Source organism: Hemitrygon akajei, chromosome 11 (genome assembly GCF_048418815.1).
Source record: "Hemitrygon akajei chromosome 11, sHemAka1.3, whole genome shotgun sequence".
Taxonomy (NCBI): Eukaryota; Metazoa; Chordata; class Chondrichthyes; order Myliobatiformes; family Dasyatidae; genus Hemitrygon; species Hemitrygon akajei.
The window spans coordinates 113298645-113587002 of NC_133134.1; the positions used below are offsets into that span (position 1 = coordinate 113298645).

General features: G+C 43.3%; 6 protein-coding genes and 1 long non-coding RNA gene across 12 annotated transcripts; 3 read left to right on the forward strand and 4 right to left on the reverse strand.

Moving 5' to 3' along the window:
• The first annotated feature begins 9365 nt into the window (after positions 1 to 9365).
• On the forward strand, positions 9366 to 19449 carry LOC140735922 (tubulin beta-4 chain-like). 2 transcript variants are annotated; one of them, XM_073061529.1, is made up of 4 exons: positions 9366 to 9504; positions 12270 to 12378; positions 14465 to 14575; positions 15219 to 19449. In XM_073061529.1, the coding sequence occupies exons 1-4, from the start codon at positions 9448 to 9450 to the stop codon at positions 16283 to 16285; spliced, it is 1344 nt and encodes a 447-aa protein (XP_072917630.1). In that variant the 5' UTR covers positions 9366 to 9447; the 3' UTR covers positions 16286 to 19449. The 2 variants fall into 2 exon arrangements, with proteins under 2 accessions (XP_072917630.1, XP_072917631.1); XM_073061530.1 differs by lacking the exon at positions 9366 to 9504 and adding an exon at positions 9668 to 9903.
• A 5717-nt stretch (positions 19450 to 25166) lies between these two features.
• On the reverse strand, positions 25167 to 30196 carry atp5f1e (ATP synthase F1 subunit epsilon). Its single transcript, XM_073061532.1, has 3 exons — positions 30060 to 30196; positions 28855 to 28978; positions 25167 to 25300 (listed from the first exon to the last, which is right to left on the reverse strand). The coding sequence occupies exons 1-2, from the start codon at positions 30089 to 30091 to the stop codon at positions 28858 to 28860; spliced, it is 153 nt and encodes a 50-aa protein (XP_072917633.1). The 5' UTR covers positions 30092 to 30196; the 3' UTR covers positions 25167 to 25300; positions 28855 to 28857.
• A 21505-nt stretch (positions 30197 to 51701) lies between these two features.
• Positions 51702 to 69363, reverse strand: LOC140735924 (PRELI domain containing protein 3B-like). The gene is made up of 6 exons (XM_073061533.1): positions 69226 to 69363; positions 65816 to 65984; positions 61543 to 61632; positions 56500 to 56570; positions 55696 to 55798; positions 51702 to 55262 (listed from the first exon to the last, which is right to left on the reverse strand). Exons 1-6 carry the CDS (start codon positions 69255 to 69257, stop codon positions 55152 to 55154), a joined length of 576 nt encoding a protein of 191 aa, XP_072917634.1. The 5' UTR covers positions 69258 to 69363; the 3' UTR covers positions 51702 to 55151.
• A 9984-nt stretch (positions 69364 to 79347) lies between these two features.
• On the reverse strand, positions 79348 to 113691 carry ctsa (cathepsin A). Of its 4 annotated transcripts, none has more exons than XM_073061534.1 (15): positions 113590 to 113691; positions 111610 to 111773; positions 106674 to 106785; positions 105905 to 105955; positions 102804 to 102890; positions 100924 to 101079; positions 98368 to 98459; positions 95916 to 96000; positions 93341 to 93432; positions 92228 to 92312; positions 88892 to 89040; positions 86431 to 86506; positions 83553 to 83642; positions 81114 to 81215; positions 79348 to 80026 (listed from the first exon to the last, which is right to left on the reverse strand). In XM_073061534.1, exons 1-15 carry the CDS (start codon positions 113665 to 113667, stop codon positions 79943 to 79945), a joined length of 1503 nt encoding a protein of 500 aa, XP_072917635.1. In that variant the 5' UTR covers positions 113668 to 113691; the 3' UTR covers positions 79348 to 79942. The 4 variants fall into 4 exon arrangements, with proteins under 4 accessions (XP_072917635.1, XP_072917638.1, XP_072917637.1 ...); XM_073061537.1 differs by lacking the exon at positions 113590 to 113691 and adding an exon at positions 113515 to 113573; XM_073061536.1 differs by lacking the exon at positions 113590 to 113691 and adding an exon at positions 113348 to 113508.
• Positions 113692 to 122912: 9221 nt separating this feature from the next.
• LOC140735926 (phosphoenolpyruvate carboxykinase, cytosolic [GTP]-like) lies at positions 122913 to 177558 on the forward strand. The gene is made up of 10 exons (XM_073061538.1): positions 122913 to 122989; positions 147238 to 147320; positions 160502 to 160755; positions 166506 to 166687; positions 168756 to 168959; positions 169072 to 169259; positions 169367 to 169529; positions 171141 to 171497; positions 174478 to 174573; positions 177089 to 177558. The coding sequence occupies exons 1-10, from the start codon at positions 122980 to 122982 to the stop codon at positions 177541 to 177543; spliced, it is 1992 nt and encodes a 663-aa protein (XP_072917639.1). The 5' UTR covers positions 122913 to 122979; the 3' UTR covers positions 177544 to 177558.
• Positions 177559 to 199798: 22240 nt separating this feature from the next.
• LOC140735927 (phosphoenolpyruvate carboxykinase, cytosolic [GTP]-like) lies at positions 199799 to 207599 on the reverse strand. The gene is made up of 9 exons (XM_073061539.1): positions 207444 to 207599; positions 206853 to 207106; positions 205342 to 205523; positions 204309 to 204512; positions 204009 to 204196; positions 203739 to 203901; positions 203234 to 203590; positions 201631 to 201726; positions 199799 to 201028 (listed from the first exon to the last, which is right to left on the reverse strand). Exons 2-9 carry the CDS (start codon positions 207074 to 207076, stop codon positions 200574 to 200576), a joined length of 1869 nt encoding a protein of 622 aa, XP_072917640.1. The 5' UTR covers positions 207077 to 207106; positions 207444 to 207599; the 3' UTR covers positions 199799 to 200573.
• An 8210-nt stretch (positions 207600 to 215809) lies between these two features.
• On the forward strand, positions 215810 to 263883 carry LOC140735928 (uncharacterized). 2 transcript variants are annotated; one of them, XR_012100839.1, is made up of 5 exons: positions 215810 to 215911; positions 246509 to 246742; positions 248652 to 248840; positions 251196 to 252259; positions 255445 to 263883. It is a non-coding gene; the product is annotated as an uncharacterized lncRNA (long non-coding RNA). The 2 variants fall into 2 exon arrangements; XR_012100840.1 differs by having other exon boundaries at positions 248652 to 252259; positions 262854 to 263883.
• The last annotated feature ends 24475 nt before the right edge of the window (positions 263884 to 288358 follow it).

The window sequence follows — 288358 nt, forward strand, 5'->3', positions numbered from 1 at the left end:
GTTCTTCAGTCAATAAAAGCCGATATCTCACTTCCTAAGTCTCGGCGTGAGTTATTGATGGTGCATCAGTATGTAGTCATGATGGAGGTGATAGGGCACCTAATGGTTTGGGGGAAGTAACTGTTTTTGAGTCTAGTGGTCCTGGTGTGGACACTGTGTTGCCTCTTCCCTGTTGGGAGTGGGACAAACAGTCCATAAACAGGGTGAGTGTGTTCCCTCATGATCTTGCTGGCCTTTTTCTGGCACCTCTCAGTATTTACTGTATGTCCTTGATGGCAGGTAGACTGGTGCTGGTGATGCATTGGGCAGTTTTAACTATCCATTGTAGAGCCCTCTTACCCACCACGGTGCAGTTTCCATACCCACCCAGTTATGGAGCATGTTAAGCTGCTCTCAACTGCTCACCTGTAGAAGGTTGTGAGTATTGATGTGCATAATGCAGCTGTCTTCAGCCTCCTCAGAAAATAGAGGCATCTCTCTTTTTCTCTCTCTCTCTCGCTCTCTCTCCCCCCCTCCCTCTCTCTCTCTCTACTCCTCACTCTCTCACCCCCCATGCCAGACTGTTATTCTGCCTACTCCTATCGACTCACACCTACATGTAAACCTCCCTACCACTCCCATTCATGTACTTATACAAACCTCTATCAAACTCGCATCCACCACTTCCACTTGCAGTTTGTTCCACAATTACACCATCCTCTGAGTGAAGAATATCCTCCTCAGGTTTACCTTAAATATTTTACCTTGCACACTTAAACTATGACCTATAGTTCTAGCCTTACTCAATCTCAAAGGAAACAGCCTGCTTGCATTTACCCTATCTATACCCCTCATAATCTCGTATACCTCTATCAAATCTTCCCTTATTCTCCTACGCTCCTGAAAATAAAGCCCTACCCTTATTCAACCCTTCCCCATAACTCAGGTCATCAAGCCCAGCAACATCCTCATAAATTTCCTCCTTACTCTTTAAATCTTATTGATATCTTTCCTGTGGATAGGTGACCAGAATGCACACTATACTCCAAATTTGGCCTCACCAATATTTTATGCAACTCCAACATTACATCCTAACTCCTGTACTCAATACTTTGATTTATTAAGGCCAATGTGCCAAAAGCTCTCTTTACAACCCTGTGACACCACTTTCAGGTTCAGATTCAGATTCTGAATATGAAAGGTTCATAATTCAAGGAATTGTGAATCCCAGATCTCTTTGTTCTACCACACTCCTCAGTGCCCTATTGTTCACTATGTAAGTCCTACCCTGGTTTGTCCCCCTAAATTGCAACACCTCACACTTGTCAGCATTAAATTCCATCTGCCATTTCTCACCTCATTTTTCCAGTGGGTCCAGATCCCACTGCAAGCTTTGATAGTCTTCCTTACTGTCTACTAAGCTCCCAACCTTGGTGTCATCCACAAATTTGCTGATCCAGTTAACCATATTATCATCAGATTGTTGATATAGGTGGCAAACATCAACAGATTCCTGCAGCACCACCACTCGTCATTGGCCTCCACCTACTATCAACCATCTACTACCACACACTGGTTTCTCCCGCTAAACCAATGTTGAATCCAATTTACTACTTCATCCTGAAGGTAAGCTGCTGAACCGTCTGGACTAACCTCCTGTGCAAGACCTTGTTAAAGTCCATGTAGGTAACATCCACTGCTTTTCCTTCATCAACTTTCCTGGCAACCTCCTCGAAAAACTTTATAAAATTGGCTATAAGATTAAACTTTGTAAGATTGTACTCCAGGGAGTGTGAAACGCAGTATCAAAATATCGCTGTGATGATTGTACACTCTAGTATCAATTGTTTGGCGACAATAAAGTAATAAAGTACAGTTAATTTGATGCAATTACAAAGAAGGTATGACAGCAGCTGTATTTCATTAAGAGTTCGAGGAGATTTGGTATGTCACCAAAGACTTCTTAACAAATTTCTACGGACATAAGGTGGAAAGCGTTCTGGTTGGTTGCATCACTGTCTGGTGTGGAGGGGCCAATGCACAGGACTGGAAAAAGCTGCAGAGAGTTGAACTGGTGGAGAGGTGGAGCTGGCTCCATCAGGGGCACTGGACTCCCCAGCATTGCAGACATCTTTGAAAGGCAATGCCTCAAAGCAGCTGCATCCATCACCCAGGACATGCCATGTTCACGTTACCACCACCAAGGAGGAGGTGCAGGAGCCTGAAGAGACATGCTTAATGTTTTAGGCAGCTTCTACTCTTCCCTCCTCCCCCAACCCCACCAGCATCAGATTTCTGAATGGACAATAAACCTACGTACATTACCTTAGTAGGCCTGTGATATTAAACCTGATTCTGATTCCTATGTAACATGGATAGAACATCGGTTGACTGGCTGAAGGCAAAAAGTGGGAATGAAGGAGGCCTTTTCTGGTTGGCTGCCAGTGACTAGTGGTGTTCCACAGATTCAATGTTGGGACTGCTTCTTTTCATGTTATGATGTTTTTATGGCCAAGTTTGCAGACGATACAAAGGTAGATGGAGGGACAGGTACTGTTGAGGAAGCAGGGAGTCTTCAAAAGGACTTGCACATATTAGGAGAATGAGCAAAGAAGTGGCTGATGGAATACAGTGTGTGGAAATGTATGGTGATATAATTTGGTGGAAGGAATAAAGGCATAGAATATTTTCCAAGGGAGTAGAAAATTCAAAAATCAGGGATACAAAGGGACTTGGAAGCCCTCATGCAGCATTCCTTAAGGTTAACTTGTAGGCTGAGTCGGTGGTAAGGAAGGGAAATGCAACATTAGCATTCATTTCAAGAGGGCTAGAATATAAAAGCAAGGATGTAATACTGAGGCATTATAAGGCATTAGTCAAACCACACTTGGAGTATTGTGAGTAGTAAGGTACAAATTAATTACGAAAAGATGCACTGGCATTGGAGATGATCCAGAGGAGGTTCATGAGAATGATTCCAGGACTGTAAGGCTTTATGTATGAGGAGCATTTGATGACTCTGGGCATGTACTCACTGGAGATTAGAAGAATGAGGGGGAATCTTATTGAGACCTATCAAATATTGAAAGGGCAAGACAGAGTTGATGTGGAGAGGATGTTTCCTATAGTGGAGGAATCTAGGACCAGAAGGTACAGCCTCAGAATAGAGGGATGTCCGTTTAGAACAGAGATGAAAAGGAATTTCTTCAGCTAGAGGATAGTGAAGCTGTGGAATTCATTGCCACAGATGACTAAGGAGGCCAGTATAGTTAAAGTTGAGATTGATAGGTTCTTGATTAGTCAAGGTGTCAAATTTATGGGAAGAAAGCAGGAGAATGGGGTTGAGAGGGATAATAAATCAGTCATGATGGAATGGTGGAGCAGACTCGATGGGCCAAATGGCCTAATTTTGCCACTTTGTCTTAAAGTTCTATGGTCTAATCTGTGAAGGGTTGAAATGTTTTGCAAGGTTGATAGTGAAACATATCAACTCCTGCCTGAGAAGTGACTTAGATTCACTCTAATTTGCCTAACAGGTCCACAGCAGGTGTCATCTCAGTGGCTTCTCACTCCACCCTGGATCATCTGGACAGCAAAGATGCATATCAGGATGTCCTTTATTGACTAAAGCTCAGCATTCAATACCATCATTCCCTCAAAACTAATCAATAAGCTCCAAGACCTTGGCATCAATACTTTCTTGTGCAACTGGATCCTGGATTTCCTTACTTGCAGTCACCAGTCAGTTCAGATTGGCAACAACATCTCCTCCACAATCTCCATCAGCACAGGTTCACCACAAGGCTGTGTGCTTAGCCCTCTGCTCTACTCACTTTACAATTATGACTGTGTGGCTAAGACAGCTCCAATACCATATTCAGGATTGCTGATGTCACCACTGTCATAGGCAGAGCCAAAGGTGGTGAGATTGAAAATTCGGCTGTGTGGTGTCATAACAACAACCTCTTACTCAATGTCAGCAAGACCAAGGAGCTGATTATAGACTGCAGGAGAAGGAACCCAGAGGTCCATGAGCCAGTCTTCATTGGAGGATCAGACGTGGAGAGGGTTGGCATCTTTAAATTCTTAGGTTTTATTATTTCAGAGGACCCAGAATATACGGGGGTGATTGATAAGTTCGTCGCCTAAGGTAGAAGGAGTCAATTTTAGAAAACCTAGCACATTTATTTTTCAACATAGTCCCCTCCTACATGTACACACTTAGTCCAGCGGTCATGGAGCATATGGATCCCTTCTTTGTAGAAGTCGGCATCTTGGACCTCCAGAAGTGGTCCACAGCAAGGGTGATTGATAAGTTTGTGGCCTAAGGTAGAGGGACATGAGTTATACAGCTTTTGTTGCATGCACGTGCAGTTCAATTTGGGTGATTATGCAGAAAGTTTGAAGTTAATAACTCATCTCATTCTACCTTAGGCATTTCCCAGCACTCCACTTTCTCTGCGACTGCAACCCTATATTCTGCATCACACACAAAATGCTGAAGAAACTCAACAGGTCGGGCAGCATCTATGGAGGGGAATAAACAGTCAACATTTTGAGTCCTGATGAAGGGTCTTGGCCCAAAATATTGACTGTTTATTCCCCTCCAATAATCTGCCTGACTTGCTGAGTGCCTCCAGCATTTTGTGCTTGCTGCTCTGGATTTCCAGCATCTGCAGAATCTCTTGTCCCTATATTCTGCATTTTTTCAGTACCTTGACGTATGGCTTTATCTGCCTGGTTGGCACACCAACAACATTTTCACTGTAGTTCGATACGTGTGATAGTAAGAAGTAAATGAGGTCAGGAATCTCATCTGTATGCTTGACCATTAATCAGACATTTTCTAATCTGGCCACCTCAATTCTTTGCCTTTTATTTACATTTTCCCATTCATGTTGTGTAGTGATCCATCCAAAGTATTGATGTGGAAGCAGGCGTATGCCTTCCAGCTCCATGAACCTCTCCTGCCTTTCAGTTCCATCACAGCTGCTCTGTGCTTCTCATTTATTCCGATTTGGATTTAGATTTATTTATCATGTGTAAATCTTGGCACAAGAGGAGGCCCTGGACCGTCACGTGGCGTCAGCGATCATCAGCGGCTTTCTGTGGGCTGCAGAAAATTGTTCCAAAATCCCTCTTAAATGTACGTACTTCCTTTGAATTACTTTTGCTGCAATCTGCAGCATGTAACTTGCCACAGAAAAATGGATTTTTAAATCACCCCAACGATCTTCCGATCTCACGACCAACTGAAGAACCTGGACCAGTCAGACACGGTTAATGGCTCATTGTCATGGCAGGAGAGGGGGAATCCAAGCCAGGCTGAAACACAGAGGGGTGAGGCCTCCTCTACCCAGCATCTTGTTGGCAAATGTGGAGTCGCTGGAGAACAAATCTGAGGGCAAGACTATTGTATTGGAGTCAGACGAAAGTTTGCTCCATTCTCTGCTTTATCAAAACATGGTTATCTCTGGACATGCCGGATGAAGCAGTCAGACCAGATGGACCAAACTGCGGACTCGGGTAAGGCAAAGGGTGGAGGTGTGGGATTTATGGTTAACTCTTATTAGTGCTCCAATGTGGTGGTTCTGTTGAACTCACTTTCGCCTGACTTAGAACACCTAATGGTCAAATGCCATCCATTCTATCTACCTCGGGAGTTCTCCTGTGTATATACCACCAGTGGCCAACTATAATCAACTAAACGCAACACTGCATGATGCCGTCTCCAAACAAGAGATTGCCCATCCCAACACATATTGAATTATTGTTGGAAACTTTAACCAGACTTGTTTGAAGAAAAGCCTGCCCTATTATCATGAACATATAAGCTGTAGCACCAGATGTTCCAACATACTAGACCGCTGTTATACTAAGATAAGGAATGCCTACTGTCCCTTACCCAGACCACATTTTGGTAAATCAGATCAGTGGGGGCTGTCCTTCTCCTACCTGCATACATGCAGAGCCTAACAAGCAAGGCTTCAGAGATTAGGGCAACTAAGAGGTGGTTGCAGGAGGCAGAAGAATGATTATAGGATTGTTTTGAGTCGGTGGACTGAGCCATGTTCAAGCACTCATCTTGAGATCTGAATGAATTCACCATGGTTGTAACAGATTTCATTAAAATAGCTGTAGACTGGTGCTCGTGAAGAGCATCAATGACTATTGCACATGCATCCACAGAGATTAAGTGTTTTGGGAGGTTGGTGATGAAACATCTCAGCTTCTGCCTGAAAGGTGACTTGGATCTACTCCAATTTGGCTACCAGAGCAATAGGTCCACAGCAGATGCCATATCATTGGCTCTTCACTCAATATTGGAACATCTGGACAGCAAAGATGCATACATCAGGATGCGCTTTATCGACTGCAGCTCAGCATTTAATACCATCATCCCTTCAAAACTAATCAATAATCTTCAAGACCTGGGCCTCAGTACCCCCTTGTGCAATTGGATCCTGGATTTCCTTACTTGCAGACCCCAATCAGTTCAGATTGGCAACAACATTTCCTCCACAATCTCCACCGGCACATATACACCACAAGGCTGTGTGCTTAGCCCTCAGCTCTACTTTCTTTACACCTATGACTGTGGGCTAAGTACAGCTCCAATACTATATTCAAGTTTGCTGATGACATCACTGTTGTGGACTGTATCAAAGGAGGTGAAGAATCAGCAAAGGAGGGGGATTGAAAATCTGACTGAGTAGTAAAACTTCTCCCTCAATATCAGCGAGACCAACGAACTGATTGTAGACTTCAGGAGAGGAAAACTGGAAGTCCACAAGCCAGTCTTTGTTGGAGGATTGAGGGTGGAGAGGGTTAGCAACTTTAAATTTTTGTGTGTTACTATTTCAGGGGGCCTGTCCTGGACCCAGCACGTATGCAATTGTGAAGAAAGCATGACAGCACCTCGACTTCCCCCGGAGTCTGTAGAGAATCGGCATGGCATCAAAAACCTTGGCAAACTTCTATAGATCACAGCCTGCTATGGAGATACCAATGACTTTGAACGGAAAAATCCTACAAAAGGATTCGGCCCAGTGCATCACGGGGAAGCCCTCCCAACCACTGAGCACACCTACGTGAAACGCTGTTGTGGGAAAGCAGCATCCATCATCAAAGATCCTCAACACCAGGGCCATGCTCTTTTCTCGCTGCTGCCATCAGGAAGAAGGTGCAGGAGCCTCAGGACTCACACCACCAGGTTCAGGAACAGTTACTACCCCTCAACTATCAGGCTCTTGAATAAAAGAAGATAACTGCACTCACTGCCCCATCATTGAAATGCTCCCACAACCAATGATCTCACTTTAAGGACTCAATCTCATTATCTCATGCACTTGTTATTTATTGCTATTTATTTATATTTGCACTTGCACAGTTTGTTGTCTTCTGTACTCTGGTTGATCTGTCATTGATCCTTTTAAAGTTAATATTCTAGAGATTTGCAGAGTAGGCCCACAAGAAGACAAATTACAGGGTTGTATATGGTGACATATATGTACTTGGATAATAAAACTTACCTTGAACTTTGAACTCCAAGACATACAGTGGAGTGCATCATTTCCATTAACAACACAAACGAGGGATGTGATTAGGGCATTTTGGTGCCAACAAAGCATGCCCACACTGCTCAGCAGACCAAAATAGAACACAACAAGCAACAAAACAACAACAGAACAAGCCCCTTCCCACCACATATGGACAGTCCTTCAACTTGTGGACAGGCCTCCAGCCATTGAGTTTTGACATCTGGATGTTTTACAGAACTACAGAAGTTTATTCACTCACAATGATCAGAGATTTACAAATATATTTACAATTTCAATTAAAATATTGTTACTATTATCTATAATACACACAAATCCCTGGAGGGCCCACCATTCTCGGAAATCCTCCACTGCACCCATCGTAACTGCCTGCTCCCTCTCCAAGGACAAGCAGTCAGCTTAGTCAGAGCATTTATCCGCCCGTCGCCTGGACCTATGAAACACCAGCTTGGCCAGGCCCAAAAGCAAGCTGATCAGGAGATCCCCCTGAGCCACCCTCTGTACTGGAGGACTGTATATCAGGAGCGCAAGACTGGCTTCTGGGCTTCCTTCAATCTGTATCTAGCAATTGTAGTCATAAAAATTGCAGCTGAAGCAGACTGGGGCTGCTCGCCCATGAGTTTTGAAGAACAAAAAGTGAAATCATTGAAACAACTAAAAGAGCTGTAAGGAAAGATGTGCAGTTTCTCCTAGCTTAGTGACTAGAACAAGGGGACCATACCTCAAAGTAAGAAGTCAGTCATTCAGGATGGAGATAAAGTTTAAAAGGCGGTTTCATTCAAACATACAAAATATCTATGAGACCCAACACAGTAGATGCAAGGACGCTCTCTCCCCTTCGTAAGGAATCGGGAACCAGGGGTCACAGTCTCAAAGCAAGGTTCACAACTGACAGAATGAGAGATTCATTTGCTTAGAGGGAATGAATCCTTTGAGTTCTCCACCCAAGATACCAATTGAGGTTCAGTCGCTGAGCTAGTATACTCATTAAAGAGATCAGCAGATCAAACTGGAGAGTGGTGCAGAGGTAAGACATCAGTCTGAAGGTACTTCTATGGGATTTGGAGGCTTCTGGCTAAGGTTTTCTGATATATCCAGACTTCTATGTTGTAAAACAATCGTATATTTATTTATTTATTGAGATACAGTGTGGAATCGGCACTACCCTAAGTTAATCCTTGCCTAATCACAAGACAGTTTACAATAACCAATTAACCTACCAACTTGTACGTCCTTGTACTGTGGGAGGAAACCTGAGTACCTGGAGGAAACCCACATGGTCATGGGGAAAACGTACAAACTCCTTACAGGTGGTGGTGGGAATTGAACCAGATCACCTGCATTGTAAAGTGCTGTGCTAACCACTATGCTACCATGACTGATCTCTGTCATGAGCAGGCTAGTTTTCAATTTAAGATTATATCTTTTTTTTCCTAGGCAGAATTAATTCTGCGCCTACCTCATCAATTCCCATTGATTATTTAAAGACCTTGGTTAGATCACCCTTCAACTTTACAAATGTATAGAAATGCAAACACTTGGTCTCACAATTAAACCCTTAAGCCTGAGTGAAAATAGAACATTGCTGATTCATTGGATTGTGAAAACTTTATACTCCTGATTAGCTGCCAGCTCTTTAATGTTATGAGATTCTAAGCTCCATTTCTCTTATCTGTCTCTAAAATGCTCATGCTTATCCTCAGTGAGGTCTCCAACATGAGTGTGTGGGAGGGATAGGACGGGCAAGAGAACAGAATTGCGTTTCCTGAACTGACCGCCCCTTGAGGCCATGTGACATTGTGACGGGCATTCCGGCTTTTCCGAGAATCCAGGCAAACAGCTGTTGCTGACGAGGTAGCGGGCAGTTGGGTCTTTAAATCATCCAGAGTTCGAGTACCAGCTGGGCAGCATGCGTGAAATAGTGCACTTTCAGATTGGCCAATGTGGTAACCAAATAGGAGGCAAGGTAAGTGGAACTTAGTTTGGATGACGGAGCGAGTTATTTTTTAAGTTTGTAAGTTGGGATTGTGCTTCAGGGGCCCGTGGAACACCAGCCTTGCCTGTGTGTCCATTGTCCATCTGTTAACCATGGGGTTCAAGGGACATATCCACCCATGGGTCCACTGGGCTTGGTCAGAGCCTCCGACTTGAATGCATAATCTCAATTGACGCCACAATACCATCACCGCCTGTGGCACTGCCTTCAGCTGAGACAGTGGGCAAGTCTTCCAACAGTTATAGATTGTCAAAGTACAACACCAATATTCCATACTCAACAGAAGACCAATTGAGGACGTGGATTGTGAACAAATTACATAGACGTGGATCAGAGAGAGATGGTTATATATCTCAGCATTTTGTGGAAGTACGTGAAATAGAAGTAATGGTTTATACGTGTATTTTATTTAGATATTAAATAGATGTAAAATATTAAATATTAAAATACTTCTGTTTATCTCTTAATGTTGGAGAGCTCACTCAAAACTAATTGTGATGTGGCTAATTTTTGTATAATTGGGAACTTTGATAGTACATTGAATGATGCAGTCTAAAATTTAAATGTCATGCAACATGGTTGAAGTGACTGGCAGTGTGTGGTGAGTACGCAGATAAGAGCAGAGATGGGTGTGGAGGATTTCTCTGAAATGCCTGTCAGTCTTGTTTACACATTGCAGAATTGCTCCCCTCTCTCTGGGACTCTTAACCAACCAGAGAGCAAGTCAAAAGTGCACAGGGAACAGTGGCTGACCTCCATTAGCAAATGTGTTGTTTCTGGCTGACAAAGGTCCATACAGTCTCCGTCATTGTGGCAAGGTGAAGCTCTGCTACAGTCAGTTTGAAGTCAGTGGACATCGAGCAGAAAACACTCAAACTCCCTTGTACAAAGGAAGACGGTTGTGGATGCCAGAAATCAATCATCCCAGCCGAGGACATCTCTGTGGCAGTTTCTCAGTGCTGTGTACTGGCCCCAACATCTTCAGCTGCTTCAACAACAAACTTCCTTCCATAAGTTCAGAAATAGAGATATTTGTGGTGATGTCAAATTCCACTGACAACTCTTCAGAAAATGACAACATCCAGACAACAGTCAAACATGGGCAAGTAATATTCATGCCATGGCTGCTTGCAAGAAGAGATTGAACTAGCCACTCTTTTGCATTCGATGGCATGACCATCAGAGTCTTCAACCATCAGCATCCTGGAGGTCATAACGCAATCAGATTATCTCCAGCTATCTGTAGCTACTCAAGCAGGTCAAAGGCTGAATGTCCTGCGCACAACTGGTTCACCTCCTGTCATACTAAACCTTTCAATTATCTGCAAGGAATAAGTCAAAGCTTGACAAAACCGTTGTTGACATCGCCACTGTCATTAGCCGAATCAAAGGTGGTGACGAATCAGCATATAGGAGGAAGATTGAAAATCTGCCTCAGTGGTGCCACATCAAGAACCTCTTACTCAATGCCAGCAAGACTAAGAAGCTGATTATTTACTTCAGGAGGAGGAAACCGCCATAAGCCAGTCCTCATCAGAGGTGGAGGGGGTCAGCAACTTTGAGTTCCTTGGGGTTATCAATTCAAAGGATTTCTCCTGGGCCCAGTACGTAAGTATAATTACAAAGAACATACAGCAGAGCCTCTACTTAGAAGTCTGTGAAAATTCAACATGACATCCAAAACTTCGACAAATTTCTATAGATGTGTGGTGGGGTGTATATTGACTGGTTACATCACTACCCGGTATGGAAACACAAATGTCCTTGAACAGAAAATCCTGTAAGAAGTAGTGGATATGGCCCTGTCCATCACAGACAGAGCCCTCCCCACCACTGAGGACATCTACACAGAGCGCTGTCACAGCAAAGCGGCATCCATCATCAAGTACGTCCACCACACTGGCCACACTTGCTTCTCGATGCCTCCATCAGGAAGAAGGTACAGGGGCCTCAGGTCCCACACACCAGGTTCAGGAGCAGATATTACCTTTCAGCCATCAGGGCCTTGAACCAATGGGGATAACTTCACTCTCCTCATCACTGAACTGTTCCCACAACCTATGAACTCACTTTCAAGGACTCTTCGTCTCATGTTCTCGATAGTTATGATTATTATTATTACTTTCTTTTCTTTAGTATTTGCAGTTAGCTGCCTTTTGCACATTGGATGTTTGTCTGTCCTGTTGGGTGCTGTCTTTCATTGATTCTATTGTGTTTCTTGGATTTACCGAATATGGCTGCAAGAAAATGAATCTCAGGGTTGTATATGGTGAGGTACATGTACTTTGATAATAAATCTACTTTGTACTTGTTGAGATGAGAACAGGTTCAATAACACTAAAGCAAGTCAACAATATTTTGGACAGGGCAGCCCACTCAACCAACGCCCCATCCACCACTGTAAGCTTTCAACTCCTCCGTCACTGATACACCGTGGATGCAGTATGTTATTTATCTTGATTACTCCGACAGCATCTTCCAAACCCATGAGCCCTACCACCAGGCAGAGCAATGGATGCAGGAACACTATCACCTCTCTGCAAACCCCCTCCCTCACCTTAAGATTTCATCAACATTAGGTCTAAATCCTGCTAGTCACTTCACCACACTGAGAGCTCCATCACAATAAGGACTGCACCAATTCAAAAAGGCCTACTCAAGGGTAGGCAATAAATATTAGTCTTGTCAGTGCCATGTTCATGATACACCTAACAAAAATTTATTTTCTCTGCCAGTTCTGGGAGGTGATTAGTCAAGAGCATGGAATCAACTCCAAAGGCAATTATGAAGGAGATTCAGACCTCCAACTTGAAAGAGTCAATGTGTACTTCAACGAAGCACATGGTGAGCAAGCCACTTAAGAAGCATTGAACTTACTGCCTTTGTAGTTGCTTATATGTATACTGTCATTTATCATCAACGTAGTTTTGTAGCAAACTAAAAATCTGCAAAGCTCCAAACCACATGTAAAATTGAGCAACATACTACAATAGTGTATCAGTATTGTGTTTATTATCATTGACAAATATCATGAAATTTGCTGTTTTACAGCAACAGTACAATGCAAGACAAAAAACAAACCATAAATTACAATTAAAAATACACAATGCAAAACAGGAGTAATGAGGTTGTGTTCATGGACTGTTCAGAAATCTAATGGCAGAGGGGAAAACGCTGTTCCTAAAATGCTGAGTGTGCATCTTCAAGCTCCTAACAGTCATAAGGACAAGAGGGCATTTCCAGGATGCCTCCTTCTTGGGGCACCACATTTTGAAGAGGAACTCAATGGTGGGGAGTGTTGTGCTGTGATGGAGCTGGCCTTTATCCCTCTGCCTATAACCTTCTGCAGCCTCTTTCAATCCTTCACTGTGGAGAATCTGACACAGATCTGGTGTCAGAAAGGATCTGGCAAGTGTGGATTGGGACAGGCTATTTCCTGGCAAAGGTTTACTTGGTCTTCAGAAGTGAAACTACAACCTCTAGTGGGGTGAGACTACAACTGGAGGTCATGGGTTTAGAGATAAAAGGTGAAATGTTTAAAGGGAACATGAGGGGAACTCCTTCACTTAGAGGATGGTGAGTGTGGAACGAGCTGCCAGTACAAGTGGTGAATGTGATTTCGATTTCAATGTTTAAGAGAAGTTTGGATAGGTATATGGATGGGAGGGGTATGGAGGGCTATTGTCCCGCTACAGGTTGATGGGACTAGGCAATTTAAATGGTTTAGCATGGACAAGAAGGGCCAAAGGCCTGTTTCTGTGCTGTAGTTTTCTATGACTGTGATCACAGGAATGCACTGACCAAAGTTAAGAACATGGATTTCAATCTGCTGCCCAAATGTGCACAGCACAAAGATAAAACTTACAGCTCAGGACAGCTGAATGAAAAATAAATACCACTCTTGTCCCTTAGAAGGATCTTCTCTGAATCTGTGACTAGGACATTGTTGCCAAGGTGCAGATGGTGCTTCTCTCTTTCACCTGCGCTTGGAGAGTTTCAAAGGACAATACAAGAGGGGATTACTCTAAAATCAATCCAGGGTACACTTTGGTTTCTATAACTTCTGGTAACCGCTCCCCTCTGTCCCTTTTCTTTAAACCATCCCTTTGGCTAATCTCTTTTCCCTCCCCTACTCCCTCGATCTGCCCGTCATCCACACATATTTTCCACCATTTTCCCTCCTCACCTTCCTTTATTCCACGATCTACCATCCTATCAGATTCCATCATCTTCAGCCCTTGTTTATTTCCATCTGTCATCTTCCAGCTTCTTACATCATTACCACTCCTCCCCTCCCTCAGTTACCTACCAACCCTCCACATCTGGATCCACCCAAAAGCTTTTACTCCACCCTCACCTTTTCATAGTGGCTATCTCTCCCCTTTCTTTCCAGTCCTGATGAGGGGTTTTGACCCAGAAAATTAACTGTCCATTTCCATCCATAGATGCTCCCTGACCTTCTGGATTTTATTTTATTTATGGATACAGCGTGCACCAGGCCCTTCCGACCTAACAAGCCACTCCACCCAGCAACCCACCTGTTTACTTCAACCCTATCACAGGACAACTTACAATTACCAATTAACCTACTAACCGGTGTGACCTTGGGAAACCCGCACGTTCACAAGGAGGACATACAAGCTGGTGGTGTCGGAACTGAATTCTGAACTCCAGCTTTATCGCGTGCTGCTCCAGGATACACTTCCTCTGGGAGTGTGTCAAGGAACTGTGTAGATCATGCTTTAGTCTGACTTGACGACTACATGTGAAAATGTTGGATGGGATAGAGCAAAGGAGGCATTATAATATCCAATCTATGCCATACCATCAAAGACTTTCTCAGTGTGGAGATTGTGAAATAGTTGGAGTTTAGATGTATCATATTGAATATTGTGTTCTACAAGGCTAAATCATGAACTTTTTCCTTCAGGTAACAAGTATGTGCCGAGGGCAATATTGGTGGACTTGGAGCCTGGAACAATGGATAGTGTCCGGTGTGGCTACATCGGTCAGCTCTTCAGACCAGATAACTTCATCTATGGTACAGCTTTAACTCAAAAAAACCACAGAATACTTTGAACTGAAAAGTTTTTACTGTTAAAAACTTTAATTATTCTTAAGTCTGTCATTTTTAGGCTTGGCTCTTTCTTACGTGCACTCCATTTGTTGGGTCACAGAGCAATATTAATGAGAACCTGGTCAGTTATATTTTCACACATATAAATTCAGGAACACAGAAGGACAAAAGTTTTTCAGAGTTTTATCTATTGGATAAGAGTCTGAGTGGATAAAGGATAACAGAGATACACTCAGTGGACAGCACATCTGTCTTATTCAGAGAATACCAATCTGACGTGCGTAAGACTTTAACTGACATTTACACACTAGATCAGGCATTGAGTCAGTGTACACCAGGCAGGACGGGATACAGTAAGGTCTGAGTGTTAGTGAGTAGTATTTTTAATGATGGGTACAGGAGCACTGGGAATCCTGTGCTGTGGATTCTTCTGTGTAATCAGTAAAAGATTAAAATGAACGGTTTCTTAAAGACTTCTAGTTATGGTACAGCAATTGATTAATCATTCCTATTACTGATCTGTACAGCTGCTCCATTGTTTGTCAGGTCCATTTAACCAATCTCTTTTCTCTCTCCGACCCTCCCACCCCACTCCACCTGGGTGCAGGAAACTCAGGGGCTGGCAACAACTGGGCCAAAGGCCATTACACAGAAGGTGCCGAGCTGGTGGAAAACGTGCTGGATGTCATGAGGCATGAGTGCGAGAGCTGTGACTGCCTCCAAGGCTTCCAGCTTATACACTCACTGGGAGGAGGCACTGGCTCAGGCTTGGGCACTCTCATCATGAGCAAAATCCGAGAGGAATACCCCGATAGAATCATGAACAGCTTCAGCGTGATGCCTTCACCGAAGGTCTCCGACACTGTGGTTGAACCGTACAATGCCACCTTGTCCATCCATCAGCTGATAGAGAACACCGATGCAACCTTCTGCATCGACAATGAGGCTTTGTACGACATTTGTTTCCGGACCTTGAAGCTGCCCACACCAACCTACGGTGACTTGAACCATTTGGTCTCCATGACGATGAGCGGTGTCACCACCTCACTGCGTTTCCCGGGTCAACTCAATGCAGACCTGAGGAAGCTGGCAGTCAATATGGTTCCTTTTCCTCGTCTGCACTTCTTCATGCCTGGTTTTGCCCCACTGACGTCCCGTGGGAGCCAAGACTACCGCTTGCTGAGCGTTCCAGAGCTCACTCAGCAGATGTTCGACGCCAGGAACATGATGGCAGCCTGTGATCCGCGTCACGGAAAGTACCTGACTGTGGCAGGAATCTTCAGAGGCAAGATGTCCACCAAGGAGGTGGATGATCAGATGTTAGCCATCCAAACCAAGAACAGCAATCACTTTGTGGAGTGGATCCCCAATAATGTCAAGGTGGCTGTGTGTGACATTCCACCAAAGGGACTCAAAATGTCTTCCACTTTCATAGGGAATAACACTGCCATCCAGGAGCTCTTCAGGCGCATTAGTGAGCAGTTCTCCGTCATGTTTAGAAGGAAGGCTTTTCTCCACTGGTACATAGGAGAAGGTATGGATGAGATGGAGTTCACAGAAGCCGAATGCAACATGAATGATTTGGTGTCTGAGTACCAACAGTACCAGGATGCTACAGTTGAGGCTGAAGATGCGGGGTATGAAGAGGAAGAAGCCAACTCTGCACAAGTTTGAGTAATTAGGAGAACTGTGTACCTCACCAAAGGAATAATGAATGTAACAGCAAAAGAAGTGAAGCAAACATCTAAGGCAACAATGATCTATTCTAATTGGACATACTAGAAATGAACCTGGAAACTGCTACCCATGTATCATTAGGAACCACATTTACGAAGCATTGCTTGGAAATATTAGATGTTTATGTACTGAACACCAACATAGGCGACCGTCATAAATTAGTGAGGAAAAATAAAATGTCGTATGTAAGCTCCCACTAGGGGATTACTCTTAGAATATTTTAAATAATCTGTGTTGTCAAAGGTGGAGGAATGGAGGGATGCATTACATGATAATATTGCATTTTTAAAAAATGCAGTGATATATATTCACAATAAGAGCATGTGCCTCCAGCAGTATGAATTAGACATGAGAATGGCTGTGCAACATATATTTTTGAAAGAAAAAAATTAATTTCTGAACTGAACCAAAGTGAAAACCAAATTTGCTTCAGTGATTATCCATTTTTTAAAATCATTTAAATGTTTTAATTGGCAAATATTAAAGCTTATCTGACAGAATCTGATCATACTTGAAACGTTGCACAACCTAGACTCCCACACATCACTTCTCACACTTTCTTGTGATGCTTTAAAATAGAGAAGAAAAGCGAAAATAATTTTTTTTTAAAAACTGCAGATGATGCAAGCACCCAGTTGGTCTGGCAGTATCCTTGGAATAAGAAACAGTTAACATTCAGATCCTAAAGACAATGTCAAATGCTCTTAGACCCAAATGTCAACTGTTTCTCTCTCCACTGATGTCTGCTGACTTGCTGAGCGTTTCCAGCATCTTCTGCTTTATTTTTCCAGACCTTTACCTAGAATCTGAAATCTACTCAACTTACCACTTTAACTAACTACTCGCAAAGGCCCAGAGCAGCAACACACTTCACAGTCGAAAGTAGGTTCAGAGGTAACCTGACAAAAATGTGCCATATTATGTGACACTTACTATTTTGTAAGACCATTTTATTACATCCGACAAAAATGCTTCATTTGGTTACTGAGCACTCTGGAGAGTAACCAAAATTTGTCTTGTTTTTTAAATGGCTTTGCTTGCAATATTTTATCCAACCAGACTACTGTATTTATACGTAGTCACAGTGATGTGGATAGTATGATGGTGTCATAACAGGAATAATTGTTGGTATGAGGGATGACGATAGCAGTGCAAATCTTGTTGGGAGTGGTACTCTTGTCAAATGAAAATTAATTCAAACACCTCCAATCAACTGCAAGGATCACAGAGTCTTCAGTCAGATGAAAATGTAAATCGCTTCTCTCCTCAGCCATCTCCACACTGCTCCAACTAAGTCCAACAAACTTGGCAGACATCAACTCATCTTCCTTCTGGCAAATTGCAGTCCTCAGGACTTAATGCTGAAATTAATAATTTAAGATAACTTCATTTATATTTTTTCTATCCAGTTATAACTGTATCTTACATTTTCAACTTATACCCATTTTACTCATTTCCAACTATCGACTTTTAAAATAATTGGTAGCTTCACGACTTTGGTCTGCATTCCATCATGGATATTGCCTTTGTCTTCTCCACAATTTAAAAAGCATGCTAGCTTTCTCATTTATCCAGTTTGGACAAAAGACCTTTAATCTGAAAGGCTGACTTTATTTCTCTCCCTTGGGATGGTACCGAGTCTGATAAGCATTTGCAATATTTTGTTTAGATTCCCAGTAGTTCTTATTTTGCTCAAATTACAGACAGACAGACATACTTTATTGATCCCGAGGGAAATTGGGTTTCGTTACAGTTGCACCAACCAAGAATAATGTAGAAATATAGCAATATAAAACCATAAATAATTAAATAATAAGTAAATTATTCCAGGTGGAAATAAGTCCAGGACCAGCCTATTGGCTCAGGGTATCTGACACTCCGAGGGATTAGTTGTAAAGTTTGATGGCCACAGGCAGGAATGGTTTCCTATGACGCTCAGTGTTGCATCTCGGTGGAATGAGTCTCTGGCTGAATGTACTCCTGTGCCTAACCAGTACATTATGGAGTGGATGGGAGACATTGTCCAAGATGGCATGCAACTTGGACAGCATCCTCTCTTCTGACACCACTGTCAGAGAGTCCAGTTAGATTCCTTAATGTATAAATATTAAACATGAAAAACAGTTGTGCAGAGCCAGTCTATACACATCTGCAAAGAGGCAGTCTCACTTTCTTAATGATAATTTATAAAATTTAAGAAAATAATAAAATAATTCTTGTTAGAATTCCTTGCATTATAGAATCTCCCACTGATTTCATCGAAGCAGATGACAAGTGTCCAGGAACATTATCATCTCAGTTCCCCTCATACTTGCATCCCTGCAATGGGCACACATTGCAATCCTTCATTTTCACTACACTTCACCTTGGAACTCCCTAAATGACAGCTTCACCCAGTCTCCATTGATTCAAAAAATCCCACAAAAGCCTTATGGGCAATCAGTCTCTGCCTTGTTAGCAACATCCATGTACAGACTGACTGGAATAAATATTTTTTAAAAATTATTATCAAAAAACAAACTAAAATGTAAAATAATTTTGCCTTCTTATAATAAAAGATGCAGGAGAAACGCAGACTCTGACATTATTGGTCTATGTAGACTTCATAAACCTGGGGTATGACAGAGTAAATGTTTAATCACTCCCAAGTAGTTCTTGCACTCTCTGGCTGGAAATTAGTGTCAATAGACTTTGAAAATTTGGTCTGAGTTTTCTGCACCCTCAACACAAAAAGTCTTGTACACTCAAGTTCCAAATGCCATTAACAGCACTCCTATCCCGCTGCTTTCATTACCAATTCAAACATTTTCAGCATTTTATATTTTGACAGAAAATAATTGCTTAATTTTAGCAAATGCCTTCAAGGGAAAACAGCAAGCACATGGCAAATGGACAGATGGTGTATAGACGGTACTGTTGAATGTACAGAGAGTTCATTTAAAGCACTGACATATTTGCTTTGGTTGGTTTGTGCTGTAAATTCTGTGCCTAACTTCCATGCTGTAAGTGTGCTTAATTCAGCTTATGCCATTGCAATGTTACAATGGAGTTTTGTTTACTTCTATTTTTAAACATGAATATCAATAAATGAGCATCTGTAATCTTTGTTGTAAAAATATGTAAAGCAACCAAAGGCTGGACTATATAATAATGAAGCATATATTCTATCAGTTGTTCACTGATAAGACTGGTGTTTGTGTTCATGAACTAATAACGCAACACCCATGGACTAAGGAATCAGATTAAGCACAAATTCAAATCCATGGCAAACCAGGCTTGTGAAATGCTGTTTTTAATTTACCGGTACCTCTATCCCCAACAAGGTCTGGTCACCTGAAGTTCAATGCAATTGACATTCAACCGATCACAAAAGCAAACTAGCAAGGCATTTAGTTCTAATAATCCCCCAGCAATTCCAGATGCTCATCACTGACTTTAAAGTGAACAGGAGATCGTCATTTGGCCTCTTTCATGCTCACTATTCAGTAAGATCACAACTTTTCTGCACCACATTCTGTAATGTCCTTAATATCCCAAACTCTAGCAATCTCAACAGTCCCTTTGGTCTGCAAATTCAAAGGATCCACTACCCCTTGGTGAGAGAATCCCCCTCACCCGTTCTAACTGGCTGACCCCTTTGAGACCGATTCCTAGTTTTCCCTGGCTGTGATATCTTGACCACTGCCAATGCATCAACCCAGCAAAGATATACCTCACAGGACAATCTCTCCCATCCCAGGTGTTCATCTCTCTTTCACAAGCATTTTGCCATAGATCAGGAAACTACATGTGCACAATAGATGTGGTCTCACTTGAGCACGACTTCTCTACTCATTAAAATCCTCTTGGAAAGGAATAAGCTTTGGTAGCAACATAAATTGTGATCACCAAAAAAGGTCAACTCCGTACAAATTGACCTTGAAGAACATATCATCATGAATGTCAAATGTGCAATATCAAGGCTCTTCGTCAAGGTCAACAGATGGCCATTTAAACATAAAGATACCCACTCCAAGAAAGTAAACTATATGCCGGGACAATGTTCATCAGCTGTGGCTGGAAACACATGCTACCTTTTCAGGTAAGCTCTAGAAAGGTTAAGCAATGAAAGGAATAATACAAGTTATTTACTCATCCATTAAAGTTAATTTCAGTTTTTTTTTTAAAAAAGGTTATTCCTCCAGGATCAACTACGCTTAGGGTTGGTAAGAACCAGTAATCTTGTAATTGAAAGACACTTGTGAGTTTTTAAATGAATGAATGACATAGATCTAACTTCAAAATTCAAGTTCAAGTTGTCACTTGCCTATACAACCAATGTTCCTCCAAACCACAGCACATAAAATATTACCACAAATAGTTAAAATAGCACAGGTAAACAGCTCGCTGCCCTAGTGACCTCAGTGGTAGCAGGATATTCTCTAGTCTCACGGCTTGAGGGAAGACGCTGTTACGCAAACTGGCAATCCTAGTCCTGACGCTTCTGTACCTCTTCCTAAATGTAGAGGGTCAAAGAGATTGTGGGGTGGGTGGTAAGGATCCTCAGCATTTCTTCGAGCCCTTCGTACACAATGCTCCCAGTAAATGTCACAAATGGGTTGGTGGGCTGGTGTGGTTGTTAGACCCAGTTGATCCTCTTGGCGGTTTTTAATATGCTTTGTGGGGTCTTGTGGTCAGATGCTTTGCAGCTTCCATCAGGACACTCAATGGTGCTCTTGTAGTAACTTGTTAGTATGGGGGTGGCAAGCTTTGCATATCTCATTCTCTTCAGAAAGTTAAATGATGCTTTACCTTCTTGACTAATGAGGTGGTGTCGTGGGTCCAGGTTAGATTGTCCATTTTGTGCAAATCAAGGGACTTATGTGCTCTTCACTCTCTCCACAGCAGAGCCATTGATGTGCAATGGAGAGTGGTCAACCTGCACTTTCCTGTAGTACAAAACCATCTTTCACCTTAACTGTATTGAGACTCCGGTTGTTGTTCTCACATCAATTGACAAGCCTCTCTGCCTCCTCTCTGTATGCCAACTCAATAATGTTGATGAATTCTGAATGAAAAATTATTCATTCAGAAGACATAATTTATATCTAATCCATTGGATCTTGTAATATGAAAACACCCCCATATCACTCAATGACTCAAAAGATACATTCCAAGCTTCTCCTGTAAATTGTCAATTTAAATCTTTTACCCTACGCATTATTCGGTGAAATGTGCTGGAACTATTTCAAGTTGCCTGACTTTTAAATGCTTCCAGATCCAATTAAGGCTCCATACAAATTAACACTCAGTTAAGGCTTTTTTTTTTGCAGTCTACTATTTATTCACTACATTTTGAACAAATGTTCAAATTAATTGAGTGCCTATTACTAATATCATATATCTCTAGGTTACAATGCAAAAGCAGAAGTTAGATTAATTAATGTTCTTCAAGTGACTCAGTGTTCCACAAGGATCAGACGCACCCAGCAATGAGTGAGATGATGCAACACTTGGAAACTATGCATCAAATACCAAGCATACCTCAATCCAAGATGAGACAAGTGAACTCAGTACATCTTTCATGAAATGACAAACATTCATGAATTCAATTACCTATTTGTCAAGAGTCCTATACAAGATTCAAATCAACTTTGTTGAATCTTGGGTGATTAACCTGCAGAATGACCTCAGAGAAAATATTGTTTAACCTGCAGTGTTGCATTACGTCTCTGCTATCAATTTTTAAATTACTTTGAGTAGCAGAAAGTCTCTTCTAGCATTTACATACAGAGCCTATAAAAATAATTCAGCCCACCCTTGGAAGTTTTCCTTTTTTATTGTTCTACAATATTGAATCGCAGTGGATTTAATTTGGCTTTTCTGACACTGATTAACAGAAAAAGACATTTTCGTGTCAAAGTAAAAACAGATCTCTATAAAGTCATCTAAATTAGTTAGATATTTTAAAAAATAATTGATTTCACAAGTATTCACCTCCCCCCCCCCCCTTAATATGGCACACCAAATCATCACTGGTGTGGCCAATTGGTTTTGGAAGTCACATAATGAGTTAAATGGAGATGTTTTTGGAGACCTGTGTGCAGTCAGGGTGTTTCAATTGATTGTAGTAAAGATCAATACTTCCAATACACCCGTATCTGGAAGGTCCAACTGCTGGTGAGTCAGTATCAAATTACACTATGAAGACAAAAGAACACTCCAAGCAACTCCATGAAAAGGTTATTGAAAAGCACAAGTCAGGAGATGTATACAAGAAAAATGTTCCCTGGAGTACAGTTAAGTCAATCATCAAGAAATTGAAAAGAATATGACACAGCTGTAAATCTGCATAGAGCAGGCCATCCTCAAAAACCTGAGTGACTGTGCAAGAAGGGGACTAGTGAGGGAGGTCACCAAGAGATCCATGATAACTCTGGAGGAGTTACAGGCTTCAGCTGCTGAGATGGGAGAGGTTGCAGAGACAACTGTTGCCCAGGTGCTTCACCAGCCGCAGCTTTATGGTAGAGTGGCAAAGAGAAAGCCACTGTTGGAAAAAAAACTTAAATGAAATCTTGGCTAGAGTTTACCAGAAGGCACGTGGGAGACTCTGAAGTCAGCTGGAAGAAGGTTCTATGGTCTGATGAAATCAAAATTGAGCTTTTTGATCTTCAGACTAAATGCTATGCTGTAACACCACACATCAAAACACACCATTCCTACCGTGAAGCATGGCGGTGGCTACATCATGCTGTGGGGATGCTTCACTGCAACAGGCCCTGGAAGGCTTGTGAAGGTGGAAGATAAAACAAATGCAGCAGAGTACAGGGAAATCCTGGAGGAAAACCTGATGCAGTCTGCAAGACAACTGTGACATGGGAGATTTGTTTTCCAACAAGACAATGACCACGAGCATAAATCCAAAGCTACACAGGAATGGTTTAAAAACAAAAAAGAGTTAATGTCCTGGAGTGGACAAGTCAAGAGTCCAAACCTCAATCTAATTGAGAATTTGTGGCTGGATTTGAAAAAGGCTGTTCATTCACGATCCTCATGCAATCTGTCAGAGCTTGAGCAGTTTCATAAATAAGAATGGGAGGAAAACTGCAGTATCTAGATGTGCAAAGCTGATAGAGACCTATCCACACAGACTCAAGGCTGTAATTGCTGCCAAGGGTGCATCTACTAAATACTGACTTCAAAGATGTGAATATTTATGCAATCAATTACAAATATAAAACACAAAATAATTAATTTAATCACTTTGTAGAGACTGGTTTTCACTTTGACACAGTAGAGTCTTTTTCTGTTGATCAGTGTCAAACCTGTTGTGATTCAATGTTGTAAAACAGTAAAACATGGAAATTTCTAACGGGGGTTGAATACTTTTTTATAGGCACTGTAATACTGAAATACAGAGGAAAAATTATTTACAACTATGTACAAATAGGTTGCCTTTAAACTGCTAGTTTCAAAACAGTGTAGTCATAGGGAATCTGAGGCCATCTGTTGGTCGGAGTCAACCATGGATATTGTGTCCTGGTTGTCTACGTGATACATAAGCCAGGGCAACATGGACAGCAAGCTGTTGTATATGCAACAGGTCTCCCCTTTCCACATAGCTGATGAAATTAAATGAATGGCAGACACCAATACAATTAGGCACCAGCAGCATCACGAAAGTTGCCAGTCAGCTTTAAACTCAACGAACGACTACCTTTGGGACTTCAGATTTCCCCCCCCCACCCCCCCAGGGTTTACTCCCTAATCCTTCCCCATGAGAGAGAAACACAGCTGAAAGATAGTTGAAGTTTGTGATCAGAGTTCTCCTTCTCCTAGATCAGGGGTAGGCAACCGTAAGCACAAATTATTTTCTAGCATGCGTTATTCATTAATTTGAGGCAAAACATAACTAGATGTATTTAAATGGATAATTCCCATATTTCAAGTTTTATTTTAATGGCATTTATCTGGCCTACCGTCCGCTCATTAATACACGATCTGGCCCACAGAGGCAAAAAGGATGCTGACCCGTCCTAGATGAACTGCCAGCCACTGCTGACGAGCCTGATCTGCTCAAAGGAACTGATTTTAAGGTGCCAGTAACCCACCTTCGCCTCTCCTCCTGTCAGTAGAAACAGTTCCGCTGGCTAGAGGCCAAGCCACACATGAAGGCCAGGAGCTGGACTTGGTTGTCAGAGGAGACACATGCTATTAGGAGCTTATCCCCACCATCTCCCCAGCCAAGAGAACCTTAAGGAAAAGTAATTTGTTTGTAGGTTAACGAACTGATTATAACAACAGCTGGAGGCCATCTCCAACTCCCGTATAGTTAGAACCAGCAATGAATGAGATGATGGAAAATATGAAAACTATGCACCAAACATCACAGATTAACAAACATCTAATTTCACAAGGAAGACCCAGAAACTGCCTACAAACTGATACAAGAAGCAATGTGAAATTCAGATCTCTCTCAACAGTGCATTAAAAATGAATGCACTGATCAAAATCAGCCACTTTAGGGGGTACTAATGACAACCAAGCTATGAATCAAGACATTGGACCATTGATTTTCTGTTTTTTTTTCCTGTATAAAATTAATTTATATTATCATTATTACATTTTTGGGGTGAGAAAGAAGATGCCCCATTTGGTATCCCATTGCCCCAATATGAATATGGTCCTTGCTAATAATGCAAGGCAAAAATTGGACAGTATCTTTAAGATTTATCTGAGGAATAGAAGTCCAAATTACATTAGATTTTACAATCAAAATGCCCCAACACATCTCACTCAATACACTCAAGTAAAAAAAATTCCACGATCCATTAAAGAATGAGTGTTTAAATAATATCTGTATTTTGAATCAACATCAGTCAGTATTGCATTATTCAATTGCATTCAGCGTTCCAACAATAAGGATGATAACTTGTAAGAGTTCACATCTTCAAACTTTCAGGTCTTCAGATCCTGGGAAAAAAAACCAAAATCAAACAATTAATAGAATGTAATAAACAGCATGATACAAAGTTATAAACAACTTACAGCACTTAGTTAAAATGCCACCTAACTGAAAGAAAGTTTCATGGGAAAATTGGGGAAGATTAAAAGAATTTTATATAAAGATTTCAAGAGGACTAGGTTGATTTAAAACTAGTTTTAAATCTACACAAAGGAAACCATGAAGGAATGAGTTTGTTCATGGCGGAATGGCACTATGTGAATGAATTAATATGCATGATAGCAACAAAAACAAATGAACACAAGCTTACTATAACTATATATCTCTTCAAGGCATTAAACCTTAACAGGATCAGGGGGTCCATCAACCATGAGTGAGACTGCCAGTGGTAGGGACTGCCAATACTCACTGCTAGAATAGTACCAGATCTAAGATTTAAATCAGAAAACTGGGAGCTTTATCCTTGGAGCAGAAACAATTAAAGTAAAAACGATGACATTGTAAATATGGAGGATCTGCTTTCAGTGATAATTGTCAGGAGTCTGCAGATGGATTCAAAATACTGGTTAAACCAATCAAAGATGTCACATGAAAATAAAAGATCATGTTCCTGCAACCTGGGTTGTGAAAAGGAAAAATCATGCTTGGTTAAAATGGAGTGAACAGACCATAAGACCAGGAGCAGAATTAGGCCATTTGGCCCATCATGTTTACCATTTTTCCTGGAATGGCAGAGTAGACAAGTATGGGATTACAATGAGCTAAGTAATTCATTGGCTAGCTCCAGTAATGAGCCTGCATTGATATTGTGGGCCACATGGTCTCCTCCAGCACTCTGCAACTGGTTCCAGCTCCACTAACCCTCACCGCACTTAATCCAAACACAGACGTTTGGAGATTCAGACCCTGGTCTTGAGTTAATTGAACTCAGACCACTACAACTGATCTTTTGCCCTTGGTGAGTGTAAGATTGTTAGAAGTATGAAGGAGTGAAACCTACACATTTGAGAAAGACCTGAGAGCATTCATGAAACCATAGAGCAGCTTCTGTCACAACTGGGAGGAATACAATTATTGCAGCTTTAATCCTTTTTTTAAAAAAAAAATGCTCTTTTAAACCCCGTTTGAAACATGAAAGTTGTATAATGAGGGAGGACCACAAAACACAGGAGTAGAATTAGGCCATTTGGCCAATCAAGTCTGTTCTACCATTTCATCATGGCTAATTTATTATCCTTCTCAACCCCATTCTCCTGCCTTCTCTCAGTAACATTTAACACCTTAACTAATCAAGAAACTACCAACCTCCATTTTATATATACACCCAATGACTTGGGCTACACAGCCACCTGTGGCAATGAATTCCACAGATTCTCCAGCCTCTCACTAAAGAAATTCCTCATCTCTGTTTCTTAGATAAGTAGCCTAAAGGCACATCCTTCTATTTGCAGGCTATGGCAACTAGTCCTAGACTCTCCCACCATAGGAAACTTCCTCTCCATATCCTCTCTCTCTAGGCCTTTCAATATTTGATACATTTCAGTGACGACCCCCATTTTCTTTTAGCAAGTAAAGGCCCAGAGCGATCAAACACTGCTCATACAATAATCCTTTCATTCCCAAGACCCCCTTCCATGCCAGCATCTCCTTTCTTAGATAAGGGGCATAAAATTGCTTACAATACTCCCAAGTGCAATCTGACCAATGCATTGCAAGGCCTCAGGCATTACACACAAGAGAAAATCTACAGATGCTGCCGAAGGGTTTTGGCCCGAAACATCAACTGTACTTTTCCCCCACATATGCTGCCTGGCCTGCTGAGTTCCTCCAGTATTCTGTGCGTGTTCCTCAACCTTGTTCTTAATATTTTAGTCCTCAAAATGAATGATAACATTACATTTGCCTTCCTTACTGCCGACTCAGCCTGCAGGTTAATCTTTAGGGAAGGGAGCAACAATTAATAGAATAGCAACCATCGCAAGGATACAGAAGAAAAGATACAGAATACACCTGCCCCCAAACTTCTTCCCTCACCACCATCCCAGGCCCCAGACAGTCCTTTCAGGTGAGGCACCACTTCACCTGCGAGTCAACTGGGGTGATATACAGTATCCAGTGCTCACGATGTGGCCATTTATACATTGGAGAGACCCGCTGCAGACTGGGAGACCGTTTTGCTGAACACCGGCGCTCAGTCCTCCAGCAATGGCAGGATCTCCCTGTGGCCACACACTTCAATTCCACAGACCACTCCCACTCCGATATGTCTGTCCATGGCCTCCTCTACCGTCAAGATGAGGCCACACACAGGTTCATGGAGCAACACCTTATCTCCCGCCTAGGTAGCCTCCTACCTGCCGGCATGAACATTCAACTCACAGACCTCCGTTGATACCCCTGCCCCCCTCCTTACCCCATCCCTATCTATAATTTTAGTCTGGTTCTCTTTCTCTCTTTTTTCCCCCCTCACTATAATCTCCCCCCAGCCCTACCTTTCTTTCTTTTATTTCCCATAATTCTCCACCTTTCCCCTAACCCACTTCCCAGCTCTCTACTTCATCCCTCCCCCCACTTCTTATCCCCCCCCTGACCATCCCATGTTACTTCACTCCTGATGAAGGGTTTCGGCCTGAAACGTCGTCACTACCTCCTCCCATAGATGCTGTCTGGCCTGCTGAGTTCTGCCAGCATTTTGTGTTTTTTAAAAAAATTTATTTCCAGCATCTGCAGATTCACTCGTGTTGCCTACAGAAGAACTCTATCATCTTCTTCACATTTGGATAAAAACATCAACATTTAATAAAAAATTTATTGAAATCTTACTTTCACCACTGCTACATCTCTTGCCTGGTATTCACAACCAGGTAAGCCACAGCACAAGGGGACCCAAAATTTTAAAAATGGATCACTCGACTTTAACTGGAAAATTTTTCTTGGATTGATGTACCACTTCATAAAACAACTGCACTGTCGTAAACATCACTAACAATTTGCTTTTGATAAGCCATTTTGAACATTAAAAAGCACCTGTAACTACAGTTCTGAGCAAATACACACACACAGCCCCTAGGACTTTTGCACAGTACTGTATTTGTTGAGAGGAGAGTGAGTTTGTAAATCTGGCGGGAGCAAATGATGTTGGAAATGGCAAGGAGAGGTATGGGACAGCTGGCAGAGGAGTGCCAGAGGGCAGAGACTGGGGTAAGGGCAGAGACACTCAACCCTGAGACAGCAAGCAAAGTAATCTGATTCCGAACAATTGGTTTACTGATCATTACTCTATGTCTCGCTCAAAGGGTGCTTTCTGCTCCCTCCCCTTTTCCCCAAACATGATTCCCCTCTCCCTGCCCTCTTCCCGCTCTCAGTTCACCAGAGACCCTCATCAGAATCAGGTTTGTCATTACTCACACGTCATGAAATTTGTTTTCATTTTTGCAGCAGTACGGTGCAATATACAAAATTACTACAGTACTGTGCAAGTCTTCAGGCACCCTGGCCATATACATGTGCCCAAAGCTTTTGCACAGTACTGTACACAGATCAACAAAAATGCATTACTTACACATTACTGTTTTGGCTTGTTGACTTTTACGCTTACATCTCCTACTTTCTTAGCCTCTGCTTGGTACTGGGGTTTCAGAGCAGCCCGCACTGCTTGCGCACAAATACGAGAATAACGAATGTAACTGGAAGAAAACCCAGAGCAAAAGTAAATCAAAGCATTCCTTTGGTGTGAGGCTCAAATGTAATTAATGACCCAACCACAAAAGCAATAATTCCAATAAAATATACTTGTTAATATGCTGAAGCCACAAGAAGTGAGATGAGGCTTCCAAGGATTTATCTGTGAATCTAAATCACCTGTGTTCAGCTTGCACCACTTCTTTACATAAACAGGACATCTCAGATGGATAGAATTTTATGCAAAGATCAAAAGTGATTTAATACACTGGAATATTAATTTTTACTGCACGGTGTATGGACTAAGCTGTCTCGATGGCACGAAAAGCCTTTCCATTGTATTTCAACACCAGTGACAATAATATTAGTGTACTGTTCCAAGAGAAAAGATCACCGAGGGAGCAGCAAAGTAGATTGGTTTCAGGAAAAACATGTATGCTGTGTTACATCAGGCAAAACTGACTACATACACTAGCGTTTAGCAGAATAAGACATTATCGTAACGTTAAATCCTTACATGATTCAACAGATAGGATGCAGGGGATGCTTCACGTCAAGAGGATTTTTGAGCTAGAAGTCACAATTTCAGAATAAAAAGGCCATTTAGTGCCAAAATGGACAGAAATAACTTCATCAAAGCGTTTGTTGCCCCAGATTCCAGCAAGTGCAGACGCTAATCTCTCGAGGTCTCCCGACCAGAGGGCTGCGGCAGCAGTTAACAAGCTCATTCAAAAGAAACCACTGGATTTCTGGACGTGGAAGGCACTGATGAGTGACAAGCAGGCTCAAGGGGACCCAACAGCCAACTCCAGCGCTTGATAAACTAATTTGGAAGGCAAACATTGAAGCTTCAAGGCCCCTCCGTCTACACCCTCAACCTCCACCCCCCAACCAAGGGCACTGCGCCCTGCTCCCTAGCCGAAGACATGCCGGGCGATACCATATAACCTCCAGCCAGCTCCTCAAGGTGGAAGCAGGCAGCGCCTCACGGGCCTACTGGTGAAGGCACCATCGGGCAGCATCCGACGGTGGCACCAGTACCCTCGACCCCAGACCCACCTCATACCCCTTCGGTCCCGGACCTACCTGAGTCCCGCCTGTCTCCAGTGCGCCACCATTTTCCCTCCGCTCCCTGTTCCTCTACCCCACAGTGAAGATGGCGGTAGACGTAGCGCGGCCAGCTGCAGTCAACCAATCAGTGGCCGATTAGGAATCTCGACCAATGAAATTATCAACTGCCGTCTAATACAACCAATTGGCACACAGTCTCTATAGGACTGGCCAATCACTTTCTTGGAAGTGCCAACCATGCGGAGTGTGCACTACATACACCAATCACAAACCAGCATTGCCAGCAATCGGCCATTCAGGATTTGCTAAACCCGGAAAGATAATCTACGTCCCACAGCCGGAAGTCCGAGGTTTTCCAACCTCAACGGAGTTCAGATTGAAACTGAGCGACCCCTTCTCAATAGACAATAGGCGCAGAAGTAGACCATTCGGCCCTTCGAGCCTGCACCGCCATTCTGAGATCATGGCTGATCATCTACTATCAATACCCGGTTCCTGCCTTGTCCCCATATCCCTTGATTCCCCTATCCATAAGATACCTATCTAGCTCCTTCTTGAAAGCATCCAGAGAATTGGCCTCCACTGCCTTCCGAGGCAGTGCATTCCAGACCCACACAACTCTCTGGGAGAAGAAGTTTTTCCTTAACTCTGTCCTAAATGACCTACCCCTTATTCTCAAACCATGCCCTCTGGTACTGGACTCTCCCAGCATCTGGAACATATTTCCTGCCTCTATCTTGTCCAATCCCTTAATAATCTTACATGTTTCAATCAGATCCCCTCTCAATCTCCTTAATTCCAGCGTGTACAAGCCCAGTCTCTCTAACCTCTGCGTAAGACAGTCCAGACATCCCAGGAATTAACCTCGTGAATCTACGCTGCACTTCCTCTACAGCCAGGATGTCCTTCCTTAACCCTGGAGACCAAAACTGTACACAATACTCCAGGTGTGGTCTCACCAGGGCTCTGTACAAATGCAAGAGGGTTAATAAAGGGCAACATTCCATTAGCCTTCTTCACTGCCTGCTGCACTTGCTCATTCACCTTCAGTGACTGATGAACAAGGACTCCGAGATCTCTTTGTATTACTCCCTTACCCAACTCTATACCGTTCAGATAATAATCTGCCTTCCTGTTCTTACTCCCAAAGTGGATAACCTCACACTTATTCACATTAAACGCCATCTGCCAAGTATCTGCCCACTCACCCAGCCTATCCAAGTCACCCTGAATTCTCCTAACATCCTCATCACATGTCACACTGCCACCCAGCTTAGTATCATCAGCAAATTTGCTGATGTTATATTCTATGCCTTCATCCAAATCGTTAACGTAAATGGTAAACAGCTGTGGTCCCAATACCGAGCCCTGTGGCACCCCACTAGTCACCACCTGCCATTCCGAGAAACACCCATTCACCGCTACCCTTTGCTTTCTATCTGCCAACCAGTTTTCTATCCATGTCAATGCCTTCCCCCCGATGCCCTGAGCTTTGATTTTACCCACCAATCTTTTATGTGGGACCTTATCAAATGCCTTCTGAAAATCGAGGTACACTACATCCACTGGATCTCCCTTGTCTAACTTCCTGGTTACATCCTCAAAAAACTCCAACAACTCCGAGAATCTGTCGTCACAGCCAGGATCCACCCACTTTCTATTCCCACACCGATATGTCTGTCCACGGTCTCTTCTATTGCCGTACTGAGGCCAATTGCAGATTTGAGGAAGGGCACCTCACTATTTCCTCGTGGTTTTCTCCAAACAGACGGCATCGATGTTGTTTCTCCCATTTGCAGCAACTCTGCCTCAGCCTCTCACACCGCCCTCATCCTCCTAGTCCCATTACCTCTTTTCTCTCCCTACCGGACCAACCCGTCACCCACATCTTCTTTCCTTAGCTCTCCTCCCTCCTTCCCTATAATCCATCGTTTACTGGCCTCTTCCTTCTTCAGCTCCTTGTTATTTCAGCCCTTCCCAGCTTCTCACATCATTTCCTCCACGCCATCTTCCTCCCTTCCTCACCTTATCACCAGCCAGTTCCTGCTGCTCTCCTCCTCCTCCTCCTCCTCCTCCTCCATCCGTTTATGGAGTTGGCTTGTTATTTTTCACTGAGGTACAGTGAAAAACTCGTTAATTTCATCAACTTTGCCTCTAACTTCCACCCTGTCCTCAAATTCACTTGGTCCATTCCTAACACCGCTCTCCCCTTTCTCAATGTCTCTGTCAGACTGTCTACTGATAGCTGGACCTTCAACCGTTCAGGGCTCCAAACAGTCCTTCCATGTGAGGCAACACTTCAACTGCGAGTCAGTCAGGGTAATTTACTGTATGCAGCGTACCCGGGGCAGCCTCCTCCACATTGGTGACTGGGGGGGCGCCTTGTTGAGAATCTTGGCTCTGTTTGCAATAGGCTTACCTTCCTAGTGGTCACCCATTTTTATTATACTTCCCATTCCCATTCAAACATTTTGGTGCATGGCCTCCTCTAATGCCACGATAGGGTCATTCTCAGGTTAGAGAAGCAACACCTAATATTCTAGTAACCTCCAAACTAACAACCATTTCTCTAACTTACAGTAATTTTTCACCCCTCTCCCTTTTTTCATTCCCCTTTCAGGCTCTCCTCAGCCCTTCTCCTCCCTGCCTATTACCTACCTCCGGTTTCCATCGTCCTACTCTTTCTCCTATGATCTCCTCTCCTGTCAGATCCCACCTTCTTCAGCCCTTCACCTTTCAAGTGTCAACTTCTCACTTCATCCCTCCTCTTCCAACCTCCCCCCTCACCTGGCTTTACCTATCACCTGACAGCTTTGCTCCTTCCCCTCCCCACTCCTTATTTTGGAGATGTAGGGTTATCGGTCCAAAATGCCAACTGCTTCTCCTCTCCACAGATGCTGCCTGATGTGGTGGTAGTTATTAGTGTTATTCCTGTGTCACTCTTAGATATTCCCACATGGGAGGAGTTAACAAGCACAGTAATCAATAAAGTTCAGTTGAATATCTTGCAAGGCTGATGTCCAGGTGTGCTCTGCACCAGCCCTCAATATCAACCACAACATGGTGTCAGCAGTCGTTCATCATTGATGAATTCGTGTTACAGACCTGGTGAGATCCCCAACAAGAAATAATTTACAGTAAGACTGTTCTTGTGAGCATATATCTGTGAAAAATATCCAGAGACTTATCAACCTAAACTGCCTATGCTAGTTTGCTAAATGCGTGCACCATGAGGCTGAGCTGAGAACTGGCCGGAGATACTAGGCAATGCCTTCAGGCTGCATGCAAAAGTGGATACATTGTAATAATCCATGGGCACTAGCCTGGGGAAGTGCACAGAGTCACAGACGCAGCAGAGAAGTTGGTTAAAATCTCAGGGAGAGAAAAGAAGACATTTGTAGTCTTAATAAATCAACAAACAAACAAACAGAAAAACTAAGCAAATATCTGCGGTATCTACATCTACTTATTTAATAAAGCTCCCCAAGACATTTGAATTCTCTAAACCAGGGGATTTTAAGAGATTGCTCATACGCTTCAAGAGACTTACGATTGCAAGCAATCTCACTCAGGCTTCAGAAGAGCATCAAGTAAACACACTGATACACTGCATGGGGGACAAAGCAGATGACACCATGGGTGGATTAGAACTGACAGATGCTCACTAAAAGGAGTACAAAACAGTGCAGGACAAATTCAAAGAATATTTCAGAGGAAAGCAAATGTGATATATGAAAGGGCAAAGTTCAACTCCAGGAAAAAGGAGCCAGATGAAAGTGTGAATGACTTTATCACAGTATGCCCTCTCAGACAACTGTGCATATGGAAATCTGAGAGATGAGCTCATTAGAATAGGATTGTTGTCAAGCTACAAATTGTCAGAGAGACTTCAGTTACAGGCAAATTTCACACTAGAGAAAGCTCTTTGGTCAGACAGAGTGAAACTGTTCATCAGCAACAGGCAGAACTCAGGCATGGAAATGATACTGAGGTAAAACTAGAAGCTATACAAAAAGAATGGTACAAACAAGGTGCAGTCAGGATGAATAGAAAGAGGTGACAGTAGAGCTCAGCTCAAACAAAACAGACAAGCAAAACAAAGAGCAGGTAAAATGTCCATCTGCAGGAGATGCGGCAAGTTTCCATTCCACGTCAAAGAGCTCTGTTTAGCAAAAGAAGGGAAATGCCACCAATGCAATAGAGTTGGCCATTATAAAATTGAATGTCACTCAAAAACAGATCTTCAGGAGTCAAAGAAGACCATGATTCAGACAAAGAGAGAGGTCCCCCTGGGGCTCTAGATTCAAATAGACAAGGCTGGTGTAATTCAGTTGCAAAATGGACACTTGGGCATCCCCAAATGTCTGTTCACAAAACTGGTGAAGAAAACAGGCATTACACTAAACCCAATGAAGAAAGTGTTCACGGGGCCAGGGAAACATGAACTCAGTGTGAAAGAAATGCTTACTACTTCCTTCCATAAAAATGAGAAACAATTAAAAGAGGATGTCTGTTGTTCAGAATCTCTGAACACTACTGGGATAATGTACCATTGAGAAGGTGAACCTCACTGGATTCGCTCAGTGGCAAAAGTACCCAGAGTTGTTGACAGGCCTGGGGACACTGAAAGAAGAGTATCCTATCCAACTGCGGCCAGGAGTGATGCCCTACTCTCTGACTGCAGTGAGGCGTATACCAACCCCACTGATGAACAAAGCTTGAAAGAATGGAGGTGCTTGATATTTTAACCAGGGTGAATGGACCTACTCACTGGTGTGCCAGCATTGTTCCTGTTCCCAAACCAGATGGCACAGTGAGAATCTGTGAAGATCTAACAAAATTAAATAATGGAGTAAGACAAGAAAAGTTTATTTTGTGCACATTGGGTATGCTGTGTGTAGCAAAGTTCTTCACCAAACTAGATGCAAACTGAGGGTTCTGGCAGATCTGTTAGCTCCTGAGTCACAGAAGCTCACAACCTTTATCTCACCTTGCCTTCAAGAGACTCCCTTTTCACATCACATTAGTCCCTGAACTCTTTCAGATGAGGATGAACCAGATTTTGGAGGGACTGGAAGGAGTAGTCTGCCACATGGATGATATACTCATCTTTGGAGGTTCAAGTAAGGATCATGTCAAAAGAGTGGAAGCTGCTTTTGAGAAATTGAAATCACCCTGAATAAAAAGAATTGTGAATTTGCAAAGTTAGAAGTGAAGTTACCTACTGTCCTTGGAGGGAGTGCAACCAGATTCAAACAAACTGGCAGGAGTTTGGAACATGGGACAGCTTACAAATGTATCAGAGATCTGCAGCTTCCTTGGCATGGTAAAACAGCTGGGAAAGTTCATTCCAGATTTAGCAGGGAAATCAAATCCACTACATGACTTCCTCTATCAAACGTTTGGACTGGGGATGTACCACAGGAGAAGTCTTGTCTCTCCGCCAACATTGGCGTTCTTTGATTCGAACAAAGCAACCAAAGTCTCAGCAGATGCCTCTTCCTCTGTCTAGGGGGAGTACTGATGCAACTCTGCAGTGGTGTATGGAAATCAGTGGCACATACATCAAGAGCAGTGACTGACTGAACAGTGTTATGCCTAAATCGAAAAGGAGACACTGGCTTTCATGTGGGCTTGTAAATGCTTCAGCTGTTCCTTGATATTCACTAAATTCCTGCTCGAAACAGACCCCAAGCCACTTGTCAGCCTTCTCAGCTCGAAACACTTGGATGACTTATCTCCATGTCTGCAAAGATTCAGAATGGGTTTATGATATTGAACACATCCCCAGCAAATCTTTCACTACTCCAGATGCTCTGATGAGGACATCATGCAAAAGTGAATGGACGGAAGCTGACTCCACCCTCATGGAAGATACTTAGCTCAGGTATGTGAAACCTTTCCTGCATCACAGAGTAAACTGGACAAAATTTACACTGAGTTGAGAAAGGACCAAATCTGCAGCAAGATCATGCAATGCTGTGAGCATGGATGGCCAGCTGTTCCAAAAGGAGCTCACAAGCTCAGACCTTACTGGCTTGAGAGAGATACACTCACCATTCTTCATGGTTTGCTGCTAATGGGCTCCAGACTCATCATTCCTGCTCTATGAAGAGCAAGACAATCTGTATAGTGGCCTGGTCTGAGCCTCAGCCGGGAGAGCATATAAAGCTATGTGAAGACTGCAGAAAACTGCACAAAATCATGCAGGCCGGAAATGTCAACTGTACTTTTTCCATAGATGCTGCCTGGCCTGTTGAGTTCCTCCAACATTTTGTATGCGTTGCTTGGATTTCCAGCATCTGCAGATTTTCTCTTGTTTGAGAAATCATGCTGAACCTCTCTGTCCCATCCAATTCCCAGACTTTCCATGGCAAATTGTAGGCACAGACATTTCTGAGCTGAAAAGAGACAAATACCTTCTCACTGTGGATGCTACTCATGGAATGTTGAGGTGTCCAAGCTGTCCTCTCCATCCTCGGCAGCAGTTATACAGCATCTGAAAGCTGTATTCACTCACCATGGAACACCAGAGACACTTGTGTCAGACAGCGAATGGTCCACAGTTCAGCTGCTCAGAATTCAAAGCCTTTGCTAGGGACTGAGTTCAAACACCAGCCAAGCAATCCACAGTACCCATGGGCAAATGGAAAAACAGAAGGAGCACTGTGAACTGTTAAGGGTCTCCTACTGAAGGCAAAGGACCGCTACAAAGTACTCCTAGCTTATTGCTCCGTGCCTTTTGCTAATAGTTACAATCCATCAGAGCTGTCAATGGCCTGGAGATTGAGAACAAGCCTGCCTATTCTTCCTTCCTTTCTCCAACCTCACTTACTGGACTTTGACAAAGTGAGAAAGTTTGAGACAACGCGGTGTGAGAAAACGAGGAGCATGCATGATCTCAGACACAGAGCAAAATCTTTTCACTGCTCAGGAGCTGTTTGGGTTTCACACCAATTCACCAAAGGAACAATAGTTTGGAAAGATGCACCGTGATTGTTTATGATCATGCACCTTCTAAGTCCATGAGAAGTAGAGAGATGTGGCAGTTAATATTGTTATTCTTATGTCACTCTGTTAGCCACTCCCATGTGGGTGGAGTTCACATACTGCATAAGCAGAGCTATCAATAAAGGTCAGTTGAGTATCCTGCATGCTGGCGTTCCGGTGTGCTCTGCACTATCCCTCAATATCAAACGCAACACCTGACCGGTTCAGTTTCTCCAACATTTTGTGTTTTTTAACTTGTTAGGAGGAGACTACACCCTTTCACCAGATGTCAGTGGCATGTTTTAATTGTGATATCCCTGGACATATTAATAAAACTGGGGTTTGTACAATGGGTGAATGGCTTTTATATTTTGATTGGTGGGTGGAATGTGAATAAACTTGAAGACTTCTGGAATTAATGTTGATGTAGGGATGTTTGAATGCTTGTTTGTGCATTATCAATACCTCCTAGTCTTTTTTTATGAAAGTTTAAATTAAGTCCAGTGTGTTACAAATGTGTCACAACTCTGAGGGGCCGAAGGGTACAAAGTTGCCCCCTCCTTTTTGAGAATCGCAAGATCGCTATTAATGCGGGTCTGGGACCCAGGAAATGAGAGAGAATCCACAAGGTTTGGAATGTGTCCTGGCCTCAGTGAAACAAAGCCACTGATAACGGCTATTGTCCCTTGGAGACGGAATTGTGTATTGAGTACTGTACTATTCATTGAAGCTCTCAGGGGACGACCAGAGTGGGCTGGTTGAGGGATTGCATCATCCCAACCTGATTGAAATCTGAGACCCCGTGAGTAAGGATAAAAGAGGGTCTGGGGAAAAACCCCTTTAGACACACCAGGAGAAATGCTAGAAATCCCGTGATAGCGTTTAATAGCGACAGCCGGTGGGGGCTCGTGTGCGTCCTTCCCTTGCCTGGGATTGGCGGGCTCACCATGGAAGAACGGCTTAGCTAAAGGAGAGGGCACAAGTGAACAGCCACACCAACGAGACTCCGATGGATCGAAATCATAAAAGGAATCGGCAAGTTTTTCTCCAAATCTCTCTCTCTCTCCAACCATTGCAAACCCAACGGTCCTCAAAGGCTGCAGCCTGCATGAACTGAGTGAACTTTATATTTCCATCGGACAATACATTATCCCCTAGACAATGATAGAGCTTATTTCTTCTTATTATTATTATACCCGCACTTTTAGATTTAGTATTGATGACGTATATTATCTGTATATTTGCATTGATATTATTTTTGTGTATTTTTACTAATAAATACTGTTAAAAATAGTATCATCAGACTTCAACGGACCTCTCTATCTTTGCTGGTAAGTGACCCAGTTACGGGGTTCGTAACAAGTGCAAATGAACAAATTTGCCAAATCACAAGATGTTTAAGAAAATTACAGAGAAAAAGATGCATAATGCCTCAACTAGAATCATGATAGGCAAAAGAGTTTAAGAGTAATAATGTCAAGAGCCAAATCTTAGAGAAAACTTAAAATGCTGAATTTAAGTATATTTAAAATGAAGTTGATGAATAGGATTAAAGGTTCAAGATTCAAGGTTGTTTAACATCATGTTCAGTATAAAAGTGTAAAGGAGACAAAATAACTGTTACTCCAGATCCAATGCAGCATAAAAACAATATGATAAAGGATAATGAAAAACACAATAAATATAAATACATAAGATTGTTTAGATACTTAGATTGATTATATGTTCATAAGGTAACACTAAGTTCAGAGGTGTCTGCACATAAGGTGACTGACAGGAAATGATAAAGTAGTGGTTGTGGACAGGAAGTTTTGTGAGTCGAGGTGTTGATCAGCCTTACTGCTTGGGGAAAGCAACTGTTTCGGAGTCTGGTGGTCCTGGTGTGGATGCTGCTTAGCCTCCACCCTGATGGGAGTGGGACAAACAATCGATGAAGTGGGGGATCCTTCATGATGTTATTGGCCCTTTTCCATCACCTATCTACATATACACACACATATATAGATATATATGTCTGTGTGTATGTATGAAGTTAGGTAGGCTGGCGCTGGTGATGTGTTGAATAGTTTTGACTACTTGTTGTAGAGCCTTCCATTTCTCCACAGTGCATTTTCCGTACCATGCAGTGATCAGCTTTCAGGATGTTAATTCAAAGTATATGGAGGATAGGGAGATCAATGCTGAGAGTATTAATATGCTCAGGCATTTCGAAGTAAAGAAGGTGTTTGGTCATTAAGGCGGATGTCCCCAGGGCCTGATGGGATAAACCATAGACTATTGAGAGAGGTAAGTGAAGACATTGCTGGTGCCTTACCCAATATCTTTGTGTCCTCTCCAGCCACAGGAAAGGTCCCAGAGGACTGGCAACTAGCTAATGTTGTTCCATGGCTCAAGAAGGAAACCAGGGATAATCCTGGAAACTATAGTCAGTGGTAGGGAAGTTACTGGAGAGATTTCTTGAGAGAATGTATGAGCATTAGGGAGAGCCAGTATGGCTTTGTGAGAACAAGTCATGTCTTACCAACTTGACTGAGTTTTTTTTTCCTTTTTCAATCTCTTTATTATTAATAATAATATTATGAACAAAATACAATTGATATATTAATAAAGGGATTACAAACATACAAATTCCCATTACACATGAAAGAATACATAAGCAATGATTACAGTATAAATGAGTTTTCCCAAAACATGGACCATACAGTATATGTATGAACAAGGTAAATCTAGGTATTTCATAATATATGATATAAAAAAAACAGAAAAAAGAAAAAAAATGATTGCAAAATTGACTAAACTACTAATCTAATAGCTAACGAAGAAGAAAAAAGAAGCAAAAAAAGAAAAAAAAAGAAAAACTAAAAAGGAAAAAAAAGGGCTGTTTATAATATCTCACAAGAATACATAATCATCAGTGTCGTCAACTCCGATCCTCTCAACATAAATAAGATTAAAGCTGGAAAATCCAATAAGCTTGGAACAGGGTCATATTACATCATATGAAAATATTGAATAAATGGTCTCCATATCTCTTCAAATTTAATAGAAGTATCAAATACACCACTTCTAATTTTTTCTAAATTTAAACATAACATAGTTTGAGAAAGCCAATGAAATACAGTGGGAGGATTAATTTCCTTCCAATTCAACAAAATAGATCTTCTAGCCATCAAAGTGAGAAATGCAATCATTCGACAGGCGGAAGAAGATAAATGAAGTGAGTCCATCATTGGTAAACCAAAAATTGCGATAATAGGATGGGGTTGTAAATCGATGTTCAATACCGCAGAGATAATATCAAAGATATCTTTCCAATAATTTTTCAAAAGCGGACATGACCAAAACATATAGTTAAAGACACGATTTCCAACTGACATCTATCACAAATAGGGTTTATATGAGAATAAAAATGAGCTAATTTATCCTTGGACATATGGGCCCTATGTACGACCTTAAATTGTATTAATGAATGTTTGGCACATATAGATGATGTATTATCTAATTGAAGAATTCTATCCCAATTCTCAATAGGAATAATAAGATTAAGCTCTCTTTCCCAATCATTTTTTGTCTTATAAAGGGACTCTGAACGTATCTTCATAATTATATTATAAAGTTTTGATATAAGCCCTTTTTGAAAAGGGTTTAATTCGAACAAACTCTCCAAAATATCTGAAGAGACAAAATTTGGAAACGTAGGAAGTACCGTACTTAAAAAATGCCTAACCTGTAAATATCTAAAAAAATGAAATCTAGGCAAATTATATTTATTAGATAATTGCTCAAAAGACATAAAACAATTATTCGAAAATAAATCAGAAAATCTTAGTAAACCCTTAGTTTTCCAAGCCAAAAAAGCTTGATCTATAATTGAAGGGTGGAAAAAACAATTAGATACAATAGGAATATTTAAAACGAATTGAGTCAACCCAAAAAATTTCCGAAATTGAAACCATATACGTAAGGTATATTTAACTATCGGGTTGTCAATTCGTTTCGGCAATTTAGAAAGAGCAAAAGGGAGAGAAGTCCCTAAAATAGAACCCAGAGCATAACCTGGTACCGATTTAATTTCCAAACTCACCCAATGAGGGCCAAAAGAACCATCCCAGTCTTTCAACCAACATAACAAATATCTAATATTAACTGCCCAATAATAAAATCTGAAATTAGGTAATGCCAACCCACATTTCTTCTTTGTCTTCTGTAAGTATATTTTACCTAACCTGGGAATTTTATTCTGCCATATATATGAGGAAATTTTTGAATCAACATTAGTAAAAAAAGATTTCGGAATAAAAATTGGTACCGCTTGAAAAATATATAAAAACTTAGGTAAAATAACCACCTTAATAGCATTAATCCTACCTATCAGAGATAAAGATAATGGTGACCACTTAGTAAACAAGCCTTTAATCTGATCAATTAAGGGTAAAAAATTAAACCTAAACAATTCTTTATGGTTTTTTGTGATTTTAATCCCTAAGTAAATAAAAGAGTCATTAACTAATTTAAAAGGTAAATTTCCATAACTTGGGACCTGTCTATTCAAAGGAAACAATTCACTCTTATTAAGATTTAACTTATACCCAGAAAACTCACTAAATTGAGCCAACAATGATAGAACTGCTGGAATAGATTTCTCAGGGTTAGAAATGAATAATAATAAATCATCTGCATACAAAGATACCTTATGAATATCTGTCCCACGATTAATACCCGAAATATCCTGTGATTCTCTGATAGCAATTGCCAAAGGTTCTAAAGCAATGTTAAATAGTAATGGGCTAAGAGGACAACCTTGTCTAGTGCCCCGAAATAAACGAAAAAAGGGAGATCTTTGATTATTAGTAAACACCGAGGCTACTGGAGTGTGATAAATCAGTTTAATCCAAGAAATGAATGTCGGACTAAAATTAAACTTCTCCAACACATAAAATAAGTAAGGGCATTCAACTCTATCAAATGCTTTCTCCGCATCTAATGAAATAACACATTCTGAAGTGCTATGTGAAGGAGTATAAACAATATTCAGTAATCTCCTAACATTGAAAAAAGAATAGCGATTTTTAATAAAACCGGTTTGATCCTCCGAAATAATTTGGGGTAATACCTTCTCCAGCCTGGAAGCCAGTAACTTGGAAAAGATCTTGGAGTCCACATTCAATAAAGATATTGGTCTATAGGATGCACAGTCAGTAGGGTCTTTATCTTTCTTCAGTATTAAAGAAATGGAAGCTCTATAAAAAGATTGTGGCAAATTCCCCAATCTAATTGCTTCTTCAAAAACCCTGCATAACCAAGGAGAAAGAGTAGCGGAAAAACATTTTAAAAATTCTACTGTATACCCATCTGGACCTGGTGCTTTCCCAGAATTCATTGAGGAAATAACCCCTTTAATTTCTGCATCCGTAATCGAAGTATCTAATATTGAAAGATCATCAGATGATAATTTTGGAAAATTCAATTTCCCAAGGAAATCACACATGGTATTATGATCCTGAGGGAATTCAGATTGATACAGGGAGGTATAAAAGTCTTGAAATGACTTATTTATCTCATCATGGTTAACTGTCAAATCCCCATTCTGCTGACGAATCTTAGTGATTTGACGTTTAACCAAAACATTCTTCAACTGACTAGCTAACAGTTTACTCGATTTATCACTATGTATATAAAAATCAGATCTGGTTTTCATTAATTTATTTTCAATCGGAGATGTAAGTAATAAACTATGTTCCATTTGAAGTTCAACCCTTTGTTTGTAAAGCTCCTAACTAGGAGTGATCGAATATTTCTTGTCAATCTCTTTAATTTTATCAATCAATAAAAGAGTTTCCTTCTTAATGCGTTTTCTCAGACCAACAGAGTAAGAGATAATCTGTCCACGTATATACGCTTTAAAAGTGTCCCAAAGTGTTCCGCAAGAAATATCATCCGAGGAATTAGTTGAAAAGAAGAAATCGATCTGCTCCTTCATAAATTTAATAAAGTCCGGATCTTGCAATAAGGTAGAGTCAAATCGCCATTGTCTAACATTAGAAGTTGTATCCATAAATTTAATAGAAAGTTTTAATGGAGCATGGTCAGAGATAGCTATAGTATCATAATTACAACCAATTACTGAAGGAATAAAACAAGAGTCAATAAAAAAATAATCAATTCTCGAATAGGAATGATAAGCATGTGAGAAAAAAGAAAACTCTTTGTCGTTAGGATGCCAAAATCTCCAAATATCAAAAATTCCATTATCAGTCAAAAAGGAGTTAATACAAGTGGCCGACTTATTGGGTAAAGTCTGAATAGATGTAGATTTGTCCATCAAAGGATTTAAACAACAATTAAAGTCACCACCCATTATTAACTTATATTCATTTAGATTAGGTAAAGAAGTAAATAAGGACTTAAAAAAATCAGGACAATCCACATTTGGAGCATAAACATTAACCATAGCAACCTTTTTATTACAAAGTAAACCCGTAATTAACAAAAATCTACCATTCGGATCCGAAAGGATATCGTGTTGAACAAATGCAATAGAGGAGTCAATAAAAATTGAAACTCCCTTAACTTTGGCATTCGAATTCGAATGATACTGTTGACCCCGCCAAGACCTAAAAAAGCGATATTTATCCTCCTTCCTCACATGAGTTTCTTGTACAAAATTGACAGAGTTTTTTGATGACATAACAAGAGTGATTGATGAAGTTAGAGCTGCATGTGTTGCCTACACGGATTTTAGTGAGGCATTTGACAAGGTCCCTCATGGAGGCTCATCCAGAAGATTAAGATACATGTGATCCATGGCGAATTGGGCATTTGGATTCAGAACTGACTTGCCCATAGAAGGCAGAAGTGGTGGTCAAAGGGACTGATTCTTGCTGGAGGTCTGTGATTTGTGGTGTCCTGTAGGGATATGTACTGGGATCTCTGCTGCTTGTGATGTATGTAAATGATCCAAATGAAAATGTAGATTGGTGGGTTAGTAAGTTTGCAGATGACATGAAGATAGGTGGATAGCATAGGTGACTGGCAAGACCCTTAACAGTGTTGATGAGCAGACGGATCGTGACTCCCTGAAAGTGGCTACGCAGGTTGATAGGGTGGTTACAAAGGCATATGGCATGCTTGCCTTTATTACTCAGGGCATTGCATTCAAAAGTCAGTAAGTGTCGTTGCAGCTTTATACAAGTCCAGCTTGGCCGCTTCTGGAGTCCTGCATACAGCTCTGGCCACCCCATTATACTGTAAGATGGATGTCATGACTTTGGAGAGGCTGCAGAAAAGGTTTACCAAGAAGGATATGGACATTGTATAAACAGAAGGCATTAGTTTAGTTGGTCATTTGATTACTAATTTATTTGATTCGTCACAATGTTGTCGAAGGGCCTTTTCCTGTGCTGCACTGTTCTACGTTCTGTCACCCGATGAAGGGTCTCAGCCTGAAACGTCGACTGTTTATTCATTTCCATAGATGCTGCCTGACCTGCTGAATTCCTCCTGCATTTGGTGTGTTGCTCTGGATTTCCAGCTTCTGCAGAATCTGCTGAAACCTATGGTCCCTAGTTTTTGACATCCATCCAACAGGGTGAAATTTCTCATTATCCACCTTATCTATGCCTCTTAAAATTTTGCATCCCTCAGTTCCTCTGCTCCAAGGAAACCAAATCAGCCCATCCATTCTCTCCTCATAACCAAAATATTCCATTCCAGGCATTATCCTAATAAATCTACTCTTCACCATCTGCATTCCATTCATGTCTTTCATGATCTCTTAGCTCAGTTCAATTTTCCTGCAACTAAGTTTCTTCCCTCAGTACCATGCCCAACATCTGACCCTCCTCAGCTCATTGAGTCACAAAATCATGGAGTCTTACAGTACAGGAACAGGCCCATTAGCCCATCTAGTCCATTCCAAAGTATAATTCTACCTAGTCCTATTGGCCTGCACCTAGACCACAGCCCTCCATACCTCTTCCATCCATATACGTATCCAAACTTCTCTTAAATGTTTTAATCAAGTCTGCATCACCACTTCACACTCACACCTCATTCTGAGTGAAGTTCCCCCTCAGGTTTCCTTTAAATACTTCACTTTTCACACTTAACCTATGCTATATGGTTCTAGTCTCACCCAATCACAGTGGAAACAGCCTGCTTGCATTTACCCTATCTATAGCCTTCATAGTTTTGTACACCTCTTCAAATCTCCCCTCATTCTCCTATACTCCAGGGATTAAAGCCTTAACCTATTCAACCTTTCCCTATAACTCAGGTCCTTGTCCCATCAACTCTCAGGTGAGGAATTGTTAAGACTCACTAACCTCCAGATATTCACTCTATCTTGAATGGCCTATCCTTTATTTTGAGTCTGAGACTGGCTCGCATTCTTCTAAACTCAAGAACGCAGACCCAGTCTGTATAATCTTTCCTGAAAGTCCAGTCCCCCACACAGGAATCAATCTGGTGAACCTTTGCTGTACTCCCTCTATCTCAAGTATATCCTTCCTTGTATAGGGAAACCAGACCTATGTCCCAGTGTGGTCTCAAAAGGCCTCCATATAATTGGACTAAGGTTTACTTCTTTACTTTTCAATTCAAAGATCTTGCAACATTCCTACAGTTCTGATCGAAAAGCTCCTGAACCTGGGCCTCTGTACCTCCCTCTGCAACTGGATCCTCGACTTCCTAACTGGAAACCACAATCTGTGCAGAACGGAAATAGCAACTCCACCTTACTAACAATCAACACTGATGCACCTCAGGAACGTGTGCTTAGCCCACTGCTCTACTCTCTTTACACCCATGACTGTCACAACTCAAATGCCATCGATAAATCTGCTGATGATACAACTGTTGCTGGCAGAGTATCAGATGGTAACGAGAGGATGTACAGGAGCAAGACAAATCAGCTAGTTGAGTGGTGTCACAGCAACAACCTTACACTCAATGTCAAAAATATCAAAGAACTGATTGTGGACTTCAGAAAGTGTAAGATGGGGGGAGGGAGCACAAACCTGTCCTCATAGAGGGATCAGAAGTGGAAAGAGTGAGCAATTTCAAGTTCCTGAGTGTCAGTATCTCTCAGGATCTATCCTGGACCCAACGTATCAATGCAGCTACAAAGGCACAACAGTGGCTTTATTAGGAGGTTGAGGAGATTTAGTATGTCACCAAAGACACATGCAAGTATCTACGGATGTATCTCAGAGAGCATTCTAACTGTCTGGTACGGGGGAGGGGGGTGGCTACTGAAGAGAATTGTAAACTTAGTCAGCATCACCATTGACACTAGCCCCCGTAGCATGCAGGACACCTTTAAGGAGCGATGCCTCAAAAAGTCAACTCTATCATTAAGGACCCCCATCACCCAGGTCATGCCTTGTTCTCATCGTAACCATCAGGTAGGAGGTACAGAAGCCTGAAGGCACACACTCAGTGATTCAGGAACAGCTTCTTCCCCTCTGCCATTCAATTTCTAAATGGATACTGAACTCATGAACACTACCTCACAGCTTTATTTATTTATTCATTTATTTATTTATATTTTTGCACTACTTATTTAACTGTACATATGTGTGTGTGTTCTGTCACTCATGTTTTTTCTATATCATGTAATTATACAATATAATTATGCATTGCACTGCTGCCACAAAACAACAAATTTCATAACATATGACGGTGATATTAAACCTGATTTTGATGCTGATTCATCCGCTTGCATTTGTAATTACTTCCTGAACAGCATAACTCAGTGATTTGCATAAAAGGGCACCTAGCCCTTTTGAATGCCAAAACTTTTGCTCTTTCACCACTTAAATATCTTTTCCCAACAAAGATGTGGAGCAGTTTCAATGTTATATTCCTCCTGCCATGTTCTTGCTCATTCACGTAACCAAGCTATATCCACTCCACCACCCTCACCCCGCCCGAGACACTCACTTTGGTCAGAATTCACATACTGTATATGTATAGGGAGGTTTGCATACCAGCATTATCTTTGTATGTAGTTGTGTCATGATGAATGTATTAGAAAACAACTTATTAGCAACTGTAACCACTGAGTTGGCATACAATGTGGTCACAGCAAACATATTTCATTTTGATTAAGAGCCTGATAGTGTTTTCAACAGAACAAAATCAGAATGATCTTCCCTTTGGGTCTAAAGGAAGATATGTATTTGTTCTAGAAATTGGTTTCAGACCCAGTTTTCTTCTGGACTACCAGAGTTGCATGCCAAAGAGCTTTCAAGAGGCAGATGTAAACTTAGGTGTGGTTGGGTGGGGGAGGTTGTTTGCATACCAACAATCTTTTTATATGTAGTTGCAGTAAGATGAGTGCTTTGTAGAGCAGCTTATCAGCAACTGTATCGCTGAGTTTTCATTCTAACGTGAGTTTAATTTGCATAATATAATCTGTCATGAGCTAATCATTTTTGGCTCAATAGTGGTTGTTAATGGGATGCCACAAAGCTCCATACTGTTACTTCTAACCTATTTTAGCAGTTTGTATGAAGGGATATTGGTCTGAAACACTGTCTTCTATGCTGCTCAATCTGTTGAGCATTCTCAGCACTTCCATTTTTATCTCAAGTCTTGGTCTTATTGACCCATTGACAATTTGCAAGCAGCTCAAGTTCTGCTTTCAAATTTAAATCCCAGCTGCTCACTTTCCTTCAGCAGTACTTACTGTTTTATCTAGATCATTGGTTTCTGCAAAAATTTTGACAATCAGATCTTTCCCACCCATCCTCCATCCCCGAGGACTGGCCAAGCAAGGTGACCTTTGGGACTCTAGTTTATAGGTGTAGAGAACAGAGTCCAATTCTCTTACTACACTGTGTCCTCTTTCTCAATTCTTTTTTGATCAGTTTATTTATCTATTCGCAGCCTCGCTCGCAGCATGAGAATCACCTACCAAGTTGACTGAGTTTTTTGACAAGGTGACAAGAGAGATTAATGAATGTAGGGCAGTGGATGTTGTCTACATAGATTTTAGAAATATGTTTAATAAAGTCCCACATGGGAGACTAATCCAGATGCATGGAGTCTGTGGAGAATTGGCTGTTTTGATTCAAAACTGGTTTACGCATGGAAGACAGATGGTAGTGGTTGAAGGGACTTACTGGAGCTGGAGCTCTGTAATTGGTGGTGTTCTGTAGGCACCTGTGCTGGGACCTCTGCTGATGTATGTAAATGACCCGAATGAAAATGTAGACAGTTACAGATAGTGTACAAGTCTGGCAAATACAGCACGGTATAGTTCAGTTGCAGATATGGGCAGAGAAATGGCAGATGCTGAGTTTAACCCAGTTAGATGTGAGGTGTTGCACCATGTAGGGCAAATGCAAGGAGACAGTACACCATTAAGGGCAAGATCCTTAACAGTGTTGCCGAGCAGAGAGATCTTGTGGTCCAAGTTCATAGCTCCTTGAAAGTGGCTACACAGGTCAATAGGGTGGTTAAGAAGGCTTCAGGAATGTTTGCTTTTATTCGTCGAGGCACTGAGTTCAAAAGTCAAGAATTAACGTTGCAACTTTATAAAACTCTTGTTAGGCCACATCTGGAGAATTGTGTACAGTTCTGGTCACCCCACTCTAAGAATGTAGCTTTGTAGAGGGTGTAGAAGAGGTTAACCAGAATGCTATCTGGTTCAGAGGGCATGTGATATCATGAGAGACTGGACAAACTTGGCTTGTTTTCTTTGGTGCACAGGAAGCTGAGGGAAGATCTGATAGAGGTTTATAAGATTATGAGAGACATAGATAGAGTAGACAGGGAGTTCTGTTTTCAGGGTAGAGATGTCTAATACCAGACGGCATGCATTGAAGGTGAGAGGGGATAGGTTCAAAGGGGAAGTGAGGGGTAAGTTTTTTTACTCAGAGTGGTGGGTGCCTGGACAGCATTGCCTGGTATGGTGGTAGAAGCAAATACTTTAGAGGATTTTAGAAGAAATTGGACAGACACATGGATGTGAGGAGGATGGAGGAATAGACATTGTGTAGGTAAGGAGATACATTTTTTATTTACTTTTTAGCCGGTTCAGCACAACATTATGTGCTGAAGGCAGTGTTCCTGTGCTGTATTACGTTCATCTTGACTCACTTTCCCTGGAAAAAAGGATTGTGTGCTTTCACCCCATGTGCCTTAAGATTCATATCATTACCCTTAACTAATTTTTGAGGAAAGTCCACAGTCCTTGGCTGGAATGGACACTGAGAGGACAGAGAGGGATTTGAAAGGATTTAACTGCATATGAATATTAAAAATAGACAATAGATGCAGAAGTAGACCATTCGGCCCTTCGAGCCTGCACCGCCATTCTGAGATCATGGCTGATCATCTACTATCAATACCCGGTTCCTGCCTTGTCCCCGTATCCCTTGATGCCCCTATCCATAAGATACCTATCTAGCTCTTTCTTGAAAGCATCCAGAGAATTGGCCTCCACTGCCTTCCGAGGCAGTGCATTCCAATATATGGTGCAACTTGCAGTAGTGCAGGGTACATGTGAGGTTGACTTGGTGGGGGGAGGGGGAGTAAGATCAGAGAAGTCTCAAATCCAGAGATCAGCCATTCAGGTGCAAATAAATCTCCTCACCAGAAGGCGGTAAAGCTTTGGAATTCCCTTGAGCAAGCAACATACACAAAAAATCCTGGAGGAACTCTGTAAGTCAGGCAGTATCTATGGAAGGGAATGAACAGCCAACATTTCAGGCTGAAACCCTTCATCAGGACTGGCAAGTAGGGGGCAGAAGCCAGAATATATAGATGGAAGAGTGGAGCACTGGAATTTTCTTGCATTGGTTTCCATATGCCATACATGGCTAAAGATATTCATGGTGCATTAATAGTTAATTAGTTGCTTGCTTTATGTCTGCCTGGTTTGGGAATGACACCGTCTCAGATTGCAACTCTGCAGCAGATAGTGAGGTCAGCTGAGATCATCATCTGGGTCTCTCTTCCCGTCATTAGACATTTACACCACATGCTGTATCCGCAAACAGCATTATGAAGGACCCCACGCACTCCTCATACAAACTCTTCTCCCTCCTGCCATCTGGGAAAAGGCACCAAAGTATTCAGGCTCTCACCAGACTGTGCAACAGTTTCTTCCCCCAAGCCATCAGACTCCTCAATACCCAGAGTCTAGATTGACATCTACATCATTTATTATATTGAAATTTGTCCTCTACTGTGCCTATTGTCTTGTTTATTATCTATTTATTACGGTAATTCATTATTGTACTGCTCTGCACTTTTTTGTGCACTTTATGTAGTCCTGTGTAGGTCTGTAGTCTAGTGTAGCCTTGAGTTGTCTCACATAGTCTAGTGTGGTTTTGTATGGCACCATGGTCCTGGAAGAACGTTGTTTCATTTTTACTGTGCACCGTACCAGCAGTGTATGGTTGAAATGACAATAAAAAGCAACTTGACTTGAAATCCTGGAACTCTTTTGGTGCACTTTGATGCACTTTTGGTGCATCTTCACAGAAAAACAAATGTTAGTTTAAAGGAATGACTCAGTATCACTTTCTTGAAGGAAATTTGGGATCCGATCCACAATGAACATCACCAGTCTTGACAATAACATTCTGATTCCAAAAAGCAGAACATATTCCAGAGTCTAATGAGGGTCTGCTGTTGACAGAATGTTCCTAATGGCAAGGTCATTTAGAACCAGGGCGCAATAATAAGGCTTTGGCCATTTTAGTACGTGTGATATTTTCTCCTCCACACCTTCCCCCCTCCCCCAAACAGGATTGCTAATTTTTGTAATTATGTATTGTGGCAAGCTGTAGACACACAGTTGTTAAGTGTTTTCTAAACTGAATTTGTCTTTTTGGTCATGGAAGGAGTTAAAGGATATGAATGGATCAGAAAGAAAAGTGAATCAGCAATGACTTTATTGGCCTCTCAAAGTCCAACCTTACATCCCCATCGTGAGAAATGGAAACGGGTAAGGCTGACCACCAAGGCTCTGGTGAAGCTCTACAGGCCAATCCCTTGTACAGTAATCAGCACTTGTTACACTTTGCATTCAACCCCAGCAGCAAGTTAATGCTTTGCACATACAGAACCTTGGGCAGATGCATCTAATATCACCCTCTGTTCTGAATGTCATGTATCAGATATTGGCCTTAAAAGTGAGTAGACTGTAGGATCACCAGAATGGCCTACAACAGTAATTTATGAGGAAATGTTGCATAATCCTGGCTTGTACAGAAGGTTGTTTTGAAGGTTAAGGGATTATTTAATTGATTTTGTTTTAAAAATATATCGCTCAAAGTGAACAAAGCCTATTTCTTTTGATGGATAACATAGCACAAATTATTTGATTTTAGATTTAGCATGAGGACATGCTCAAAGGTAAATTAAATTCTCAAAGAGTACATCAAATACTGAATTCATTCCTTCAAAGGTTGGGGATGCTGGGTCAACTGAAATTTCATGATAACATTAACTGTTGATTATAATTGCAAGGAATATGGAGTATGAAATGGGTAAATGGGAATGGCCTATAAATATGCAGAACATCAAACCAAAAGGGCCCTGACTAATATCTGTAAACTTCATCTTGTTCAAATCTGGACCATTTTATGCTCTGAGGTAAACTAACCAACATTACATTTTAACTAATATTCAAATGCAAGAAAACTTCAGATGTGATACTTTAAGACAATTTTATTGACATCAGTTTTGTTAAAAATGATAAACCACTTGGCTGAAGTTTGAAATATAGTTCAGTGCTATTAAAATAAATATTCCATACAAAAATGTCCTTCATGGATATGCAAGTTATCAGGTACTACACAGGAATATAAATTTATAAAACTAAAACTGTGCATTATGGTTCAATCAAACAAACCTAATTCAAATTATTACTTTCCTTGTTGGTCACATTAAGTTAACAAATCCTCACCAAGCAAAACATTAAATAAATGTTACTAGCAACATACAGAATCCATTTGTGTTCTTTCATTGTTGCAAAGCATTTTAGATCACTGGTCATTTTGTGTAGAAAAGGAATAACACCACAAATAAATAGACTATACTAAATAGCAATGTCTATTGCTTCAAAGCAACAGTCCAATCAAATGCTCCCTTATTGATCACATCTTTTACTCTCATCACAATACAATGCGACTCTAAATTAAATAAATCTAGTCCTTTCCAAACTCTACCTTTCATGTTATGTGCTGCTAAGCATGCTTGGATACTCCAAACGTGTTTCCAGTTCTAACTACTTTATTTTAAGCTTCTTTGTAACACCAACACAAAATTACCAGCCTTGAATCCATAGAGCATCTCAAACACAGCATAGGCACTTCTGTGCTGTCCCTAACTGGAGGTGTGACCATCAAATATGAAAAATGGGAGCCACTGAAGGTACAAACAGAAAATGTTGGCAACAAACATAATCTGTGCAGAAGGTGGCACAATAATCTTTTATAAACAAAACTTCTGTTGAAAGATACACTATTCTCAGCTGTAGGTTTGTGCAAACCACTGCAGAGTAACAAACTCACCATCTTAAAGTGGAATTTTTGATATAATTCTAACTTAAAATCTTATCTTTTTAATTTCTATTCACCAGTTGTGCAACTCTACTCTCCCCAGTGCAAAATTCCAGACTAAATACTGAACGTACTTAACAATGGGTTATTTATTGAAAAGAGCTGTAGTTTGTTGCGGTGAGTTTCTGAACCTGAATGAAACAGCATTTACCTTAGGTACCTGCAGGTTGCTGCTGCATTTAGGTTTTTGCATCAGATATTGATCTTTTCATCAATGTACTGGGAGAAAGCATTGGCAACACAAATGCCCCACACTGTACTGCCAACCTTTGTTCCACCAAAATAGATCAGTACCAGAGTACACAGCCGAGCTTGCACTCCCTGCAAATATAATGGAAACTGAGTAGAAGAGTCTCTTGGAGTAAACAAAAAATAATGCTCTATATTATTTAATAGTCAATGGATCAGTCGGTACTAAAACTTGTGTTACACATTAGTGGTTGTATAGAATATATCAGCAAGAACAATTTAGGATATACTATTTTATTCTAAGACAGTTACTAGAGGAGAGCTTAAATGGGTTAAGGGGTCCTCAAGCAGTCCAGATAGGATTCTCAAATTTAAATCTGCCTTGCATTTAAGTTTTCAAAAAACTCATACTAAATAAAGGGTTGCATTCATTAACTTCTCAATTAAATTACTGCAGAGTCACTTGTGCAGGAAATTGTGTGATCTGCACATAACAAGGTCCTCCAAATCACAAGTAAGGGTTTGGTTAAGAGAAGAATTGACAGCCAACATGGTGGGAAAGCCTCTTCTTTAGTCAAATACTTTTAAGGTCTTTCTTGTCTGAATAACACGTAAACATTGTTTTTTTTAAAGTTGTTGTGCGGGTGATCAGTGCCAGGGTGAAACTCATTTCTCTCTTAGGAACATCTGATCCAAAGATAAATGCCAAGCTGACTTCACAGAACAATTCGGTAAATGATTATAATCCCTTCAGAATCACAACCTTCCAAACACCAATTGAAATCTAAATTTTAAACTTGTAACTGCTTTTAAAATTCAAAGCACAATTGAAATGAAACAAAGGAAACAGTTCAGGTCTAGAGTTTATCAAATGTCACCTTTAGCTTTTCATACAACAAAAGCTCTACTTTCCACGCAGCCTGGTACAGCAATTCTCACATTCAAGTGGAATGTGGCATGTCACAAGAAATGTTTACTTGTTTTCAGCCAGTGACTAGGGGTTTTTATGTATTCAGCCAGCAGTACTCTCTGTTAACAGTAGGAGCCCGAGACAGTCAATGATATTCTAAAGTTATTCAGTTATTCTAAAGGCTCCACAATTTAATGCAAATTGGGAAAGAACAGACTTATTTCCTTAGACTAATTTACTGCTAGTTGAGATGATGTTACTCTGAAGACCAAAATTTAAAGGAAAAGTTTACTATTGCTTCCCTTTCAAAAAAAATCTAGATCCTCAATGAAAGGAAATTTTTTTAACATCAGTGCTTTAGGAATGTTAACACCTCAGTATAGAATATCTACAGCAACTACCATGGTTCAGTTCTCTCAAGGTTAACTACTAAATGCTGAAAAAACAAATAGGTTATCAAAACTGAGTGAGGCAGATTCACTAAATTTGTGACACTCTATAAAACCATGATCACAAAGTTTCTATTTGGACTTTGGGAATACTTTGGGTTCCCAACAGGGACTTCCTATCATAAGTAAATATACTAAATCTTCAGAGAAGGAAATCTTTCTACAGTAGATGCCCATTAATTTTAACATTTTACAGTAAGTACAACTGTACAACTATTTTCTAGTAAAGTACAAAACACTTAGCAATACTTGGTTGCTAGAACTAAGAGTTGGGCTGTTAAATATATGGGAGATTTAAATAAATCACTTTGCCGGAGAAAAGAAAAATCACAAGTTAGTCCAGGATTTCTAACAAGTATAAATTGTAAATTCTTCTCTAAATTGCAGGTGAAGGGTGTGTCTTGTACCTGTAGCTGCTAGGTGCTAGGTTACCATCATGTATTTTCCACATGTGATTCTAGTTAACAATTCTCAGTAATTGTTCAACAAAATGCACAAAAACATACATTTTCCAGTGGGAAGAACTGGATAGTAACCAGGAATGGAAACTTGGCTTCTCCCCCACCCCTGCCCATTTTACCAATTATCCATGAGGAAATTATTGCCTTCTGATCTATTCAAAGAACTGGCCCAATACATTTAGGTCCTTAATTTGTAAAGGCTTGAGGTTCACAAAATTGACTTATAACAATCTCCCTCACTGCACCGCCAAGTCTTTGCCATCTCCAATTCTTCTGCCAACATTACATTTTACATATTAATATTAAAAACCCAATGCTTCTCTCTGTGCTCTTACTCCAATTCAAGATCTCCACAACCACAGCTGCTCACAAGTCCTGTGTCCCTAAAAGGAACAAAATCAATCAAATGCAAGCTGCTTACTCTTTTTAGACCTGCAGCCCCAGTGAATTAGGGGAAAATTGCACAGTGGGAAGCAATAGGCTAAAATAATCTGGAGGCAGACATGGTATCTTTGTCCAAATCTTATCTATTATTCTACTGATGATGCAGCCATTGGAATTTTGATACTTCGTGCAGATGCTGCCAACTCTTCGATTTCAGCATTTAACTTGTGAATTACCCACTCCATAGCTTCTCGGCCCTGTGTAGGAAAACATACACTTCTATATTAACACAGCGGTTACAACTAGTGCAAAACATTGCTAACTGTTGCTAGAAAAGCATAGCTTTGTGACGTGTAGAACATCCCAAAAGCAGATGCACTCAAACTAAGGTTGTTCCGAGTTCATTCCATATCTTGTTCAGTTAGCTTATTTTATGGAACGTTACTAACCATATTAACAAATATTGCTTAATTAAGTGAATACCCATTTTAACCTTATTGATAATTATCAAAGCACTCTGAGATTTCTTAGCATTATACTTAAAAAGCAGAGGAGAATGCAGGAAGAGGAAAGTACACCAGGGATAAAATATACTGCTCAGGTATTCCAATAAATAAAACAGAAACTCCACAGCAAATACACAAAGACCTTTTCATGCCATTTTACTACATATTTTGCAATTGCACTTACTTTATTTGCATTAGCAGAGATGGTGTTCGCCATTATTCCTTCCATGTAACTGCTTAAACTCACCCCTTTTACACTAATTATAGCTTCTTGGGTAAGAATGGTCCTGGAAAAACAGGTTTGAAACACAAGGAGTCATCAGATGTAGTAGTGATAGAGGAACTAAAACCTTTTCTTTGCACACAGTAGTTACAAAATTTTTGGTTTGTGAAATAAAGGATACATAACAAGAACATAAGCAGTACTCCCATCATAACTAAGGCTGTTCTTTATTTTGTTATAGGTGCCAGTTGGTCCATTTTGGCTCCCAATAGACTCATTTTCCTTGCTGCCATACAATTTATGCTCCTTTACATGTACAGTGTACATGATGTTGTACCAGATTAACTGACTAGTAATTAGAAGCTTCTTTTAACTAAGGGCAAGCTATTAAGAACAAAGCATATTAGTCACTGGCAAATGCAAGTTCAAACATAGCTAAACAAAATGAATTGGTGTATAGTAGATTTGCAATCTGCTTGCCTAGCTATATTACTAAATAATTAGGCATGACAGAAGATAAGATCAGTGACCAGAGTGTGAGCTCAAATGTCACAGCTCAACAACATAGGCTGGATGATTAGAGGGATCCTGCTCTGCCACGGTGATGCAAAAGAGCACTTTTTGTCTACAAGGCACAGCAGTCACCCTGTTGTTAACTGCTAAAAGTAGCATAAATACATGCTCCACAGAACCAGTAAGGAATACAATGCTTTTACAGGAGTTACAAACATCATGTACAATCCTTGTATTTATACTGCTACCTACTTTTCAGGGTCCTGTGGGTGTGGTTTATACTCCAACCGCTCATCAACCGATACTAAATTTGTTAATGTTATCTGTAAAACAATTAACAGAATTTAAACATTTTTACAGAAGATCCATTTGTTCTACAATCAAAACAGTCAAACATAAGTAGAATTAGTGTCAAATAACATAGTTACCAACAAAAGAAAACCCAAAAGAAACCATATAAATGGGAAATCTGAAGTAAAAGTTGAATGAATGTCTAATAATATATTTAAGGTGAAAATAAGCGAAGTTCAAAGGAGATGAGCAGGGCAAGGTTTTTAAAAAACAATGCAATGATGGGTGTTTGTGAAGGAAACTATGACAGATGTTTAAGAGATTCTTACATGAATATGTAGGGATGGAGGGATATGGACTGTGTAGACAGAGAGAACTAGTTGGCTTCTAATTACTAGTCAGTTAATCTGGTACAACATTATGGGCACTGTATTCTACTGTTCAATGGTCTAATCATTGATTGGAAACATTAGCTTTGTTTCTCCTTCCACGGATGCTGCCTGGACTACTGGGTGTCCAGTACTTTTTGTTTTCATAAGCTACCAATAAATCCTGTTAAAAGATGGGAAACTGGGCAAAACAACCCAGCTCACCCTGAGTTTAGACTCAAATTAAACCCACACTAATAGAATTAGTAGTATGTCATCATAGATAGGAAAAAATCTATCCTGAAGAATGGACTAAATGATAACTACACAAAAATGAAAGGCCATGTAAGGACTTATGCAGTGGGGATTGCTATTAGAATGCAGAATGGTATAGTGCAGGCCCTTTGGCCCATAATGTTGTACTGACCTTTAAAGCTACCCCAAGATCAATCTAGCACTTCCTTCCCACATTCTCTTGCCTATATATAGCTTTTAGAGTCAACTAGAGTAGTTGATTCTTAAACGCCCACTGAAATACTCAGTTGTACCATGACCACCTGGTCTGAAAGAATAAATAGGATGGAACACTCAACACAACTTGGACACAATGTAGATACAACAAAGATACCTGAATGCAAGTTGGGCTTATAAAGTCCTTCTCTCGAGCATTAAAAAAAATCAGATGTCCAAATATTTGTCAAACAACAGCCAGACATTATAAAACTCACAGAATCATATCTCAGAGTGAAGATGCTAGATTCCTCTACCATAACCCTTGAGTCTCAAAGTCAAGACAGATTTTAAAAGGCTGGCAGTGGCAGTAACAAGAAAATCCTTTTCAATTATTTTTTTTTGCTTAATTGCTCACAAAATGTGGCCTGATCTTCCTCTAAGTCACGATAATAGATAAGCACAATCTGCCTAAACTAATAACACACAAACAAAATTGTACCTTTCACGTCTTTATTGTACACATTGTTTAATCATTCATAGTCCAGGCTGGAAAAGTATGTGAACTCTTGTGTTTAATAACTGGTAGAACCTCCTTTAGCAGCAACAACATCCACCAAACATTTCTTGTAGCAGCTGATCAGACTTACATTATGGTGAGGAGGAATTTTAGACCATTTTCTCCAACAAAACTGTTTTGGTTCATCAATATTTCTGGGATACCTTGCATGAACAGCCTTCTTCAGGTCATGCCACAGCAGCTCAATTAGGTCAAGGTCTGGACTGACTTGGCCATTCCAAAACACAAATTTTCTTCTTTTTAAACCATTCTGTTGTTGACTTACTCTTGTGTTTCAGATTATTGTCTTGTTGTGTCATCCAACTTCTATTAAGCTTCAGGTGACAGACAGCTACGCTGACATTCTCCTATAAAATGTCTTGAATTCCTTGTTCCCTCAACGATTGCAAGGTGTCCAGGCCCTGAGGCAGCAAACCATAACACTCCTTCCACCAGGCTTCACAGTTGGGATGAGGTTTGTGTTGGTGTGCAGTGCCCTTTTTCATCCAAAGCCAATCTAATCTCATTGATTGGAACAGCTGACTCCCAATAGCTTTTGTAAAAGGCGTTGCCCCAGAGGTTCACATACTTTTTTGAAACCGGACTGTTAGTGTTTAAATGATGTACTCAGTCTCGACTAGAAGTACAACTGTTTGTGTGTTATTAGTTTAGGCAGATTGTGTTTGCCTATTATTGTGACGTAGATGAAGATTAGACCACATTTTATGAGCAATAAATTCAGAAAGCCAGGTAACCGCGAAGAGTTCACAAACTTTTTCTTGCAACTTAAGTCTCATGACATCAGGTAAAACATGGGCAAGAAAAGATGCAGCTGATTAACACCTAACATAACTCAGCTGATTTTACTGGTCCTTGATATTGAACAATGGTCAGAATAAGCAATAAGAGTTCATTTCCAAAACTGGCTTGGCAGCAGCACTGACTAAGTTAGCCAGTCTGGAGGACAGATTCTGTCTGCTGCAAGTATTGAGGAAACCACAGAAAAGATCAGTCTAACTGTAGCAATCCATGTGTAGTACATTATAGAAATGGCAGAAGTCCCTTTGGGAACACAGTCCTACCTTCACAATGGAGACATTCTGCGTTGTAACGACAAAATTAGGTTAAATGGGACAGGCTCTGAACAGACCTAGCAGTTTAAAATTGGACATTCACTTTGCACACCTTAACCCTGTGGTGTGGCAAATCATTCACTCACCAGGGGATCAATTCTAACTCTACTAGAAGAAGAGCATACCAGATGCATCTAAGTAGCAAGGCCCAATCTAGAGAAGTAACAACAATAAGTAAAACAGCAGTAAAACAGTATGCAGTAGTCAGAGGCAAGTGATCTGAAAAAACATGAGATCAAAATGGAGCTCTGCTGTTCTGTTGCATCTAGGGATGGACTGTGGACAATTAAACAGCTAACAGAGGCAGCAGCTCTAAGAACTTTCCCATCCTCAATGATGGTTGGGCACAACATGAATGACAAGACAAAGCTAAAGATTTACAACTGCATTCGGGATAAAAAATATCAAATAGATAAACCATCTTCTTCCAAAATGTCCATCATCACAGAGCTGACCTTCAGCCTATACAATTCGCTCCAGCTGGAATGGTGAAATGACAAAGAGCAAGGGCTAAGGACAGAAAACATTCCAGACAGGGTACAGAAACCTTGTACACAGCGTCAGCCATCCCAGGAACCAAGCTGTTCTGGTTAATTTAGAAAGCCAGTACCCACTGGGAAATAACCCAGGTACAGTATATTCTGTTCAAAAAATGCAGCACAAATCCAATCAGGCAAATTACTGAACAGTCAGTATACTCCCAATAATCAAGATAATGACAGGTTGTTCATTCCTGTCAATTGGCACTTATTCACTAATAAACTACTCCTTGATTTTCAGTTTGGACCTCACCAGGACTCCAAATCCCATCACAATCAAGTGAATTCCAGGGGTTATGTGACAGTGATTGCCCTTGTCATCAATGCAGTATTCAACAAGTCCAGTTAAAAGTTAAATTAATGGGCATCAATAAGAATAAAATTTGAATCACTGGTGTCTTTTCTTGAACAAAGATGGCTAAAATTGGAAGTCAATCATACCAGACCCAGGGCATTACTAGAGGAGTTCCTCAGTTCACCTTAAGCACCTTGACCAACGGTCTTCCTTCTATTTCCATTTACCTCTTCTTAACAAATGAAGCAGTCCAAGACAATATTCAGGCACTGGCTGTTAAATGAATGGATGCCAAAGACGTGCCAGACAATGACCTCCTTCAACACATCCAACCACCTACCCATGTTATTCAATGCATTAACACTGTCATATCTACCACCAACATCCTGGGAGTTACTGCTGACTAATGGACCAGCCACATAAGTACTGGAGGCACAAGAGCAGGTCAGGTTTGATATTCTGCAGTCTTTTTATCAGTTACGAGGTACATTACAATAGTGTGATGGAATACTCCCCACCTGCTTGCAACCATCCAGGACAATGCAGCCTGACTGATAGCCCTACTACAAAAGTATACCTTGACTGACATTATCTTCAAAAGGTATTGGAGTTATTTTCCTAGGTTACTGTAATAACAAATTCCAAACCTATGACCTCTACCAGGACAAGGGTAGCTCTCACATAGCAAAACCCCCATCTTCAGATTCTACCACCATAGCTTGGAAATGTATCTCCATTCCTTTAGTGTTAATGCTTTTAAATCATGGTTTATGATTGAAATTGATTGGTGTAGGTCCAGTAGAGGTCTAGGTTTATAACATTATTTGATGTAAAAAGAAACCAAGAAGTCTTACAGAATTGTGATCAAAGGCCAACTATGCCAGAGGTGAAAGTTTAAAAAAACGCTCAAAGGCACACAGAGCAATTCCAGAGCTCAAGGCATCTGTAACTGAAGGTTTGATTGCCAGATCCTGGCATCAGTTAAAACCATGTGTTTGTTTGGTGTATAGCATCATGTATTGCATGGAATGGAACTGGCCACACGTAGCTGCTGGGTACCTTCACCTAGATGGAAAATGCTCCGACGTGATAGATTGCATAGTGCTTTAACAGGGCATGTTAGTAAAGAACAGAGCAGAAAACTGAGTGTTAAAGTAGTTGATGAATAGCTGGGATAACATCACAAACAGTCTCAGCATTCACAGGTTAAAGAAGGGGTCCACAGGTATGGTGGAAAACAATTGTACTCATTTCCTGATTGCAAGCCAAATAATTAGTTAACATGGAGCTTAGGTACAAGAGGTTGCTGTCAACTTGGAAGTATACTACAGAATAAAGTTTGGGAATAACATATCCAAATAAGATTCATAATACCATAAGGCTTGTACACTTTAAAATAAATTAGTGATGGTAATAATGTAAACTATTTGAAAAAGAAACTGGCTCACATCATATAACAATGCTAAAAAGCTGTAGTCTCACAGGTATGGATTGGATATTGCAGCAACATTTGTTTAGTGTGCAATTTTTCAATGTCAAGTAGATGCAAGAATTTATTTACATAATACCTAGCAACAGATGACATGATTTCAATTAGTCCCTCAACCATTATAACAGCAAGAGTATTATGCAATGTTTCAACAGTTATTAATTTACTAACATTTGCAGATCTTAGCTCCATGGTTCTTTTCACTGGATCCACGATGGAGTGTTCATGCACGTATGTCCGTGTCCTGGATGCACCGATAAGCTGGAAAATTGGAAGTGCAGTCAGTTAATGCTTTAGTAATAAATCCAGAAATGAATTCACTCCTGTGACCTTTGCAACCATCTAGATTTGACAAAAAAAAACTGTGTGGTCTATAAAGTTAGCCACAACTACAAAGGATTCCTGATGGTAGAATTCATGGTACAGTTGATCCACAGTAAATCACTAACTCGCTACAGTAGAGATGACTATTGGTTTGGAGCGAAGAGCCAGAGTTTATAAACTTTTGTTGAGTCATTAAAATCTTTCCCTCTCTACCCACCGATTTTCTTCCATAGTAGTAAAACGTGCCCTTCAAAATTAAATGCATTGATCCACTCAGTCAGCATCAGAAACCACTGTTCCCCAGTAAATGCAAAGGCACAAGATATTAGGAAAAGCTATATGGGAAGTTGTTGATTTCCAGCTTCCACTACCACAATGATCTCTCTGAGAATTCAAAGTGTACATTAGAAGAGTTTTCTAATGCTGTATTTAGATTGACTCCATCTTCAACATAAATCAATTCTAATGTATAAACATGATCTGATCAAATGTCAAGTATAGTTACAACAGCCAATTAAAAATACAATATAACCATAACCGGGTTCAATTGTCCTATGTCACTAGCTTTTCAAATAGCTTGGTGTTAGCCTATCTGCTGTCCCAGTCACCGAGCAGCATTGCAATGAGGCAATGAATGACAGCCTTGTGCCACTTCTTGTTGGTTATTCCATGTGTCAAGAATTGTGCAACAGAACAGAATTACACAACTGAAGTCTTTCATAACAGATGATGTTAGTGATCAAAACCCTTCCACAAGCATTCCACAGCAGAAAACTAAGTTCATCAACATTTCAGTTCCCTTATTGAACTTCACCCCTCTGATTCAACCAAAAGTGCTCTCCAGTTCAGGTATGATAAATACACTTTGATGAATGTAAGCAATTAAACTGTAGTCAGCTCAATTATAATTTCATCCCTGACTCCCCCCTCCCCCAGCCATTCTACAGTGGTTCTGACAGCACCAGTAATCTAAATCGTAAGGTTGCATAGATAAGGGAACAACTTATAGCTGTAAAAGTCAGACTTCCCAATGCCACACTGGATATTGATCCTTTAATTGTAGCCAGAGTTATGCAATGGTCCCACCCTTAATACCAGGTCAAGTCATTTATGTGGCAGACTAGTATCCAATGTGCAAGTCTTAATGGGCCTTATTATCACTTCCCTATCATGCTTTGCAAACCTCAGTAACATTTAGAATCACATTCCTTTAATTTACACACATTTCAGTAGTACACACAATTACATTTTGATGGGGAAAAACCTAGAATGGCCCAGCAAAATAAAACCTTGCCCACGTACTAAGTTTAAATAATATTGGGTGAGTTCAAGGAATGTTACAGTCTTATATAAACACACTTTTTTGCCGCTGCACAAAGTCCATCATTTTGTTGAGCCAAAAGGATTATGAAACTCACAGACTACAGTTCATGGAGTTCCCAGGACTCTTTGGCAAAATATGACATTAGATCATAAAACCAAGCTGTAATCAAGTAATATTGGAATCACAAAGAATTCAGTGACAAATGCTTATGCAGAATGGTCCTGTAATTTATTTAATTTTAGTAGTAATAATGCACCCCTCTGACTTTCTATTGGGGTACTGATTTTGTAGTGCTCGCAAGGTCATTGTGATAGTATTTCAAATCATCATGAGCTGTGCTAAGTGGACTGGTGGGCAATTCTGGAGATTTGGGAAAATAATAATATTTATAGAGTATACTTTTATTTTTGACCCAGATTCACTTCTGGCCTGTCCAGTTGTAATATAAAATTACCATATTTGGAGAAATGGCAATTAAATAAATTACCAATTCATTGCAGCAACTCCAAAATGCTAAGAAAAATAAAATACTGCTTGAAATATCAGTTCATTCCTTTCCCAAGAACTGATGTCAAATTATTAAAGTGCATATTTATACAACATGCCTCACAGAAAGAGTTCAGAGCATTTCAGAAAAAACTGACATGGATCATTAAGATTATGACAGAACGATAATGAACAAGATAATGTCAAGAAAATACGCTTGTGTTTTCCCTTTGAAAGAAAATGTGAGAAATGCATTTAAAGAATCACATAGATGTGAAACTACTGAAGAGTGGAGATGGGTAGAAGAGGACATGGCAAAACAGGAGTGCCAGGTACAATAAGAGTCTACACCTGGTATACAATTGTTCTGAAACCCTGATGGTTCAGTACCTAGCTTAGTAATTAGTTGGGGTTTATGAACTGGGGATCGGGAATATGAACGTGACTAGAGCAGGAATCCCCCAGGTGCTTGTATACTCAGTGGCCACTTTATTAGGTACATCTGCTTATAGCTAACTAGCCAATCATGTGGCAGTAACTCAATGCATAAAAGCATGCAGACATGGTCCAGAGGTTCAGTTATTGAGACCAAAAATCAGAATGGAGAAGAAATGAGATCTACGTGACCTTGACCGTGGAATGAATGTTGGTGCCTCACAGGGTAGTTCAAGTATCTCAGAAACTGTTGATATCCTGAGATTTTCACGCATCACCATCTCTAGAGTCTACAGAAAATGGTGCACAAAAACATAAAAACATCCAGTGAGCTGCAGTTCTGTGAGTGAGAGATTGGAGGTGAATGGCCATACAGCAGGCAGGAAGGTGAAAGTAACTTAAGTAACCACATGTTACAAAAGTAGTGTGTAGAAGAGCATTTCTGAATCACAACACATGCTTGTGGATGAGCTACAGCAACAGGAAACCACGAACATACACTTAGTGGCCACTTTATTAAGTACGGGGGTACCTAATAAACTGGTCACTGAGCCTATGTCTCACATCCTACCCTTTGGCATCCTCAGGATTCTTCTTCTCTGCAGTCCCTTTTGTGGTTATACGTCACTACCTCTAATATCTTCTTTTGATTGTGCCTCAAGTTTTAAGAGAGAGGGAGATCGCAGTGAGAGTTGGAAGCAGTTCCTTGCAGAGCTTACATGCCAGCTTTGAAAGATCTGACATTAGTCACGAGGGCATCAGATTATCAGAGTTTTATTCTTATCTGCAGTTACTAAAATACTTTCGAAGGCCAGGAAGGCAAAGTGAACTATGTACAACATTTCTCAGGGAAGAAGTCAGATGATGAAATGTTGCAATGAATAATGAAAAGCTGTAGGAAATTGAATAAAAATGAGCTTTGCTGCTGATCAAACATTCAGCTGAAGTGATTCAACCAAAAACATGTGACAAAAGCCAATAACAGACAGAATTAGGAGGTGGCCACTTAGCTCCAAGCCAGTTCTGTCATTGGCTTGAGATCATTGAGATCATGGCTGAGTAGCAAGTTAACAGCCAACACCTTCTCAAGAGTTTTAATTATTCTGGTCATTGAAAAATGTTAACAGATGACCTAATATCAATTTTTTTTCTCTAGAAGAGTTTCAGGCTCCAAACTCCATGTGTAAAACTTCACTCAAAGGCTTGGCTCCAATGTTGAATCACAACTCCTTGTTGGGGACTCCCTTCACAACAGAAAGAGACTGGTATTCTTCTCTCCCCACATCTGCATACTAATTACAGATCCTATATCAATTTAATACAGATATAAATTTCTAGCAACACTGAGTGAAAATATTCCAGATCGCAAAAAATCCTAAACTTAGTCATAAAACCATGGAAAAACAGGTCTATACATCCAAACAACAACACACACAAAATGCTGGTGGAACACAGTAGGCCAGGCAGCATCTATAGGGAGAAGCACTAGCGATGTTTTGGGCCAAGATCCTTCGTCAGGACTAACCAAAAGGAAAGATAGTAAGAAAGGAAAGAAAGTAGTGGGGGGAGGGGGAAATGCGAAATGATAGAAGACATATAGGCGTCTATACATCCAAAGGTGGCTATGGAATCGAGGATAAAAGAGGAACAATAATCTCATCTCTGCCAGTCAAAAAGACAGGATGGGAAACATCAACAACTCATTCAGCTGGAAACAAAGTTTATAAGGAATTTGAGAAGACACACAATTCCCCTAAAAGGACTGAATAATCCAATTCTATGAAAAAACCATACAAATTGCAAGATATACAGCAAAATTGATAGCCCCTGTTCCTTAATAACTATAACAACTTCTAGAAGATGAACGGTACTTACCGATTTTACAACAGATGGTAGGCCCCATTCTGTACTGAGCAGCCTCTGGCTATGCAATTTGCCTTGGTCATCAATACGTCGATCTAAAACATCAACCCCTACAACGGACGGGTTCATGGGATTGGGGTACTTTTGCATGGCAGCTTTAAACACAGTTTCCCATGGGTGGCTGGAGAAAGAAAGAAAGAAACTCAGCAACAAAATACATCATAAAGTTATAATAAACCAGAGGAAGCCGCCTTCCAAAGGGCCAAGAATTCTGACAGGTTAACAGCTCCAAATTAGGTCAGCAATTACCAGTTCAGACATTATATTCACTCAAAAATCACACCAGCTTTCAATTCTGACTGTGTGAGCATAATGCACAATGAAAAGAATCCCATCTATTCTTATGCAGATTACTGGTCACCAATTTCTAAACAGGTTTTAGAATTTTTCACGACAGTATTGTATTTACAGTGTTGTACCCTTTGTTCAGAGGACACAGTTTTTTTAAAGTTTCAGTAATGATGTTATTACCCAAACAATAACATTAATTTACAATCATTCAAAAAAATCAACAGCCACATTTAATACTAACTTAATGCAAAGTTAAAACTGAAACAAATATTAGCATTAATATACAGATAAGTCAAGGAAAGATGAAAGAAAAATGGAAAAAGTCAAAATGGAATAAGAATAGGACAGTGGGGGGGAAAAAATGACAGGGAATAAAGGGTTTCTAAAGAGCCATTAGCAAATCAAAGGCTAAACAAAAGGAAAGGCTCAAGATTTAATATATTTTGTACAGGATGAAGTTATGGCAATTATTTGCTTTGAGTTTTTTTATCTATATATTGAGATTATTGAAGTAACACACAAACTTAGTGGAAATGATTAAGGAGGAACTAAAACAAAACCATTAAGTGGACAAACCCACTGGTTCAAAGGCAAGGCCCCCAACCTTTTGGGGGGAACTGGGGAAAATGATAGGAACATGCAGATTAGAGCAGAAGCAGGCCACTCGATCCAAAGCCTCCTATGCTGTTCAGTAAGATTCTCAGATTAGATTTCAGTTTCAACTCTGCATTCCTACCCATACCCAGAAACATCTCACCCTCTTGATTAACACTATTATTTACCCAGACTCTCCTTTCCACCCTTTATAGAACAGTTCTAATGACTCATGCCACTGTGACACTCAGATTTAAAAAATATACCTCAACTCTATTTTAAATGGATTTTAAAAAAAAACTGTGGCTCTAGATTTCTCCATAAGAGAAAACATACTGTCCACATCCACACTGTCAAGACTAGCCAGGGGTCACTCCAAAACTTTACAAAGTCCTTTGAGAAGTTAAAATAAAATCAAAGGAATGGAGATAGCAAATGTGATTTTTTTTAATATTAAGACTGATCATCTTATGATGCAGCCAACTATTCTATGACAAACTGAACAATCATTCAAATGGACTTTAAATCAGATTATAATCATACTTAAATGATGGGGCAGCAATGAATTTCAAACAAGTAATAGGTCCAAAAAGTCAATTGATTGTCAAAGTATGACTACGTCATCATATACTGTCCTGAGAGCCACTTTCTTGCAGGTATTCACAGAAGAAATACAAGTGAATGAATGAAAAACTCCGCATGAACATAATATTGTGATATAATGTACAACTTATAACATCCCATTAGAGGATTTAATAAATGCCATACAGGATTAGTGCAGGATTACAAAGACCACCAAGATAATGAGTTAGTTACTAATAGATCAGACCGTTCTCATGACAGTTAAGTTTAAAGGATCATTTAAGATTGAGAATTGACATGATTATTGGGTGTAGCTGGAATGTCACAATCATTCATAAACACAGAGAAGGTGACTGGGAATGTGATATTCTCTGTCAAAAGGTGGAACCAAATTCTACACATTCTTTCAAAAAGGCAAAAGAGAGCGAGTTAAAAAATATTATAAAGAATATGGGGAGATAGCATTACAGTGAGCTATTCCAGTTAGATCTATCATTTAACATACCTATACAGTAACTACAAAGATTCCGTCACAGTTGATCAGGCATCCTCAGCTAAGACACAAGACACTCAAAATAAATCTTTATTCTTCCTTTAATCACAGGAGCTCTCTACTTTAGGAGACTTACAACCCTTGTTAATTATAGAACCACTACAAAGTTCCAAATAAGCACTTGGCTACAATCAAGTCAGAAGTAATAACATCCTCTCCCTTGTACAACCTCCAGAACTGCACACAGTATCTATGGAATGGCAATTCAAAAAGATGTGGATGTCATGCAATCCACATCTATATTGTGCAGCAAACTTATTCATTTCTACAAAACCCTGCTGTTTAGTTGTTCACCTGCTTATTGTATGCATTTAGAATTCACCTAGTTCAGGGTGAATATGCACTACAAATTTAAGCATTAGAAAGTCATTCATTTGCACACTTAAAAATGACTTTAAACACAATCACAGGCAAGTAAATCAGTTTGCTGAGGAAGTGTGCAGATTTGTGTGAAACTAGAAACTTTTAAGTATACATCTACAAAGCTCCAACTTTACAGCAGAGGCCTTACAGGCTCAACAATCTACAGTAGTTCCACACACTACCTGAATGAATATTACAATATAATTACTCAGTACACACCTTCCAATGTATTGAAACTGCCCCTTGGTCCACTTGTTCTCATCAAGAAAACACACTAATTGTTGCACACACCTCTTGGAATGAGTACAAATGATAAATTAGAAGGCTGAGTTACGGTTTTGAATTCACCATAATTTGGATATACAGGATACCCGGCTTTTGTTGTAGCAACAGAACACAAACACATTTTCACATCAAGGGGATAATCAGTTTTTCATTACGTTTGATCTCTAGCCAGAGAGAAGCACCATACAGGACAAACACTGGAATTCTCAGCAACTGCATCTGGAGCTTTGACTTTAAACGAAAAACAAGGAAACCTTATGAAACATATTTTGAATAACACGTTCCGAGCACGTCAGGTACGAGGCCGAGTGGTAGTAGCAGATTTTTCCTGGGCTATCTGACTCGTGTTCTTCCCCTCCTCTTGGGGATAAAAATCTAGCTCACAGCCCGAATCGGGTTTAAAGCACTCACTTCACGGCTCGTCCTCTCTAAAGGTCAGCAGGGTGAGGACAAGGGGGAAAGGCTGCTCTCACCTTCAGCACAGTCACACTGTGAGCGTCAGTAAAGGGGCATTCCGGCTCGACCCGCCGAGAAACTGTCCCCCTTTCCCACCCCAGCCTCCCTATGATAGTGAAATACCCTTGCCGGCTGGAGGCCCACATAACTTCCCCCGGACCCCACCGAGCGGCCTGCCCTCCCGGCCCCGGTGCCAGCCCGACTCTACCCAGGGGTGGACAGGGCTCGGCGCACTCACTTGAAGACATGCTCCGATGTCCAGATCTTCATGGTGCCGCCACTCCCGCCGGCTCCTCACGCCCGGCCGGTACCAGAGTCTTCCCGGCGACCTCTGACGTCAGCAGCGCCACGCGCTCACCCTGCCCGTGACCAGCGCGGCGTGACGTCACCGCGCGCGCGTGTCGCGCATGCGCCCCGAGCCTAAAGGGGAGCCGATGTCCCCTTTCGGAATCAGGCGCGGAGGCTTTTGCCCGTGACTGATTTCAGTCAGCTGCCTTACTGGGGCTTAGGTGTATTCTGACGTGGCTCATCAGAATTAGATTTATTGTCACTTGCATGTGTTATGAGGTGTGTACAGCAAAGTACAAGACATCGATGTCACCATATATAAACATAAATAATTTAATAGCGCGGAAGACGAATAGCAAGGTAGTATTCAAATATGGTGGCAGAGGGGAAGAAAAATGTTGAGCGTGGGTCTTCAGGCTTCTGGAGCTCCTCGCCAATGGTAGCATGTCCCAGATGGCGAGGGTCCTTAAATGATGGGTGCTACTTTCTTGAGGTACCGCCTGTTGAATATGCCCTCGGTGGGGTGGTTTGTGCTCTTGATGGAGCTGGCTCAGTCTACAACCCTCTGGAATGTCTCCTGTGCAGTGGAGCTTCCATATCAGGCAGGGTTGCAACCAGTCAGAATGCTCTTCACTGTAGATCCGTAGAAGTTTGCTGGTCTTTGCAGATATACCAAATCTCATATAGGAGTCGCTGACATGCCTTCTTTGTGATTGCATCAATGTCTTGGTCCAAGGTAGATCCTCTGAGATGGTGACAACAAGAATTTGAAGCTGCTTCCACTGTTCACAATTATTGGAACACAATATTCCAAAGCATCCTCACCAACCTTCAACCATACCACCTATTTTAATATCATTTGCAAACTTACTAACCATGATTTATATATTTTCATCCAGACCTTTGACACAGAATTTTTGTCATCATCAGTAGTCATTTTTAATTTAACTGATATCAAATTCCGTACTTGGGATGGTGGGATTTCACCTCAGATCTCTATCCTGTCGATCAGGATAGCTAGTCCAATAATTTTGTCACTGATACCCCAGAGATTAAATTCTCTTAAGATTTAAGACAGATTTAAGATCTAATTCTAAGATGGCTGAAGATGTGGCTGCTGATGACAGAAGGATTAAAATAGTTCAGAAAAGGCATGAATTGGGAAGAAAAACATCACTGATCTTGGAGGGAATGTTGGTGACAGGGTTTAGGCCAGTTGTACAGCTAAAAATTACTTTAAAAATATAGCATTTAGAGATAAAAGTAGAAAAACATTAAAAGTGAAAGGCATAACCACAGTGGAATGAGAAGGAAAAAATGGTTGGTTACCTGATATTGTTAAGTTAAACAGTAGGTCCTAAGTGTTACAATGTGCCTAGATGAAAGATGAGATCCTTGAATTTATGTTGGCTTTGTTGAGGCAAGTTAAGAGACTGAAGAGATGTCAGAGTTAAGTGGGGACTTAAAATGGTAGAAGAGCGATAACGCAAGACCACCCCCCCCCCACACTTTTGCTCAGTAAAGAGCTTTTCTGAAAAGAGGTAATTCAATCAGGATTTTATTTTTCCATTGTACAGGAGACCACATCACGAACACTGTACACAATACTGTAAATTTGAAAAGATGTTAGTGAGTTACTACTTTACCTAGAAGGACTGCTTGGGTCCCTGGATGCTGGTAAGATGCAAGAGGGTATATGTTTCATCTTTGTTTGCATTTGAGAGTCCAAAGAGGGGTGTGGTTGGTAGCAATAGAAGAGTAGGCTAGGGCATCCTCAAGGGAAAGGTCCTTTCAGACTGCTGAGAGGTCAGGACAAAAGAACATGATGAAATCCTCTTGAAAGTGGTAGAAGTTATGGAAAATGTAGGGGAGAGTGGCCTCAAAATTACTCCAATGATGGCAAGGGAACCCTGAGCTTCCAGTCTCACGTCACTCTAGTTGTTATTTATTTAGAGATACAGTGTGGACCAAGCCCTTCCAGCCCAACAAACCGCATCACCCAGCAATGCACCTGATTAACACTAGCCTAATCACAGGACAATTTACAATGACCAGTTAACCTACCGGTACTAACCATATGCCTTTGGACTGTGGGCGGAAACCATGCACCCAAAGGAACCCCACACTGTTAAGGGGAGACAAACTCCTTACAGACAACACTGGAATTGAACTCCAAACTCTGGAACACGCTGAACTGTAATAGCATTCACTAACCACTACGCTACCTCAGCACCGACTATTCATCCTGCCCACTCTGACATCTCAGTCTTTTGCTCAATTGCTGTCCAACATAAGCTGAACAGCACCTCATATTCTACCTAGGCATAGTACAGCCCTCAAAACGCAGTCATCCTATCTTTTGCTGTCTCCATGGACTTGACCGTACCCTTCCTTTTCAATTTGTTTAAATTTAAAAACCTGCTGTAACCTCATTTTCCCAATTCCGATGAAGGGTCACTGACCTGAAACTCTAACTTTGCTTTTCTCCCCATTTCTGCTGCTTGGCCTGCTGAGAACCTCCAACATTTCCTGTGTTATTTCAAATTGTTAGCATCTGTTGTATGCTCAGACTTGGATATGAGGATGCTAGTTTGGAAGGAAGGAAGTGACAAAGATGATTTTCAAAGCAGGGATGACAGGAGAGGGAAGTAAACTGTCAAAAGGGAAGTAACTTTAACAATCTTAGGCATTTTGATGGTTTGCAGTGTAGTTTGAGAGGATCAAAGCAGGTGGACATCAGGAATTATGAGAGGACTTGAGGAGATAGATGAGAAAAGTAAGGGCTCAGAAAGTGAGGGTCCTTACGGGAAAGTTGGGGGAATGATCTCAATCTCAAAGCCAGTTTCATGAGGTGTTTGTACTTATTTGAGACAAGCTCAGCAGGACTCAAGGATTATTTGCAGTGTAGAGAAACCTTCACCAAAAAACCCCCCAAATATCTATTGATTTATCTCCTGGCTTTGCCATGCCCAATTCCTTTAATTAGACACCACAGGAATTTAAGAACAATTACTTGTCAAAGTACTATTATTTATTATAAAACTACTTTGCAATGCATTGGCTTAGCTATTTACAATGGATTAGCTATTTACTTGAGGGGAGGCTTACAGCTGGAATCTGCAGCTGCATAGTAAATTAGGAAGTGCAACACTCATCTTTCCACTTCCTTTCTCAACATCCAGAGACCCAAAATGGCTTTCCAAGGAAAACAGTGATCAACTTAAAAATATTTCTTTTCATTCCTGTGTCAGAGAAGAAAACCAATTTCCTTTCAAGAGAATTCAATCCTGTTTGATGTTTCGACCAAAGTCAAATTTATTGTCATATGCACAGGTAGATACACCCAGTGGCCTCTTTGTTAGGTACAGGTGGCACCTAATGAAGTGCCGAGTGTACATTTTTTGGCCTTCTGCTGCTGTAGTTCATCCGCTTCAAGGTTCAACGTGTTGTGAGTTCAGAGACGTTCTTCGTACACCGCTGTTGTAATGTGTGGTTGAGTTACTGTCCACCTTCCTGTCAGCTTGAACCAGTTTGGCCATTCTCCTCTGACCTTTCTCATTAACAAAGCAGTTGCACCCACAGAACTGCCACTCACTGGATGTTCCTTTTCCCATTTTTTGCACCATTCTTTATATAACTCGCTGGGAAAGATTTCACTGCTAACATAACGGTTTCTCTGTAGCAGCAGTGTTTGACTAGAGAGAACGGGGGCTTTGGAATGTGTGCTGGCCAATGAGGGGAGGTGTTTTTCTTTCTTATGTGCCTGAGAGAAGGGATTTCACGAGCTTTTGTTTGGGAGAAGATGCCAGAATGGGGAGATCGTAGACTGCAGGGCTGAGCGGACTTGGAATGGGGTCAGGGGTCGACGATACCAGGGGGAAATCGATGGAGAATGAATGGACGGGAAAACAACGAGCTCCAACGTGCGCATTAGCCTGTTTCATTAAAATAGGCCCTTTTCTGTACTTAATCCTATAGTCAAATTAAGAATTAACAAGCTCAATCATTTAATTGCATATTGTGTACTGTTTGTTATTTTGTGGTATTGATTTGTAACAGGGGAACACATCACACAGCATCCACCCAAACAAGATTACTCAAGTTTGGCCGGGCCAGAGGCCGTCTCCCCCTAGATAAACACACCTGAGGGTTACATCTGTAAATGCTAGAAACTTGTGCATGAAAGTCCTTGGAGATCGGCAGTTTCTGAGATACCCAAACCACTCTATCTGGCGGCAAGGTCAAAATCACTTAGACAAGTTCTTCTCCATTCTGTTGTTTTTTCTGAGCAACTGTATCTCTTGACCACATGATTGGTTGATTATATATTTGCATTAACAAGCAGGTGAAGAGGTGTACTTGTTAAAAGTGGCCACTGAGTGCATATGCACACATGCAATGAATACCGGTAACTTAATTGTAGCAGTTTCACAGCCAAAAGAAAAAATTACACAAATTATCAAAGTTCAAAGTAAATTTATAATCAATGTATGAATACTTCACTATATATTATGTTGAGATTCATTTTTGCACTCATTCAAAATAGAATGGAGAAATGTAATAGAATTAATGAAAATCTTTCACAAAATGTGCAAGACAAATTGTGCAAATAAAAAATAGTAAATAAATAGTGACATGTATTGTAGTGGTTGAAGTGAGTGCATATGTTGTGGAATCAGTTCAAGGTTAGGTGAGTGAAGTTAACCACGCTGCTTCAGGAGTCTAATGGTTGAAAAATACTGGCGGTTCCTTAACTTGGTGTTGGACATAAGACTCGTTTACCTCCTTCCCGATGGCAGCAGCGAGAGAGAGCATGCCGTTGATGCTGGGGCTCCTTAATGACAGATACTGCTTTGAGGCAACACTCCTTGTAAATGTGCCCGATGGCGGGGATGACTTTGCCTGTGCCTGTGATGTATCCTGAACATTGTAGGTTTTTCAGTTCTTGAGCGTCAGTCTTTCCACACCAGTCAGGATACTCTCCGCTGTGCACCTACAGTTTGAGATGACATGCCAAATCTGTGCAAACATCTACAAAAATAGAGGTGCTGTTGTGCCTTCTTTGTGATGGCACTTATGTGATCACCCAGGACAGATCCTATGATATGACAATGCCAAGCAATTTAAAATTACCAACCCTCTACATCTCTGATCCCCAAATGAAGACTGGCTCATGAACCTCTGGCTTCTTCTTCCTGTAGTCAATAACCAGCTCTTTGGTTTTGCTGAGGTTGAGTGGGAAGTTGTGGCACCATTGAACCAGATTTTCAACCTCCCTCCTATACAGTATGCCAGTTTGTCACCACCTTTGATTCTGCCAATGTCAGTGGTGTTGCTTACAATCTTAAATACGGCATTGGAACTGTACTTGGCCATACAGTCATGTATAACCCAAGTACAGCAGGGAATGTATATGAAGAAAGTAGAACATGACAAAATCCAAGTGGTCAAAATGGATATGGTGTTGCTGTATTGATGCAGTGATTAGAGTTGTGCAGGTTAGTTCAAGAACCAGATGGTTGAAGGGAAGAAGCTGCCTTGAACCTGGTGGTGTGTTCTGGGTTTACCTAAGTGATACAAGGATTCAGAGAAGACAGACAAATTTAATCATTGTCCAATTGCTCTTTACACTTTTTGGGGCTTATGTGGTCTATTATGTATCTTATAATAATTTCTTCTAGTTGGCAAGATGCAAGTTATTATAGCAGGCCACATGGATTGATGCAGGGCTCTCAATTTATTACAATATATACACAAATTACTTTGAAGACACTGACTGTTTAGTTATTACATTTGCAAAGATAACTGACAAAGTAAGCTGTAAAGATTATAACAGATGACAACAAAAGGATACAAATTAAGTAACCAAATGGAGTGTAGTGTAGGGAAAATGAAATTGGTTATTTTGGCAGCAAAATATTAAAAGCAAATTATCTACATGATGTGAGTCTGCAGAAATGAGATGCAGTAAGATCTGGGTGTTGAAGTGCAAGATTTACAACAGATTACAATAAAGGTACAGCAGCTGGGCAAAGTGCAGTAATGGTAAAAACATCAGAAAGAATAATCTCATTATTATGGATTCATTTACTGACACAGGAGTGTGAAGGAAGCATTTTCAGACCAGCACTGAACAGACACAATCATGGTACAGATGCTGCTGCAATCATTGTGCTAGGGCCTTAGTCAAAATGTCCCGGATGTGGTACTTGCATTTTAAAGGTGGCATGTTTAGGCAGGCTTTAGCAATTGGCACATTACAAAAGCTAGCAAAACATCCATGAGAGAACTGGAATACAAAAGTAGGGAAGCAGTGCTTTGATTCTAAGACAGCGGTAAGGCAACATCTGGAGTATTGTACGAAGTACTGGTTTCTTTATTTATGGAAGGATGCTAGTATGGTGAAAGTAATCCAAATATGGTTTACCGGGGAAAAGGGGGAAGGGGTTGCTTTGAGGATGAATGGTTATGGAACCGAGATGAGTCGATGAGTTCCTGTTCTACACATTGCATCAATCAAACTAAAGGATTAAAAAAATGGATTTCTACAGAAGGAAAGCTAAAGATTGGAGTAGATAATGTTAGAGGTAATATTGGAGATGCTGAAGTACAAAAAGCCAAAGAAAACTATGAAAACAAGTCAGGCAGCAATTCTGAAGGTCTATTGGCCTGAGAGTTTAGTGGTCACACCCCAAGCGTAACAGCTGATTAAAGTACAACTGAACTTACATTTTGCCTTAAGATTCAAATATACAAAATGGCCCAGAACCTGTTCAAAAGTTACGACTAAATGACATACATTCTTAAAAACAAGTATTTAGATTTAAATCAAAATCTAACTTTTTCCTGGCAGGCAATTTACCCTATTCATGTCAACAGTGGTACTTGCTGCAGGTTTACCCAGAGAGAGGTGACAAGTCTGCAGACAAATCACACTTTCCCACTACAGTCCATGGAGAATCCAGGCATAGACAGCAGTAGTGGACTAAGGGAGTTCTGAAAATAAAATGCAGGCAATTCCTGGCATCAAGATGGATGATCTGACTAATTATCATTTTCTTTATGGCCGGATGTGACCTGACCTATTTCCAAAGCCAAATATCCAGTAGGGGAATGATCACTGTCAATGTACTGCGGCTGCGGTTTACAGGTCTAAAAAACAACTCACCATAGCAATTCAATAAGATTACTAACCCTCAAATTCTTGAAGGTACAAGGGGAGGTCAACTGCAAATACCATCAGTCACACTATTCCATCTAGGTGTTACTAGAGTTAAATTCTTGAAACCCCCAAACATAACACATAACTGCATCAGTTCAAGGCTAAATCCACACCAAATTCCCAAGGACAATCAGGAAGGGGAAATAAATATCCCCTAAAGGATTGGCAAACCTCAAAGTAGTACATTTGATTTACACAGTGGTGATGAAATATGAGCATCAGATATGTGTCTTATGCAAAATGAATCAAAACCAGAAAGGCATTGAGATTAAAAATATATATTTATTTGCTTCAGTCATTAAACCCAAGGTCCTATCACCAGATGTACACAAGAAATTCCAATGTGCTAGCTAAAGGAGCTCGGTTGGTGTTTATCCAATACTCCTCACTCAACTAACACTACCAACTAGATTAACAGGATAACTCATTTGCTGTTAATTAGGTGCTGGATGTGCATACATTACCTAACGTTTTGCCACAGTAGTACCTGAACTAATAAAGTACATTTACAGCGTAAAGTGCTTAGATCTCGGGACAAATGTAGTAGAATCTAATGTTCTCCTCTCTTTACAACAAAATAGTCAACTGAAATAGGCTGGGTAATGCTTACACACATTTATGGAGGTCAGGGAAAAGTGAATGTAGTCTCCAGAATTTTTCAGAGTTTACATACATTATTTCTCCTCCATTGTGGTGCAGCTCATTCATCTATTGTTATCTCTGCTGTTCCTGCCATTCACACACTTGAATCTGGAAATTGTGCAAATTAGATTCATTCCAAGCCACCGTAGTCCACTTTCTGTAGCTGAGTGTATCAGTAGTGGGAGAGTAAATTGGGGGTGAGGGAGACAGGTAATCCCAAGGCAGCAAGGAAAGGTTATACAACAAAAGCAGTCGAGGAAAAGAATGCAGCAGATGAGCAAAGCTTATGTCAATGTCTAAATAAGTTGATCATAAGTTGTCTCTTTCATCCTTGTGAGTGAACAATAGCAACATTTTTATTACACATTTGAAGAAACAGTGTGCACACCTTGAGATTATTATTCTCTTCCAAAGTAAACATGATCAAAGACATCACAGTTGACTAAATCTTTGATTTAGTGATATCTTTGATCATATTTGCTTTGGAAGATATTAAATCTCAAGGTATGCAGACTTAAAAAATGTTGCTATTGTTCACTTGGTTTCATAAGGATGAAAGGGACAATTTATGATTAATTTCCCAGTATTATTCAGTGTTTCTTAAGCAGGATGCTTCTACTTAGGAAAACCGGAATACATTAAATCCACTCTGCCCAATCTATGAAAATACTGGGAAATTAGTGTTCATAATATTAGAGTTCTCATCCTGTTGCAGTGAGTGAATTTCTTGATGCTTTGGCTCAAGTAATTTCAGAAATATTTATTATATTGAACAAGTGTTCAAAATAGATGAGACTGGGTTATAATGGCCCAAACCAATTTACACTCCAAGGGAGGAAAAGACTGCTGTGGGAGACTGATCCATTGGCTTGGTGGAAATGCTGCAGGAGACTGCAAACTTAACCATTTGCCTGCTTATCAGTCCAAGAACCTTTCGGATATGGAAAGCTTTCAGTCATTTGGTAATCCAGCAGAACAGCTTGGGTGATATTGGCTCTTTTTGAAGACTGGTTATGAACCACTTTATTCCAAAATTGGAGATACTATGCTTCCAAGGATTTACAATTCAAGATTTTATTTAATTCTTGATAGTGCCTTGGGGCATCCTCCATTTTTGGATAATTTTTATCCATTCATCACCAAACAATACAACCATTCTCCAACCAGTGGATCAAGATGTAAATTGCAACTTTTAAAGCATTTTACCTTTTAAAGACCAATGCAATAGAAGACTGAGGGAATTTTGGAAATCATGAGTTTTACAATGCAGAGAGGAATACAGCAGTTGCATGGACTGAGCTAAAGCAAGCAAATGAGTTGTGTTTGTAAGAAAGTTTGTCCTAACTTTGTTGATGACTTCTCAAGCCTTTCTGAGACAATAAAAGATGTGAAGGAGAAAGTAGTGGCTCTTGGCACTCAATTTCATCTTGAGATTAAGGACCAAGACATTAACCAACTTGACTCTCATGCTGGGGAGCCAAGCAATGAAAACTGTATAGAATTGGTCAAGCTGTTAGAGAGGAAAAAAAATGAGAAGCTGAAACCCTGGAACTATAAGAAAGCCTTTGATGAAGCAGTGTCTGCTTCACCTTTCCATTAGCTTTCTCATATTCCGAAAGAGGAAACCACATCAAAAATAAATCAATTTGATCCAATTAAGATGTACCGAAAGACTGATCACCTTATCAAATCTGAGCTAGCAATAGATTAAAAAAAAACCCACTTATTCCCTACAGCCTCTCTTGCTTTCAAGTAGATAACTAATTGGTTTGCATTAGGACTGAAAATATTACCTTCACCCTTTCAGACAATGAATTCCAAGTCACAACTTGTTGTGTATTCAAATTGGGAAAACATTTATCAAAAGGTAGTAAACATCAACAACTCTTAATAAAATCAAGAGAATAAAATTATAAAAGTAAAACAAAAAGTGTGGATTTGATAGTACATTAAGAGTTTTCCCATGGTCCAAATTTACAGAAAATTTAGCTGCTGTTAAATGATTTGTGCTTGCTAATATCAGAAATGCAAACACAAAGTTTAGTGGTACGAACCTTAAAGCTAACTTGAAATCATGTAACACACACAAAATGCTGGTAGAACACAGCAGGCTAGGCAGCATCTATAAGGAGAAGCGCTTTCGACGTTTCGGGCCAAAACCCTTCGTCAGAACCTGACGCTAGTCCTGACGAAGGGTTTCGGCCCGAAACATCGACAGCGCTTCTCCCTATAGATGCTGCCTAGCCTGCTGTGTTCTACCAGCATTTTGTGTGTGTTGTTTGAATTTCCAGCATCTGCAGATTTCCTCGTGTTTGCTCTTGAAATCATGTTTTCCTTTTCATACATTAAATTTACACTTCTTGCAAGAAATCTGCCTCATTGTTTTGATACAAAGGAATTTCCAGTTCATTTGAAATATTAATATCATTCATTCTCTCAATCAGATAAGCTATTATCTAGATTACAATCTTTCATTTAGGCTTCTGAACAAGATCAAGAAATAGATTTTGATTGCAGAGTACATCCATAATTGCAGGCAGAGCAGTCCCTGGAGTATGCCAATAATTGTACAACGACGCCTGGGAGTGCTTAATAATTTCTCGATTAAAAACTATGCTGGATTGTGTTCTGAGATAGTATTTTTTTTCCTGGGCGAAGCTGACATTTCAGAAATTGCTCCCCACATTAACTCAATGTTTTTGGATACTGCCTTAGAGCACACTCCGACCCCTACCCTACCCAACTGCACACTTGCCCCGAAATGCTAATTTTAATGCATTGTGCTGGAATTGTTGCTCCAGTCTCAATATGGCTTCTTGAGCAAAAAGCGACTGAAGAACGTAAAGGCTGCGTTTGGTTTGTCCGATGGCACCATGTGACCTGCCCCCTGAGAAATAAAAATGTTCACGGTGAAATGGAGTAGTAATGCAAAGGCATTGCTTCATTACCCAAATACACTTACTTCCTCAAACCCTTTACTACTTCCCTTCTTAACAAACCAAACACATTCAGGGTAGAGACTTGCCAACTCTTTCAGCCTTAAGTAACCATTCTCCATACGAAGATAACCAATGGTTTCCCTTTTCAACCCCCTGACAACATGCATCCGGACTACCTTTCCAAAGGTAAACATTCTGCAAGATGTCAAACAAAAAGCGGACACCAGGACAATGCCTGGTCAGAGATAGGTTTCAAGCAGCATTTTAAAAAGGAGAAATGTAGGCAAAGAAAAATACTGTAAAAAAACACTTCAAAGGCTGAAATCACGGCATCCTGTGGTGTGGAGAAATTAGGGAATATTAGTAGAATTGTTCATAGGTTCTCATGCTCAAATCACTATTTCTCAGTACATCCACAAACTCTCCAGCCTTACAACCCTCCAATAGAAGGATCCAAAGAATATGAACATAATATGGGGTTACAAGTCATGCTAAACTAGAAACAAAATGTTTGCAAAGGCGAGGAGTTGAAAAGCAAAACAGAAAATGCTGTAAATGCTCATCAGCAGCAAATGAGGGAAATAGTATCAACAGCAGAACTGGACAACTCATCAGTTTTAAACCAGTACATAGGTAGTGAATAGCTTTCAACTAGGATGCAGAGCAGAAAAGATGATGCAAAGCAAACTGAATGCCAACAAGAGATAGGTGGTTTTAGAAGAGATATTAATGGTAACATCAGAACCATTATCAGCACCTTACTGAAAAATAAAAAATGGAGCAGTGTTTACCATATAAAATTTTCAGTCACTTAAGTCAGTAAGCTAAAGTGCCTAATTAAGATGTGTCAGTCCCTTGATGTTCCATCTCATCTTCCCTCCTTGTTTATCCCTGGCTCTGCACTTGTCTATAAACTTTTCCCACTTCCAATGAAAGGCTTTTGACATGAAACATTCACTCCCTCTCTTTCCCAGATCTTAAGCATCCCCAGCAGTGTTTTTATTGACAATTCATAAACTCATTGAAAGGAGGTACCTTTACAGTCAGGAAAGCAAGGTTGGCGAATTCCTTGACAAACCCTCCCACCTGATCACCATTCTCATCTTTGTATAGCCAAGTCCGGCGGTTCACTTGGACCTGTGTGGAAAATGAAACGGATGTACTTGGATGACTCACTGAACACTCAGAGCAATGGCAACTCTTTTACTCCTCTAGTTTAAATCAAGTCTGACAATACATTACAAAGAATTCAGATGATCCTATCATAGCTTTGTTCATGGCAAAAATAGCTTTGAATAAGATGTACACAGATTACATAATTCCAACCCACAGTTCCTTCTGTCTCTTTGTCTGCCTGACTTCATTTAAAAGCTCTCTGTAGATTCTTCATAACAAAGCAATCAGATCCCAGGAGTGGATAGTGGCAAAGTTAGACACACCTTGTTCACAAGCAGGGCAACATGGTCAACGATTCTTTTTCAGAATTTTGGACAACATGTTTTTTCTATAGTCAGAATTTAAACCAGTGCATTCAAAACTGCCCACGTACCACTCCTGCCACAGTGGGGCAATTTGGACCTGTTGTTGCTACATGGCAATTTGTTCCCCCCTCATCCTTCTAAATTCCAGCGACTACAGACCCAGAGCTATCTAACTCTCCTCATATGATAACCGTTTCATTTCCTGAATCATTCTTGTGAGCCTCCTCTGAATCATCTCCAACGCCAGCACATCTTTACTTAGATGAGGAGCCCAAAACTGTTCACAATACTCAAGGTGAGACCTCAGCAGTGCCTTATAAAGCCTCAGGTGTCACAACCCTGCTCTTATATTCTAGACCTCTTGAAATGAATGCTAACATTGCATTTGCCTTCCTCACCAATGAATCTACCTGCAAGTTAACCTTTAGGGTGTTCTGCACAAGGACTCCCAAGTCCCTCTGCATCTCAGATTTTTGGATTTTCTCCCCATTTAGGAAATAGTCTGCACATTTAGTTCTACTACCAAAAAGCATGATCATGCATTTTCCAACACTGTATTTCACTTGCCACTTTCTTGCCCATTCTCCTAATCTCTGCAGCCTACCCATTTCCTCAACACTACCTACCCCTCTACCAATCTTCCTATCATCTGCAAACTTGGCAACAAGATGATGATTCCATCATCTAAATCATTGACATACAGCATAAAAAGTGGTTCCAACACCGACCCTTGCGGAACATCACTATTCAGTGGCAGCCAACCAGAAAAGGATCCAATCAGCCAGTGCTCTAACCATGCCAGTAACTTTCCTGTAACACCATGGGCTCTTAACTTGGTAAGCAGCCTCATGTGTGGCACTTTGTCAAAGGCCTTCTGAAAGTCCAAATATACAACATCCACTGCATCCCCTTTGCTTTATCTATCCTACGTGTAATCTCCTCTAAGAATTCCAACAGGTTTGCTAGGCAAGAAGTTTCCTCAAGGAAACTATGCTGACTTTGTCCTATCTTGTCCTGTGACTCCAAGTACTCCATAACCTCATCCTTAACAATTGACTTCAACATCTTCCCAACCACTGAGCTCAGGCTAACTGGTTATAATTTCCTTTCTGCTGCCTTCCCTCTTTTTTAAACAGTGGAGAGACATTTGCAATTTTCCAGTCCTCTGGCACCATGCCAGAGTCCAATGATTTTTTAAAAGATCACTACCCTTTTCAGAACCCTAGGGTACAGTTCATTTGGTCCAGGTGACGTATGTACCCTTAGTAAGGTCTTTCAGCTTTTTGAGCACCTTCTCCCTTGTAATAATACCTGCATTCATTTCTCCTCCTTCACACCCTTCAATATCTGGCACACTGCTAGTGTCTTCCACAGTGAAGACTGATGCAAAATACTCATTTAGTTCATCTGCCATCTCCTTAGCCCCCGTTATTATTTCTCCTGCCTCATTTTCTAGCGGTCCTATATCCACTTTGATATCGTTTGCTAGCTTGCTTTCATATTTCATCTCTTCCCTAATCATTTCTCTTTTCGCTGGGTGCATGCACTAATCTTTGCTGTCCTGACCAGTTGTTATTTCTTTAAAAAAATCTGATCATACTGTCATCTTACAAAGATGAAATATTCTCCACTTCACAAGGTTCAAAAGCAGTTATTTACTACGCACTATAATTTTTCAATGGTTAGTAAAACCGGCAAGGTGGTGGGAGGTAGGGGAAAGGTTATCATAACCACTGCTCTTGCTCCAGTTGACTGGCTTAGTTTTGAACTGCAGTGGTTTGCAGTTACCATGTCTACTATATTCACGGACTTGAAACACTTCACTTACATACAACATAACTGTGCAATTCCCTTTATTTTCCTCATTTCTGCATATCCCCCAGACTCTGTATAAACCCCAAGCATTACTCACTATTGGATACACATTAGCAAACAACCTGGGGCCACTTAACCCAGATGAATGGAACAAATGCCAAACCACAAATAACCTTACCTCCTGGTGAAGTGAATTCACAAACCATTCGTCTCCCATGAAGTTACAGGCCATGTCCACATCCCCATTATATACTAGGATTTGGTATTTCTTGAAACAGGATTAAAGAAAAAAACATTATAGACTATATATTAGCTTAAAAACAATATAGGCACCGTTGTTCGAACATGACTTGCAAACTAGGTAACCACTAAATGACTTGACTACTCTAATATATGCTGTGTGCCAACACAATGTTTATTCTGATGCCATAGCAATGGGAAGAAAAGGCTAATAAAGTTCAATGACTAAAATCGTTGGAATTTAAGATATAAAAGGGGATTCAGTAAACGTAGCAAAGAGCTTTATTTGTCACATGCTCATTGAAACATTAAGGGATGCAGTAAGATTTGTTGTTTGTGTAAACCCAGAGGATTGTACTGGGCCAAGCTTGTGATGCCACCAGGCTCAGTTCAATAACCCTAACTTTGGAATGTGGATGGTAATTGGAGCCAGAGGAAACCCACGAGGTCACGGGAGAATGACAGCAGCAGGAATCATACCCTGATCCTACAGCTGGCACTGTAAAGCGATGCACCAACGTCTACTCTACTGTGTTGCTGCAAGCAGGGTCCTTCCACACATTTTGGCAAAGACACCAAAGGTATGGTTGCTAACCCTGATGATGATGATAAGAAGGATATGGGAAAACAAGTAGTAAAGGGGAGACATGGAGGCTACAAAGGAGAATCAATACATTGTCAGTGAGTGAGTGAGCGAGGATCTGGCATACAAAGACATGCCGTGGGTGGGTTGCTAGTCAGGAGACCTGGACAGTGCTGAAATTTTCGAGTGTTGTCGGTGCTGCATTCATCCAGGGCTATTTTATAGATGGCAGAAAGTTAGATTTAGGCACCCAATCCAGTATCTCACATGCTCAAAGTTATTTCTGTCAAATTTCTGGTCAACTAGTTCAGTGCTGGAAATGCCACTGAAAGTCAATACACCCGATCTTCGTTATATGAGTCTTCAGACTATGCGGATTCAGTTATGCGAGGAACCTATTTCCACCAACGTCTCCTTACATGCGTCCAAAACTCAGTTATGCGAGGAGCGCTGCTTTCCCAAGTCACGTGCGCACGTCTCAATTGGTTTTGGCAAGGTGTGAATGTGTGATCTTGCGCTCTTGAACTTCTATTGATTTTACCTACGGTGCAGTGATTTGTGCTTGAAATATTTAACTATGTCTCCTAAGCGTCCGATGTCATGTTCTGGGCCATCAGCCGAGCGGCAGAGAACCGCTTTAACATTTGAAAAAAAGTTGGAAATTATAAACAGCTCTAGGACGCTACTGCCGGGAACAGAATCCTGCCTTTAAAGTTCTTTAGTTGCTTGACAATGCGCCAGCCCATCCTAAACATTTGGACCAGCATTCATCCTAACATAACAGTGCGATTCCTGCCGCCTAACACAACATCGCTGATTCAGCCACTCGACTGAAGGTGTTATCCACATTCAAGGCATTTTTTTTTATGGCGAACTATCTCTCAGATGCTGCAAGCAACAAGTGATTTTGAAAATCCCGGGAGTTTACCAACGGTGAGGGAATGGTGGAAGTAGGAACATTTGGCACAAATGGCGATGGACATGGACCCAAGTTTAGAACGGAGTCAGCATTTCAGTCGTTCCCTGTCGTCAACCCTTCTTCCCTACAAGCAAATTTATGCTGAAAAACAAAATGCTGCCAAGCAAACAACCCTCACCACTTTATTCAAACCGGTGTCATCTCCTGCTGCTGGCAGCTCTAAGAGTTCTGTGAGCCTTCTTTCACCCCTTGCTGTGCTTGATATGATCCCGACACCACAACAACCACTCATCTCCCAGAGCGAACACACCAGCCACTGTTGGTGAGTACTGTACACCTTAGTATGTTAACTTTCTATGATTTATTATGTTGAATATTACCGTAAATTGATGAAAAATAATACAAATGTTGCCTTATGGTACTGCTTTTGTGTTGTATTGGTATTCACATTATGCGTTGACTGCAAGGAACGTATCCCCCACATATAACGAGGATAGGGTGTAGTAGATAATTACTCTCATTCATCATTGCCTGACACCTGTATGGTGCTAATGTTACAATACCAATTATCAAATCATCTTACCATTGTCCAATTCTTTCTGCATGCAAGCATGGACTGCTGCATTTGCTGCAAGTGGGAGTGAACACTACAAAGACAAAATTTCCACTTTTCCAAAGCACTAAACTTCCTTTCTTGGGTAGTGGCTCCATACCCTGTCTTACACGAGTCCTGGGCTCAACTGGCTCCGGCTGACAGTACCCAATATGGGCCCGTATCCAGGGTTACGGATCCCACTGCCTTGTGGGTATCTTCCGGAGAAGAGAAGGCTAAGGAGTAAACCCTACACAAATCCAGAGTGGAGCCCCTAAGGAGGTATCACATCACCTCCTGGCAGCTCCTGCCCCCAAGCTGATGCCAGATGTACTGCTTCGCATTCCTTTGGACCACATCCGCGAGGCTGAGAGGGGGATCTTGATGTCTGGGCAGGCCAGGATCTCCATATTCATTGCCCAGGTCTGTGCCCCGTCCTAAACCGGATGCATCCATTGTCTACTTAGACAGATGGAGCCATTAATAATTAAACTTCCTTTCTTAAATATACCACCATAGTAGGCAGGCAGAAGGGGCATTGTGTCACTAAATTGCATTGAGAAATCAATCGGACAGATGAGGAGAGGAGAAACTCACCGCTGCTTTGTGGATAATTTACAACACCATCGCCAGTAAAATCCAATTTCCCCTTCCATGAGTTAGCTAGATTAGTGGCCTACTTTGAATAAAATAGTATAATGGAAAAACAGCATTTTAATTACCCTGGCAGCCAATAGTTTCAGGTATTGATCCTTCATGTCATTGTAGAGAACTTGATAATTCGTATGCACTTCGGCACTAGATGGGAACAGAAAAAAAGTTCAAGTAAACAAGTGGTAGGAGGACCCCCTTACGAAGAGACTTCCTGAGACACGGGACGGAAACAGACTTCCCGGGAAAAACCACTTCCTAGCTTTGAATAGGATCTTATGAACTGTCAGAAGTAATAGTCATTCCAACATTTCATATGGATGAATTCTTGGTAAGCATAGATGTCTTGGTAAAAGGTATAAATGACACACTTACATTCACACTACTGGTGGACCACATTTTTCATGCGCAGAGTGAGAAAGCATGGTATAACCATCCTTCATAATACGTCGTTCTCAGTCAAGTACGTGGAAACAGTTCATTTTACACCCCCCCACCTTTAGGATATCAGAAGAATGTGTGTTCAAAACGTTCATGCTTAGTATTAAAGTAATGGAAGCTATTTTAAGCTAACCTTTGTTCCCAAAAGACTTCATAGTCAATGAAGCTACTCAAGAGTAATTCTGGATAGATAGAAAACCCTGCCAGTGCCATCATTTTCCAAAATGACAAATTGTGAAAATTACCCCTGAATCAGTCAATTAAGATGTGCTCAGTATAGGTGTTATCCCCAATCTCTAGAAAACGAACTGATGACACCACAAACCTTATTCCTATGATCCATATGCCTGCTGACAGAATGCAGTGGCACAGCAGCATAAAGCTGTTACAGCACCAACAACCCTGGTTCAATTTCCAGTTTGTAGGTGCACCATGTGAGTGCATGGGTTGGGGCTCCACTGGGTGCTCCAGTTCCCTCCCACATTTTAAAGATATGAGTTAGTGGGTTAATTGCTCACATGGGTGTGATCGGGCACTGAGGGCTTGCCGGGTCAGAAGGACCTGTTACTGTGCTCTCTAAATAATCCATGCCTCTCATCTTATACACCTCTATCAAGTCGCCTCTCATCGTCCTTAACTGCCCAAGTTTGCTCCATCTTTTCTCATGAGACACACTCTCAAATCCAAGCAGCATCCTGGTGAATCTCCTCTGCACCCTCTCTAAACTTCTAAGAGACAGTTGTGAGTGAAAATGCCAGGGGATCATCAATTTCGGAGATACTCAAACCACCCCATCTGGCACCAATCATTCCACGGTCAAAGTCACTTAGATCACATTTCTTCTCCATTCTCATGTTTGGTCTGAACGATACCTGAATGACTTGACCATGTCTGCATGCTTTTATGCATTGAGCTGCTGTCACATGATTGGCCGATTAGATACTTGTATTAATGAGGTGTATCTAATAAAGTGGCCACTGAATGTATGGGAGCCAGGTGCTAGTTGCATGAGAATTGGTTTAAAAAAAAACAGGTGTACATAACATGAGAATTCTATACGTAAGCCTTTAATTAAATTTTGAAGCCATGTCACCTCCTTACTTTTCTTTTTACATTGCTTAATGTGTAACGCACTGTAAGGTTTCACTGCTAATGTAAAGGTTTCTGTGTAGCAGCAATGTTTGGGTTATGACTAAGGATAACAGGGATTTGGAATGTGGGGCTACCCAATGAGAGGGATTTTGTTCTTTCTTGTGGATCTGGGAGCAGGGATTTCACGGTCCTTTGCCGGGGAGAGATGAGGAGAGAAGATGCGAATGGAGAGAGTTGGTAGACCGCTGGATGGAGTGGACGGAGTGAGGAAGCAAGGGTTGGCTACGCTTGGAGGAGGTCGATGGGAAACCAGCGGACTGAACTGTGAGCTCCAATGTTACGCATTAGACTGTTTCACGAGAATGGGCCCTTTCCTTTATTTGTTTCTTTGCTAACCACAGTCAAATTAAGACTTATAAAGCTCATTTGTTTAATCGCATATTGTGTACTGTTTGTTATTTCGTGCTACTGATTAATCGCACAGCATCCACCCAAACAAGATTTCTTAAGTTTGGCCGGGCCAAGGGCTGTCTTCCCCTAGATTAAGCCGCTAGCCAAATCGAGAGTTACATATGCTTTCAAATGTTTGCCAGATGCATGAGAAATCTGGGTGCACAAGTTCCAGATAAACACTAGCTTGCTGTAGTTACTCCATACTTACAGGAGAATATTGCAATGACGTACTCAACATGCACGTGTGCACACCATTACAATACACGCAGTGTCACCTATAACATTAAATGTGGGCAGGTCTCTTTCAAAATCTTGCACTGTACTTACTTGGCAAGTGGAGTACTTGAAAGACTCCATTTGTGATCAGACTTGAGTAATTTACCAAATAGATCTACTTTTACAGGGAGACATGAATAGGTACACAGCCCTCCCAAAACAGTTCACACTGCTCATACAAAACCAAAGGCAGGCAAGCAGAAAGAATTCTGATAAATATTCTAAATTATCAGCAAATCCAAGCAGTTAGTGCAAGAGACAAGATTTTACCTGCACATCTCCCATTTTTGCACAAACGGTGGAATGTGCAAAGCCTTCCGTACATCCGGGTTATTTAAGTAGTCAGAGCTGGCGGTAGTGTTGGTGCAAGGGGGGTCCAACCGTACATTCATGTGGCTCTGAATCAAGCTCTGCAGTTTCTGGAGAAAATGCATGAGACATCAGCATGACAGAGTAAAGTTCAAGAACTAAGTTTGCTGGAATGGCTGTAGTAATTGGCCTGGCCAGTGAGGCATGGGGCAGACCATTCCCAACTACATTAACCTGAATAATCTGATCCAGCTCCGTTTTTAAACCTACCAGGAACTGAAGAGAAATTAATCCCGTGGCTCCGCATTTAAAGCTACTTGTTTATTCTTAAAGAATTAAATGCTACACTTCCCTTATTTCCACCAAATTCATATGTAAAATGCAAAACTGATGAACCCAAATTTTTAAACAGAAAGTGCTAGATACTGCTACAGCCAAAATTCCTAGGAAAATAAAGGATGTAGAAAATTAGGTGAAGCAATCAGGAGCAGCTATCTACAAAAATGGGATCAGTTTCAGAGAACTGAAGTGACCTACAAACGGACAAAGGAGTTAATATCCAAGTTTCAGTACCTGCAACTTTAGCTAGAAATGGTATTTGCAGAAATTGAGGGAATATTAAATTAGGCCCAAACCCAACTTTTCACCACTTAGCCGTACAGATAAGGAATCAATACGAGTCAGACTGAAGTATTGCAAGAACACCTCCAGTCGGAGAGGGAGAGAATATGGTGATTGGAAAACTTGTCTATATGAACTTTTCAAGCTGATATGTCTAGATTAGTTGATCAATATTATGCAGTACTTAGAAAGTTACAATGAGGAAAACAGAACTACCATTTTCCTTAAAGGTCTGATCTGTGGATTAGGCAGTTGTATTCTACTGGTTCTTGACTCCTGAAATGACTACTACTTTCTGTTCTGCTCCTAATATTCCCTTTTCTCCCCCCAATTAACAAGACTCCATCAAACTATTCTGCCAATACAGCCATGAATGAATAGCTACGGTCAAACAGCACAGGAGACACTTTCCAAGGATGGGTGATTGTGCGAGATTGGACAGGTTTGAATGCCATTGTCCCTCAGCTGGCGCAGAAGGAAGTTGGAGACTGCACACGTGGTGGAACAAAGGATTACAAAATGACGTGGGTGGAGTGAAACATCTGGATGTGCATATTTCTGTATCATACATTAAAATTTTACATGGGCTAATGAGAAAGATCACTGAGCCATCAATCTTAACAGATTTGAATGAACTGCAGCTTGTTTGTGGTATTTGGGCATTATGAAATCAAGCAGAAAAATTAAAATTTGAACAATACAAGGACAGAAGTCTCAGGAAATGCTGACAGATGGGAATGAGGAAAGGGGCAGGATTAAGTAGGTAAAATAATGATTGCACAGACAGGCGATATTACAAGTAGCTTGTTGCTAAGCTGGTTGTGACATTTGTAGTTGGGTTGAGCAAGCAATTATTGAAGGTAGACACAGATACATAGAATTATTCCAGTCAGTGCACATGGTCCAAAGATTTGGGTCTCCCTCTTACTGGATTTGAACTGAAGTGCTTAGTTATCCACAATTCATTGGAAGACAATTATTTCTCACCATCCTTCTCTTCCAGATAGCACTCAGAAACCCTGACACTAGTATAGTTAAAATTTTCTCCTTCTGATCTTCAAATCCCATTATAATCCTATTTTATTTTTTGTTATGATACACTTGATGGGTAGGTTAGCAAGTTGCAGATAATGTAAAGGATTAAAAGTACAGTGGGATATAAGTCAGATACAGACATGGGCAGAGAATTGGCAGATGAAGTTTAATCCGAGCAAGTGTGAGGTGTTGCTCTTTGGGAGATCAAATGAAAGGAGAAAGTATACAATTAATGTCAGGCTCCAAGTCCAAGTCCATTGTTCACTGAGAGCAGTGCAATAGAGAAAGTGGATATGGTTAAGACGCATCGCATACTCGCCTTCATTGGTAGGGTTATTGAGTATAAGGGTAAGGAAGTCATGCTGCAGCTATACGAATCTTTAGTCAGACTGCACTTGGAGCATTGTTGATTGTCCATTACAGGAGGGATTTGGAGTCAGTGGAGAAGGTTTATCAGGATGCTGTCTGGATTATAGGGATGAGCTACAAGATCGGACAAACTTGGACTGTTCTCCTCAAAGTGGAAGCCTAGGAGAAACCTGATAGAATTTAAGATTTTAAGAGGCACAATTAGGATAAATATCTGGAATCTTTTCCCCCAGCCCATTGATTGAATGCTTCCAGGCACTACCGCTCCCTCTGGGGTTTCAGTTGGGGCCTGCCTGCACCCGTGACCTGCTGTGGAATCCTCCCTGCCTGGAGCCAGGTCCGCCAGTCAACCAAGACTACTTTCCAGCGAGGAACTTGTCATGGACACAAGATACACTATGAACTTCATGCTTCCGTGTGCAGGAAGACCAAGACTTCAGGACTTCTGTTCAAAACTTTGCCCTCCAAGTTAATCGTTAGACTACTGACTTCAGTGCAACTGCAAGCTATGCAGGGCACAAAATATTAGCAAATTAGATTCTGCCTATTTTGTCTCCTTGCCATATTTAATGTCATTGGTTTTGTTTCTTCATCTTCCAATTTGGTGTTTCATTTCAAAGATGGGATCTTCCTATAAGACCTCCAATTTTCCTTTTTTGCCTATTATTGGTTCAGATGTACACCTGACAGCTCACTGACATTAGATCAGCCTTGGTGAACCAGTCTGGCACAACCAGATTCTATAAACGATAGGGTCTTTCAGGGGTAAGCCTGGGTAGTTCTAAGGTAAGGGCATGTTCGGCACAGCTTTGTGGGCTGAAGAGCCTGTATTGTGCTGTAGGTTTTCTATGTTTCTAACCAGTTGATCCACAGTTGAACAGACTATTTCCAAAATCTGCTTTAAACTTTTACCACCCAATCCTTCACAGGTTTCACAGTAGTTAAAATTTACAGAATGCAAATTAATGCTGAATTCCCTGATGACCAAATTTATTTGGATAAAGGTGGCACGGTACCCTAGTGGTTAGCACAACACCTTACACTACAGTCAACCCCAGGTTCAATTCCTGCCGCTGACTGTAAGGAGTTTGCACGTTCTCCCCGTAACAATATGGGTTTCCTTCGGGTGCTACAAAAATGTAGCAGCTGGTAGGTTATCGTAAATTCTTCTGTGATTAGGCTAGGATTAAATCAGAGGATTGCTGGGCAGCGCGACTCAAGGGGCATAATGCATACTGTATCTCAAATAAAATAAAGATGAATCATATTTACCTTCCTCCACAAAAGACTCACTTCACTGTTGGGAAACACGTGCTCCAAATTATGAACAACCAGTTGCTTCTGATTTTCATCAAAGCTGTAAGATTAAAAAAGGCACATTGCTTGGTAGTTTAACTGTGGTGTCGGAATGTGTGACGACACTCGTGGGCTGCCCCAGCACCTTTGGTACATTGGTTGTTAACACAAACGGAACAATTTGATAGACATGTGATAAATTAAATTTCAATCCTGAACCTTGTCCAACCCAGTGGAGTATGTTCATGCAGTTTTCCCACTAAGTGGTGGGGGGGACATTGCCATATGCTCGGTTCCCTTGGTAAACAAGAAGTGTAAACAGATGCCAACAATTTCAAAGTTTTCAATCTTCATGAAATTTGGTAGCTACTGATTGTTAACTGCAGAAATACCAACAAATCCCTGGAAAATTCAAGTCATGATTTGGGATTTTCCCCCTCGGTCTACACAAAGCAAGGCAAGATTCACCTGCACCTCCTCCAGCCTCGTCCACTGCATTCAGTTCTCTAGATGTGGCCTCCACCACATTGGCAAGACCAAGAGTAGATTGGGCGACCATTTTGCAGAGCACCTATGCTCTGTCTGCCATAACCATCCCAAGTTCCCATTGATGGCATTTCCATTCCCCTGCCCATTGTCAGCCTCACAGCTACGGTGAGTCCTGACACAAACTGGTGAAACACCACATCATATTCTATATGGGTAGTCTACAACCTAGAGGCATAAACACTGCATTTTCCAACTTCAGGAAGCCTTCCCCTTGCGCTAGGTCTCCTCCAATTCCACGACTTCCCATACATACCAAGATTAACCCTTTTGCAGCTGCGTGGATCGCTTTCCAGATAAGCTTGCAAATAAGGCATTTTGTCACTGGGACTTGAGTGCAGGGAGGAAACCGGAGCACCCAGAGGAAACCCACCACAGTTATGGAGAGAATGTTAAAATTTGTAACAGACAGCGGTGGGAACTGAACCCTGGGTGCTGGTACTGTAAAGCATTGTGCTAAGCACTATGGTACCATGCAGTCCTGTAGTCCGTAGACCGCAAACATTTCAACATATTTCCACGTTCAAACCAATTTTTACTTACTGTACTTTGCCTGGAACCCGTCCAATGCAATCAGCATACAGGTTGTACATATTCAGCCCTGAATTATACACAATATTCATCACATCCGAAACCTGTAAAGAAAAACAAATTTTGTAATCCTCTCAAAATTAATTATTCCAATTGTCCCTTGCCAAAAAGGTTAATGGATATCCAAAGTTAAAAGGACATTTATTATTAAAGCGTGTATACTTTATACAACCTTGAGATCTGTCTCCTCACAGGCAGCCACAAAACAAAGAAACCCAATAGAACCCGTTAAATAAGGACTGTCAAATACCCAATGTGCAGAAAAAAGACAAATTATGCAAATAATATTCAGAACTGAAGTTCACAGAAGTGAAGCCACAGCCACAAAGCCAGCCAGTCACAGTTGATCCAGGAGCCTGTTGCAGGCTACAGCCTCAGTTTAGCAGAATTAAGTAAATCCCGTGAGCATCCAGCTGAACGCTGGCCTGTGCCTCTCCTCCGGCTCCGACACCCAGATCTCTCAATCTGGCCTGACACTTAAATCAGCTAAACAGTGGGCTGCTCCTCACACTCAAGCCGTGCCCTGCCTCTCTGATACACTTTCAGACCTGGACCCTGCCGCCTCAAATCGCCTCCAAGTCCACTCCAGCAATTGCTATACAGTGGTTCATACCCTGCTCCTGGGCCTGGGCCCTGCCACCTCTATTGGGCCAGTACACACAATGCTGCAAGCATCCTGCACTTTCAAAACTTCAGTTCAAAAGCTCAACTCCAAAAGGGAAGTTACAGGCTAGTGACTACAGTGATTGAGAAAAAAGTGCAATTAATAAAGTACTTAGTAGTTCTGTTTGCTGCCAGCAAGTCATCACTGTGCCTCACCAGTGCCATCTTAAACCAGATGTACAGTATACAGTATTTCTAGTTTACTCCCTCAGTTCTCCAATCAATCGGAGCAACTATATTACCAAAGGACTGAGTCAGAAGCATTGGTAAGTACATACAGTACAACTCCCTTGATTAAATCACCACACAGAAGTCCGGGAGACTGTAAGCAAAGCTATGTTATCATTAGTCACTGTTTATGTCTCATTCTGGGCAGCACAGATGAGAACATAGAATATAGCAGCATAATACAGGCTCTCTGGCCCACGATGCTGTGCCAACCTTTTAACCTACTATAAAATCAATGTAGCCCTTCCCTCCTACATATATTGACATAGACTCTTCAGCCCTTCGAGCTACACTGCTCAGCAATCACCCAATTTAGTCCTAGCCTAATTATTGGAATATTTATAAAGACTAATCAACCTACCAACTGGTAGGTTTTTGGACTGAGGGGAGAAACCAGAGCACCCAGAGGAAACTCACATGGTCATGGGGAGAACATACAAACTCCTTACAGGCAACTGTGGGAATTGAACCCAGGTCGCTGGTACTGTGAAGCGTTGTGCTAACCACTACGCTAACATGGAGCCTCATCCATTACTGCAAAAAAAATTCACAGGAGATTTATTCTTCCCCCAATTTGTAAACTTTCCAATTATTTGTGTCAATTATTCTATGTAAAATCGTACCTCTCAAAAATATTCTTTATTTTGGCAGACTGATGCTCATGGGTAAGATGAAATAATGAAAGAATGCAGTACGCAGACCGTCTTTTAACCTGCACTGAACCAAATGCTACCTTCAGCTCTCTTTTCAACCTGTCTAAGCTTTGTGCTCTTCATCCACACGGCACACCAAGATCAATACAGTAGGTTCATTAACAATTAGATCATTGTTAGTTTAGATTAGCTTTATTTGTCACATGTACATCGAAATGTGTAATTTGCATTAACAGCCACAGTCCAAAAGTGCTCCGGGGACAAGCCGCAAATGTCGCCATGCTTCCAGTGCCCACGTAGCATGCTCACTACATACAAACCCTTACTAATCTGCAAGCCTTGGGAATGTGAGAGGAAACCAGAGGGGTCATTGGGTGGGGGGGGGGGGGGGGGGGAATGTACATACTCCATACAGACAGCAAAGCAAATGAACCCCTGATCTGTGTTGTAAAGCATTATGCTAGCCTCTATGCTACTGTGCCACCTCAAACTACCATGCCATGAGAGCATGTAATAAATGGAACTGATATGAAGGAACCATTTCTGTAAGAGAGAGTAGGAAATCGAAGGACCCAAACTCGGGGTCACCAACATAGCGATGTACTACGTATAGAGCGAGAGACAACGACACGCAGTCGGTAAGTCGTTTCGAGACTAGTTTATTCAAACTTCGCGGCGCTGGCATTTAATCCCTAGCGCCCGCCCTCTCCGGGCGGAAATGACATCAGAGGTACATTACCAAAGTCTCTCCCTGCGCGCTGGCTATTTGTGAGCCAGTTCACCTGCGCAGAAAGTGGGTCGCCACAATACTTCTATTTTAAATTCAGTTGAGCTGCAATGCGCAGCTTGAAAAAATACTAAAGATGGAAAGAAGTTAACTGGTAACTTTTGGAAGCACAAAGAGGAAAACTCTGCAAGCTATAGGGAAGAAATGATCTGTAAAATTAGCTGTGTATGATAGAGATGTACAAAATGATACTCACCCTTAACATACAGCTCTCATTTTTATTATGGTGGAAGTTGCATATTCCTTTGGAACAGCAAAACCTCTGAAGATCATTCCAAAGTCTAAAAAAAAAAATTGTGGAGAAGGTATCATTTACTCCCTAAGCTAGTAGAATATTTTACTTTCAGGGTAGAAATACCAGGTGCAGATTAGAATGAACTCAGACAAGTATGGAGAAAACAAAATGGCAGCTGGTGGTCGGATGTACTTTGCACACATGCAGAGACAGCACTTAGAAAGGCAGATTTTCATCCTATCTACAACGCAAGGTGCAAGGCTGTGGTCTTAACAGATTTCAATTCCATTGTTTTCTAAGAATTCACATTAAAGATTAATAGGTTGCATGACAATAACAGTGAAATAAAACAAAAAAAATTGTATCACACACTGTGCTTGGACAAAATTCACTTGGATTTAGCTTCATGGACATCAAGATCATATCTTGTTCTCATTGCTACCATCAGGAAGAGCTACAAAGTGTGAAGGCCACGGTTCAGAAACAACTCAACAATTCAGGAACAACTCCTTCCCCTCTCCCACTCATTTTCAAAATGGACATTGACCTGTATATATCATGTGTGACACAAAGACTATTGCCCTTGTGTAGAATTAATCATGAAAATAAAATCCAGGAAATACCCAGAAGTTCACATCACATCTGTAGAGTCAGAGTTTCAGGTCAATGACCTTTCATTGTTATTTCAGATTTTCAGCATTGGTAGTTTTGTTTGGTAGGAAGCACAAAAGACAGTGCGCTGAAGGTAGTATTCCCCACACCAAACAGACACCCCTTGGAGAACGAAAGATCCAGTGGATGAACTCGGATCTGAAATGTCAAGTGGTTCTCCCTCAAAAGCTGCCTGGCCGGCTAAGTGTTTCCAGCATTTTATTTTATTTCAGATACCACTTAGAATGTTTACAGCAAGCCAGACACCCCAATGGCCCAAATATTCTGTTACTGTTCACCAGCATGCCAAAAAGAGAAATAACACCAATATTTTAATGCCATTCTGGATATCTGCATGGCATTTCTAGTTGAATCCTCGTCATGGTGAATGTGATAGCTCCAATAATCATACAATGCATCTTGGGGGAAACACACTAATCAATTCACACTTTCCTAAATAGCATGTTATACCGTCCAATTTTTGCTTCCCATTCATTTGCCAACAATCAGACCTATAAACAATCTATTTCGCCTTTTAAAATATTACCACTTAGATTTCTTAAGACCTAGGTGAAGAGGTGGGAAACTGCATTAGAGTAGATGCCCGTTTTTGTAGACAGTTACGTCAGTATAAATAACCCCACTCCCAGGGCTGTAAAATACTGGGTGATGATTTTCATGTCATACAGCTTCTTTCCTCAAACACAAACAATTGTATTGACTTTAAATTTAGAGCACCTTTACGGGTACAGTCTTGTCATAAGACAACTAAAATATCAGATCATGAAGCTTCTCCACTATTTCATTCCCTGCTTCTTTTAATCGCTCAGGTTGTTTCATTCATAGCAACAATTTATAATTTTTCTCCCACAAGATGGCAAATCCCTCATCTTCTCCTCATTGTTTACAACAGCAATATTTCTTACTCCTCATATCTGCCATATTTTGTTTAAAAACACAGATGGAACACACTGAAGTATTCTGCCTCCCCTACACTAACTTCCTCCAGTTAACATTAGAGGTGTTTATCCTCAGCCCTGTTGTTGGGTTTTGTTTCAGCTGCCCGCCTACAAAGTGGTCTTCTTGCTTCCCCTCTGCGCATTGAGTGTCCATAAGTAAATGTCCTTTTGCATTCTTTGCAACCCACTGGTCTCAGTTGTAATTATTTAACTAATTGTGTGGCTTCCCTTCTTCGCTGAGGTGGCATCGCTTCTCTTCTGAGCATTCTTCAGCACTGAACATCCACAATGCCCCTCCACACATTTTTATTCATGAGACAAAGGAGTCCAGCACAGTACATTGGCCAGTGTCAGAGTCCTTCCTCAATTTCCTACCCTTTTATCTCCTCCACTCTCCCAACTATTTTCCAATTCTGCTGCGGGTTAAAGTCAGGGAACAACTGCCTAATTGTAAAGAAATCAAAAAAGTGATGCCATTCAGATTTTAATTCTTTAAGCTGCAATCATGACATTTTGTTCTCATTTAATTAGTGATGTATGAAACAAAATTTACATCTCACAAACTGATAAATGCTATGAACACACATGCATTTTAAACAAATATTCATCAACCTGAACCTAAAATTTGTAACAATGTCTATAACAAACTTTTTATAAGCTGTTATAATTGCTTGAACATGTGCCTTTGACTGATAAAGTACTGCTTTGGTGATCAACTCTACGAGGGTTCGGTAAACTTAATCCAAAAAAGCACTGTCACAGGAATGTCGCAGAGACAATGAGTTGTTAGTACCGGTACTTACGAAGTTTCCAATAGCCCGTGGTAATATGCAAAGTAAACCAAAGAGTTGTCATTGTACTCAAAACTAGACAATCCATTTCCAACGGCCATTCCCTGAAATAAAGCAGAAACCATTCCATCAGATCACTGTTCAAATCCTACTTTGGTCCAGTAAGATAACTGCACCTTTACTGAACAAAAATCCGAGATTTAAAATTTAAAAGTCAATGGTTTCAAGGAGAAAGTTCCAGAAATTTGCTATGCCGTATGCAAAAAGATGCTTCCTGACAGTATTCTGATGCAGACAGTTCTTCAAACTATTTGAACCATAGGAAATAAATATGTATCTACTACCCAAATCTTTTCAAAGTTTTAAATACTTCAATTAGACCTCCCCCTCTATTTTTAAACCCAAGGATTTACAACCTAAAATTATATACCAGCACAACACTTATGAAAAAGCTAATTCTGAATAAATTCCTCCTGTAGAAACCAAACAGCTACCTCTGATTCTCCCTGGGTGACATCAATCCAGAACATTAAAACCACCAGACCTGAAGTTTGACTGTAAATATATTGTTAGCTCAGGCAATAGCTGCTGCACTGGTTCCTTCACCCCTAATCCAGTAGTTATAGCAGTCCTTATCCTCACCACTATTCAGTTGTTATGCTATATAGAGCAAGGTAACAATTTAAATTCTATATTTGTTCTTGTGAGATAGACTACAGCAGCCAAACTAACTTTTATTTCCCACCCCTACATACTGAGGACATTAATCAACTATGTACTCTTGGCTTGGAGCCACATGCAAGTCACCGGGCAAAGGCAATAATCCACAATGTCTTTTTGCTGTACTTGGTCTCATTGTCCCACGTTGGGATTTGGATTTACAGTTGTTACTGCTCCTGCATCAATCCAATGGAGCATTCAGCAAATCCAAATGTTCCTTACAAAGGCAAAATGCAATGAAATCTTTGAGTTTCCCCTCATCATTCTGAAGTGCAAAGACCCAATATCCCCTCTGGTATTCCCCCAAAGTGTTTTGCTGACTAAGAAATTCTTGAACTATTATAATGATGGAAATGCAAAAGAGATGCCATAAACTGTAGTGAGACAATGATCAGGTCATATACTTGAGTAAATTTGATAGAGGGAAAAGTCAGGACAATGGGGAAAACACCACTTTTACTCGAGGGGGCAATGAAATATTCATTTAACATAAAAAGCAGTACATATGAGAGTTACTATGCTGCATCAGTCTGGACTTATCAGATGGGGAAGGAAGATTTCCAATATCTCTATTTTATTTATTTTGTGATATAGTGTGGAACAGCCCCTTCCAGCCCATCAAACTCTGCAACCTGTATTTAATCCTAGCCCAATCACCAGACAATGTACAATGTTGGAGATAGATTGGGCATGTGATGAGAAGAGGGGCCAACTCCATCATCAAGAAGCACTCTTAGACCTTCGAAGAGCAGGGAAAACACAGGAGAGCAAAGACAACTTGGCACCCTACCACAGACGCAGAAATGTGGACCCCGAATCACACCTCGGGCACAATTGAGAAGATGGCCAAAGACAGACAGATGGATGACCTGCATTATTGTCCTAAACGCCAAGGGCATAACAGACAGTAAACTAAAAATTTTTTTTAAATTACAGGACAATTTACAATGACCAATTAACCCACTAACCAGTATGTATTTGGACTGTGGGAGGAAACCCACAAGGTGACATGGAGAACATATAAACTCCCTACAGATAGCGCCAGAATTGATTTCTGAGCTCTGTGGCCCAAGCTGTGAGAGTGTCGCGCTAACCACTATGCGACGGTGGTGCCTCATCCTTTCTTTCCCCCATCTGATTAACATACAACACACGTACCTAACTAGCTGGGATTCACAGGTAAAATACTGCAGATCTGAAGATAGTGAAATAAACACAAAATGCCAGAAATGTTCGGGTCAAGCAGAAGTTGTGAAGATTTAAAAAATGTCAACGCTCTGGTCCATATCGTCAGAGAAAAAAAATTAATAACCTCCAACAGCGGGCATCCTTCCCAGCTGCTGCTAGATTAAGCATCCTATCTGGTTTGGTATGGCAAATGCTTTGCACATGACTGGAAGAAACTACAGAGAGTTGTAGACGGTTCAGTACATCATGGAACACAGCTTCCCTTCTATCGGTTCTGACTGTACTTCTCACTGCCTCAGACATTCTCTCTACTCCCCTTTTCCATTGGGTAGAAGATGCTCTGGTCTTAAAGCATTCCCTGCTAGGCTCAAGGACAGCTTCTACCCAGCTGTTAAGATTGTTAAATAGTTCCCTAGTATAATAAAATGGACTCCTGATCTTATATTCGATCTTGCACCTTGTTTCTTTCTCTGCAGCTGTTACACATTATTCTGCATTATTAGGCTTCCCTTGTTCTGCCTCAATCGTATCGTGCAATGATTTGACCTGTACGAACAGCCTCCAGGACAAGATTTTCACCATACATGTGACAATAATAAACCAATTCTAATTTATCAACTATTTCCCCCGTTATGAACGATGTAATTTTTCAGCACCCACCTTAAAATTAATTTCCTCGTCAGACATGACTCTCTCTGCTAGAGTTGGTACATAGAATCCTCCATAACTCTCTCCAGTAATAAAGAACTCATTCTTCTTGTACTCTGGGAAAAGTCGGAAGAATTCTTTCAGGGCAAGGTAGTTATTGAATGAAACCTGGAAGAGGAGAAAGAGGGTGCAAGAACAAAGTTTAAAAGCAGGGTTAATTTTGATCAGCAGTAAATACCGTGAAAATGTGATTATCAGCCAATCTCATTCTCACGCACGGATATGGACTACACAGCGAGTAAAAGATTATACTTCTGCACCAAATCTCAATGGAAAATTCATGCCAATCAGAACTCAATGTTTATATGTCTATTGAGCTACAGATCTTGCTATAGCTTGTTCTGGAAGCAGATGTATACCAAGTGTCTGCAACCTCGATAGCCAGCGATTACTGCAACAGATTGGTAATAGAAAATGGAAAGGACTCCAGTGTCTGAAATCATATAATACCATACAATAATAAAGCAATGCATGCCAAGACCTGGCAAGAATCCTTGTCTATCAAACAGACCATAAGACTTAGGACAAACTGCAACAAGACTCTGCACTGAAAGTCCAAGATCATGACCATTTTGAACCACTGACCAGAAACTGAATAGGGCAGCTTTCACAACAGTATAGCTACAAAAGGGAAGTAGGCATACATTGCTGACAACCTCAGTGCTTTGGAGAGATGAAATGAATACAAATTTCCCCTGGATGGTCAACTCATTGTCAAACTAGAAGCTCTGGCTGAACGCTGAGGTACGCTCCCTACTAAAACCCAGGACACTACTTTCAAGACTGGTGACAGAATAGCTCTCAGAGCAGCCGGAGGAAAAAAATCTTGGGCATCAAGAGGGCCAAGACCATCCATGTTCAAAATAGTCAGGAAGACCTGTCCGATAACAGACAATCCCTAGTGTACATAGTTAGGCAACAAGAGCTTTACTGACTACGCAAGGAAAAACATATTGCAGCAGATGTGAGGACGACTCTGGAGAATCACCCTCCACAAGGTGGCTGAGCCAGACAACATCAGGCTGAGTACTCAGGGAGCGTGCACACCAGCTCAACGACATCTTCATGGACAACTGCAACACTTCACTCATCCAAGCTGCTGCCCCCACAAGCTTCAAGTCAGTCACTACCAACTCTGTACCAAAGAACTCTGCACCCTCAGAACTAAACAACTATCACCTGGTGGCCCTGACACCAATTACCCTGGCGCTTTGAACGGCTGGTACATCAAAAACTTCATTCCTGCCACATTGGACTCTCGCCAATATGCTTACCGACAGAACCAATCTACGACACCACCACTTTATCATTTCCTGTCAGTCACTTTATCACTCTATAGGCATACAACCAAGGTATACAAGCTATCTAATTAATATATCTATTGTGGTTTTTTCATTATTGTCTTCTTTACCTTGTGTTGTTTAGCACTGCATCAGATCCAGAGTAACAAATATTTTATTCCCCTCTACTCTTGTGTACTGGAAATGACAATAAACAACCCTGATGGATACAAAAACTCAAAACTGATCAGGAATACTCCAAACCATTAACTTAGTACGCTCCCTTGGTCAGCAACCCTCCACTACTGACATACAGTGACAGCAGAATACCTCACCATCTCATCAACTACCTAGCATCTCATTCCCCATCTGCAACACGAGAAGGACAAGAGCAGCATGTCAGGGGAACAGCTTGACTTTTAAGACTTGCTGGGTCAACACTCTTACAATCAACGCAAACAGGGATGGGTAATAACTAGTCTTCCCCACGGAGACAAACTTATTGATAGCCAAATGCATTCCTTAACAGTCACGCAAACAAAACCATCTCACCTCAGAATCATTGGTATGGTATTGCTGGTTCTCATTGTAGGAAAATCCGACCCCTGCTGGTGACTCAAGGTATATCATATTTGCAATCTGAAATAAGTTATTTTATTACAGTGTAAGATTAGAACAGTTGCAAAGTATAAAAGCTGGCGGTTAAATCTTTTAATACTTCTACATTAATTACAGTAAAACTTGCTGGATTTCACAAAACCTCGCTGCTCTCTGTAGTTTAGAAGGGAGGGGAGCATCTATAAATTTGCTGGTAATACAATTGTTGACAGAATTTCAGATGGAGAGGGCGTACAGGAGCAAGATACATCAGCTAGTGGAGTGGTGTTGCAGCAACAATCTTGCACTCAACACCAGCAAGACTAAAAAACTGATTGTGGACTTTAGAAAGGGTAAGATGAGGTAACACACATCAGTCCTCATCGAGGGATCAGAAGTGGAGAGAGAGTGAGCAGTTTCAAGTTCCTGGGTGTTAATATCTCTGAGGACCTAACCTGGACCCAATGTTATCAATGCAGCTACAAAGAACCACGACAGCGCCTATATTTCATTAGGAGTTTGAGGAGATTTGATATGTCAGCAAAGACACTCTCAAATTCTTACAGCAGGATGTACCATGGAGAGCATCCTAACTGGCTGAATCACCATCTGGTCTAGGGTGGGGGGGGGGGGGGGGGGGAGGAGGAAGAGAGAAAAGAGAGAGGCCATTGCACAGGATCGAAATAATCTGCAGAGTTGTAAATTCAGTCTGCTCCATCATGGGCACTAGCCTCTGTGGTATCCAGGACATCTTCAAGGGTAGGTATCATGGAATCCAGGGAGAGCTAGTTAGATTGGTTCAGAGGCAAAGAGCATAGGATGCTGGATGAAGGTTGTTTCTCTGAACAGAGGTCAGTGGCTAGTGGTGTGCTACTGGGGTCTGTTTGGGTTCCTTGTTATTTATACAAATAACTTGGATCTGAATGTACACCATTGAGCAGTAAGTTTGCTGAACGCACAAAATTAGGAGCTGTTGTTGATAAGTGAGTAAGGTTATTGTAGATTGCACCTTGATCAGTTAGAGCTGTGGAATGAGGTGTAGCAAATGGATTTAAAAAAAGACAAGTGTAAAGTGACACATTTTTGGAAGTCCAACTAAAATAAGTCTTGTACTTTGAATGGCAAGGCACTAGGCAGTATAATGGAACTGAGGGACTTGAGAGTATAAGTACATAGCTAGTTAAAAATAGTGTGACAGATAGAGAGGGTGGTTAGCACATTGGCCTTCATCATTCAGGGCACTCAGTATAGGGCTGGAATATTTTGTTCCAGTTGTACAAGTCGTTGGCAAGGTTGACTTGGGAGTACTGCAAGCAGTTTCAATTGCCAGGACTAAAGGGCCTCAATTGTAGAGAGAGGTTGGCCAGGCTAGATTTTTATTCTTTGGATCTTAGCAGAACGAGGGGTGACTTTACAACAATGCTTAAAATTATGAGAGGCATAAATAAGGTGAACAAGTTTGTCCCCAGCAAAGGGAGTCCAAAACTTAGGGCACAAGTTTAGTGTGAGAGGGGAAAAGGAGCTGAGAGGCATCTTTTTCTATACACAGGGTGGTGAGTATATGGAACTGTTACATACCCCGTGAGTATCTTGTGACTGTCTCATGACCATGATGTAATTGAGTATCTTGTGAGCATGATGTAATGGTCTTGTGATGGTGGGGTGATGCAATTTTCCCACCGGTGAGAGGTCACGTGATGGCATATTCCAATAGGTATACAAGGGGAATCCTGTTCTCACGTGGCTAGTTTGTTAGTTAGTTTTGCTGCGTATTCGTCTCATGACGCGGTTTCGTTTTAAAGTGGAGTTTTTACTTTCTATTGTAAGGTGCAAAACCATTGTGCCGGCAGTTTCGCCAATCGCTGCCAGTTCTTGTTTGATGCACCTTGGTTTTACCTCTACAGTCTAGTGTCGGAGAGTGAAGGCTTCACCACAGTACGGGAACCCAAAGGATTGAGTAAAGTTGGAGCCATTCGGTGGTTTAATAAAGGATCGACCTTATTGAATCTTCGTTCAGGAATAGTGGCTTGCATCTGAGATAACCCTGCAAGATCAGGAAGGTTTGTGCAGTGTTCATCCTCCAGCAGAAAAAAAAAGTCAGTTCCTTTAAGCCGTTTTATTTCCTTCATCGTGAATCCTTTGGACAAGGCATCTCTCAGCTAGGATCAGCAGTAACGTCACGTCTTCGAAGAAATCAGTTTTCAGGGAAGTCTCTCCTTACTGACTGTACAAGTCACTTGGACTTTCGAATTTACCACTTTAAGACTATGTTCAAATTTACCACTTTAAGAACTATTCCAGAGTTTGGCTATTTGGCAAATTGCCGTATAGCAGTTAACTTCTGGTTAAGTTAGTCATTTGTTTTTACTTTTCACTTTTGTTGAGCAGAGTTTAATAAATGTTTGTTTGTTTATAAAACCTGACTCAATTCTATATTCACTGTTGCCCACCACATAACAGAACAAGCTGCCAGAAGAACTGATTGAGACAGGTATACTAGGATCATCCAAGCAGCATTAGGGTAAGTGCATGGAGGGGTGTGGCCCAGAGGGATGTGAGCTGAATACAGGATATTGGGACCAATTGGACGGACGCCTTGGTCTCATTGGGCTGAAGGGCTCGTATCTGTGCTGCATTGCGGAGCATATGATGTGTCTTTACGTACTACATTATCCCCGGTTCCTCGCACCATCATTCCTTTTGTTATTTAAAATCAGCCTTCCATCCTGTTGTATACCTTCCCTCTTGTCCTGAACAATCCCCTACCAGTGTTTCATCTTTCTCCTGGGTTTTAAAACTTTAACTTGCCCACCTAATGAAAGATTACCCGCCTGAAACATTGACTACTCCTTTCCATAAATGCTCCTTAATATGGTGACTATTTTCCGTGTTCAACTCCAGTATCACCTTACATGATTAGTTGCTGATATTTGTTTGACAATCCTCCTGGGTTACTTTGAGTTGTTAAAGTGCTAAAGAGAAGTTATTACGTATAGTTATTTATTAAGGAATTTGCTCCTGAGAACTGGTCAGATGTTGCAAAAAGGGTTACATACCTTGTTCCAGGAGTAAGGATTGTATAAAAGCGTCTTCCCATCAGGTTGGATCTGCAAAGTGAACACCACTATTTAGCACTTTCACTTAATAGGCCGTGGATTGCAAGTCCCACTGGCAAAATTTAGATTTGTGCGCCACCATCTTATTAAAGGAATTTAATACTATATGAAGTGCGGTCACCTTGAACTGTGGCTCTGTTTGGCCCACAGACTGTGAAGGATCTGTAGAGGAATCCTTGGTGTCCCGGCTAACATTTATCCTTAAACTGTGTCTACATGGTTATCTTGCTATTTATTTTCTTGTTCTCCAGGGGCCTTTAAATAAAGCAGCTGCTACACCTGCACATTGTGAACGGTGACTGAAAAAAATACTTCTGACTCAGTGAGCAAGGGCTGCTTCCGCACTTTATGAACATATTCCAACCCATTTTGGATCCCCAGATGAAGAAGAGAACTTGCGTGATCCCCTCAGTCCACAGGTGCAGGGTACCTTACCCATGCCACGTAGAGTAACATCAAGTGCACCTCACACACAAGTTCTTTCAAGCCTTGGAGGAGGCACAACTTCCATTCCCTAACTTGTTTCAACTTGGTTATTCACTCTAGCCAACTCCCTTCAAGGCTATCAAGTCTATTTGTGGCATCTCCACAGACTTATAATACAGAAGCATTTATCGAAACAGGCCAAGCCTTAAAGTCCTGAGCAGCAAGCCAAATTACTACACACAAAAAGAATCAGATCGAACAGTAGTTGCCAAATTCTCTTTACCAAGAAGGGGCCATGTTCGTTTAGAAGTCCATCTAAAGAGCTACAGCCAGGGCCTCCGTTCAGCCAGAGCACCACAGGATCATGCTCAGGACGCCCCTGAGACTCCACAAACCTGCAGGGCAAAATCAACAACCATTACAGATGACTGAACTTGGATAAACATTCAAATGTAATGGGCATTTAGTTTATTATTGTCAAGTGGACAATGATACAGTGAAAAACTATTGTTTGCATGCCATGGAGATAGATCATTCCATACATAACTACATCGAGGTAGCACGAGAGGATAAAAACAGAATGCAGCATACTATTAGTTACAGAAAGTGTACAGTGCAGGTAGACAAATAAAATGCAAGGGCTACAATAAGGTAGATCAAGTGACTACCTAGATGAGGTTGATTCAAGCATCTTGTGAACAGCAGAACAGAAGTTGTCCTTGAGCCTGGTGGTAGGCATTCTCAAGCTTTTATATCTTTTGAACACAGGACGAGAAACAGGCCACAATGAGGATGGGAAAACGAACAATGCCCGTTACTAAATTTCTGACTCTTGGCAAGATCATAAATTATAGTTACAGTGCCTATAAAGTTTTCACCCCCCCCCCCCCCCCCCGGAAGTTTTTATGTTTTGTTTTACAACATTGAATCACAGTGGATTTAATCTGGCTTTTTTGACACTGATCAACTGAAAAAGTCTCTTTCACATCACAGTGAGAACAGATCTCTACAAAGTGATCTAAATTAATTACAAATATAAAAAAATATTGATTGCATAATTATTTGCCCTCCTTTAATATGACACACCAAATTATCACTGGTGCAGCCAATTGGCTTCAGAAGTCACATGACTAGTTAATGGCTATCACCATGTGCAGTCAAGGTGGTTCAATTGATTACAGTAAAAATACACCTGTATCTGGAAGGTCCAACTGCTGGTGAGTCAGTATCCTGGGTAAAACTACACCATGAAGACAAAGAACACTCCAAGCAACTCTGCAGAAAGGTTATTTTAAAGCACGTCAGGAGATGGATACAAGTAAATTTCCAAGTCACTGAATATCCCTTGGATTAGTTAATTTAATCAAAAAATGGAAAAAATGTGGCACAGCTGTAAATCTGCCTAGAGCAGGCCATCCTCAAAAACTGAATGACCTTGCAAGAAAGGGGCTAGTGAGGGAGGCCACCAAGAGACTTATGACAACTCTGGAGGAGTTACAAACTTCAGTGGCTGAGATGGGACAGACTGTGCACACAGCAACTGGATGAGACTTCCAGAGTGGTAATCAAATCACAAAAAAAGAGAAAATCTGCAGATGCTGGAAATCTAGCAACACACACAAAATGCTGGAGGAACTCAGCAGGCTAGGCAGCATCTATGGAAAAAAAAATACAGTCAAGGTTTCAGGCCAAAGTTTGTGATTAAATCCAATTTACTATCTCATCCTGAATACTATCATCCTCTACTTTCATCATCAAGCCAATTGCGTATCCAATTAACCAGTTCTCCCTAGATTCCATGAGATCTAACCTTTCAGAGCAGCCTATCATATGGAACCTTACCAAATACATTAGTAAAGTCTATATAAACATTCTAGATAGAATGTATGTAGAGTGGATGCTTCCTATAGTAGGGGGGAACCCAGGATCAGAGGGCACAACCTCAGAAAAGAGGGACATCCCCTGGATCAAAGATCAGAGGCATTTCTTTAGCCAGACGGTGGTGATTCTGTAGAATTCTTTGCCAAAGATGGCTGTGTTGGCCAAGTCTTTGGGTATATTTAAAGTGAAGGTTGATAGGTTCTTGATTACTAAGGGTGTCCAAGATTACAGGGTAGAGAGGGATAATAAATTAGCATGATAGAATGGAGCAGACTCAAACGGGCCAAATGGCCTAATTTTTGCTCCTATGTCTTATGGTCTAAAAACAATTCCCCCATCTGTCATAAACTGAGCAACCAACTTTATTTTAAAAGTAAGCTCACGAATTTTGGATTGTCACCTGAGGGAAATATCCACTCAGCATTTTCCCTGTTACGTCTCAAAATCTTTTGCTTCAAAAAGATCTTCTAAACGGGAGTGAGTACAGGCTCAGTATTCCTCCCATAGCGTCCTCTTCCCTAGCAATGGACAAAGTGAACATTCTCTAAACTGCTCCCAGTGTAGCTTTATCACTCTTTAAAAAGACCACAACTGTGAGAAATACTTAAGGGTACTGCATACCCCTTACTTAAGCATTTAACTACACTGGAATCAGTTTAGAGAAGGTTACGAGTCCAATAACTACAAGGAGTCCAATAACTACAAGTCAGTTTTCCTAGGAAGAAGCATTAAGCAATGTTTAATTTAGAAGCATTAAGCAATGTTTAATTTAGTAGCATAAAAGAAACACTGAAATCATGTGGGGCCTTGATAGGCTGATGCTGACTGGATAATTCTTCATGGGAACATACACCCACATGAATTAGGAGTAGGCTATTCTGCCCAAGACTATTTAACATTTAATGAGTTCATGGCAGATCTGAATTCCACATTATAGTTTACTCCTGCTTACCAAATATTTATTTGCCTTAAACATATTCAAAGGCTCAGCTTTGAGGGAGAGAGTTCTAAAGAAGTTCTACTCATGGAGAAAGTATTTTGTTGCATGTCTTAAAACACCCCCAGGGTCCTGAATGCATTAGTCAATTCCCTTTAATTCTTCTAATCAACTCCCTCTAATTTTTCCTCATAAGACAACCCACCCATTCCAAGTACAAGTCTAGTGAACCTCTGCTGAACTGTTTCAATGCACTAACACTGGATTAGTACACGATAAACACTATGTTTTATGCCAGATGTGCTTTCACAAAATTAGAGGGTCAGTCATTTAAAGCTGGCAAAGTGAAACTTTTTCTTCCAAAGGAAGAAAAGTGACTCATGAACTTATTAAACAACTGGGTTCAATTGGGCGAACTGCCCATGCCTGCTTCAATTTGTCAGCTCGTAGAAGGGGATTTTGAGTAGAAAGGAGTGGTGGATTCAGCCAATTTCATCATGGGTACAATTATGCTCACCACTGAGGACTGAGTGCATGGGTGGGTTGGCAAGTTTGCAGATGATACCGAGATCGGTGGCAAAGAATACAACACAATATGGATAAGTTGCAGATACAGCCGATGGAGTTTATCCCAGATAAACGTGAGGTGTTGCACCTTGATAGGACAAATGCAAGGAGACAATACACTGCTAAGGTCAAGATTCTTGACAGTGTTGCTGAGCACAGAGATCTTGGGAGCTAAGTTCATAGCTTGTTGAAAGTGGCTGCACAGCTCAATAAGATAGTTAAAGCTGCTTATGGAATGCTTGCTTTTATTAGTTGAGACATTGAGTTCAGAAGTCAAGAGGTTATGTTGCAACTTTATAATCTGGTTAATCCACATCTGGAGTATTGCATAAGTTTCCGGTCACCACCGTACAGGAAGGATTTTGAGGCTTTGGAGAGGGTGCAGAAGAGGATCACTTTAAACCTGTGACTTTCCTACCCCAGGGAAAACCACTGTGGCAATTCACCTTACCTATTCCCCTTGTGAATTTATAAGCCACTACAGTGTATGATTACCCTTTTAGCCTCCTAGGGTCCAAGGGAAAAAGTCCCAATCTAATCAGTCTCTCCTTATAGCTCACACTAAGCCCAGTGACGTTCTCTTAAGCCTTTTTTGTAACCTTACCAGTTTAATGACATAATTTCTACAGTAGGGCAACCAGAACTACCCATAGACTCGAAACCCAGGCTTGCCAAAGACCAACACAAATGCTTCCCAACTACCCTGCTCAATATTCTAACCACCTTCTCACACATTCTCCATTTGTGTCACTGTCAGGGACCGCGGATGGCAAACTCTGCAATCGTGGTGTGCCACGGCAGGATTCATTGTGTAACACTGAGCACCCTCCACTTTCTTCTCTTTCCACTCTCCACTCTGGTTAACCTTTCACCCCATTACCTATCCTCTCCAGTCCCGGTGAACGGTCTTGACTCAAAACACAAGCAGTTTATTTCCTTCCATAGATGCTGCCTGATCTGCTGAGGGAGGGAGGGAGGCAGCTGTGAATGTGTGGCAGTAGGTCCAGTTGTGCTTCATGTTAATGCCAATCCCAAGACTTTTACGATGGGGGACCTGGCACTCAATGATATTACCATGTCCCTCGTCGGAGATGGCCATTGCCTTGCACTATCACACCACAGATGTTATTTGTCACTTATCAGCCTGTGTCGAAATGTCATCCACGTTGGGCAAAGGTAGATGGCTTTGTTTTGGAGTGAAACTCTGCAACTAGCAGCAAACAACCCTACTAATGACCTTTCAATGGAAAGACAATCATTGAGGGAGCAGGGCCAAAGAGACCGTCTTGAGGGACTTGTGCTGTGATGTGCTCAGATGGGATAACTGACCACCAGCCACACCCAACTTCCTTGAGGGGAGCTACGATTCCACCACTGGCATGTATTGACCCTCATGCAACTCTCAATCAAATGCCACATTAATGTCACAGGCACTCATGCTCATCTCACCTCTGGAATTTAGCTCCAATCTTACAGCAAGGCTGTAATGACATCTGGAGCTGAGGGAAGCTGTACACAAAAATTTCAGATGCAGGAAATCCAGAGTTTCATGGAAATGGAAGAGGGCACCCAACCTCTAATATTTAAATGCTCTTGAATTAAAACATTTGCCCTCCTAATTAAACGCTAAGTGACTTAGTGATTTTATGTAAGTCCCAGAACACCCCGACACCATGCCTCATTCTCGCACCATCTAAAATTAAAATTCTGCCTTACTTTCCCTCTCCCCCCCCCCCCCCGTGGCCTTGCATGTTCCACATTATATTTGATCTGTCACAAATAAACCAGAATTCAGAGTGAAAACAGTAATGATGCAAGATCATGAGTCACTCACCAGTAGTGGAGGTATTTATTCTCAGACGTATTGAGGTAGCCTGAGTATTGTCTGAAGCTGGATTGCTTGGCGAGACCTGGGAGGTAAGTAATCTCATCCTCAGCTGGAGCGGATTCAGCAACAAAGACTTGAACTACCAGAATCAAAACCAGAAGAGGAACCATCTGCCCAGGGCAAAAATAAAAGAGCTGATATCAGTGATAAAGTTTAAAGCTGGAAAAGAATGCTCTGCTCCTGCTGTTGAGTCAGATCATTCAAGGGAACTATGGAAATATTCAATCACAAACAAGAGGAAATCTGCAGATGCAGGAAATCCAAGCAGCACACACAAAATGCTGGAGGAACTCAGCAGGCCAGGCAGCATCTATGGAAAAGAGTACAGTCGATGTTTCAGGCCCAGACCCTTCATGGAGACTGGAGAAAAACAAGAGGAGTTAGAGTTAAAGGAGGCAGGGGCAAGAGAGGGGAGGAAGACACAAGGTGATAGGTGAAATGGGGAGGGGAAGGGGGAAGTAAAGGGCTGGGAAGTTAATTGAAAGAGATACAGGACTGGAGAAGGGGAGATCTGATAGGAGAGGGTAGAGGGCCATGGAAGAAAGGGAAGGGGGAGGAGCACCAGAGGGAGGTGATGGGCAGGTAAGGTGAGGGAGAGGAATAGTAAAGGGGGGGGGGGGTGGTGAGTGTATTTCCCGAAGTTTGAAAAATCGATGTTCATGCAATCAGGTTGGAAAATACCCAGACTGAATGCAAGACGTTGCTCCTCTGGCCTCATCGCGGCATTAGAGGTCATGGACTGACATGTCGGAATGGGAAGGGGAATTAAAATGGATGACCACCGGGAGATCCCGCTTCTTCTGGAGGACGGAGCGTAGGAACTCGGTGAAGCGGTCTCCCAATTTACGTCGGGTCTCACCAATACTGTATACAAGAGGCCACAGCGGGAGCACCGGTTACAATGGCCGACCCCAACAGACTCACAGGTGAAGGAAGGTCTGTTTGGGGCCCTGAATGGTAGTGAGGGAAGTGTAGGGACTTGTTCCGCTTGTAAGGATAAGTGCCAAGGGGGGGGGGGGGGGGGGATCAGTGGGAAGAGATGAATAAATAAAGGAGTCGCCTAGGGATCGATCCCTGCAGAAAGTGAGGAGGGGAGAGGGGAAGATGTGCTTGGTGGTGGGATCCCGTTAGAGATGGTGGAAGTTACAGAGAATTATGTGCTGGAACATGGAAATATTTCCTCAGTTTGCTGTCATGAGACCTTACAATGTTCATCTGAGAACAGACTGAGACTCATTTTAACATTCAACAGCCAGTAACTTGGGCTACTTAAATCTTTGCGCACTTGGATCAAATCAGAACATTCACTGCGTTAGGGAAATTACTCCAAGAAGGAATACAGAAAGTTGGTCCAAGGGCTGGAGATGAGCTGCAGCTCCCACAGCGACAGGACACCTCCCCCCCCCCCCCCCCCAACCTTTCCCAAAGTGAGAAACTTCGTGCTCACCATCACACCCGCAATCCAACAGAGAGGAATCAGCACTCAGTCACACTGGGTAAACACAACTACTTCCCCCTCCACTTGGGAAATACTGCCCAGTTTGCTGAGGTCCTCCAGCATTTTGTGGTTGCTGCTCAAGATTTCCAGCGTCTGCAAAATCGCGAGTATCTGTGAACCCCCCCACTTGCACCACCTCCCACGGCACCGGCTTCACTCCCTCAACCGCCCTGGGGATGCACCAACCTCTGTCCAGGTAGTCGCCCACGGTACCGTCCTAAGCCACAGCAGCCGGCTGACGATCACCCGAACTGTATCGCTTCCCCCTTCCCCATCGTCATGTGCTCCGGAAAACTCCCGCAGGTTATGTGAGCTCGTTTCCCGCTCTCTGATTGGAGGGAGGCGAAGCTCACCCTGAGACCCGAACTGCATGGAACTTCCCCTTCTCTCTTCCCTCTCCATGTTATCCGCCCTCATCCCGGACTCACCTCGGCTGGCGATAATCCCAACCGCATCGCTTGCCTCTTCCCCGCCGTCACGCGATCCGGAAAACTCCCGCAGGTCATGTGAGCTCGTTTCCCAGTCTCTGATTGGAGGGCGGCGGCCGGGGGCGGAACTGTTCCTTAGTCTCGATCAAGGTGTGAGTTGTACAGTATTCCGCTTTCTCTTCCTCCTTCCTCACCCTGCTGTCCCCTTTCCATCTCAAAGTCTCCTCACTCAGTCTCCACTCTGTTCCTCCCTCTCCCTCCCTCCCTCTCTTGACTTTCACCTACCTCTCCATTTCCCCTTCGCTTCTCTCCCCTCTTTTTCACTTTTAAAAAAGTCACGCGGTAATGTACTGACATTTCCAGCCAACACATCAAGTTTAAAGAGAGTGCAGGAAATAAACCCACAGTGAGGGGTCTACCTCTGGCCACCACCAGCCCTCTGGAGGGTCGTGATCATGCTCTGCCTTCCCGGATGCATCACCCCATGATATATCTTCAGTATTAGCTGCCTAATACTTGGTGGTACCATGACTCCTCCTTCCCCGTGTGTCCAGCTCCCATCTACTTCCTTCTTTGCCCCCTTTCTCCTCCATTTCTTCGTCTCTTCTGCCTCCAACTCTTTGCATAATTTTCCTAAACTGGCTTCCATCATTTCTTCCTGCACACTTGCCTCTTGTTCCTCTCCTGCCTTTTTGCAGTGATGTCTGCCCCCACTCATTTCCTTTCTGCTCCCTACTCCCCCCTGCTGGCGAGCTTTCACTTTAATGGCTGCCACCTCTGTTTCTGACTCGCTGCTTGTGTCACGTGCCAGTGCTGAGTCCCTGCCCTTCTGCTGTCGGTGACATCCACGAAAACAGAAGTGCCCCAAAGAATGAATGACAGTTAAACGTTAAGAACCCCGAAGTTCCCCCCCCAGCTCCCCCCTCTGGTGTGTAAGTGGCAGCAAGCAACAACCCCCACCCCACCGGCAAAAAAAAAGCAAGCATCTGCACCGTCACCCAGCACATGAGTAAAGCAATAGAAAGACAGAGTTACCCCAAAGACTTTGCGTTTCACCCGGTATTCGACATACTGCAGGGTCTCTCTCTCCCTAATAAGGGAGGAGGAGGTGTCTCCATTTTCCCAGTGAGCGGGGAGACAAGTCTCTGGTTTACAATGTTGACACAGTCTGTTATGTTGCTTTTTTCGAGCTCTGTGCTTGAAGATTACAAAGATCCCAGGTCTTTGGGCCCACAGTAGCAGATTTTCCAACTCCCACGATGACACACGGGTCTCCTGCTGTGACACCGCCCCTCGATCCGCCCGTCTCCAGAGCCCTGAGATCCTAGGCTTCCAAATCCGAGCCAGACTCTCAGGCCGAACCCTTGGCGTGCCGAACAACAGCCAGTCCTGAAACCCCGAGAACGGGTCCCATTCCCGTGAAGAAGCAAAGTCAGCGTGTAGCTCCAGGTCAGGGTCTTCAAGGAAGCCCTGAAAGGGAAAAATGATATTAAAGATGGAAATAGAGCTGTTTCCGAAGATGAAAATAAAGGAGTCGCCGTTTAGCACCATCTTAACTTCACTCCACAGTATGTTCTCTGCAATCTGCCACTTTTGAGCGCCTGCACTCATGATGCCTGCTGTATTCTTTTGCATCACACTTACAAAACGTGTGCAACTCCCTGAGCGAGTATAAATGCCCCCACTCTGGCGTCCCGAACCTTTGGTAGCCATCCTTCGCAACTGTGGCTCCGTCTCACCAAAATAACAAGCAAAGTTTCATCTCTTACACATTCAGTTCTCCACGTTCGTGACACCTCGTGCTCCCGTGTACCACCGACCCAAACAGACCCAAGTGGGAGTGCTAATTTAAAAAAATACTCACCCACTTAGACTGCTAAGATCGCTGGCCACACGATGGGTCACAGAGGTATCCCACTCCTGACACCAATGAATAGGTCACCAGAGGAAAGTACTGGTAGGTTCAAAGCAGCTTCTGTATTCGACAAAACAAGGTACAGCAGGCATCATTTGGAGATGCTTTCATTGGAAAGGTCTCGCTGACCCAACATGGGGCTCGATTTTTATGTACCAAACATTAAAGGACAACACCATATTTACAATGTATGGACAATGCTTCCTTTGAAACTACATACAACCTTCACACTTCCAGACTCACATCCATACCACAGACACCCAAATGAATTTTAATCAGCATTGTCTGGGCTGGGATTCACGGCTTTTAGAAACCATTTGTTCAGATCTGAACTCCAAATTAAATCCAGCGTACATTTTCAGATGTGAAGACTGGTAGCCAAAGTCAATTGCGAATGCATATGCATTAAACCCAAACACTGCTGTAACAGGCACAAGCATTCCTCTGGGGCCAAGGTGCATAGCATACATTCAAAATAGTGAGAGAGAGAGAGAAAACGCACATCGTTACGCAAGAAAACACATGTATTGTAGTCCAACTCCCCAAGCAACATGCAAATTGATGATACAGCTCCTGGCAATCCAGCCTATCCTTTCGTTGGACGAGCACCGGAGGGCAGTACTGATAGGAGAGGCCAGGTCCCAACCAGGCATGGACACAATGCGTCTTCTTGCCTGGGCTGCAGCAGCAGGCAAGCCTGTGTCTTGAGGCCTAGTCCTCGCTACAACCGAGGCCATGCAGCTGCCTCGCCACCTGTCTTTCCACCAAACTAGGCAAACAGGATTGCAGCATATCACATTATCAATGCCCAATAGAGTCTTGCGTTTGGAAGAGAAATGTCAAAGACAGTCGTTCACGGTTACTCTGCACGCTGCTGTCGCACAACAGCTCCAACATTTTCAAGTAGCCGTCTGCACCCAGGTCAGCTCCCCCGAACCTTCTCTGACCCGTCGGCCAGCTTCTCCCTCTCCCAGTCAACCTCTGGCTTCTCCTTCTCTGGCACATCCACCAACTTCTCTTTGTCCTGGCCGAGCATCAGTTTCACCTTCTCCCGGCTGAATGTCGGCTTCTCCTTCTCTGACTCGTCTGTCGACTCCTTTGATGCCCCAGCCGAAAGCTGAAGGGGTAGACCTGTTGTTCTTGGAGTCCAGTATAAATCCAGTCCCAGGTCCTGCTGGTGAGGACAGTGGTGCTGTTGTTGCAGTCCCAGCCTCCAAACGCCGTCACCCTCATCCTGACCCAAACCGCCACGACCAACAGCCATGACCCCATATTCCACAGGAGGACCAGCGTCCCGGGCTTCTGCAGTCAGACCTTGGGCTTACACCAGCTCTGAGTCATTGTGGCAACCAGCTGCTGGAGAGAACTGCTCCTTCTGTAGGTTAGCGTAACTTGTGGAAAGGTACATAATTCACAGCTACCGACATTGAGTTGCCGTTCACTTCAAGAGGCTGGTCTGACATGATGACATAATGACGTAAAATACTTTTACCGCCCTTTGTGTTCAGTGTTTGGCATACGATAAATAAGTTGCTATGGCTTTTCTTAAACATAAAATGCCTCTGCCATTTTTATTTGCAAAAACCTACATTGGTGACCCTGATAGTTGAGGACAATTCCAGAGATATTGAACATGTCAGCCAACGCAGTCACCTGGAGTTTTGGGAGCAAAATGCTGTTGCTTGGTTTGTACAAGCTGAGTTCATGCTGCAAGAAATGTCCACTGACAACACCAAATATTTCTATATGGTGTCGTCACTCAGCAATTCCATGGTTGTATAAGTGGTGAGTCTGCTTGAACACCTGCCTGAACACAATAAATACTAACCGCTGAAAACTCACCTTTACAGACTTTTGGACTATCAGAGTCTGAGCATGCCCAGCAGTTGCTATCCTTGCCTGGCCTTGGTGATGCTAAGCCATCAGAACTGATGGACCACATACTGTCTCTCCTGGAAAATCACCATCCTTGTTTTATTTTATAAAGAACGCTTCATGCAGCAAATGTCTGATCAAGTTCACATAGCCCTCACTAGTGCACCCATGAAGAACTATAGGGAGCTTGCTAAAATGTCTGATAGTCTCCACTCAGCTGGGCAGTGATGCATCATTCCTTGCTCTTTCTCTACCTCAATAAGCCCAGTCAAAAAATCCCTCAACATAAGGATGCCTGGAGCTGCAGAACTGATGAGCTCGGACCTGTGCTTTTTCCACAATCGCTTTGGTGCAAACACAAGGAAGTACTGGCCACTTTACAGCTTCGACAGTGCCAGCACATCAGAACATCAGAGGTCTGTGAACACCATGGGTTCCAGCTGCCAGGGTCATCTACTCTTCTCCCATCTGATAGGCGCTATAGGAGCCTCCGCTCCCGCACCAGCAGGCACAGGAAGAGCTTCTTCCCTGAGGCTGTGACACTGCTGAACCTCAGATCACAGCACTAAGCAGTATTGCACCCATATTGTACTGTCTCAGTACTTTTATATCTGTAGCATTTTCCTTTTTATACGCAGTTATTTTGTAAATAACACTATTCTTTTGCACTTCTGGTTAAGTGCTAACTGCATTTCATTGGCTTTGTATCTGTACTCGGCACAATAACAATGAAGTTGAATCTAATCTAATTACAGACACCCATTCAAGGCGACATTTCCTGTGTGACATGGATGGTCAAGTGAGTGTTCAGCCAGCATTGCCTATTGATGAGAAGGCAAAGAGTGACAAAACCTTGCTGGGGGTCACCAACGACAGCAGGATCCAGACTTACGGGACACAACAGGTGATGCTACGCATCAGTGGGCGTTATTACACGTGGGACTTCGTCCTGGCTGAAGTGGCTAAACCTTTGCTTGCTGCAGATTTCCTGTGTGCCCAGGGACTATTAATCGATCTTATGAACTTGTGGATGTCAAGGGCTTTGGATCATTACTCTGCTCCCCCAGTAAGCTCCCTACAACAGTGGTCCCCAACCACCGGGCCACAGACTGGTACCGTGCTGGGAGGAAACGATATGATTTGGCGATATGAAAGGATACGAGTCAGCTGCACCTTTCCTCATTCCCTGTCACACCCACTGTTGAACTTGAACGCCCATGAGGTAATTACCCACGCGAGGTCATCAGTTGCCTAAACTCAGTGATACCCTCGCGCCAGGGATCACTGGTTGGCCTCGGGTAACCGGCTGTCTTTTGCGGCCGGTGAGAAGTGCTGTTGCTACTGGTCTGGAGCGCGGAATGTTTGTGGGGAACTCAGTGTTAAAATATTCGCAGATGACCTAATTCAGGCTCAGGGTTTTGTAAGTAGTAGAGCAGCTACCTCGCTGCGATCTACTGAAAGTCATCCCTCGAGCCAAACTTTTGTCGGCCGATAGATCCTACCTACCTACAAGGGGGGTGGGCGCGCGCCCTGTCGCACTCCTCGGTCAGTCGGTTGCTCTCTCCGGACTGCGACCGCCACGGCCCCGGCTTTGGGACCTCTGGCCATGAGCAAGCCGGACAGAAGCAAGTGCTGAGAGCCACGAAAACTAAATTGCGGAATAGACTGGACATAAGGAACCCCCTTCGAGTATCGCTGTCTCCCATCAGCCCACAATGGGACCATCTTGTTGCAGGGAAACAAGCCCAGGGCTCCCACTGATTCAGCGATATTGGTGTGTTGCAATGATTTTATATGTTCATATGAGGAAAATATGTGCTGTGTGTTTAATATCTACACGTTACTTAAAATGTTATGATGCTATTGACTTATAACTGAGTTATAATTGACTTATCACTATATTCATGTGAGGAATATATGCACCGTGTGTTTAATATTAAATTCGTTAGATAAACCCTTTTAGAAACGAAATTGAGTGTATTAGCCACTTATAAATGACTTATAGTTGACTTTTCACCTATATTCTGGTCGTGATTAACACTCCCCCTATCGGCCGGTCCGCAAGAATATTGTCAATATTAAACCGGTCCGCGGTGCTAAAAAGGTTGGTGACCCCACCCTACAATGACTCTGTCAGGCGATGCACCACCGCATGTGAGTTCATTCAATTGCTGGGTGATTTCCCAAATGTCACCAAGCCAACATTCTCCACAACGGTCACAAAACGTGGGGTTGAGCATCACCTTCCCGCACCTGGCCCGCCAGTGCATGCCCACGTGCATAGTCTGGACCCATAAAGGCTAGCAGTTGTGTATGCTGAGTCGGCCAACATATAAAGCCTTGGCACTGTATGCTGGTCGAGTAGTCCCTGGGCTTTACCCCTGCATTTGTTTTTGTGTGCCATACTCTGCCAGAGCCTCGGCAAACACTTTTTTAAAAAGTGGTTGTCTTGGAGGAAAGATTCTGTGAGTGGTCCCCCACGTCCTTCTCACAGCGCAGTTGTGTGATTTTTTGTACGAGGTCGAGTATCACAACTAGCTCCCATCACAAGTAGCTGCTATTATGGATTTCCCACTGCCCCTCACTACAAAAAGCCACAGGAGTTTTTAGGCACGGTGAATTTCTGCCACCAGTTCATTCTGCAAGCTCCCTCTGTAGAGTGCACTTAAAGGCAATACCCCTAATCATGTGCTTGACTGGTCAGTGGACATACCCAAGACATTTGATGATACCAAACAAGCTCTTTCCAAGCAACACACACAAAATGCTGGAGGAACTCAGCAGGCCAGGCAGCATCTATGGAAAAGAGTAAACAGTCGACGTTTCGGACCAAGACCTTCATCATAACTGGAAAAGAAGATGAGAAGTTAGAGCAAGAAGGGTGGGAGGATGGTAGGAAGAGGAAGAACATGGTAGATGATAGGTGAATCCGGGAGAGGGGGAGAGGTGAAGTAAAGAGCTGGAAAGCTGATAGGTGAAAAAGATAAAGGAGTGGAGAAGGGGAAATCTGATAGGAGAGGGTAAAAGATCTTGGAAGAAAGGGAAGTGGGAGGAGCACCAGAGGGTGGTGATGGGCAGGTAAGGAGATGAGGTGAGAGAGGGAAGCAGGAATTGGGAATGGTGAAGGGGACAATTACCGGAAGTTCGAGATATCAATGTTCATGCCATCTGGTTGGAGGCTACCCAGACAGAATATAAGGCGTTTGTCTCATTGCAGCAGTAGAGGAGGCCATGGACTGGCCTGTCAGAATGGGAAGTGGAATTAAAATGGTTGGCCAATGGGAGATCTCACTTTTTCTGGTGGACACAGTGTAGATGCTCAGCGAAGCAGTCTCCTAATGTACGTTGGGTCTTACTGATGTACAGGAGGCCACACCGGGAGCAACAGATGAGTAACTGACTCCAACAGACTCACAGGTGAAGTGTCACCTCACCTGGAAAGACTGCTTGGGGCCCTGAGTGGTAGTGAGGGAGGAGACGTAGGCAGTTGCATAGGGAGTGATCCCTGTGGAAAGGGGTAAGTGCAGGGGGGTGTTGAGGGAGAAGACGTGCTTGGTGGTAGGATCCCATTAGAGATGGCGGAAGTTATGGAGAATTATGTGCTTGACATGGAGGCTACTGGGGTGGTAGGTAAGGACAAGAGGAGCCCTAGCCCTGGTGGGGTGGCGGGAGGGAGGATTGGGGGGGGGGGGGGGGGAGAGGGCAGACATGCATGAAATGGAAGAGATGCAGGTGAGGGGAGAGTTGATGGTGGAGGAAGGAAAGCTTCTTTCTTTAAAAAAGGAGGACATCTCATTAGTTCTGGAATTAAAAGCCTCACCCTGAGACCAGATGTGGAGAAAGAGGAATTGAGAAAAGGGGATGGCATTTTTACAAATGACAGCATAGGAAGAGTACAGTCCAGGTAGCTGTGAGAATCAGTGGGTTCATAAAAGATATGAGTAGATAAACTGTCTTCAGAGATAGAGACAGAGATCGAGAAAGGGAAGGGAGATGTCTGAAATGGACCAGGTAAATTTGAGGGCAGGGTGGAAGGTGGAGGCAAAGTTGATGAGCTTAGCATGGATGCAGGAAGCAGCACCAATGCAGTCATCGATGTTGTGTGGGACAAGTTGGGGAGTGATACTGGTGTAGGCCTGGAACATAGACTACTGCACGTAACCAACGAAAAGGCAGGCATAGCTGGGACCCATGTGAGCACCATTACTACACCTTTTGTTTGAAGGAAGTGGGAGGAGCTGAAGGAGAAATTATTGAGAGTGAGGACCAGTTCCACCAGATGGAGGAGAGTGGTTGGATCTGTTATTTAGAAAGAAGCAGAGAGCTTTAAGGCCCTCTTGATGGGGGATGGAGGTGTATAGGGACTGGATGTCCATGGTGAAAATGAAATGATTGGGGCCGGGAACTTGAAATCATTGAAACGATCAAGAGCGTGTGTAGATATGAAGGGACTGAATCAGGGGGGTAAAACAGAGTTGAGGTATGCAGATATAAGTTTGGTGGGACAGGAACAAGCAGAAACAATGGGTCTACCTGGACAAGCAGGTTTGTGGACCTTGGGAAGGAGGTAGAAACAGGAGGTGCAGGGAAACTATGACGTTGGTGGCAGTGGATGGGAGATCCCCAGAGCCAATAAGGTCAGTGATGTTGCGGGTGACAATAGCCTGCTGTTCCTTAGTGGGGTCCATTGAGGGGTAAGTAAGAGGATGTGTCTGAAAGTTCTCACTGGGCCTCAGCAAGGTAGAGGACAGTCTGCCAGGCTACTACAGTACCCTGCCCCCCTTACCTGTGGGTTGATGGTGAGGTTAGGATTAGTGCAGAGAGAGGGGAGAGCACTGTGAAGTCTCTTTCAGGGAAGTTCAAATCTTCCCTTCACTGCGAAAGCTCTTTCTAGTGCAAGGGAGCGCCGTCTGATGGCTGCAGCTGCCACATCCCAAGGGCCCTGTGGGTTTGAGTTGAGCAGCTGGTTCCAGGAAAGGAACAGGAGTGTTGTTTAGTTCTGATGTGGAATGGGGAAGTGAGGAGTTAACTTCAGAGCCATTCTGAGACCATGGTCAGATTGAGTCCATGGGACAACTTAACTCAAGGCTCCTTCAGAGTCTCCTGTGATACCTAGTGGCCATGTGTAGGTTTTTTGGGTGGGAGGGTGGGAAGGGAAAATGGAGAGGGGAGGGGAGAAGGGAAAGGAGAGAGGTGAAAGGGGAGGAGAGAGTGGAGAGAGGGGAGACTTTTGTATTAAAGAATAAACATGATTGTTTGGAACAAATGCCCTTGCCACTTGTTTCAGGTTTTGGTAGGCTTGTGACTTTTCTTCTCACCCCCTCCTTCCTCACTACCCCTCCCACTCCCCCTCAGCTCTCTTGCCAATCTCCTGCTCCTCTTCAAGTGGGCTGAAAACCAGCATTGCAATGAAAGAAGATCTCTATCTACAAACACGGAATCAGATGCCCACCTGGTGCCACGGGGAGAGGTGTCGTTCTATACAGAAACATTGGCATGGTGTGGTCTTCCCACCAGATCGAGAAGGCGCTGTTGGGTCGACGGACAGCGACGGAGACCCTGCGTGGATTGAGGTGGTGCCAGCGGTCACTTGTTTGGAGATGGCTGAGCGTGAGTGGGGTATTTCGGAACTTTTCGGTGGGCTTTAGATACTGATTAGGCACTTGGTAAAGTCCTATAAAAAGAAGTGAGGCTTACACAGGGTGGATAGAGTTAGAGTGGAAAGGTGGAGGTGTTGGTGAGAAGATATGGAGTTTCTCTCTTTCCTTGTCTATTAGGCCTACCTACAGGGTAGTGAGAATGGTTTCAGGGTCAGTGGTGTGTTCTTAATGTCAGATGTGGGAGTTCCGGAGAGACCTCCAGTTTTCCTGATAACGACATCAGCATGAAGTGCATCGAGCTGCAGTTCCTCCAGACCGTGCTAGGGAACTAGAACTGCAGCTGGATGACCCTCGGCTCACCTGAGGGGTAAGAGCTACAGGGAGGCAGGCACCCCTAAGCTGCAAGAGGCAGATAGATGGGTAACAATCAGGAGAAGGAAAGGGTATAGGCAAACAGTGCAGAGTACTCCTGTGGCCGCTCCCCTCAATGACAGGTACACTGTTGAAAATCTGTCTCTGGCAGTGCATTCCACCACTTACCACTCCCTGTGCAAAAAAAAAACATGCCCACTATACTTTCCTCTAATCTCCTTTAAATTATCCTCATATTCGTCATCGCCGTCCTGGAATAAAAGCAATGGCTGTTCACTCCACCCTTGCCTCTTAACATCTTATACACCTCTATAAACCACCTCTCATCCTCCTTCATTCAGAAAAGACCTAGCTCGCTCAATTTTTCCTTATAATACGTGCTCTTCAGTCTAGGCAGCATCCTGGTAAATCTCCTCTGTACCCTCTCTAAAGCTTCCAGCTGCTTCCTGTTGGGAATGGATTACAACTGTGCCACCTAGAAGCTGGAACGGGGAAATATAAGTCTTTATTCACACAGCAAGGCCCCAGGAGAGAGAGAGAGAGAGAGGGCAAGGGTTCAGGTGAGTCCAAGTGAATCTAACCCTCTTGACGTCCATGTTTTATTGCCAAATTGGTAAATAAATAAATAAAACAGATTTAAACTTTTGCTGAATGTCGGGAAACAGGAATAATCCTGGAAACTACAGTGTGGAACGAGCTGCCTGAACAAGTGATGGACGCCGTTTCGATTTCAAGTTTAAGAGAAGTTTGGTTGGTACATGGATGGGAGAGATGGATGGCTATGTTCCGGGTACAGGTAGATGGGATGAGGCAGTTTAAATGGTTCAGCATGGACTGGATGGGCCAAAGGGCCTGGTTCTGTGCTGTAGCTGTCTGTGACTCTCTGTGACACAATGTTAAACACTATTAACTACAGTTTTAATAGCTATAATCATCTAGTTACCTATAACATGTGATCTTACCTTGTTAAACAGCCTCATGTGTGCACCTTGTCAAAGTCCTTCTGAAAGTCCAAATAAACAACATCTACTGACTCTTATTTGTAAATCCTGCCTGTTATCTCCTCAAAAATTCTAACGGATTTATCAGGTGAGACTTCACATTGAGGAAACTGTACTGACTTCAGCCCACTTTATTGTGTGCCTCCAAGAAGCCTAAAGTGTCATTTTTAGTAATGGACTCTAACATCTAACATCTTGCCAGCCACAAAAGATAGGCTAATTGCTCTATAATTTCCCTCCCTTCTTAAGGAGTGGAGCAACATTTGTGATTTATTTATTATAAATTTGTGATTTATTTATTATAAATTTATTATCGAAGTACATGTATGTTACCATATACAACCCTGAGATTCTATTTTTTGTGGGCATTCACAGTGATTACAAAAATCACAGTAGAATTAATAATATTTTACTCTTAAAATCTGCCTGCCATTTTGCACCACACCAGGCTACTCTGTTTAAGTTAGCTCTTCTAAATGTGAGGGCCCTTTCAAATAAGACTTTTATACCCCATCTTCTCTATTCCCCACTGTGGTGAACTACATATACCTGTCTGGACACGCCCCCCCCCCCCCCCCCCCCCGCTGACTGCTCCTGTGGCTCCTCCCACAGACCCCTGCTGACTGCTCCTGTGGCTCCTCCCACGGACCCCGGTATAAAGGCGATTGGGGACTCCGCCCCGGTCTCAGTCTCCAGGATGCAGTGTGGTGGTCAATTGCTGCTTGTTCTTTCTTCCAGCCAATCAAAGCCGATATCTCGCCTCACATCTCAGAGAGTTATTGATGGTGCATCACCCACTCTGACCTTTTACCCCCTTCTCACCTGCCTATTTCTTCCCCCTGGGTCCCCTTTCTCCATGATCCACTCTCCTCTCTTATCAGATTCCTTCTTCTCCAGTCCTTGACCTTTCCCACCCACCTGGCTTCACCTATCACCTTCTAGACAGCCTCCTTCCCCTCCCCCCACCCCACCGTTACATTCTGGCATCTTCCCCCTTCCTTCTCAGTCCTGAAGAAGGATCTCGAGCTGAAACATTGTCAATCTATTCTTTTCCATTCATGCTGCTGAACCTGCTGAGCCCCTTCAGTGTTACCTTAGCTTAAATGATTTTAATACCTCTACAGACATTGATTTTATGTTCCTAACTGAGCCAGTTATCTGAACTGTGCTGCCCTGAATGAGCTTTTTTTCATTTTAAAATATTTTAATTAATTATTATTATTATTTTTAAAAAAAAACTTTTTTTATTGAGTTTTCAGATAATTACAGAAAGAAGAAAAAAATACCCTTCCCCCCTCCCCTTAGCCCCTCCCCCTAACATCCCTATAGAAAAAGAAAGAAAGAAAAAAAGAAAGAGTGCCTGGATATCGGAAGATCCCCACATGCTCCACGGAGTTCGTAATAACTTTAGTACATATATTTATTTCTTTCCCCAAATAACCAATTATTTTATCTTCAGAGCACCTATATATTTAATCATGTCTTTTGTAAATAAGGGCGCCAAATTTTCAAAAATGTTTCATATTTATCTCTTAAATTATAAGTAATTTTTTCAAGTGGAATACAGCTGGAAATTTCATTCTTCCAATGATCTATACTTAAGTATGCATCCGATTTCCAAGTAACTGCAATAGCCTTTTTGCAGTTACTTGGAAAAATAACATAAAAATATTACATAAAAAGTTACATTAAAAAAATTATTTCTCGTATGTATAGCTTGATTCAAATACAGGCAAATAAACAAGGAGTCCATAAGTCAAGACAAAAATGGGAAAGTGACTTGAATATTAAAATTGAAGAAACAAATTGGTCAAGACTATGTCTTGATAGTATGACAAATACAATAAATGTCTGGTTAAGATTAGTGCAATATAATTTTTTACATCAATTATATATTACACCACAAAAAATAAATAAAGTCCAAATTTATCTGATCAGTGTTTCAGATGTAATCAAGAAATTGGTACTTTTTTACATTCTACTTGGTCTTGTTCTAAAATTCAACCTTTTTGGACAAATTTAAGAGTTTTATTGGAACACAACTTCCACATAATCCAATATTATTTTTATTAGGCGATATTGAAGGGATAAAATCGAAACCCAAATTGAATAAATATCAGAAAGAATTTATTTTAAAAAATTAATTATTATTGAAGATTGACAAAAAAGATACATTAAGTCAATACGTCATTATGTGCAATAAGGAATTAAATTAGCAAACAACTGATTAATAAAGCTAAGCAATATATCAATAATAATAAAAAGGTAAAGTGTTAAGAATATTTTTTTGAAAGAAAAAGAAGGAAAAAAAGAAACCCTACTAACTAAAAAAAAAACAAAAAAACCCATTGGGAGCACAACCCCGGAGCGATACATCATACAAGCTTCCAAAAAAAGAACATCAATCTGCCAACTCAAATCCACTTAAAGAAAAATCAGAAGGAAACCATATTAATGAACTCAAATCAGATGACATTTGAGGGCGAATGAACCCCACCTTTTCTCAAAATCGAATCGAGGATCAAAAGTTCGACTTCTGATTTTCTCCAAACTAAGACATAGTTGAGAAAACCTGAGAAAACCATTGTATCAAAGTAGGAGCAGAAGCATCTTTCCATTTCAACAAAATAGCCCTTCTGGCCAATAATGTAACAAATGCAATTACATGTTGGTCTGATGGAGAAATACCATGAATATACTGAGGGATTATACCAAATAAAACTGTCAATTTATTAGGTTGTAAATTAATTCTTAAAGCTTCAGAAATTGTAGAGAAAATAGACTTCCAAAAATGTTTCAATATAGAACACGACCAAAATGTATGTGTCAATGTATCTGTCTCGGTTTTACATCTGTCACACTATCAACATTAGGAAACATTTTAGACAGTCTCTCCTTTGTCAAATAGTAACGATGTACAATTTTAAATTGAACTAAAGAGTGATTGGCACAAATCGAAGAAGAGTTAACCAACTTCAAAATCCGCAACCAATCTTCTGTTATCAAAGTCATGTTAAGCTCTCTCTCCCAATCTTGCTTAATCTTAAGTGAAGGGTAATTGTGCTGCTGTAACAGTCAATTATAAAATTTCCCAATAAAACCCTTCACTAAAGGATTCATTTTTAAAATAATATCTAACAGGTCAGAATCTTGTATATATGGAAAATAACTTAAGTATTTTTGTAAGAAGTGTCTGACCTGAAGATATTGCAGGAAATGTGAATATGAGAGAGAGAGTATTTAGTTACTAATTTCTCAAAAGACATCAGTCAGCCATCTTGGAACAAATCCGTGAAGGAATAAACCCCTTTATTCCTCCAAAGAAGAAAAGTAGGATCACTTCATGAGGGTTTAAATAAATAATTTCCATAAGTTAAACTAAAAAGTTCAAATTTTTTAAGATTAAAAAAATTATGAAACTGGAACCAAATTTGTAATGACTGCTTAATTACAGGATATAAATTTAAATTAGTAATTTTGGCCCATTATACAGGCAGAGAAGCTCCTAATAATGAGGTTAAGTGAAACTGTTTCACAGAATTCAATTCCAAATCAGCCCAAGGTGGTTGTTCATCTCTATCAGCCCAATATAACCAAAAACACATATAATGTATATTAACAACCCAATTCTACATTCTTAAATTAGGCAAAGCAAGACCTCCATCTTTTTAAAATTTTTGTAAATGATATTTAGCATTTCTTGGTCTTTAATTATTCCAAACAAAAGATGAACTAATGGAGTCAACCTGATTGAAGAACTTTTTAGTTTCTGATCGCGTCCAAGATATCCTGAAGTGGGAGGGTGAGGAGCCAGAGGTCGTGGTACATGTAGGTACCAATGACATAGGTAGGAAAGGGGAAGAGGTCCTGAAACGAGAGTATAGGGAGTTAGGAAGGCAGTTAAGAAGAAGGACCGCAAAGGTAGTAATCTCGGGATTACTGCCTGTACCACGCGACAGTGAGAGTAGGAATGGAATTAGGTGGAGGATGAATGCGTGGTTGAGGGATTGGAGCAGGGGGCAGGGATTCAAGTTTCTGGATCATTGGGACCTCTTCTGGGGCAGGCGTGACCTGTTCAAGAAGGACGGGTTACACTTGAATCCTGGGGGGACCAATATCCTAGCGGGGAGGTTTGCTAGGGCTACGGGGCAGACTTTAAACTAGTAAGATGGGGGGGCGGAAATCAATTTGAGGAAACTATGGGAGAGGAGGTTAGTTCACCAGTAGAGCAAGTAAGTAGACCGTGTGTGAGGGAGGACAGGCAGGTGATGGAGGAGGGATGCGCTCAGCCCGAAGTTGTAGGGGAGAAGAAAGAAAAGGATAATAAATTTGAATGCATTGCTAGGGATGAAAAGAGAGGAGGAGGTGGAGAGTATCTTAAATGTATCTATTTTAATGCTAGGAGCATTGTAAGAAAGGTGGATGAGCTTAAAGTGTGGATTGATACATGGAATTATGATGTTGTAGCTATTAGTGAAACATGGTTGCAGGAAGGGTGTGATTGGCAACTAAATATTCCTGGATTTAGTTGCTTCAGGTGTGATAGAGTAGGAGGGGCCAGAGGAGGAGGTGTTGCATTGCTTGTCCGAGAAAATCTTATGGCGGTGCTTTGGAAGGATAGATTACAGAGCTCCTCTAGGGAGGCTATTTGGGTGGAATTGAGGAATGGGAAAGGTGTAGTAACACTGATAGGAGTGTATTATAGGCCACCTAATGGGGAGCGTGAGTTGGAAGAGCAAATGTGTAAGGAGATAGCAGATATTTGTAGTAAACACAAGGTGGTGATTGTGGGAGATTTTAATTTTCCACACATAGATTGGGAAGCTCATTCTGTAAAAGGGCTGGATGGTTTAGAGTTTGTGAAATGTGTGCAGGATAGCTTTTTGCAACAATACATAGAAGTACCGACTAGAGATGGGGCAGTGTTGGATCTCCTGTTAGGGAATGCGATAGGTCAGCTGACAGATGTATGTGTTGGGGAGCACTTCGGGTCCAGTGATCACAATAGCATTAGCTTCAATATAATTATGGAGAAGGACAGGACTGGACCTAGAGTTGAGATTTTTGATTGGAGAAAGGCTAACTTTGAGGAGATGCGCAGGGATTTAGAGAGAGTGGAATGGGTCAAGTTGTTTTATGGGAAGGATGTAATAGAGAAATGGAGGTCATTTAAGGGTGAAATTATGAGGGTACAGAATCTTTATGTTCCTGTTCGGTTGAAAGGAAAGATTAAAGGTTTGAAAGCGCCATGGTTTTCAAGGGATATTAGAAACTTGGTTCGAAAAAAGAGGGATGTCTACAATAGATATAGGCAGCATGGAGTAAAGGAATTGCTCGAGGAATATAAAGAATGTAAAAGGAAACTTAAGAAAGAGATTAGAAAAGCTAAAAGAAGTTACGAGTTTGGTTTGGCAAATAAGGTGGAAGTAAATCCGAAAGGCTTCTACAGTTATATTAAAAGCAAGAGGATAGTGAGGGATAAAATTGGTCCCTTAGAGAATCAGGGTGGTCAGCTATGTGTGGAGCCGAGGGAGATGGGAGAGATTTTGAACGATTTCTTCTCTTCGGTATTCACTAAGGAGAAGGATATCGAATGGTGTAAGGTGTGGGAAACAAGTAAGGAATTTATGGAACCTATGACAATTAAAGAGGTGGAAGTACTGGCGCTTTTAAGAAATTTAAAAGTGGATAAATCTCCGGGTCCTGACCGGATATTCCCCAGGACCTTGAGGGAAGTTTGTGTAGAGATAGCAGGAGCTCTGACGGAGATCTTTCAGATGTCATTAGAAACGGGGATTGTGCCGGAGGATTGGCGTATTGCTCATGTGGTTCCATTGTTTAAAAAGGGTTCTAGAAGTAAGCCTGGCAATTATAGACCTGTCAGTTTGACATCAGTGGTGGGTAAATTAATGGAAAGTATTCTTAGAGATAGTATTTATAATTATCTGGATAGACAGGATCTGATTAGGAGTAGCCAGCATGGATTTGTGCGTGGAAGGTCATGTTTGACAAACCTTATTGAATTTTTTGAAGTAGTTACGAGGAATGTTGACGAGGGTAAGGCAGTGGATGTAGTCTATATGGACTTCAGCAAGGCCTTTGACAAAGTTCCACATGGAAGGTTAGTTAAGAAGGTTCAGTCGTTAGGTATTAGTGCTGGAGTAATAAAATGGATTCAACAGTGGCTAGATGGGAGATGCCAGAGAGTAGTGGTGGATAATTGTTTATCGGGATGGAGGCCGGTGACTAGCGGGGTGCCTCAGGGATCTGTTTTGGGCCCAATGTTGTTTGTAATATACATAAATGATCTGGATGATGGGGTGGTAAATTGGATTAGTAAGTATGCTGATGATACTAAGGTAGGAGGTGTTGTGGATAATGAGGTGGGTTTTCAAAGCTTGCAGGGAGATTTATGCCGGTTAGAAGAATGGGCTGAACGTTGGCAGATGGAGTTTAATGCTGAGAAGTGTGAGGTTCTACATTTTGGCAGGAATAATCCAAATAGAACATACAGGGTAAATGGTAGGGCATTGAGGAATGCAGTGGAACAGAGAGATCTAGGAATAACAGTGCATAGTTCCCTGAAGGTGGAGTCTCATGTAGATAGGGTGGTGAAGAAGGCTTTTGGAACGCTGGCCTTTATAAATCAGAGCATTGAGTACAGAAGTTGGGATGTAATGTTAAAATTGTACAAGGCATTGGTAAGGCCAAATTTGGAATATTGTGTACAGTTCTGGTCACCGAATTATAGGAAAGATATCAATAAATTAGAGAGAGTGCAGAGACGATTTACTAGGATGTTACCAGGGTTTCAGCACTTAAGTTACAGAGAAAGGTTGAACAAGTTAGGTCTCTATTCATTGGAGCGTAGAAGGTTGAGGGGGGATTTGATCGAGGTATTTAAAATGTTGAGAGGGATAGATAGAGTTGACGTGAATAGGCTGTTTCCATTGAGAGTAGGGGAGATTCAAACGAGAGGACATGATTTGAGAGTTAGGGGGCAAAAGTTTAAGGGAAACACGAGGGGGTATTTCTTTACTCAGAGAGTGATAGCTGTGTGGAATGAGCTTCCTGTAGAAGTAGTAGAGGCCAGATCAGTTGTGTCATTTAAGGTAAAATTGGATAGGTATATGGATAGGAAAGGAGTGGAGGGTTATGGGCTGAGTGCGGGTAGGTGGGACTAGGTGAGATTAAGAGTTCGGCACGGACTAGGAGGGCCGGAATGGCCTGTTTCCGTGCTGTGATTGTTATATGTTATATGGTTATATAAAAAATAGGGATATTTTGAAATACATATAAAATTTTGCTAAAATCATCATTTTAACTGCATGAATTTGGCCGACTAATGAAAGTGTAAGTGGATTCCATCTACAAAATAATTGCTTCATAAAATCCACTAAAGGAACCAAACTAGCTTTATAACGATCTTTATGATTTTTAGTGATAATAACACCTAAATATTTAAAAGAGTCCGTAACTCTAAAAGGAATGTCATCATATATAGAAGCAGAATCATTTAGGGGAAATAATTCACTTTTATGAAGGTTTAGTTTATATCCCAAAAACTTTCCAAAATCATTTAATAGTTTCAATAAACTAGGAACGGATTCTTCAGGATTCAAAATATAAACTAAAAGATCGTCAGCATAAAGAGAGATCTTATGAACAGTTCCATTTATAAAAATTCCATGAATATCTTTAGCTTGATGAAATGCAATAGCCAAGGGTTCCAGCACCAAATTAAATAACAAAGGACTTAATGGATATCCTTGTCCCATACCCCATGAAAGCCAAAAAAAAGGAGATCTGCAATTGTTAGTAATAACAGTAGCAATAGGGCTTTTATATATCATTCTAATCCACTTATTAAAATTAATACCAAAGCCAAATTTCTCTAAAACATTAAGTAAGTATTTCCATCTAACTCTGTCAAATGCCTTTTCAGCATCAAGAGAGATGATACATTAGGGAGCCTTAGAAAAGGATGAATATATAACATTTAACAGTCTCCAAACATCAAAAAAAGGAATAACGGCCCTTTACAAAACCTGTTTGAGCTTGAGAAATAATTTCAGCTGAAAAATTCTCCAGCTGATTACCCATTATTTTTGAGAGAATGTTAGCATCCACATTTAATAATGAAATGGGTCTATATGAAGCACAGTCAGCAGAAACTTTATCTTTCTTAAGAATTAAAGAAATAGAAGCTTCATAAAATGTGAGAGGTAACTCTCCTATCAAAAAAGAATCTTTAAGCATTTTGAACATATATGAAGGGAGCAATTTTTCAAATTTTTTATAAAATCCTACAGAATAACCATCCAGTAGGAGCTTTACCAGATTGCATTGAAAAAATAGCTTTCTGAATTTTGCTTTCAGTAATAGGAGCATCAAGAGTTTGTTGATCTTCAGCAGAAATTTGAGGAAAATCAATCTTTTGTAAAAAGGCATTCATTTTAGAAGAATCAACTGGAGACTGAGATTTATAAAGTTCAATATAAAAGTATTGTAGAATTTTATTAATATCTTCATAATTGCATGCTAAACTACCATCTCCCTTACGAATTTTTAAAATTTGTCTTTTAGATCTAGCTGCTATTAATTGAGATGCTAATAGCTTATTATTTTTATCTCCAAACACAGAAAATAGACTTTTCAATTTAAGCAAATTTCTTTCAATAGGATAAGTTAATTGTAAATTATATCGTGATTGGAGTTCAACTCTTTGTTTAAATAAACCAATGTTAGGAGAGACTGCATAAATATTATCCAAGTCTTTAAATTGTTTGGAAATTTTATCTAACTCTGTTTTTGTCTGTTTCTTAAGCTTAGCTGAATATGAAATTATCTGACCGTGCAAATATGCTTTAAATGTATCCCATATAATCAATTTCGATACATCTCCCATATTGTTAAAAAGAAAAAAATCTTTTATCTGAGTCTCAATAAATTTGACAAAGTCCAGACTTTGTAATAAATTTTCTGGAAAACACCAAGGCAAATTTGCAATAGCAGCATCATTCGATTCAAAAGCTAAACTTAAAGGCGCATGATCCGAAAGAACTATAGCATCATATTCACATTTCTGGACTTTGGACAAAAATCGGGGATCAACTATAAACTAATCGATTCTCGAATATTTTTTGTGAAAGTGTGAAAAAATGAATAATCTCTATCATTAGGATGTAAATGTCTCCAAACTTCAACCAGGCCAAAATCAATTAGAAAAGAGTTAATAAGTGATGCAGAACAACTCGGAAGCTGCTGATCAGTTGAACTCTTGTCAATCAAAGGGTTTAAACAACAGTTAAAATCACCACCCATTAACAACATATATTCATTTAAGTCTGGCAATAAAGCAAATACATTTAAAAAAAAAGGGGTCATCTACATTAGGTCCATATAGGTTAACCAGAACAATTTTTCTATTACAAATTATTCCTTTAACAATTAAAGATCTACCATTAATATCTGACACAATATCTTCTTGGATAAATAAAATATTAGATTTAATAAAAATAGATACTCCCTTTGTTTTATTTTGACAAGTAGTGTGAAATTGAAGGCCCTTCCACATTCAAAAAAGTCTATTTTGATCGCCGGTTCTGATATGCGTTTCTTGAACAAAAATTATATTGGGTTGGAATCAATTAATGATTTTAAAAGTCTTCTTTCGCTTAATAGGATGATTCCAACCGCGTACATTCCAACTTATAACATTTATCTGTTTAATTGCCATAAATTTTTTTAATTTTATTTAACACATAAATGGACGCATACCAGCGCCGGCTAATCAAAACTGGCGGTGATAAGTACAACCATACACAAAATATGCATGCTCTGGAACTCCGTAATGGGAAAAAAATACCAAAAAGAGAACTAAAATTAATTTTACAATTGATCCTATAAATCAAAACTAACCCAATCCTCCCACCACCCCAAAAAGCCCGAAATTCGACAAAAAAAGCCGAAGTGCCTCCCCCTTTGAGTAAAAAAAGAGAGAGACTCCACGAGCTGCCCATTTTATAATAGTGGTTTTAAAAAGCTTTCCTTAATTCCTGCCCCCAGTTACAAAAAAGACAAGATATGGTCATAATATAGAAAAAGCCTGCAAAGGAAAAAAATATTTTGCTAAATCTAAAAAGCCTAACACTACAAAGCAACACAACACCATATCAAGTCATGTTAACTGGTTCTTCTGCCCACTTACAGGCCCTGCTTCTAACTGATATATCTGCAATTTTAAATATCAATTTGCTTTGATGCCTTCCATTACTTTACAGAATATTATTGTACTGAAACAATGGACACTGGTAAAGCTAGGTAATCATTAAAACATGGAACAGATTCCCAGCTGAAATGGTTAATAAGAGGACACAATTTTACAGTGATCAGAAGAAAGTATAGGGATCTCAGAGGTGTTTTTTTCCTAGACCAGTGGGTACGTGGTAAGATCTATCATGGGTAGTCATAGAGATAGACACAACAAGGACATTCAAGAAACTCCTAAATAGGCTCATAGTGAAAGACAAATAGAATTCTCTACAGAAGCATTAAATTAATTATGAAGTAAATTGAAAGGTAAGCAGGACAATATAGGCCAAAAGGCCAGCACTTTTCAGTTTTTGTCTACAACATCTAGCTCCCCGTATCCAGCATAAAAGTTCAGAGAAAAAAATGTTTATTCTTAATCCTTAAAACCACGCTGGGGAATGCAAAACCAACTCCAAAGACACCAAAACTATAAAATTAAACAAAGATAGAAATACCTATGTAATCTCTAGTGAAGAAAAATCAGCGCCATTTTCCATTTAACTGACACGCCCAATGAAAAACTTTTTTTTTAGAAAAAACTAATTATCTATCGACTAAGCACTTCCAACTATATATATAAGAAAAAAAGCCTTATGAACTATGGAAACTATCACTTAATTAATGAAAAAAAGGAGAATAAAACAAATAATAAAACAGATAATCAAACAGTCTATCCGTTGTCTTAATTCACTCAGTAGACCAAACAGATTTCGGAAAGTCATTCATTATTCACATCGAAAGGTTCACATCTTCTTTAAATGGTCAATCAATCAAAGGACATCTTAAGCAAATCAAAAATATTCAAAGCTTATCTTCTTTCCAAAAGAATGATTATTCAGCAGATCTAAAACCATTCAAACCTCGGCTACAACCAGAATAGAGTTAACATAGTCCAATGCCTCTTTGGGGTCCAGAAAAACACGTGGAGTCGAATCTTTGGGAAATAATTTTAATCGGGCTGGATATTGAAATGATGGGAATAATCCCTTACCATAGGCTATCTTCATGGCTGGAACGAATTTAGACTGCAGAGCCATACCCTCCCATGGATAATCTTCATAAAAACGAAGCTCGGAACCTTTAAATTTAAAAACTTTTTGTTTCCTTGCATATTTTATGATTCGGTCTTTAACTTTAAAATGAAGAAAGGAGACCAAAACTGACCTTGGTCTATCTTGGCGAGATGTCACAGTAAAAATTCTATGTGCTCTTTGATGTCGGGAGGTTGAGATAAAATATCCGGAAGCAGAGATTGAAACAGGTTAGCAAAATAGTCTAATAAATCTCCAGTCTCAGATCCTTCCTTCAATCCAACAATTCAAATATTATTCCGACGAGATATTGCTTCCAAATTGATAATCTTCTGTTATGACTTCTCCAAACACACTGATATTTCTGCAATTTGCCGCTTCGCCTCTTTATAACCACGTAACCATATAACAATTACAGCACGGAAACAAGCCATCTCGGCCCTTCTAGTCTGTGCCGAACACCTACCTGCACTCAGTCTCACCGACCTACACTCAGCCCATAACCCTCCATTCCTTTCCTGTCCATATACCTATCCAATTTTTTAAAAACATGACAATATCGAACCTGCCTCTACCACTTCTACTGGAAGCTCGTTCCACACAGCTACCACTCTCCGAGTAAAGAAGTTCCCCCTCGTGTTACCCCTAAACTTTTGCCCCTTAACTCTCAACTCATGTCCTCTTGTTTGAATCTCCCCTACTCTCAATGGAAAAAGCCTATCCACGTCAACTCTATCTAACCCCTCATAATTTTAAAATAATATTTTCCTGCACAAATTGAAAGCTCTCTCCTAACGACTTCATCTCAGAAGAGGTAGCATCAAGTTTTACCATTTTGTTGTCTATCTTCTTATCAAGATCCATCAGTGAATTTTCTAAACGTTCGACCCAGGCTGGTGTTTCCTCTGATTTTTTCCCCTTTCCCTTGCTGGATTCAGGAAGCTGCTTTCCACTTCTTAAAGACTGTGACATAGTAACAACTATTCCCCTCTAAGATCCAACAAATAAAAGTTAAAAATTCAAAGTTTAAACTGGGGAAAAGGAAGAATTAATTGCAGCCACACAGATCTGTGTGTCACTCCATTAGACAGTAGGCAGAGTCTCCTGAATCTGAGCTATGACAGTTTCTGTGTACCGAGGCCCAGTGGCCGAGTTGCTGATCCTGCCATTGTGTTCAAAAAGCATGTTGTGTGTGATCTACAGTTTGTAACCAATTTCGCATACAGTATGTTTGAAGTTTGTGGTACGGATTCTGTCCTCTGTACTATCATTAATCACCCATCTAAATTCAGTTTCTACTTTCACTCAGAACTCTCAGAATTTTGTCCTCCATTATATTGAAGCATGACAGGATTGTCATTGCTGGTAATTTCAGTATTCTTATTAATGATCTCTTAAATTCAAACTCCATGGCAGCTGAATTTATGACCTTACTGGCAGCCTTGATCTCACCAAGTCCACCCTTTAACTTGGAAATGCACTTGACTTAGTCGTGACGAAAGTTCGAATTCTCTGTGATCTAAATGCTGCCTTCGAAACAACATTCCCCTAGATCTCCTTGAGAACTGGGTTGGCCTCTCTCATGCTGCCCTTAATTGGTCTTGCTTGTTTATCTTCCAGTCAAGATGGTGCCTGTGTACAACGCCCCTTTGGTTGTCATCTTCTGGATAGATCATGAAACCATATATTTCACTTCTTTTATGTCTTTTACATTCTAAAGGGGGGGGGGGGTTCTCTCTTATTTTTCATTTTAAAGATATTCATCTGTTCAATCACTGAACTCTGCTCATAGTGCCAATTGTTGTGTAAAATCAGGTCCGCAGGTTTGGTGAATGGGGACAGAAGACACTCTTTACTGCCAAGTAAGTTAACTATTTATTTAGAGTTAAAGACAAACACTAAATATTCAGTAAACTCTTCAAGTTAAGGGTTATTCAGTTACAAATACTTACTGTATCTAAAGTAGTGCCAGGACAAAACTAAGCTTACGCACGGTGGCAAATACTTATCTAAAGTGTGCACCCTGGCCCTCTTTACTGCAGCACACCTCCACTACATGCTGTTTCCATGGCACTGACCCCCAGCCCGTGGCGATCTGGAGACCACCTGCATTCAGTGCGCTAGATTTAAGCTCTACTGGCACCATGACATCATCAGCTAAATGGCAGCAAGGCTCCTTAAACAGGTAAATCCCTAACTAGCATGGTAGCATAGGGAGAGGCTTTTCATCCACTTCAAGGTTCGACATGTTGTGCATTCAGAGATACTCTTCTGCACACCACTGTTGTAACACATGGTTATGTGAGCTACTGTCTCCTTCCTGTCAGTTTGAACCAGTCTGGCCATTCTCTTCTGACCTCTCTCATTAACCATAGAACATTACAGCACAGAAACAGGCCTTTTGGCCCTTCTTGGCTGTGCCAAACCATTTTTCTGCCTAGTCCCACTGACCTGCACCTGGCCTATATCCCTTCATACACCTCTCATCCATGTGCCTGTCCAAGTTTTTCTTAAATGTTAAAAGTGAGCCCGCATTCACCACTTCATCTGGCAGCTCATTCCACACAACTCCACAAGAGATTCTGCAGATGCTGAGGTCCTGGCCCAAAATGCGGACTGCTTATTCTTTTCAATAGATGCTGCCTGACCTGCTGAGTCCTCCAGCGTTTTGTGTGTTTACTCAACACACACCCCAGATGCCCCCCCTTCTACCTTCTTCCACTGGGTAGAATCCTGAAACACATACCACCAGGCTCAAGGGCAGCTTCCATCCCTCTGTTACAAGACTTAAATTCTTCCCTGGTATGATAACTTGGGCTCTTAACTTCATGATCTACCTCGTTCTGAGCTTGCACCTTACTGTTTACCTGCAGAACTCTTTCACTGTAGCTGTTACACTTTATCCTGCTTTGATATTGTTCTACCTCAGTGCCCTGTGTAATCGTTTGATCTGTATGGACAGTTCGTAAAAAAGCTTTTCACTGTACAGTATTTCAGTACATGTGACAATTCCAATTCCAACTGTTATTCCTTCGGGACACCATGTAAGTGCCGCACAAAAACGCAGCAGGTCAGGCAGCATCTATGGAGAGGAATAGACAGTCGACGTTTCGGGCTGAGACCCTTCACCAGGACCGGAAAGGAGGGGGTCAAGAGCCGGAATGAGAAGATGGGGAGGAGAAGGAGGAGCAGCTGCAATTTTTCAATCTGCAGGTGTGATTTTATTTTTGCTCCGGTGCAGCATAGTTTAGTTCATGTTTACCTTTTTCAAATGATTCTGCTTTTAATCCATCTCAGAGAGCTGCTGAGCACAAATGATCTATGCCGTGTGGAGGAGTGTGATGTTTTTTGGATGATTGAGTGTATTGCTCCTCTTAGCTAGATATAGAAGGTTCAGGGTAACTGGAAACTATTCTCTGATGTCCCTAGCCAATAGTCATTTCTCTGCTGAATTGCTCATGCAGTAGTTAGGGTATGGCATTCAGTGGAGTAAGGCTTGGGATCTGCCCTTTTGAATGGTCTTGACTGCAGTTCTCTAGCCCATGGCCTGAGATATTGCTGCCCTATTTTATGTACTTTCAGGCAGAGAGTTAGCTTTTGTCTGAGCTGCTATGATGTCATGACTTTCCCCTTTATTGATCGCAGTGCTTGAGGTTGGACTTAAATAATAGGCAATTGACTATGGCCATTAATCCGTAACAAAAACGGCAGAAGCAGACCCAACAAATTCACAGACATTATCTTGTCGCAAAAAGCCCAAGTGATTGGCTGTATAAATCATAAAATACATCATATACAAGTTTGCTCATGACACCATTGTTATGGGCTGTATCAAAAGGGATGATGAATCAACATACAGGAGGGAAACTGAATGCTTGGCTGAGAGGTGTAATAACAACAACCTCCCACTCAATGTCAAAAAGACCACGGAACTGATAGAAGACTCCAGGAGGGGGAAACCAAAGGTCCATGAGCCAGTCCTCATCAGAGGATCAGACATGGAGAAGGTCAGTAACTTTAAATTGCTGGGTGTCACTATCTCAGAGGATCTGTCCTGGACCCATCATATAAATATTATTGTGAAGAAACAGCACCTCTATTTCCTCAGGATTCTGCAGAGGTTTGGCATGTCATCAGAAACCTCGGTGTGTGGTGGAAAGTGTGCTGACTGGCTGCATTACGGCCTGGTATGGGAACACCAATGCCTCTGAGCGGAAAATAGCGGATTCAGACCAGTACGTCATAGGTAAAAGTCTCCCAACCATTGAGCGCATCTACATGCAACGTTGCCGTAGAAAAGCAGCGTTCATCATCAAAGATCCTCACCACCCAGGCCATGCTCTTTTCTTGCTGCTGCCATCAGGTAGAAGGTTCAGGTGCCTCAGGACTCGCACCTCCAGGTTCAAGATCAGTTACTACCCCTCAACCATCGGGCTCTTTAACAAAAAGTGATATCTACACTCATTTAAGGGCTCTGTTACATTGTTACTTCATGCTTGTTATTTATTGCTATTTATTTGTATCTGCATTTGCACAGTTTGTTTACAGTTAGCAGTTACTGATGTTTACAGTTCACAGTTTCTGATCTATAAATTTGCTAAGTATGTCCGTAGAAGAAGAATCTCAGAGTTGTATGTGGTGACATGCACGTATTCTGATAATAAATACGACATTGACTTGACTTTGAACCCCTGCGAGACTGTTGAGTGTAAAAATCCCAGGAGATCAACAGTTTCTGAGATACTCAAACCACTCCTTCTGACACCAACAATCATTCTATGGTCAAAGTCACTTGGATCACATTTCTTCCCCAATCTGATGTTTGGTCTGAACCCTGACCATGTCTGTATGCTTTATGCATTGAGTTGCTGGACATGATTGGTTGATTAGATATTTGCATTAATGAGCAGGTGTACAGGTGTACCTAATAAAGTGGCTTCTGTGTGTAGAATTACACACTCAAAATGCTGGAGGAACTCAGTAGATCAGGCAGCATCTATGAAAATGAAAAAACAGTGAACATTTCAGGCTGAGACCCTTCTTTAGGACTGGAGAGGAAGGGGGAAGATGCCAGTGGAAGGAGGCTAGTTAGAAAGTGTTAGGTGAAGCCAGGTGGTAGGGACAGGTAAAGGCTAAAGAAGAAAGAATCCAATAGGAGAGGAGAGTGGACCATAGGTGAAAGGGAAGGAAGCGGAGACCCATGGAGAAATGATAGGTAGATGAGAAGAGGTAAAAAGCCAGGGTGGAGAATAGAAGAAGAGGAGAGGGGGAGGGAAAAACTTCTATAAGAAAGAGAAATCAATATTCATGCTGCCAGGTTGGAGGCTACCCAGACGGAGCATAAGGTGTTGCTCCTCCCCCGTGAGGGTGGCCTCATCGTGGCACAAGAGGAGGCCACAGACTGACACGTCAGAACAGGAATGGGAATGGGAATTAAAATGTTTGGCCACTGGGAAGTTCCACTGTTGGCGGATGGAGTGCTCGACGAAGCAATCCCCCAGTTTATGGCAGGTCTCACCAATGTAGAGAAGGCCTCATTGGGAGCACCTTACACGACTGACGATCCCCAGCAGATTCACAGGTGAAGTGTTGTCTCACCTGGAAGGACTGTTTGGAGCCCTGAATGGAGGTGAATGGGCAGGTGTAGCACTTTGGCCACTTGCAGGGATAAGTGGTGGGAGGGAGATTAGTGGGGAGTGACAAATGGACAAGGGCATCATGGAGGGAATGATCCCTGTGGAAAGTGGAGGGGTGAGGGGGAGGGGAGGAAAAGATATGTTTAGTGGTAGGATCCCTTTGGAGATAGTGGAAGTTGTGGGTGCTGGTGGAGTGGTAAGTAAGAAAAAGAGGAACTCTACCTTTGTTAAGGTGGTGGGAAGATGAGGTGACCATGGATGTCTGGCAAATAGAGGAAAAGTAGGTGAGAGCAGTATCAATGGTGGAGGAAAGGAAACCTCATTCTTTGAAGAAGGAGGACGTTTCTGATGCCCAGGAAAGGAAAGCCACCTACTGGGAACAGGTGGAGACGAAGGAACTGAGAAAAGGGAACAGCATTTTCACAGGAGACAGGGTGGGAAGAGGTATACTCAAGATAATGATGGGAATCAGTAGGCTTATAAAAGATGTTGGTTGATAGTTTTTCTCCAGAAATGGAGACAGAGAGATCAAGAAAGGGTAGGAAGGTGTCAGAGATGGACCAAGTGAATTTAAGGGTAGTGTGGAAGTTAGAGGCAAAGTTGATAAAATTGAAGAGCTCAGCATGGGTGCATGAAGCAGCACCAATACGGTTGTCAATGTAGCGGAGCTGGGGAGTATTACTGGGGAAGCTTGGAACATGGACTGTTCTACGTAGCCCATGAAGAGGCGGGCATTGCTGGGGTCCATGTGGGTCTGGAGGAAGCGGGAGGAGCCGAAGGAAAAGTGTAGAGCATTATTGTTGCAATTATATTCTCTGGGGAATTCAGGAAAAATGCTTGCTGCCATGTGAGGGAGTCATATGAAAACATACAAGGTGAAGCATAAGCGATAATGGTATGATACCAGGATTGGAGGGTGAAGAGCAGGTATTAATCTGTAGAGCTGAATCAGCTGTTTCTGTGCTATGTTCAATTTAATTTTGAGTAATTTCTCTGCCCTTTGCCCTCAGAAGACCAAGTATGTGGTACATTTGTTGCTATGGTATTTTATATATGGATTATGATGTCACGCATTTCCTACTTTGCCATCATGGCAGTTATTGTGACAACAAAAGGTTAACGCTGACACGGTCAGTGACTGAAAACTAAAGGATCTCCTGTGGCATACAGTTCCCCTTGTGTTTTTCTCAACTTGTAGAACCTCTATAGATCTGTTCCTTGGGAAGGGATCAGGAAGTTGTGCCACACATTGTGTAAGTATAAGCAATGTTTTGAGATGATGTAGGGTAGATATTGTTTATAAAGTACCAGAAATCTAGTACCTCTTCTCCAGCCCTGAATCTCTTTCACCAATTAACTTCCCAGCTCTTCACTTCACCCCTACCCCACCTCTCAGTTTCACCTTTCACCTTGTGGGTCTTCCTCTCCTCCCTGCACTTTCTTACCCTGACTCTTCATCTTTTTTCCCCAGTCCTGATGAGGATCTGGGCCTACAACGTCAATTGTACTCTTTTTCCATAGATGCCGCCTGGCCTGTTGCATTTTGTGTGTGTGTTGCCAGAAATCTGTAAATTGTTAGGTGTTGTAAAATGGAAATTTATTTCACGTAATGAGAACTTGTTCCTAATGATGCCCCAGTTACAAAGACAGACAAGCTAAGTGGTGACTCTCTAGAAGGTACTTTGCTCTTGATCTTATGGTGCGAGTCATTTGTGCAAGAGACCAATTAATTAATTGATGCAGTTTATGAGCTGACTCTCCCTCTACCCAATGACACCCTTGTTGTTCAAATGTTTGTCAGTCTCCTCCTTGAATATATTCAGTGATTCTACTTCAGCTAGAGAACTCTGAACATTCACAGCCCTCTGAGAGAAAACAATCCTCCTCATCTATCTTAAACAGGAGACCCCTTATTCTGAAACCATGGCTTAGTTCTAGATGTTACTACTCAAGAAAGCATCCTCTCAATCTGTCTCCGAATGTTTCCAAATAGGCCACCTCTTGTTCTTCTAAGCTCCAATGAGAATAGACCTAACCTACTTTTCCTCTTTTGCACTTGTCAGTCCTTTTATTTGGGTAACCCTTCTGTGTAGTGTCTCTGATGCAAATATATCATTCCTCTAATATGAGGATCAAAACTGCAGGCAGGACAGTTTGAGGTACAGTCTCACCAGCACCCTGTAGAGTTTCATCAAAGACCTCTATTTTTGTACTCCTTACCTCTTGCAATAAAGTTCCTATCGGTTTTCCTCAATAATTGTTGTTCCACTACTAGGACTCTCAGCTCCCTCAGTATCACAGTATTCTATATTCTCATTCCTCTTAAAGAAAAATGTGCCTTTTCATCCTTCATAATGCTTTTCCATGCCTCCATGACCTCTGCCAACCCTTGTACAACCAGTCTATTTAAATATCACTGCAGGCTCTTGGTGTTCTTTTCAAAACTTAGTTATCCACCTATTTCTGTGTCAACAGCAAATTTGCAGCAGTACCCTTGGTGTTGTCATCCAATTTAGTAAAATTGATTGGAAATAGGCGAGGGCCCAGCTCTGATCCCTGTGGCATTCAACTAGTTACCGACTGTCAAATCTGTAATAGACCTGTTTATCTGGATTTCTGTTTTGTTTTAGTTTGCCAATCCCTTTTCCATCTCAATATATAATTCCCAACTCCATGATCTGTTGTTTAGGAACTTTTTATCTGGCACCTTATCAAATACCTTCTGGAAATCCAAATACATTACATCTCTTGGTTCCCCTTTGTCCACCATTTTTTGCATCCTAAAGGGCCCTAGTAAATGTGTATGGCATAAATCCCTCTTTCAGAGATCACCGGCTCTGCTAAAGGTGTTGTTATTGCCTCCTTAATAATGGATTCCTGCATTTTCCCTATGATGGTCCATATTTCCCTGCTTACTGCCTCCCTCATTTCTTGAATGGTGGCATCACTCTTATGGTCTTCCAATCCTGCAGGGTCTCATTCTCACTTCTTCCCTCTCCCACTGGGTAGAAGATACGAAAGCCTGAAAGCATGGATCATGAGACTCAAGGACAGCTTCTATCAAACCGATATCAGATTCTTGAATAATTTAATTCCCTAGTACGATAAGATGGCCACCAAACCTCACGATCTACCTTGCACCTTCTTGTGTACCTGCACTGCATTTTCCCTGTAGCTCTGTAGTTGTACCTCAATGCACTGTGTAATGATCTGATCTGTATGAACAGTATGCAAGACAAGTTTTTCACTGTATCTCAGCATGGCAGAGCATATGCCCCTCATGGGTTTGTTCTCCCTGTCACTCCAGATAATTGGAAGAACCTTGCATATTCATAGAAACATAGAACACCTACAACACAATACAGGCCCTTCAGCCCACAAAGCTGTGCTGAACATGTCCTTACCCGAGAACTACCTAGGCTTACCCATAGCCCTCTATTTTTCTAAGCTCCATGTATCCATCCAGGAGTCTCTTAAAAAACCCTATCGTTTCCGCCTCCACCACTGACGCCGGCAGCCCATTCCACGCACAGTGTACATAAGCATATGTTATAAAGTCTTTTTGAGTACTTTGAGATATAACATATAAAGTAATCACGTTTATCTACAAGCTGGCATGTGTAAGCTATTTATATGTTGAGACTTTTGAGATATTAGTGTAAACCAAATGAGATTATCAGTCTCACTGGTAATAGGATTTTTGATTTGTTGAGGGACCAAACATTCCTAGTCATGGGGGGGGGGGGGAATGGGGAAGCAGGAAGGTCTGGGATTCAGTTATGGGGAGGGAGGGGGAGGGGGGAGAGGGAGAGGGAGGGAGGGAGAGAGAGAGAGAGAGAGAGAGAGAGAGAGAATGAATGAGAATGAATGTGTGTGTGTGTGTGTGTGTGTGCGTGAGTGAGAGTGAGAGAGTTGCCTTCACTATGAAAGGGCACAACATTCACTCCTGTAGTTGGTTTCATTGCTGGCCTATTAAAGAGATACTTAGATTGATTTCTCTTTAAAGGTCACATGTACATGGAGATATACATTGAAATGCGTTGTTGCTATCAAATCAAATCTGTGACAGCTGTGCTGGGCAGCCTGGAAGTGTCACTATGCTTCTGGCACCAATGTTACACGCCCATAACTCACTAACGCTAACTATACACCTTTGGACTGTGGGAGGAAACCAGAGCACCCAGAGGAAACCCACGCAATGACGTGGAGAATACAGACTCCTTACAGACAGCAGTGGGAATTAAACTTGAATTTACAGTAAAAGCACTGCACTAGCCACTATGCGACCATGCTGCCCCATTTTATTTATTGTCAATGTTTAAGCCTTAAGACTAGCTGCATCTATTCAAATTTTTATTTGGTAGAGGTTATTCTTTTTAATGGAGCTGCAATTTTTCAAGATCTCTGTGTCCTTTTTGAATGCGGTGGCCAGTTTGAACCTGAAATCACTTTGAGGTCTGCACTACACTACCGGCACCTGCTGGTCACGGCTGATTTTTATATCGATGGACGACAGAAGGCATTCTATCCCGATGCATCACAGCCTGGTATTGCAACTGCTCTGCCTGAGGCCACAAGAAATCGCAATGGTTTGGAGTCAGCTCAGAACATCACAGACACTATCCTCTCCCCTTCTGTGGACTCTGTCTGGATTTCTCGCTGACTCAGTAAAGCAGCCAACATAATCAAACACCTCACTCACTCTGGACATTCTCTCTTCTCTCCCTTCTTATCGGGCAGAAGATACAAAAGCCTGAAAGCACACACCACTAGGTGCCAGACTAGCTTCTGTCCTGCTGCTATAAGACAACTAAACAGACCTCTTATATGAGCAGGTAGCCTCCTGATCTCACAGTCTACTTCGCCATGCCTTCCAGCTCATTGGCTGCCTGCACTGCACTTTCTCTGTAACTGCAACACTTTATTCTGCATTCTGTTATTCCTTCTCTCTTGCACCACCCCAGTGGACCAATGAGTGTGGCTGGCATGCAAACAAAATGTTCTTACTGTAGCACGTGACAATAACGAACCAGTTTACCAATTGGTCATGAAGGTAGAGTTAAAGACAATAGAGATAACTCGGCTGAAGCAATCCAAGATTGGCAGGAACTGACACCACCCACAGATAAAGGCAGACATTTCATTTCTGTTTTACACTGGACTGGAACACTCTACACCATATATGTCAAACTTAAGGCCCGCGGGCTAAATCCGGCCCGCGGTGGAATTATCTTTGGCCCGCGAGATAATATCTAATTACTATTAAAGCTGGCCCCAGTAATCGAAACGCCTATGGCGTATGATATGGCTAATGCTGAGTTTATTCAGGTACCAGGTTTTCAGGGTTTTTAGTGTTTATTCGGCAGTCTTGCTCGGCAGTCTTCTTCATAAGAAACGGAATTTGTAAAGTGAAACACTTTGTAGTTATAGCAGAGACTGAGACACATGAGAGCAGGCTGAAAAAACGGAGGCAATGAAAGCTGCATTTGCACGCGTCCGACTGATCCGGCCCGCATGAAGCTGCATTTTGCTCAATCCGGCCCGTGACCTAAAATGAGTTTGACACCCCTGCTCTACACCATGGTAGCAGAGCAGTAAGCATATCACTTTTCCGTTCAATTTATGTGAGGAGTTTGTATATTTTCTCAACGATGGTGTGAGTTTTTTCTGGGTGCTCCGGTTTCCTCTCACATTCCAAAGATGGCCGGTTAAGATTAGTGAGGAGTGTGCATGCTAGGTTGACACAGAAGCTGCACAGTGCAATCTGCACTTATTTGATTTGATGCACTGTGTGATGAAATATTTTGATGTACGTGTGACATACGAAGATAATCAAATGAATGGTAAACACTGAAGATTGCTTGTAGTCATCTGCTGACCGAATCTCTCTTATTCTGTTTGCAGTTCTGCAGATCATGGCAGTTTTGGAAGCTTTCAAAAGATGGTGGTACAGAAAATGTTCATGCAACGTTGAGGAGGATGAAGAAGTAGGTTGCTAATTTTTATAATGGAGAGAAAATTAACCAATTTTATATGTTTAGAACAGATAATCTGCGAGTGCCTGAAAAACATTCATCGTCTGGATTTCCTCACGAAATGTCTAACTTGGTTTCCAGTGAGGTGCAGGTATTGATTATAACCAATGTTTTGATGCCAAACTCTGCCAGCTTCTCAGAGAAATCAGTGTTGGCAGAACACTGCTTTTGCAATGGCCAGAAGATTGACTTCGATGGCACAAGACTCCCTGCCACACCAATGGCTTTTGGGAACACCTGGTAAAGGAAACCATTGAAATAAAACCATTAACAAAGAGAACATTTTGCTCTAAGTAGGAACTGGAATTTGATTGTAAACAAGGTGGGAGACCAGAAACCTGATTGGATGACGACTAACCAATCAGCAGGGACAGAAGACAGGCGTATAAATACCACTGGACTAGACATGCCCAGGTATCATTCCTGAAGAAGATGGCAAAGTTTGTCATTGGTTATGGTCAATATTTTCACCTGGCTGGAAGCCCGAGAAGAGTTTATTTGTAGTGGGATTAGTTGAACTACACACAATGTGACTGTATTTAAACAACACATACAAAAATGCTGGTGGGTCTCAGAGGTCAGGCAGTATGTATGGAGGAGATATTTTGGGCTGGACAAGAAGGGGGCAGAGGCCTGAATAGGAAAGTGGGGGGAGGGGAAGCTGTACAAGCTGACAGGTGATCAGTGAGACCAGATGAGGTGAATGATGGGTTTTTATGGGGAAGGAGAGGACAATGTGAGAAGCTGAGGAGGGATAGGTGGAAGAGCTGAAGGAGGAGGACAGTTGTACTCCCCTCCACCCCACCCCCTCCTCATTCTTTCTTCTGCTCCCTTCCTTTCATTTCCTGTTGAAGGATTTCGGTCCGACACATTGACTGTTCGTTTTTCTCCATTGATGTTGCCTGACTTGCTGAGTTCCTCCAGCATCTTGTGTTGCTCAAGATTTCCCTCATCTACAGAATCTCTTGTGTGAATAGTTTTAAAAACTCAACAGGTGCCAATGGTGGCACCAAAACACCTTTATGTGGACAATGTGTTCTTTACAAGTTACTGGGTGGCATTGTTTTGGCTGTCTGTATTATAATTAGTAGGAAACACCTTTCATACACAGTAGAGTCAGATTTCATGTTATGGAATCTTAATGAATATTTTGAGATGCAATGTGTACAGTCAAAAGATTTAAATATTTATAGGATTGCTTGTTTGGTTGTCCATTGTATCTTGACATTGGCAATATTAAAACCTGTGTGGGAGAGTTTTTAAAGTGGAAAGGCCATTGTACTGGGGCAGTTCCACTCTCAACGCTGGTAGTCTGGGTCCAGCGGTGCAAGTAGTCATCACAACTGGAGTCTTCCTTGGCTGCAGTGGATGACCATGACTTCTGTGGCTTGTCATGCCCTTTGCTCTCCACGAAGTGATGCAGAAGAACCCTCCTGGCCGTTGGATCTCATTGTGAGCATGTTATGTTGGCGTGGAATATGTGAGACTCTACCTAGCTGCCCCCAGCACATCCCCAACTTGTGCATGTCATCAATGCAAGCAACGCATTTCACTGCACGTTTCCATGTACATGTGATAAATGATTCAGACTGAATCTGAAGTCAGCCTGTGAAGATGATTCATTGCGGCAAAGCAGATTTTCACAAGACTCTACTGCCCAATGCGATGACTGCACGAACACAAGCGTAAGCTAAAGGGGGAGTATACTGCACAGTATATGTTGTACACGTAGAGTATGTTTGTAATATCCTGTGTTCACCTCACCTGGTGCTGACAGGTTCATCTCTGCCTTCTTCATTCCCTCTCCATCAGTCTTCTGCCACTGACAGGTGGTCATGGACTGGGACCATTAACTCTCGCTCTTCTCTCCACAGGGGCAGCTTGACCTGCTGCACGTTTCCAGCACCTCCTGTTTTTATACTTCTATATATACTTTTTATACTTTATACCTCCTGCTCTATACTTCAGCCGTAAGCACACCTTGGGGGTTGGCAGCAGCATTTGTTTCTGGGATTTTTGCAATTTTGTGAGAAGCAATGGGGACCTGAGTGAAGAATGCATAGCCTTAATATAAGCTGTGTCATTGTTTAAACATCACCAACCATTGAGATGACGTGCTGTGTGGCATGATATCTTACAAGTCAAAGGCAAGTGTATTGGGACTAAATATGCATTGAAAAGGTTTGTCTTTCTTCACTGCACTAAAAGGCTGTTTTACTCAGCACAGGGAATCCCCAATTAAAAGGTGACGACATTAAATCATGATCTACACAGAAAGAGCATGTGGAGCTTGCGGCTGCAGTATCTTTGGCACCAGCAAGTGTGAGGAGCAGGAACACTGTCCTCAGCAGCATAATTCACAGCTTACTGTGGTTGCCACGGAGAGGGGAGAGTGCTTGTGGCCAAACCCCTCCTTCCACCCGCAGGCCTTCATGGACTGGTTCATTGTGCGGCATGAAGGCTCATCACTCACATGGAGGCTGCAATAGATCTGGGCTGGCCATGAGCGTGAAGGTCGAACAACGTGAGCCCAGCAGCAGTACAACAGTGATGCTCAAAGCCGTCAGCTCAGGCAGAAATTGGCAAACAGCTACATACCGCAGCAACGCCAGAACGATCCCAACGGGATCTTACTTCACCAGCTGTTGGAAACGTGGCTTTTGGTCTGCACATTGTGGTGCCCTTTTCCATCAGCGAAGCACAACTCAGTGTCTCAGGAGCTGGTTTCAACACCTGGACAGAGGGCACTGGTAAACATCAATACGCTAGGGTGAATCTCACCTGGAAGGGCCCAGTCCAACTCCCTGAGGACAGGACTTTCCACCACTAACTGCTGCATCAAAAAAACTTGTCAGGGTAATTTTCGCAATGGTCTCCCAGGATGATATCCAGCCTTGCTTATGTCTCTGCCATTGATCAAGATGGTGCTGGTGAACCATGGCGACGTGTTGCGGGCAGCTTACAAAACTTCTAAATATACTTCTTCTGAACTACTCTCACTGCAATCTGCAGCTTGTAATTTCCCTTTAAGTAAAATATCTTTGAACCACCTCAATGAACTAATGATTTCACGATCTTCTAAAGGACTCCCTGGACTTAACTCCTGAGGATGTGGGTACAGCACCTTTAAGTGGACAAAGGTACATTGACATGGCTGAAAGAGAGGGAGTAGGGGAGGACTCCAGCAAATGTATAGTCACTGGAGAACAAGATTGAGAACCTAAGGGCAAGATTACTATATTGGAGGGAAATGAAGAATTGCTGTGTTCTCTGTTTCACAGAGACATGGCTCACTCCTGACATGCTGGATACATCAGCAAGACCCAAAGACCTCTTGACACACAGGAAGAACCAGACTGCTGATTCAGAGAAGAAAAAAGTAGGGTGTCTGTGTTTCATGATAAACACTTGGTGGTGTTCAGATGCAGCAGTCTTGTCGCACTCTTGTTCCCCAACCTGGAGCATCTACTGATTAAGTGCCAACTGTTCAACTTAGCAAGAGAATTCTCCTCTATGATCCTAACTGCAGTTAACGTACTGTCAAAGGCCGATGTTAAGCAGGCACTCGAGGTACTGAGTGCCACTATCAGCAAACAAGAACCAGCCAACTCCAAAACCTTTCAAATCATGGTTGGGGTCTTCAATCAAGCTTGTTCGAAGAAATCTCTGCCCAATTATCATCAACATATCACCTGTAGCACTTGGGGATCCAACATACCATTGCAACACACACAAAATGCTGGAGGAACTCAACAGGCCAGGCAGCATCTATGGAATGAGTAAATAGACGACATTTCAGGCTGAGACATCTTCTTTAGTACTTGACCACTGCTATACTACAATTAGGAAAGCCTACCGTTCCACACCTAGACCGCACTTCGGGAAATCTGATCATTTGGCTGTCCTCCTTCTCCCTGCATACAAAGAAAAGCTATAGAGAAAGGCAGCAGAGATAAGAACAACAAAGAGGTGGTTGTGGGAGTCAGAGGAGCGGCTACAGGATTGCGTCAAGTCGGTGGACTGAGCCATGTTCGACGATTTATCAGAGGATCTGAATTAATACACCATGGTTGTCACAGATTTTATAAAACAGCTGTAGACGAGCGTGTCCCCACAAAATCGTTCAGCGTCTTCCCCAACCAGAAGCCCTGGATGAACCATGAGATCCACAATCTGCTGAGGGCCAGATCAGTGACATTCATTTCTGGCGACCATGTAAAATATAAAAGGTCCAGGTTCGATCTCCAGAAAGCCATCTCACGTGTGAAGTAGCAATTCCAGACCAAACATGAATCACTGAAGGAAGCTCAACAGCTGTGAAGACTAGAACCTCTTACAAAGTGAAACCAAGTGACACAGGGGACAACAAAACTTCATTCTCAGACGAACTCAATGCATTTTATGTTCGCTTTAACTGTCAGAACATGGAGGAACCTTCATGACCTGATGACCTTGTGATTTCCGTCTCTGAGGCTGCTGTGAGAGCATCCTTCAGGAGGGTGAACCCACAGAAAGCATTTGACTCAGCTGGGGTACCTGGCTGAGTACTAAAGACCTGTGCTGATCAACAGGCTGGAGTGTTCACCGATATCTTTAAGCTCTCACTTGGCATTCTGAAGTATTCACCTGCTTCAAGCAGACTACAATTATACCAGTGCCTAAGAAGTACGAGGTAACCTGCCTCAGTGACTCATCCAGTAGCACTTGCATCCACAATGCTGAAGTGTTTTGAGAGGTTGGTGATGAAGCATATCAATTCTTGCCTGGGAAGTGACTTGGATCTGCTCCAATTTACCTACCATCACAACAGGTCAACAGCAGATGCTATTTCATTGACTCTTCACTCAACCCTGGTAGACCTGGACAGCTATGATGTATACATCAGGATCCTCTTCATTGAATATAGCTCAGCATTCAATTCCATCATTCCCTCAAAACTATTCAATAAGCTTCAAGACTTTGGCCTCAATAACTCCTTGTGCAACTGCATCCTTGATTTCCTGACTTGCAGACCCCAGTCAGTTTGGATTGGCAACTTCACATCCTCCACAATGTCCATCAGCACAGACGCACCACAAGGCTATGTGCTTAGTCCCCTCCTCTACTCACTTTATACTTTTGCAAGGATCATCCCTTGTAATAATGATCAGAGAAACACAGAGAGATCTCTATTTACCGACAAGTACCTTTATTGTCTAAATTAACAAGTATGTGAATTCATACACTAAATAAATTCATTGCACTAACTAAATTTTCCTGACCTTCAATGAATAGTCAATGAAAAGAAAAGGTATTACCCGGGAAAGGCGTCTATGCTGGCCAGGCGTTCCCCGTGGTCCCGAACTCCACGTACCGTGGGGTCCTCCTCATCCGCGATGGTTGTTCTCTGATTGCTGAAGAGTTATCATCATTAAGTATTTGGAGTTCCTGACTCTTGTAGTGTTCCTCACCAGTTGAACTGGTGGATCTCCATCTCATTGGCTCAAGGTTACCTGACCTACCTGCGTCACCTTCTTACTGGTTCTAGTCCAGGGCTACAACCAACGTTGTTTCATGGTTCTTCCCCCACCAACCTTGTGCATTTGTGCCTTTCAACTCTGACTGGTCCAAATCAGTTAAACTAGGCAACCCAGACAGAGTCTAACGAGATTACAGATTGCCTCTTTCGTAGGTCGGGCACTTCACATAATAAATCGCTATTCATCTGAGAATGATCTCAGGTTTAGCAACCTGAAGCTCATTATGCCCACATTCAATTGCTCCAATTATATTACCCCAGAGCAAGGATCCGTTCAGAGTCCATAAAATGGGAAGAAACAAAGACAATTGGTTTATCCCCTGTCCTTGATTCATCTGAATCTACTAATTTGTAGACTGTAGTTCCTTCTGACCAACAATACTTTTGATTGTCAGGTTAAGAACAGCTCCAATGCCATATTTAAGTTTGCTGATGACACCACTGTCATTCGCCAAATCAAAGGTGGTGACAAATCAGGATATAGGAGGGAGACTGGAAATCTGCCTGTGTGCCACAACAACAACCTCTCACTCGATGTCAGCAAGATGAAGGAGCTGTTATTTTACTACAAAAAGAGGAAACTGGAGGTCCATGACTCAGTCTTCATCAGGAGATCAGAGCCGGAGGGGTTCAGAAACTTTAAATTCCTTGGTTTTCCTCGGTGTTACTATTTCAGAGGATCTGTCCTGGGTTCCACACATAATTGCCATTCCAAAGTAAGTACAGCAGTGCCTCCTACTTTTGTAGAAGTTTGCGAAGATTCAGCATGTCATCTAAAACTTCTATAGATGTGTGGTAGAGAGTATGTTGACTGGTTGTATCATGGCCTGGTATGGAAACACCAATGCCCTTGAAAGGAAAGCCTTCAAAAAGTAGTGGATGTGGCCCAGTCCATCATGCGTAAAGCCCTCCCCACCACTGATCACATCCACAAGGAATGCTGTGGCAGGAAAGCAGCATCCATCATCAAAGACCCCCACCATCCAGACCATGTTCTCTGCTTGCTGCTGTGATCAGGAATGTGGTACAGGAGCCTCAGGACCCACACCACCAGGTTCAGGAACAGTTATTATCCTTCAATCATCAGGCTCTTGAACTAGAGGGGATAACTTCACTCACCCCAATACTGAACTGATTCTACAATCTATGGACTCACTCTTAAGGACTCTATAACTCATGTTCTTGATATTTATTGCTTATTTATTTATTATTATTATTTTTCTTTCTATATTTGCAGTTTGTTATCGTTTGCACATTGGTTGTTTGTGCTGTTGGGTGTGGTCTTTCATTGATTCTATTGTGTATCTTGTATTTACTGTGAATGCCCACAAGAAAATGAATCTCAGTATGTTCTTTGATAATAAATTGACTTTGAACTTAAGGAACAGAGGAGGGAGGCCTTTCAATATTCAGCAAGCTTGGGACTGATCTACATCTAACTCTCTGTTGCATGACCTTTTGTAAGTCGACCTTTCTCACCCTTGAACGACTTAATTAATCCAGATCTGAGAGAAATTTATTACAGGTCATCACTGTCCTCTGCTTGAAAAATTGTTTTCTCCTCTTGCTTCCCAACTGTTAAGCACCAATTATAATATCATAACTTTTTAATATCATACCACCAAGACACTGCTCCTTACTTTTCTACTACTTTGACTAGATTGAATTGAATTGTCTTTCACATACACGAGGAGTAAAAATCTTCACGTTACGTCTCCATCTAAATGTGCAATGTGCAATCATAGTAATTTATAATAAATAGAACAGTCAATGTAATATAGAGTACACTCAAATCGGCGTGAATTCATCAGTCTGATGGCCTGGTGGAAGAAGCTGTCCTGGAGCCTGTTGGTCCTGGCCTTTATGCTGTGGTGCCGTTTCCCAGATGGTAGCAGCTGGAATAGATTGTGGTTGGGATGACTTGGGTCCCCACTGATCCTACGGGTTACTGCTCTTCAGTCTTAGGAAGTTAATTTACAAAACTTGTAAATTGAACTTAACCACTAAAGCTTCAATATTAGACTAGAAAATTTAATTGTATCCCTTCAAATTCAATGTATTTGTCCAGAACAGGAAGTATCCTCAGAGAAAAGTGTATTCTAAATTCTATTCTAAATTTTCTTTACACTGACTTAAATTTCATTTCTTAACTTGTTTTGTGCAGCTCTGATCATCCATAACAGGGATGATATCAATAAGATTAAAAGAGTGCAGAGAAAATGTACAAGTATGTTGTAGGGACTCGAGGAGCTTTCGGGAAAACTCCTTTGCCGTTCAATAAATAGATGAGTAGGTTAGGTCTTTAATCCCTGGAGTACAGGAAACTGTGCAGAGCTATTCAAGATTATGAGGGGTATAGATAAGGTAAATGCAAGCAGGCTTTTTCCACCGAAGTTGGGTGAGACTAGAACTTGAGGCCATAGATTAAGGGTGAAATGTGAAATACCTAAAGGGAACATAAGGATGAGGGATCTTCTTCACTCAGAGGGTGGTGAGTGTGTGGAGTGATCTGCCAGTGGATACGGTTCAATTTCAACATTTAAGAGAAGTTTGGATAAGCGCATGAATGAGACAGGTATTGAGAGCTGTGGTCCAAGTGAAGGTTGATGGGACGAGGCAGAATAATAATTTGGCACAGACTAGATGGGCCAAAGGGCCTGTTTCTGTGCTGTAGTGCTCTATAACTATGACTAATTCTTTTTGAAATAACATCCGTCCCTACACAATCCCTACAGTCACTTCACTCAATATAGCTTGCACGACCTTAATTGTTTTTGTTTGCTGGATGTTAAAACTCAAGGTTTTTCTAACCATTTGTCACGACCCATCCATTTTAAATGAGGATGATTGACTGCTCATTCTGGTGAGTTGTTTCCTCTCTGGAAACAGCTAGTTGATGGAAATAATGTCACAAACTGCCGGGACTGGAAATCTGAAATAACAGCAGCAAAATCCAGAACTACTTTCGGGTCAGGCAGCACCTGTGGAAAGTTATCGTTGCTGTCCTGGAACATTCACCGGAGCTGGTAAAGAGAGATTTGCTATTTTTATTTCATTTAGTCGAGAGCCCTGAAATGGGATGAATTGATCTGGAGATCTGCATGATCACTGCATAAATTGTTTGAATGTAGATGAAATCATTTAAAACTATTAGAGGATGAGGAGGAGACAGGATGGAAGAAAGTCAAGGGGCAGCGATCTGAACAAACGGATAGACAGCAATTGTACATTGTGACACCGAGGAACAAGAATACTAATTAAATACCACCAAAGATCAATGAATTTCCATCCACTCTCAGCCAGTTGTAGTTACCACAAAACAAACTTAAACAACTTGATCTTTGCAGCATTTCAGCCCTGCTTTGGAATAAAAACTTTCCATTTGTACTCGTTGAAAGGTCAGAGACAGCGAGTAAAGACTACTTAAGGTACAGAAAGCAGGCTTCAGTGCTGAGTGGCTGTTTATCAGCCTGTAGAGTCAATGTTTATCTCACAGAGAGCACAACTTAAAAAAAAAATTACCTCATCGCAGATTGTGTGACCTTGCTGTGTTTGTTACTGGAATGTTCTCTTTGAGCCGGTACCAGCAATTCCAAATGCAAACCCTTCTCTGATGGTCTGATTTTCTGTTGACTGAGGGAGATTTGACATGACGGCAACAGGAGGGATTATTACGAGAACGTACACCAGTTCTCATTGGGGGGGGAGGGGGGGCTCAGCGGTGGAAAGGGTGAACAGCTTCAAGTTCCTGGGCATCAACATCTCAGAGGATGCATCTTAGTCCAACCCATTGATGCAGTCGTGAAGTGGACATGCCCGGGGTGTACTTCATTAGGAGTTTGAGGAGATTTGGCAGGTCAGCAATGGCAGCGAGCGTTCTGACTGGCTGCTTCACCATCTGGTGTGGAGGCTCCAATGCTCAGGATTGAAAGAGATTGTAGAGCGGCGTGGACTCATTCTGTCCATCATGGGCACATGCCTCCCCACCCCAAAGATGACATCTTCAAAAGTCAGTACCCATCAGTAAGGAGCCTCACCATCTGAGACATTACTACCTCCAGGGAGGAGGTACAAGAGTCTGAAGCCCCACACTCGGCATTTTAGGAACAGCATCGTCCCCCTTGCCACCAGATTTCTGAGTAGTCCGTGCCGTTCCTCCTTTGCACTGTCAATCTATGTTTATTTATTTATAAGACCTTAAGACATAGGAGCAGAATTAGGCCATTCAGCCCATCAAGTCTGCACTGCCATTCCATCACGGCTGATCCCGGATCCCACTCAACCTCATACACCTGCCTTCCCGCCATATCCTTTGACGCCCTGACCAATCAGGGAAAAATCAGCTTCCGCCTTAAACATACCACGGGCTTGGTCCGCACCACAGCCTGTGGTAGAGCAATCTACAGATTCACTACTCTCTGGCTAAAAAAAAATCCTCTTTACCTCCATTCTAAAGGGTTGCCCCTCAGTTCTGAGGCTGTGCCCTATAGTTCTGGACAACCCCATCATAGGAAACATCCTCTCCACATCCAGCCTATCTAGTCCTTTTAACATTTGGTAGTTTCAATGAAATCTCCACGCGTTCTTCTAAGTACAGGCCCAAAGCTGCCAAGCGTACCTCATATATTAACCCCTTCATTCCTGGAATCATCCTCACAAACCTCCTCTGGACTCTCTCCAATGACAACATATCCTTTCTGAGATATGGGGCTCAAAACTGTTGTTAATACTCCAAGTGCAGACTGACTAGTGTTTTCTAAAGGCTCAGTATTATCACCTTACTTTTATATTTATTTAGTTATTATTGTTCATTGTAACTTATAGTAATTTTGTCTTGCAATGTACTGCAGCCACAGATCGACAAATTCAATGACATCTGTCAGTGACATGGTCTTGATCCTGATTCTGGTTCTGATTCGAATTGTGAAGCATCCAGATTGACACTGCCAATTCAGCTTGATGAATTAAGTGACAAGTTCGGATTGATTTCAATGACAGAGTTTTAATGAAGCTGTGCAGGGTCCCTGGACAGCCCTCAGAATGAAGAATTCCACCACTAAATCCCAGACAGTCTGCCATCAAGGGCAGCCTAGCCATGCATACGGCACCACCAGTTCCCTTTCTGACCGGAGGTCAAAAGCTGGAGCTCCATCACCCCATTTATGCCCTAGGTTGTTTCCAGACTTTGTATGATAAAACAGACAGACTCTCCCCTCACAACTGGCCTTGATGCTGGGACCAAGCCCAGAGGCTCTAGGAGAAGCCTGGAATGGGAAGTAGGAAAGGGGAAGGAAAAACAGCTGAAGACTGGAATCCTGCCCCTGTCTATTGCCACATCCACCGGATGCGGAGCGCCTGCTTGGGAGAAAGTACAGCAGGGGGAACGCTGGGGAACTTCATTGTTTGAGCTGGACCCTGGTGCTCCAGCAGCTCCTTCCCACAGGGCTGGAGCTGAGTTCACCCCCGGCTCATGGCTATAGCGCGGGATGCACGACTTCAGCTACTGAGGGAGAAACAAATGCAGATGCTGAGCTGGGACCACCGTCTGGCTGTCGTAAACCAATATGGTGGGGGGGGGGAGGGTTGTCAGTGTAAACCGACTGAAGTACATCATAACTGCGGGTGGGTGGGGTCAGTGTGCACAAACTGACATTCACCGATAACCGGCGGGTGGGGGGGGGGGGGGGTTGTCAGTGTAAGCTGACTGACATACACTGATACTGTAAGTGGGTGAATTACACCACTCTGCTTGCTGTGGAGTGTTACAAGTGCACTTCTGCTGTCCGAAGTGTGACGAGCTGCATTAGATGAAGTGATACATCACAGTGCAGTTTCCTCTCCTCTTCTGTCTGAATCTGAAACAATTGAGACCTGGAACACATGAGAAGAAATGGTATTTAAGTGGGCTGAACCACTGGGGGAGGTTGTATTGACAAATACAAGTGGGTTATATTCACAATGGATGTGGTTCAGTTACGATTGACACTGTGGGACAGTAGCCCTTGTTACTCACCCCTTAAAGTATTAAATATGCCAAATGTGTTAAAGGAATACATAATCAATCTCTCACCGGTAAAGTTAAGCAGCCAGTAGTTAGTTTCAGTGTCTGTTCAGTATTGTTCCCTCTATGTTGATACACCAGATTGAACAGATCATTCATTTGAAAACAAAATGAATTCCCTCATTTGGGAACCATGCTGAGTTAGGTTTCATCACAAACACAGGAAAATCTGCAGATACTGGAAATCCAAGCAACACTCACAAAATGCTGAAGGAACTCAACAGCCCAGGCAGCATCTGTGGAAAAAAGTACAGTCGATGTTTCAGCTGAGACCCTTCATCAGGAAAAGAAATAAAGATGAGAAGTCAAAGCAAGAAAGCGAGGGGAGGGGAGGAAGAAGTACAAGGTGGTAGGTGATAGGTGAAACCAGGAGAGGGGAAAGGGATGAAGAAAAGACCTGGGAAGTTGATTGGTGAAAGAGATAAAGGGCTGGAGAAGGGGGAATCTGGTAGGAGAGGATAGAAGACCATGGAAGAAAGGGAAGGGGGTGGAGAATCAGAGGGAGGTGATAGGCAGGCAAGGAGAGAGAGGGAAATGGGAATGAGAATGGTGAAAGTGTGGGGTGGGCATTACTGAAAGTTCGAGAAATTGATGTTCAAAGAATGTAGACAGGTGATCTTCCGATCTTTGCTAGATGTGAGATAGATTGTAGACAGGCGATCTCCCAATCTCCCAATCCGAGATCTTCCCCTTTTTCCATGGTCCTGATGAAGGGTCTTGGCCTGAAATGTCGACTGTTTACTCGTTTCCCACCCCGTTTTGTCTGAGTTAAATTGTGTCGTGTGGCACAATGGCAATTTAACAGTGCAAGGCTATTACAGCTTGGGGCATTAGAGTTCAGAGTTCAGTTCTGGTGTCCTCTGTAAGCAAGTTTGTACATTAGTTCCTGTGTGCCCATGGGTTTCTACCAGGTGCTCTGGTTTCCTCCCACAGTTCAAAGATGTACCAGTTAGTAGGTACATTTGCTCACTGTAAATTGTTCTGTGACGAGGCTAGGATTAAATTAATGGGTTGCTGGGTGGTGTGCTCAGTGACCCAGAAGTACGTGTATTGCACTGTAGCTCCGAATAAAAATTATTAATAATATTAATAACTTACTTCTAGAGCAATTTTCATACAGACAATGTAGCTCAAAGTGCTTTACAAAGGGATAAAGTGAAAATAAAAGTCAAAAAGATGTCAGTTAAAAGCAAGGTTAAATAAATAGGGTTTGAGCTGGCATTTAGAAGTGTCAACTGGGTCTCGCATCTCTTATAGTTTAAGGGATTGAGTTCCACAGTTTATGAGCATAGTTAAAAAGCTGACATGCCAATTTTCTTTTGAGGGAGACGGGTTAAATTTAAGAGACCAGCAGAAGAAGACCCGAGAGCTCGAGCAGGATTTGTGATGTAGTCCAGCTCCAGGCCACTGAGAGCTTTAGAAACAAATGTCCAGGGTTAAATTAACCCTGTGCCTGTAAAAGCAGGCTTCCTTATCTAATGAGCATTTCACTTCCAATGAGCTGCCCAGCCACAAAAATTAGGCTCTCAGCTGTGATTTAATTGTTGCTTGCAGATTCTTGATGATCTGTTCCTTTGTGAAGAGTTGCCCCTGCAGCTCCAATCTCAGCCCTTACCTGCCCTGAGTGTGGTTCAAGGTGACCTGAACCGCCTGACTCCAGCAGTGAGACACTTTGTGGAAGAAAGTGCGAAGCTGTGTCAGCCAGCCAGCATTCACATCTGCGACGGCAGCGAGGAAGAGAACAGGCAGCTGCTGTCCCTGATGGAGGGGCAGGGAATGATCAAACGCCTACACAAGTACGAGAACTGGTGGGTAGCTTCCCTTTCTGCAGCGCATTCGGGTACAAAACTTTAATTTCCAAATCCCTCACCATTAACAATCACAACAATTACCATGGCCACAAGAGCAAGGAGGCAGTGTATTGTCTGGCCTGTAACCTTTAACCTGTCTACCCGTAACCTTTCCACCATCTACAAGTTGGGATGGCGATGGAATGTGCATCCTCTGCTTATCAGGATGAGCACAGCTCCCAACAAAGTCAACCAGCACACCATGAATGAGATCAAACCACCACCATCATCATTATTATGTGCCGTGTTGTGTGACGTGGGTGATCCATCTGTCTTTAATCTGAAAAGTTCTAATAAGCTCTTCAAAACTTTTTTGCCTGTCCTTCCCTTGATGTAGCTCATAAATGTCATGCATTGTTGATCGCAACTTTTCTTCCAACAATTTTTCCTGTCACTGTACGATGTTCGAGCTTCTCTTTCCTCGGTACATGTCCCAGAAATTCTAGCTGTTGTTTCCTGATTGATGATATCAGCTCTCTACTTATTCCAGCTTTTCGCAACACTTCCCCATTTGTTACTCTGTCCTTCCACGATATTTTCATTATTCGCAAAAACCACATTCCTTCATTTTGCTTTGGTACTGTCCAACATTTGCTTCCATACGTTGGTGTGGAATGAATGTAGCTCTGCAGCACTCTGAGTTTCCAACTCATAGAAATGATGTTCTTTAGCATCTTTGCTAAATGCTGAATAGGTACATTCTTAGAGCTTCTCTTTCATATTATGCCTGGTATACTGCTAATCTACCTTAGAAACTTCTTGCTATAAAATTTGAATAGGTCAAGCGAGAGAACACAAAACTATCTAACTCCCCTCTTAATCTGGACAAAATCACTTGTCTCATTTTCAGCTCTCATTCCTGCTCATTGTTCCCAATACACATTTCTGATCATTCTGATATCAAACCAGCCCACAACGTTGCTACCCCATCCATCACCCTAAACATTCACTTCCTCCATTGCCAGCACACAGTGACTGGTATTGATATTGGAATTGGTTTTACTATTGTCACAAGCACAAGTGCCAAGCTTGTCAAATATGTTGTTCATACATATTACATCATTACACAGTGCATTTGGGTAGAACAAGGTAAAACAATAACAATGCAGAATAAAGTGAATATGTTACCAAAAATGTGCGTGTTGCAGGTAAATGATAAAGTGGTATATCATAACGAGGTATATTATGACTTCAAGAGTCCATCTTATCCTACAAAGGAGACTAATAACAGTGGGATGGTGTAAGGAAATGTAGAGGAGGTTTGACCCAAAGCAGAGCAACTGAGATGATTTAGCGGTGCATGATAAATTTAATAATCAACTTCAAAATAACAAGCCTTGAGAGGCCACAAAACAAGGGAGATCAGATATGATGCTCACAGGCAACAAGATAACTGAAGGCTAGGAGAAACTGGTTGAGGCTGGCTGGTTCAATGAGTGAACAAGGACTATGGATGAGAGCTGGGTTTAAATAGGCTGCAGGTGATGAGTTGGAAACGAGTGGCAGGTGTCTCCTAGTTGAGTGAAGACTGAGAGGTGCCTTCCTGTGAGAGCGTGATACCTTTGAAGTTTACCCCCTCATCTTAAATGCATGTCTCTTGTATTAGTTTCCTTGCACTAATAATAATCCATACAAAGTTCTTAATGTGCTTGATGGGATTCCCAGGCTGTGGTTTCTGTAACCAGGATCGCAGTTCCAAAATAAAGAAATCAGACTGGAATATCTTCACAAGAGTATTGTGAATCTTGGCAGTGTTCTACCTAGGACGGCAGTGGAGGCTCAGTCACTGAGTGAGTTCCAAACTAAGTTTGATAGAGTTCTGGATTTTAGGGGAAATGAGGAATGTGAGGTCAGTGCAGGAAGTGGAAGATCAGCCATTGAATGGCAAAGCAGGCACGAGGGGCCAAATGGCCTCAGCCTGCCTCTTTATCTGATGGTGAATGAGCAGGGATCCAGTTCCTGCAACGTCCAACACAGAGCAAGAATTCTCATACCGAGGACAGTGAGAAATAGTTATTTGTACAGTAGTGAAGAACAAAGTGAAACAAGAGGTTAACAAAGTGAAAATTTGAGGAATTGTTGCTTGACCTATAATAGTAATAAATGAATTACTATTATTTTGTGAGCATATTATTTCCACTACCTCGACAATGTTGGCAGGACTTGATTGAGGTTGTTCAGGCACCTAATTAGCTGCACATACCTATAATATCATCGCACTCTTTATGGCAAATGTGCAGTGATCCACTTGTTGTAACATTTTGCACAGAGGGAGAACTTCTAGTTTGCAAAGTGACAGGGAGGAACACTCATTGATGTAAAACAAGTGGCAAATATCAGCGTGGCTGATCATTACAGTTAGAGACAGAACGTGGATCCAGGCCAGATTCCCCATCTGGTGAGACAGAGGAGGAGCAGGGTCAGGAAGCACCCCTCAGTACCCAGAGCCTCCGCCTGGTGCAAGCTGTGCATCTCAGACCGTGCGGATCAGATGGCCCAAAGCCTGCCAAACAACAGAGTGGCAAAGATTTGATGAGGACATAGATCTAGTGTTGGAAACAGTGGCCAAAGGTGGCGTGGAGAGGAGATTGCAGATAATGCCAAGAGTGATCATAACATTGGCAACAGAAAGATTTGGTACCGAGGAAGAGAAGCAGGCTAAACAGTCATATGTTAAAAACAACAGAGCCACCAAAATCCACAAAATCCTGAAAGAACTCAGGCGCTCAAGCAACAACATAAACTGGCAAACCGTGAGGAAAGGGCACCACTGGAAGAGCTGCCTGTGCTGCTGAGGAAAAGGCTCATAACTCTGAGAAGAGTGGAGCTACGTCAGAGGCACAGGAAAGATCTGCATTTGTCAGTAACCCATTTCAGTTCACCAAACAGCTGCTGTGTCGGAAGAGAAGCGGAAAGCTGTCCTGCACAAAGGAACAGATGGACCACCATCTTCGAGGCACCTTCAGTAACCCGGACAGAGGAGTTGAACTGGGAGACTGTGAGGCCCTCATTACCCCACAGAACCAACAGAGGCTTTCCACCTTCAAGGAGGTTCAGCAAGTAGTCAGGAAAGCCAGAGCTGGCTCAGCGCCTGGTCCGAGTGGCACCACCTACAACATCTACAAACACTGCCCTCGGCTTCTCCGGTGGCTGTGGACAATCCTCAAGGTGGTCTGTAGGAGAGGCAAAGTGCCCAAGCAATGGAAGTATGCAAACAGAGTGTGGATTCCAAAAGAAGAGAACTCCAAGAACATCAGCCAGTTTAGGATAATATCCTTGTTGAGTGTTGAAGGGAAGCTCTTCTTCAGCATGGTGGCAAAGCACCTGACAGAATACTTCCTGAGGAACAACTACATCAACACCTCCAAACAGAAGGGTGGTGTTCCAAGGGTACCAGGCTGGTTGGAGCATACTGGAGTCATCACACAGCTCCTGAGAGAGACCAGAGAGAATAAGGGTGACCTAGTGGTTTTGTGGTTGGATTTGGCCAATGCCTATGGATCAATCCCCCACAAGGTTGTTGAAGACGCTCTGAAGAGGCACCATGTTCCTGTAGGAATCAGGGGTCTCCTTACGGACTACTACAACGAGTTCCACCTGAGAGTCACAACAGGGCCAATAACATCAGACTGGTGCAGGCTAGAGATTGGTATCATCACAGGCTGCACCATCTCAGTCATCCTTTTCGCCCTGGCAATGGACATGCTGGTAAAATCTGCAGAGCCAGAGTGTCGAGGCCCGAAATCAAGATCTGGGATCCGCCAAACACCAATACGAGCCTTCATGGATGATCTGACTATCACTACAGAGTCAGTACCTGGTGCTCAGTGGATTCTTAAGGGGCTGGAAAGGTTGATGAGGTGGGCAAGGATGTCCTTTAAGCCTGCAAAATCAAGATCTGTACTGCTGAAGAAGGGGAGAGTACAGGAGAAATTTCATTTCTCTATTGAGGACATTCCAATTCCTACCATCACAGAGAACCTTGTTACAAGTCTTGGGAAGATGCTTGATGCAACACTCAGAGATAAGGCAGCAATAAGAAACACCTGTGGGTAGTTTGAACAATGGTTGCAAGAGGTTGACAGGACTGGCCTTCCAGGGCGGTTTAAGGCCTGGATTTACCAGCATGGTATACTACCAAGAATCTTCTGGCCACTGCTTCTCTGTGAGTTTCCAATTTCCACTGTTGCTGAATTAGAGAGGGTCGTCAGCCGGTCCCGCGGAGATGGCTGGGTTTACCAAGGAACATCAGCAGCTTCGCTCTGTATGGGAAAACTGCAAACTGAGGCTCCCCCTGAAATCCATCGAGGAGGAGTTCAAGGTTTTGCGATCAAGAGAGGTGCTGCAGGTCCGGGAATCTTCAGATCCACAGGTAGCTAAAGCAAGAGTGGCAGTGAGAGCTGGAAGAAAGTGGAGAGCCGAGGCTGCAGTGGAAGAAGCTGAGGCAAGTGCTGGTGGGGGCAGTCGCCAAGGGAAGAGTTGGACTTGGAAGCCTTGAAGTCCCCCATTTTGACCAGGTACAGGGGAAAGAGCAACGAGAACTGGTCCAGAATGAAGCAAGGGCAGCTGTGGAGGAGGAGAGGACCAGCAAAGCAGTGGCAATGAAACAGCAAGGAGCCTGGACCAAATGGGAGCAGGTGATCGAGCAAAAGATCGCTTGGAACGATCTCTGGAAGGTGGATCCACACCGCATCGTTCCTTATCCAGGCTGTTTATGACGTTCTTCCTAGCCCATCCAACCTGCACTGCTGGGGCTTTTGCAGAATGACCAGCTGGCCCCCTCTGTGAGAAGACCGGTACGCTGGAGCATATTCTGAGCTGCTGCCCCAGAGCTCTTGCCAATGGCCGTTATCGGTGGCGGCATGGCCAGGTCCTCCGGACAATCCCTGAGACAATCTGCAGCACCCTTAACATCTGCCGGAAAACAAGTCCGGTCAAGAGGAGAAAAGACCAACAGAACACCAGAAAGCAACCGGGTTGCTCTTCACTGCGCAGGACTGGAAGCTAAAAGCAGACCTGGGGAAAGAGCTGCGGTTCCCTCCCCACATCACAGAGACTACATTGCGGCCTGACATTGTGTTGTGGTCCGACTCATCGAAGCACGTTCTTATGCTTGAGCTTACCGTGCTGTGGGAAGAATGTACGGAGGAGGCCTACGAGAGGAAAAGAGCCAAGGATGAGGATCTGAAGAACAGCTGGCGAAGAAGAGGCTGGAGAGCAAAGTGTTGGCCCGCGGAGGTCGGGCGTCGTGGCGTTGCTGGCCAGTCGCTCTGCAAAGTATACACTGCACTTGGAGTCACGGGAGAGAGAAGGAGGAGAGCCATTTCTACCACCTCAGACGCAGCAGGGAAAGCGTCGAGATGGCTCTGGAAAAAGAGAGCAGATCCGTGGGTTGCTGCTAGGGCACAGGTCGGGTCTGATCAACCCTGATCGGGTCACCTGGGCAAGGATGTATGATGTTGAAAGACCCGAAACACCTGATGACCCCAGGTAACATCACTGATGATGTGCCCTAACTTAGCATCGTGCAGATGTTTCTGTAAGAACCACCTTACAGAACTGGCTTGGGCATTTAGAGTATTGGTGGCAGAAGCCCGCCCTTGGTTCTGAATGATTACACATTACAGTGGTGTGGTGGTGAGGCTGTAACTGTGAGGATTGACTGACCTTAACGACGAGTCACCACTGCTCATTCTCACCACCTACAGCTGGCTGGCTCGCACAGATCCCAAGGACGTCGCTCGTGTGGAGAGTAAAACGGTGATTGTGACCCCCGAGCAGAGGGAAGCGATTCCCATAGCAAAGAACGGAGTGAGCCAGCTTGGGCGATGGCTGTCGGAGAAGGAGTTTGAAAAGGCCTTCAATGCACGATTCCCAGAGTGTATGAAAGGTACAGGCATTAATTCAACCTTCCACCCCTGTACATTGACGTGAGTTGTGCTCATTCACAATGTAATAATTATGCCAGAGTTATTGAACCTTCCATGTGGATCTGTCCAAGCCTCAGCTACATGTCCATTGGCCACATCTCTCACCACTCAGGATACTAACCTGGTTTCTGATCTGTGTCACCCTACACCTAACCCTGCAGTGACAATGTCAGCTTACAAACACAGATATTACAAACAAATTTCCTAATAGCACTGCTTGTGTAAATCAGAAACCCTACCGTATCTCACAATTTCAATTGTATAAATCAAAGACACTACCGTATTTCACAGTGTAGATTGTACAAATCAGAGACCCTACCGTATTTCACAGTGTAGATTGTACAAATCAGAGACCCTACCGTATTTCACAGTGTAGATTGTACAAATCAGAGACCCTACCGTATTTCACAGTGTAGATTGTACAAATCAGAGACCCTACCGTATTTCACAGTGTAGATTGTACAAATCAGAGACCCTACTGTATTTCACAGTGTAGATTGTACAAATCAGAGACCCTACTGTATTTCACAGTGTAGATTGTACAAATCTTAGACCCTACCGTATTTCACAGTGTAGATTGTACAAATCAGAGACCCTACCGTATTTCACAGTGTAGATTGTACAAATCAGAGACCCTACCGTATCTCACAGTGTAGATTGTACAAATCAGAGACCCTACCGTACTTCACAGTGTAGATTGTACAAATCAGAGACCCTACCGTATTTCACAGTGTAGATTGTACAAATCAGAGACCCTACCGTACTTCACAGTGTAGATTGTACAAATCAGAGACCCTACCGTATTTCACAGTGTAGATTGTGTAAATCAGAGACCCTACCGTACTTCACAGTGTAGATTGTACAAATCAGAGACCCTACCGTATTTCACAGTGTAGATTGTATAAATCAGAGACCCTACCGTATTTCACAGTGTAGATTGTACGAATCAGAGACCCTACAGTATTTCACAGTGTAGATTGTATAAATCAGAGACCCTACTGTATTTCACAGTGTAGATTGTACAAATCAGAGACCCTACTGTATTTCACAGTGTAGATTGTACAAATCAGAGACCCTACTGTACTTCACAGTGTAGATTGTACAAATCAGAGACCCTACCGTATTTCACAGTGTAGATTGTACAAATCAGAGACCCTACCGTACTTCACAGTGTATATTGTACAAATCAGAGACCCTTCCGTATTTCACAGTGTAGATTGTACAAATCAGAGACCCTACCGTATTTCACAGTGTAGATTGTACAAATCAGAGACCTTACCGTATTTCACAGTGTAGATTGTACAAATCAGAGACCCTACCGTATTTCACAGTGTAGATTGTACAAATCAGAGACCCTACCGTATTTCACAGTGTAGATTGTACAAATCAGAGACCCTACCGTATTTCACAGTGTAGATTGTACAAATCAGAGACCCTACCGTATTTCACAGTGTAGATTGTACAAATCAGAGACCTTACCGTATTTCACAGTGTAGATTGTATAAATCAGAGACCCTACCGTATTTCACAGTGTAGATTGTACAAATCAGAGACCCTACTGTATTTCACAGTGTAGATTGTACAAATCAGAGACCCTACTGTACTTCACAGTGTAGATTGTACAAATCAGAGACCCTACCGTACTTCACAGTGTAGATTGTACAAATCAGAGACCCTTCCGTATTTCACAGTGTAGATTGTACAAATCAGAGACCCTACCGTACTTCACAGTGTAGATTGTACAAATCAGAGACCCTACCGTATCTCACAATTTCAATTGTGTAAATCAGAAACCCTACCGTATCTCACAATTTCAATTGTGTAAATCAGAAACCCTACCGTATTTCACAGGGTAGAACCTGCTGAATTTTACAGATTGTACAAACCACAGGAATCCTACTGTATTTTTCAGAGTAGATATGTGCAGTGACTAAATCTGAATTAACATTTCAATAATAAGGATTTATCTGTCAGTGATTCTCTACCCCAGCAGTGTCTAAGACCGACTTTATTGCTTTCATTCTTCAGGGCGTACAATGTACCTGATCCCATTCAGCATGGGACCTGTGGGGTCACCTCTGTCCAAGATTGGCGTCCAGCTCACAGACTCGCCGTACGTTGTGGTCTGCATGAGGATTATGACCCGTATGGGATCGGCTGTGCTGGAGTCCCTGGGCAGTGGCCAGTTTGTGAAGTGTCTCCATTCAGTGGGCTGTCCTCTACCACTGAAGAGTGAGTGTGCATCCTACTGTTTGAAAGAAAGGGTTGTTGCTGTCTGAGTGTTTGGGGGGATGTGTCCGATTATGTATTGATCTTCCGGTGACAATCTGCCTCTTGTGTGTAGAGCCGCTGGTCAGTAACTGGCCCTGTAATCCTGAGCTGACCCTGGTTGCCCACATCCCTCAGCGCAAGGAAATCATCTCATTTGGAAGTGGCTACGGTGGGAACTCCCTACTGGGGAAGAAGTGTTTTGCTCTGCGCATCGCCTCGAGGATTGCCAGGGATGAGGGCTGGCTGGCTGAGCACATGCTGGTAAGGAGATGGAGCTGCTCGTGGTGAAGGGTCATTCAGCAGCTGAAGAGTCTCAGAAATGTGTTTCTGCCCTCAGCTTCTCACCAGCCTCTCTCCTCCCTCCACAGATTTTGGGAGTAACCAACCCCAAAGGCCAGAAAAAGTACATAGCTGCAGCTTTCCCCAGTGCTTGTGGCAAGACAAACATGGCCATGATGAACCCAACATTGCCCGGCTGGAAAGTGGAGTGTGTGGGAGATGACATTGCCTGGATGAAATTTGATCAGCAAGGTTTGTTCACTTTGACACATCTCTATAGCTGAAGGTAGATAAAACAAAATAATTGTAAGGGAAGGTTTTAGAATCAGAGAGTCATAGAATAATATGGCATAGAAACTGGCCCTTCAGCCCATATGGTTCATGCTGACCCCAGCATGCTCCCTGTCAGTCCCAGACTATAATCCTCCAAACCCCTTCCTTCCATGTAAGTTCCTGTGAAATATTGCAATGGTACCCTCTCAAAGGCTGCTTCTGGCAGTTCATTCCATGTACTTTCCGTAAAGTTACCTCTCAGGTCTCTATTAAAATGCTCCCTTCTTGACTTCTAGTTTTGGACTCCCTATCTCTTGGCAAAAGACGATGGTTTCCACCTTATCCATAGTTTCTATGAAGTTACCCCTCAGCATTCACTGCACTCCAGGGAATAAAGATCCAGTTGCATCCCTATTATTCAGACCCACTAGATCAGGTCGCATCTTTGTCAATTTCCTGAAGCCATTGAGTGATAGAGTACGGCCACGCTAAAAGAAGACCTCTGGCTCATTTAGTCCATATTGAACTGTTATCCTTCCTGGTCCCTTCGACCCACATCTGGACCATAGCCCTTCATGCCCCTTCATTCAATTACCTGTTCTATGTTGAAATTCAACCTGCATCCACCACTTCTGCCGGTAGCTGATTTTGCACTCACACCCCCCTCTGAGTGAAAAAGTGCCCCTTAGGTATTCGACCTTTCACCCTTGACCTATGACCTCTAGTTCTAGACTCATCCAAACTCTGATGAAAAAGCCTGCTTGCATTTACCCCTCATATTTTCTATTCCTTTATGAAATCTTTCCTCATTCTCATCCTACACTCTTGGGAATAAAAATCCCAACTTTTTTCTATAACTCACGACGTCATCCTGTCAACATATTTGCATATTACTTCTGTACTCTTTGAATCTTATTCATAGCTTTCCCATAGGTATGTGGCCAAAACCACACACAATGCTCCAAATTAGGCCTCACTGACAACTTCAGTACAACATGCCAACCCCCGTACTCAGTACTTTGATTTATAAAGGCCAATGTGCCAAAAGCTCTCTTTATGGCCCTATCTATCTGTGACACTGCTTTCAAAGAATTATGGATCTGTATTAAGACTGCTCTGATCATATATCTCCTGCTTTCCTCAGTACTCTGTTATTCACTGTGTAAATCCTACCCTGGTTTGTCCTGCCGAAGTGCAACACCTCATGTTTGCATTAAATTCTGTCTGCATTTTTCAGTCCCTTTATTTCAGCTGCTACAGCTGATGCACACTTCAATAGCCTTCCTTGCTACCCACCATGCCCCAGTCTTGGTGTCATCCGCAGATTTGCTGATCCAGGTCACCACATTATCATCCAGATCGTTGATATAGATAATGACAAGAATGGGCTCAGTACCAATCCCTGGCGCACACCACTATTCACAAAGCTTCAGTTAGAGAGGAAACCGCCTACTCCCTTTGGCTTCTCCTGTGAAGCCAACGTCAAATGAAATTTACTGCCTCATCCTTTTCAATTTATTCTGAACATTGTGCGTGATGTGAATGTGGACGGATCTGTTAATAACCTGGCCTCCTTGCTCCTTCCTACAGGAATCCTAAGGGCAATCAACCCAGAAAATGGCTTCTTTGGTGTCGCCCCTGGGACTTCGATGAATACAAACCCAAAAGCTATGGAAACCATTCGCAAGAACACCATCTTCACCAATGTGGCAGAGACCAGTGATGGCGGTGTTTACTGGGAAGGCATCAATGAAACTCTGCCCTCCAATGTCACAGTGACATCGTGGAAGAACAAAAGGTGGACTGAGCAAGATGGAGAACCTTGTTCACACCCCAACTCCAGGTTCTGTGCTCCCGCCAGGCAGTGTCCGATCATAGATCCGAACTGGGAGTCTCCCGAAGGCGTTCCTATTGAAGCAATTCTCTTTGGAGGGCGAAGGCCGAATGGTACAGAAATCTATTCTACAAAGCAGTACTAATGAGCATTAGAAACATAGCTTGTAGATTTCTGGCTTCGAACAGGAGCCACAGAGAGCTCCATCACTGCATTTTCTCAATGGAGTCTTTGTAAATCAGATGGAGCAAGTTTGAACCTGGCTATGCAACCTGAAATGGTGTCTCTGGCTCAGAGGGAAATGTTTAGTGGTAACCTGTCTATCAGTCCTAGCCTCTATCCCTCTCTGCTTAGCAAGACTGAGCTCTCCTCCGAGAAACAGAGTGGGTTCAGTTCTAGTGTAGATCTCACTAAGTGTTGTCACCTAGATTTGAGATGATGTCCAAGTTAACTTCTCCCTCTGTTATTTGTGCTGCACCTTGAGGTAGTATTTGGGAAGTTAGTATGGATCTCACATTAACTCAAGCATTATTTTCCATCAAATCACAGAACATCTTGAGAGGATTACAAAGGCCTGAAACCTGACTCAAAGCCAGCTTCTATCCTGTTGTTATAGGACTCTTGAATGGGCTCCTCGTACGATAAGATGAACTCTTCACCTCCCAGTCTACCTTGTCATGATGTTGCACCTTCTCTGTGTCTGTTACACTTCATTCTGCATTGTTATTGTTTAACCTCAATGCACTGTGTAGTGACCTGATCTGTATGAACATTGTGCAAGATACTGTATCTGGGTACACGTGACCATAATAAACCAATTCCAGTACCAATTTCAGGCTATTCATGGGACCTTGAGTTATGCAAGCTGCCTGTCATATTTTATACAATATAACTGTGACTCATCCTTAACATCCTTCATTCCTGTGGGAGGGATCAGGAAGGTCAGGTTACTAACAGATTCACTGGCTGGAGGGCAGCCTGTGGTTGTCATACAGCAGGGATGCAGACTGTTCGACCCACCATGCACATGTTGACCATTGGGCTCTTCTCTGCGTTCACCCCCTTTCTCAAAACTTGGTCTTTAGCCTTCAATACCCAGACAATCCAAGTGCTCTGCTCAATACTGAAGTGGTGTCAGTGATCCAGCTTTCCCCACTCTCTCCAGCAATGCATTTCAGGTGCTCACCCCCTCTCTCCTACCTCTTAATCTGACTTTTCCCCTTCCTTTCCAGTCCTGACAAAGAGTCTCGGCCTGAAACATCGACTGTTCACTCTTTTCCATAGATGCTGCCTGGCCTGCTGAGCTCCCCCAGCATTTTATGTGTTTTTCTTTGGATTTCCAGCATCTGCAGATTTTCTCTTGTTTGTTTTTCCCATTTGCTGGGAGGGCAGATTCACTCAGCGGCTGGCCAACGCAGGCTCTTGCTGATTGGTTTATTATTGTCACATGCACAGTGACAATAATGGCCGCTTTGTTTTGCGGCCATCCAGATAGATCATTTCACAATATCAGTACATAGAACAGTAAAAGGGAGAAGCAGTGATAGATTACACTGACAGTGCAGGCACACAGTGAGGCACAAGGCCACAACAAGATAAATTATGAGGTCAAGAGTCAATCTTATTCAGCAAGAGTCTTATAACAGCGGGGTAGAAGCTCTCCGAGAAACTTGGTGGTATGTGCCTTCAGGTTTTAGTACCTTCGACCCAATGGGTGAGGGGAGAAGACATAATGTCAAGGGTGGATTATGCTGGCTGCTTTACTGAGGTAGCAAGCAGTACAGACAGTGTCCATGGAGGGGAGGCTGATTTCCGTGATGTGCTGAGCTGTATCCACAACTCTCTGCACTTTCTTATGGTCACAGGCAAAGGGAATGTGAAGTGGGTGGCAACTGGGAGATCCCGTCTGTTGTGGCGGACGGAGCGGAGGTGCTCCAAGAAGTGGTCCCCCAATCCGCGTCGGGTCTCACCGATGTAGAGCAGGCTGCACTGGGAGCACCGAATGCAACAGACAGGATCTCCCGGTTGCCACCCACTTCAACTCTGCTTCACATTCCCATTCGGATATGTCCATACATGGCCTCCTCTACTGCCATGATGAGGCCAAACTCAGGCTGGAGGAGCAGCACCTCATATACTGTCTGGGTAGTCTCCAGACCCTTGGTATGAACATCGAATTCTCCAACTTCCGATAATTCCCTCCCTCTTCCTTCCCCCATCCCACTTTCACTCTGCCTCCTCTCTAGCTGCCTATCACCTCTCTCATGATTCTGCTTTCTTCTACTACCCATAGTGCTTTCCCCTTACATTCCTTCTTCACCTCTCCTGCCTATTGTGGTGAACTATATATACCTGTCTGGACACTCCCCCTGATGACTGCTCCTGTGGCTCCTCCCACAGACCCCTGTATAAAGGTGATGGAGGTCTGAGCCCGGCCTCTCTGTCTCCAGGATGTAGTATGGTGGTCACTCACTGCTTGTTCCTTCTTCCAGTCAATAAAAGCCGATACCTCGCTTTTACGTCTCAGAGTGAGTTATTGATGGTGCATCACCTATCCCCTCCCTGCTTCCCCTCCCCCACCCCTTGATCTTTCCTCTGATTGGTTTTTCACCTGGCACCTTCCCCCCTCCCCCCACCTTCTTTATAGGGCCCCTGCCCCCTCCTTCTTCAGTCCTGACGAAGGGTCTCGGCCCGAAACGTTGACTGCTCATTTCCACAGATGCTCCCCGACCTGCTGAGTTCCTGCAGCATGTTTGTACGTGTTGATTTGACCACAGCATCTGCAGTGTACTTCGTGTTTAAATAATAGGGGAATATTTATCTGCAAAGATTTATGAAGTTAAATAGGAATTATAAGGTGAAATATTGATATGATTAATGATGCAAACGTGATAGGAATGGACTAAGTTCACAACCAAAATTTTTCAGAAGGAATGAAGGTCAAAGGAGTTTCCTGGTTTACAGCAGGACGTTGCAGATCACCCATCCCACCGCTGTGTAATCACAATCCTGGTTCAGATGAGTCCTGGCTGGGGACAGGATAAGAGTACAATGGTCAGCTGTCACTATCAAAACCCTCTCGTCCCGTTGCAGGGATCCCTCTGGTGTACGAAGCGTTCAACTGGCAGCACGGAGTGTTCATCGGGGCGGCCATGAGATCAGAGGCTACAGCTGCGGCGGAACACAAAGGTAAGAGAGAGGAACTGGGGCAGGGAGTGCAGTGGGTGATGCACCGAGAGGATGCAGTGCATCTGGATTTTCAGAAGGCCCTTGAAGTCCTACCTAAGAAATGTACATGGAAAAGTGAGGAATATGGGGCTGGAATAACAAAGTGGCAAAGATGAAAACTGGTTGACTGACAGGAAGAAGAAAGTAGGAATGAATGGTGCTTTACAGGAGGACAGGCAGTCAATAGTAGGGTACCACCAGGGATCCATGTGTATCCACAATACAGTATATAAAAGACATGGACTAGGGAAACAAAAGTCAGTTTACGAATGGCACCAATGATAGAACAGTTAGAGTTGAGAGGAGGATGCAGGAGACTTTAAGGCAGTTTAAACTACTCTCATTATAAAAAGATGTAGAAGCTTTAGAGAGGGTGCAGATGAGTTTTACCAGAATGCTGTCTGGACTAGAGGGCACATCTTATGAGGACAGGTTGGGAGAAGAAAGGCTTTTCTCTTTGGGTAAATGGAGGATAAGTGGTGACTTGATAGAGGTGTACAAGATGATAAGAGGCACAGACAAAATGTTCTGCCAGAGACTTTTCCCAGGACGGAAATGACCAATACAAAGAGAAATTATTTAAGGTGATCGGGGGAAGAATGGGGTGGTGACAGAGAGTAAATTCTTTACACAGAGAGTGGTGGGTGCATGGAATGTCCTGCTATGGTTGGTGGTGAAGGCAGATACATTAGGGGCATTTAAGAAATTTCTAAATAAGCACATGGATGATATAAGAATGGAGGGCTATGTAGGAGAGAGGGTTGGATTGATTAAAAGGCCAGCACCACACTGTGGGCTGAAGTACTGTGCTGTAATGTTCTATGTTTTATAACATGGGCAAATATATGGCCGATGCAGTGGTAAGGTGGCAGAATGTGAGGTTATTCCCTTTAACAGGGAAACCAGGAAGTAAAATCATTCAAATGATAATAATTTGGCAAGTGTCAAAAGGGATCTCGGGGACCTTGTGCAGCAATTGAAAGGTGTAGTTGAGGAGGCAAGCGGTCTGTTGGCCTTTGTAGTAAGAGGGTTTGAGTACAGGAGGGACAACGTCTTATTACAACAATAAAAGTCCTTGAGTGGCCTCACGCGTGGAATACTGTGTGCAGCTTTGGACTCTGTCCCTAAAGAAGGACCATACTTACTGTAGACAGAATCTCACCAGACTGATTCCTGGGATCACAGGATTCTCTCTTGAGTTAAGAAGGTGTCATGGTAGCAGAGTACTTAGTACAACACTGCTACAGCTCATGGGCTGGAGTTCAGATCTGTAAGGAGTTTGTAAGTTCTCTTCATGACCATATGGGTTTCCTTCAGGTGCTCCGGTTTCCTCCCGCAGTCCAAAGATGTACCGGTTGGTAGGTTAATTGGTTAATTAAATCGTCCTGTGATTAGGCGAGTGTTAAATTGGTAGGCTGCTGGCCGGTGGAGTTCGCTGGGCCGGAAGGGCATGTCCCACGCTGTATCTCTAAATCTTCACCAGGGATTTGGAAGAACATGAAGAAACAGACAAAATTCTGATAAAGGCAAACAGACAGGATGCAGAGAGGATGTTTCCTCTGGCTGGAAGTCTAGAACAAGGGGTCACAATCTCAGCGTATAGGGCAAGACAGTTAGGACTGAGATGAAGTGTAGTTACTACACTCTCAGAGGGAGATGGGCCTGTGGAATTCACGGGGTTAGAGACCAAGTCACTGACAATATTAAAGGAAATAGCCAGATTTGCAGACTAGGAGATGGAGAGAGAAAGGAATATGGCAATGAGATTGAGAATCCGCCACATTGCGTAGCGTTTGTCGCGACGCTATTACAGCTCAGGGTTCTGGAGTTCAGAGCTTGATTCTGGTGCGCCTGTAAAGAGTTTATACATTCTCCCTGTGACCACATGGGTTTCCTCTGGCTGCCCCAGTTTCCCCCCATACCCCATAGAAGTACTGGTCAGTAGGTTAATTGGTCATTGTAAATTGTCCTGTAATAGTTAAATTGGTGGGTCGCTGGACGGTGTGGCCCGTTGGGCTGGAAGGGCAGTTCCACACTCTCGCTTTATATAAACAAAATAATCATCTGTCTTTGTCTTGACCAGGGTAGCAGCTCTGATAGGCTGAATGGCCTTCTCCTACTACTTCACATATCTTTATTCATGTCCCAGATGGGTTTCTCTGAGAAGCTGTCAATATTGCAGGTCATAACATTTTATTTTTGAATGTTAGTTCCACACGTGCCTAGGAGCAAATTGAATATTTGCTTCCAGTTCCATGCCTCAGGATTGTGCCCAGTATGTTTACCACAGTACAACCATTTCAACAGGCATTGTCTTTGCTCAATAGAAACCAGTAAGCCGTACCTTTACATCTAAGTCCAGCACGAGGGTTGTGTTGTGAAGGAGCTTGTTTGCACACTGAAGATGCATGACACAGTGATCCCCATGCTTCCCTGAGCACCAGTTCTTCACCACTCCTCTCTCGTTCTTCCTCAGGTAAAGTCATCATGCACGATCCGTTTGCCATGAGGCCTTTCTTCGGGTACAACTTTGGCAAGTACCTGTCCCACTGGCTCAGCATGGAGCACAGGCCCTACTCAAGGCTTCCCAAGATCTTCCACGTCAACTGGTTCCGCAAGGACAAGCACAACAACTACCTGTGGCCAGGCTTCGGTGAGAACTCGCGAGTCCTGGAGTGGGTGTTCCGGAGGATCGAGGGGGAGGACTGCGCTAAGTTCTCTCCATTGGGCTTCATTCCCAAGGATGGAGCTCTGAACCTTGACGGCCTGGCTAACGTGAACATGGAAGAGCTATTCCATATCGACAGGGAGTTCTGGGAAGAGGAAATAAAAGAGATCAGAAAATATTTTGATGAACAGGTCAACGATGACCTTCCTAGCAAAATAGCCAATCAGCTGCTGCAGTTGGAACTGAGAATAAATCGCTTGTAACAAAGGCCAATTGATAAGAATAGAACAATAACCACGTTTATAAATATAAAGATATAAAATTTCTCCTGATGGGTGATCTAGTTAGAGGAGGGGTTCCAACTTTGAAGAAAGAAGCAGACCCTTCCCATGATTTTATTTCTGACTTGCACTGAACTAACTGACATGCAGGCAGCCAGTGGAGGCAACTGGCCTCAATGACTCTTTGTTAAGCAAGAGGAGATTCAGAGTTCAGGCCACGGTTTGTTGTTTTGCACACGTGTGTCTTTGCTCAGAGAAGATACGTGTGCAAGAGGCAGCCATTTTAGAGAGTTATTTTAAGAAACCAGGGTTAGCGCAGCCTTGTTTTGGACTGAATGCAGAACAGAAAGCGGTTTCCAGTATAGAGCCATATTGAGTGAGGGGAGAGAAGGGTGAGAGGGTGGGGGTTACCCAAACTGCCAGAACGATATCGAAGAACATTTGCTGCTTATGAATAAATAAATAAAGTTTTTAAATACTCTGATTTGTTTTTATTTTATAATAAAAAGCCTTGTCAAATTTCATATAGCCCCAGTTGTATAATGTGGTTTAAGCATTAACATATATAGATGGAAATCCACCTTTGCTTTTGTTACCAAACACTTTTGACAATATCCACTGAACTACTCTGAGGATGCCTGGGTTATTATAATCCTGAAGTGCTCTGACATTTTAACCTTGGCTGCTCTCAATTACTATTTACGTAAGGTCAGTACTGCCTGTCTCATGGGTGGTTACACTTACCCAGTATTCTATTGAGACCAGTATTCATCTGAGACCAAAGTCTCACATACAACAAACATTAAAGACACAATTACCTCAAGTGTTGGATTAGGGTCTAAATTGTCATTTTCCTTGTAGTTTAACCTTCTTTATGCTTGTTTATATGACTATAATTACTCATTTGTAAAATTTACAGTGAATTTTAATAATTTGTAGTCTAGCTGACTTTATTTTTTGTAGTTTCTTTGTCTTAAATCTGTGTCAAGCCAGCATATATCAAGCCGTCTCATTGGCTGTTCTTAGGAAAAGAATTTTCCTACAGTATCAGTTAGGTTGAGCTCAGTTTCGATATAAAGACAACCACGAGATGTGACTTGTTGTCTTCCTTTCTTTGGCTGTTTCTTTGTTCTTTTTTACTAAAATAGTGTGAGTTGGTTTCTGTTAATTATTTTTTAGAACATCTAATAAGCACAACATTTTTTGCCTCATTCTTGACTTCCAAAGAATGTTCTGGACCATACCATCCCCAGATCCAACAAAAAGATTTCTCCTCCCTTAGCTACAACAGCACAGAATCAGCAGAGGAAAAGAGGCAGGTCACAGATTGTGAGGTGTTAGAGATTTGGGTGCACAGAACAGAGACTGAAGTGTTGGCTGGGGTTGGGGTTTGTGGCTGGGGTGGGGTAGAACTCTGGATATTAGAGTGGGGAGGAGTAGATTCTGAGGGACAAGTCAGAGCAATTGAATACAACCAATAGACACAAAGAACAACATTTTGATTGGAAACAAGAAGCCATTTATTGGAGATCAAGGTGGGATTGGTGAACAAAGGGATATTGGAATGTAAACGCATTTCTGACTAAAAGCTGTGCCACAGGTCAGCAAGGCTGAGGTTTATTTCTGCAAGAATGGAATGGAAAAGGAGAGAAGTTGTACTAAACCTGTGACAAACCTGGTTACACAACACCTCTTGTGTGCGTTTCAGGTCACTGAAGTGAATGTTCAGGCAATAGGAAGGGTTCAGAGAAGATTTAAAAGGATGGTCCAAGGCAGATTAGCAAACTGGGCCTCTTTTCCCTTGAGAAATAAAGTTGAGGGATCATACCCTCTCCTCCAGGACAGGAGGGTAGAATTCTCATTGTTGTCACCTTGCACCCACCAGTCTCCCCATTCACCAGATAATTCCCTGCAATTTCCATCACCTTCAAATAGACTCCACCAGTCACATCTTCCCCTCTCCTTCCCTTTCATCATTCTGCAGGGACTGTTCCCCTTGTGACTCCCAGGTCCACTTCTATTCCTACCAATCACAGAACTTTCTCTTGTAATCGGAGGTAATACACCATTGATCTCTTCCCTTCCCAGAAGGTGAAATAGGCATTGGAGCTGTCACGTGTACGAGAATAGAGCAGAGGGCCAAGCTTGCCCTCAAGGTGCACCAGTGTCAATAGTTAGCAGGGAGGAGATGTTGATCTAAAACCTCACTGACTGAGGTCTGCCGATGAGGAAGTCAAGTATCCAGTTGCCAAGGGAAGTTCAGAGGCCCAGGTCATCACTAAGACCCATGTTTAAATGGGCAAGGTTTATTTCACACTTATTTATTGGGGCCAGATTAACCTTCCCTCGCTCAGCAACCTAGGTTTAAGCCTCAACATATAGCTGCTTGTTGCTGAGCCATTGAAAACAATACCCTGTTGTTTTTGTTGAGACAAGAGACTACAGATGCTGGAACTTGGAACCATTTTCCTGAGACCAGATGCAGGGGTTGAATACGAAATTTCATCAGTTCTTCCCCCCCATCCCATCCCACAGATGCTGCTCGACCTGCCAAGTTCCTCCAGCAGATTGTTGGTCATTCATGCTGTTGTTGTTGACCATCAGCCTTTCAAACAATTCAACTGTCAGGCACTCTCTCTGTCTCCCCTCAATGTTACAGCCACATCCATTGGAAATGGTCCTTGCCTGCATGAAGGCCTCTCCTATTCAACACTCCCAGAGGCTTTACTGTAGCTTATGACATATCCCCCAACAAGATCTGTCACTATCTGCATCACATCATCTGAAGCATTGGTCCTGCATAGGTCTATTTAATCTCATGTTCAGCAAGATTGTTCATTGAGGTGGGGAGGTGCACATACTCTGTAACCTCAATGGTGCTGAGGTGGAGATAGTTCAGAGCTTTAAGTTCTTAGGTGTAAATATTTCCAATTTGCCTTTGTTCAATCAAACAGAAACAATGGCAAGCAAAGCGCCTCTACTTCCTCAGGAGGCTAAGGAAATTCAGCATGTCTCCACTGCCCCTTGCCAATTTTTATAAACGAACCATAGAAAGCATCCTATCTGGATGCATAACAGCTTGGTATGACAACAGCTCTGGACACGTCACAGAAACTAGCCTTCCCTTCATCGACTCTATCTACACTCCTCACTGCCTCGGAAAGCGGGCAGCATCATCAAAGGTCCTTCCCACCCCCAGAATTTCTCTTTTCTCCCCTTTCGCGTCAAAAAGGAGGTTCAAAGGCTGAAAGCAGATACCATGAGGCTCAAGGACAGGCTATTGAACTGAACTCCTGCACTGACCTCACAATCCACCTTGTTATGGCCTTGCACCCTATAGTCTGCTCGCACTGCACTTTCTCTGTAACTAGAACACTTCATTCTGCATTCTGTTGCTGCTTTCCCCTTGTACCATCCCGATGTACTGATGTGAAATTATCTGTACAGACGGTATGTAAAACAAAGTTTTTCACTTCAACTTGGTCCATGTGACAGCATTTCCCACATTTCCCTGAGATGACTTTTTTTTCTGCTCTTCCTCTGGTGATGAGATCTTTAATCCACATCTCCCTTAACCGGAACAATGATCTCTGGGATTCCTTCTGCACAGTTCTCTCACCCCAATGGGGACATGATGTTCAGCTAACCCAGCTAATTTGCAGCCTAAAGTAAATTCCATTGCAAATTCTGCACGTTCTGTTGTTCCTGCAGTCTGCAATCTGGTAGCTGTAACAGGAATATCTTTATCCATTTTCAGGTTCTCTCATTGCCTCCATGTCTATATTCCCTCATGGATGCTGCCTGACCTGCTGAGTTTCTCCGGCATTTTGTGTGCGTTGCCCAAGATTTTCTGCATCTGCAGAATCTTGTGCCTCTCCTTGCATCGTTCCATCTTTGACCTGTCCCCTCATTGCACAACCCAGTCCACACCCTTTGCCCTGTTCACCTTGTCTTCTTCACACCGCCTTTGGGAAGCACTTGCTCCAGCAATGTACCCTCACTCTTCGGAATCGCTACTCTCCCTCCTTTCTTGCAAAGCTTCAGCTTCCAATAGAAGTTGAATTCCGCTGTCCACTCTGATGTCCTCTGTCAGACTGAAGGTCACTCTATGATGGTGAGGGCTGGGAGTTATTGTACTTTCAACGTAAGTGTCTGCAGTGGTGGGGTCAGTGAGTGCGTATTTGGTCAACACCAGCAGCTTCTGACCTTTATCACTGCTATGGTTCCGTGCCAAAGCCTCAGGGTCAACTCAGCTGGCTAGGGACCAAGCTCGATCATAAACATACCTATTCCTCTGATCAGGGATCACAGAGCTTGGCGTGAGCCCTACTTCATCCAACAAACCCTTGGCTCTGTTCCAGCTTACTGAATGCTCTGGAAAGTTAATTGCATTAGATGCCTGTTTTCTATATCACCCCAGATCAGATCCAGTCAATTAAAAAGATTTTTACCCATTTATGCTGTGTTTAGCTAGTTACTGGTGGTCAGTGTCCTTAACTCACTGGTAACCAACCACCAGACAAAACATTTCTGAGGGACCTTTATAAAAACTTTCATGTATCGATGAATGAGAATTTTACCTCTGATTTTCTGTAGTGTGAAGCTGTGAAAATTACACATTAGCCCAGAACCTTGAAATTCAATCCTCTATCACATGTTCTTCTTTGCCGAATGATTCTGAATCGCTGTTTCTTACTAGCCAGGTTGCTATAGCATCTGCAGTGCACAGGGTGGCACCAAACATCTGAAGATGCTTAAATGACATCAACTGAATTAGGACCCTGGGGGAACCATGAAAAGTGAGCTGATCCAAGGAGCAGGGAGAAGCCTGGAACTTGGGCTATCTAAAGGGATCAGCAATTGTGTGTACATTTGTGAGAGTTGGCTGGAACAGAACTAAGTGAGATTAGCCACAGTAAAGCTAGGGACTGAAGTTCCTTTAGACGTGTAAGAGCATTTTGCAGGTTAGACCTTAAATTCATGCTTCAGCTGTGGTTCTGTATAATTGAGGGACCAGGAAGAAATGGACTTCATGGTAGAAGTAAGATCATTGAAGAAGCAGTGGAAAGTGATTAAGCTGAGGACCCTGTTCTTAGGAGCTCCTGCAGTGATGTCCTGGGACTGGGATGAATTCAACTCCAAAAGCCACAGCCAGCTTCATGACTTCAGCTCTTTTGCTTTGCTGACATTGAGAGAGAGAGAGAGATGTTGTTCTTATGACACCATTCTGTGAAGGTTTCTATCCCTTTCCTGTACTCCGATCCATCGTTATTTGAGATATAATCCACTATGGTGTCATCTTGTAGGTGGAGTTAGTGCAGAATCTGACTACCTAGTTGTGAGTGTGCACGGAGCAGAGAGAGAGCTGAGGACACAACATAGTAAAGTACCGTTGTTGAGAATAAACGCGGCTGAGGTGTTGCTGCCTGTCCTTACTGACTACAGTCTGTTAGACAGGAAGTCGAGGACCCATTTGCAGAGAGAAGTGTTGAGTCCCAGGTCTCGGAGTTTGCTGATGAATTTTCTTGGAATTATACAAACGTTACCAGTGTAATTTCAGTACCACAGCTGGTTCCATTGTGCAAATCGACATTTCTCATCCGGAACATTTTCTCCTTCTTTAGCTTTTACTACATCCAGTGCTCAGATGTTCCTTGGTAACATATGGAGCAAATTACATTGGCTGCAGACGTGTTCCTGTGATGGATGGGACTTTAGGAGGAAGCTGAGTCGGATCATTCACCTGGCACTGTTGGCCTCTTCAACCTTGTCTCCAGTGCTTAGGTGCTGAGCTGAAGGTCACTGAGGAGGGGTTGTCCTTGGAAGGAACCTTCTTTAGAATTACCCAAGCTCAACTTGTGTAACTTTTTTTAAGGGGAAAAAAACATTTTATTCTACACTTCTCACATAAAATGATCTGACTAAAATTCTAGATACAACTTCAGAAGACAACACAGAAACATGTCATTCAGTCTGAGGAATGATCAATTAAATTGAGCTGAAAGTACATCGCAACAGGTCTTTCTGCTGTTTGTAACAAGACCTTCCATTGCAGTTTTTGTAACTTTTGCCTCTTGTTCAAATGATTCAATCCTTATTTCTTCCTGATGTTTTTTACTCTTTGCTCGTCCAGTTTGTGGAACTCTTCAGTTGTCAGATGCTCAAACTGCTTCTTCAGTGCAAGGAAGGAGCACAAGCTAGAAGGTGATAGGTGAAGCCAGCAGGGTGGGGGAAAGAGGATGAAGTGAGAAGCTGGGAGGTGATAGGTGGAAAAGGCAAAGTGCTGAAGAAGAAGGAATCTGATAGGAGAGGAGAGTGGACCATGGAAAAAAGGGAAGGAGGAGGGGCACTAAGGGGAGGTGATAGAAAAGTGAGGGGAAGAGAAGAGGTAAGAGGGAAGGCGGAGGGGGGAATGGAAGAAGAGTGAAGGGGAAGGGGGAACATACTGGAAGTTAGAGAAATCGATGTTCATGCCAATAGGCTACCCAGACTGAATGTGAGGTGTTGCTCCTCTAACCTGTGAGTAGCCTCATTGTGGCAGTAGAGGAGACCATGGACTGACATGTTGGAATGGGAATGAGGATTGGAATTAAAGTAGTTGCCAGGAAATCATGCTTGTTGTGGACGGAGCAAAGGTGCTTGACAAAGATTTGTCGGGCCTCAGCGATGTAGAGGTGGTTGCACCAGGAGCACCGGATGCCATGATCCCTTCACTGATCTCCAACTCTTCTCCTCCACTGTTTCTCTGCCTGCTCTGGATATTTTTATCTCTAATTGTTGAGGAGACATCAACTGGCTCAACCTCTGCACTCCTCACTCCTCCTTGAAACTTCCTCCATCTGAGTGCATGCCCCTCCACTCTCTGCACCAATCAAAATCTTACTATCACACCCATATGGTAAAGGGCATGCCATTGTTGTTTGGCAGACTGACCTCTACCTTGCTGAGGCTGGGTGGCAGCTCTCAGACACCTCCTCTTACATACCCCTTGAAAAAGACCCTAGTCAGGACCATCAGGCTACTGTCTCAAACATCATCACCAACCTCATCAACTCTGGAGAACTCCCATTCACTGCCACCAAACTCATAGTTCCCTTATCCCACGCTGCTCCCTTCTACCTCCTCCCCAAGATCAACAGACCTGACTGTCTGCATAGGCCCTTTGCCTCTGCTTACTCTTGCCCCACTGAATTTATGGTCTGCATACCTCAACTCCATTCCATCTCCTCTGGTTCAGTCCCTTCCCACCTACATACACAACACTTCAAATACTCTCAATTACTTCCACAACGTCCAATTCCCTGGCTCTGATCACCTCATTTTCACCATGGATGCCCAGTGTCTATACACTTCTAACTCCTCTCATTGGTCTTAAAGCTCTCTGTCCCTTGCTCGACAACAGATCGAACCAGATCCCAAACCCACCACCACCCTCCTCTGTCTGGCCACACTGCTCCTCATACTCAACAATTTCTCTTTCAGCTCCTCCCACTTTCTCTGAACTGGAAGTATAGCCATATTGGCCTCAGCTATGCCTGCCTTTTCAGTGGCTACATGGAACATTCCATGTTCCAAGCCTTCCCCCCCAACTCTTTCTGCGCTACATTGACAACTGCGTTGGTGTAGCTTCATGCACCCATGATGAGCTCATCAATTTCATTAACTTTGCTTCCAACTTCCACCCTGTTCTTTAATTCAACGTCCACTTTTGACACCTCTCTCCCCTTTCTTGATCTCTCTGTCTCTATCTTTGCTTTATAAACCTATTAACTCTCACTACTATCTTGATGATAATTCTTCCCACCTTGTCCCCTTTAAAGATGCCGTTCCCTTTTCTCAGCTCCTTCATCTCCGCCATGTCTGTTCCCAGGATGAGGCTTTCCTTTCCAGAACATCTAAGATGTCCTCCTTCTTCCAGGTGGATCGGAGGAGGATATTAGTGGGGATGATGGCAGAGCAGAGGTGCTGAAGTTTCTGGGAATACTTCACAAGACACAGGATAGATATGTCCCACAGAAGAAATTTTCAAATGGCAGGGGTAGGCACCGTGGCTGACAAGGGAAGTTAAGGATTGCATTAAGACCAAGGATAGGGCATATAAGGCAGCAAAAGTGAGTGGGAAGTTGGATGACTGGGAAGCTTTTAAAATCCAACAAAAGGCAGCTAAAAAAGCTATAAGAAAGGAAAAGGTGAAATATGAGAGCTAATAATAGAAAACAGGATATTAAAAGTTCTTTCAGTTATATAAAGAGTAAGAGAGAGGTAAGAGTTGATATTGGACTGCTGGAAAATGATGTTGGTGGGGCAGGAATGGGGGACAAAGAAATGGCAGATGAACTTAATGCGTACTTTGCATTAGTCTTCACGGTGGAAAACACTAGCTGTGTGCCAGAGGTCCGTGAGTGTCAGGAGTGAGTGCCATTGCTATTACAAAGGAAAAATTAAGGTCTTAAGGGGGATAAGTCACCTGGACCAGATGGACTATATCCCCATGGTCTCAGAGGACTGGAAAATTACAAATGTCACCCCACACTTTAAGAAGGGAGGAAGGCAAAAGTAAGGAGATTATAGGCCAGTTAGCCTCACCTCAGTGGCTGGGAAAGTGTTGGAGTCCATTATTAAGGATGAGGTTTCAGGGTACTTGGAGACTAATGATAAAATAAGTCAAAAACAGCATGGTTTCTGTGAAGGGAAATCTTGCCTGACAAATCTGTTAGAGTTCTTCAAGGAAGTAACAAGCAGGGTGAACAAAGGAGAGGCAGTGGATGTCATTTACTTAGATTATCAGAAGGCATTTGATAAGGTGACACACAGGAGGCTGCTTACAAAGTAACATACTGTGACGTTACAGGAAATATACTGTCAAAGGAAAGAACTTTGAACGGATAATGGAATGGCTGACAGGCAGGAGGCAGTGAGTGGGAATAAATGGGGCCTTTTCTGGTTGGCTGCCAGTGACTAATGGTGTTCCTTAGGGGTCAATGTTAGGACCACTACTTTTCACATTGTCAGTGATTTAGATAATGGAATTGATGGCTTTGTGACAAAGTTTGCTGATAATACGAAGGTAGATGGAGGGGTAGGTAGTGCTGAGGAAGCAATGCGATTGCAGCAGGACTTAGAAAAATTGGAAGAATTGGCAAGAAAGTGGCAGATGGAATACAATATTGGGAAATGTATGATAATGTATTTTCATAAAAGGAATAATAGTGCAGACTATTAACAAATGGGGAGAAGGTTCAAACATCAGAGGTGCAGAGGGGCTTAATCCTTGTTCAAGACTTCCAGAAGATTAATTTATAAGGAGGCAAATGCACTGTTGGTATTTATTTCAAGGGAAATAGAATATAAAAACAGGGAGATAATGCTGAGCCTTCATAAGACACTAGTCAGGTCCCATATCTCATAAAGAATATGTTGTCATTGGAGAGAGTCTAGAGGAGGCTCACGAGAATGATTCTGGGAATGAAAGGGTTAACATATGAGGAGCCTTTTGCAGCTTTGTGCCTGTACTCACTGGAAGGATGTGGGGGGATCTCATTGAAACCTACTGAATGTTGAAAGGGCTAGATAGGGTGGATGTGGAGAAGATGTTTCCTAGTTGGGGGTATCCAGATCTGGAAGGCACAGCCACAAAACTGAGTGGCGACCTTTTAGAACAGAGGTAAGGAGGAATTTTTTCGCCAGAGAGTAGAGAATCTATGGAATGCTCTGCCACAGACTGCGGTGGAGGGCAAGTCCATGGGTATATTTAAGGTGGAAGTTGATCGTTTCCTGATCAGTCCGGGCATCAAAAGGTATGGCAAGAAGGCAGGTGTATGGGGTCCGGGATCAGCCATGATGGAATGGTGGAGCTGACTTGATGGGCTGAATGGCCTAATTCTGCTCCTATGTCTTAAGGTCTTCAAAGAATGTGGTTTCCCTTCCCCCATCATTGATGCTGCACTCAGCTGCATTTCCCAGACATCTGCCCTCACTCCACCTCTCCACTGCCTTAACAGGGATAGAGTTCCCCTTGTCTTTACCTATCACCCATGAGCTTTCGCGTCCAACACAACATTCTCTTCAATGGGTCCTACCACCTGTGATAGGCAAACCGAGTTTGTGATGGGGTCCAGAATTGACCCTATGAACTGTGCTGCTATTGAGAGAGAGGGGGGAGGCGTCCAGCACAGATGTGAGAGAGAGAGAGACAAGATTTAATGTTGTGGTTCCTCAGCTGATTGTTTACCTTTTCTCCAGGGACACTTTTGCCTGCTTGTTAAAATTCCGCAGAGACAGCAGGGCACAGCCAGTTGATGGACAGCTGGTATCCAGCATGTGGAGATAAAAAGCAGGTCTGCTAAGACACAGGCAGACACACCACGGGACACTGAATGAGCTTTGTGCACCCACGTGAAGGTGGGGTTTTTGGAGGATCGATTCAGGGAAATCGATCAGTGGCTCACAGTGTGTAAAGGTGCGACCGGTGGGGAACTGTTTGTGTGTCCACCCTCGCCTGGGTGACAGGTCCACCACTGAAGAACGGTCGTACGTGGTATGGTCATAGTCGGTAACCACAACAGGAAGACAACGGGAAGATCGACAGCAACGGCATCACCTCTCATCACCTCTCTCTCTCTCTCTCTCGCTCTCCAACGATACTCAAACAACTACCTTGACCTGAACTGAACTGAACTCTGCATCATGCCATTTACCCCTAGCTCTGAAAGAGTCTGGTTTTGGTTCCTGCTTCCACACTTCTGTATATATCATTGCTAACCTGTTTCATATATTTGCATTTTATAGTACTGTATTGCTTAGTTTACTAATAAACACTATTAGTTTACGGTAATACCAGACTCCAAAGTGTTTTCCATTTCTGTTGGTTCTTAACCCAGTCACGGGGTACGTTTCACACCTGACACAACTTTACCCTCCGCCCCACCCCCCACACTCTTCACTTTCTGCAGGGATTGCTGTCTTCGTGATTCCCGTGTTATTCATCCCTCCCATTAATCTCCCCTCCAGCACTTACTCCTACAGGTGGAAGAAGGGTAACACCTGCCCATTCACCTCGTCCCTCACCTGCGTTCAGTCATTCCAGGTGTGGCAACACTGCACCAGCAAGTCTGTTTGAGTTGCCTGCTGTATCCGGCACTCCCAACCTGACCTCTTCTATCTCGATATAGATTGGTGGACCGCTTTGTTGACCATATTCACTTTGTCTGCCACAAGTAGGGTTTTCTAGTGGCCAGCCATTTTTAATTCCAATCCCCATTGCCATTTCGACAGTCCTCATCTACTGCCACGATGAGGCTGCTCTCAGGCTGGAGGAACAACACCTCATATTCCATCTGGGTAGCCTCCAATCTGATGGCCTGAACACTGGTTTCTTTAACTTCTGGTACTTTTCCCCCCTCCCCCTTCCCACTTCTTCCGTCTCCTAATCTGGCACCCCTCCTACCTCTTCTCTTCTCCTCACCTGTCTATCACCACCACCTGGTGCCTCTTCTCCTTCCCTTTCTCCCATGGTCCTTTCTCCTCACCTATCAGATTCCTTTTTCTTCACCCCTTTACCTTTTCCACCTATCACCTCCCAGCTTCTTACATCATCCCCCTCCCCCACCCTGCTGGCTTCATCTATCACCTATCTGTACTCCTTCCCCTTCGCACTTCCATATTCTTACTCTATTCCTTCCTTTCCAGTCCTGATGGGTGGTCTCAGCAGATATGTCAACCGTTTATTCCTTTCTGTAGATGCTGCCCGACCAGCTGAGTTCCTCCAGCATTGCATATGTATTACTCTGGATTTCCCGCATCTACAGAATCTTGTGTGTTTATGATGTGCTAGTCTGTGGGCAAAAATACCTTGTTAATGAGAGGTCCAAGATGAATGGTCAGACTGGTACAAGCTGACGGGAAGGCAACTGTAGCTCAGATAATTACGCATTACAACAGTGGTTTGCGGAAGAGCATCTCTGAACGCACAACACATTGAACCCCTTGATGAGCTACTGCAGCAGAAAACCACGGACATACACTCAGGGGCCACTTTATTAGGTACAGGAGGTATCTAATATTTAGGCCACGAGTGTCTGACTTTGCTCTTTGATCTACCCTGCACTTGCCGCTGCTCTGTCCTTTAACGACAACATGTCAGGTTCCCCTTTAATTGTGGGATGAGTTGCACAAATATCGTGGAAAAATAGCACCATTAACTGGGGTAGCTACAAAGGTCAATAGACATTCAGGGAGTGGTATGGTGGAAGAAACAGCTGAAAGTACATAAACCATACTTAAAGCATTTGATTCACAGCTTTGAATTATCTCAAAGGAGTCTTTGCCTTGTTAAAAATCTGTTATCTCTCAACAAACTCCTTATGCATTGGAGTTCATTCTCCAATCCTGGGATGTGATTGGTCTGGGGTCTGGGACTAGGTAGGGAGAAGGCAAGCCTCATGAGTGCTCAAGAGGGAAGCCAGAGGGGGCTGACCATCAGGCATCCATTTACACCAATCTCAATTTTCCCTTCCTCACCTTCTTTGTGTTTCCAGCAATAATGGCCATTTTGTTTGATCACAGTGTGTGTTGGTCCTTGGGATATTTCTCCATGTGTGGCACATTAAAAATGCAAGTTTTGTAGGAATTTAGCATCATCAAGTCCACCCTTCTGATGTTAAATATTTACCATTTGACAAATTGTGATGTGGGATCACTAATATTTTCCAATGATGGTAATCTATATCCTTATATATTTTGTTCTATGCATACTCAATGGTTCCATTTAATATCAAAGAATGCATATGATATATACAGAGATAGAGAGAGGGAGAGGGAGGGAGGGAGGGGGAGAGAGAGGGAGAGAAAGAGAGAGAGGGGGAGAGAGGGAGGGGAGGGAGAGGGAGAGAGGAGGGGAAAGAGAGGGAGAGAAAGAGGGGGAGAGAGAGAAAGGGGGAGAGAGAGAGGGGGGAGAGAGAAAGAACTTCTGTTGTCCATGATGTTCTGTTTCTTCTGCAATGTCTCAGTTGGCGACACCAGCACGGAACTAGCACATCTTTTCTTCAATAACCAACAGAAGGCAACTAAAAAAGCCCTAAGGAGGGAAAAGGTGAAATATTGTATGAAGGTAAGCTAGCCAATAATATCAGAGGATACCAAAAGCTTTTTTTCAGATAAATAGAGTGAAAGAGAGGGGGAAATGGATATCGGACCACTGGAAAATGACACTGGAGTGGTAGTAATGGGGGGCAAGGAAATGGCGGATGAACTGAATAAGTATTTTGCATCAGTCTTCACTGTGGAAGACCCTAGCAGAATGCCAGAAGTTTGAGAGCGTCAGGAGGCAGAAGCAAGTGCAGTTGCTACTACCAGGGAGAAGTTGCTTAGGAAGCTGAAAGGCCTGAAGTTAGATAAGTCACCGATACCAGGCAGATTACACCCCAGGGTTCTGAAGGAGGTGGCTGAGGTGACTACGTAAGCATTAGTAATTTCCTTTCAAGAATCACTTGATTCTGGCATGATTCCAGAGGATTGAAAATCCACTCTTCAAGAAGTGAGGGAGGCAGAAGGAAGAAAATTATAGACCAGTTAGCCAGACTTCAGTGATTAGGAATACATTGGAGTTGATTGTTAAGGGTGAGGTTTTGTGGTACTTGGAGGCACATGATAAAATAGGCCAAAGCATCATGGTTTCCTTATGTGAAAATCATGCCTGACAAACCTGTTGGAATTCTTTGAGGAAATAACAAGCAGGCTAGACAAAGGAAAATTGGTGGATGTTGTGTACTTGAATTTTCAAAAGACTTTTGGCAAAATGCCAGATGTGAAACTGCTTAGCAAGATAAGAGCCCGTGGTATTACAGGAAAAATACTGATGCACCATCAATAACTCTCGGAGACGTGGGTTAAGGTAGGCTTTTATTGGCTGGAAGAAAGCACAAGCAGCAAGTGACCATCACACAACATCCTGGAGACTGAGGAAGGGGCTGTGCCTCCAATCGCCTTTATACAGGAGTCTGTGGGAGGGGCCACAGGAGCAGTCAGCAGGGGGCGTGTCCAGACAGGTATACGTAGTTCACCACAGATACTAGGATGGGTAAAACTTTGGCTGATTGGCAGGAGGTAAACAGTGGGAATAAAAGGATCCTTTTCTGATTGACTGCTGGCTCCACAATGTTAGGACTGCTTTTTTAAAGTAATATATCAATGACTTGGATGACAGAATTGATGGTTTTGTGGCCTGGTTTGCAGATGATGCAAAGATAGGTGGAGGGGCAGGTAGTGTGGAGGAAGCAGGGACTCTGCAGAAGGACTTAGACGGATTAGGAGAATGGGCAAAGAAGTGGCAAGCAGAATACAGTGTTGGGAAGTGCATGGTCATGCACTTTGGTAGAAGGAATAGACTATTTTCTAAAAGGGGTGAAAATTCAAAAATCCTAGGTGCAAAGGGACTTGGGAGTCCTCATGCAGGATTCCCTAAAGGTTACCTGTAACTTTCAGGATGAGTTGGTGGTTGATGATAGCAAATGCGATACTGGCATTCATTTCGAGAGGGCTCAAATATAAAAGCAAGGATATAATAGTGAGCCTTTTTAAGGCACTGGTGAGGCCTCACGTGGAGTATTGTGAACAGTTGTGGGCTTCTTATCAAGAAAGGATGTGACATTGGAGAGGGTTCAGAGGAGGTTCACAAAAATGATTTGGGGATTGAAAGGCTTGTCATAGGAGGAGTGTTTGATGGCTCTGGGCCTGTTCTCACTGGAATTGAGAAGAATGAGGGCAGATTTCATTGAAACCTACTGAATATGGAAAAGCCTAGACAGAATGGATGTGGAAAGCATGTTTCCGATAGTGGGAGAATCTAGGAGCAGAGGGGACAATCTCAGAATAGAGGGACGTCCATTTAGAATAGAGATGAGGAGGAATTTCTTTAGGCAGAGGGTGGGGAATCTGTGGAACTTGTTGCCACAGGTCATTCAGAGTATTAAGGCAGTGGTCGATGGATTCTTGATGTCAAGGTGTGAAATGTTACTGGGAGAAGGCAGGAGAATGGTATTGAGAGGGAAATAGATCAGCCATGATCCAATGGTGGAGCAGATTTGATGGGCCGAATGGCCTAATACTGCTCCAATGTCTTATGGTCTTATAGCCTTCTAAGGGGCCAAAATAGTGAACATAGTGTGGTCTGACCAGTACATTATAACGCCTCAGCATTACATCCTTGCTTTTATATTCTAGTCCTCTTAAACTGAATGCTAACATTGCATTTGCCTTCCTTACTACTGAAATACTAGTGCCCTTGAACAGAAAATCCTACAAAAAGTAGCGGCTATCAGCCCAGTCCATCACGGGTAAAGCCTTCCCCACCTCTGAGCACATCTACATGGAGCGATGTTGCAGGAAAGCAGCATCCATCGGGGACCCCTGGCTCTCTCTGCTCACTGCTGCCATCAGGAAGAAGGTACAGGAGCCCCAGGACTCACACCATCAGGTTCAGTAACAGTTATTACCCCTCAACCATCAGGCTTTTGTACCAACTTCACTTACCCCATCACTGAAATGATCCCACAACCTGTGGACTCACATTCAAGAACTCTTCACCTCATGTTCATCTTTTTGTATTTGTACAGTTTGTTGTCTTTTGCACACTGGTTGAACGTCCAAGTTGGTGTGGTCTTTCATTAATTCTATTAAGGATTTATTAAGTATGCCCACAAGAAAATAAATCTCAGGGCTGTATGTGGTGGCATACTTTAATGATAAATTTACTTTGAAGTCTGAACTTTGACTCAACCTGCAAGTTAACTCCCAAGTCCCTTTGCACCTCTAGTTTTTGGATTTCCCCCCATTTAAACAATAGTCTATGCCTTTCTTTCCTCTACCAAAGTGCATGACCATACACTTCCCATTCTGTCGCCACTCCTTGCCCATTGTCCCAATCTGTCCAAGTCTTCTGCAGACTCCCTGCTTCCTCAACACTACCTGCCCTTTCACTTAGCTTCATATTGTCCGCAAACTTGGCCACAAAGTCATCAATTCCTTCATCCAAATCATTGACATCTAAGGTGAAAAGAAGCAGCTGTAACACTGACCCCTGTGGAACACCACTAGTTACCAGCAGCCAACTGGAAAAGGCCTCTTTTATTTTCACTCCGCCTCCTGCCAATCAACCAATGCTCTATCCATATTGATATAATTTCCTGTAATACCAAGGGTTCGTATTTTGTTTAACAACTTCATGTGCAAATCTCAAAGGCCTTCTGAAAATCCAAGTAAACAACACCCACTGACTCTTCTTTGTCTATCCTGCCTGTTATTTCCTCAAAGAGTTCCAACTGACCTGTCAGGCAAGAATTCCCATTAAGGAAATTATACAGACATTGGCCTTTTTTATCATGTACCTCAAAGTACCCATAAGCCTCGTTCTTTTTTAAAAAATTTTTTAAATTTTATTTTTATTTGGATAAGGTGTTCATAGGTATTACATAAACTTTTTAACATATTTTTATATATTCCATTTTTTATATATGTATAAATCTATATATATTTATACAGTCTCAAGTACACACTGAGATGGCATTTAAAGAAAAAAATAATTAGGCACTTAAATAGCTATTTATGTGCAATTGTAATTCCACACTATTAAACTAAATAATAATAATCATTGAAAAATTAGTAATAATAGTGGTTGAATAACAATTTCCAGGTATCTCTTCTTGTCCATTTATTTCTTGTCCAAAATAATGTGTGTAACCCTCTGTAAATTCCATCGTAGGTGTTTGTATCCTAACACATTCACGTTGCTCCTGCCCATAAACATACTTATCCAATTCCTGTGTACTTATTTACTTCAAATTATCATTTTCCCTCCCATATCTTTTCCTTTACTTGTGTTAATTTCACGTTTTCCAGAAATAAAACAGTGAATGTTCAAACTAAGGGAGCTGACATTAACACTATTACTATGTTGATGAGAAAAGCAGTATGAACCATTAGAATTATCTAAAGTCTGCTCGCATTGGGGTTATAAATTCAATCAATTTATTCCAAATTTGATAAAACTTTTCTTCTTGAATTCTCAGGGAGTAAATCATCTTTTCCATTTTAAATATTTCCAAAATAATTTCATGCCAATCTTCTAAAGTAGGTGACACTGGATTTAGCCACTTTCTGGTGATTGATTTCTGACTTGCCGCTGAAAGGGCCTACAGCAACTTTATATTCTTCTTCTGTTCTGAAAACAATACATGCCCCAAATAGAGAGTCACAAAGTTCAGAGGTATCTGTATCTTAAATACCTTAACTAATGTTCTGTGAATACCTTTCCAATATAAACTTAATTTAGGGCAATCACAGAAAATATGGAAATAATTTGCCTCCTTGGAGCCACACCTTCTCCAACACGTCACGTTTGTGCCTTTATATTTTTCCTGATATGGGGTCTTGAAGTATCTTATAATATTTTTCCAACAATGTTCTCTCCAAATCAAAGAGTTAGTTGAAGACCCCTGAAAACTGCATATTTTCCCCCAAACCTCCTCTGAAAGTACCAACCCCGCTTCTTTCTTCCACTTCTCTTTAATATACAATGTGTTTTCATTTTTGACATGAGAGAGGGCATTATATAATCGAGAAATTGATTTACTTGGTATTGAGCTGTAAGCCGAATTCAAAATCTTGAAAATTTCTAATTCTGCTGTTGATAAGTCTGTACATCTACAACTCTGGTTAAAGTAGTGTCGTACTTGAAGGTACCTAAAAAAAATCGTTGTGTTCTAGGCCATATTTGTCCTGCAAGGATTGAAAACTTTGTAATTCACTTTTATGTGTGAATGAGAGGTAGGTTGTAAGACCTTTCTTTATCCATAGTTCAAATCTTTTATCTCCCCTGCTTGGAAAGAATTCGGTATCATAAGCAGACCATCCAAAAAGTTTTAATATGTTGTAAATTCCACATAAATTAATCACCTTCTGTCATACTTTTAATGTGAGATTTATCCAGCTGTTTTTAATTTTTTCCAATTGCGCCATCAATCCTTTGTCCACAATTGAGGCCTGTAGAGGAAAACTGTCGATCAATCCAAATTCTATTTCCTTCCATCTAGCCTTGTATTCCCCATTACACCAATATAACAGAGGGGTTATCTGTGAAGCATAAGAATAATTTCTCAAGCAAGGAAGTGCCATAGCTCTTCCTTCCTTTCCTAACTGTAAGGTGTTAAATCGGATTCTAGGTTTCTTTCCTTGCCAGATACAGCGGGAAATCCATTTGTCCCCATCCCTAAGTTGATTATCATCCACCTCCACAGGTAAATTCTGTAAAAAGTAAAGTAGCCGAAGGAGAATATTCATTTTTATGATATTTATCCTTGAATTTAAACTTAAAAAGGGGATAAGATTCCATCTATGTGTATCTGCTTTTACCTCTGAAACTAATGGCCCATAATTTGCCTGTGACGACATTGTAAGATCTTCTGGCAGGGTTATTCCTAAATATTTTAATAATTTAGCATCCCACTTAAGATCATATGTATCCTGCAATTTTCTGGATGCTGTATAATATAGGGACATAACCTACGTTTTCTTCGCATTAATTTTATAAGTTGATATTTTCCCGAACTCATCCAACAGTGTAAACAATCCTATGAATGATTTTTCTGGTTCACTGAAATAAATTAAAACATCATCTGCGAATAGTGCCACCTTCTGTTCAATCCCTGCCACCTTGATACCTTTTACAATTTTGCTCTGTCTTATTAGTTGGGCAAGAGGTTCAATATATAGTGCAAATTGGGCATCCCTGTCTAGTTCCTCTCTCTAAAATAAAAGAGTCAGGGGGATCCCCATTTATCTTAATTAGAGCTGTAGGACTGTCATATAAAGTCTGGATTACTTTAATAAACTTTTCTTGAAAGCTGAATCTTCCTAACACTTTGTATAGGCATACCCATCTAACTGAATCAAAAGCTTTCTCGGCGTCTAATCCCACTGTCATTGTCTCTGTCCCGTTCTTAGTAACCTGTTCTAGTATGTGTAAAGTTCTCCTTATGTTGTCCTGAGTTTGTCTTTGCTGAATGAATCCAGTCTGGTCTAAGTAGATGAGGCCAGGTAGAAGCTTTTCCAGTCTATGAGCTAATATAGATGTAAATAATTTGTAATCTGAATTAAGGACACTGACTGGCTGAAAACTACCGCATTCTAGTTTATCTTTGCCCTCTTTAGGAATAACTGAGATAATTGCCTTTCTCCCGGAAGGTGGAATTTCTCCCTTCTGTAAGATCCAATTAAAGGTGTTAAGTAATATTGGAGCTAACTGTGACTTTAGCGATTTGTACCACTCTGAGGTAAACCCATCAGAGCCTGGAGACTTCCCGGCCTTTAATCTAGAGATGGCAGTGTTCAGTTCTTTGGCAGTTACTGGCTAACAGCGGCGAGTTTGAATCGGAGACACGATGGTGTTGTACCTGATTGAGCACCACAAGTACTGCTCCTTTGAAGAGAGGCTGGGCACCTTCAAGAACTGGCCTTCCGTCACCGACTGTGCGTGTACGCCTGAGAATATGGCTGCAGAAGGATTTATTCACACCCCAAGCGAGAATGGTCCTGACATTGCTCAGTGCTTCTTTTGTTACAAAGAACTGGAAGGTTGGGGACCTGAAGATGAACCATCAAAATCACTCATGGAAGTGTGCTTTTATTGCACTGAAGAAGCAGTTTGAGCATCTGACAACTGAAGAGTTCCACAAACTGGACGAGCAAAGAGTAAAAAACATCAGGAAGAAATAAGGATTGAATCATCTGAACAAGAGGCAAAAGTTACAAAAACTGCAATGGAAGGTCTTGTTCCAAATAGCAGAAAGACCTGTTGCAATGTACTTTCAGCTCAATTTAATTGATCATTCCTCAGACTGAATGACATGTTTCTGTATTGTCTTCTAAAGTTGAATCTAGAATTTTAGTCAATCATTTTATGTGAGAAGTGTAGAATAAAATGTTTTTTTTCCCCTAAAAAAAGTTACCCAAGTTGAGCTTGGGTAATTCTAAAGAATTCAGGGAAGTGTCTAAATGGGACTCATTGGAGGCTCGGGGTTGAAAGTACAGCTCTCGATAATATGTTTCAAAACTTTCTTGAATTTTCCCTATTGTACTCTCAACAAGCTTTGTTTTTGGATGCTTTATTTTATGGATTGTATTGCCTGCTTGTTGTTTACGTAATTTATATGCTAATAATCTAGCTGATTTACCTCCTACTTCGTAATTCTTTTGTCTCAGGTAAAGACAATTTCTCTGAGTTTCCAATGTAAAAATTTCATCAATTTCACTTTGCAATTTCTTAATTTCCTGTTTTAAATTAGAATTAATTTTGTTGCTATCTGCAACTTGAAGTTGTTTTAATTTTCCTTGAAGGTCTGCTAGTTTTTGTGCTTTGAATTTTTTCATATAAGTGGTAATGGAAATAATTTTTCCTCTCAGTACAGCTTTCAATGTACCCCATAAGATCACTGGAGATGTTTCTCCGTGTCATTAAGGTTTAGGTATTCTTTAATTTCTCCCCTTATTCTCTCCATTACTTTCTGGTTATTGAGTATATGTGAATTTAACCACTGTAGTATTTTCCTCATTTTTCTTTCCAGAATTAGACATAGAGACTGGTCTATGGTCCGACAGATCAATTGTTGCAATGTTACATTCTTTTATCCTGAATCTATCTATGTTAAATATAAAAAATAGTCTATCCTTGAATAAGCTGAATGAGGGAATGAGTAATGTGTATAGTCTTTACTAGTGGAGTGTAATTCCCTCCACACACCTCTTATTCCCAACTCCTCCATCAGTGATTTCACTTTCCTAGTCAGAGGTTTATTCTGAATAACTGTTCCTGAATAATCTACTACAGGGTTTAATCTAATATTAAAATCCCCTCCGCAAATTACTACCCTTTGAGGGCTGCCATTAGGTCAACAATGTGTCTATAGAATGACCATTCACTACCTGGTGGAGCATAAACATTCAGCAATGTTATTTTAGTACCTTCTATTTTTCCTGTAATCTTTACAAATCATCCATCTTTGTCTTTAATCTCTGAAATATGTTCATAGTTAAGAGCACTTGATATTAAAATAGCTACTCCTCTTTTGTGGCTCAGTTTATATGATGAATATAATACATGCTTAATGCCCATTCTTTTTCATTTTGCATGTTCTGATTGGCTCATGTGAGTTTCCTGAAGAAAAGCTATTTGTGCCCTCTCTTCTTTCAATTTAGATGTAATTTTATTTCTCTTAATTGGATTCAAAACCCCATTAACATTATAGGAAATTATTTTTACCAGTTCAATTTGCACTTTTCTCTGGTAGAAAAGAAAACACTCTCCTTTTCCAAGCAATCCCTTCTCAACAGTGCACAAAAAACACAAAATCAAACCCTTGGCCATTTTGGACATAGAACATTTGAAAATTTTCCCCGACTTCCAACAGAGAGGCCTGAGTACCAACTTGCCTCAGCCATAGAGAATTCTCTCCTTTCTCTCCTATGTCTCGACCATATTGTTATCATTCAAGATATTCAGTCTAGTTTATTTTCAGTTACTAATTTTAATTTTCCCTTAAGGTCCGATTTACTCTTTTCAGTCATTTCTCTTAATTAATCTGTACTCTCTGTATGTTCGCATCTGAATACTTGCAGCTTTTCCTTGTAGCTTAATAATGGATTCTAACATCTTCCCAACCACTTTGTCAGGCTAACTGGCTCATAATTTCCTTTAATTTGCTTCTCTCTCTTCTTAAAGAGCGGAGTGACATCTGCGATTTTCCAGTTTTCTGGAACTATTCCAGAATCTACTAATTCTTGAAAGTTCATTACTAATGCTTCAACTATTTCTTCAGCTACTTATTTCAGAACCCTGGGGTGTAGTCCATCTGGTCTAGCTGATTTATCTACCTTCAGACCTTTCAGCTTCCCAAGCACCTTCTCATTAGCAGCAACTACACTCACTTCTGTCCCCTGACACTCTCGAATTTCTGGTATATTGCTGGTGCCTAATGCAATCAAGGCTCACGTCAAAACGTAAGTTCATCTGCTATTTCTTTGTCAACAGGAAGACTGCAGCAGTTTGAAGTGGCAGCTCATTATAACCTTCTCAAAGGAAATCAGGGATGGACACTAAATGGTGGCCTTGCCTCTCACGCTCACATCCCTGGGAATGAACAGAAATAACAGCCTCCCAAAATGATGCAATTAAATAAAATTCAAAGTGTAGAGAACATATGAAAACACTTTATTTTTAAGCACCAAAATATACACAACAATCTTTCCTCATAGAACATATGTTATAATGTAAATTCAGTCAAAGGCAGTTGTAGAAAAATATTTTATCGTTTGAATAGACTAACATACTTTTCTTTAATAACTGATTTGGGCTTCCAGCTTCGCTATCAGCTGCTCTCTGATGGATCGAGTTTGTATCTCTGATATATTACAGGTTGTCTGTCGCTGAGGCTGTGACGTTTGGTCGCTGACTGCACCTTGCCAATGATTTAATTACTTTATCATAGCTGATAGAAAAGCTGAAATTATCTGGTTAAAGGTATTCTGATCCATGGTGCTAACTGGACAGCACACTCTAAAACTCCAACCGGAACAGTAATACGGGCTCAGAACAGTTGATCACAAGATTAAGGTCCTGTTCTCTTCACACAGGCTACAAGCAGTTCTGCAACAGATTCTGAGCAATGGATTTCCCCAGCCAGAGTGTACTTTCAAAAGCTCTGTTAATATAATTGTCTGTGGCATTATGGTACACAATGCAGGTGGACAAGTTGCTACATTTGACTTTAGATGCCCACTTCAAGGAACATTTTTGCCCTCTTATCATTTAGTGAAAAAGTTACAATTGTAGGCACAGCTCACCGATATTGTTGCGTGTGTGTATGAATCTCATTTACTGTCTCAATAAACACCGCAACACACCAATTAGAGGCCATTTTTTTGGAAAATAATTATGTTGTTCTATTCTTTTCAGCTGATCTTTGTTACAAGTGATTTATTCTCTGCTCTAACTGCAGCAGCTGATTAGCTATGTCTCTGGGAAGGTCGTTGTTGACTTGTTCTTCAAAATATTTTCTGATCTCTTTTATTTCCCCTCCCCAGAACTCCCTGTCGATACGGAACAGCTCTTCCATGTTCACGTTAGCCAGGCCGTCAAGGTTCAGAGCTTCATCCTTGGGAATGAAGCCCAATGGAGAGAACTTAGCGCAGTCCTCCCCCTCGATCCTCCGGAACACCCACTCCAGGACTCGCGAGTTCTCACCGAAGCCCGGCCACAAGTAGTTGTTGTGCTTGTCCTTGCGGAACCAGTTGATGTGGAAGATCTTGGGAAGTCTTGAGCAGGGCCTGTGCTCCATGCTGAGCCAGTGGGATAGGTACTTGCCAAAGTTGTACCCGAAGAAAGGCCTCATGGCAAACGGATCGTGCATGATGACTTTACCTGAGGAAGAACGAGAGAGGAGTGGTGAAGAACTGGTGCCCAGGGAAGCATGGGGATCACTGTGTTATGCGTCTTCAGTGTGCAAACAAGCTCCTTCACAACACAACCCTCGTGCTGGACTCAGATGTAAAGGCACGGCCTACTGGTTTTTATTGAGCAAAGCTTCATGTTCATTGCATGCACTTTCCTGTAGGAATTTCTGAAGTATTAATCATGGGAGGAGTGAATCGGAGTATTGTTTCCCTTCTCAAAAACCACTGCTGTGATATTCAGAGCTGTAGCTTTCTTGTATGTTGTTGTGGTGTTACCACTGGGTCTATGATACTGCAGGTCCTGCCTGAGTATTATTAAGCTCGGTGTCCCTATTTCATTATTTTGTTTTACTGACCGGTTCTGCCCCGCCCTGATGTCACAGCCCTCCATGTCGCAACGTTATTTTCCCGTCGGCTCCATGATAAAGGATTCTGTATTGATTGTTGCTGCACCCTCCATCCTGCTGTAACACAGTGCCCGCCCACACGGTTGCAGTAGTCCCTGTCACTGTGTATTGTACACTTGTACCCTGCCTCGCCGCACTCCCTGCCCCAGTTCCTCCCTCGTACCTTTGTGTTCAGCCGCAGCTGTAGCCTCTGATCTCATGGCCGCCCCGATGAACACTCCGTGCTGCCAGTTGAACGCTTCGTACACCAGAGGGATCCCTGCAACGGGACGAGAGGGTTTTGAGATATGGGTAAATGCCCGTTATTTGTAGAACACAAGTCTGTAGCTACAGAGGCACTCCCATGAACTGTTATTGCACTAGGTCCCTTTTCCAGACTGACGTCAAAAAGTAGAGAGTTTGTGGAAATAAACGTAAAACCTTGGTTAGCCCACACTTGGAGTGCTGTGCACTGCTGGGTTCTGCACAATATAATGTTTTCAAAGTGCAGCAGGACTTACATGAAAGATCAGGAAAGAATGTCAGAGGCTCCTCATGTTCAAGTTAAACTTATTATCAAAGTACATTTATGTCACCATATATGTTCTGAGATTTATTTTCTTGTGGCCATAATAGAATCAATGATAGACAACCAGTGTGAAAATACAAAAAGAAAATAATAATAATATTAAATAAGCAATAAGTATTGTGAACACGAGTCTTTGAAAGTGAGTCCATAGGTTATGGGAACAGTTCAGTGAGGGGGCAAGTGAAGTTGAGTGAAGTGATCCCCTCTGACTCAAGAGCCTGATGATAGAGGGGTAATAGCCATTCCTCAGCCTGTTGGTGTGAGTCCTGTCCTGTACCTTCTTCAGGATGACAGCAAAGAGAGAAGAGCATCCCCTGGGTGGTGAGGGTCCCTGCCTTCTTGCAGCAACACTTCATGTGGACGTGCTCAGTGGTGGGGAGGGCGTTACCCTTGACGGACTGGCCCGTATCCACTGCTTTCTGTAGGATTTGTTTTTCTCGACCAAAGAGATTGAGGCTTGTTCTGCTAGAATTATGGGAGGGTTTGATAGGGTGGGGATAAGCAGTACTGTTGCCACCAGCAGTAAATCTACACTAATCACATCACGCAGTTTAAGGGCAAACCCCTGAGGATTCAGCAAACTCTGTCAGGTGTGTTGCCTGTTGCCATCCCAAGGGCAGTTAGGCTGAGATAATTTTAATGTACTGTACCCGTTTTATAAACGAAGCTTCACAATGTTCACTGGAAACATTACATTTAGCCTAAACAAGCTTCAGTGGTGAACTGTTGGGGAATGGATGCCGGAGGTGGGGTGGTGCGTACAGCTTTGCTCTTTCTTGGACTAAGTCACTGGAGCCTGCGACCTGTGCAGTGGCTCACCGTAGCAGGTGCAGATTTGGGACGTACACGTGCTGACCTGCTGCTGCAGGGGAAACTGGCACCGAATCAGTAGGTCAGGAAAATCGCGGAAATGTTGCCCATTTGAGCCGCACACCGGCACTGGTCCACGCGCTGGAGCAATGCCAACATGCTGAGTGCACGATGGAGGAGAAGGGAGAACACAGATGCTACGTGACTGTGTTGTGCTTTAATCTCCTGCACTGTACATTTGCTTGTTTTAGGACTACCTAGTTCCAGACACTTCTGCATGCCTATTGTGAGTGTTCACCTGCACATTGGGCAGTTAATCCTACATGATGCCAGAAACCTATAGGCTATGTAACTTGTTAGTGCTGTTTTATAGAATAAATTGCCTTACCTTTTGGCCTTCGACTTCCAAATATTATTGCTTCAATTGGAACGCCTTCAGGAGACTCCCAGTTCGGATCTATGATCGGACACTGCCTGGCGGGAGCACAGAACCTGGAGTTGGGGTGTGAACAAGGTTCTCCATCTTGCTCAGTCCACCTTTTGTTCTTCCACGATGTCACTGTGACATTGGGGGGCAGAGTTTCATTGATGCCTTCCCAGTAAACACCGCCATCACTGGTCTCTGCCACATTGGTGAAGATGGTGTTCTTGCAAATGGTCTCCATAGCGTTTGGGTTTGTATTCATCGAAGTCCCAGGGGCGACACCAAAGAAGCCATTTTCTGGGTTGATTGCCCGTAGGTTTCCTAGGGAAAGGAACAAGGAGGCCAGGTTATTAACAGATCCGTCCATATTCACACCACGCACAATGTTCAGAATAAACTGAACACTTTCCCTTAGAATTATTTTGCTTTATCTGCCTTCAGCTATAGAGATGTGTCAAAGTGAACAAACCTTGCTGATCAAATTTCATCCAGGCAATGTCATCTCCCACACACTCCACTTTCCAGCCGGGCAATGTTGGGTTCATCATGGCCATGTTTGTCTTGCCACAAGCACTGGGGAAAGCTGCAGCTATGTACTTTTTCTGGCCTTTGGGGTTGGTTACTCCCAAAATCTGTGGAGGGAGGAGAGAGGCTGGTGAGAAGCTGAGGGCAGAAACACATTTCTGAGACTCTTCAGCTGCTGAATGACCCTTCACCACGAGCAGCTCCATCTCCTTACCAGCATGTGCTCAGCCAGCCAGCCCTCATCCCTGGCAATCCTCGAGGCGATGCGCAGAGCAAAACACTTCTTCCCCAGTAGGGAGTTCCCACCGTAGCCACTTCCAAATGAGATGATTTCCTTGCGCTGAGGGATGTGGGCAACCAGGGTCAGCTCAGGATTACAGGGCCAGTTACTGACCAGCGGCTCTACACACAAGAGGCAGATTGTCACCGGAAGATCAATACATAATCGGACACATCCCCCCAAGCACTCAGACAGCAACAACCCTTTCTTTCAAACAGTAGGATGCACACTCACTCTTCAGTGGTAGAGGACAGCCCACTGAATGGAGACACTTCACAAACTGGCCACTGCCCAGGGACTCCAGCACAGCCGATCCCATACGGGTCATAATCCTCATGCTGACCACAACGTACGGCGAGTCTGTGAGCTGGACGCCGATCTTGGACAGAGGTGACCCCACAGGTCCCATGCTGAATGGGATCAGGTACATTGTACGCCCTGAAGAATGAAAGCAATAAAGTTGGTCTTAGACACTGCTGGGGTAGAGAATCACTGACAGATAAATCCTTATTATTGAAATGTTAATTCAGATTTAGTCACTGCACATATCTACTCTGAAAAATACAGTAGGATTCCTGTGGTTTGTACAATCTGTAAAATTCAGCAGGTTCCACCCTGTGAGATACGGTAGGGTCTCTGATTTGTACAATTGAAATTGTGAGATACGGTAGGGTTTCTGATTTACACAATTGAAATTGTGAGATACGGTAGGGTTTCTGATTTACACAATTGAAATTGTGAGATATGGTAGGGTCTCTGATTTGTACAATTGAAATTGTGAGATACAGTAGGGCTTCTGATTTACACAATTGAAATTGTGAGATACGGTAGGGTTTCTGATTTACACAATTGAAATTGTGAGATACGGTAGGGTTTCTGATTTACACAATTGAAATTGTGAGATATGGTAGGGTCTCTGATTTGTACAATTGAAATTGTGAGATACAGTAGGGCTTCTGATTTGCACCTTCTACTCTGTGAGCATCAGTAGGACTATTAGATTTGTACAAGCAGTGCTATTAGGAAATTTGTTTGTAATATCTGTGTTTGTAAGCTGACATTGTCACTGCAGGGTTAGGTGTAGGGTGACACAGATCAGAAACCAGGTTAGTATCCTGAGTGGTGAGAGATGTGGCCAATGGACATGTAGCTGAGGCTTGGACAGATCCACATGGAAGGTTCAATAACTCTGGCATAATTATTACATTGTGAATGAGCACAACTCACGTCAATGTACAGGGGTGGAAGGTTGAATTAATGCCTGTACCTTTCATACACTCTGGGAATCGTGCATTGAAGGCCTTTTCAAACTCCTTCTCCGACAGCCATCGCCCGAGCTGGCTCACTCCGTTCTTTGCTATGGGAATCGTTTCCCTCTGCTCGGGGGTCACAATCACCGTTTTACTCTCCACACGAGCGACGTCCTTGGGATCTGTGCGAGCCAGCCAGCTGTAGGTGGTGAGAATGAGCAGTGGTGACTCGTCGTTAAGGTCAGTCAATCCTCACAGTTACAGCCTCACCGCCACACCACTGTAATGTGTAATCATTCAGAACCAAGGGCGGGCTTCTGCCACCAACACTCTAAATGCCCAAGCCAGTTCTGTGAGGTGGGAGTTTTGTGTTGAATATAATGCACATGTGTGGGGTAAGGCGCCAAGGGGATGGGACAGTGAACTTTATGCATTGTGTTTTCTAACTAATATGGTTGTGCCTGTTGGTATGTGGTGTTCCTGAAAGAGGCCTGGATCCACGTTCTGTCTCTAACTGTAATGATCAGCCATGCTGATATTTGCCACTTGTTTTACATCAATGAGTGTTCCTCCCTGTCACTTTGCAAACTAGAAGTTCTCCCTCTGTGCAAAATGTTACAACAAGTGGATCACTGCACATTTGCCATAAAGAGTGCGATGATATTATAGGTATGTGCAGCTAATTAGTTGCCCTAGCAACCTCAATCAAGTCCTGCCAACATTGTCAAGGTAGTTGAAATAATATGCTCACAAAGCATAATTCGTTTATTACTATTATAGGTCAAGCAACAATTCCTCAAATTTTCACTTTGTTAACCTCTTACCACTTAGTTCACCACTATACAAATAATTATTTCTCACTGTCCTCGGTATGAGAATTCTTGCTCTGTGTTGGACGTTGCAGGAACTGGATCCCTGCTCGTTCACCATCAGATAAAGAGGCAGGGTGAGGCCATTTGGCCCCTCGTGCCTGCTTTGCCATTCAATGGCTGATCTTCCACTTCCTGCACTGACCTCACATTCCTCATTTCCCCTAAAATCCAGAACTCTATCAAACTTGGTTTGGAACTCACTCAGTGACTGAGCCTCCACTGCCGTCCTAGGCAGAACACTGCCAAGATTCACAACACTCTTGTGAAGATATTCCAGTCTGATTGCCTTATTTTGGAACTGCGACCCTGGTTACAGAATCCACAGCCTGGGAATCCCATCAAGCACGTTAAGAACTTTGTATGGATTATTATTAGTGCAATGTTAATTAGTGCAAGGAAAAATAATTATATAAAACCACTGTATGTGTAGTTACTTAGGTGCCCTAGCATCCTCAGCCAAGTCCTGCAAACAAAAGATGGAAATAGAGTGGCTAGTATTCTGAGGCTGGGCTGTGCTTTGCACATAACAATTGTGTATCAGGCCTGCTAGTGCTCGTTACTGATGTTCAATAACAAAGGTATATATGATGTACCTAAACTTGTCATGCACAATAAAAATATATGAAAGAGAAACCAGGCGGGAGGAAATTACCCACCAGTTCTGGTACTTGTGTAGGCGTTTGATCATTCCCTGCTCCTCCATCAGGGACAGCAGCTGCCTGTTCTCTTCCTCGCTTCCGTCGCAGATGTGGATGCTGGCTGGCTGACACAGCTTCGCACTTTCTTCCACAAAGTCTCTCACCGCAGGACTCAACTCATTCAGATCTCCATTCACCACCTTCAGGGTGCACAGAGGCTGTGCCTGGAGCTGGGGGGCCATGTCTTCTCCGATAAGCGTATCGCCAAGAACCTGTAAAACAATTATGTCACTGTTGCGTGCAGTTCCTTGATTATAACAGACTGTCTTAAATGTACATTTTCTGAATGCGTCCATTGTTTAAAAACTTTTTTTCAGAATAAGCATGATAATAAAAAATGTCAATAATCTGGCTCTGCTTGTCTGCCTTGTAAGGAAAAAAAAATCACAAAACAAAAAATGATACACAGGAGAAACACAACAGAAATAGAAATAATAAATAACTCCCAGTAATATGCAAAAAAATACAGCTGCAATAAATTTTAACTTCATGAGTCTGATCTGGGAAATACATCCTTTCTCAATTGCATCTACTTAAACAAACACTAACCAAGTGATGTTCACTCCCTCTCTTGTTGATCGGTAGCCCAGTCAGTTCTTTAATCTGAATTTAACTTCTTTTCTTTCGAGCAACCTTAACTCTGAAGTTCTTCAGGTGTCTGATGACATTTCTCTGGACTGCCTGCGACTTTAAATACAGAATTAGCTGGTCCTCTCCACCAACCACTTTGGATAAGGGGCCTGCTTGTGATGTTCGTCACTGATAGTGGACCCACCTCACTGAGCACGCAGTTAATATGTAATCCAGTGACATAAATTTGTACTTTTAATAAATGTCCTAACAATTAGACATCAATAGATAGAAATGTGCAAGAGCAACACGTCTTCAAATATTTTAATACATAATCCAGCCAATACCCTGTTTCAGCAATCAGTGATCAATATTTGTTAAAATGTATCTTTTTCTATTAGTGTTGAGGTTGGCAAGTTGCTGAATATTCTAGAATAAGACCTTGGACCAGCTCTGATGCAAGTGGATGGTTTGTTTTTTTGATCTAAAAATTGCTGAATGTGATAATGTGTTGTTCAGTCAGGGACATTGCCTCTGCTGACTGTCCAATCAGCTCTTTGGAAAACCAGGCACACCTCCAGAGCTCAATAGTTGATTGCATGGACACTGTCACTGGCTGCTGATTGGCTAACAGCTGGGGGCTCGACTCAGGTGTGGATTCAGCTCACAGTAATGGTTAGGCTTAGAATGGAATGAGGAAAACAAGTACTCGAATTTGATTCACGTCTTTTAAAATCTTTAAGCAGCCTGTAGTCAATGAGACACTATTAATGTCTAGTCACTTTGTGAAGGAGGAGGCTCCCACAGCCAACTGTCAATATGCATGTGAACAGAAATCTGAAATAAAGACAGGCAATGCTAGAAATGCTCAGCAGGTCAGGGAGTATCTGCAAGGAGGAACAGTGTTAGTGTTTTAGATTGAAGATCCTTATCAGAAGAATTTATTGTACTTGAAAAAGAGATGCATCTGTTAACCATAAGCTGGAACAATTTGATTCATACTGGGAAAAATGGTTTAACTACATAATGCCTCATAGGCCTGATTTTATTCTCACAAATCAATGAATCTGTTGTAAAAAGAACGATCACTCCCTACTTGTACATAGTTCTTTCCTTTTGCTTGTTTTTTCTTTCTACTCTTTTCTATAAGTGTATACCTCAGATAAATACTTTGTGGAGATTTGTGATATATATGATTATATGATATATATGTACAATGTCTGAAATACATCTTATGGAAATGTTTGTTTGATGATGAACTTCAATAAAAAAATAAATTACAAAAAAAAATTTGTCTGAATGGAGGGCGAATATCTGTTCTTTTAGAAAGTACAATGGGATAAATCTTTGAAGAGGATAAGTCAGCGGGTGAGAAAGAAAAAGCCGTACCAAGAATGAGCCTCCCAGTGTCTATATGCTCATAGGACCATTTTTTTAATATCTTACACAAGTGCACACATGTGTGTGCATTCCATTTCTTCAGTACGAAGCATAAGGTGAATTTCCTTTCTACTTCTGACTCCTCTGGTTCTACTCTCAAAGTCATGATGGCTGCCAAATATGTAATCGTTATTGGTTGTTAAGACTTAGAAGTGTGGCTCGCCCCTTTGTGTGTTGACTGGTCCAGTGTAAGGGCTGGCAGAAAACCGTGTCCTCTGCAGAAACTTCCAAAGGCTGCCTTGCTCTCTCTCTTTCCGAAATACCGCTTTGCAAAACGCAACCTCCTTTTATAGAATGAGATATCACTGCCTTGCTTAAAGTATCAGTAACCTGGAGAGATATTGAGTTAGCAGAGCCATGGTGGGTCACCCTGTGGAAATGTCGTGATGGAGGAGCACCAAGGAAAGAAAAGGAACATGTTGTGGAAAAAGGGAAAAATCTACAATGTTTGTCTGCTCTTAGGTTAAAGCAGGGTAAGTTTCCCCTGACGTTTGGTTTTCTGTCAAAATCCTTGAATCTGTTTAAAACTCCTTGTACTCTGATATCTGTTATCTTCATTCCGAACCAATATCATGCATCTCTCAGCCCGATTATTTTCCAGTTGATAAAGTGGAGTTGGCTGCGACTGACATTTATTCCTAGGTTTGCATAAAAATTCTTCAGCTGAGTAAGGAGTGAGCCTCGTTCATGGAGCTGGAACTGAGATAGAGAGCATCAGGGACGTGACTTAGCAGTGTAGGCACAAATCCAACAAAAGCTCTGCAGTTGAGGTTGGCTCATGGCTTCACGAATGGAAGCGGGCTGAACTCAGGATGAATGTGCTGTTGAGATGGAGGAGCAGGTCTTGGCCAAGAGTGGTGGGGTTTTTATGGGAGCAATTACCACTGGAGCACCTGTGCTCATGGAGAATAATAGTATATTCCTGATTGATCCCTCATCGCTTTGTATGTTTTGTCTTAACCTCCATGCAAGGAGAGTGCCCCTTCTTGTTCTCCCCTCATTCCAACCCTGCCTGTTGTGCTTCTCATTTCAGAAGCAGAGATAGCTGCAGGATACTCAGATGAAGTCAACGATTGGGCTACTACTTGAAAAGAAACTCCTGGTTATAGATGGATAAAGAACAAGAACATAAGACATTACAGCACAGTAGAGTGACATGGTTTGCAGTGATGGTCCAAGTGCAGACGGAAAACACTGAAGCAGATTGAACAGTTCAGTGAATTTTAATGAGAATTGTGCAGAACAAAAGGAAAATATTAAACACTAGGCCAACAGGGTCATTAACTAAAACTCTCAAACTAAAGCTAATGCCAACACTGCAGCTCGGAGGTAGTAACATAATGCCTCTCATTTATAGTATTAATTTAAACTGTACTGTAGTCTTCTTTCCCGGAATGAGGACTAAGGTAAGCAGGGGGCATTTTGGTTGCTGTGCTTCAGTCAAGATTTAACAAGACTGAAAAAAAGGAAGGGAGTTAAATATGACCACAAAGAAACCCTCATTGGCTGAAACACTCATATTCACGAATGTGGTTACTGATCCCTTTCAGTTGCTTGCCTGCGAGGGCACCAAGACTCCATGGCTGTGACAGGTCCCCCTCCCTAGACACAGCTCCTGAGGTGCCAGAGACTTGTGCCCAGAGGAAGTCCCGGATGAGAGACTTGTCCAGGGTGTCATGAGTTGGAACCCAATAACCCAATAACATTCCTCAGTCCACAAGGTATTGGATGATGCCCTGCTCCTCGTCAAAAGCCAGGAGGAGGTGCTGCAAAGAATAGACAAGGGACCTATCCATCAAGTAGGGAAGGGGGAGGACGGTGACAGGAGCAAGGCATGGTGTGGGGGGGTGGGGGAGGTGATGTGGAGGAAGTCAGGAAGTCACTGGCTTGATCTGAGTAACGTGGGACACTGGGTTAATCTCATAGAACATTGAACTGGCTAAGTGGGGGTCCACCATGTCGTCCGGTTTGCACGCGTCATCACTGAACCAACCTGGCTGGGTTGGAAAGTCAGGTCACATTGGGTAATGAAGTTCCTGCAGTCGTCAAGGTGACCAGAGTATCTGCTGGATGGAGGAATACCCGGTTCAGGTCTGGAAACTGCCCAGGGAACTGGGGCATTATTGGCTGAGACGTCTACAGAGGATGTGGGAAGTGCTAATTCTGGGAGAAGGCTGTTGAATACGGCAGTGAGAGCTGTAATGGCTGCCACCCGAATCTGACTATCCGATGAGTTGCTGAACTGTCACTGTGAATGCTGACATCTATTCTATGACTGAGCTTGTCACTCTATGAGTAATTGTTTACCCCGTCTCCTCTGACTTCAGCTTCTCTCTACCCGACCGACAAATGTCAGGGCCATGCTCTCTCCACTGGGTCCACTTTGGTGGTTGAGTCTTGCTGACAGGGTGTGAGATGATGGCTCATGCAGAGGGAGAGACCCTGAAGCAGAATGAACAGTTCACTGAACTTTAATAACAACCATGCACTGGCCCATCTCCCCGTGCCCTCGCAGTAGTGGACGAACTGTTCAGCAGCTGGAACTCCGACGTCAGTCTCTTGATCAAGGAAAAGTGGGGGCTGGAATCCCTTTTAGCATTCAAAGTCTGAATGCCAGTGGAGGGTGACTGGAAGTTACTGTGGACAATCTCTGCTCTAACCAATTGTCAGCTCTGAGTCTTGGGTTTGGAAGAGACAAGGCAGCAGACTGTTGTCTAGCTCCTGATTCACTCTCTCAGCCTGGCCATCAGATTGGGGGTGGGATCCTGGTGTTCCAAAAAGAGAATAGCAAGCCTGGATGTGAGCTGTGGTTCTGGGTCTGACTCAACGTCCAGCATCCTGAACACATACCATGAGCGCGGCAGTTTCGGGAATGGGAACTAGTGGCTGCTTACACCTGCCAGAACGTTTGTGTTTCCATCTGACAGAGGCAAGCCAAAGATCAAATCTGCAGAGAGGCTCAGGCAGTAAGCAGAACAGACCAGCAGGGTGTCTTGTCCTGGGCTCAATGGGACAGGCAGAGATTATGTCCCTTACATCCTGGGACATAGGCAACCACCAAAATAATTTCTCTATAAATCCCAGGATCCATTGAATCCTCAGCTGCCCAACCAGATGAGAAGAATGACTCCACACCAGGGCACACCGTGGAAGGGACGTACAGCCTGTTTGGGTGCGATCCCTCTCCTGAACCTAGATCCAACTGTTGGGTAGCCCCCACCACTGTTTCTATTCCCTAAATCACCGGAGCAGCTATGCACGAGCGAGGAAGGATGGGCTCTGGAGTGGCATTTTCCTCAGTGACATCTGCAGGACACAACATCAGCTATGGTATTCTTACTGCCAAGGCATTAGGTGACGGTGAAATTAAACTGGGTGAAGAAGAAGCCAAATGGGCTTGATGGGAGTTCAGTCGCTTAGTGTCCCAAACGTAGGAGAGGTTCTTGTGATCTCTCCATACCAGAAAAGGGCACTCTGCCCTCTCCAACCAATGTCACCACACCTCAAGTGCTTCCTTGACACCCAGAGTTTCTCGGTTCCTGACGTCATAGTCACACTCTGTAGGAGTCAAACAAGGTGAAAGAAAAGCACGGAGGTGCAGCTTACTATCTACGGAAGAGCACTGGGAGAGTACAGCTCCAATGCCAACACCTGATGCATCAGCCTCGACGCTGAATGGTCAGGATGGTTCTGAATGTTGCAGCACGGAGGCAGTGGTGAAGAGTTGCTTCTGTTCTGAGAATGCTTGATCTGTTTCTCCTGTCCATAGGAATTCTGCAGTGGCCTTCTTGGTTAGTGTATTTATCGGGGCTGCGATGGAACTAAAGTTTCTGATAAAATGGCAATAAAATTTTTTTTAAAATATGAAGCACCTCACCTGCTTGACTGTAGATGGTTTGGGCCACTCTGTAACTGCCTGGGTCCATTTGATATTGGAAGGGGGAGAATATACCCCAAGAACGACACCTCGTCTTTGTGGAAATCCCACTTTTCTGGCTTGGCAGAAAGGTTGTTCTTGAGAACCCTCTGGATATGCTGGACATGTTCCCAGAGAGAGCAGGAATAGATAAGAATGTCATTCAAGAACACAAGAACAGGCTGACACAACATGGCCCAGAGCACGTTGTTGACCAGAACCTGAAAAGCAACAGGGGCATTGGCCAATGGCATTACAAGGTACTCATAGTGGCCAGTGGAGGTGTTAAACGCTGTCTTCGACATGTCCCTTTCTTGGATACAAGCCAGGCTGTGAGCTTGTATCCATCTATCTGATCTGGAAAATAGAAAATACATCCTTGGAGATGTTCAAACATAGGGGACGAGGGTAGCGGTTCTTCCCCATGATGTTGTTGGCAAGCCAATAATCAATGCAGGGACAGAGCTTGCCATTTTTCTTGCTCACAAGAAGAACCCGCTCCTCCTAACGAGGGTGACGGATGGATAAATCCTAATGCCCGTACTTCCTCGATGTATTCTTCTATGGCTACCGTTTCAGGATGAGAGGGGGAAGAGAGTTGGCCCCGAGGAGTTCTGGTATGAAGTAAGAGGTCAATGGCACATTCATATGGCTGGTATGGAGTTAAGAGGAGGCACTCTCCTTCCTGAGGACCCCAGGAGGTCTGTATATTCAGCTGTTATGCCAGAAAGGTCCACATTAGCAGTTGGTACAGAAGGGGATATGCTGACAAGGGCTTGATCTAGATCCAGACAGGCATGCTGGTCTCTACTCTTGGAGCTCCTTTAGGAACCAATTGATCTGTGGATTGAGACAGCCAGGGAAGATCAAGCACCAGCAGAAGTTCAGGTGGATCAACAAGACAGACAGAAAGCTGTTCGTTATGGTTGCTTTCCAGCACGTTGGAGGGGTTCTGTGGAAAGGTGAATCTTGCCATTGCTGAGAGTTCAACCATCCAGAGCCTTGACGTCGATATTCTCTCTGAGTCGGGTCTCTCCATCTTTGTACCAGAGAGATATTCCTAAGGTTCCCAGCTGCCCCCATCAATAAATGCCTGAAGCCCCCATGACATGAAAGCTGGGAGCATTACACAATTAGGGGAAGATCTTGGAGGGAGAACCAGCCCATCAGAACTCCCTTTCCTGCTGGTGGGTATCCTCTTTTACCAGCCGCTTCGGATGTGATGCCTGCAAATGTCCTGGATCGCCATAGTAGAGGCAGGAACCTGTTCTCCTGCACCAACCCTGTTCCTCCTGAGATAGCTGCATGCACCTCACCTGCACAGGCTCCTCCACAGACCGTGTGCTAGGAGATGAGGGAGACTGTGAAGACAGGCGATGATCTAAGGAGTAGGAAGCTCGGGGCCTTCTTTCTCTGTGCCGCTCAGTTGTCTGGTTGTCAGCTCGAATGGCCAGCTTTATCAGGTCACCCAGGTTGTCCTGTTCATCACGCACTGCAATCTCATGCCGGACTCCTGTGCTCAGCCCACGCCGGAAAGCAGTGATGAGGGATCTCTCATTCCACCACATCTCAACCGCTGGCAGGCAGAACTTTTACTGCGTAGTCCCTCATCGTTCCTTTCCTTTGGTGCAGGTCCAGGAGTCGGTGGGCAGCCTCCTGACCCTGTACTGGAAGATCATACACTCACTTGAACTCAAAGACAAATTGCTAGAAAGGTTGGGAGGTTGGGCTGCGGGAGAACCCTGGGTCTCATAAAGCATCGACCAGGTCCATCTGAGAGATTCACCATGTAAGCCAGTTTACATGCATCATCACCAAACCGACTACACCGGGCTTGGAAAGTTAGCTAACAGTGGGTAATTAAAACCCTGAAGCTGGAGTACCTGCTGGAGGAGGAATACTCGGTTCTGGCCCGGATGTTGTCATGGGAGTCAGGGCATCAGTGGCTGAGGCTGATGAGACTGTTAAAGAGGAAGAGGTGGGAGATTCTGTGTGTGGGACTGACCTCGCTGAAGGCTGCTGTATTCTGGCAGTGAGAGTGGTAATGGCACCCACCTGATCCTGGCTGTTGGTAGTAAGCTGCTGAACCACCACAATGAGAGCAGTAATATCTGCCACCTGATTCCAACAGTCTGGTGAATTGCTGAAGTGTTCCTGTGAGGGCTGACACCCTTTCCTTCCTGCTTGGACTGGGCTTGATGCTCTGAGAGTAGTTATTACACTGTGTGAGACACTTTGGCCGACCCAGTCTCTACTGACTTTGGCTCCTCATCTGTGAACTTCGGTTTGTGCTGGGCTTGTCAATCAGCGAGTAGCTTTAGCACTGTGTGAGCTACCTGTGCTAGCTCAGCCTCTGCTGACTTTAACTTCTCTCCTACCTGACCCATGAATTTCAGGGTCATGGTCAGCTGTTCTCTCTCGGCTGGGTCCATTTTAGTGGTCAAGTCTTCCTGAAAAGGATGTGTGGTTATAGCACAAGGGCAGGGCAAGAGACACTGAGGCAATGAACAGTTCATTGAATTTTAATAATAACTGTGCAGAGCAAAGGAAAAAAGTGCTACACCAACAGGGCCACTAACTAAAACTCTCAAATTGAAAGCTAACACTGACTTTGAAGCTTGGAAAGCTCAGCATTGATCAAGACTCAAGAAGTCTGAAATGCAAAGAAATGAGTTAATTATAACCACAATGAAACACTAATTGGCAGGAATGTCCTTACTCACTAGCATCTTGAAGAAGAGTTTCAGCCTAAAACATCGACTGTCTATTCTATTCCATAGATGCTGCCTGGCCTGCTGAGTTCCTCCAAAATTTTGTGTGTATTGCTTTGGATTTCCAGCAGCTGTGGATTTTCTCATTTGCGTAATTACTGGTCCCTTTCAGCTGATGGCGCAGGCCTCAAGCTCCAAAGCAACACAGGCCTCAAGCTCCATGGCAACACAGGCCTCAAGCTCCATGGCAACAGGCCTCAAGCTTGCCGCCAACAGATGTTTGCATGCTGCAGTAGACAAATGGAATGGTGCTATTAAGATTCTACTGCTAATATGATGCTGGAATTGTCTGTCGGTTTCAGGCCTGTGATGAAGTTTGGGTGAGTAACTTTCACTCAAACAGAGTGGCTCTGCTGGAGGAGGATGGCTCGAGAGCAAGGTGAACAATTTTAGTTGTCGCTGTAGAAACTTGAGGATCCAGATAGATTGGTCTCTGAGAGTACAGCCTCATGCACGGACCTAGCAGACGAGGTCTCTCCGCAAATGCCCTGGTCTCCCTCTGACCAGGTCCTTAAGCAAGTCTGCCTGGCCTTTTCACCTTCTGCTCTTCCTTGAATGATACCTAAAGCGATGGGTAATTGTGAGGAAAGGATGTACAGTGTTCCCTGTAGTACCAAGCAATACCCTTGCCACTAATCCAAATGATTGGTGGATTAGTGGTAGTATTATTGTCTGAGATGGAAGTGATGGGACCATTATAGACTACAGATCTGGAATCTTGACTGCAGTTTTGGATATTGGAAGACTTCTCATTGCCTGCATGTAGATGGGCTCTAGAGCAGATTGCAACCTACACGAAAGGTTGATTTTGAAGATGAAAGTCTTGAAGAAAGCTATAGTAAAGCAATTCTGTAGGTTTCAGAGAACAGCACTGTTTTCTGGAATATCAGTAATATAGTAGCACCGTCCCCAACTTTTTTTCTGTGATGAAATTCTAGTCCAGTATGTTAAATAGAAGTGGCTGAATATTAGTGAAAAAATATAAAATCTGAAGACAAGCACAAGCAAATAAGCAAAAGGAGAAAGTAGGCCATTTGGTCTTTTGTGTTTTTCATTATTCAAAATCATTGTGGCTAGTCTTCTGCCTCAAAACCATTCCCTTAATATCCAGAGATCTATCAAACTGTCTTGAATGTGGTCAGCAACTGAGCTTCCAAGTTGTATTGAGTTAAAAATTCTAACTATTTGCTGCCCTCCAGACACACTGATAAGCTCTATCACTGCAAACAGTAGCAGAAAGCAAAATACGTAGATTTATTCAAACCAGATATCTTGATTCACGGCTAAGTACAAACGCGGAGTCCTGTTTAATTGGAGGCCCGCACAAGCCTATTTCTTGTTGGGAGGGGGGTGGTTCTCATCATTTCAGAATTGAGAGTCTCTCCAGGCCATTCCAATGTAAGGATCTGGATCCTGGAAAAAGAATTCCCTACTGATGCCTATCCCTGCTCAGAATTGAATGTCCATGGTCCTATAATGGACCATTTTTTGGACACAGGTTCAGTTATTTACTGAATTAATGTTTATATTGGTGGCAGAAATCTTTTCTTATTTCAAAACCAAATTTATTTATTTTAAGAGGTAACGTGTGTATTGACAGAGGGAACAACATTTTGTAGATGTATTTTGTTTGCTTTAGCTTCTGAATTGTGAGTGTGAGGTGGCAGTTTACACAGTAAATGACATTTAGTCAATACATTGTTTTCTTTGGAAAGCAACAAATGTTTGGGAGACAAAGTCTGAAACTGGTGAACGGTGAGTCAATGGTTCCAATAAAGGGGCCTTGGGGGGGGGGGGTTATCTCAACAGAACAGTTGAAACCGTGACCTGATCTTGGATTAAAGTTTGTGAATGGTGAGTTTAAAAGTCAGTGTGGAAGGCAGTAGCCCTGGATTTAGGGGGTGTTTTACACTCAGTGGCCACTTTATTAGGTATGCCTGTACACGTTAATGCAAAATCTAATCAGCCAATCACGTGGCAGCAACTCAGTGCATAAAAGCATGCCTACATGGTCAAGAAAGTCAGTTGTTGTTCAGACCAGACTTCAGAATGAGTAAGAAATGTGAACTGAGTAACTTTGACCGTGGAATGATTGTTGGTGCTAGGCAGGGTGGTTTGAGTATCTCAGAAACTGCTGATCTCCTGGGATTTTTGCGCACACCGGTCTCTAGAGGTCGGTGCAAAAACAAAAAGTATCCAGTGAGCGGCAGTTCTGTGGCCAAAATTCCTTCATAATGAGAGAGGTCAGAGGAGAATGGCCAGACTGGTTCAAGCTGACAGGAAGGCAACAGTAACTCCAATAACCACACATTACAACAGTGGTGTGCAGAATAGCATCTATGAATGTACAACACGTTGAACCTTGAAGTTGAAGGGCTACAGCAGCAGAAGACCAGGAACGCCTGCTCAGTGGCCACTTTACTTGGTATAGGTACCTAATGAAGTGCCCACCGAGTGTACCTGCCGAATGGAGGCTGAATGGAATGTTTCCACTTTGTTGGCTGGAAGGTCACGACCCAGGAGCCACAATCCTCCGGCAGAAAAAAGGACTGAATGACTGCGAGGGGCTGAGGCTTTGTTCGTGATAGTTGGTCTTGCTGGAGATCTAAATGTAGGGGAGGACAGAAGCAAAACAAAATCTGCTGGAACTGTAAAACAGAGAATGCAGCCACTGACAGAGGTCCAAAAGAAAGGATGCTGAGAGAGCAGAGTATTTGTGGAAAGAGAAAGAAATGAGTTGCCATCCAAACTGGTTGGGAATCCAGGAGCAAAAAACTGGAAATCCCACAGCCAATGGCGATGTCTGTCACCCATCTCCTCTCAATCTCTGTCACTTTGCTGTCACCGTCACCCTCGCTTCCCTGCAACTTAAGTATGTCTGCTTTATAAATGTTCTCATTCCAACTGGTGGCCATTGACCATAAGCGTTAACTTTCATTTTTCCTCCAGAGGTGCTGCCTTATTTGCTTAGTGCTTCTTTAGCTTTTATTTCAGATTTTCAGTATCTGCAGATTACTTGCTTTTTAATTATTACAAAATTTCCTTCTACCCTGAATGGCTGGCCAGTCTACAACTACCAGCAAAATGTCTTCATGCTTCTGTCTTGCCAGCAGCTGCCATCTTGCCTTTATTTGACAATTGCCATGTCCTGTTATTCAAACTTGCACAGAATTTAAGGCTGGCTATCTTATATGTTAAGGTTTCCCTTGCAGATCTGATTAGAGAGCACTATACAAACACTGAAGGAGCCTCATTGCTAAATGGATGATTGCCAATACTAAAGGGAAACTTCTGATATCTTGCTAAGTCTGAAAGTTTGCACCAGAGTGCAAAGGGTCAGACATGCTTGCAGAAAAAAGTAAGCTTCAAATGCTGACTGTAACTGGAGGACGACACACGAAGCAGCCCAATGAGAAGAACCAACAGCCCTTCTCCAGCTGGACATTTCTTCAGGCAGGATTCTGAAGAAGTTCTAAAGGTGTTCATTTTTATTTGGAGATACAGTCCAGTAACAGGCCCTTCCAGCACATGATCCTATGCTACCCTATTGCATCCATGTGACCAGTCAACCCGCTAAACTGTACATCTTTGGAAAGCAGAGCACCTGCTGGAAACCCATGTGCTGACGGGGATAATGGACAAACTCCCTACCGTCAGCGGCAGGAAATGAACCCACTGCTGTCATAGGGTTATGCTGACCACTGCGCTTCCATGCCAGCAGTTCAGCTTCTGACTCCCATGAGATTTGTGGCCAACAGCTGAATGAGGAGTCTTTCAATTGATGAGATCACGCTGCCAAAGCATCACCTTCAGCAAGCAGAGCTTCCATCATTTTAAAAAAAAACCTTGATATATTACAAGAATATTCTCTGCAATGGTAACCTTAATGGTACATGAACACATCTTAGAAAGCTTGATGTGGTTTCAGATGGTGGCAAATATTGGTAGCTTGCGTTGAGGTGTTTGATGTTGCAGTGTACGACAGGCTTGGCAATGATTTTGCGGATGTTCCATCACCATTTGAGGACACATCCTCAGTGTGCAGTTGTTGGTGTTCCTCTCTGGGAATGAACTTTAACTTGGACACCAGGGAGGTTCTGGCGCAGGCAAACACGAGGCAAGCATGAGAATTTTTAGAAGTGTGGTTCTCTTCTGTTAACTCAGTAAAGCAAATATGTTGAAATAGACATTGTCTATGAACCCCTAAGAGCCAAAGAAATGCGACCCAATAGAATTCAAAGGACAGCTGAAGAGGTAGCCATTCAGGACCGAGGCAAGCAAATGGAGGGGAGGGGCTGTATAAACATGAACACTCCTAGAGAGAACACCATCAACTGCACACTGAGGATATCACCTTGACTGATGATGCAAGCTAAATGCCAAGCTTGACAAACACAGCAACATCAAAGCTTGAGGGGGTGGATGCAGGGAGAGTATTTCTCTTGGCTGTAGAGACATGCATTAGGAGTTACAGTCCCTGGATAAAGAATAGAGCATTTAGAGCTAAGTGAAGAGATACCGGTAATTCTTCACTCAGATGAATGACACAGTCACTATGTGCACTCCTCCAATCCGCCCAATAAACAAGAACATTTCTAGTCCACTCTCTCTAACAATCTGTCTTTTCACAAAATCTTTTAAATGTTTTAAGTATTCAGCTGTTCAGCCAGACAGCTGGGCTGCCTGACCTGCTTAGTATTTCAAACATTATCTATATTCATTTCAGATCTCCAGATCAGCAGATAAACTTCTGTTTGCTTTTCAATAAATTCAGGTGTTACTCTTTGTCGGTCTCACCTCAGCAAGACTGACCCTCCATTTAGTTAGGCACAAATGCCACCTTCTGCTTGCCTCTGCTCTGATCAGCACAATCTGACTTGTGGGCATGAAGGGGGCAGTGCAGGAATGTCACACTGAGTGAAAGATCAGCCTTGGTTTCATGGATTAGTGCAACAGGCACAAATGTCCTCTTCCTGCTCTAAGCAGGTGAAGCACAGTGGTCAAGACCATCTTTTCAGCATAATGTTAAATCACATTTTTGTTACATATTAGGTGCCATTCTGGATAGAAAGGACATGGTAAATGCTGATGATTAACAAACAAACGTTACTTGTCTGCGAGTTAAAAATTCAAACAGCAGAAGAGAGACTCCGAGAACCGGAGATTCTTTATATCAAAATAAACTTTGTTCAGAATAAAAACATATATACAAGAATAAACCTTGTGATCCATTTCATTCTTATATTACACAGGCAATGCTTTCATTACTGTTCTATTGCATTCCTTATTGCGTTCTTGGGTGGTACACTACTAGAATAATTAGGGGCTTCCTCACACAACTCAGCCTCTCCCTCTCCTTTAGCAGAAGAACCCTATGCTGTGGTCCTTCCTCACTGAGCTGCACCAAGTGAAAGGTGTGCACCAGTGCACTCAGCACATACCCCAGCAGCCTGGAAAATGAAAGGTGGCTTCTTTTTTGCTCTGGACAATTTTCTGTTGCAAAAAGTGAAGGGACATGACATTCCATTGCTCAAACAGCTTTCAACAATTGCCATTTATCCGTTTTCAGTCAAGTATTTTGTGATGGCGGACTAAAGATTAGGTGCAGTGAGTGTGGGTGGGGTTCCCAGAGTGAAGGAGATCCACAAGTAATACAGCAAAGTCCATTCTTATTGCATGATGTGCAGACACATTGAAGCACCGGAAGGAGGGGGAAGAGGCAAGTGGGACAAACAAGTTAGACGTATCAGAAGTCTGAAGACTAGCTTTGAAATCAAGCCCCAACTGTGAGGACAACTCAATCAGTTCTAATCATGGGGACAACATGACCGGCATCAAATATGCCAGCCTCCCACCATCAGAACCGTACTCCAATCAATTGCCAAACTGCACCTCATCCTTATGGATGTGATTAGACCCGAATGTAAAGAAAATGGTGCTATTAATTAGCGTGATTTATGGGCCAGGGCACTATAGAATATTTGGGAGAATGGACAGGGCCAATTCTTTTGTACCACCTGCGCTGTATCGATATATCCAAGTAGCCAATCACGTTGAAGAATTCAGCAGCGCTTTCCTCCAAATTTGTACCAACTCCACCACTTTTGTTGAATGCTTGCTCTTCACACTTGCAGAGGAGTACATGGAGAGAATGACCTTGTCCTCTATGAAGCATCTGTGTGCCTGGAATGGCAGCAGCGATATGCTGAGCACAGCGGACTGGCTCAGAGTGAAGATGTCCTGCTAGCTTCCTGCACACTGTCGATGCGATTGACCATCGATATCTTTTGCAAGCGATCCGTGTAGAAGAGTGTGGGAGCTGCTCAAGAATGTATCCAACTTCCGATGTAGATATCCCAACACCATACGAACAGTCTGGATCTCTCTGAGCCAGCAAGAGGACGAATACCTCTCTGCTTGCATAGCAAAGCCTCTATGAAGTGGTGAATGCAGAGATGTGCTGCAACTAATATTTCTGTAAACTGAAACATCTGGCATATTATGAAATACTTTTATTTTCGGAGACTAAGGGATTCATGTCCACTGTTAACTTCACCTGCTCAGACAGAACCATCCAGACAAGGCTCCATGAGTGGACCGCTGCCTAGTTCTTGTGGCAGGTCAATCAACGTTCCCAATGTAAACGTTATCCTCTGCGTACTAAAGGGAAACAGAGATAATCCTGGAAATTAATGACCGGTTAGTCTCATGTCAGTGGTAGGAAAGCTATTGAAGAGGATTCTTAGGGATAGGGTTTATGAGCATTTGGAAAAGCATAGCTTAGTTTGGGACAGTCGGCACAGCTTTATGTGAGGCAAGTTGGGTCTTACTAACCTGTTGAAGGTGATTGATGAAGGTAGAGCAGTGGATGCTGCTACATGGATTTTAGATCTGATGTATAACATTTAGTTTTGGGTGCCTTGCCCCATCTCGGGAGGATGTGGGGTATATAGAGAGGGTTCAGAAAAAGCTTACCAAAATGTAACCTGGATTAGAGGATATGTGTGATATAAGGAGAGATTGGACAAGCTAACATTGTTTCCTCTGGAGAGGTTGAGGCTGAGGAGACACCTGATAAAAGTTTATAAAATTATGAGAGTCATACATAGATAGCTGGTAACTTTTCCCAAAATCAAAATCTCCCATACGATTTCAGCTGAAAATGAAGATGTGTGGGACAGGTTTATTTTTAGAGTTATGGGTGCCAGGGGTGATCATTGGGGAAGATTTGACAGCAGAAACTCACAAGAGAGGCATGTGAAAATGCAGAGAATGGGAGAATATGGGCCATCTGTTTATAAGCAGAAGGGATTAGGTGTCATAAGCTTAATTCGTTTGGTACAGCATTTCGACTGAAGGGTCTGTAATGCCGTGTTATGTTCTATATTTATATGCACATATTTATATAATGCAGATATGTTGTTCTTTCTGCTACTTGTGTGACTTGCTGACAAGAGTGTACATTATAGTCCAGGTAGGAAGGGGGGGGGAGGGGGGGGGGAGAGAGAGAGAGAGAGAGACGCTGAAGCCGACCAACAGTTCACTGACAATGGGAACTGTGCAGAAATAGAGGAAAAACAATAAACACTGGGAGAACAGGACCATTAACTAGAACTTTCTAACTAAAGCTAATGTGATACAGTGGCTTGGCAGTAGAGGCTTAATGCTAAATGAATCACTTTTTCCCAGTGTCAGTCTAAATTCTCTCCCTGAACCAGGACAAAGGTCAGCAGGGTGCATTGACGTTGCTCTGTTTTTGGCTAAGTCTTGACAAGACAAACATCAGGAGGGGAGTTGAATACTACCACAATAAAGCATTAATTGGCTGAAACGTACGTATTCACACACATGATTGCTAGACCCTTTCTGCAGCCCGCCTGTGAGGGCACGCAGTCCCTGTGGCAGATCCACGGTTGTGACAGGGCTCCCCACCCAATGCACAGCTCCCAAGGTGGCAGAGACCTGACCCCGCCAGAAGTCCTGGATGAGAAACTTTTCCAGGATGCCATGGGCTGGAACCAAGAACATTCCTCGGGGCCACAATCCTCCCAATCCACGAGACACTCGATCCTGCCCCACACCTGGTGAGAGAGCAGGAGGTGCACACAAAATGGACGATGGACCCATTCACCAGTGGGGAGGAAAGGGGTGGTAACCCGAAGCCGTGGAGAGGTAGACACTGACTTGAGTTGGGAAACATGGAAAACTGGGTGAATTTTCATTGATGATGGTAAGCAAAATCTACATGAGCCCTTGTTGATATTCTTCTCCACCCCAAATGGTCCCATAGAGCATGAGGTCAACTTGCGGCTCTTGACTTTCAAGGGAAACTAGATGCTAGCCAGTCTTTCTCCCCAGCTTGGGAGGCCTCACCTGTCAGTGTGCTGGCGTGTTGTTACTGAGTACACAACAGAGAGGCCATGGCACATCTCCAAGTTCTCTTGCTGCATTGGACAAACTGTTCAGCAGCGGGAACTCCCACGTCAATCTCTTGGTCAATGAAGAGCGTTAGCTGCAATCCCTTTTGGCATTCAAAGGGGGATGTGTAAGTAGAGGATGACTGGAAGTTATTGTGGGCAATGTCTCCCCAAACCAATTGGGAGCTCTAGGATGATGGGTTGGAAGAGGAAAGGTAACGCAAGTTTGTCTCCAGCTCCTGATTCACTCTCTCAGTTTGGCCGTTAGATTGGAGGTGGAATCCAGATGAGAGGCTGGCTGTGCCTCCCACAAGATAACCAAAGGCCTTCCAAAAACGGGACATGAACTGTCATTTCTGATCAGACATTATATCCCGAGGGAAGTGTGCAGCCTGAACACATGCTGAACCATGAGGGTGGCCATCTCATGGGCTGACAGGAGCTTAGGAAGAGCAATAAAGTGGGTAGCCTTGGACAATTGGTTCACAACCCCCAAAATGGTAGTGCTTCCATCAGACGGAGGCAGGGCAGTGATCAAATCCACCAAGGGGTGGGATCAGGGGTGATGAGGCACAGGCAGCAGACATAACAGACCCTCAGGGTGTTGACGTGATGCTTTGTTGTGGGCACAAATGTGACGGGGAGAGATGAAGTTTTGGACATCCTGGGACATAGATGGCCACCAAAATTGTCTCTTGGTAAATTCCAGGGTCTGGTGAATTCCTGGATGTCCAACCAGACACCATTCCAACACTTTGGGGTGCACAGTGCCAGGGAAAGTAGCCATTTGGGAGGGGGGGGCCCTCCACCTGGGCCTGGATCCATCAGCTGGGTGACCCTCATCTCTGCCTCTATTCCCCAGATCACTGGAGCAGCAATGCATGAGCAAGGAATGATGGTCTTTGGATCTGTGGTGTCTACAGATAGGCCAAACTGCTGTGAGAGAGCACTGGCCTTGGTATTCTTACTGCCGGGACCATAGGTGTGGGTGAAGAAAAGAGCCCACCATGCTTGATGGGAATTAAGCTTCTTGGCGTTCTGAATTTATGAGAGGTTCTTGTGATCTGTCCATACCAAAAAGGGGTGCTTTGCGTCCTACAGCCAGCCCCTCAATACCCTCCTTGACAGCCAGAAGTTCTTGGTTTATGACATCAGACTTACACTTGGCAGCAGTCCAGTGACAGGAGAGGCACAGGATTGCAGCCAGTTATCCACAGAGGAGCACTGGGAGAGTACAGCTCCAACGGTAGTGTCTGATGCATCCATCTTGTCAGTGAATGGATGGGATGGGCTTGGATGTTGCAGCATTAAGGCAGCAGTGAAGCCTCGCTTTAGTTCTAAGAATGATTGGCCCACTTCATTAGCCCAAAGGAATCATGCAGAGGTCTTCTTGCTGAATGCATTTAGGGGTCTGCGATGGAACTGAAGTTTCTGATGAAGAGGTGATATAAGTTTGCAAACCCATGAAACGTTAACCTGTTTGACCATAGTTGGTTTGGGCAACTCTGATTGCCTGAACTTCACACAGGTCCATTTGAACACCAGAAGGGGTGAGGTTATAGCCCCAACATTACACCAGTTCCTTGAGGAACTCACACTTCTTTGGCTTGGAGTAAAGGTTACTCATGAGGAGTCTTCTGAGAATCCACTGGACATTCTACACGTGGTGAAAGTGGGAATAGATCAGATCATCCCAGAGCACATTGTTGACCAGAGCCTGATAAACAGACCAAAGGACATCATGAGGTATTCTTAGTGGCCAGTAGAGGTTTTGAAGGCTGGCTTCCACTCATCCCCTTTTCAGATATAAACAAAGTTTTAAGAATTGTGCAGATCTTTCTTGGAAAATATAGTTGCTTGCTGGAGATATTCAAACACAGAGGCAAGCAGCAGAAGAGGGTCGTGGGTCTTCACCGTGATGTTGTTGAAGGGCTAGTGATCAACGCAGGGAAGGAGCTCGCCATTGTTCTTGCTCACATAAATGAAACCTGCCCTTGCTGGTGAGGTTGATGGATGGATAAACCCTAAGGTCAATGCCTCTTGGATGTGCTCTTCCATGGTCACCATTTCAGGACAAGAAAGGGAAAAGAGCCTGCCCCAGGGAGGACAAGTACTAGGTAAGTGGTCAATGATACAGTCGTATGGCTGGTGTGGAGACAGAGAGGAGGCCTTCGTTTCACTGAAGACCTCAAGAAGGTCAGCATATTCAGCTGGAATACCAGACAGGTCCATAGTGGCAGTTGACACCAGAGGGGATCTGTAGACAGGGGCTTGTGCTGGACCCAGATGGGTAGGCAACAGCATATAACCTTGCAGCACCAGAGGTCTCAATATACTAGACCAGTGCTATACTACCATCAGGACTGCCGACCATTCCCAGACTGAAGTTCAGAAAATCTGATCACATACAGGCAGAGGCGCCAGAGATCAGGACAACAAAGATGTGGTCACGGGAGGCAGAGGAGTGGCTATGGGATTGCTTCGAGTCAGTGGACTGGGCCGCCGTGTTCAAGGGCTCGTCAGAGGATCTGAATGAATGCACCTTGTTTGTCATAGGCTTTATAAAACTGTCACGGACAAGTGTGCCCCCACAAAATCATTCAGACTTCCCCAACCAGGAGTCCTGGATGAACCATGAAATTAGCAATCTGCTGAGGGCCAGATTCATGGCATTCAGGTCTGGCGACCAAGTAAGATACAAAACGTCCAGCTAAGAACTCTGGAAAGCCATCTCACAGGTGAAGCGACAATTCTGGACTAAACTTGAATCACTGAAGGATGCTAGACAGCTGTGAGAGGGCTTGAATGCTATCACCTCCTACAAAGAGAAACCAGTCAACATAGATGACAACAAGGCTTTGCTCCCAGATGAGCTCAATGCCTTCTACTCTCGCTTTGACTATCAAAACATGGAGAAACCTTCACAAACTCCTACATCCTGTGATTTTAGTGTCTGAGGCCGACTTAAGAGCATCCTTCAGGAGGGTGAACCCAAGGACAGCATCCAGCCCAGGTGGGGTGCCTGTGCTGATCAATTGGCTGGTATGTTCACGGATATCTTTAAACCCTCGCTTTGGCAGTCTGACATACCCAATCTCTTCAAGCAGGCTTCAGTTATACTGTTGTGTAAGAAAATCGAGGTAACCTGCCTCAGGTAGCACTTGCATCAACTGTAATGAAGTGATTTGAAAGGTTGGTCATAAAACACATCAACTCTTGCCTGAGATGCAACTTGGATCCATTCCAATTTGTCTACTGGCACAACAGGTCCACGGCAGATGCCGTTTCATTGGCTCTTCATTCACTCAACCCTGGAACGTCTAGACAACCCTGGAGCTTCAGGATGCTCTTTATCAACAACAGCTCAGCATTCAATACCATCATCCACTCAGAACTGATCAATAAGTTTCAACACCTTGGCCTCAATACCTTCTTGTACAATTGGATCTCCGATTTCCTCATTTGCAGATCCCAGTCAGTTTGGATTGGCAGCAACATCTTCTCCTCAATCTCCATCAGCACAGATGCACCACAAGGCCGTGTGCTTAGACGCCTGCTCTACTCGCTTTATTCCTATGGCTGTGAGGCTAAGCACAGCTCGAATGTCATATTCAAGTTTGCTGATGACACCGCTGTCGTAGGCTGAATCAAGGGTGGAGACAAATCAGCATATAGGAGGGAAATGGAAAATCTGGCTGAATGGAGCCACAGCAACCTCTTACTCAATGTCAGCAAGACCGAAGAGCTGATTATTGCCTTCAGGAGGAGGAAACCAGGAGATCAGAGATGGAGATGGTCAGTTCCTTGGTGTTATCATTTCAGAGGATCTGTCCTGCGCCCAGCAGGTAAGTGCAATTATGAAGAAAGCACAGCAGCGCCTCTATTTCCTTAGACATTTGCAAAGATTCAGCATGATATCTAAAACTTTGACAAACTTCTATAGATGTGTGGTGGAGAGTATATTGACTGGTTGCATCACAGCCTGGTATGGAAGCACCAATGCCCTTGAATGGAAAATGCTGTGAAAAGCAGCGGATACAGCCCAGTCCATCACGGGTAAAGTCCTCCCCACCAATGAGCACATCTACACAAAGCACTGTCACTGGAAAACAGCATCCATCATCAAGGACCTCCACCACTCTGGCTATGCTCTGACTGCCACCAGGAAGAAGGTACAGGACCCTCAGGACCCACACCAGGAACAGGTATTACCCTACAACTATTAGACTCTTGAAGCATTGGGGATAACTTCACTTGCCCTATCACTGGAGTGTCTCCACAACTTATGGACTCACTTTCAAGGGCTCTTCATCTCATGTTCTCAATATTTATTGCTTATTTTTATTATTATTATTATTATTAGTTCTTATTTTTCTTTTGTATATGCACAGTTTGTTGACTTTGCACATTGGTTGTTTGTCCATCCTGTTTGGTGTGATTTTCCACTGATTCTATTATGTTTCTTGGATTTTCAGAGTATGCCTGCAAGAAAATAAATCTCAGGGTTGTATACGGTGACATATATGTACTTTGATGATAAATTTACTTTAAACTTTGAGGTATATGGGTCTGCTGGTTTCCACTCTTGGAGTGCCCTGAGGAACTGATTAATCAGTGGGTTGTGTTGTGATAACCAAGGAAAGCCAAGCACCAACAGCAGTTCAGGTGAATCTACCCGACAGAGAAAGAGCTGTTCCCTATGGTTGTATTCTAGCACAAGTTGGAGGAGTTCTGTGGAAAGGCAGGGCCTGCCAGTGCCCAGGAGTCCAACCATTCAGGGCCTTGTTGTCAACATTTTCTCTCAATTGCTGAGTTGAAACCCTCCATTTTTGAGTAAGAAATATCCATGAAGTTCCCTGGAGTCAACAAATCCCTGAAGCATATGAGTTTGAGATTTTCACAACAAGGAAGCTGGAAGCATTATTCATTTAGGGAGAATGCTGGCAGGGAGAACCAACCCAACAGAACTCTCCTTCCTGCTGACAGGTATCCTCTTTGACTGAGCGCTTGCAACACGAAGCCTGGAAGTGTCCTGGATTGCAACAATAGAGGCAGGAACCTGTTGTCCTGTGCTAATCTCGTTCCTCCTGAGATTGGTACATGCGGCCCACCTGCATAGGCTCTGCAGACTGTGTACTGGGTGATGCTAGAGAGGGTACAGACAACCAGTGATCTAAGGAGTAGGTAGCCTGGGCAAACTTTCTTTGAGCCACTCAGTTGCCTGGTTGTCAATTTGCATAGCCAGATTAATGAGGTCATCTGAACTGCCCTGCTTGTGATCTTTTGCCAAACCGCTGCACTCAATCCCCACTGGAAAGCCGTAGTGAGGGATCTCTCTCCACCACACGCATGCGGAACTTTACTGCATAGTCCCTCCATGTCCCTCTACTTAGGCAGAAGTCCAGGAGTAGGTGGGCAGCCTCCTGATCCTGTACTAAAAGATCAAAAACACTCTTGAACTCAATAACCAATTGTCAACGTGACTGCACTAGGTGGGAACCTTGTTCCTGTAAAGCATTGATCAGCTGAGTGGGAGTCTTTCTAAGAGAGTCACCATGTACACCAGTTATGCACGTCATCACCAAACTGAACAGCCTGAACTTGGAAAGTTAGCTCACTCTGGCTAACTTAACTTCCTGCAGCCATTGTGGTCAGAGCAGTAGCTGCCTGGTGGAGGAATACTGGGTTCTGTTCCAGTCACTGTTAGGGAATTGAAGCATTAGAGGCCGAGGCTGCTGAGGACGTTGAAAAGGAGGATCTGGGAGAGGCTGGAAGTGGGACTGACATGGCTAAAGGCTGCTGAATGTGTTTGTGAGAGCAGTAGTGGCTGTCACTGATTCTGGGTGTCAGTGGTAAGCTGCTGATCCATGGCCGTGAGAGCAGTAAGCATTAACATCTGATTCCAGCTGTCTGCGTTGAGTTGCCGAACTGTCCCTGCCAGGGCTGACACCTGCTCTTTCAGGTGAGACTGGGCCTGCCGCTCCAAAAGTACGTAGCTGTCACACTGTGTGATAAAAGTTGGCCAATCCAGCTTCTACTGATTTTAGTTTCTCCACAATTTTCGGTCTGGAATGGGCTTGTCATTCTGAGAGTATCTGTTGCACTCCTACAGTCAACACAGCTTCAACTGACTGTAACTTCTCTCCTATCTGGCCAATGAATGTCAGGGCCAAGGCCAGCTCTTCTCTCTCTGCAGGGTCCCTTTCCTTCTGGTCAAGGCCGGTTGACGAGGATGTGCGTTATGGCTCAAGTGCCAAAAGAAGGAGACACTGAACATGATCAACAGTTCACAGATTTTTAATAGGAAATATGCAGAAATAAAAGGAAAACAATAAATATTAGCCCAATAGAGCCGTTAGTTAGAACTCCCAAAACAAAGTTAATGCCGATACAACAGCCTGGCAGTAGTCGCTCAATACTAAGTAAATGCCGCTTCTTAGCAGTGTCAGTCTAAACGTAGACTTCTTCCCCAGAACCAGGACAATGGTAAGCGGGGTATGCTGACTCTGTGCTGCTTTTGGTCAAGTCTCAACAAAACTGAAATGAGAGGAAGGGATGAGACACTAATTGTCTGGAATGTGTATACTCACAAGTGTGATTGCTGAACCCTTTCTACAGCCTGCCTGTGAGGACATTCAGAACCCCGTGGCAGAGTCCATGGTTGTGGCACCTGTTGTACACAATCTGGCAATTTTCATTCCTGCTTTGCAATCATAATAACACTTTAAATGTCTACTGCCCTTTGCCATTCCTTTGATAATCATCTTGCGCAGTGTACTTGCCACCTCGTCAGCTTTTGAATTTACAGTGCTCACTATGACTTGTCAATGGCTTTGGGCATATTGATATTGTATTTATCTGTACATGGTGATACCTAGATTTCAGGAAAAAGATGAGTTCTGGAATAATAAGGAAGGAATTATCACCACAAGTACAATTTTGTTTGGCCCAAGCAGAATTTAATTTCATCACTTCACATTTTATAATATTTTAAATTTCCAATTTTTGCATTTAAGGCTCTTCTGCAGAAATATTAAAGGGTGAAACATTAAAGCATAGTACAGGCCCTTTGACCCACAATGTTGTGACAACCTTTTAACCTACTCTTAAGATCAATTTAATCCTTCCCTCCTACATGGCACTTTATTTTCTGTCATTCTGAAGTTTCCAGGTTGCAAATGTCAGACACATAGTGTGTTATCTGTCGTTCCAACAATCAATTGATTAGTATATGCTATTATATTAGTATATGATTAGTTAATGCTATGCTTGTTACTTAGACTAATTACTCACATTTGGATGGTTAAAGTTTTAGAACCATAGAACACTACAGCACAGTACAGGCCCTTCAGCCCTCCATGTTGTGCCGACCCATATAATCCTTAAAAAAAGTACTAAACCCACACTATCCCATAACCTTCCATTTTTCTTTCATCCATATTTTCTTTATCACTAGCTTAAAATCAAGTGGACTTCATTTGAAAGTTTGTTCTGGATAACAGACAGAAGACACACTCAATTTTGCTTCATTACTTCCATATTTCATATTTCAGCCCATTAAGTGTATACTGGTTCAGAGAACCCCCATCAACCCTATTTCTCCAGCTCTTTCCTTGTGAACTATTCTCTCTCATGTGGCCAACAGCTTTCTCCCCACCTGCCCCAATTCTCCTATTACCCACATAAATTTACGATAGCTAATGAACCAACATATTTGGGATGTAGAAGGAAATCACGGTCCCCACATGTTCGTAGGGAAATTGGGCAAGCTACACATAGACAGCAGCAGAGGTCTGGATATTTTTTTTGCTGGAGCTGTATGTGGTACCATTGTAACTACCAATACAATTCCTTTTCTCAGATTTTTCATGCCCATTTCTGGATGCTCTCTATTACCACAAGGATTTCCTTTTTTTTGTCTGTGTACGATGGGTAGTATCTTGTTAATGTCTAGTGTCCCAAGGATAATCATTAAAATTCAGTCAGGGCTACACTGACTGAATCAACAGTTGCAGATGCATGGCAGCAGATCTCAGATTAGGTCACGAATGTATTCTTTCATTCTGCACTGGAGACCTATTCATGAACTATCCTGATATTCAGATTTAGGTCTTCATTCAGACTGATCTTGATACCATTACGAATGCTGACTGAAGTTTCATTTCACTGTGTGGCCGTATACTAATGATCAACTGATATATCAGCAGAATGAATATCTACTGGAGAATGAACTTTCTCAAAAAGGTATCTTGTTTAAGTAACAGAAAAACCCTAGTCGATTGATTCTGGGATTAATGAACCACCCGCACACCGAGAAAACGATCTAATCTGTGGTGCGACATTGGTCAACTGATGGCACTTTCAACTCCATTTAAATAAAGACTAGAAGGCTTGCATTGCTTAGCAAATGAGCTGGTATATGGCCCTCCTTTACAAAATAAAACATAGACTTGCACAAATGAAGCCTTCCAAATTAAACTGTTCATGATATACAGTGGCATGCAAATTTTGGGCACCCCGGTCTAAATTTCTGATACTGTGAATAGCTGAGCGAGTAAAAGATGACCTGATTTTGTTGTGGTTTTTCGTGCCTCCCAGTGGATCCCCTTTTAAGGCTTTGGGGTCCACTTTGGGTGGATAAAGCTTTCTGAGGGCCTGCCATACCCTCTGCCTCACTCTGTCAAACCCATCTCCATCAGTTCTTAGGTCGTTCGAGTTTACTATGCCAGCCATTTCCATTAGTTCATTAAATTTGGAGGTTCCCATCAACCTTATCAACAGTGCCTTCAAATCTCCCATAGCCAATAATCGTCCCGCTGTTTCTTCTTCAAAGGCTCTAATCCATTTCCCTGCTCCTTCATGTAAATTGGGCAGAGTGTTTTTCAGCCCTTCTAGGTCCTGGGATCCCCAAGGGATATACTGCACTTGTCCTGATCCTTTAACTAACAACGGCATCATTCTTCCTCCTCCTTCCCACCTGCCCTGGCTTTCCTCTTCACCTGACTCCCCATCTGTCTCAGGGCATGTCTTTACTGCCTCCCACACAAATGTCTCCGGGGTCCTCTTCTTCCCTCAGTCTCCCTGTGGAGTCCTTCCTTTCTGTCTTGATTCAATACTTGGTTGGCCCCTAGAATATTTTTCGCATCTCTCCTGGCAATCCCCTTTTAATAACTTATCTGGCTCTCTCTCTACTTCCGCAAGTCACTCCCCTACTGCCTCCTTCTTTCCTTCTAGGCTTCTGCCTCCTACCTCTTCCCCACAAATTCTCACATCCTCTCTCTCTCCACTTAACTCTTGCTCCTCCAATGAGTCACCTTTTCTAGTCTGTTTATTTCTATGGTATAATCGATACTCCTCATATTCCTTTTCCTCCCTCAAGTATTTCATCCGTTCAATCTGTTCTTGCATTTCTCTCTGTACCTGTTCTATCTTTATCCTTTCTGCCTGTATCTCCTGCCATATCGCCGCTTTTTCCTTCTCGTATTGTTTTTTTTCCTCCTCATTATCCCAAACTTGGACTTCTCCCTGCATGTTTACTGTTCCCGTCAGCAGGGGGCACTGCTTAGGGGTTCCTTCCTCATTATAGGGAGGGGTTTTTTCTGTTTCTTTCGCATCTGGGTACGGAGCCGAAGCCAGCTTCTCACCGTACCCTTCTCTCTCTTTAACAGGCTGTTTCTCCAGCACCTTAGTGTCTTCCTCGCTTGTAATCAATATTCTACCTGTTCTCCTCAGACTTTCTCCCTCCGTTCTGAAGAGTTTTAGCACTTCCATTTTTTGTTCTCTTTTTTGCTCTCTTTTCTTAGATTTATCTTTTGATTTGTAATTTTTAATTAGTCCCTCCATTTCTTCGCACAAACTTACATCAAATGTTCCTTCTTTTGGCCACTTTGTGACTAGGTTTTTGGTTCTTTTTTCCCATTTTTCTGAAGTTTTTGTGATCTCAGTTTGAACTAAAGGGAATTTTTTGCTCAGAATCTCTACTGCTGTTCCTTTACCTGTCATGTTATTCTCTCTTGTTAAGGTATTTCAGAGATTCACAGTTTGTTTACTGGATAATATTATTTACTCTAATTCTGCGCCTAGTCCTAGTCTAACACCACGTGGACTTTTCCTTCCTATAACACCACGTGGACTTTTTCTTCCTATAACACCACGTGGACTTTTTCTTAACGTATTAACTTATTTGTACCTACCCTCACTGCAGTGTTCTTGAGCAATCCTCTGAGCCTCCTCTGTTAACCCCCAATTCTGCCAGATTCTTTGGACCGGAGAGACCCTTTGGCAGTGGTTCCACACTCCTGAGACTCCAAGACCTCCCCAAAGCCAACAGAATTCTTAGTCCAAATTGTCACAAAAAGCGCTTTCCTTTTGTTTGGGTGCACCCTTAATTCTGTTAGCCTTATGGGGGTCCCTAGAGGACTGGGAAGCGTTCCCAATCTGCCGTTTCCTTTCCGCGGGTCTCTATCCGGTCCTGCCGCGGTCGCCAATTATGTCGTGGTTTTTCGTGCCTCACAAATGAGCAAGAGATGCAGAAGATTCTTCAAGAAGGGTTAAACTTTAATTTGCAAATCAAAGCTGAGACAGTCATTGAGCTAGTCGCTGATTGCCCACCGATCCTCGGACACAGCATTTTTTATAGCAATCTCCGGTCCAGTTGCATTAGCATATGCAATCAATCTATAGTTGCGTATTACACGTACTGCACGTACATCATGTCCCTTTTGTTCCTATCAATTGGCTTAATCATGTTCTAATCTACATCTCTTAGCTACCTCTCATTAACATACCATTGTTTTCTACATTTTTAAGACTTCAGTCTCCTACCAAATTGGATACATGCATAGCAAATAATAGTCCTAGGATTATGTGACTTAATTATGTTCTAATCTATATCTCTTAGCTACTTCTCATTAACACATCATTGTCTTCTACATTCCTAAGATTTCATTCTACTAAATTGAGTACATGCATAAGCTCAGAACTGACTTCATAGTTTTGGTAAATTTATACTTTTATACTCCAATAATTTCCAAAAGCCATAAAGTTAAAGATGACACATTTCTTTAATATTTTAAGCAAGATTACTTTTTTATTTCCATCTTTTACAGTTTCAAAATAACAAAGAAGGAAAAGGGCCCAAAGCAAAAGTTTGGGCACCCTGCATGGTCAGTACTTAGTAACACCCCCTTTGGCAATTATCGCAGCTCGTAAACGCTTTCTGTGACCAGCTAAGAGTCTTTCAATTCTTGTTTGGGGGATTTTCACCCATTCTTCCTTGCAAAAGTCTTCTAGTTCTGTGAGATTCTTGGGCCGTCTTGTATGCACTACTCTTTTGAGGTCTATCCACAGATTTTCGATGATGTTTAGGTCGGGGGACTGTGAGGGCCATGGCAAAACCTTGCACCTCTTGAGGTAGTCCATTGTGGATTTTGAGCTGTGTTTAGGATCATTATCCTGTTGTAGAAGCCATCCTCTTTTCATCTTCAGCTTTTTTACAGACGGTGTGATGTTTGCTTCCAGAATTTGCTGGTATTTGATGGAATTCATTCTTCCCTCTACCAGTGAAATGTTCCCTGTGCCACTGGCTGGGACAAGGTTTGAGGAGTCAGAGATCTATAAAGCTTTGAAATTTGCATCATTTGGCCTTTCCTAACAATGACTGTGAACAAGCCATAGCCCTAACAAGCTAATTAAGGTCTGAGACCTTGGTAAAAGTTATCTGAGAGCTCAAATCTCTTGGGGTGCCCAAACTTTTGCATGGTGCTCATTTCCTATTTTTTACTCTAAAATTGTACAAAACAAAAATAATACACTAATCTTGCTTAAAATGCTGAAAAGAATGTTTCATCTTTAACTTTATGACTTTTGGAGATCAGTTCATCTTCTACTCACTTAACTATTCACAGTAACAGAAATTTTGACCGGAGTGCCCAAACTTTTGCATGCCACTTAAGTCACTCCAGTGTTTCAAGTAATCCTCCAAATATTTAATTTATTGTTCAAGAAAATGAGAGATAGAAAACTGAAAATGATCAATATATATATAGCTTTCTGCATGCTAATTAAGCCAACGAATGTTAAAATAAATTAAACAAGGTACAATTTGTGTGAAAAAGAAAGATAATTTTGTTTAAAAAATGCAGAAACCAGTTTCTACTGCAAAAATGAACAAATTATTGTGACCCATAGCTGGTAATTTCCAGTTTAATCCAAATAAGACAGGAATAATGGGGATAGTTAATGATTACATTTTAGCAAAACAGAATAGCAAAGTAATGAGAAACAGGTTTATGATGCAGAGCTACTTATGTACGCAGAATAAGGTCAAAATGAATAATTTCACAAACAGCTTGTTTTTGGTAACAAGAACTGGGTGAAAGGTTGAATGTGATCTCAGTACTTCCATGTATACCTGTTTTGCTCTTTTGCAGTTTGTGAGCAGAGCCCGACACAATTTTAAAAGGCTTCTTTGTTATTAGAATGTTCAAAATAAAGCTTTTAAATGGTAGTTATCAATGTAACACAGCAAAGTGGTTCCTGGCCTGATTATCTAAAATGCATTGTAGGAATAATACCATTGAAAAGCATTAATCAGTCTTGCTTACATATTCTGTGACAAATATATTGTGACTGACATAACATAATCACTTCTACTGGCTTACACTTCCACTGGCGTTAGAAGAACACAGATGCCTTACCCAAATGGCTACTCAACCTGAGATAGCTTGGACAATTTGTCCTGGTTAACTTCTGACCATAATCCCATCATAGTTAAGTTTTATTCAGTCCTCAGCTGATTCTGAAACATAAATATTTTCATCAAAGGATTTGAAATAAGAATCCTGGCAAAAAGATATACTGATATGCATTTTGTTATAAAACCCACTTGTAGATGCACACATTTTAAGATGTGTGAGTGGCATTTCAATAAATATTTTAACATAATTATAACTAGGGTAACATAATAATTTTAATTTTCATCAGTTAACTTTTTGTTAGTGCAAACATTAGTTATAGAGCCATACAGAATGGAAGTATGTTCTTCAGTCCAACTGGCCCATGCTGACCAAAATTCCCATCTAAGCTAGCTCCACCATATGGCTCATATCCCTTTAAAAGGGGCCATGCTTATAATTTAGGTTACAAAATGCTTTTTCATACATTTTTTGTGAATATATCAAGTGATACCAACAAAATAGCTTTTTTGCACTGTTCTTACCTTGTAATTCCTATTCTTTAGTTTTATTTTATTTAGAGCTACTGTGCAGACCAGGCCCTTCCACCCCACCGAGTCATACTACCCAGCAACCCACTGATTTGACCCGAGCCTAATCACAGGACAGTTTACAATGACCAATTAACCCACCGACCACTATGTCTCTGGGTTGTGGCAGGAAGCTGGAGCACCTGGAGGATGTCGTGCAATAAAATTGGTGTGTTTGCATGAGTGTGACTACAAAACACAAGTGCATACACTTGTACAGGAAAAGATAGAATGGATTAACGGTAATTTGGATTCAGAATTGGCCTGCCCATAAAAGACAGAGGCTAGTGGTTGAAGGATGTATTCTGGTTGGTAGTCCGTGACCAGTGATGTTCTGCAGGGTCCCCTGCTGTCTGTGATATATATAAATGTCTTGGATGAAAATACAGATGGGTAGGTTAGTATGATTGCAGATAGCATACAAACATTGGTGGAATTCTGGACAATATACAAAGTAGTTTAAACATACAGAAAAATATAAATCAGTTACAGTTATGGGCAGAGAAGTAACATATGGAGGTTAAATCAGACAACTGAGTGGTGTTGCAGTTTGGGAGATCAAATGTCTGTAGTGAGATGCTGAAGATGTTCTATAGGTCAGTTGTGGAGAGCGCCCTCTTCTTTGTGGTGGCGTGTTGGGGAGGAAGCATTAAGAAGAGGGACGCCTCACGTCTTAATAAGCTGGTAAGGAAGGCGGGCTCTGTCGTGGGCAAAGTACTGGAGAGTTTAACATCGGTAGCTGAGCGAAGGGCGCTGAGTAGGCTACGGTCAATTATGGATAACTCTGAACATCCTCTACATAGCACCATCCAGAGACAGAGAAGCAGTTTCAGCGACAGGTTACTATCGATGCAATGCTCCTCAGACAGGATGAAGAGGTCAATACTCCCCAATGCCATTAGGCTTTACAATTCGACCGCCAGGACTTAAGAACTTTTTAAAAGCTATTATTAATGCTTTTTGAGATAGTGATTTAGATGCATATCATATTTTTTTTACTGAGTTAAGTATTGTATGTAATTAGTTTTGCTACAACAAGTGTATGGGACATTGGAAAAAAGTTGAATTTCCCCATGGGGATGAATAAAGTATCTATCTATCTATCTATCTATCTATCTATGTAAAGGGAAAGTATACTGTTAATGACAGGACCTTTAATAGCATTTACGTACACAAAGATCTTGTGCTCCAAGTCCACAGCTCCCTGAAAGTAGCTACATAAGTAGATAGGTTGACAAAGAATGTCTCTAGCATTCATTGGCCAGGGAAATGGGTTTAAGAGTAAGGAAGATATGTTGCAGCTATGTCAGATCGCACTTGCAGTATTATGTGCAATACTGGTTGATCTAACATAGAAAGGATTGGGAAGCTTTAGAATGGGTTTACCAGGAGTGATTCAGTTCACTTTACCCATAGTACTTAACTTATGCTCCTTACATAAGCCTACAAAGGAATTGCCAACATTATAACTTTCTTTCTGATCACACATGGAAGATCTGATGGGAAGGCCTTTCTTACCATCAAACAAGCAAGGCATTCTGCTAAATCACTAGCAGCATGCTTGATGAAACCAAACCACCAATTCACCACACTCACCTCCTGTGAACAACTCTGGGTCCTTCTCCAGCCACTGAACATCGTTTAGCGAATCTAACCTTGCCATGAGGTTCAGCTTCTCGACGGCAATGCCGTCCCAGTGGTGGCAAGAAGAGATTCTGAGCAACAGACATCCTCTTTGAACTGTTTCTCATTATTATGAATAGAAGTCGGAATCAGCATCTGGTTCAACTTCACCAGCAAATGTTGTGAAATTTGTTAACTTTGTGGCAGCAGTACAATTCACTACATGGTAATAGAAAAAAAACTGAATTACAGGAAGTATTTATAAAAAATTGTTAAATTAATTAAGTAGTGCAAAAAATAGAAATATGAGAGTAGTGAGGTAGTGTTCCTGGGTTCAATGTCCATTCAGAAATCAGATGGCAGAGGGGAAGAAGCTGTTCCTGAATCATTGAGTATGTACCTCCACACTTCTGTACCTCCTACCTGATGGTAACAATGAGAAGAGGGTATGTCCTGGGTGAAAGGGATCATTAATGATAGATGTTGGTGATATACCGAACCTCCCCACACTTCAAACGAAATACAGTGGCTGTTTTGTCTCCTTTGAAGCTGCATTGATACGTTGGTCCAGCTTAGATCCTGAGAGATATTGACACCCAGGAACTTGAAATTGCTCACTCTTTCCACTTCTGGTCCCTCTTTGAAGACTGGTACATGTTCTTCCATCTGAAGTCCAATTAGTTATTTGTCTTACTGAGGTTGAGTGCAAAGTTGTCGCTACAACGCCACTCAACTAGCTGATATATCTCACTTCTGTTTGTCCTCTCGTCACCATTTGAAATTCTGCCAACAATGGTTGTATCATCAGCAGATTTACAGATGGCATTTGGGCTGTGCCTAGCCACACAGTCAGAGAGAGTAGAGCAGTAGACTGAGCACATGTCCCTGAGGTGCGCCAGGTCCGATTGTCAGAGAGGTGGAGATGTTGGTCCCAATCTGCACAGATTGTGGTGTTCAGGTTAGGAAGCTGGAAGATCCGGTTGCAGAGGGAGGTAGAAAGGACCAGGTTCTGGAGATGTTCAATCATAACTGTAGGAATGTTTGTATTAAGTGCTGAAATGTGGTCAATAGACAGCACCTTGATGTGGGTATTTGTATTGTCCAGGTGATCCAAGGCCGCATGAAAAGCCAATGAGATTGTGTATGCTATACACCTTTTGTGGAAATAGACAAATTGCAGTGGGCCCAGGTCCTTGCTGAGACAGGATTTAATTCTAGCCATAACCAAGCTCTGAAAACACTTCATCACCATAGATGTGAGTGTTAGTGGATGATAGATACTAAGGCAGATCACCCTGCTCTTCTTGGGCACTGGTATAATTGTTGTCCTTTTGAAGCAGGTGGGAACTTCCTTCTGCAGCAATGGGAGATTGAAAATGTCTTTGGACATTCTTTTCACACTGAGTTAATGTTTCCCTGGCCCCATGAGCACTTTCTTAGTGTAATGCCTGTTTCTTCCTCAGTTTTGTGAACAGACATTCAGGGATGGCTGTGACTTCTGCCCCATTGTCCATTTTGAAAATCACTGCCTCATTTTACAACTGAACGGCAGTACACAGGCCTTGGCTATTTGAATATAGAGCCGTAAGGAAAGATCTCTCTTCATCTGAATCATGGTCTTCTTTGACCTCCTGAGGCACTGTTTTTGAGTGGCACTGGCTTTTAAAATGGCCAACTCTATCGCATTGGTGGCAGTTCATTTCTTTTGCTGGACGCAGCTCTTTAATGTGGAATGGAGACTTGCCACATCTCCTGCAGTTGGACATTTTACCTGCTCTTGTCTGATTTGTTTGAGATGAGTTCTACTGTTCCCACTTTCTATAGTCTTTCTGACGGCAACTAGTTTCTTCTCATGTATCACATTTTGCTTTCCTGTGAAATATTATTTGAATTTGTCCCGCACTGTTTTGTACTCCTTTTAGTGAGCATCTGTCAGTCCTAATCCAACCATGATGTTATCTGCTTTGTCCCCCATGCAGTGTATCAGTGTGTTTACTTGATGCTCTTCTGAAGCCTGAGTGAGATTGCTTGCAACCCTAAATCTCTGTGAGTCTGAGCTATCTCTCAAAGTCCCCTGGTTTAGGGAAATAAACTGTGTCAGGGAACTTTATTAGGGAAATAGATGTAGGTACTGCAGGTATTTGCTTCATTTTCCTGTTTGTTTGTTTGTTTATTTATTATTTTATTTATTCGGACTATGAAAATTTTCTTTTCTCAGCCTGAGAGTTTGACTGACTTCTCTGCTGTGTCTGTGTCTAAATGCACTCCCCCGTGTCTCTGCACTCCCCCTGTCTCTGCACTCCCCCGTGTCTGCACTCCCCCCTGTCTCCACACTCCCCCCTGGCTCTGCACTCCCCCCTGTCTCCGCACTCCCCCCTGTCCCCGCACTCCCCCCTGTCTCTGCACTCCCCCGTGTCTGCACTCCCCCCTGTCTCCACACTCCCCCCTGGCTCCGCACTCCCCCGTGTCTCTGCACTCCCCCCCGTCTCCACACTCCCCTGTCTCCGCACTCCCCCCTGTCTCTGCACTCCCCCCTGTCTCTGCACTCCCCCGTGTCTGCACTCCCCCCTGTCTCCACACTCCCCCCTGGCTCCGCACTCCCCCGTGTCTCTGCACTCCCCCCGTCTCTGCACTCCCCCCTGTCTCTGCACTCCCCCGTGTCTCTGCACTCCCCCATGTCTCTGCACTCCCCCCTGTCTCTGCACTCCCCCCGTCTCTGCACTCCCCCGTGTCTCTGCACTCTCCCCTGTCTCCGCACTCCCCCGTGTCTCCGCGCTCCCCCCTGTCTCTGCACTCCCCCCTGTCTCTGCACTCCCCCATGTCTCTGCACTCCCCCCGTCTCTGCACTCCCCCCTGTCTCTGCACTCCCCCCTGTCTTCGCACTCCCCCGTCTCCGCACTCCCCCGTCTCCGCACTCACTCGTGTCTCCGCACTCCCCCGTGTCTCCGCACTCCCCCATGTCTCTGCACTCCCCCCTGTCTCCGCACTCCCCCGTGTCTCCGCACTCCCCCCTGTCTCTGCACTCCCTCCCGTCTCTGCACTCCCCGTGTCTCTGCACTCCCCCCTGTCTCTGCACTCCCCCTGTCTCTGCACTCCCCCCGTCTCTGCACTCCCCCCTGTCTCTGCACTCTCCCCCGTCTCCGCACTCCCCCCTGTCTCCGCACTCCCCCTGTCTCTGCATTCCCCCGTGTCTCTGCACTCCCCCCTGTCTCTGCACTCCCCCCCGTCTCCGCACTCCCCCGTGTCTCTGCACTCCCCCCTGTCTCTGCACTCCCCCCTGTCTCTGCACTCCCCTGTCTCCGCACTCCCCCGTGTCTCTGCACTCCCCCATGTCTCTGCACTCCCCCTGTCTCTGCACTCCCCCGTGTCTCTGCACTCCCCCTGTCTCTGCACTCCCCCGTGTCTGCACTCCCCCCTGTCTCCACACTCCCCCCTGTCCCCGCACTCCCCCCTGTCTCTGCACTCCCCCGTGTCTGCACTCCCCCCTGTCTCCACACTCCCCCCTGGCTCCGCACTCCCCCGTGTCTCTGCACTCCCCCCCGTCTCCACACTCCCCTGTCTCCGCACTCCCCCCTGTCTCTGCACTCCCCCCTGTCTCTGCACTCCCCCGTGTCTGCACTCCCCCCTGTCTCCGCACTCCCCCCTGTCTCCGCACTCCCCCCTGTCTCTGCACTCCCCCGTGTCTCTGCACTCCCCCCCGTCTCTGCACTCCCCCCTGTCTCTGCACTCCCCCGTGTCTCTGCACTCCCCCCTGTCTCTGCACTCCCCCGTGTCTCTGCACTCCCCCCTGTCTCTGCACTCCCCCGTGTCTCTCCCCCCTGTCTCTGCACTCCCCCCTGTCTCTGCACTCCCCCCTGTCTCCGCACTCCCCCCTGTCTCCGCACTCCCCCCTGTCTCTGCACTCCCCCATGTCTCTGCACTCCCCCCTGTCTCCGCACTCCCCCCTGTCTCTGCACTCCCCCCGTCTCTGCACTCCCCCCGTCTCTGCACTCCCCCGTGTCTCTGCACTCCCCCCGTCTCTGCACTCCCCCCTGTCTCTGCACTCCCCCCGTCTCTGCACTCCCCCATGTCTCTGCACTCCCCCCTGTCTCCGCACTCCCCCCTGTCTCTGCACTCCCCCCTGTCTCCGCACTCCCCCCTGTCTCTGCACTCCCCCCGTCTCTGCACTCCCCCCGTCTCTGCACTCCCCCCTGTCTCTGCACTCCCCCCGTCTCTGCACTCCCCCCTGTCTCTGCACTCCCCCCGTCTCTGCACTCCCCCCTGTCTCTGCACTCCCCCGTGTCTCTGCACTCCCCCATGTCTCTGCACTCCCCCCGTCTCTGCACTCCCCCCTGTCTCTGCACTCCCCCGTGTCTCTGCACTCCCCCATGTCTCTGCACTCCCCCCTGTCTCTGCACTCCCCCCGTCTCTGCACTCCCCCCTGTCTCTGCACTCTCCCCTGTCTCCGCACTCCCCCATGTCTCTGCACTCCCCCCGTCTCTGCACTCCCCCCTGTCTCTGCACTCCCCCGTGTCTCTGCACTCCCCCATGTCTCTGCACTCCCCCCGTCTCTGCACTCCCCCCTGTCTCTGCACTCCCCCGTGTCTCTGCACTCCCCCATGTCTCTGCACTCCCCCCTGTCTCTGCACTCCCCCCGTCTCTGCACTCCCCCGTGTCTCTGCACTCTCCCCTGTCTCCGCACTCCCCCGTGTCTCCGCACTCCCCCCTGTCTCTGCACTCCCCCATGTCGCTGCACTCCCCCGTGTCTCTGCACTCCCCCCCTGTCTCTGCACTCCCCCCTGTCTCTGCACTCCCCCCCTGTCTCTGCACTCCCCCCCCGTCTCCGCACTCCCCCGTGTCTCCGCGCTCCCCCCTGTCTCTGCACTCCCCCCCTGTCTCTGCACTCCCCCATGTCTCTGCACTCCCCCCCGTCTCTGCACTCCCCCCTGTCTCTGCACTCCCCCCTGTCTTCGCACTCCCCCGTCTCCGCACTCCCCCGTCTCCGCACTCACTCGTGTCTCCGCACTCCCCCGTGTCTCCGCACTCCCCCATGTCTCTGCACTCCCCCCTGTCTCCGCACTCCCCCGTGTCTCCGCACTCCCCCCTGTCTCTGCACTCCCTCCCGTCTCTGCACTCCCCCGTGTCTCTGCACTCCCCCCTGTCTCTGCACTCCCCCTGTCTCTGCACTCCCCCCGTCTCTGCACTCCCCCCTGTCTCTGCACTCTCCCCCGTCTCCGCACTCCCCCTGTCTCCGCACTCCCCCTGTCTCTGCATTCCCCCGTGTCTCTGCACTCCCCCCTGTCTCTGCACTCCCCCCCGTCTCCGCACTCCCCCATGTCTCTGCACTCCCCCCTGTCTCTGCACTCCCCCCTGTCTCTGCACTCCCCTGTCTCCGCACTCCCCCCGTGTCTCTGCACTCCCCCATGTCTCTGCACTCCCCCGTCTCCGCACTCCCCCCCTGTCTCTGCACTCCCCCGTGTCTCCGCACTCCCCCGTGTCTCTGCACTCCCCCATGTCTCTGCACTCCCCCCGTCTCTGCACTCCCCCGTGTCTCTGCACTCCCCCCTGTCTCTGCACTCCCCCCCGTCTCCGCACTCCCCCCCGTCTCCGCACTCCCCCCGTCTCCGCCCGCGCTCCCCCGTCTCCGCCCGCGCTCCCCCCCTGTCTCCGCACTCCCCCCTGTCTCCGCACTCCCCCCTGTCTCTGCACTCCCCCATGTCTCCGCACTCCCCCCTGTCTCTGCACTCCCCCCTGTCTCTGCACTCCCCCGTCTCCGCACTCCCCCGTGTCTCCGCACACCCCCCGTGTCTCCGCACTCCCCCCCGTCTCCGCACTCCCCCCCGTCTCCGCCCGCGCTCCCCCGTCTCCGCCCGCGCTCCCCCCTGTCTCCGCGCTCCCCCCTGTCTCCGCACTCCCCCCTGTCTCTGCACTCCCCCAGCCAAGTTGCCCACAAATTATTGCAAAGTATCCCCTTCTGGGCGTAGCTTGAAGGCATTGCCTGACAATCCTGGCTAGATCTCAGCTCACAGCGCATACTGTTAGCATCCTGCATAGGCATTATAGGTCGATAAGTCTCTGGATATTGTTCATAGATAAATGCTAAAAAAATATCAAACTGTCAATTCTTTCTTGTTGGGGAGCTCACCTGGTCTGCACCACCAATTCATCGAATATCAACCACTCCTGTCACCATGTTGTGTTTGATATTGAGAGACAGTGCAGAGTACACCCGTATGCCAATCTTGCAGGATATTCATCTGCACTTTATTGATACTGCTGCCTGTATAGTATGTGAACTCCTCCTGTGTGGAAGTGACTAACCAATTGCATAGGATTACCATTATTAACTATCACTACAGCTTGTTGGAAACACACCTATAAACGTATGCAAACGCAAAAAAAAAATGCTTGACCTGAGTTTTACCCTCTGGCTATGACTAAAGAATCACCAGGTTTTGTACGTGAACGTTATTGCTAATGGACAACGTTTGGCCAGTTTCAACCGAGAAGAGTGAAGACAGGATTTGTTAAGTGGAATGTGAATTTTCACAGCACAAACCTTGACTGAATGAATGCAGTCGGAGAATGATAGAGAGCCAAGCTCGATCACCAGGGAACCAGCGCAGGGCTTGTGTGCGGTACATCTTTAATAATTCTGTGTAATACAGAGGAGTACCATACCAGTTGATGTGAGCTTATTTTCCTGACTTGTGCTCCTTGTAGTTCTATCCGAATGACAGCAAAATAGTCTGTGATTTTGGCAGGCACACGATAATTTCCTCCAGTCAAGCAAATAGCCACGGATAAATTTAAATCAATGACCATGACCCAAGGGTGGTGAGGTCTTGGCCTCCCAAAACCCATTGCCATTTGTTCATCCAAAGAAAAATTTCCCCAGAAGCACAACTGTACTTTAGCACTCATGCCTTGGTTAAGGCAGGAGTTAGGTACCGGTGAATTCCTTTTTTTAATCTTCATATGCTGCCATAAGGGATAGAAAACAAATTAACCAGTTTTACTACAAAAGATGCACTTATTTAATCAGTGTGATACCTTAAGGGACTCAGAAATTTGCCTGCATTTCGCAAAATCACGGCTAGCATTGGGCATTGTTTCATCAGTAACATTAATGGGAACTGCAGAAAGATTTGGGAGTCGGAAATTCTTGGACATTAAAAACATCTTAAATAGGTAAAACCAAAGTGAAGTGAATGGAATATTAATGCACATCTAAGCTAGCAGAAATTAAATATATTAGGTGGAATTTTTAAATCCCTTAGTAAGTCCTCAGTTTTTGTAGAGAATCAGAATGATAGCAGTTCAGAAGAATGCAGAAGCAGTAGAGATGGGGCAACTTAGATATATTACATTGATGCTTGATTACATTGCAATTGTCAGGTATTTTTATATTTGATTCTAGCTTTGTAATTACAATTTTCATGTGCATTTGGAAATAATGCAGTCGCGCCTGTATTATTTATACAGTGACACAGTTACTACCCTATTCTATTTCTATTAATCATTATCATCCATCATAAACCGTTGTTAAAAATTCTATGCTGTGTGTATACATCAGAATCCATGTTATGCAAGTTTTAGTTGGAACTAATAAATGTATTCTCTCTTTATGTCAGTCTCCACTCGTGACATGCTGCCTGGCGGTGTAGTGGCATCCTCACCAGACTTCGAGGCAAGTGGTCCCAGGTTCAAATCCGACTGTCTCCTTGCACGCTTTCTATTCGTGCAGGGTTGAGCATCGAGCTAGCAACTCAGCCTCGTTAAAAAAAAAGACAAATGTTAAAGAAACGGTAAGGTTGCTGCCCAATGCACCGCGAGGCACGTAGAGGAATAACAACACTCATGACATGGTACGCTGATGTGGAAGGTTAGACCATATGGGATCCACAATGAATTAGCCAATTGGATACAAAATTAACTTGGTGGAATGATATAGAGGGTGGTATTGTAAATTGTTGTTTTTCAGATTGAGGGCCTGTGAGGAGGGAGGGGTGTGCTACAGGGATCAGTGCTGGGTTTACTGTTGTTTGTAATATATATTAATGATTTGGATGAAAATTTATGACATGATTAGTAAGTGTACAGGTGACACCAAATTGGTGGTGTGGGGTTGAAGAGAGTTATTGAAGATTCTACATGATGTAAATTAACTGGGAAAGTAGACAAAGGAATGACAGGTGTCATTTAACTGGGACCCAAGTGGTGAAGAAGGCATTTAGCATGCTTGTCTCCCTTGATCAGGGCATTAAGTACAGAGTCAGTGCATAATGTTGCAGCTGCACATGGTGTTGGTAAGACCATACTTGGGATATTGTCTGCGGTTCTGTTGTCAAGCTACAAAAGAAAGTTATTAAGCTGGAAGAAAAATTACTGACACTGGAGGGCTTGACCTATAAACAGAAACTGGATGGGCTGGAGAATTATTTCCCTAAAACAGAGAATGCTTTAGGTGACCATGTAGAAGTATAAAGCCAAGATAAGGGGAATGATAACAACTTAATCTGGAAGGTATCATTTTAGTGAGAAGGGAAAGATTTAAAAGGGAACATGAGGAGTAAATTCTTCACTCGAGGATTGTGGATATATGTAATGGGCTGCCAGAGGAACTGGTAGAGGTGGGTATAATTACTATGTTTTAACAGCATTGGACGGGTACATGGAGAGGAACAGCGGAGAGAGATACAGACCAAACACAGGCAAATAAGATTTGCTTGTGCATGGCCAAGTTGGGCCAAAGGACCTGTTTCCATGCTGTTGAACTCTTAAAACAGCCATAGAAAGAGTGGCAACAAGATAAAAGGTGCCATTTGTTCAGCAAGACTAGACATGGTCAGCTCTGTTGTGCTCACAGAAAGGGCTAGCTCTTCTACTTGATTACCTCATCAGCATTTTAAGTCATCTTCTTTGGTGTGTTATTTTACGTTTACTGTGTGTCCAGAGAGCCCAAGACTTTTGCACAGTACTGTATTTGTCAACATGGAGCGAAGAGCGAGTTTGTAAAATAATTGGTGAGAGCAAAGGATGGTGGGAATGGGAGAGGTGTGGGACAGCAGGCAGAGGAGTGCCAGGGGTGGGTGCAGACACAACGGGCCCTGAGAGACGAGGCAAGGTCATCTGATTCCAAACAATTGGTTTATTGATCATTACAGAATGTCTCTCTGGAACTTCCTGCTCCCTCCCCTCTCCCTCCCCCTTTCCACAACCATGATTTCCCTCTCCCTACCTCCTTCCCACTCCCAGTTCACCATAGAGACTCATATCAGAATCAGGTTTATCATCACTCACATATGTCATGAAATGTGTTTTTCTTTGCAGCAGCAGTACAGTGCAATATATAGTATCAGTACAGTACAGTGCAATATATAGTATCAGTACAGTACTGTGCAATATATAGTATCAGTACAGTACTGTGCAGAAGTCTTAGGCACCCTAGCTATATATATGTGTGTTGCCAAGACTTTTGCACAGTACTGTATATGGTTCCAACAGTTGCCATTATTAAACTGAGTTAGTCAAGCTAATCAATAGCTCTGCATATTTACTCTCAATTGCCCTAATGCTGAACTAAGTTTCCTACAAGACATTTTGACAAACTGAAGAATTGTATCTTCTAATTGCCTTATGACAATTTAGAAATCAGTTCTTGTGTAGCACAACTTCTTTACTGAGAATCAGTTCCCTCAGCTCAATTTGTTTATCCCTCTGTACTAGTGAAATTATTTGAAATCCGTGTATAATCAACGTGGTTCTGTCTTCCAGGGATTTTTATTATACAGACATTGGGAAGACATTTCAGTGTAAACTGTCTTCACACACCTTCTCCTCAACGCTCTAGTTTAAGCCATCATTTGGGAAGCTACGCAAATGAGCGACCACATAAATTTTATTGAAGTGAAAATGCTTATCAAACCATCACTCTCCTGTAAAATCATATCAATGCTTATACAGGTAAATGTACTGGTTACCTTCTGTATCCATAAGCAGTACAACTGAACAATTGATTCACCAGTTGCTTGGAATTACAATGCAGTTGCTTGATTATTGCCTTGTTGGAGATGCCACAAGCAAAAGGCCAGTCTGCCCACTCCTGACAGGTTGTGGTACTGCATGCTGTCTCCAAGCCATTTTCACATCAAGCTTTTTCCCTACGTGGAACGGCCTGAGAACTGAAAATTCTGGGCCACTTTGCTTTTCTAACGATGCTGTCAGGAAATGTAGAGGAGGCTTGACCCAAAAGCAGAGCAGAGGAGATGATCAAGTTCAAGTTTGTTGTCATCTGACTATCCATTTATACAACTAAATGAAACAATGTTCCTCTGGACCGCGGTGCTCCCACACAACATATGTCACATTCAGCACACAAGCTAAAAATATTATACCATAAATAAGTTAATAAAACATAATTCAAAATGTGTGTAGTAAAGCACAGCACAGGTAAACAGTAATCAGGATAAAGTACATTAAGCAGCTCGCTGTCCTAGTGTGAGACCTCAGTAGTGGCAGGGTATTCATTAGTCTCAGAGCCCGAGGGAAGAACCTAGTATCCACTCTGGCAGTCCTAGTCCTGATGCTCCTGGACCTCCTTCCTGATAGTAGTGGGTCAAGGAAACTGTGGATTGAGCGTTTTGGATCCTAAACAATGCTTTGGGCCCTTTGTTTGCAACACTCCTAGAAAATGTCACAAATAGGAGGGAGGGAGACCCCAATGGTCCTCGGGAACTTTTACTGTCCTCTCTAGGGTCTTGAGGTCTGAAACCTTGCAACTTCTGTACTATGCAGTGATGCAACCAGACAGGACACGCTCGATGGTGCTCCTGTAGAAAGTTGTTAGAGTGGGGCAGGGAGTCTTGCACACCTCATTCTCCTCAGAAGGCGTCCTGTGCCTTCTTGATTAGTGAGGAGGTATTGTGGGTCCAGGTTAGAGCATCCATTACGTGCACACCAGGGAACTTTGTGCTCTTCACTCGCTCCACGTTGGAGCCATTGATATACAATGGAGAGTGGACAATCTGTGCTTATGTGAAATTCACAATAATCTCTTTTGTCTTGTCCACATTGAGGCTCAGGTTGTTGTTCTCACACCAATTGACAAGCCTCTCTACCTCCTCTCTGTATGTCATCTCATTGTTGCTGCTGAGGTCGATGACTGTAGTATCAGTGAACGATGATGTGGTTTGAGCTCAGTCTGGCAGTGCACTTATGAGTCAGCAGCAGACTGAGCTCTCAAACATGGAGGACACTAGTGTTCAGTATGACGAAGCTTGAGATGGTGCTGATAACTCGGACTGACTGGGATCGTTCCATTAAGAACTTCAAGATGCACTTACAGAGAGGGGTGTTGAGTCCCAATGAAGGCAATTAGCAGTGAGCAATAACTTTAACAATAAACTACAAATTAAGAGAGAACAGATACTAAATTTGACATGCATCAAGATAACTGAAGGCTAGGGGCAACTGGTTGAGGCTGGCTGATTCGATGAGTGACAAGGATTATGGATGAGAGCAGGGTTTAAATAGGCTGCCGGTGATGGGTTGGAAATGAGTGGCAGGTGATTCCTGTTAGCTGGGTCGAGTCTGGGACGTGGCTGCATGTGCACGGCTGGCACATATTTCCTTTAAGCAGTTTCTGATGTGAATGGTGAGAAGGGTAAATTTACTCTCCTATTGTGCGCTGCTACACACAGCTGGCTTGTGGCTCAGAGACTAATTGCTTAATCATAAGATTGTAGCATTCTGAAAACTTGAATACAGATAGCATTTAGGTCAGAATTTCAGAGCGATGTTGTGTGATTGCTGCCTTATTGGATGGGACATAAGCTAAAGTATTATTTGTCCAGTAAGAGGATGAATAAGATGTTTTGAAGATATGGTTAGTTTTCCTTGGGATTTGTCCATTATTTTTCCCTCAACTGTCTTCATTATTTCATTGCTGTCTATGAATCATTGCTGTGTGCAATCTACTGTCTGGGTTCATATATGAAGCAGTGCTTTACCTCAGAAGTACTTCACTGAGTTGATGTTCTGAAATTGTGACAAAGGTACTTCGACTATTTGTGATTTTGTAATTAGTTTGCACAATTTTTTTAAAAAAGTATGCTATAACAAAGGTTGGCAGCTAATCTGCATCTCTGTTCCTTCAATTTATTGACCTTGTACATCTTCTGACTGTGTTGGTCATTGATGCAAATGACACATTTTGCTGTATGTTTCAATGTTTTGATGTTCATGTGCCAAATAAACCTTATCTTTAAAAAAATCTTTCCTAAAAGCAAATCGCTAATCTTACTGCCATCTTATTTTTAGGCACCAACCCATACAAGTGTCCGGACTGTTCTGTGGCTTTTGTTATAAGTGGAGAAGCAGTGTGACATAGATATCACAAACACGCTCATGAGAAGCCGTTCTGATGTTCAGTCTGTGATCATGCTGGTGTGGCAGTATGAGTGGTACAAAGTGAAGTGGGCTTCACATTCCGGCAGATTTTCCAGTTCAATGTTTCTGGGGATTTCTCAAATCGCAAGCATGTAAAAAAAGAACAGGAAATGAAAAAGAATACTTTTCAGGTATAGGATCCTTTTATTTGCTCAGTTTCAGTGGGTTTCTTGGAAAGGAGAGAGCCTGTTTACCCTTAAAGTAGGTGCAACTGTGTGACAGCCTTGCAAAGAAGGTAAGGTTGTCATTAATAGATACTTCCTGCAAGTATATTGGACCATCAGATTGAGCCTAATAGTTAACAGGTTAAATTCTCTTAGGCCAAATGCTCAGCCATTCTCACTTCAGAAAATCCAAGTAAAAGCTGATTGTCAGAAGAAACCAGACACAAAGTGGTTTCTTCTCCATTATTACCAGGATGAGGTCAGGGCTAGAAGTCTTCTGGTCTGAGCATTTGGATTGTAGCCAAAAAATCTCGTAGGTGATGCACATCACTTTTTCTACAGAGGTTTATCGAAGTAATGCTCATAACCCTCTGCTTGAGTAGAAAGCATCATTGGCCTTCTTAATACTGCAATGAGCAGAAAGTTGGGATATAAGACAGTGATCACTTTGACTGACGTGAAATGTAGTAAGTTCAAGATTATCAGCATCTTGACCTCCCTATCTGTGCCTCTCATAATTTCTATATTTCTGTCAGTTTGCCCATCAGCCTCTGATGCTCTGGCGAATACAGTCTAAATTTGTCCCAGCTCTCTGTGTAACTAATGCATTCTAATCCAGGCAACATCTTGGTAAACCTTTTCTGCATTCTCTCCAAAGCCTCCAGATCTGTGCCAAGTAGAACAGCACACAATATTCCAAACGTGGCCAGCTCAAGGTTTTTGCAGCTGCGACACAACCTGTCAACTTTTAACCTATTGCCCTGACTGAAGGTAATTTGGGAAACCGGTTTATTATTAGCACGTGTACTGAGGTACAATGAACAACTTAATCTTGCCTACCATTCCGACAGATTAATTAATTACTCGGTGCATTCAGGTAGTACAAGGTAAAACAATAACAGAATACAGAAGGGTCTTGGCCCAAAACGTCGACTGTACTCTTTTCCAGGAATGCTGGCTGGCCTGCTGAGTTCCTCCAGCATTTTGTGTGTGTTGCTTTGGATTTCCAGCTTCTGCATATTTTCTCTTGTTTGTGACAGAATGCAGAATATTGTGTTACAGAGAAAGTAGAGTGCAGGTTGGCAATAAGGTGCAAGTTTATAACAAGTTAGATTGTGAGGCCAAGAGTCCATTCTTATCGTAGTAGAGAATAGTGCAATAGAGTTCAAGTGATAACTTAAGTGTCCATCGTAACATGTAAGAAGTTTGTTCAACAGTTTGATAACAGGATAGAAGCTGCCTTGAGCCTGTTGGTATGTGCCTTCAGGCTTTTGTATCTTCTGTCCAATTGTGGATAGTGTCTTCGATTAAGTTGAGTGCTTTACCAAGGCAGTGAAAAGTGTAGACAGACAACAAAGGGGAGAGGGCATGCTGGATTTTGTGATGTGCTATATGTATGCTGCACACGTTCTTTATCATTCTATCGACTTGTGTAGCCATTTTCAGGGATTCGTCATCTGTTTGGAAATCTAATGGCAGAAAGGAAGAAGTTGTTCCTAAAATGTCTTCCAGTAAGATATCAGTGCACTTGGATGCAGTATCCACTCCTGGTACCAGAAGTGTAACTGTTCATCTTTTACGTCTTTTGTTTATGATTGCAAGACACTGCTAGATGTTAAGAAATTCGAATACTGCATGTCTACCCCATCAGCAAGTTGCTTGATTGTGTTGGGCCTGGACTTTTTGTGTACCGTTGTTGTGTTGTCATCTGGTTTTGTTGTGTACCGTTACGCTGAGGCAGTGAGCATTCCATCAAATGGAGTGAGTGAATGACTTGATCATTTTAGTTGTGATCACAAGACCCTATTAGACATAGAAAATATACAATACTGCAAGTCAGGTTCACTGGTTATTGGTGAGATCAACGGCAAAGAAGTTGTGTTGCCTTGGTTGCTTCTAGTGTTCAATTGGTGCTGCCTTCTGGTGATCATTCGGTGGAAGAACAGGCAAGACCACAACAACATTCCATTCACCTTCGATCTACAGGCCATGACACTCAGGGACTTGGGATATTTTTTCTTTGTGACTGTATGTTTTTCTGCTATGGTAACCATATGTGCTGTGTGCTGTTGGTAACACATTTTACACCTTGGCCCCAGTGGAACACTTGTTTGGCTATATTCATGTACGGTTGAATGATAATTAAACTTGAACTTGAATGCATCTCTTATCGCTCTTGTAATTCCTTCTTGATGGTAGCAATGAGAAGGGTGCATGTCCTGGGTGATGGGGGTTCTTAATGATAAATGCTGCCTGTTTGAGAATGCCCTCAATGTTGTGGAGGCTAAAGCCCATGATAGAGCTGGCTGATTTTGCAACTTTCTGCAGCTTTTTCCAATCCTATCCAGTGGCCAATCAATACCAGACAGTGATGCAATCAGGTAGAATGCTCTCACAGCATATCAGTAGAAATAGGCTAGAGTCTTTGGTGACATTCCAAATCTCCTCAAACTCCTAATGAAATACAGCTGCTATCATGCTTTCTTTGTAATTGCATCAATATGTTGGGCCCAGGATAGATCTTCAGAGATGTTGAGATCCAGGTTCTTAAAACTGCTTACCCTTTCCATTACTGATTCCTTGATGATGACCGGTGTGTGTTCCCTTGACTTTCCCTTCCTGAAATCAACAATAAATTCCTTGGTCTTACTGACGTTGAGGGCAAGGTTGTTGTGACACCGCTCAACCAGCTGATCTATCTCACTCCTGTACACCTCCTCATCACCATCTGAAATTCTGCAAATTTATAGATGCTATTTGAGCTGGTGCCTAGCCACACAATCGTGGGTGTGGAGAGAGTAGAGCAGTGGGCTAAGCACACACCCTTGAGGTGCACCAGTGTTGATTGTCAGCAAGGAACAGATTTTATACCCAATCTACACAGACTGTGGTCTCCCAGTGAGTAAGTCAATGATCCAGTTGCAGAGGGAGGCACAGAGACCCAAGTTTTAGAGCCTGATGTTGATATGTAGCACAAGATCTCTCTACCCATTGGTGCTTCTAAGGGTCCTGCCATTTACTGTTTATTTTCCTTTTGCATTTGTCCTTCTAAATGTGACACATCACACTTGTCCAGATAAACTCCATCGGCCATTTCTCTATCCATATTTCCAAGTGATCTATATTCTCCTATGTCATTGACAATCTTCCACAATGCCACCAATTTTTGTGTTGTTTGCAGTTATTAATTAGACAACTCACATTTCATCCAAATCACTTTTACCCAATTATGTATCTGTACCAGAAACAAAGGAGCTCCCAGCACTGCTCTTTTGGGGTACTTTCAAATTGATTTATGATTGGATTTTGGGTAAATTCTGTAAAAGACTAGCTATCATTAAGACACCAAGCCTAAGATATAATGTAGTATTAAGAACATAATCCTCATTAACAGTGTCTAGGAATGGTCCAGGTTAGAATGAAATATATAAACTTTACAATATATGTATTATTATTGGAGACAAAATCATGTTCAGATCAGACCCCTGGTGGCAGAATTCCATCTCTCCATGGGACCATCATAATTAATTCCTCCAGAAAATGTAGAAGGTTGAGGGGGGTCTTGATAGAGGTATTTAAAATGATGAAGGGGATAGATAGAGTTGACGTGGATAGGCTTTTTCCATTGAGAGTAGGGGAGATTCAAACAAGAGGACATGAGTTGAGAGTTAGGGGGCAAAAGTTTAAAGGTAACACGAGAGAGTGGTAGCTGTGTGGAACGAGCTTCTAGTAGAAGTGGTAGAGGCAGGTTTGATATTGTCATTTAAAGTAAAATTGGATAGGTGTATGGACAGGAAAGGAATGGAGGGTTATGGGCTGAGGTCGGTGGGACTAAGTGAGAGTATGCGTTCGGCACGGACTAAAAGGCCTGTTTCTTTTAGTCGAGATGGCCTGTTTCTGTGCTGTAATTGTTATATGGTTATATATAAAATTAATTTCTCTTTCTCACATTTAAGAATCCATTTTTGGGAAAAAAATCCAAGAATTTGATCAACACACACAAAAAGCTGGTGGAACACAGCAGGCCAGGCAGCATCTATAAGGAGAAGCACTGTCGACGTTTTGGGCCGAGACCCTTCGTCAGGACGTGTTGTTTGAATTTCCAGCATCTGCAGATTTCCTTGTGTTTGCTCCAAGAATTTGATGATTATTTTTAAAGATTTACAACGATCATGTAGTAAAGATAAGAATGACAAATGAAGAAAGTTTGGGGTAACAACATTAAAATAGAGGGAAATGAAGCTTATTATAAGATTACACCTTTTCCTTTCTATGGCAATATTCTAGGCTTTCCCTTTTAAACAGAATAAATGAACTAGAAAAGAAGTAAGACAAAATAATCCATGAAAATTTCTGTGGGAAAACGAGAATATAGAACTGCTGATATTCTGAACAGCTATTTGTTAGCTGAATCTCACCAGTCATTGGGATGTGGAGCACAGAAACAAACCCTTCAGCACACCATGTCTACACTAACTCCGCTTGCTCATATTACAACTGTGTCTTTGGATGCATCACCACGTAGCCGACTCATCTGGCAACTAAATAGCAAAGTATGGAATCTTTCAAATTTTAATCTTCTAGAACAGCTGAAATCTTGTGAGTCTTATAAGTACAGTGGACTCTGGTTAACTGGGGCAGACGCTTATTTGGAACAACTCTTCAAAGATTCATTTATTATCAAAGCAATTATCCATATACAACTCTGAAATTTGTCTTCTCCAGATAGCCACGAAACAAAGAAAGAACATGAAAGTTGTGCAGAGAGAAACATCAAACCAACCCTCCCCCCGCACATAAAAGAATGGCATCCCGATCATCAACACCCCCCCCACACACAAATTGGAACAGGAACATCGACCCCCAAAAAACAAACTCTTGAAAGAATTGGGGTATGTCTGCATGGCCACTGTGCTGTTCTGGGTGTCAGATGTGAGCCTCCCCAATGACCAGATCTGTACCAGGTGCATCGAGATACAGCTCCTTAGAGACCGTCTTAGGGAATTGGAGCTGCAGCTCGATTACCTTCAGCTTGTTAGGGAAAGTGAGGATGTAATAGACAGGAGTTACAGGGAGGTAGCCACCCCAAAGCTATAGGAGACAGATAAATGGGTGACTGCCAAGAGGGAAGGGAAAACATCAGATAGTGGAGAGCACCCATGTGGCCATCCCCTTCAACAAAAAGTATTCCATTTTGAGTACCGCTGGGGGTGGGGGACCTACCCAGGGGAAGCAACAGCGGCCATGCCTCTGGCCTGTAGCTCAGAAGGGTAGGGAACCGAAGAGGATGGTAGCAGTAATAGGGGACTGTTTATAGTTAGGGGGTCAGATCGGTGATTCTGTGGACACGAGGAAGAAACACAGATGGTAGTTTGCCTCCCAGACACCAGGATACGTAATGTTTCTTAACTTGTCCACAATATCCTGAAAAGGGAAGGTGAGCAGCCAGAAGTCATGGTACGTTTGGTACCAACGACATGGGTAGAAAAAGGGAGAGGAGGTCCTGAAAACAGAATACAGGAAGTTGAAAAGCAGGACCTAAAAGGAAGTAATCTTCAGACTGCTGCCTGTGCCACACGACAGTGAGGATAGGAATAGATTGAAGTGGAAGATAAATGCATGGCTGAAGAATTGGAGCAAGGGGCAGGGATTCAGATTTCTGGATCACTGGGACTCTTCTGGGACAGACCTGTATAAAAGGAATGGGTTGCACTTGAATCCGAGGGGACCGATATCCTTGCAGGCAGGTTTGCTAAAGCTGTTGGGAATGGCGGGGAATGGGAACCAGTATGATAGAGCTGAGGATGACCCAGCAGGTTTACAAGTCGATGATGAGTGTAATATGAATGTAAGGAAGGACTAGCCAATGATTGGGTACAAATGCAGACAGCACAAAGAGTTAAGTTGTATCACAAAGGCAAAATTCAAAAGGGCGAAGAATGCAGAACTGAAGGTACTGTATTTAAATGCATGTAGTGTTCAGAATGATGTTAATGAATTTGTGGCACAATTAGAGATTGGTCGGTATGATGTTGTGGGCATCACTGAGTTGTGGCTGAAAGAAAGTCATAGCTGGGAGCTCAGTATCAAAAGGATATGCTTTATATCGAAAGGACAGGCAGGAAGGCATAGGCAGTGGTGTGGCTCTGTTGGTAAGAGATGGAATTACATCTTGAGAAAAAGATGGGATAGGGTCAGAGAATGTCAAATCTTTGTGGGTGGAGTTAAGAAACTGCAAGGGTTAAAAAAGAAACCATCATGGGAATCATATATAGGCCTCCAAATAGTATCCAAAATGTGGGGTTGAGATTGCAGAGGGAGCTGGAAAGGGCATGTAATAAGGGTAATGTCACAATTGTAATGGGGGACTACAAGGTGCAAGGGGATTGAGAAAATCAGTGGTGTCACATCACAAGAGAGAATTTGCTGAATGCCTGTGAGATGGCTTTTTAGAGCAGTTTGTGCTTGAGCCTACTCAGGGAAAGGCTGTCTTAGACTGGGTGTTGTGTAATAATCCAGGTTTTATTAGGGAGCTTAAGCTAAAGGAGCCCTTAGGACAGTGATCGTAATATGATTGAATGCATACTGCAGTTTTGAGAGGGAGAAACATAAGTCAGATATATCAGTATCTCAATGGAATATAGTGAATTACAGAGGCATGAGAGAGGAGCTTGCCCGGGTGGATTGGAGGAAGATACTGGTGGGGATGACGGCAGAGTAGAGGTGGCAGAAGTTTCTGGGAATAGTTCACAAGATGCAGGATAGATATGTCCCACATAAGAAGTAGTTCTCAAATGGCAGGGCTAGGCAACCATGGCAGACAAGGAAAGTTAAGGCCTGACTGCATAAAAGCCAAAGGAAAGGCATATGAGGTAGCAAAAGTAACTGGGAAGTTGGATGATTTGGAAGTTTTAAAAATCCAACAAAAGGCAACTAAAAAATCCATAAGAAGGGAAAAGTTGAAATACGAGAGCAAATTAGCCAATAATATAAAACTGGATACTGGAAGTTTTTTCAGTTACATAAAGAGCAAAAGGGAGGTAGGAGTTGATATTGGACCACTCGAAAGTGATGCTGGTGAAGTAGTAAAGGGGGACAAAGAAATGGCAGATGAACTTAATAAGCACTTTGCATTGGTCTTCACTGTGGTAGACACTAACAGTATGCCAGAGGTATGTGAGTGATAGGGAGCAGAATTCCGGGATGGTTCCAGAGGACTGGAAAATTGCAAATGTCTCTCTACTCGTTAAGCAGGCAGGAAGGCAGAAGAAAGAAAATTATAGGCCAGTTAGCCTAACCTCAGTGGCTGGGAAAGTGTTGGAGTCCATTATTAAGGACGAGGTTTTGGGGTACTTGGAGAATAATGATAAAATAAGTCAAAGTCAACATGGTTTCTGTAAAGGGAAGTCTTGCCTGAAATCTGTTAGAATTCTTCGAGGAAGTAACAAGCAGGCTGGCCACAGGGTTTTCAGAAGGCATTTGATAAGGTGATGCACTTGAGGTTGCTTAACAAGACAAAGTTCTGTGGTGTTACAGGAGAGATACTGGCATGGATAGAGGAATGGCTGACAGGCAGGAGGCAGTGAGAGGGAATAAAGGGGGCATTTCTGGTTGGCTGCCAGAGACCATTGGTGTTTCTCAGGGGTCAATGTTAGGACCGCTGCGTTTCACATTGTTTGTCACTGATTTAGATAATGGAATTGATGGCTTTGTGGCAAAGTTTGCAGATGATACGAAGATAGATGGAGGAGCAGGTAGTGCTGAGGAAGCATTGCGATTGCAGCAGGACTTAGACAAATTAGAATGGGCAAAAAAGTGGCAGATGGAATACAGTATTGGGAAATGTATAATAACGCATTTTGTTAAAAGGAATAATAGTGCAGACTATTATCTAAATGGAGAGAAAATTCCAACGTCAGAGGTGCAAAGGGACTTAGCACCTCATGCAAGACTCCCTGAAGGTTAATTTACAGGTTGAGTCTGTGGTAAAGAAGGCAAATGCAATGATGGCATTCATTTCAAGGGGAATAGAATATAAAATAGAATATAAAAGCAAGGAGATAATGCTGAGGTTTCATAAGACACTAGTCAGGCCACACTTGTCAACAGTTTTGAGCCCCATATCTCAGAAAGAGAGAGTCCAGATGAGGTTCTCAAGGATGATTCTGGGATTGAATGGGTTAATGTATGAGAAGCGTTTGGCAGCTTTGGGCCTGTACTCACTGGAATTTAAAATAATGCTGGGGTGGGGGGGGGGGGCATCTCATTGGAACCTACGGAATGTTGAAAGGACCAGATAAGGCAGACATGGAGTAGACGCTTCCTACAGTGGGTGTGTCCAGAACTAGAGGGCACAGCCTCAAAACTGTGGGGCGACCCTTCAGAACAGAGTTTTTTTTCACTAGAGAGTAGTGAATCTGTGGAATGCTCTGCCACAGACATCTGTGGAGGCCCAAACCATGGGTATACTTAAAGCGAAAATTGATAGTTTCCTGATTGTGCAAGGCATCAAAAGTTATGGTGAGAAGGCAGGTGTATGGGGTTGAGTGCGATCTGGGATCAGCCATGATGGAATGGCAGAGCAGACTCGATGGGCTGAATGGCCCAATGCTGTTTCCATGTCCTATGGTCTTATCGTCTCCCCCGCACAAAAAAACTAACAGAACATAATGGAACATCAATCCCCCAACACCCTCCACTCGCACAAAACGTAAAAGAAACTCTTAAAGAACAAAGACAAATTGAGAAAAGAACCACGGTTCCCTTTGTTTATTTGGGATACTAGGCTGCTTAATTGGGGCAGGAGATGGTCAGTCACGTGCACTTGTGTGGACGTTAAACACTACACTGTGCTCAGAGCTAACAGTTGCATGTGCTTGTGTTATGCATTTCGGCTGATGGACGCCGATTCAAGAAGCATTGATTTCCGCCTAACACCCCTCATCAGTTGCAGAGGTAGCTGGAAAGCCACAATCTATATTTGCACGCTTGATACATCAGCAAGGTTAACTGTGAGAGGAATGGGCATTACGCAAGGCACAACAGGGAATATCCCAATAACGAATTCATGAAGGTAAAAATCCAAGTGTTCAGGTGACCTTCAACCAGTGGTTTTCGATTGTTACTGGACAGAACAATGGGCTCATGTTTTTTTATATCAGAGAAGCTAGCTAAGAAGCTGGGTCATGAAGATTTTAAAGCAACAGAGAGTTGGTTGTCTTGGAAAAGTAAGCACCACATTAAGTTCAAGAAGCACACTGTAAGTGCAGAAACATGAAAATCTACAAAACTCCCTGACTTCCTTCAAAAATTTTGTTCAGATGATATCCACAATGCTGATGAAACAGACCTTGTTTTATCGAGCCATGCTCTTTGCTACGAACACACAACATAATGGGTTCAAAATAAGAAATGGATTGCATAATTGTTGTTCAAATATGTCAGGAACTGAGGAAAAGAAATTGTTGCTTATTGGGAAAAGCATTAAACCTTGAAGCTTCAGGGGCTAGGAATGGATGCTTTACTAATTGACCACTATGCCAATGTATACTCGATGAATTCTTCCTCAGTAACCATTACGGACTAATAGTGTTTTCTAGTACAGCAGAAATTTGGTTGTGTTCTAATTTGTTCTGTATTTCATTTAAGCACATAATTTGTTACTCAGTTAAACTGTAGTTTGTCTTTTTTTTAATAACTTTTAATGATTTCCATGAAACTTCAGATAATTGGGGCAATCACTTAATTGGGTCAAAGTGTACTGGTCCTGACGTGTCATGATTAACCGGAATCGCTATCTATATGAAGAGAATAAAAAGGGATTAGTGCAAATGTGTGTTTGATGCTCAGTGCAGAGCTGGTGGGCAGGAGGGTCTGTTTCTGTTCTGTATGACACTGTGATTCAAGATGAAATGTAACTCTTTGTAATTTCTTTGATTAAATTAATACTCAAAAATCAATCAGCCTCAGCTTTGGGTGAACCTAATGACTGAACATCAATAGCATTTTGGGATGAAAAATTCTGAAGATTTACAACTGTCTGAGAAATGCCTTCTCATCTCCCTCCTAAATGTCCTTTATTCTGAGGTTATCACAGTCCCCATCTCTTATTTATAGATTCTCCAACCTGAGGAAATAGCCTGTCCATCCCTTTTCAGAATCTCACATGATCAAAGAGATCACCTTTCAGTATTGTAAATTTAAGTGAATTTAGGTCAAATGTATTTGATCAGTTTTGATAGGACCCCGAGATTAATCCAAAGCAGAAGTTTCTTTCTGAGTCCAGGAAAGGTTTAGAAGTACAGGCACAGTACTGCTGTACATCCATACTATTCCACTTTCCTACGATGGCACCCATCTGTCTCGAAGAACAATAGGTGCATGAATCACTGGAGTGACCTCCCCTGGGCACAAACCTGGGCAGAACGTATGGAGATTCTGGGATGCCCAGTCATCGAGGTCCCACTCTCGGCGTCACCCGTGTAGTCCAAAGGAAAGCAAAGCAACACATTTGGCTGCAGGAGCTGCCAGAAGGATGTTCAGTGATCCAGCCACCTTAGGGACTCCACTCCAGATACTCCCGTACCCTTCATCTCTTCTGAGGCTACCCACCGGGCACTGGGGCTATTTACCCATAGCTGGCGATCTGGTTCACGAGCATTAGGGCATGTCTACACACCGTTGGGCCTACGTGCTAAGTGTGCAGGGGTCAGACCTCCTCCCCATCATTTCTAGTTCAGCCCGAGTCTGAAAGGAGTTCCGTTTCTGTGTGTTGCCAGCAAGGAGTCACCACATGAGGCTTGCTGTTGGAGAGGCTGTGTACGGCAGGGAGAGACTTGCGCATTCAGCTTTCCTTTTCACAAGACTGCTAGCCAGCGGTGGAAGCTGAAAGCGAGAGCAACAAGCACTACCCACTACACTACCATACTAGATGTGTCACAACAACCATTTGACACCATTTGCTCCCTACTGAAGTGAATATATTTTCCATTATAATCTGACATCTTCCTGTCTATATTCAAGCAGATCGCTGTTTTCCTGAGTTTCCAATCAGCTTTACGTCAGCAGCAACTTGAATACTTGACTCTTGGGCATTTAAGTTAAAAATTTTGAATAGCTGAAGGCCTAGTATCGATGCATATCACACCCCTGGAACCACGATCAAAATAAATCTATGCCTATCACTGCAAATGTGCATCTCTGCAAAGTTTAAACTTGAGCCTCAGTTACTTACATAAATAGCCAACGATACCAGCCACATAACATAAAAGATAATGCGATATACTAAGCCTTGCTAATTCATCAACAAGATCTCAGCTGGAGTATTGAATTCATGTCTCTGCTCTCTTCTCACTGCTGCCAACAGGAAAAAGGTACAGGGGCCTCAGGACTCTCACCACCGGTTCAGGAACCATCAGCCACCAGGCTTCTGAATCAAAGAGGATAACCCCATCATTGGAACGTCCCCAAACCAATGGACTCACTTTCAAGGACTCTTCATCTCATGTTCCTGGTATTATTATTGTTATCTATTATTATTATTATTTCTTCTCTTTGTACTTGCCCAGTTTGTTGTCTTCTGCACTCTGGTTGAACGCACTAGTTGGGCGATCTTTCATTGATTCTGTTACGGTTATTATTCTATAGATTTATTGAATATGCTCACGAGAAAATGAATCTCAGTTGTATATGGTAACATATATGTACTTTGATAATAAATTTACTTTGAACTAGTGAGAATGTTACAGCTTTGGTGTTAGAAGAATGGGGTCATGGTAAAAATGTAATGGGCGGAAAAGATGAGACTGCTCTTCTTATCTGAGCGAAGGTTAAGGGGAGATTCAGTAAGAGGTAGTAAAAACTGGAGTAAATAAAAGACTTTTGTTCAATGGCAGAAACATTGTAACAAGGTGAAACAGATTTTAAAATAATTAGTTTGTAATGAATGAACATCAGATTTAAAAAGTGAATGGTGCTAATCAGAAAAAAATTAGGTTTAAGCAGAGGGGCTATTGTGGAAATGGGCCAGCGTTAGAATGGGGAGCTGCTTTGACTCAAGTGGCTATGGCAAGGAGAGGCAGAGGCTAGGGTAAGCTTCTGGTAAGTTTCTTTCTTTCTTGCTGGACATGTTTCCACCAATGCGCAGAGGTGTACTAACCAATCCTTTCAGTTCATGCAAGGCACCAGTTAATAAGTGGCAATGGTAAACTGACAGGTTGTGGGAAGCTTTAATGTTAATATAGTGGTATTTAGGAAGGGACTCTTGCAAGACATTGATTTTAAAGGAAGAGAAAACATCCTTGAACTGAAGCAAAACCAAAATCTAAAACATTCAAATACTTTGTGTAATAGTCTATTTTCTGCAGTGCATAGCTCTGCCCTGTATCCAGTTATTGTTTGACACTGTCTGTAATAAATATTCTGCTGCGTTGGTGTCTGAATCACTTCGTTTTTTTTATTTGCAAACTTGGTTCATTAGCCTGCTCTGCTAACAGCCACGGGACCCAGCGGTAAGAAGGCCACCTCTCATAAACAAGCATTATTTCTGGATAATCTCCTTGAATCATTCCAAACCTTAATCACCACGGCATCCATAATAAAGTGCCTTAGTCACTATTTCCCGACACTAGCTTAAACACAGAAACTGCATAATCAATTCTTAACAGCAATTACACAGCATTCAGCGAATCCCAGATGTGCCCCCACAAATAGAACCCCCTCACTGGGCTCATAGGCAAACTTGTGACCCAGCAGTGAGAAAGCCCCCTTTCATAAAAATATACGACAAGGGTCAGTATGATTTGGGGTTCAGCCAAACAGGAATTTTGTGATGTTGCAATTAAAGAAACCTCGATTTGAGCTAATGCTATGTAAATACTACCCGTACACAATTGTCGGTCGGCAAGAAATAAATATCGTACACCACATAAGATTGTAAAGAAAGTATATTTACAAATTTCAGCTTTATGGAACAGTTTTAGGGGAAAAAAATAGAAAATGACCCACTTCAGTTAACCCACATAAAGTTGGAGCTCATCTTGAAGTTGTCCTTTTTATTCACGCACTGGACCCACAGTCTGTGAGAAACTTTGCTCTAAATCCATCTCGAACAAACGGGCTCCCTCTCAGGAGTATTGGCCCTTCCTCCTTGGAGCCATTTATCTGCACAAAACAGGGACACTCCTTCCCATGGCATTTTCAGCCACCTTCCCTCTTGTCCTCTCCACAGCTCCCACCAAAAAGACCACAAACCCCACCAGTGTCTGTCACAAGTCTGTCTGCACCCAACTCTCTCTACAACCTTCTTCCTATTCCACCCTTCTGACTGGCTGACACAACATTCCCAAGTTGAACATCATACCCCCTTATCCTTAGCTGAAAGCAAGACATTCTACCAGCAGGACACACTGCTTTTGCAGAAGCTACTAAGATGAAATACCTACGGCATAACAGTCGTAATCTTAATCAAGGCATTACACAAGTGTGGCATAACCAGTTTTATAGAACTGCAACATTACCTCGCAGCTCTTGAACTAAGTCCCACCGACCCCACCCTGACTAATGAATCCAACATACCATTTGCCTTCTTCTCATCCTGTCAACTTATGCAGTAACTTTGAGAGACATGGACATGGATCCCAAGGTCCGTCTGATCCTCTACGCTGCTAAGAATCCTATAATTAACCTTGCACTCTGCCTTCAAGTTCAAAGGTTTCAAAGGTACAATTTAATGTCAGAGAAATCTATGCAATATACATCCTGAAATTCTTTTCTTCGCAAACATCCACAAAAACAGAGGGGAGTGCCCCAAAGAATTAATGACAGTTAAATGTTAGAACCCCAACGTCCGCCTCAGCTCCCCTCCCTCCCGCGTATAAACAGCAGCAAGTAACGATCCCCCCTCCCCCCACCGGCAAAAAAAAGCATCGGCACCCACCACCGAGCACTCAAGCATGAGCAAAAGCAACAGCAAAGTCAGAGATTTGCAGTACCCCAAAGACTACTCCTTCACCCGTTATTCGATGTACCACAGGTTTTCTCTCTCCCTAATAAGAGACAGAGAGATGTCTCCGTTTCACAGTGAGAGGGGAGACATAACAAACAATTCGCTGATTTATAATGTTAAACGTCTGTTGCGTCACTTTTCTGAGCTCTGAGCCCAAAGATCTCAGGTCTCTGGGCACCCAGCCAATATCTTCCAGCTCCTTCGACAGACCGGTCTGGGACACTGACCTTCGATCTGCCCGCCTCCAGAACCCCGAGATCCTCGGCCTCCAAAGGCGAGCTGAACTCTTAGGCCGTGACCTTGGCATGTCGGATAATGGCCAGTTGTGAAACCCCGAGTGTGGGTCCCATTCCCCCAAAAAATGAAGTCAGCGTGTAACTCCAGGTCAGGGTCTTCAAAAGAACCCTGATAGGGAAAAATAGAGCTTTTAAAGATGGAAATAGAACTGCTTCTGAAGATGCAAGCAAAGGAGTCGCTGTTTAGCGCCGTTCAGCCTTGCGAAGTGTATCACTTCACACTTTTCCCGATTGAACTCCACTTGCCACATCTCAGGCCAGCACTCCACAATTTAGGACACCTTCTACACCATTCACAGCAACCCAACCTTTATGTCATCTGCAAACTTTCTAACTCACACTTTCACTTCCTCATCTAAGTCATTTATAAATTCATGAAGAGCTGGTGTCCCAAATCAGATCCCTGTAGCCAACTACTAGTCATGGAATAAAAGTCATTCTTTATCTAAAATGCTAAATGGATTGACAGCGGAAATGAAAGAAGTTACCTGTGTGACTCAAAAAGAATCAAGAATAACAAAATGATGCTGGACTCCAGAAACTCTCAATGAAGCAAAGTGGAGTACATTTTGTTAAAGACTGGAGCCAAAGTGGTAGCTTGAATAGACTCAATTACAGATAAATTGGTCGTCAGAGAAAATCAAGATTTCCTTTTCTCTGAGGTATGTGCTCACAGAATTTCAGGTCCACCGTAAATTATCTTAATCCTTTAAAAATATTCCTTCCACATTGTACTGGCTGAACGATCCAAATATTTGTGAATTTAGGAGTCTCCACATGTTCCTTATCAAGTAAATCCTGTAAATAAGCATCTATTTGCACCCTGCTTCTCTCTGCAACTAACTTTGTCACCTTCATACTTAACTTTCACACTTGATCAGCTTCCAACTCCTTTATCTCATCAAATTCTACTCACTCTGATGTTCGGTAGTCCATGTCAGTTTCTGGTCTGTCAGGGCTGCAGTTCTATAATGCTCATCCTTGTATTCAAAGGTTCAAAGGTACATTTAATGTCAGAGAAATGTATACAATATACATCCTGAAATGCCTTTTCTTCGCAACCATCCACAGAAACAGAGGAGTGCCCCAAAGAATGAATGACAGTTAAATGTTAAAACCCCAAAGCCCCCTCACTCCCCCCACCCAAGCATAAACAACAGCAAAGCGACAATCCTCCCTCCCCCACCAGCAAAAAAAGCCTCAACACCCCCCACTGAGCACTCAAGTGTGCAGCAAAGCATCAGTAAAGACACAGACTTGCAGTACCCCAAAGACTACTCGTTCACCCGGTAATTTGACATTCCACAGGCTCTCTCTCTAGTAAGAGAAAAAGAGGTGTCCCCGTTTCACAGCGAGAGGGGAGACAAAATAAACAGCTCACTGATTTATGATGTTAAACGTCTGTTACGTCGAATTTTTCCGAGCTCTGTGCCCAAAGGGCTCAGGTCTCTGGGCACACAACCAGCAGCTAGCTAGCTTTCGATCTTCCATGTACTCCCACAACACATCAGGCAGTGGCACCAACCTCGAGTCCACTCGCCTCCAAAGCCATGAAATCCCAGAATCCCGAAGGTGCACTAGTCTTCCAGGTCGCATCCTTGTTGTATCAAAAAGCGGCCGGTTGTGAGACCCCAGGAACGGGTCCCATTCCCACAAAGACCCGGAGTCAGTGTAACTCCAGGTCAGGGTCTTCAAAAGAACCCTGAAAGGGAAAAATAAAGATGGAAATAGAGCTGTTTCGGAAGATGCAAGCAAAGGAGTCGCCGTTAGGCACCATCTGAGCTCCACTCCTTATCCCACTTACCTCTACAGTCTCTTGGATATCACGTCAAGGTCACAGGACTTAGAAAATGAGGGATTTTTCTCCAGGTATGATGAACTTTTGGAAATTTTTTAATAGTTTCCCCATTCACTCCGATCCCTGACCAGAGAGCTGTGAAAGTTAAAGTGGGAAATATCTTTTTCACAGAGTATTCGCTGAAAGTTTTCATTCTACAATTTTCAGTTTGCTGAATTCCTCAAAATCAGAATGCCGAGAAGCTTGGAGGAAATTAAAGGTGGTTTCCTGAAGTTCTTAATCCTGGTAGAAACATTTGTGAATCGGGAGGTGTCAGAAAAGCATTCCATAGATGGTGCATGCTGGAGCCTCTCTCTGGCTATCCATCCCATAGGATGATGATGGTTCAGGAACAGCATGTGCGTGAATGTTGTGTAGGGGGTTGCACAGTCCAGATCCATCCTCTCGACATCCCCTCCCGGATCCAGCCGGATCCAGCTTGGTGGGGTCCAAGACGGCTGGGGGAAGTTCTGGTGCAGTGAATGGCCAGACTAAGCTTCGATGCGAGGGATGCCCTTTCCGTGCTTCACGGCACGTGGTTGCTAGATGGCTGTTGACCCTACAAGAGGGTTCATCCCCCCTTTGACAGGTCTTGTTTTTTGTCTTGCAGCATGTCTAGCCACCCCTCCTCACCAGGCAAGCCCGGTGGGGGAGCCGCTTTAGTCGCCGACCACCCAACCACGCGACAGGTAGTCCCGGCTTACGTGGTACCAGTAGCACTCGGACAAGTGACCTGATTGCTGGAGCCGCAGAGCACTGCTGGTGGGCAGAGGGGTGCGTAGGGTACCGGACAAGCAAGCTCCTTTGCTCCAGAAGGGAATGAGCTCTGTCAGTGCTGCTTCAATTGTACTCATCCAGACAAGTGGAGAGAAATCCGTCATCATCCGGACCTGTGTTTGGAATGTCCTTGATGTTAAGGACGGTGTTCTTAACGGTGCACCTGAACCTGAACTGAAGCAAACACCAAAACGTTGAGAGAACTCAGAACAATACAGCACAGTACAGACCTTTCGGCCATGGTGTTTTACCAACCTTTTAACCTGCTAGAAGATCAATCGAATCGCTCCCTCCGACCTAACCTCCATTTTTCTATCATCCATGCTCCTGTCACTTCTGATCAAGATGGCACCAGAACACGATGATTCCAGATAGCAAATTTTTTAAATTATTTCAGTTTTTCTGTGCCTTCCGCTTGTTCTTTTTGCATTGTTTGTGATGTAGAAACTGTTGGTGCTTGTGACGTACAGTTTGGAACTCAATCAAACGATCCAGTACTATGCTCTGTCCAGAAAGCTGCCTCGTGGAGATCAGAGACAAGAACCCGAAAAGGATCAAGAACACAAGATGACTCATGGAAAAAAACAAAGATGGGACGTGGGGTCATGAACGACTCCATCTTGAAGCAGCGGGGAAGACTGTAGCAACGAGGTGAAGGCATTCAGAAATGGTCAGCGAGCGCTCCTGATGGAGGCTGCGCCCTGGGTCTGCCACCAGAATGACGTCGTCCACACCCAGTCAGCGGTCACTCCCAATAGGTCCAGAGGGTCAGCGATCACTCCCAATAGGTCCAGAGGGTCAGCGATCACTCCCAATAGGGCCAGAGGGTCAGTGATCACTCCCAATAGGGCCAGAGAGTCAGCGGTCACTCCCAATAGGGCCAGAGGGTCAGTCATCACTCCCAATAGGGCCAGAGGGTCAGCGGTCACTCCCAATGGGGTCAGAGGGTCAGTAATCACTCGCAATAGGTCCAGAGGGTCAGCGATCACTCCCAATAGGTCCAGAGGGTCAGCGATCACACCTACTGGGGCCAGAGGGTTAGCGATCACTCCCAATAGGTCCAGAGGGTCAGCGATCACTCCCAATAGGTCTAGAGGGTCAGCGATCACACCTACTGGGGCCAGAGGGTCAGCGATTGTTCCCAAAAGGGCCAGAGGGTCAGTCATCACTCCCAATAGGGCCAGAGGGTCAGCGATCACTCCCAATAGGCCCAGAGGATCAGTGATTGCTCCCAATAGGTCCAGAGGGTCAGCGATCACTCCCAATAGGTCCAGAGGGTCAGCGATCACTCCCAATAGGGCCAGAGGGTCAGTGATTACTCCCAATAGGTCCAGAGGGTCAGTCATCACTCCCAATAGGGCCAGAGGATCAGTGGTCACTCCCAATGGGGTCAGAGGGTCAGTAATCACTCCCAATAGGTCCAGAGGGTCAGCGATCACTCCCAATAGGTCCAGAGGGTCAGTGATCACTCCCAATGGGGCCAGAGGGTCAGTGATCACTCCCAACAGGTCCAGAGGGTCAGAGATCACACCTACTGGGGCCAGAGGGTCAGCGATCACTCCCAATAGGTCCAGAGGGTCAGCGATCACTCCCAATAGGTCCAGAGGGTCGGCGATCACACCTACTGGGGCCAGAGGGTCAGCGATTGTTCCCAAAAGGGCCAGAGGGTCAGTCATCACTCCCAATGGGGCCAGAGGGTCAGTCATCACTCCCAATAGGGCCAGAGGGTCAGCGGTCACTCCCAATGGGGCCAGAGGGTCAGTCATCACTCCCAATAGGGCCAGAGGATCAGCAGTCACTCCCAATGGGGTCAGAGGGTCAGTAATCACTCGCAATAGGTCCAGAGGGTCAGCGATCACTCCCAATAGGTCCAGAGGGTCAGCGATCACACCTACTGGGGCCAGAGGGTTAGCGATCAATCCCAATAGGTCCAGAGGGTCAGCGATCACTCCCAATAGGTCTAGAGGGTCAGCGATCACACCTACTGGGGCCAGAGGGTCAGCGATTGTTCCCAAAAGGGCCAGAGGGTCAGTCATCACTCCCAATAGGGCCAGAGGGTCAGCGATCACTCCCAATAGGGCCAGAGGATCAGTGATTGCTCCCAATAGGTCCAGAGGGTCAGCGATCACTCCCAATAGGTCCAGAGGGTCAGCGATCACTCCCAATAGGGCCAGAGGGTCAGTGATTACTCCCAATAGGGCCAGAGGGTCAGTCATCACTCCCAATAGGGCCAGAGGGTCAGCGATCACTCCCAATAGGTCCAGAGGGTCAGCGATCACTCCCAATAGGGCCAGAGGGTCAGTGATTACTCCCAATAGGGCCAGAGGGTCAGTCATCACTCCCAATAGGGCCAGAGGATCAGCGGTCACTCCCAATGGGGTCAGAGGGTCAGTAATCACTCCCAATAGGTCCAGAGGGTCAGCGATCACTCCCAATAGGTCCAGAGGGTCAGTGATCACTCCCAATGGGGCCAGAGGGTCAGTGATCACTCCCAACAGGTCCAGAGGGTCAGAGATCACACCTACTGGGGCCAGAGGGTCAGCGATCACTCCCAATAGGTCCAGAGGGTCAGCGATCACTCCCAATAGGTCCAGAGGGTCAGCGATCACACCTACTGGGGCCAGAGGGTCAGCGATTGTTCCCAAAAGTGCCAGAGGGTCAGTCATCACTCCCAATGGGGCCAGAGGGTCAGTCATCACTCCCAATAGGGCCAGAGGGTCAGCGGTCACTCCCAATGGGGCCAGAGGGTCAGTCATCACTCCCAATAGGGCCAGAGGATCAGCGGTCACTCCCAATGGGGTCAGAGGGTCAATAATCACTCCCAATAGTTCCAGAGGGTCAGCGATCACTCCCAATGGGGCCAGAGGGTCAGTGATCACTCCCAAAGGTCCAGAGGGTCAGCGATCACTCCCAATAGGTCCAGAGGGTCAGTGATCACTCCCAATGGGGCCAGAGGGTCAGTGATCACTCCAAATGGGGCCAGAGGGTCAGTGATTGTTCCCAAAAGGGCCAGAGGGTCAGTGATTACTCCCAATGGGGCCAGAGGGTTAGTGATCACTCCCAATGGGGCCAGAGGGTCAGTGATCAATCCCAAAGGTCCAGAGGGTCAGTGATCACTCCCAATGGGGCCAGAGGGTCAGCAATTGTTCCCAAAAGGGCCAGAGGGTCAGTCATCACTCCCAATAGGGCCAGAGGGTCAGTGATCACTCCCAAAGGTCCAGAGGGTCAGTGATCACTCCCAATGGGGCCAGAGGGTCAGCAATTGTTCCCAAAAGGGCCGGAGGGTCAGTCATCACTCCCAATAGGGCCAGAGGGTCAGTGATTGCTCCCAATAGGTCCAGAGGGTCAGTGATCACTCCCAATAGGTCCAGAGGGTCAGTGATCACTCCCAATGGAGCCAGAGGGTCAGTGATTGCTCCCAAAAGGGCCAGAGGGTCAGTGATCACTCCCAATAGGTCCAGAGTGTCAGCAATCACACCTACTGGGGCCAGAGGGTCAGTGATCACTCCCAATGGGGCCAGAGGGTCAGCGATTGTTCCCAAAAGGGCCAGAGGGTCAGTGATCACTCCCAATAGGGCCAGAGGGTCAGTGATAGTTCCCAAAAGGGCCAGAGGGTCAGTGATCACTCCCAAAGGTCCAGAGGGTCAGTGATCACTCCCAATAGGGCCAGAGGGTCAGTGATTGTTCCCAATAGGGCCAGAGGGTCAGTGATCACTCCCAATAGGGCCAGAGGGTCCGTGATCACTCCCAATGGGGCCAGAGGGTCAGTGATCACTCCCAATAGGGCCAGAGGGTCAGTGATCACTCCCAATGGGGCCAAAGGGTCAGTCATCACTCCCAATAGGGCCAGAGGGTCAGTGATCACTCCCAATGGGGCCAGAAGGTCAGTGATTGATCCCAATGGGGTCAGAGGGTCAGCGATCACTCCCAATGGGGCCAAAAGGTCAGTGATTGTTCTCAGTGGGGCCAGAGGGTCAGCGATTGCTCCCAATGGGGTCAGAGGGTCAGTGATCACTCCCAATAGGGCCAGAGGGTCAGTGATCACTCCCAATAGGTCCAGAGGGTCAGTGATCACTCCCAATAGGGCCAGAGGATCAGTGATCACTCCCAATAGGTCCAGAGGGTCAGTGATCACTCCCAATAGGGCCAGAGGGTCAGTGATCACTCCTAATGGGGCCAGAGGGTCAGTCATCACTCCCAATAGGGCCAGAGGGTCAGTGACCACTCCCAATGGGGCCAGAGGGTCAGTGATTGTTCCCAATGGGGTCAGAGGGTCAGCGATCACTCCCAATGGGGCCAAAAGGTCAGTGATTGTTCTCAGTGGGGCCAGAGGGTCAGTGATTGCTCCCAATGGGGTCAGAGGGTCAGTGATTGTTCCCAATAGGGCCAGAGGGTCAGTGATCACTCCCAATGGGGCCAGAGGGTCAGTGATTGTTCCCAATAGGGCCAGAGGGTCAGTGATCACTCCCAATGGGACCAATGGGTCAGTGGCCACTCCCAATGGGGCCAGAGGGTCAGTGATCACTCCCAATGGGGCCAGAGGGTCAGTGATTGTTCCCAATAGGGCCAGAGGGTCAGTCATCACTCCCAATAGGGCCAGAGGGTCAGTGATCACTCCCAATGGGGCCAGAGGGTCAGTGATCACTCCCAATAGGGCCAGAGGGTCAGTGATCACTCCCAATGGGGCCAGAGGGTCAGTGATCACTCCCAATAGGTCCAGAGGGTCAGTGATTGTTCCCAATGGGGCCAGAGGGTCAGTGATTGTTCCCAATGGGGTCAGAGGGTCAGCGATCACTCCCAATGGGGCCAAAAGGTCAGTGATTGTTCTCAGTGGGGCCAAAGGGTCAGCGATTGCTCCCAATGGGGTCTGAGGGTCAGTAATCACTCCCAATAGGTCCAGAGGGTCAGTGATCACTTCCAATGGGGCCAGAGGGTTAGTGATTGTTCCCAATGGGGTCAGAGGGTCAGCAATCGCTCCCTGTGAAGGCTACTGTTCAGACCAGGCCCGAGTTCTGAGTCACGGAAGGACTGTTCAAAGTTCTGAGCTTCATGTGACTGACTGACTGTACTTTATGTTGGTTTCCTTCAGCTTTTTGCATTTTCTTTCTTGTGGCTGATTGGCCACACATCTCTGTGTGTGGCTGGGGAGGGGTGGTTAGGGGGTTTTTGATGCCACTCTCACTGTTCTGTTTTGGGAGTGAGGGGCTTGTTTGCTGTTTTTTTCTCTACGGGAAAGGGTTCGGGTGTGTTGGTATTGTTGTCTTTCTTCTGTGAGTGAGGGGGTTGGGATTGCATTTTTTTTCTGTGGGGTTGGGTATCAGGGATTGCCATTATTGCTGTTTTTTCTGCGAAGGAGGGGATCATGGAGTGTTTTTGTTGCTGTTTTTTTCTACGGGGAGGGGGGTCAGGGATTGTATTGTTGCTGTTCTTTTTCTGTGGGGAGGGGTGAGGGATTCTGGGGCCTGTGAGTTTTGCTTCTTTTATTTTTTCATGTGTTCTTCATGACCATTTGGAGAAGACGAATATCAGAGTTGCATTGTATGTACAATGTACTGTGTGTGTGCATATGTACTTTGACAATAAAATGATCTTTGAACCTTAGCTAAGTGCTTCTTAAGCGATCCTAATATGTCTGCCCCTACCATTACCCTTGGCAGGGTGTTCCACACACTCACTTCTCTCTGCATAAAAATTTACCTCTTATACTTTTATACTTTTCTCCAGTCACCTTAAAATTATGCTCGCTTGTATTAGCCAGCTCTGCCCTTGAGGAAAAACATCTCTGGCTATCTACTCAATTTATGCCTCTTATCATCTTGTACACCTCATTCAAGTCTCCTCTCATCTTGCTTCGCTCCAAAGAGTAAAGCCCTAGTTCATGCTACCTATCTTCATAAGACATGCCCTCTAGTCCAGGCAGCATCCTGGTAAATCTGCACTGCATGCTCTCTAAAGCTTCTACATCCTTCCTATAGTGAGGCTATCAAAACCAAATACAAAATTCAGGTGTAGGTTAAAGGGTTTTAAAGAGATGAAACATTACCTCGTGGCTCTTCTCTTGATATCAGTCCCCTGACCAACAAAGGCCTTCACATCACATGCCTTCTTAACAACCTTATCAACTTGCGCAGCAACTTCAAAAGGTCTCAGGAAGTGGGCCTCAAGATCTTCCTGTTCCTCCACACTACCAAGAATTCTGCATTAGCCCTGCATTCTGCTTTCAAGCTTAATCTCCCAAATTGAATCACTTCACACTTTTCAAGGTTGAACTCCATCTGCCTCTTCTCAGCTCAGCTCAGCATCCTGTTAACGTCCCGCTGCAGCCTACAGCAGCCGTCCACACACTCCACAACTCCACCAACCTTCGTGTCATCTGCAGACTTACTAAACCACCCTTCCACTTCCTCATCCAAGTCATTTATATGCAGCAGAAGTCCCGGAGATTACTTTCCACTATATTTCTCATACTTTGGTTAGATTCGTGCTTAGCCCGCATGGTTGGAGTGAGAGAAATGTTGTGTGCTGCCACAGAAGTAGAAAGATACCCCTTGACCCTCAGGGCCCATCCCTCTGGGCATGTAGGCTGATAGAAGTATCCCGCATTGTATATTATCTCCAGATGAGGAGCCATGGGTGCTGCTAGGAAGCATGGAATTTACTGTCACGACTATCTAGACTGTTGAGTTGGACATTTAGGGAGTTGGAATTTTTTTTATGTTGATGTAAAGCTCCAAACAATTAATCAGAGCCATCGTAGTACATGAATGCTGCCATCGGTAGTGGAAACAGGCAAATTGCGGTAAATTGTTGTCACATGTACTGAGGCACAGAGAAAACAAGCTTTGCATACGGTCTATGTAGATCAGTCCATTAGAATAGTGCACTGAGGTAGTACAAGGCAAAACAAGAGTTTCACAAAGTGTTAGAGATACGGAGTGCAGTGCAGATAGACAAAAAGGAGCAAGATGACAATGAGGCAGATTGTGAGGTTAAGGGCCCACTTTTTATACAAGGGTACCATTGAATAGCAAGGTAGAAGCTTTCCTTGATCCTGCTGGTATGTACTTCCAGGCTTTTGTGTCTTATGCTTGATGGGGTGAGGGGGTGTAAGGGAAAACGTGCAGGGTTTGTGGGGTCTTTGATTGTGTGGGCTATGTTACCAAGGCAGTGAGACGTGTAGTGAGTCTGTGGAGGGGAGACTACTCTCTGTAGTTTCTTGCTGTCAGAACAGTGATGCATCTGGACACAATGCTTTCTATGATGCAGCAATAAAATTTGGTGAGAGTAGGGTCAAAGGGGCCATGCCAGATTTTGTTAGTTCCCCGAGGTAGAAGCACTAGCAAACTTTCTTGGCTGTGGTGTCTATGTGGTTGGACCAGGACCGGCTATTGGTGCTGTTCATTCCCTAGAACTTGAAGCTCTTAACCCTATCGACCTCAGCACCGATGATGTTATCTAAAGCATGCACTCCACCACCCCACTCAAAGTCAATGGCCAGCTCTTTTGTTCAGTTGAAAACCAGAAATTCCAGCAAATCACAGTAGTTCAAACAATTTCTCACTAAAATCAAAACTATGTAAGTATTTCTTTGTATAGAGAGTCGTGGTGGCTTCTTTGCTGCAGTGAGCAATATGCCATGAGTAATAGATCAGCTGTGGCCATCTAGAATGATTGAATCCCCATGGCCTCCACAGAGGAATTCAGCCTGTGCATGGTCAAAATGGTCTCAATAAGACATCATATGGAGATACCATATTCCTCCTTTATTGGTGCCATTGATGGCAGATTTTGGAAACAATTGTCGTGAATATTGTTCTTTCCACCATGCTTTCACCTCTTTTCCCTCCCTAGCCTTTTTCATTTACCTTTTTCTCACACTCACTCTTTTTCCTCTCCCAAACCTCTCTTCACTGCATCTTGATCTCTCCCACCTCCTTTACTCTCTTCTCACCATCACTCCATCCATCCCTTCCTCCTCTCCCTACTCTCAGCCCCTCCTTCCTCACCTCAAATGGACTACTTGTGGAGGCAGCCACTAGAAGATGCCCTGAAGCTGGGGCAGTGGGTGCATGTGGAGTATGACATTCTGCTGGGGGAGCTGTGGGAGGTGGGGTGGGGGTAGGTGGAGCAGTGGTCAGACAGTGGCTCGTATTGAGAGATGAACGTTCTGAAAACCATTGAACATAGGAGCAGAATTAGGCCATTCAGCCCATTGAGTCTGGTCTGCCATTCCATCATGGCTGATTTATTATCCCTCTCAACTCCATTCTCCTGCCTTCTCCCTATAACCTTTGAAACCCTTACTAATCATGAACCTATCAACCTCTGCTTTAAATAGACCTAGTCTCTTGGCCGTCACAGTCCTCTGTGGCAATGAATTCCATAGATTCACCACCCTCTGGCTAAGAAATTCCTCCTCATATCCGTTATAAAGAGGCGTCCTTGTATTCTGAAGCTTTTCCCTCTGGTTGTAGACTTTCCCACTATTGGAAACATCCAACGGATCTAGGCCTTAGTTTCAATGAGATCTCATTCTTTTAAACTCCAGCAAGTACAGTCCCAGAGTCCCAGAGTCTCATTGGTTAACCCCTTCATTCCTGGGACGATTCTTGTGAACTTCCTCTGGACCCTCTCCAGTGCCAGCCCAAAATTGCTCACAGTATTCTCAAGTCCAGTCTGGCCAATGTCTTATACTGTAAATGCCTTATATCATTATGCTTCTCTCTCCCAGGAATGAAAGGGTTAATGTATGAGAAAACCGCTTTATGGCTTTGGGCTTGTACTTGCTGGAGCTTAAAAGAATGAGGGGGAGGGATCTCACTGAAACTAACCAAATATTGTAAGGCCTAGATAGAGTGGATGTTGAGTGGACATATCCATCACCAGCCTCACCATGGCTGCCCTGTTGTCACACACTCTCCCTGAGTCACACCTGAAATGTACATCTTGATATGAGCCTCACAGCAGTGTGGATTTTGGTAGATTGTTTTTGTCTTACAGCCACAGAAACACAAAACACCGGTAATACTAAACAAGTCTAGAGCTGAGCTCAGTCAGTGAGGTCACCTTGTAAGAGACAGAAAGCCTTGTGGTGTCAGGAGGTGTGTCATTTCTCACAGGATACTCAGCCTGGTGGCTGTTCTTGTGGCCACAATGAGCGTGTGGCTGGCTCAGAATTTCTGGTCAATGGTAGCTCCCCCATCCCTCGTTGATGGGAGGTTCAGTGATGATAATGACACAGCAGACTTTCTTCTCGGAGATGTCCATTGCCTGGTGCACTTGCTGCTGTCAGAATAACACTATCCAAATATAAACCTCCTCCTGAATGCGCCTTGATCTTGCTGCATGGAGCGAGGGACTGTTTTATTTTGAGGAGTAATTTTATCGGCAGTGTGGGGAGCGTAGGAGAAAAGCTGTTGCAAGGGATGCCCAAGGTCACTGAAGAGAATTGGGCTGGAGCTTGAGAAAGAATAATTAGGACTGGAAAGGAAGAGTGGGAATAGTACAGGCGAGCAGTCAAGCAGTCACATCACTGCTGATGTGACTCCACCAACCTTCGTGTCATCTGCAGACTTACTAAACCACCCACTATCACCCAGACTTACTAAACCCCATCTTCTCCACCCACCCACCTTCCCCCTCGCTCAGTGTCAACATGCACTCAATCCTATCCCCCACCTCCTTATTCTGGCTTCTGCCCCCTTCCTTTCCAGCCTTGATGACGGGTCTCGGCCCGAAATGTAACTTGATTATTCCACTCCATCGATGCCGCCTGACTTGCTGACATCCTCCGGCATTTTGTATGTTTTGCTCAAGATTTCCTGCATCAGCAGAACCTCTTGTGTCCGAGATGACTCCGAATTAGCACACCAGATGGCGCACTCACACTTCCGGGGAGATCAACTCCAGAACGGGCACAGCAGGCCCCGCACTGTGTGGCAAAATAACCTGACGATAACACCAGCCCCTGCCATGGCATCTCACTGGAAATCTGAGGAATTTGCATTTCACCTCAACACAGAGGTGCTCCATTATAATGGAGTTCAGAATCAGAAAAGACAAGGTATTTATTTAGATGAGGATTTAAAACAGTATGCCAGAATCCAGAATAATACTCAATTTGAGAAATAATGTTTGTTTTGTTCCATAGTGTCCATTTGAAGCTTTGCTGCTGCCAATAATGTAGACAGCACAAGGGACACAGGGGACTGGAAAGAGAGACAGGGGATAAGTGTAACACAAGAACAGTGTTATCCTTCCAAATTGCTGAATGGTGTGTGTGTGTGTGTGTGTGTGTGTGTGTGTGTGTGTGTGTGTGTGTGTGTGTGTGTGTGTGTGTGTGTGTGTGTGTGTGTGTGTGTGTGTGTGTGTGTGTGTGTGTGTGTGTGTGTCTCTCTCTCTAAGGAGCTAACAAATTCTGAATTAGATGTTCTAAAATGATTTTTCCTCTAGTGCAGGGTGTGGATCTGTTGGTAGGACTTTGTCTCTGAGCTAAAAGACTAAAGCTAAAAAGTTCATGTTGATACCCCAGCCAGTAGGCACTACCCTGTTAACTCAGAATACATTTGATAAAACCTGGACTGATCTGACGGTGTGTCTCCGGCCTCTCTACTAAGGGAGGTGTACCTAACCAGAGGGGCAGGACAGGGTGCAGTTCTTTTCATGGTCAATTTACCTGGATTTATGATCACACTGGAGGGGGTCCAGAGAAGATTTCTGAGCATTTTCCGAGGGGAGCTGAGAACCTGCAGCTGTGAAGGACAATGTACACACGGAGGCTGTTTCCTGCAGGGCATAGGAGTCCGAGGGAAGATGTAAATCAGATATATAAATTAATGAGGTGCATAGAGAGTGGTCATAAAATGGGACTATAAGTTTAATGTAATTAGTGGAAAGATTGGGGAGAGAATAAGAAATTAGTTTTTGTTCATCCAGAGGTGGCAGGTCCTGAAAGGGTGGGAGAGACAGAAGCTTTTGTCACATTTAAGTAGTACTTGGAAGTGTATTTAAAGAGCTTTGACCCACAGGACCAGTACTGGAAGGTAGAATAAAGCTGGACAGATACTACCTAAACAACCCTGCTATGACGGAATGAAAAGCCTCCCTCAGCGTCATGTATGATTCTGTGCTGGACATACTCCCCTTTGGCCCACCAGCACCCTGCCAACGATCAAGCACTCACTTAAACTAACTCAACGCTAATCTCACTTTATTCCCTCTGCACTTCCATCAATGCCATTCTATTCCACCATTATCCGCATATTCCACCATATTCCATCGCTCACCTACACTCTTTGGGGCAATTCATTATGGCCATTTAATCTACCAACCTACCCTTGGATCACACAGAGGGAAGCCCACAGGATCAGAACAACATGTGACCTCCACACACATTAAATCTGGGTCACTGGACTTGTGTGGCAGCTCTATCAAGCGTGTCCCTTCAACTCCTGACTTCACAATGCATTCAGAACACTTTCTTTGTAGATGTAACCCTTTATTCTGCATTCTGTATTGTTTTCTCTTGCACTGTTGTACTGAAATACAACACTGTACCTTGGTATATGTGACAATAGTAAACAAAATTTACCAAAAGTGCGGCTAAACTGAAGGGATTAGGGTTGTTTCGATTGTACTAGTACTCGAGGCGGTGCAGAACAGATGCAGGAAGTACTGTACATTGGGAGGCACAAATATGGTAGATACATACAGTATGTGTTGAGAGTTACAGATACAGGGGTCCTGGTGTACTGAGGGAAAGTGATAAGGGAGCTATAGATGTGCTGATGGTCACAGATAAGTGAGGAATGTATCTGATACAGGGGTGTAATGCGCTGCAGAGAGGAGACAACAGCAGGGGAAAACAGATGTGCTGAACGACGGAGAAAATGAAGGCTTGGGTTGGGTTTGTTGACAGACAGATATAGGAGGTCAAAGACGAGGAAATCTGCAGATGCTGGAAATTCAAACAACAACAACACACAAAATGCTGGTGGAACACAGCAGGCCAGGCAGCATCTGTAGGGAGAAGCGCTGTCGACGTTTCGGGCCGAGACCCTTCGTCAGGACTAACTGAAAGGAAAGATAGTAAGAGATTTGAAAGTAGTGGGAGGAGGGGGAAATGCGAAATGATAGGAGAAGACTAGAGGGGTTGGGATGAAGCTAAGAGCTGGAAAGGTGATTGGCGAAAGTGATACAGAGCTGGAGAAGGGAAAGGATCATGGGACGGGAGGCCTCAGGAGAAAGAAAGGGGGGGGGGGGAGCACCAGAGGGAGATGGGGAACAGGCAAACAACTAAATATGTCAGGGATGGGGTAAGAAGGGGAGGAGGGGCATTAACGGAAGGTAGAGAAGTCAATGTTCATGCCATCAGGTTGGAGGCTACCCAGGCAGTATATAAGGTGTTGTTCCTCCAACCTGAGTTTGGATTCATTTTGACAATAGAGGAGGCCATGGATAGACATATCAGAATGGGAATGGGACGTGGAATTAAAATGTGTGGCTACTGGGAGATCCTGCTTTTTCTGGCAGACCGAGCGTAGGTGTTCAGCGAAACGGTCTCCCAGTCTGCGTCGGGTCTCACCAATATATAAAAGGCTGCACCGGGAGCACCGGACGCAGTATACCACACCAGCCGACTCACAGGTGAAGTGTCGCCTCACCTGGAAGGACTGTCTGGGGCCCTGAATGGTGGTGAGGGAGGAAGTGTAAGGGCAGGTGTAGCACTTGTTCCGCTTACAAGGATAAGTGCCAGGAGGGAGATCGGTGGGAAGGGATGGGGGGGACGAGTGGACAAGGGTGTCGCGTAGGGAGTGATCCCTGCGAAAAGCAGAAAGAGGGTCCACTTCCGACACCTCCCTCCCCTTTCTTGATCTTTCTGTCTCCATCTCTGGAGACGGCCTATCTACTGATATCTACTATAAGCCTACAGACTCTCACAGCTACCTGGACTATTCCTCTTCCTACCCGGTCTCTTGCAAAAAGGCTATCCCCTTCTCACAATTCCTCCGTCTCCGCCGCATCTGCTCTCAGGATGAGGCTTTTCATTTCAGGACGAAGGAGATGTCTTCCTTTTTTAAACAAAGGGGCTTCCCTTCGTCCACCATCAACTCTGCTCTCAAATGCATCTCTCCCATTTCCCGCACATCTGCCCTCACCCCATCCACCCACCACCCCACTCGGGATAGGGTTCTCCTTGTCCTTACCTACCACCCCACCAGCCTCCAGGTCCAACATATAATTCTCCGTAACTTCCGCCACCTCCAACGGGATCCCACTACCAAACACATTTTTCCCTCCCCCCCTTTCAGCTTTTCACAGGGATCGCTCCCTACACGACTCCCTTGTCCATTCGTCCCCCCCCCCATCCCTCCCCACCGATCTCCCTCCTGGCACTTATCCTTGTAAATGGAACAAGTGCTACACCTGCCCTTACGCTTCCTCCCTCACCACCATTCAGGGCCCCAGACAGTCCTTCCAGGTGAGGCGACACTTCACCTGTGAGTCGGCTGGTGTGGTATACTGCGTCCGGTGCTCCCGGTGTGGCCTTTTATATATTGGTGAGACCCGACGCAGACTGGGAGACCGTTTCGCTGAACACCTACGCTCGGTCCGCCAGAAAAAGCAGGATCTCCCAGTGGCCACACATTTTAATTCCACATCCCATTCCCATTCTGATATGTCTATCCATGGCCTCCTCTATTGTCAAAATGAATCCAAACTCAGGTTGGAGGAACAACACCTTATATACCGGCTGGGTAGCCTCCAACCTGATGGCATGAACATTGACTTTTCTACCTTCCGTTAATGCCCCTCCTCCCCTTCTTACCCCATCCCTGACATATTTAGTTGTTTGCCTGTTTCCCATCTCCCTCTGGTGCTCCCCCCTCCTTTCTTTCTCCTGAGGCCTCCCGTCCCATGATCCTTTCCCTTCTCCAGCTCTGTATCACTTTCGCCAATCACCTTTCCAGCTGTTAGCTTCATCCCACCCCCTCCGGTCTTCTCCCATCATTTCGCATTTCCCCCTCCTCCCACTACTTTCAAATCTCTTACTATTTTTCCTTTCGGTTAGTCCTGACGAAGGGTCTCGGCTCGAAACATCGACAGCGCTTCTCCCTATAGATATAGGAGGTACTGGTTTCTGAGAGAGAACAGCTGTACTGAGGAAGGAGGTACATGAGGCGCAAGAAAACTGAGGATCACAGACAGGAGTCACTGGTATGAAAAGGAACATATATACATATACAGGTGGTATGTGTCACGTGTGAGAGGGACAGAGAGGGCATTCGAATATGGTGAGATTTCATTACCAGATGTAAGATGTTTTGAGGACAGATCCAGGAGGTAGGGGTAGTCCTGAGGAATACTAAGGAAATATAATGTGCCTAGATACAGGTACAGGGTTTACAAGCACTCTGAGTGAGAGATGGAGGAAATACGGGACTCTACAAGTTCTAACCAGAAGCAGAATAGATGATGGAACCCTTTCAGATTAGGGTGAAGAAACATTGTTCATAAACAAAATATTTAAATGGTATCATGCATAAAATATAGCCTCAGAATAAACCTATTGGCATATTGTTACTCTGTGTATTGAGCCTCTTAGACCTTGGATAGGATCCTGGAATGTATAATGTATGGTAATATATTTGGCAACACAATGGCAACATATTTGTCATTTTGTGATAACAGCATCTAATATGCATAAAGAGGGAGGATCATGGCACAGATATGCCAGCTGGTTTTAGTTGGATCCCTTTTCTGAGAACACCTTGTTTGTTTGCACATTCTCTCACCGTGCCATTCTGAAGATAAGAGAATACCTTTAGCAGTTGAAGTGATGAGATGCAATCACGTGGGAAGCCCCTTGCAGTGCAAGTAGGTACCGGTTGCAAATGGTTTTGACATAAAAAGAAACACAAGTCAAAGACTGACCATGAGTGCAGGTCAGGTGCCACTTTTAGGACATTGCCTTCGAGTGAAGATCACCTTTCTGCTGGGGTGGTTATGAAAAGTTTGGTATATGGAATGGAGCGGTTTGGAGGGATATGGTAGATGAGATGAGGCAGAAGATCAGGTTATCACGAACTAGATAGGCTAAAAGCCCTATTTTGGTGCTTTAAGTCTCTGTGTAGCACGGTGAGGTAAAAACTACATTATGCAGACGCTGGGGTCAGAAGGAAAACCAGGGAGTGTTGGAAACACTGTCATGTTTGTGGAGAACAGAAGGCAGATTATATGCCTCAGTTTTGGGATCTTTTGAGCAGAGTTGGGGAGAGGGACTACAGACAAAATATGGGGAGGTGGGAGGAGAGATAATTTGGCAATCAAAGCCTTTCCCTGTGATAAACTTAAATTTGATTTCTGCAAAACTCGTGTTCTCTGCTCAGCTGTACTGCAAATCTGCCTGTGTCTGAAACCCCGGCTATGATCCTAGATAATGTCTTCAACTGTGACCTTTGACTTGCCTTCTTAGAGTGGTGCTGTCACTCCCTATCAATGCCTCTTGGAGACTGTTATGTTGTTTGAATGCATTCAGCTGCTTGTCAGGACAAGGGAAGTAGTTGATCGGGTCAGCGTGGCTCCTTGTGCGCCAGCCTCCCACTGTTCCGTTTGTGTCTGTCAAGCAGCTTGACGTGGACTCACACACGAGCTGCCTCTCCGCCTCTTCCTTCAGTGGCTTGTGGCACACCTCCCCTGCTCTGCACTGTTCATCTGTGCAATGAGCAACGCTGGCCTGGCCCAAAATCCAACCATTACCAGCAGTGAGAAAAAGCACAGAGGTGAATAGCGAGCTCACAGTTAATTGAGATGAGTGAAATGATAACAGAGTAAATCATTATACGTATATCACTGCGTTTTGTGCTGGTGCCTATGCCTTCCTTCCTCCCATCTCACAGTCACTTCAGGTCCCTTCTTAAATGCATTGCTTAAACCAGTGGTTAAGCAGGAACAAACTTGATTAGGTCAGAAGTTAAACATAGGCAAAAGCCCCAGGAGATACAGACCCTCCTCAAACTAAGTTCCACTCAGTGGCCAACCTCAGTCCATCGTCTGATTATCTCAGGTTACACTCATCAATTCCAGTGTAGTAACACTCGATCATACTTCTTGACTCATTAATGATCCAGAATAAATTTTGGCATGTTTCTTTTTCATACAGGATCTTTAGTGTTTAATAATGCTTACAAAGTGATACACACAAATGTTGAAGGAACCCGGTGTCATGAGACCTTTGAGCCTGTGGGAGAGTGTTGGGCTCCAAGTTTTCAAGAACATCTGTATTTGTTAATTGTTAATTGTTGTCTTAACGACAATTGCTAAGCTCTTGTGCTTTCTGTTTAATCTTTTTACATTTATGCTGATTGGCATGGGTTTTCTTCCCACTGTGATTATTTAAGTGGACGCCTGATTAGCGCTTATCGCTAGGGTCCTAGCTTTGAGAATGTGGCATGCCATGGTGCTGAGCCACATAGATATTGTTGGAGCTCTTATCAATGAACCCTGGGTTGCTGTCTCCGCATCGATGTCTGTCTTTCCTCTGCACTTGGATTCAGCCTTTGCCAGTGTGCACTGTGACAGAAGGACCCAGTGGAGGTTGTGCAGTGGTGTCCTCACTTCGGTCAGCTATTGAGTGTCTTGAGCCCAAGTTCTGGCTTTCTCTAGTCTATATTCAAGGATTTTTTTTGAAGATTGTCAAAGTTTCCTGGGTCTCACACGGCTCTCCAGGTTTCTGGGGACAATTTAATATTTCCAAGGACTATTCCACATTTCCAAGACTTAATCCATGTTTCTGAGCTTTATTCAATGTTTCTGAGGTCAGTGCAATGTTCCCCAGGTTTATTCAATATCTCAAGTTCCTCAGGTCTGTCCTGCGAGCACCAGCCCTGTCTCGAGCTCCCCATGTCTCCCTGGCCTTCGTGAAAGAGGTACTGTCATGAACCCTTTGGGCCTGTGTGGGGAGCTGTAGGATCCGAGGTTTTTAGAACACCTGCATTTGTTAATTGTTGTCTTAATGACGGTTGTTAAGCCCTTGTGGTTCCTCTTTAATCTCGTTACATTTATTTTGACTGGCATGAGTTTTCTGCTTTCTGTCATTATTTAAGCAAATACCTGATTAGTGCTTATTGCCGTGTCCTAGCTTTGAGAATGTTGCGTCTCATGGTGTTGCCCTGTTGAGCCATCTAGATTTTGTTGGGACTCTTATGAATAAATCCTGTTCTCTGTCTCCACATGACAGTCTCTCATTCCTCTGCACTTGGCTTCTGTCTTTGCCAGCGTGCACTGTGACACTCAGCAGGTCAGACAATGAATAAACAGTCGACGTTCTGAGTCGACCCTCTTCTTCAGGACTGAAGAGCAAGTGGGGAGGAGGATAAGCAAGAAGCTGACAGGTGAAACCAGGTGGGTGGGGAAGGTAAAGGTCTAGAGAGGAAGGAAGCAGATAGGTAGACCATAGGAGAAAGGGGAGGAAGGGGGACCCAGGGAGAGGTGATAGACAGGCGAGAATAAGAGGAAGAAGTCCAGAATGGGGAATAGAAGAAGGGGGAGGGGGTGAGAGGAGAATTACCGGAAGGAGAGATCGATGTTCGTGCCATCAAGTTGGAGACTACCTGGATGTAATACGAGGTGGCGCTCCTCCAACCTGGGAATGGCCTCATCACGGAAAAAGAGGAAGCCACGGACCAACATGTCAGAATGAGAATAGGGATAGGAATTAACGTGGTTGGCCACTGGAAAGGTCTGCCTTTGGCCGATGGCGTGGAGGTGCGCAACAAAGCAGTCCGCTGATTAATGTCAGTTCCCACCAATGTAGAGGAGTCAGTTGGATACAGTAGATGACCCCAACTAATTCACAGGTGCCTCCCCTGGAAGGACTTTGAGGGCATGGGTAGATACTGTATAGCTTTTCTGTCACTTACAGGGATTTGTATGTGTCAGTAGGGAGATTAGGTCGGTGGGGGGGAGCGTGGGGAGAATGGTTAAGGATATCACGGAGGAAACAATCCATGCAGAAAGCAGGGACCAAGGTCTGGAGGTGTCCACGGCCATCTGAGTCGATGTTGCAGATGGCGGGATCTTCTGATCCTTGCTGGACACAGGGAAGGCGAACAGTCTTACAAATATTCGAACATGAAGCTGCCAAATGCCTGCATTTATTCTGACAGGTATATTAAAGTGGGTATTGTATATCATCAACAAAGTAGCAGGGATCGCTGGTGCAGCAAATATTGCAGCTTCTTTCCAGTTCCAGTGATCTGGAGTCAATCCCGATCTCAGGTGTGTCTATACTAAAGTTTACAATTCCTCCCTAGAATCCCATTGAAACCTACCAAATGTTGAAAGGGCTAGATAGGGTGGATGTGGAGAGGATGTTTCCTATGGTGGGGGTGTCCAGAACTAGAGGGGCGACCTTTTAGAACAGAGGTAAGGAGGAATTATTTTTTTTCGCCAGAGAGTAGTGAATCTGTGGAATGCTCTGCCACAGACTGCGGTGGAGGGCAAGTCCATGGGTATATTTAAGGTGGAAGTTGATCATTTCCTGACCGGTCGGGGCAACAAAGGATATGGCGAGAAGGCAGGTGTAAGGGGCTGAGTGGGATCTGGGATCAGCCATGATGGAATGGCAGAGCAGACTCAATGGGCTGAATGGCCTAATTCTGCTCCTATGTCTTATGGTCTTCATCTACTGTATACGTGTGTGTTTAGTGGATGCACTTGTGTCTGCATATATCTGCACAGCTTGTCTCCTATTAAAATATTCTGCAGAAATTAGACATGAAACACTGTAATTCTGTGTGGCTGATGGGATAATACTGAGTTCCACTCCATCTCAGCTCCCCATGAGGGAAATCAATCCACTATGCACACATCCACCGGAGAATATCATTTCATCGATAAGACTGTTTTTTAAAGGTACCTTTAGAGTCAGGCTCCTTGAAAATGTATGTCACCCTTCAAAGCAAACTGTGGCACAGACCTGACTCCATGAACAAGACTGGGTAAAGTTTGTATTCATCAATAGAACCCAACCTTTGCATCATATCAAGAAACTTTGGGAGAGCCAGGGCATAGTTCCCGTCAGCATACTGTCTTCTGTAAGTTGTATATTTACAAGTACATCTGCCATGGCTATGAAAACTGCAGAGTGAGGGAGCAGCGTAAAGTAGATTGTCAGTGGTGTATAACACTATTGCTATGCCTCCGGCCTGTTGATATTCACAAAGGTCATCAGGAGCTATTAACAGTACCCACTGCACAAACCTAACATATCCACACTTACCTCTTCACCAGCCTGGATTTCTTCCCTCTCCCCTCCTGCTGCCTCACTCTTCTCCAGCCTGGATTTCTTCCCTCTCCCCTCCTGCTGCCTCACTCTTCTCCAGGCTCATGCTGAGTACTCAATAATGTGCTGCTTTGGGTTTAACTGCTAATTTACTTTAAGGCCCATTTTCGTGCAAAGACAAATCAAGATATTAAGCCTCTATCCAAAGCTTCTCAGCCTCTTATCCAACATCTTGTGCAAGAGAGGGGTGAGAAATATGCAAATCAAATCAGATAATGCTGGAACCCTGAAGTATTTGAGTAGAAACTATTTCTCTCTCTACAGCTGATGCCTGACCTGTTGATTGTGGAAGTGCCCACCTGCACTGTGTGGGTTTATAGTGAAGATCAGTGCACGCAAACCAATTCCACTCTTCAGGCTGTGAGATGTTCCACATTGGCACAGTGAGCTGCAACAGCTGCGGCAACCGCAAAGCCATAGGTTTGGAATCGAAGTTTTCCCTCTCCTAGACAGACCGCCTGGCAAGGCTAATGAGTCCCATCTACCCGGGTTTGGAATCAGAGTTGTCCTTCTAGGCTGGCTGCCAACCAAGGCTGTTGAGCCCAGTCTACCCATCCAGTTATACTGCTGGACACTCGGTCACGCCATGACATAGCAAACCCAGTAAGAG

What these genes read in the sequence shown, in the direction of transcription:
- LOC140735924 (XM_073061533.1), bottom strand. Translation starts at nt 69,257, where the DNA reads ATGAAGATCTGGACATCGGAGCATGTCTTCAA. An exon ending in TGGAGCTAAGATCTGCAAAT is followed by an intron (nt 56,571 to 61,542) that starts GTTAGTAAATTA and finishes ATTGTTTTACAG; the next exon opens with ATAACATTAACAAATTTAGT. An exon ending in TCTCTGCTAATGCAAATAAA is followed by an intron (nt 55,263 to 55,695) that starts GTAAGTGCAATT and finishes TTTCCTACACAG; the next exon opens with GGCCGAGAAGCTATGGAGTG.
- LOC140735926 (XM_073061538.1), top strand. An exon ending in GGCTGGCTGAGCACATGCTG is followed by an intron (nt 169,260 to 169,366) that starts GTAAGGAGATGG and finishes CTCCCTCCACAG; the next exon opens with ATTTTGGGAGTAACCAACCC. An exon ending in TGGAGGGCGAAGGCCGAATG is followed by an intron (nt 171,498 to 174,477) that starts GTACAGAAATCT and finishes GTCCCGTTGCAG; the next exon opens with GGATCCCTCTGGTGTACGAA.
- LOC140735927 (XM_073061539.1), bottom strand. Translation starts at nt 207,076, where the DNA reads ATGGCCCCCCAGCTCCAGGCACAGCCTCTGTGCACCCTGAAGGTGGTG. An exon ending in TGGAAGTCGAAGGCCAAAAG is followed by an intron (nt 201,727 to 203,233) that starts GTAAGGCAATTT and finishes GTCCCGTTGCAG; the next exon opens with GGATCCCTCTGGTGTACGAA. An exon ending in AGCTGCGGCTGAACACAAAG is followed by an intron (nt 201,029 to 201,630) that starts GTACGAGGGAGG and finishes GTTCTTCCTCAG; the next exon opens with GTAAAGTCATCATGCACGAT.
- atp5f1e (XM_073061532.1), bottom strand. Translation starts at nt 30,091, where the DNA reads ATGGTGGCGCACTGGAGACAGGCGGGACTCAG. An exon ending in TGGAGACAGGCGGGACTCAG is followed by an intron (nt 28,979 to 30,059) that starts GTAGGTCCGGGA and finishes GTTTTCTTCCAG; the next exon opens with TTACATTCGTTATTCTCGTA.
- LOC140735922 (XM_073061529.1), top strand. Translation starts at nt 9,448, where the DNA reads ATGCGTGAAATAGTGCACTTTCAGATTGGCCAATGTGGTAACCAAATA. An exon ending in GTACTTCAACGAAGCACATG is followed by an intron (nt 12,379 to 14,464) that starts GTGAGCAAGCCA and finishes TTTTTCCTTCAG; the next exon opens with GTAACAAGTATGTGCCGAGG. An exon ending in ACCAGATAACTTCATCTATG is followed by an intron (nt 14,576 to 15,218) that starts GTACAGCTTTAA and finishes ACCTGGGTGCAG; the next exon opens with GAAACTCAGGGGCTGGCAAC.
- ctsa (XM_073061534.1), bottom strand. Translation starts at nt 113,667, where the DNA reads ATGACCTGCGGGAGTTTTCCGGATCGCGTGACGGCGGGGAAGAGGCAA. An exon ending in CACGGGCTATTGGAAACTTC is followed by an intron (nt 96,001 to 98,367) that starts GTAAGTACCGGT and finishes TTTTTTTTTTAG; the next exon opens with ACTTTGGAATGATCTTCAGA. An exon ending in TGAAACTATTGGCTGCCAGG is followed by an intron (nt 83,643 to 86,430) that starts GTAATTAAAATG and finishes TCCTGTTTCAAG; the next exon opens with AAATACCAAATCCTAGTATA.